The sequence below is a fragment of the Phalacrocorax carbo genome, chromosome 7 (genome assembly GCF_963921805.1).
Source record: "Phalacrocorax carbo chromosome 7, bPhaCar2.1, whole genome shotgun sequence".
In the NCBI taxonomy this organism is placed as follows: domain Eukaryota; kingdom Metazoa; phylum Chordata; class Aves; order Suliformes; family Phalacrocoracidae; genus Phalacrocorax; species Phalacrocorax carbo.
The window spans coordinates 42611746-42900103 of NC_087519.1; the positions used below are offsets into that span (position 1 = coordinate 42611746).

General features: G+C 39.2%; 2 protein-coding genes across 2 annotated transcripts; one reads left to right on the top strand and one right to left on the bottom strand.

The window, feature by feature from the left end:
- Positions 1-6235: 6235 nt before the first annotated feature.
- Positions 6236-229054, top strand: SLC9A9 (solute carrier family 9 member A9). The gene is made up of 16 exons (XM_064457666.1): positions 6236-6564; positions 15881-16083; positions 20006-20083; positions 20691-20767; positions 55468-55583; positions 64674-64779; positions 95048-95191; positions 96011-96111; positions 106391-106479; positions 126691-126804; positions 128651-128762; positions 134344-134497; positions 164850-164898; positions 170458-170537; positions 225389-225494; positions 226008-229054. Exons 1-16 carry the CDS (start codon positions 6390-6392, stop codon positions 226227-226229), a joined length of 1926 nt encoding a protein of 641 aa, XP_064313736.1. The 5' UTR covers positions 6236-6389; the 3' UTR covers positions 226230-229054.
- Positions 229055-282541: 53487 nt separating this feature from the next.
- On the bottom strand, positions 282542-285918 carry CHST2 (carbohydrate sulfotransferase 2). Its single transcript, XM_064457668.1, has one exon. It carries the CDS (start codon positions 285478-285480, stop codon positions 284191-284193), a length of 1290 nt encoding a protein of 429 aa, XP_064313738.1. The 5' UTR covers positions 285481-285918; the 3' UTR covers positions 282542-284190.
- Between the last annotated feature and the right edge of the window lie 2440 nt (positions 285919-288358).

Sequence of the window (288358 nt, forward strand, 5' to 3'; positions counted from 1 at the left end):
ATTTAGCTATTTTCTCTAGAGGCATGGGGTTTTTTTCTACTAAGATTATTCACTTCTATGCAACCAGAATGTGGAAGCAGTTGAAGTGATAAAATACGTAATTTATCCCTCAGCCATTACAGCAATAAGCTCTTGAAGGCTAAGCATCTTTTTACTACGCCAACATTAAGGAAACATACCCCTTTAACTATCAGTAAAGAGAAAGTTTGATATGGGTCTAGATTAATTTTTTAAGTCCAAAACCTATTCAATAAGTGAGGCTTGAATCAGACTTAACTGGGAGTGTTCCCATTCAGAAAGTTAAGCACATGCTCAAAAGTTTGTAGAGCTGGGACCCTAGGTCTTACTTTTCAGATAGAGTCTTTTTTGAAGGCCTTATGTTGTTAAGATTCAAACTTCAGAAACTTATAACCAACCAAAAAAAGTAAATCAAGCATGTTATTTTTAGTTCAGTGTAAACAATCCAGCAAGTAAAACGAGTTAAACAAACAAACATAGAAACCCCAACATTTTACCAACAAGGGCAAGGTTTTGTGATGTCTGAAGCAAGATTACTAGTGTCTAAATTCTCATTCCTGAGGAAAATGTTTTTTGAGTAAAGCTTTTCCTGACAGATGTCTTTTCTTACATAAAAGAAGGATGACAATGCCTTCAGCGCTTCCCTAAATAAAACCAAAAACATACCATGCTCTCTCATGACCTTATGGTTCTTTCTAAAAGTTTCACACACAGAAACATGACTGATCAAACAGTACACAATATAATTATTTTCACAGTGTCCACTTTTAATAAAATTCTTCCTGAACAAAGTCCAGGCTTTGGTTACCTAATGACCATGTAAGTTAGGTTTTTTTGGTTTTCCCCTTGAATTATACTATTCCATATAAACAAGCAAATTATAATAATAATAAAAAAAACCAAACACCACACTTAAAAGCTCTGTGTCAAATTCTTTACTGGAAAATCAAAGCCAGGGAAACTGTACTAATATATTGCCTGGCAATTTGTACTGTATATGCGATAGCATAGTCTTCTTAATATTTTTCTCAGGATGTTTAATACATGCTAAAATATTTCATATTAAAAGAAAGAGTGCAAAAGACTGGGAAATAAAGAATTCTAGTTGTTTATGCAATCTAAATTCTTTCCTTTTTGCTCCTAAGCAATATATCTTTAACTCATATGATCACATACTGTTTTTTTTAATGTAACTGGGATGACCAGTATATAAATGGATAGGACACAGAGGACAAATTACTCAGAAACTTCCATCAGTTCCACCTCCTGTTATGGGTCAATAAACTAAAATATGTTTATTATCCAAATCTGATCACAGAATCACAGAACGGTGGGGGTTGGAAGGCACCTCTGGAGATCATCTTGTCCAGCCCCCCTGCTTGAGCAGGGACACCCAGAGCAGGGGGCACAGGAACGCATCCAGGCAGGTTTTGAATGTTTCCAGGGAAGGGACCCCACAGCCTCCCTGGGCAGCCTGTGCCACTGCTCTGTCACCCTCACAGGAAAGGAGTTTTTTCTCATACTGAGGTAGAACTTCCTGTGTTCCAACTTGTGCCCATGGCCCCTTGCCTTGTTCTTGGGCACCACTGAAAAGAGTCTGGCTCCATCCTCCTGGCACGCTCGATTTAGATATTTGTAAGTGTTGATAAGAACCCCCCCTCAGACTTCTCTTCTCCAGGCTGAATAAAAGCAGGTGTCTCAGCCTTTCCTCATAAGGGAGACGCTCCAGTCCCCTGATCATCTTGGTAGCTCTCCGCTGGACTTGTTTGAGCAGTTCCATGTCCTTCTTGTCCTTCCTGTCCTTCCTTTTTGGCTAGAACTCGAGAAAAGAAGAGCTTACCACCTTTGGAAGAAGGGGCAGGTGACTCAGGAGGACTACAAGGATGTTGTGAGGTTATGCAGGGAAAAGATTAGAAAGGCAAAGGCCCAGCTGGAACTTAAACTGGCTGCTACCAGTAAAGAACACAAAAATTGTTTTTAGAAATATATCAGAGACAAAAGGAGGGCCAGGGAGAATCTCCCTCCTTTGTTGGATGTGGAAGGTAACCTTGCCACAGAAGACGAGGAGAAGGCTGAGGTACTTAATGCTTTCTTTGCCTCAGTCTTTAATATTCAGACTGGTCATCCTCAGGGTTGTCAGGCCCCTGTGCTGGGAGATGGAGATAGTATACAGAATGAAGTCCCAGTTGTTGAAGAGGTGGCAGTCACCAACCTGCTCCCTCACCTCGATGTTCACAAGTCCATGGGACCAGATGGGATCCACCCAAGGATACTGAGGGAGCTGGCAGAGGAGCTCACCAAGCCACTCTCCATCATTTATCAGCAGTCCGGGTCAACCAGGGAGGTCCCAGATGTCTGGAAACTAGCAAATATGATGCCACTCTACAAGAAGGGTTGGAAGGAGGATCCGGGGAACTACAGGCCTGTCAGCCTAACCTCAGTGCCGGGAAAGGTCATGGAGCAGATCATCTTGAATGCCATTACGCAGCACATGTGGGACACCCAGGGGATTGGGCTCAGCCACCATGGGTTTATGAAAGGGAGGTCCTGCCTCACTAACCTGGTCTCCTTCTATGATAAGGCGATCCACTTAGTGGATGAGGGGAAGGCTGTAGACGTTGTCTGCTTGGACTTTAGTAAGGCCTTTGACACTGTCTCCCACAGCATTCTCCTGGAGAAGCTGGCTGCTCATGGCTTGGACAAGTGCACTCTGCGCTGAGTTAAAAACTGGCTGGATGGCCGAGCCCAGAGAGTGGTGGTGAAGGGAGTCAAATCCAGTTGGCGGCCGGTCACGAGTGATGTTCCCCAGGGCTCAGTGTTGGGGCCGGTCCTGTTCAATATCTTCATTGATGATCTGGATGAGGGGTTTGAGTGCACCCTCCGGTAGTTTGCAGATGACACCAAGCTGGGTGGAAGTGTCGATCTGCTGGAGGGCAGGAAGGCCCTGCAGAGGGACCTAGACAGGCTGGATCGTTGGGCTAGAGCCAATGGTGTGAGATTTAATAAGGCCAAGTGCCGAGCCCTACACTTCGATCCAAACAACCCCATGCAACGCTACAGGCTTGGGGAGGAGTGGCTGGAGAGCTGCCTGGAGGAAAAGGACCTGGGTGTGTTGGTTGACAGCCGCTGAGTATGAGCCAGCAGTGTGATCAGGTGGCCAAGAAGGCCAACAGCATCCTGGCTTGTATCAGGAATAGTGTGGCAGGGAGGTGACAGTGCCCCTGTACTCGGCACTGGTGAGGCTGCACCTTGAGTACTGTGTTCAATTTTGGGCCCCTCACTACAAGAAGAACATTGATGTGCTGGAGCGTGTCCAAAGAAGGGCAACGAAGTTGGCAAAGAGTCTAGAGAACAAGTCTTATAAGGAGCAGCTGAGGGAGCTGGGGTTGTTTAGTCTGGAGAAGAGGAGGCTGAAGGGAGACCTTATTGCTCTCTACAACTGCCTGAAAGGATGTTGTAGTGAGGCAGGGGTTGGATTCCCTGGTAACAAGCGATAGGACAAGAGGAAATGGCCTCAAGCTGCGCCAGGGGAAGTTTAGGTTGGATATTAGGAAAAACTTCTTCCCCGAAAGGGTTGTCAAACATTGGAACAGGCTGCTCAGGGAAGTGGTTGAGTCTCCATTCCTGGAGGTACTTAAAAGAAGGGTAGACATGGTGGTTAAGGATATGGTGTAGTGGTGGGCTTGGCAGTGATAGGTTAGCAGTTGGACTTGTTGATCTTATGGGTCTTTTCCAACCTTAACGATTCTATGATTCTTGAACTGGGGAGCCCCAAACTGGACACAGTACTCCAAATGTGGTCTCACTAGGGCGGAGTAGAGAGGGAGGATAACCTCCTTCTACCTGCTGGCCACACTCCTTTTAACGCATCCCAGGATACCATTGGCCTTCTTGCCCACAAGGGCACATTGCTGTCCATCAGCACTCCTAGGTCCTTCTCAGTGGAGCTGCTTTCCAGGATGTCAACCCCCAGCCTGTACTGGTGCATGGGGTTGTTCCTCACCAGGTGCAGGACCTTATACTTGCTCTTGTTGAATTTCATGAGGTTCCCCTGGTACAGCTCTCCATCCTGTCCAGATCTCATTGGATGGCAGCACAGCCATGTTTCACAAACATGGATCAGATTATCTTGTGAGATAGGGCAGAACTATAACCCTATTTTGCAAAAGGGGAAACACAGCTTTGAGAAATTAACACATTTCAAATATTTCATAGTGCAGCTGCTCTAGCAGTAACACTGAGGAACTCCTTATTGTCTGGTGAGAAATATGGGTTCAGGTAAATTCAAATAGAAAAGGGAATTGAAACTGGTCTCCCAAATCTGGGGCAAATAGTCTAATCACTGATATTCTCAGTATAAAATAACCTCCTCTCACTGTTTTATGCTTCTTTTCCATTGACTTTGTTATAAGTGCCTGCAAATTACCTGTTTGACAGAGGTAGCAAAGAACTGTGGTTTTCATAGTAAATAAATCTTTGATTTTCATTGTGATAGATACTGGATGTGGTTATTGTCAAATTATTTTTGTTTGGCTTTTAATACTTCCACACTGAAGATGGATGATCAGCGTCACAACGTTAAGGTTACTACTGCCATTTCTAAACTGTGAATATGATATCCAAAGCAAGTCTTCATTTTTATTTTTCTCTTTTATAATAAAGTTATAAACCTTGGCTATGTGACTAACATTTTTAAAAGAGATTTGTATCAGTTGCATAATGAAATTGCTACACCTAATTCCCTTATACATTATTTTGTCACTCAAAATACAGTAGTGAGTAATTCTCAGAAAATAGAGGTTAACATCAAAGTTTTATCCTTACTTGAAATTGAGTTGCATGGTTCAGTAGTTTGGGAAGTATCAGCTGTTTTTTGCCAACTTTTCACCTCACAGAGACTTCACTGATAATCAGTTCAGAAATAGTTTTGACTTAAATAATCCTAACTATGTTTGCAAATTATCAGGTAAAATTACAAAAAGAAAGAGAAAATGAGGGAAACACAAAGGAGAGAAGATAGTGAAATAATGGTGAGGACAGAGTAAAACCAGTGATAGCGATTGAAAAAAATATCTGATAAGCAAAGAAAAAGCATTAATTAGGAAGAACTAGAAGGAAACCGCTCTTCATACAAAGTGAAAGAAAAAATGAACACCTGTAAAATGTGATGAAATTGGCTTACACAGAGGACAGAACTAATTGTTTGTCAAGCAAAAATTATTTTAAAACTTTGTAGATTGAAGCAACAGTGCCTCCTTAGGAATGCTCATACAGTTACAAGCTACAGTCCTGAAATTTCTGAAAGTACGGATATCTAGGTATTTATTTCTACTTTATTCACCTGTGACAAATGCCTGCCTTTGAATGGATGCTGTACAGATTAGTTTGGCCCAAAAAGTTTTTAAAAAGTAAAATTTTAGGAAATTGTGACAAAAAATAATGAGAAGACTGTCCTTTTTTAATGAGAAGCAGAATCAGGATTTTTTCTGATGAAAATGAGAGTTTGTCTGGAATCCTCCAGTATAACACACGTATTGCAGCCTTGGGCTCGGACAGAAAAGCTTCTGTAAGTATTAGCTATAAATAGCAAGATAATTTCTACTGGTTTTCTGGCTTAATTGAGTACTGTAAATGAAAACATGTAAACAGCAGAAATTATGGAAAGTAAATTCCAATACATTTTATTCAGTTTGATAGGGTTTCTTAAGTGCTTTTAAGCCTAGGTAATTGGACCTTTGCTTTTAGAGATCTCACACTCTTCCTGCAGGATCAATAAAAGTTCGAGGCCTAAATCTTGAAATCCTCAGTCATTGTTTTCTTCTTCCGTCTTTGCACCATAGTGAGGCTCCACCTTTATTCTATGTCGCATATATTTAAAAGTGGGAAAGAGGAAAGACTTTTAAGCTTCCAAAATGCAGTGACGATTGCTATGCCATTCTTTAACAACAGTTTTTCTGTCTTAAACTATCAAGACAAAATATGATTTTTAGGATAGAGATTATGCTGTAAACTACAGGAACAAACATTGTGAACACAGACTAAGTTTTACAACAAAATTTTAGAAATTGACAGAGCCTGAGCCTTGGAGGTGATTTGTACATCTACAGCTGGAGCAAGCGCAGTCCAGCGATGCAACTGCAACATTAAAAATGAGACAGGGCAGCTTTAAGAGAGAAACAGGAAGCTGTAACCAGAATCCAGCTGAATTCTGAGCTGGGGCACTTTACCCTGAGGCTGCAATTGAAACAGATGTGCTTGCTGTGAATTTCTGTCGTATCTGGACTTTTTTTGTACCAAAGGTGATAACACTTTCCTTCCTGTGATATTTTTTTTCCTTTTCTTTTGCACATATTTTCCATAAACGGAATGAAATGGAGAAGTTGAAGAAATATGCATCAGTGAAAGATGAAGATCAGTTTTATCATCAGGGAGCTGCGGAGTTGCTAGTCTTTAACTTTCTGCTTATTCTTACAATATTAACAATTTGGTTGTTTAAAAACCATCGATTCCGCTTTCTGCATGAAACTGGAGGAGCTATGCTTTATGGTGAGTATACATCCAAGTGCCAGCTTACCATGGGACTAGTTGCATATTTATGATCAGGCAGCTGATCTCAAGTGCTGACAAAGCTCAGAAAATGTGCTGAATGAAATGTCATCAGCTCCACAAGCGGACAGTAAAATAATAGTGTAACAGCATCTCTCATGAAGTAGCTAGAGTCTGACTTGTTAAGGGAGTGACTAGCATGAGCTGGTTATCCTCGCAGTGTGCACGTTATGTTCCCCTATGGGCAGACAGCCACTGCATGGCACTTTGGGAGTTAGGGGGCTTACTGTTTTCAAAAGAATGAAATGTGGATAGTGAAAGAGATTATTTAATTTGCTTATTTTCCATGCTTGTTTTGTAAAACACTTAAAGGCGTTAGACTAAGGAGCCTTGTGGATACAACCACGTTGTCTAATAAAGTTTAAATGGTCTTGAGATTTTTCTTTTGGTTTTTCTCTGTGCCTTTGAAAAAGCAGGCTACGAAGAATGCCTCTCAAGTCTTCTCTGAGTGATGGCATTGTACTGTAATTTCAGTTTGCCTGTCTAGTTGTAACCTTTTATGAAGTTTTGCAGTATTGTGTATCATCTTCATGTAGAACTCTCTCCACTGTCCACTGATAAGTACTCACTAGTTTATGTGTATGCACTTACATGCATAATGATTTCTCTCCTCATTCTTTTACTGTTGTTTCACTTTGAGAAAAGTGTGTGACTGCCATTTCTGTTACCATGAAACGCATACAGGAGGGTAACACCATCAAAATGGAAGATATAAATCAACAGCTCAGTCACTACGCATCTAAATGCCAGCCTGTTGTGGCTCTGACTCATTCTATGCACATCACATACTCTAGCAGCGTAATACCAAAAACTGGTTTTGTTAAGATTGCATATTCTAAGGAATAGTTGTTTATCATGGCACACCACATGCAAAAACCTCCATGCAGGTTCAACTGCAAGCCTGCAACAGAAAAGGCAACTGACCCCTAAATTTTGAGATAAGAGCTTCATTTGCTTTTTTCTATATCAAACATTTTAAGATGGTCTCAGTTCACTAGGAGGGCTGCAGTTGAAGATGACAGTCTTCCATGTATCCCTTTCAAATTATTTCATATAAATTAACTGTATGAAATTTCAGGAACACAGGCTATTTCATCTTCTTGGCTCACTATCTTCACGGGTGACTTGATACTTTGGAGGAAAGCATGTAAACAAGAAACTCTTGTATTAAACCAGTCACTGAGTCCCTTACACCTGGGTGAGGAAGTCTGTAGGATCTCTCAGTTCTCATCTGCCTTGCATTTATTTTGACGAGGTGAAAAAATTATTTATTTGATACTATGCCCTTTTTCTAATCTTAAAATCTGTTGCACATAGAAAACACACTTCAACTGAATCAGCTGAGGCTGAAATACACGTCACATGATACTTAGTTAAATGCGATGGTTTTCCTTGTCAGACATCACCTTGATTGTTGTTTAACAGTTTTATGGGGTACAAGCTACACAGCATCACTGCGAATACGTTTGCTTGTTCTATGTCTATTAACATCTCTCAAAAGGGAAACCATGAGAAACACTGTGCAATATATTCATTATGATCAACTTGTAAATTACAACAAACATGGGTGACTCTTCTACGGTAGCTTCTTTTACACTACTCTGTTGTTTCGTACATGTGGCTGATGACAATTGTTGAAGATTTAGACCAAAGCCTATCAAAATAGAAATGAAATATGGGGGAATAGAACATTACACAAATAAATCAGTATTGAATTAGAGTTTTATCTGTCTTCTGGTTCTATTTTGCTGCCTGCCCAGAACATAATCTGCACATCATGAGGACAACCAGCTCATGATATTCTTTTGATCAGTTGAGAGATTAGTGCTCCAGCAGGACAAAGCTTTTCAATTATTAAAACATTCATGAACATTCCTCATGATTGTAACTAAACTATCTATTTAGTCTTGCATTATTTATGGAAACCTTCAAAGAGGAAAATAAGCTCATTTGTAGGATCCAAAAAGCCAATGATGTCCTTTTTATCCTTAGAAATTTTAGATACGGGTTTAAGTATCTTTAGTATTGTGGAATAGCAGTAACATAAAGAAAGCAGAATGTCAGAGGTCACGACAGAGGTGTCAGATCAACAGGCAGCAACTTCAGGAGAAAATCTTCACGGCAGCAAGCACTGACAGTGAGATAAATCCTGCCCTCACTTATTTTTTGCCTTCATTATCAGAACAATTCTGCTTTATACCTGTTTTATACAAACCAAGTCTCTGTCCTACAGTTTGCTTTACCCCAGCCCATTGAGCTATTTGCTGGATATGTGACTAGCGGCACAAGAAACTGATAATGTTGCTGCAAGTGATAGAAGAATATGGCCATTATTTGCAGACTGTCCCACAGTATGACAGATGGGTCTGTATTCCCTACCAGTGTGCCAGTGAAAGTGAAATATGAGGAAGACCGGGGGGAGGAAAAAAAAAACGTAAAATAAAAATACAGAAATATAAAAACAGGAAGTTGTACAGTTACTGCAAATTGCTGAACAGCCACAAACTAGGAACATCCTGAAAGTTTTATTTAAACTATAGAAGAAATAAAAGGTTGTTTTAGGGTGTTTTTGCATAAGCTCTGTAGGAAAATGCAGTTTTAGGCTGAATAGTACCAGCTAAGGAAAAGCCCATACTGGAAAACTGTCCATTCAGAAACTTTAAAAACAGATATGTATTAATATTTTTTTATCAAAGCAATGGGTCAACACTAAATATAGCTATATTTAAATTTAAAAAATCTTTCTGCAGTTGCAAAGAAAAAACCCAAAGTGTTTATCATAACCCACAATTAATTAACAAGAATTAATTCAAGAGGAATTCAACATTATTTCACCAAAGAAATTATGTGTACATATATATACACACATTTTATAGAATCATTAAGGTTGGAAAAGACCTCTAAGATCATCAAGTCCAACCGCCAACCCAACACCCCCAGGCCTCCTAAACCATATCCCGAAGTGTCACATCTACATGTTTTTTGAACACCTGCAGGGACGATGACTCCACCATCTCTCTGGGCAGCCTTTTCCAGTGCTCGAAGGCATTTAGCTTGAATGTATTTAAATGCTCAAACTGTTTTGACACCAAACAGAAAAATCACTCACAAACAATGAAGAAGAATACAGACTTACCTGTTTTTTCATTTATTTCTGTGTTTTTCAGGACCTCAGAGAACAAGTTTCTCTACACATTAGCCTGGTTTGACAGACAGACCCCAAATAGCAACAGTACTTACTTCCCGATTTCTGTATATGAAGGAGGCAGGTGAATGTGAAAGATTAACTTTGTGCCACCCAGAAAGGGAAGAGCATCCTTTATATACATTATCAGCATAATTTTCTATACAACAGCAGAGCCAGAATTAGTGTGGTAGATTATCTACACAAGCAGTAACAAAAACTGAAAGCTGCTTTTCTAAGATAAGAGTAGGTGACCTCTCTCGTAGCACCAGGACCCAGAAGATGGCCTTTTAGTTCTAGATCCAATAAAAGGCTTAAGTGTCTATTAGCCAGCTCCTACAGGGCCTGATATCTTTAGATACATCAGTCATAAAATGTCAGGTGCCAAATTCTTCATATAATACATAAGTCATGGCCCTAACACAACAAAAAACAGAGAGTAAGTATCCAAACATCTCACCCTCCCCAGAATACAGGTATCAGGGTTACGTACAGGTGCCACTGGTTACCTCTGATTAAGAGGCTGAAGCACTTGTGCAGGTAGGCAGCCAGAATTAAACTTTAACAAAACTTTAACAAAAAAACCTACCAGACAAACAGAAAAGCCCCACCAGCAACCCACCAACACAATCTGCCTTTCATCTGCTAGGTTAAATAGCAACTTCGGTTGAAACTGTTTTCAGCTTGAACAGCTGTCACCCCTAGGGAATGTGTGATAGCCATTAGGGTGGAGGGGGGGCTGACTGAAGATGTCCCTGCCTTCAAAGTTCTGCTTTGTGGGACTAGCTGATCAGACTGGAAAGAAAACATAAAAAGGATGAATGACAGAACACAGTCATTATAGCACTCACAAGAAATGGCTTTGTGTTGCAGTGGTTAGAGATGCTTCCTGCAGTTTTGAGGGGATTAGAGGGGTGGGATTGGAGGCCTACCACTCTTGTTTCTTCCCTCCAACCGTTCAGCTCTTGCAAGGTGTGCAGTGGAAAAGCTGAGTCACAGCAGCCCTTCCTCAGCCTCTTCTGAGGATCCCACACAGGATGCTTTGAAGTGAGGCACATATCAGAGTTCTTGATGCAACTTTGATGGAGGTGTCTAATGATTAGGCAATACGGTTCTTACACCTCCTAAATCCATTATGCCTCTCGTATGGAATAATTGTAGCTTCCTTCTGATTGTAAATGTGTTCTGAGTACCCCATATTCTCAAAGGCAGCAATGCATGTAACAAGTCCCAGCAAGAGGACTCTCTAGTCCTCAATAAAATAATGGAGGGTACTTTTTTGTCTTCCTGACTACAACATTCATAATGAAGAGAGATTGTCAGGATTCAGAGGGAAGCATGGGAAAAACATGATCAAGGCAGAAACTGACATTTTGTAGTGGGTAGATGAAGAGAGGAATAGCAAACTTGAGGCAAAGACATTTGGAAGAAATTCTAAAATATTTGGGAAAATCAAGTAATGGCTAAAACTGCATCCCCAAGTGTCATTATTAAGGAACTTACTTAACAGCTGACTAGATAAAATCCTGGGGAAAGAACAGTACTGTTTAGCTCAGGAGTTTGGCATGAGTGACTTAAGAAATCCCTTCCAACGCTTATATCTATGATTAAAGATTTTATCCTGCCTCCACTGAAGAAGTTGGAGAACTTGCATTGCCTTCAGTTGAAACATCACTGAGCTCTCGTTATAGTAAGATTTTGCTGTAAGATCTTACTTCAGAGAACAATTGAGACTTTTTTTAAAGAAAACTGTAACATTAGTTACACCCTTTCTGTTTCAATCCTGCATTTAAATAAATGTGCTTTGATTTCATTTAATTAAATGAAGCCTTGGTACTAGTTTTGAAGGAAAATGTCTTACATAAGGGGAAGCTGAGATGAAAAAATTTATAATCAGATTTGGACTCCTAGAATACAAGATAGGTACTCTACTTCTTGCTAGTACAGTCAACTTTAGCCTTGCATAAGAGTTTGCATTTACAGTTACCTACATCCTTAACTGATATAATACTGTTTGAAACTTCTGTATTTGTGCTAACCAGTACCTTAGTATAATACCTACCTGTGACGTTGGGTAACAGATGCAGCGTCATTCCTGAGTCATCTTCAGGGAGTTTTAACTGCCGAGTTCCTAGACTTACATGGTAAAACCAGGCTTTCTGTGTGTGCCACTATGAAATCAGAACTATTTGTACAGAAGGTATGTTTTCACATACATGTTTTTACATATCAAAGTCCATAGAACTTTGTGATAAAATTATTGTCTTTAATTATTCTGCCACAAAGCACTGATTGCAAGGTAATTAGAAATTTTTAGTCTTTTTTCATAGTAGATACATCCAAATTATATTTCCCTTTTTTTTTTTTCTTTAAATAAACTATAAAGAATGCTCCAGAATGTACATTACAAAAGCATGATTTCGGTTTGGAAGGGGGAGTAGTATATTGTACACCTATTTAAAAATTAATTATATCTACTAGAATATAATCTGGGCTCCTGAATTCTATCATGAAAGAAATGTCATATAATGATTTAAAGCAGAAAGTGCATTCCATAAATGATACACCTACTAAAATATTAAGTATGCTCTTCCCACATTTTTAATTCACTGAGGGCATTATATAGGGTATTTGGCACATTTATTCTTATGGAGGGAAGACTACAGTCCCATCACTTAAATTGACTCTTGTAATATAGTGTAGCGGTAGTAATTGTCTGTGGCTGAACCTTCCATGGAGCATTTGAAAATATTCTGGATCAACCCATCATTATGAATCCTGTCCACATTTTGTTCAAATTTAATACGTTACAGAATTTCCTTGAGAGCTACAAGGACCTCAAAGTCCCATTGATGCCCTGAGAATATTGATTGTTAGAATCTTCTGTAATGCAATTTCTCCAATATGTGTATGCTGTTGGTTACTCTCACAATTTCCTTGTTCTTTCATTATCATTTTCATTATTTGTGTGACACTCTACATTATCTAGATCTGGTCTCCATCAGAGGGTAAGATCTAAAGCTGGTAGAAGAAAACCCAAAAGGCAAATTTGAATTCCAGTTGTAAATCTCAGTCAGTGTTGATCATTTCTCTACAGCTACTGTGATCGCACTTTCAAAATATTCCTTTTCTGCAAATGGATTTATTTATACTCAAGAGCTGTCTTGCAGGACTAGGATCTACAATATTTGCATTTGTTTCCATTCCAGAAGATTCCTACAGCAGCAGTTTGAGACTACAGCAGAAGATAATATATCTTCTCAGAATAAAGAATAGAACAGTCCTCTGCTTCTAGCCTAAACTTGACACTACAGATTGAAATAATTTGTCCTTGAACAACTCAATACAACTGCATTACTACAATTGAGAACATTCATTTTCATTTTTTAAACTACCAAACAAAATTTGGTTCTATATGTAAGTATACGCTATATTGCCATTACAACACACATAATAGGAATCTCAAAATGTAGGACGCAGTAGTCCACTTGGCTGTACAATAGAGATGGTAAAGGCAATGTCAGCCAGTCTCCACTGATCCCCCTTGAGCAGTTCCATGTTGCCATTCTGAAAGTTATTATGTGTACAAGCCAAGTAAACAATTAAAATTCAAATGCTAAAATATAAATCCGGAGAAAACTGAATAGTAGGATTTAAACCCTTATTTTTAAACCACTCTCAAGTTTTTAGCTCTTCATTCATGATTTTTGATCTCTCAGTTAAAAATAGTGCTATTTCCTTAAAGACTTGCCTTTTGTATGCAGCAAGAACCCTGTTACTTGTACAAATAAGCATGATGCTCATTGTTGCTGGTATAACAGAAACAAGGCTAGCAGAAAAAAAGATTACTGTCCTACATAATTTTGGACAACATAGTGTGAGGGTCCAAGTAAAACTATCCAGAAAAAAGGCAGGTTAATATGACAGATGCTGTAAACGAACAGGTAAATGTTAGAGACCAGGAAATGCAGCACAACAGGGAGTTGGGCAAGCACAGAAGAATTGTGTGGGAAAGATAATGAGGGACATACAGTGAAATTTGGTAAGCAGACAGAGAATGCAGAAGGAAAGAAAAGGGAAATGAAAGAGGAGACGATGGGATGGGTGAACAGGTTGTAACAGTGCATTCGTCTAACCAAACACTTCTTTCCCCTGACTATTCGAAACCTATTCCATCTTGTGACCTGATACTGATTCTAGCAAACTGTGGTGCCAAATATTCCTGTTCTTGAGAAGTCTCTCTGCCAGCGTCCTTGCACAGGCATTGGTAGACATCTGCAAAATATTTCTGTTACCTGAGCTGATTAAGTCTATGTAATACCTGATAACAGAAGTGCACACAGGCTATAGTTTAAAATATTGAGTGATAGGAACAAAAATGGTAAAGGAGAAACTAAAAGTTGTGTATTCCAGAGACTGAGAAGGAAACATCAAGTCTTGTCCAAGCATCAAATGAAGTTGAATTTTTAATGTGTTTGAAAATTAATTTGAAGATTAAATATGTGGTTCTTGTAGAGGAAATAAAATGAAAAGCCTGACTGTTTTAACTAATTAATGGTTTCCTGGGTTCTGACTCATGATTTTGGACATCTGGGGCTGACCACTGTAGAAGTCATATTTCACAGTAGCACTTGGGGTGCTGCTTCCCTTTTCCCATACATGCTTTCACCCAAAAATTTTAGGAATTCTGACTTCTACTAGTCAGAATTTTACTGACTTTTAGCTAGGTTTATTATCTGATTTTTTGCACAAATGCTGTATAACTTAAGAAAGTAGCCTTGGGATTTTCTACTGCTTATCTAAACCTTCTACCATTTAAAGAAACCAACCATACTGAACAATAGATACAAAACAAGCATAAATGCATATGCACACTAAGCAAGCAATACAGCTGTTTGTTGTAGCATCAGTTCAGGAAACTACAAACTTGCCTTATGTGTATGCTAGAAATCTGCAGTTCAGAGAGTCTCTGTTATGGGAAAATGTGACAATACCAAAGACATCATATTTGTCTCTCTAGGTATTTATGATCACTTCTGTCACCATGGCATCTGATTACTGGATAAAACTTAAACTGTAACACCATATTTTCCAGATGCCTATCAGCTATTTCCAGTAATTTAATTTCCTTCTTCTTTCATTAGTAAGTATATCTATCTAGGTGTTTAGATGTCTTCCATCAACATTTAATCTGAGTATTCTTAGCTTTTTATGAATGTGTTTATAATTAGTAACTGCAAAGCTGTTCATCATATACATGGGACTTAAAGCACACAGGACATAAAAGAAGCATGAAAATTAAATTTGAAACCAAACCCAGGTCTTGGAGGGTGGAAATAATCCCAGTAATGTTATCTAGCTAAATACAGTCACCTCTCCTGAAGTAAGCTCCCACTAGAGCCAATAGAATGAAACGTACCTTCCAGAGGACATCTGCAGAAGTGCACTTTCCTCTCTGTTAACTGAAAAGGGAGCCAAAATGTCTGTCTTAGATAAGAGTCTGAAATTGTAGAGAACCAAATCAATTAATCCCAGTCTTAATCTTCCTTTCCTTATTCCTCCGTTTATTTTCCTGTGTTTGTACAGTCTCAAAAATATAGTCTTCTACAGAAAGCAGAATGTGCCTGACGATACTGTGTCAGAGTTTTGCCCCATGAATGAAGTGTGCAAAATCACCAAAAGCACAGTTGATTTTTGTATGGTCAGTCCAGCACATTAGTTATGCAGGCATGCCCCTTCTCTACATCTCTTGAAAATGCAGTGGTTAAGCAACTCAGTCAATAACTACATCAGCATGATTCCAGCAACTGGATCACAAAAATAGGAGTTCAACTGAGTGTATGTCAAACCAACCTCTGTATTCTAATGAAATAACCATTCTGGAAGAGCATTTTATGGTCATCCATGAAGTCTTGACTGAGGTGTACCTCTGTGAAGGTGGAAACACTGAGAAAGTGGTGTTCTACCTTTAAGAGAGTTTATTTTCCTTCAAATCAGTAATTGTGTAGCATTGGATACTTAAAAGTACCTGAATCTGGGTTTGGTTTTGTTTTATTTATTTTTTCTCTCCAGGCCTTGTAATGGGATTAATTATACGATACGCAACAAAGGCATCAGATGTTGAAAGTGGAACTGTTTATGAATGTGAAAAGCTGAAATCTGGGCCATCCACTCTACTTATTAATATAACTAATCAGGTCTACGAATATCAATACAAAAGAGAGATCAGCCACCACAATGTCAATGGTCACCAGGGCAATGCAATGCTTCAAAAGGTAAAACCTATCTTATTTTTGTTCTGAAGTGTGTAATATTTCTTTTATTTACAACCTTGAGAGAGAAAGACACAGAGACACAGACACAGAGAGATAGGCTATTCTGAATTTAGGGTGAGAAGGGTGAGGAAGGAGAACAGGAAAGGAAATACAGTACAGTAGAAACCAGACCATTATTTAGCATACAACTGGCTGTATGCTTGCAGAATAGTTGCCACCAAACTTTATAAACCCCACTGATATCTTTATTTGCCCTCTGCCTTAAAAGTTACTTGCTCTGGCAGCATAATGCAAGGGAAGTTTACCCCCTGTATACAGCGGGGGTAACTACAAACTCTAAACATTTTACAAAGTATAAACTTGTAAATATGTACACTTCCCTGATAAGTGGGGGGGTTTTATAACACTTAAATGCATTACAACATTCTCGTACATTCATTCACTACTGCAGTGGTCCTCGGCAGGGATTTCACTGGCTCTCCCCATGCCTGGGGAGTCAGCGTTGTGGCAATTCAGGCTGGATGCAAAAAGGGAAGTGTGGGAGGAAGTTTACAACCTTTTATGATGCCATGGCCTTTTCTGTTTTCCAGTATGTAACAACTAAAATATTTTACTTTGTTAGTATATTCTCCCCCCCGTCCCCCCCCACCCCCACCCCCACCCTCAATATTTACTTATTGTAATGTTCACTTTCTTTAAAAATGACAGCAATTTAAAGAACTCATGAGTGCAGAGGGACTTTTTAAAACCTGGATTTTATGCTCAAAGACATCACATATTCACATGAAGCTTCTAAGTCCTTACCAGTGTTTCTATTCAATATTGCAATATATTATTTTGCTTTTTTCCAAGTATTACTGTTTATCTAGAACAATAATACATGTTCCTGTGTATTACAGTGGTTATGATTATAAAAACTTTTAAGCTATGCTTAGAATGCACACTGCTGAACTCAGCAGAATTAGGATTTAACCATCTGCCCAAATTCCTTGCTGATGCAGCACCATTGTGTGCCTGTCTGTCATTACTGGCAGACTCTTGCCATTCTCAGAAAGAAGCAGACTGCCAAGGACTATTAGAGCTGTGATGGGTGGAGACAGGAAAATACTGTGGCAGTCAGACTAGTCAGATTTTGCTGAATCTTCATCCTTTTTCCTGCTAGCTGGTTGCAAGAGGTTTGTCGTAGTCAAAGCATGTGTTTGGTTTCTAAGACATATGTACTAATCCATTACAGTTGAACATCTTCATCAAACCTGGTTTACTGAAGCTGACTTGTTGAGCACCAACTCACACAGCAGTTTCTGTTGCCCTCACAGGGGACTGCCCAGTCTTCTTTCCATCGTCTCACTTTGCTGGAAGATTCTTAAAAGTCTCAACTGTGAATTGCGCATTTCTCTGTACTCCTGGAGAGACCTCAGCCTGCCTGGTTTTTCACTCCTTTTTCCATTAAAATTATCTGGCAAATTCCCTCTTAAAAAGAAAATAAAGAATAAAGGAAAGAGGGAGGAATTCAACAGTATTTAGAAGAGAGTAACAATGCCTGGCAGCCTTCCTGACTGGCAAAAGCACTAACACAAAAAAGAGAAAACATGATCACATCATGCTCTGGTTTTTGTACAACTCTAATTCCCTTTTGACCTCAGTATAAGAGTTTAATAAGTGTGTTTATCAGAAAGAATAGACTATGCTGTGACTTACAAACGTGTATCCTTCAGAACATGGGTTTGAATAATAAAACATGCAGTCAGGTTTTATGATGCCTATGGAAAAAATGTATTTGCTGAATTAATTCCAGAATTATCATTTGAGGCTGGTAGTTCATAAGTGAAGAAAATCCTTTTTCTATTGTGCTTTCAATGAAGTTACCAGCATAGCTAAAGCTGCTCGCACATTATTTGCCAGCTAGTTTTTTTCAACTTTATAATGCAAAGTAAGCAGAATGGAAAAAAAGGCTGAGCTCTCACTTCCTGTTTATCAAATCAACCTATCTGTTAGTAAGAAGGCAGAAGTTAATTCTGTAGGCAGGTCTTACTCTTTTGAAGCTAAATAATTAATCTAGAATACTGTAGCCTTAAAACATCACTTTATCTGAACAAAGGAGCTGCAAACCATTGCATTAATTACATCCTGTCTCTTTTAAAAGTATTGGTATAATATAGCCTGCTGACAGAAGAGTAAACATTACACAGGCTTATTAAAATATTTTTTTCTGCAGCAATGCTGTGGTTTTAAACAGGATTTTGTTTTATTGAAAGCTACCTGTAATGAATTGCAGTGACTGAATATTGTCCTTGGTCTCTCTCTGTGCCTGAAGTTGAAGGCAAATATGAACAGTGTACTGACAACAGCTGGAATAAGAACATTTTGCCTTGCCTAACATCGTCCTCATTATAGAATTACTTTAAAAAATTTAGTGGGTATTTTATAAACTGTTTCTGGCTGTTGTAGAAACTAAAATACAGAGGACACAACAGAGGACAAAGCAGAGTCTGCTGCTCTGCCAGCCAGTGGCTTGGAACAGGAACCACCAAGAGACTAACCCAGCAGCACACCGTCCATTCTGAAAGCAAGTAGCACCTTAGCTATGTCTTAGCAGAAAATCCAGTTAGACTTTGCAGAATGGCTGAATCTAGTCCTTATCTTGTTGAGAATACAAAGAAACCCCTTTACCTATAGAACAGATACAAGATAGGTAGGCAATAGGACAGCATCAGTACCGCTCAGATTTCACAACACAGTGATATGTTGCACCTTCAGTAACACAGAGATAGATAACTGTCACCAGAGGCAGATTACCGTTTCATTGCCACGACAATACACCTTACAATGTCAGCACATATGAGGATGTTACCGGTAAACTAGTTGAGCTGCTAATAATTCAGGGTATCACAAAACCCTCAAATCAAAATCTGGAAGAAAAGGCTTTATGCCATTTGTGAATTCCATGTCTGTGTAGGCAATCCTTTTGCCAAAAAGGACAATTTGTACTTTGATAGACTTATATTTTGTTAGAAATTAACAACAGCGAGTTACTGTGGAGAGTTTAGAGCTTGTTTTGTTGCAGTCAGGCCACAACTGGCTGGCCGGATTGGACAAACTGTATTTTACAAGACATGTTACAATGGAAATGATGCTAGAGAAGCAGTCAGCAGATTTACTGAGAAACTTTAGGACAATAGAAACCTGTGCTGGCAGGTTAGCAGAACTGATTATACACTTACAGTTTAATGACTTACATCACATCTGAGCTACATTACCTAGCCACATGGATGTTCCTTGCCAGCTGAAAATGTGAGGTAAAATATATTTTTGTTCACTTTTAGGTTAACTTAAGTGAAGTAGTGAAGATGGTCAAAGTGTGCACAGTTTTCATGTGCAGTAGTTCAAGAATGCACATATAGGCTGTCAGCCAGTTCATTAAGCAACATCAGAAAGCTCTGTCTGTGCCTAGAATGATATGCTTCAACGGAAACGTTACACTGGCCTTGGTAGTGCAGGTCTTTTCTTTTATCACCATTCTGTATATTGTGAATTGAGGCACAACACTGACGATGCATCTTTGCTGAAATTGAAAGGAAGTCCATGTTGAACCAGGAATTAAGCCATGGGACTGTCAAGTTGGATGTCTGGTAGTGCAGATACTTAACTATCATGGGTAACACTGCTTTTATGTGTTCCCTGTAAAATAGTGCATGACTGATTTCCTTCTTCAATGAATACTTTCAAGTAGTATTCTACATGTATAAGCAGTAAGGAACTACACATTAATACTTTAAAGAAAACAACTCAGAATAACATTTTGGCCTGCAGACATTGAAGCTGATCCTGAGATTAATCCTGATAGGAAGTTACAATTAAAACCTATCCTATCAAATTAAATGCTACTTTATTTGTCCTTACTCCCCTTTTGTTTTTCTGACAGATGACATTTGATCCTTCCATTTTCTTCAATATTTTGCTGCCACCCATTATATTTCATGCTGGATATAGTTTAAAGAAGGTATGTGTCTCTCGTATTGCAGAAGTGACTGAATGTGCTGCTTCGTAGATCCAACAGGCCAATGATAAAGAAAAGAGTCAGTTAACAATTATATTGCATGGGAAGAACGTGACAGGAATTGAAGGAAGTGAAAGATGCATGGACCTCATTCTGCCCCCTTTCTGCATCTGTGCAGATTTGATTGTGTGGTTTAGAATGCTTGGGCATTCCTGTTTTCAGAAGACACCACTCTGAACCTGGTGTCACTGCATGTAGGCAGCAGCCTATCTGTTTTTTATATGCTGCATGATCAGGACTTTGTTTGTTGAAGGGATGAGGTTATGATACTGCTTGCATCAGATCCTTTCAATGTGAACTTCTGTTATGATCCCGAAGCACTTGGCCAGATACATAAAAGAGGGAATTTTGATAGCATTCCACAAGGCAAAAAATGAATCATCTTAAATTGTATTTTCCAGAATAACTGATGGAGACTATATTGTTTCATCTTACATGTGAGATAGGGGTTGTAACAAATGGCACTTCTAGATGCAGTGTTTCAACTTGGTCTGAACGTTCTTTCACCGACTGTATTACAAACAACTTTTTTTCAAACTTTCCTCCCCAGAGACATTTTTTTCGTAACTTAGGATCGATTCTAACCTATGCCTTTTTGGGAACTGCCATCTCCTGCATTGTTATCGGGTAAGTGCATGCCTTCTGCTATTATTGCTGAAGTCATTATTAGTGCTTGGTATTGTTTTCAATTAAAAAAATAAACTGTAAAAAGAATTGTGGACCTGCATGGTCAATATACTTCATGACTTGTGTAACAGATAAAGTAATCCTTTATCACGGAATGCTGAGATGAAAAAGGCAAAACTCTTGGATAGTAAGAACTAAGGCATTCAGGAAATTTGGCCCTTCATTTCTGGTCTGACTGATGTAAGTATGAGCTGCTTTCTACAACCCTGTAGCTTTAAGCACCTGTCCTGAGAAATTAACCATTCTTTCAACTGAAATTCCATGTTTCTAACTGGAATTCCTTCTAGAGGAGAGCAGATCTCTAACAGAAAAGGAAGGACTTTAAATCTCAAAAGGGGGAGGAACAGATACCTAGCGTCATATATGCAAAATAACTGGAGTAATTTCAAAGGCTAAGTGAAACTTTTTAGTTGAAGATCATGCAAAAAGCCTCAGTCTGGAATTATGTGTGAATTTAGCCTGGATATATCTAAATGGCTTCTGCAGAAAAAGAGGAAGGGAAAAAAGCAGGGGGGGCAGAAAATCCAGGGGTTTTTCAATACCTCCTTAGTGAAAAGTTTCTAATTTTGTTTCAGAATTTGCCTAATTAAAGAAAAGATTTGGTAGTCAGAACCGGATTATATATTTCGTGGCTGGAATGATGTGAAACTTTTGTTTGTCCAGAGCTCAATCGAAATTAAACAAACCATTTAAAAATCCTTTTGGGTCTTAAAAATGCACGTGTTTCACAATATTTACAAATACCACACAGACACTTCAGCTCTCGTGTTCTGGGAAAATTCCAGATGCAGGTGAAAACAAATGACCAGAGGTGGATTCTGCAGTAAGTGTGTATCTGTGCCTGCACAGAACCTTACTGAGAAAAGCAATGCACTGTTCACAGTTTAACCTTAGCATCATTAGGCATCCCATAGCATTTCTGCGCTACGGAGTGCTGCAGAGACAGCTGAGCTAGCTCCGTCTGTGGAGATGATAGAGCAGTGCTGCATGTAAGTGAGTAAGTCTTGATAAGAGGCCTTGATCTTTCTGGGATTGTGCAGAGTCAAAATGGGAAAAAGTCATAGAACTTTCTGGTGTTCAGGTTTTAGACAGGAAGCACACTGCGTCTTGTAGGATTAGTTGAGGTCCTGGGCTGTAGAACACTGAAATGTGCCATTTAAATCTCTGCATGATATGGAAAGATTCATGGAAACACTTCAATCTTTCTGAAGGCGCTTGAATTTAAAACTGGTCAAAATCCTGTACCTATGAACAGCACTTTCAAATTATAGAAACAATTCTTTTTATTTTCTGTCTTTTCCCTTTCTTTATAATAGACCTTTAAGTAAAGATGTATGCGCCGCATCAAGGTATAAGCTCCTTGCTGGCATTATTATGAGATAGAACGTTCTCCTTTAACGTAATTTTGATAATAGTAAAACACATGAATAACCTATAACTTAAGAGTTCAGTGATTTTAAACCTGTTCTTTTATTGGTATGTCATCGTATCTATCTTGACATCCTAGATTCCTAATAATCCAGGACCTTAGTAAGCATATTGTACCTGAGGCACAAATGTTCTGCAAGCTATGGTCACTCCAAATGTCAGGAAATTTTAGACTCCACAATGAAAAGCAACATTCAAAGTATGATCACCTTCTGTGCTGAAATACAAAGGAGTATAAGCTCTGTATGTGGCTGTTTCCCCTTCATGTGAAGGGGAAACTGCTGAAGGTCTGTGAGCTAAGGAGAAAGGTTACCTTTGATTTCAGACACAAATCTCTAACTCCAGGAGAAAGTATGCCTTCTGTCTCACTTATTAGAGAGTAAAAGCTTACTCCTGCTTTTCTTTCTGAAATTTTGCTTTCCTTGAGAAATGGCACCTCATCACCCTCTGAACTCTCCTATTGCTTGTTATTCTCTGGAGAAGGACGAGAATCAGAAAGCTCTGGATCTTGGGGATCCTTCTTCTATGATGGGAACAAGCATGGAGTTTAACGGCCCAGAACAGGCATAATTCCACAAAATGACATAATTAAACAATCAGAACAATTTCCTGCCTGGTTACTTGGTGTCCCTACATTTAAACCACGCTATTAATTTCTTTCTGAGGCTCTACAGCTTGTGACAGAGCTCCAAAAGCATTTATCTATGTGAAAGAATATAGCAGCATGGCAGCGCTGTCACTTTGAGGGGTGAATGCCTGTACCATTAATCCATGAAGACCACAGCTCGGACAGCTGCGCTGTTCATATGTCTCCCCCATACAGTAATATACACCTCAGTAAGACCCCAGCTCTTGGAGTTGCTTCTTTTCTTATACATTTATATGGCCAATAGCACCCCTAAGGTTGGAATTACAAATTCAGTAAAAAGTCTTCAACCTAATAACAGTTTGAGCTGAATGCTGGCACATTACTGAGGTAACAGTGCTTATGGATCTCATTCGGACTCTTCCTGTGCTTCCTCTCACTTGTCTTAGCCATTGAACATTCCTCTCCAGTAAACCAATCCCTAATAGCTCTGTGAGACCACAGAAAAGCAGTATGGCTGTCCAGCCCAGTGATGGTCTTAAACATGTATTTGGTTTCTGAGCTCTGACATGTTTCATTGGCCTTTGTGAATGGAAAAGGTCAGAGCAGTTTTGAAAAGTTTGTTAAAAGAAACATAATATATTGAGTTTAGCCTATATTCCAAATACTGTCATTCTTGTATCCATGGTATTTTATCTAAAACAGAATAAATGCAGATAGAATCTACTACAGAAAGTTCCTACTAGGTCCAGCAATTCAAAGTGCAAGCCCGCAGCCAGGGATAAAGATCCAAAGGAAACCCTAAGGTAGAGGAGTAAGCACTGAGCAGCACTGGGACTTGTACTGCATTCCATACAAACCCACAACACCCACTGAAAGCACTGCAGAGAAGGCAGAAAATATATTCAGAATAAGGCTTATATGAATGTGAAACATATTTGCATAATGTACATGTCAGGATAAGAATGAGATAATGAGAGCATAAAGAAGAAAGATGATCCAAAAACTTTACTGAAGGGAACTGAAAATAAGTCCTAAAAGAAAAACACATCCTAAGAGAGAGGGATGAAGAGATATAGTTGTTGCAAAAGAAAGGGCAGAACTCTGAGGTACTTCTAGATTGCATTGCGGTAGACAAATATTTTGTGTAAAGGTATGAGGCGGGGGTCAGTCTCTTCTCCCTAGTAACAAGCGATAGGACAAGAGGAAATGGCCTCAAGCTGCACCAGGGGAAGTTTAGGTTGGATACTAGGAAAAACTTCTTCACCAAAAGGGTTGTCAGGCATTGGAACAGGCTGCCCAGGGAGGTGGTGGAGTCTCCATCCCTGGAGGTATTTAAAAGCAGCGTAGACATGGTGGTTGAGGATATGGTTTCGTGGTGGACTTGGCAGTGATAGGTTAGCGGTTGGACTCAATGATCTTAAGGGTCTTTTCCAACCTTAATGATTCTATGATTCTATGATTCTATGATTAAACATGTGCTTACTTTTTATTATACATGCACTGCACACATACATGCTCAGTACATCAATATACATAGGCTTAGGCTGGTATCTGCAGCCTCTCATTGGGACTGTCCTCTTTCTGCCTGAGTGAATGACAAAGCACCCCACTGCGAACTCCTCCCATGGGGCCTGCTGTAGTGGCAGAGTATGGCCTGTAACAAAGAAGGACCAGATCTCTCTATGTAAACCAGAAACAGCTGGGAAATACCATTAATAAAGAACAGGAACATCATCTGGATTGTGCAAACTCTTACAGTGCTAAAAAGTTGCCCTGAAACACACTGATACAATGGTGCTTGTCTCCTCTTTGTAAGCCTTTGCTTTTGTATGAAAGGCTGTCTTCTGGCATCAAGAAAGAGAAACTGTGTAGAATTTGATTGCAAAGGCTATTATCAGATATTCCCACTGCAGGCAGAGGAAGGAGGGGTAAGAGGGATTCCTTTTGTTTTAGTGATGGCAGTGCTGAAATATAATTGCTTTCAACTAAATACTACTCTAAGGAATGCCTGCCTATTTTAGCTGTAATACTGTCCTCAGCCACTTAACACACACACAAGTTATGGCAATCCCCAAGCCCTTTGCACCAAGTCTGACTAGCAAGGATCCATGAAGAGAGATCCCATGCGGGAAAGGAGAAATTCCCCCACTCCAAGCCATATCAACTTTGCAGGATGGCAGAAGGTGTCCCCTTCCTCATGAACAGAGTCTGCGGACTCTGGGTCTGCATGATATAAGATCCAGTCTCTCAAGAGACCTTTTCTCTGCCAGTGGCTCCAGCTTCCCATCTGCTGAAGAATAGTGTGGGATGAACAGTGAGACAGCTCTTTGCTCCTAAAAAAAAATCATGCAGGCTAAGGCTGTGTGAGGCCTTCTCTGATACAGGGTGGGCAGTCTCTTGCTGCTGCAGACTACTTGAGTTTCACAGACTCAGAGAATATTTTAGGTTGGAAGCAACATATGGATGTCTGCAGTCCAACCTCCTATTAAATGTATGACTGGCTTCAAATTTAAATCCAGTTGCTCAGGGCCCTGTCCAGCTGAGTTTTGAATATCTCCAAGAATGTGAACTGGCTGTCTAGGAAACCTGTTCCATCCTTAACCACCCTCACTACAAAGATTGTTTTTCTGTATATCCAATTGGAATTTCCCTTGCTTCACCATGTAACCATTGCCTCCCATCCTTTCACTATGCATCCCTCAGAAGGTGGTTTCACCTTCTCTAGAACCCCCTATTAGTTGAAGACAGCAGTTAGCTCCTCTCCTAGTTACACAAGAAAGCTAAGCTGCTTTCCTCCAGGCTGAAATAACTCAGCCCTTTGTCTCTTCTCATACATCCTGCCTACCAGTCCCCTAACCGTCTTGGTGGTTCTCTGCTGGACTGTCCCCTCCCAGTCTTTCTTGTACTGAGAGTCCAAAACTGGACACATTATTCCAGATGCCACCTCACAAGTGCCAAGAAGAGACTAATTGCTTCTGTTGACTTGCTCACTACACTTCCATGAACGCAACCTGGTTTGCAGTTAGCTTTCATAGCTGCAATTATGAAGTCCACTTCTGACTCATGCTCAATTTAATATCTCCAGGACTCCAGGGGTTTTCTGCACGTAGCTATCTAGCCAGTCAATGCTCCTGTGTGTCTGTTGCATGGGGTTATTCCATCTTTGCAATATATATCCGGACATCAGCTGTGTATTGATAGCTGACTTTAAGTTGAAGCAGCACTGAGCTGATGCTGCTCAGTGAACCCAGGAAAACTGGGCTGCTGAAAAATTAGATTAACATCTGCCCACTCTTGCATTTTGTTTGGCTTTTTGTTTTGATTTGGTTTTGGGTTTTTTGGTTTTGGGTTTTTTTTTTTACCTTTTAGGAAGAAGCGGGAAGAAGGGCCTAACTTCAGCTTCTGCAAGGAATGGTGTTCTCTTCCCTTAAATTTTATTTTTAATAAACTGTGCTACCTGATGGGATGCATCTTCCAGAACCGATGCCTGTGACAGATATTTTCAATTTTGATAATGGAAGAGTGCTCAAGTATTTGGAAAAACCTTGACACTATGGTAACAACCATCAGAGCAAAATATGAGGTACTGAGTGGCAGGGGGAGTAGAAAGATTTGCATATTTTTCCCTCTTAAAATCATCTTCAATTCTTAGATCAGCATTCTCAGTGCCAGCCAGGGCCAAGATGCCTATGCACAGGAGCACTGACTTCATAAAGTTGGCCTTATCTGTGATTTTTGATTCAGTTTCACTTGGGTTCTCTCGAATTGCAATGCCAAAGCCACTTTTTAGATATTCAGAATGCAGCATGTTTGCAGTCACTTACTCATATTTTTCCAGCCGGCCTAGTACGTTTGGCAAGGCCTGATTTTTCTGGAATTGAAAGCACTCTGAGTGTGCAACTCAAATAGCAAAAGTATTTGCAGACAACTTAGGCTGTTTGATCTGTCTTTGTGGCTGCAGTGAGAATTTTGCTTGAATAAAGCTAGGATAAAAATAGAGTTTGGATCAGAAAAATATAGAGCAAATATAGTTTCAAGACAGTGAAGTTATGAAATACAAACAGCTGACAATACTGGTGTTAGGAAGAGTCATTCCAAGCTCATCACTGTTTTAAGGGAAAGATGTAGGTGTTTGTTTTAGCTCCTCAGTTTGCATAGCCTTCTCTGGCTGGAGAGGTAGGGCTTCTCCATATTCCAACTAGAGCCAAAGTCAGTTAGTTTGGCCTGATGAAGTCCAGTACAAATCTGTGAGTGCATGGATGCTTGCTTTAGTGTAAGCATGACAGGTTGTTTCATGGTAATCAGTGCTTAAAAGTGAACTTCTAACTAAAAAACCACATAGAATCAAAATATTTCCTTTGTGCGTCTGGGCTTAACTGCAGTGACTAACAGTTTGGACAAAGAAGTCTCTTCTGACATTTAAATTAAAGTGTAAGGAATAAGTCATCATATTTGTTTCTCACAGTCAGTCAAGAATCCTTTCCCTTGCCATCCCTCACCATTCTACAAATGAATATTCAAATGCTTGTTGCATATGATTGCTAAAAGCTGAGAATATAATGTAATATAATGTAATATAATGTAATATAATGTAATATAATGTAATATAATGTAATATAATATAATATAAAATGATATAAAATGATATAATATGATATAATATAATATAATATAATATAATATAATATAATATAATATAATATAATATAATATAATATAATATAATATAATATAATATAATATAATATAATATAATATAATATAATATAATATAATATAATATAATATAATATAATATAATATAATATAATATAATATAATATAATATAATATAATATAAATTTCCTCCAAACACTGAATCTTAAATGGTTTTGTTTGAAAACCAGAACATTTTTTTGTTTCTATACACACACATACACACATATAAATTTATAACAGAGAAGGACAGAAATACCAAGAAATATCAAATACCACTCCAAATATTTTAAAGGGAAAAAAAAAGGCATAAGATCGGGTTTTCCATCATAACCTTTCTAAGAAAGTAGTCATTTTCCATTCAAATATGTGTAGTACTGAGATCCCATCTTCACATGAAAAAGCTTTTTCTTCACTCTTAACTGCACATTTTTAACAGCCCCTCTTTGTGCCTCCTAAAGGAGGAAGGGATGGGCACACCATTTAAACAGACTATTTACAATTAATCATTTTTAGTAGAAAACAGTCTATGGTGTGTGTGGCATATTCATTTCCTCCTGAAAAGTTAGTTTATTTTACAACCTTCTCAACAAGTAGCTTGCTCTGGCCTCATAGTAACATGAGACAGGACTACTGATACTGATACACTGATGTACTGATATATTGACATATTCTCAGTAGACACAGGTTCCTCTCTAAGCATGCAGCAGCACACGCCTAAGAGGTTCAGCATGCAATAGTTATGTTTACTGCACACTGCATGACTCTGGAGATATTTTTTTTTTTTTTTTTTCATTTTCATAGATATTTCGGTAGTTTGTCCAATGCTAGACAGACATTTCATTAGGTTATAGGTGTGTGCTATATTACTTTCTGACTGAAGCTTAATGGCATCTACAGATGGGGTCTGCTGATGGGAAACAGTACTGAGCTTATAGTCTGGCTATTCCTTCTCATCTAAGGGCTATGGATAGACTTTACAACTTGGAAACTAAACACTTGTAGCTATGTGCTTCAGGAGACCAAAACCAAATGTTGCTTGGCTTGAATGTACTGTACAGTGGTGTGGGATTCTTCTGGGTATTGGAAACCGTTTCTGCAAAGAAAAATGGGGCCAGGTTAAGGGTAACAGAAAGAAATACCTCTGTAACAGAGTTCTTCATAAACTAAGCAAATATTCTTACACGGATTTTCTGCTGCTGTGTCACCTAAGCTCTTGCCTTCCCAGATGATAATTTTTGCATTAATTCAGAATTAGTTCATGTACAAGGAAAGTAGTATTTTTTTTCTAATTAAAATAGTTTTCTACTGCATGTACCACCAAATGGCACACACACACAAAAAAAACAAACCGGGTCCATCTTTCTTCCACACACCACCTGTAAATAGCAAATGCTTCACCTCCTCACAGGCAAGAATAAAAGCTTTATTTTTGGCACAAACATACACTGGTGAGGGGGCGTGTTAAAGTATCTTGGTGCTGTAGAGATTAAGTGAGGGAGAAAGAGGGAAAAATTATATTTAGACCTTTTGCCCTCTCCATAAAACCCTCTGAACATCAAATGTCTAGCTTTAGTAATTTCTATGCATCTTTTGAGGCCAGATATTCAGCCTATGACTGGAAATAAAGACAAAACTAGTAAGCCAACATTCATTTGAATGTAGTATAACTTCTATAAGAGTATAGTACCTGTGTTGGTACCCTTTTTTGGTGCTTTGGCTACTTTCACGTCCTATCTTGGAGCAAATGCAGGCGTTTTCTTTCAGTCATGAGGCAATATTGCACTATTTTTGCATTGACTTGAGGAAACTCAGGCATGATTTAGGTGAAAAATAAAGCTATGTCTCTCCAGAGTTCTCCAAAGAAGGCAACCTAACACTGAGCCCCAGCAGGAAAAGCACTCAGTGGCCCAATGCAGTAGCTTTGATTTTTTGGGCCAGTCCAAATCTAAACTAATTCTATTACAGCCTGTGGAACTGCAAACTGCAAATCACAGCTGCAGTTGCAAAGGGAATTTTCTGCTTATCACTTTTGTTTAAAGGTGTTTGGTGAATCTAATGGGTTAGTAAAGTATAAGTTTAGAGAAGCTTGAAAATATACACCCACTGTGATATCTGGATGTAGGAATTTTGCAAAGGAAGTAAAAAAGGGAAGAGGATTTCTCTTAGACATAACTCTCAGAGAGTCCCATCGGTTCTAAAAGTTATAAAGCAGAAAAAAATCCTCTAATTTCCATGACTTCTCAACTTATGGGTAAGAAGCTGTATTAAATCAAGACTTTGATATAAAAGTGTTTCCCAGACCGCTAACACCCACACAGAGCTGAAAGTTCTTCCAAGAGTATTTTGATGCATTCAAGTATGTGCTTTGCTGCAAGTTCAGTCAGAATTTGTAGCTATTTCGCAATAAACATCTGACATTGTTTCTGCAGTAGAGTTGATCATGCAGAAAACACAGTTTTTCTTCTCATAAACAGATGTGGTAAACAGCAGGGTATAATTATTTGTATCTTCCGTAAGAACCCCTCAGCATACTAAGGATATTGGAAGAATTGTATTATAGGGAGCACTAACAGTGTGGGACTACAGAGACAAACAGAACCTGGAATACTTAGAAGGCTCATCTAAAATCAAAAGGATGTTTAATTTGGTATTTGCTACACAGTAGGATCTCCAAAAAATTAACATCATGCACTCTTCTGAAAAACATGCAAATGGCATTTGTTGCAAAATAGGAAAAACACCAAGTCCAGATAGTTCCCAAGACAAAACACCACACTGGAGGGAAGAGTTTGTCTGGGATTTGTTTGTATGGTTTTGGGGGTTTTGTTGCAAAGTTTCTTCCCAGTTGCCTTGGGAGTTGAAGGTTTTTACTGCAGGAACGAATGCTTCTGGATAGAACTCCTACTGTCTTCTTCACTGATCTTCATGGATCCTTTTAAGAATTTACACCCAGTGTGGTCTCCAAAGACTACCATCCCCTATTTCTCTGGCTGTAGACCACCCATACACCTGTGCAACCCAGCTTCCTGGCTGCAGCATCATTTGGAAGTCTCAAGTTTGCAAGACTACTCTTGCAGTCTCTATATTAACTTTCAGGGAAAACATCTTTACAGATCTTGTGAAATGGAGAATATGCATCCCTTCTGGCCCCATATCCTGACAGTACGCTGCCATTCTCAGAAGTACACACCCTTCTCCCAGAACAATTCCAGGCTACAGAGGAGATGAAAGCAGAAGGAGGTATGATGACTCCAGTGTATTTTTCCATCTCCTACAGATATTTCCATCTCCTACATATATTCTTCCACACTGCATGAGAAACCTGCACACAAAGCATATGCCTGAGGAAGATATCTCTACTTCAACCCATGCTATGCATTGCTTCAGGCCATAGTCAGTGAGCCATGCCATGCTTCCTTCTGAATTTAGATGGGCAATGACATGTCCTCTACCATGTACACAGGAATTTGTGAATTGGTTGCAAAGTGCTTTGAGCAGTTTCACGGTGAAAGGTGTAACAGAAATGTAAAACAGAGGAGGAAAACCCTATCCTACTTCAGTAGCATGGAGCTGCCTGCAACCTTCAGTCTCTTCAAACTGACCAGTGTACTGTTAGACAGATAAAATGCTGACCAACATTTGGAAGGGTACAGGTGTGCTTGACTTGGAGCAGAAAGGGAGAGGGTGACACATCTCCTACCTGGTACCTTGAAAATTTCATAATAAGCCAGCTCAAAAAAAGCTTTGTTCACCTGCCCACCACCATTTTACATAACCCTTTTCTGAGCCAGTTGATCAAATAGTACGCTTGCATCTGATAAATCTTTTATGGAGCACAACTGCTATTAGGCTGAAATGTTTTGTAAACACACCAGCTTTCATGATGGATCTGGGATAGATGCTACACTCAGTGGAGCCAGAACAGGTCTGATCAGATAGTCAGCTTCTCCACAGTGAAAGATAGCTGACATTTAAAGAATTTATGGAGCTTTTCTTCAGCTCCTGGTTGTTTCTGAATATTAAGATGACAATGAACCATATAGGGTGTTTCCCTAGTCTCTGCTCTCCTCTTAAGACTCTCTGTCTCAGAAGAAACTCCATAACATTTGACTCCATAGTGCATACATTTGACTGTTGATAAACTGCAGCAAGTTCAGTGGATGGCCACTGACATTAACCCTATAAAAAGAAGCTGAAGAAACTGAGCTTGTTTAGCCTCAATAAGAGAAGCCTTGCAGGGAGGTTATCAAGAAGACAAAGCCAGGCTCTTCACAGCAGTGCATGGTGGAAGGACAAATTGACAGACATGAACTGTAATTTAAAAAAGACCTGACGTGACATGAGCAAAAACTTTTGGAACAGGTTTCCAGAGATCCTGTGCAATTTCCATCCTTGGAGGCTTTCAAGACCTAAGTGGCTAAAGTCCTGAGCGCTCTGGTTTGATCTCAGAGCTGACCCTGCTTTGAGTAGGAATTTGGACTAGAGGTGTCCTGTGGTCCCTTCCAACCTAAGTTAGTCTCCAGTTTTGTGGTGCTATAAATATCATACATTACAGCAGAACATATTCTGCCCCTAGTCCACTCCTTTCAGCCATTTTGAACTTTCAACTTTTCTACCACTTTTTCTTTTCATTCAATTATCTTAGTCCACATCATCCTATACCCAACAATTAGCTTCCCAGGCAGTTTTTCTTTCTCCTCATCTCTTTTTGAAATATGGAGTCTGCAATAAAAAAGTCTTACTGAAGAAAAATTACTTGGATTATTTCACTTCCTGCTGCAGCAAGGACTTTATGCATGAAGATTGCTCTTAAAATGCTGATTAGTCTCTGCTCATAGCCAGCTCCATACCTTAAAGAGGAAAAATCACTTTCATTTCTATAATGTACTGACCAGGCACTTGCTTGCTCTTTGCACCATCACCTCTCCCCAGCTAACCACCCTCTCTCTGAAGCTTAGCAGCAACCAAAATAGAAATGTTGAAAGACCACAATCTTCACTCCTTTTTGACCTCTCCCTTATTGAGAGCATGGGTGCTTTTATCTGGTATGGGGGTATTTATGTGGCTGCTGCAAATTTTGAGCAGGATGCTATCACTGGTAAAAACCTTGATCTGTAAAAAGACAATCACTAATAGTGAAACTCTGCAACAAGAATATAAGGTCATATACAGACACACTGACTGACCTAGATAGTGCACCATTGTTGCTTTTTTGTTGCCCCCTTATGTTGTATGAGAGGACTGCTATTACTAAGAAAACGAAAACCAAAACATTTTTTAAATTGTTCACCTTCCTTTTTTCCCATCCTTACAACCCACTCAGTGGTGACAACAAGGAAAGACTCATTTTGCTGAGGAATAGGGATTATTTTCAGAATTCTGTCCACCTATTTGATTTAACCCAAGTGAGACTGCACTTGAAAATATTAGGTAGGTTCCCTGAGAATTATATTAATTTTTTGGCTTTGGGAGGGGACAGAGTATGTGTTTATGCAGTCTCTGTGGAACATAAGCATAAAATGAAATTAGCAAAGCAGAGGAACCTATCTGATGTTGTTCAGTCCTCTTGCAAATCATGTCATCTGGTTTATGCAGTTACCCCACTTTGTTCATCAGGATATGGGTACAGCTGACTTCAGTTTCTCTCCCTTCAAACACCATTCTGAGTGAGATTGCTCTTCACCACTCTTTTGTCACAGTTGTCGAATAATTTAGGGTGGAATTTACCTCTGGTCCAATCTCCTGATGAAAACAAGGCTAACTTCAAAAGTTAGATCAGGTTACTCTGAGCCTTATCTTGTAAAGTTTTGAATGCATCTCAGTATCCATCTCTGAGGAATAGCATTAGTAACCAAATCCCAGCTGGATTTCAAACCGATGTTCATTACTTTTTGAGTCCAGCAGGAGAGTGGGTTTTCTACCGACAAGTCCTTCCATGGTGAGTGACTTGATTTTACCAGCTTTCAGTAACCTTCCTTTTAATGCTATCTTATCTTGACTGTACAGAAATCCACAATTTGTGCTATAGCATAGTGTTATTATGTCTAACTTGCCTATTACATAGACCTTCTCATTCAAAGACTTTAAAACACCTTTTAAATTTGGCTAGATTTCTAGGAAGCAGAATATTACCCTCACTTTAGATATGGAAAAATGCCCTTGCTGACAGGTTAAGGGATGTGACTGTTCATGCAGTGTCAGTGGCAGGAGCTGGGACACAACTCCGAAGCCACAAGCTAATCACTGGGCTGTAGTACGCCATTTGCTGCACCGCTGCAAGTATCTGAAAAGCGCTTTTTTGCCATCACCACTCAGGTGGCTCAGAAATTCATGTACAGTGGAAAAGGCCAGCATCAGTGAGCACTGCGAGAGCCAGAGGCCTTACAGATGTAGCCAGGTTACTCAGGATCTGGTTTCCTGTCCAAATCACAATCCCATTTTGGCACCTTTGCAAAACAGCCTTCTGCTGTGGCCAAAAGGAACGTTTGTGTTTGTTCCTGAGTTGGGCATTCAGCACAAGAGCATTACTTGTGGTTTTATTAAGACTCCAGTCACATTTTGCTGTTGAACTTTGGCATATGTTTAACCTGCAGCACGTGTGGTTGTACTGGTTGCAAGCTCTTTTCTCTGTTAGATACAGGCCATCAGCATTTATTTCCATATGCATCAGAAGAGAAAAAAAACTGCGCCTTAAACACTTTTAAAATACAAATAAACAAGGAAACAGCACGGGGAAGTATTTAACAATATCGCCCAGTAGTGCAGTGAGAAAAAAATCAAAACAATGCACACTTTGGTGCATGGGACGGCTGATTGGGGAGTCCTTGCTCACAGGTACTGGGGGCCCAATTCCTGCCTCCCGCAGGCACCGCCTGGACCTCACCTCCGCGGCGCGGCCCGGCAGGCCCCGGCGGCAGGGCCCGGCAGGCCCCGGCGGCAGCCAGCAGATGGCGGCCGCGCTCTGCCGGCGCCTGCCCGGGTCGGCCCCGCTCCGCTCCCCACCGGCCTCCGGGCAAAAAGCGGCCGCCGAGGCGGTGCCGCGGCCGCGGCCAAGGATGCGGTTTTAACACGCTGTTCACCCAGAGACGGCTTAAATGAGGCGCTGCGGCAGGCTTCCCTCCGCCCCCCCCTCCCTTCCCCTCGCTGTTTGTCGTGTTTGTGTGGCGGCGGGGGGGTGTTGACTGAGGAAGCTGGGAGGCGCCCCAGTCGGCACCCCGCCCCGGCACCCCGCCCCGGCACCCCGCCCCGGCACCCCGCCCCGGCACCCCGCCCCGGCACCCCGCCCCGGCACCCCGCCCCGGCACCCCGCCCCGGTCCGCAGGCTGGCGGCAGAAAAGCGACGTTTAGCTAAACTTCAGAGCCTGGGTTTTCTCGGCACTCGCTGAGAACATGGCTGAGTGGGCAAAGCGGGCAGGAGAAATGTCAAGCTGATCCAAAGGCAGATTTCGGATTAGATTTTAGATGATTAAAGGAAAATATTGTGGAATGAAAGAAACATTTCATTTTATCACAAAGAAAACTTTTTTTCAAGTGCCTGGTTTCTATTTAGAGCTCTCCCATGGATAGTGGAGGGGGCACCTATCCACATGGTGGGCCTAGTTTGGGGGCACCCAGATTCAGGGTCACCGGAGTGAGGCAAGGCTTGAATTCCAAACCAGGAAGAGGCACTGCCGGCGCTCCTGTTTACTGTGTGATGGGAGTAGCTTCCAAAGTCTGCGGGAGCCAGGACACTCACTTCTCTCTTCTCCAAATTTGAGCACTGGTTGTAAGGGCATACTATGAGTTACCAAACAAGTATCATCTTTTACACGTCGTTCTTCAAACAGTGATCTATGCAAGAATTCTGAATAACACAGTAAATGAAACAATTCTGATGAACTATTACTAGAAAACTAGAGATGTCATGGGTATGAGGGAATCTTTTAGCTAAAATTGCTACCCAGCATGCCTAAATGTCAGAATGACGATACTCAGCCTGATTTTCAAACATGTTCACCTAGTTTTCTTAGTATGGACTTAGTTACTGGAATCATGACACAATGATTTAAGGACATAACTAAAAAAATTACACTGTTTATGGGGACGCTTGCAGGACTGGAAGCTATGCAGAAGCCTGAACTGGTTGTTACAATGCACTTCTAGTAAAAGGAATAGACTGCAAAACCCATTACAGTTGCAACCTCTCACTGGCAAATTGCAGCCTCATTAGTAATCTTGGCAAGATGACGGGGGTTTTACATTACTGATCCTCTTGTTAGCCCCTCAAGTGTGTGACTGAAGCACTCTTTCGGGAGTAGTTTGTGGAAGTGAATGTTGTAAATATGTTTCCTTTATAGGCAAACAGATGCTCTCTGTCTTTGGGGCTATCAAACTGGCACATTCATGAACACACAACTCACTTAAAATTGAATGGGAAGAGCAGGCAGTAGTTAAACCTGCCAAAAATTAAGACCTAATGATAATTGTAAGCACATAAATTTTGTCATATTTTTGCAGTGAGCCAAGACACATAAAGTAACAAAAAGTAACTCCCTCTCCCCACAAAACTGTCTCTTCAGTGGTGTGGATGTTCCGCTTAATTCTTATATATGACAAGGATGATGTATATAATACATGGGGTTTTTTATGAAAGAGTAGATTAATCTATTAATGACATATTGACCTGCAATACTTTAACATTACTACAAGGCAACAGCAGTTGTTATCAGACAGGCAGTTCATGGTCCTGTTCATGTAGTCCACTAATACAAGAAATTTATATAGTTAGGAATGGGTCTGCCAAAAGTGTCCACAGGTTTCTAGACTTCTCCCCTGCTGGTGGAGCAACTGAGTAGGAAAAAGAGTAACAAGAGTAACAAAGTCAGGATAACAAACCAATGTGCTATTACAGTAGCAAGGAGAGCACCATCAACTAGTGATCAGAGCTCATTGTGAGGGAAGGGTACCTCTGGTTTCAGTGTTTGCCCTGAGAACAGGGGCCTGTTAATAAAATCTGTAGGGCTCGAATACATGCCCATGTGTGTTAGGGTCTGGCCAGGAGAAAACCCAGCCTGATAGGACAGCTGGCAATGGTCACCCAAGGCTCATAAGCTATTCAGGCTTCATTCCTTCAGAGTATTCACCCTCATTCTCTGGCTGAATTGTCAGTTCATAGGATAACAGTGCAGGGTAGAGCCAAATAGCCATTGGGTTCTAAAGGTAAAAATATTCAATATAATGTAAGGACAAATTCCAATTTTTCCCATAGATTCTTTAAACCAGGCTGTTCTTCCCTTAGGCTGGCCTAGGAAAGCTGTGGAGCATCCAGGCAGATTGCTTCCACATCGGTAGAGCACACTAGTAGTTTAACCAGTTTAACACATTTCCCAGTAATTGCCCACAAATGCTTCATGAAGGACAGAGAGTTCCACAAAGCTTCTCAGATAATATTTCCCCTGATTAAAGAGCCTCAGGAAGGGCTTCTCTTCTGAGGGGAAAAATAAGACACCATGAGTTTAGCTTGTCATGAGCTGTAAACAAGTCATCTGTAGCCACACCGTTCAAAACTATTTCTCCTCTGTGTTCTTCCTCTGTTCATTAGGTACTGGCCTCTGGGTGGCTTCTGTTTTGAAAGAATTAATTATTCAAACTCTGCCTACATATCACTTTTCAACAACTAACCCCATTGTGTTACAAGGACAAAAACCTTTGGTAACAGCCAGGACAGATGGCTGAAGCCAGGCAACACATTTCAGAGGTGTGCCACACCTCTGTGATATCAAACCTGGTTTTATTGGCAAACCTTATTATCTTTAAGATTTTAGTTGAAGTGCCACACTTGAGGATATTCTTGTTCAAAAACCTCATAGTAAATTATTTTTAATGCCTCATTATGAAGAGAAACTGGAAAACATGATCCAACTGCAAACTAAAAGCTGAACCATCCAAAGAATACAAACGATGTCATCTAATAAAAATCTTCTTTCAGGACTTATTGTCTTTTGGTGTTTTTTTTTTAACATGTTTGGGATGGAAACACAGCTTTGTCACTCGGCCAGTATCCCTGCTGGAATGCTCTCTTCTTTCCATAGATACTATATAAGCCCCTGTCTCAAGGGACTGTGTAACAGTGCAGTGCCAAGACACTGTGCTGAGTTATTTGTGCCTTCATACTTCCTTTTATGCAGGGCTTTCTGCCTCTGAAAAGACATCTGAGTTACTTTCCCCTCTTTCTCTCACTTCTTTGATCTGCTTGATCATTATAGTCTAACCTATTCTTAATTTCCTTTTGCTAGCCCACTTTGAAAGCCTCATGTATGATTTCCAGTTGATAAAATTGCATTTGGGATACCCTTTCTCTTCCTTTAGCATTGATCATCATCACTCACGAACAGATGCTGGGGAGGCAGATGATCTTTCAAATGTAGCAAGCAAGATTAGGAGGAGAGTGCCTGGAGGCAGATTCAACCACTTAGAAGCATGTAGTCACACACCGTGGTGTTAGCTTGCTTCGGGTGGGGAGGGGAGTGAGAGCTGAACATCAAAGTGCAATGGAAATGCAAAATCCGTAGTGCTGTGATTCCTCCCTTCATCTGTGCTTTTTCTCCTGGCAAGGTGTTGCAGGCAGTTCTTTCTATGCCACCAAATAGATTCAAGCTTCAATGAATGTAAATGGAGCTCCTGGATCTGTTTTTCATCCTTCAGAAGTGCTAACACTCACTAAAATTAATTTGAGATTGAAAATATATTCAATCAGAAAAAGCAGGTACAAACGGTCTTTCTAGGACAAGTATTCTTCAGGCTCATGCTGCTACAGGATGGGGAAGAGCAGAAAAATTGGGAATAATCCATCCTAGAGGACTCCTTAGGCCAGGTCAAAGTCATACGCTGCATGGTAGTGATAGATTGGCTTTTGGACCAGAAGCTTTGGCGCAGAATCCTTCCTGTTCTTTTGACGCTGTGTCTCGTCCCAGCTGCAGTCAGCTGAAGTATTTGAAAAAGATGTGGCAAACAAAATGTACCAAATTTATACCCAGAGCTTCCTTTCTGGGTTTGTACTGGGAGCTGGGAACAGCCCAGAACCAAGCTCGTGTAGCATTTTGCAAAGTAAAAGGCTAGTGCAAGATAACGATACTGACTCTTAGTTATGTGCCGAGAAAACTCAATTTGCTTCAAATAAGATTTTAACTCGGTAAATCGGCTGACTGCTGCTTGGGAAGGATTTGGACAGCAGAGGGTGGCAAAGCGCAGTTCGCAGCCGGGCTCGGGGTGCTGGTGGGAGCTGGTGCTCCCCCGCTGCAGCCCGGGCGGCTTCGTGCGACAGAACGGGTATTTTTCACGTTCATTTCCAGTCTTGAGGCTTCCTCATCTATTGCGTGGGATCAAGATTTATTCCCTGATCTCTTGTTGCTAGTGCTGTTGCTTAACTGCAGACAGCTCTGCTGTGCTCTTTTGTCTTGTCTTTCATATTCTGTTTGGTTTTTACTAGAAAAAACATTGTCATCATTATTTCTTTGTACAGCCCAAATGTCTGTTGGCTTCCCCAGGTTTCTGACGAGCATGAGTAATTCTGTAACTTCTCTAACCCTTTCAATGCTCCAAAACATAGACCAGGGATTATTGCACAGTATAAATGGCTGTGAAAAAAAGAGGGCTGTATATGTGCATGTGTATAAAAACTTGAAGTGTCATATAAAAAGTATATGTTAACATAGCAAGAACTCCAAACTGAAGGAAGGAGAGGTCTTAAGGCCAATTTTTAACGTTTTGTTGAGAAATTCCAGCAGTACTTACTAACTTAATTACTTGGAGCTATACCAACTGCCAGCCTAAAACAATTAATGTTTGCTTATTTCTGAAGCACGTTTTATTTTTGCAAGTAGTCTCAAAAATTTTTCTTATCTGTGGTGGCCTGGCCTGATAAAGATTTCTTTAATGTGATATGAGCAGTATTTCATGAATTGTGGTTCAGCCTGTGGTACAAACTGCTGCTGGCAAACATTTAAGTAATCAGTTGTCCATATGAGATTAAAAAAAAAAAAAAAAAGATTTCTGCAACTCACAGCTTACAGTGAAGTCTAAAGAGAAATTCTGTAAAACTGTGTTTGTGTGTTAAACAAATTTGGCTACAGCTGCTGTATTATATCAAGACAAGAAGTTACCATAGTTCATAGTAAGCAATGCTCAGTGATGTAATATCTGTTAATTTTTATCTGTGTCCTCCCAGGAAGGGAATGTTCTTCAGTCTTGCTTGTTTGGGAACATAATCTTTCTCTGATCTTCGAAGTGATGAAATTAAGGAGTAGATCGTGGAGGCACAGAAACTAGAGCAAGTAAAGGGCTATTAGACCATATAGCTCATTATTCCATCCCTAAAAGACTACTCTGCAGTGCATTCTTGGGTACTTTGTCCAGTGTACATAAAAACCTGGGAGCATGGAGACAATAAAGGAGCAATTCTAGTGTGCAGAAATGTCAGTCCTTTTCTCTCTTCTTTGATCAGCTATAGGATGAAGCAAAGCAGTAATTGCTGCCATTATAGAGAACAAATCTATTTGCATTTCTACGGTGCTTCAGCTCTAGCTGTGAATGTCTAATCAGTCCTATTGCTGGAAAAATATTTTCCAGCCTCTTGTCAAATCTATGTCTGATTGCAGTGCATTACTACATAGCCACTTAACTCCACCCATGTCCTGGCCCACAGCAATAGAGGGCTGTGGTTGGAATTTTTTAAGCCAATGCTGGCACGTATGAAACATAATATAGCAGCATCAGTGATTCAGTAAATATTCCTTTCACCTGTAATACAATACTGTCCAGCATAACATACAAGGGTAACTGTGCTTCTAGAAGAACTGTAAAACTCTGAATAATGCATGTATAAAGATCCCATTGCATACTTTTGCAGGAATAGTGACATTTGCCCCAATGTCCTTACTAGCTTTAGCCATAATAATTACATTGCATTTTCCTCACTCAGACTTCCCCTGCAGTTCTGATTGTAGGCTGTATTTCTCGTTCCCTGTTCTACATGCTTTATCAGAGCAATAAGCACTATTGAGTGACTGCTACATTCTGATGCAAACATAACTGCACAATGTGACACATATTTATAAATTTACCCTGAATCTGAGTAAATTGCACCTGCTTTTCTACCCATCAGTAGTGTTATTCTGCTTTCACAAACCTGGAAATTTAAGGTCAGTTTAAGCTTAATACACAGTTCTCAGGGATGACATAGCCTCTTTGTTTCCATCACCCAGCACAGAATTGTTGTAACCTGGCCAGGTTAAAGATCCCTATAGGAAAAGGAGGTGGCTGGAACAGCACAGAAGTGACATGCTGTCAGACTGCTCATGTGAGCAATGGACATGCTAGAGGTGAGAACAGATCATTCCTTACTCCTAAGTTCCTGCTCTGCTTGCTCCTTGATAGCCCTTCATTCAGCTGAAGGAGTCCTAATATACCACATAAAGGGAAAATGTTGTTCAATCAGTTGTCAAAGACTTGGCAAAAACCACCAAAGATTGGAAGCTGCAATGAAATAATAAACTTGTTCTTACAGGGGAAGTTGAATTTACTTTCCTCCTTTTTATTACCAGTTAATTTATGTTAGTAAACACTGTGTCTTATAAAGCATTGTATCACATGGATTTGGTTTACTGATAGGCAAATGTTTTATGATGCGTCTGACAGAATTGTTCATGCCTAGAAAGAAAAAGGGACTCTTTATCCAAGCTCTTTAAATACTCGAAGATCAATACCATATACAAATACGTTCAGAGCAGTGTCAGGGGCTGACAGTTAAGCCCCATGAATAGCGATGTAAGTCCAAAGTTTTTCATGCAGTTACTCCATTTACGCACTACTGACAGGAATCAGTGTCTAGGAGCAATATTCAATCTGAGCAAGTGAAGAAAAGGAGGGAGACACAACAGTTTTTTAGCGTTATTTTCAGCTAGCCAAATCCCGTATGCTTGCCTTATTCATGTTTGTATTTTATTTGATACACAATTCACAAGTTAGGCAAAAATTATTTTTCCCCTGGTTTGATGTTTTTACATACACATTTGAGAATTATATCCCCTGTAATCCACTGTCACTATGTTAGAGCTGTTGCAAAGTCAAAATCTTTTGTACAAATATCTCCATCTTTTCTCATCAAAAACATTTATTGTTCATATATTTACAAAGTAAATTTTCCATGTGAAAGCAGGCAATACCTCACATCTGCATTTCCATTTAATCAATTTAATTATCATTCATTTGCCTCACCCAGGAAACATTTAAGGCAATTTTCCACTTAATCATTTAAACTAAAAGCTACAGTAGTAGCTTTAGATATTAAAGGTTGTCAGACCTCATCCTGTAAAATGGGAATTTTATTCATTAATCAAGACACACAAGCATTATGAAGACCCTGTAATAGGAATAACATGTCCTGTAACTGGACATGTGCCAGAGTTTAGAAAAGTGTCCTTCACGAGATGCATCGAGTCAGTCTGTCCTAAAGATGTGTCTTCCACAAACTGTTCAGAAATGCTGTGGTAAAACTCTTTTTTATACATCTGACTTGTACCGGTGTAAGTCTTCTTAATCGGATCCTAGGGCTAGTAAAATGAAACACAATACTTCAGAAGGTTGTTCTGCCTTCAGGGGAAAGGAAATGAAATTAAATGAAAAACTGGAGAGGGACCGAAGTAGATCTTGACATATCTGTAGATTTATGCTAGAGGTTCAATCATATATCATACAGGATCCTATAGGTTTATATCCTACAAACCAGAAGGAACAAGCAATAACTTCCACCTGCTGCCTTCTACTAGCAATAACTAACCAAATTTCTTGGCAATTCCTAAGCTTCAATGCGACCTGTCGTTGGTTGTTGTCAGTGAGGATCATGGGCGTAGGAGAGAGCCACAGAATGTACTGCTGTGCGGTTGGCGTTCATGCAGTATGAACTCCATTAAAAGAAGAAAAAAATATTTTCTACAGAGGGCTTTTTACAGGGTTAAAGCCTGTGAGGCAGAAGTTTGTGGATCACTCTGGTATGGTCCAGATCTGAAAAAAAGCAGCATGCACTCTGAATATCTAGTATCTTCTTGGTAGCATGGACAGGTTTTCATTTGCATTGTCATTCATCACCTTGAACTTGTCAGTTGCTTTTAAACATACTTCAGGAATGACTTCGCCAATGGCATCCCTCATGCTTTCCACAAAGAGCAGTTTCCTAACGTGCAATGTGTTTGGTTATTATTAGTCTTTGCCCCGAGGGATTTTCTGTGAAAAGGCTGGAGCAAGTTAGTATAAAGTCCTCTTGAGACTGAAAGTAGATATTTTTGGCAACCAGTCTGGCAGAAGTTTTTGGGACCTTCTTTCAGGCCAGTCACTGGCATAAACCACTCCCTGAGGTTTCCTGAGGAGTGGGGACTGAAATGGACAGTGAATGTAGAAACACAAGTCGTCTTATTTCCAGCTAATTGCCTAGTTTACTCTTCCCCCATTCCCAGTGCTCCTCAGGTATGGTAACTAACTGAGCTATCTTTGCCATAGACGTTTTTCGGCATCAGAGGGAAAAAAGTGAAACCTTCAGCACAACACTGTCATTATCATAATTAGCTGTCGTTAAAGAACTCTTAACAGATGCATATTTGATACATTTTAATATAAAAATAACAAAACTAGAATGAAGAGCGAGCTGTGTTGGATGGAGCAGAACCCATAGCACTGTGTGAAATATCTGATGAAAATAGTTGTGTACCTACTGAACAAAGTAATCTGTATGATACAATAATATAATCAGGTTAGGGAAGATAAAATTCTCATAATACTGCAGACTCATAACTGCCGACTCAGTCATAGGACACTGATACTTGTCAAATTTTTTATTATTACAATTTCAGAAACCACAAATGTATTAAATAAGAGTCTTTTAATATAAAAATACAGTAGCACAATAGTGGACTGCTTTGGGACTCTGTTCCTATATTTAATGCACACCAATTAAGGATAGAAGTATAAACAGGAGATAACTTGTTTGCCACAAGTTAAGTAACAGCGTTTTGAAGCTCGTGTCCTGCTGACTCATTCTAAATCATGTCAGGACAAATACTTTCACCCTGAGAAGTTATCTACTGGACTAGAAGGTTCCTATTTCTGAAGGTTTATCACACTAGTTTTGTGTCACATTATACCAATCTGTATGCCTGTCATGCAGTTAATTTTTTTAATTATTTTTTTCCCCCCAAGAAAAAAAGTCACGGTTTTCACTTGACCAATGAACACCATTGAACATTAATACTCTTAAATCACTAGAAACAGGAGCTCGCCTCGACACAAGAAATCTTGTCATTCTCCTCCATCCTTGTTTGCAGTAGTAAGGATGCTGTTTAAAAATAAAACTAAACTTTAAATGTTTGTTAAAGGTTGGATGTGTTTCTTTTCCTATCTACACAATTACAAAGATTCTCAGACTTTCAGAGGTCTAATTTTTGGATTTCAATTACTAAGAAAGGAAATCTGGCACAAGACTGCACCATATCCCAAGAGGTAACCACACCCTAACGCAGAAATATGTCCGTTATTTCTGTGGGGGATTGAACCAAGCCCAGGTAGATATCTAAAAGCTCTCAAGCCTTAGCAAGGTCCTGGTCTGCCCTAAAAACATTAACCACTTTAATCAAAAAGATATTTTACACTTCAAAACTGCGCTATAAATTAAATATCCATCTAGGGTACCTGACAATCTCCACCTATGGTATGGGGATGAATTCCTCTTTTTTTTTTTTTTTTTTTTTTTTTTTTCCTGTTCTTGAGCACTTGTATCACCGTTGGACTGAACTAATCCAATAAAAATGGTAAAATGGGTAAAATGGTTTCAAACAAGTTTATACTTCATTTCATGCCCTATTTTACAGCAGGTTATTCTCTAATCTAATCTACATTATTCTGAAATCACAAACTGATGGTAAGTATCTTCTCATGGTAATACAAGCTCATATAAAGGGAACATCAGGTGCTCCAGTGACAACCTACTGTAACAGGTCCTTGCAAACATCAGATCATGTTTTTTATGCATTTTGGTGGGAAGAATTAAATGAAAATATTTTCATATTTCATATGTAAAATTCAATATTTACACTTTTTTTAAAACATGTGGCAAAAAATATTGCTATATCAGAATCTTTGGGGGGTTTTCATTCTGAAATTTGGTGAATAGCTGAATTATTCATTAATTAGTTCAGTGTGAACAATAACCAGAAGCATGGGTCTGTCTTCCGCAGAGATTGATAGCAAGTTAGTATCTAGTGGTGTTTCTATACTTGAAGAGGAAGTTCACAATTTTATTGGTTCTCCCTTTCTTAACTCAGAATACTGTTCTTCTGAATTTCTGCTGAATCAGGCTTTTTTTTTTTATTCCTTTTAATCATTCAGGTCTGAAAGGTTTGAAGACTTTCCCTAGACAGGTCTTTTATACTAACATTCTCAACTGTCCTGAAACCTATTTCTGAAAGTAGGGTTTTGCTGTTACATGGAGTTCTGAAGAAAACTCATATAAAAGTTTTTTTGACACAGGGAATGTTCTTGAGGTTGAAAAGAAAAGACAAAATGATCCTGATGTATCCCTCTGTCAATATAATAATGAGGTGATACTCAATGATATTAAAGGTTAGCACATTTGAAGTTGATCAAAGGTGAAGAAAACAGATACAAACTTTTGTTCTTGGTCTGTAACTAATCTGTGCTCCTTAATGCTATCAGATGTTGTTAAAGCCATAGATTTATCAGAGTCTTTAATAAAGTCAGACGTTTACATTGATAATGAGATGGGATTAGGGGTCTTCACATTTCAGAATACAAAGCATCCGCTCGTCTGAGAACTAGAAAGAAACTTCTCTTATAGAGGGCAATTTTATAATTGGCTGCAACAGGTTTTATTGAACTTACAAAAACTCTTGAATGTTTTGACTGGGCTAAATTCTTCAGGATATTAAACTCTTGTAGGTAAAGAAAGAATTTTGCATGTTATGATAGCTATAATAAAAATAATCTTTGAAATAACTCATTGGTGAACTGAATTCATTGCTGTCTGAATGAATTAGCCATTTAATTAGTGAATCTGATTTACCTGTCACACTGACTGACTTTATGTTTTAGTTCAGTATGTGACAACAGTCGTGTAATCTGAGAACTTAGAATTATTGGCATTTAATTACAATGTTTTTAACTCCTGTCAGTAATACCCTGTCACTATCTTATTTTCCCTCTGTAAATTAGGTATCTCCAGTCATTCTCTTTTCATATAGAAGTCTCTTAGTGTCAGTAATATTTTTCTTAGAATTCCACCACCTTCTGTACAATGGTGATTTAGGCATTTCTAAAATAACCTACCATTATTGTATCTGGAAAATCTTACACATATGTCTGATATTTTTAGATTGTATTTTAGTGTCATGAGGATATCTGTCTCAAAATATACATGTAAGATTGTCAATTATTCAGTATCTATTGGAGGGTCTCTCAATAATACTGAGTAAAGTAAATCTTGTTGTAATGTTTAAATCTTTGTAGTGCAATAAAATATTCAGTGGCACTATGATTTGGACACACTACAGTTGACAGTGTTTCCTGGGTCATTTGCCTGAGTAATTATGAGACTTTAGTCATCACTCAAAGATCAAGTGCATCTTCTTCATTGCAAAGAGATTCAGGTTTTTATGTACATAGAGTATAATGTCTCTGATTTAAATGGAGCTCAGGAACACGGGGATCCTAAAGCTGTGCTATACTCATTAGAGGAACATTAACACATTAATTAATATTGTGCAGTTGTGAGCTGTGGTGAATGGGTTTGTATGTCTTTGATGCAAAATCTTGTAAAACTATACTACAGTGAGGGCTATTTGAAAGTCAGTCTCAAAGAAGAATTGTTGGGTTTTTTAAAAGAAAAACAACCTGAAATGCCATTTATTGACAGTTTCCAGCTATGTTTGGTGACCTCAAATAACTTTTCAGCTCATGTAGGTCCACACCTTACTCCATTTTTTTCACTCCTCACTGACTTTCGCTACATTGTTAGCATTACTTAGCAAAATCTACAGTTACATCTTGAAATTTTGAACTTGGGCAAAACGTTTTTCCATTTTAAAGGAAAGCATCTCTGTATCTCAGTAGATATTTTCCATGGTCAAACGTACTACAGAAGACTATCAAAATAAAATTCATACTGACATGTAGCAATTCTTTAGTTTATTGAGCATAACTCCATAGAAGGCTGTTTTTAAGTAAGAAAAGGCTCAGACATTCAGGCTTTCTGACCACTCAGGCATTCTGCAGAGTCTCATTCAAGCCAGTCCTAAAGCATCAAACACAAATATGGTTGACCTTTCCTAAAGTCAAAGGACTTAACCTACTTGGGCATGACAGCCTTGAAGTTGGGTAGAGATGCAGCAAAGGGTGCAGACAGGGCAAACACAGTAACCTCTGAGCTTGCTCTCAGTGATACAGTGATGACGGAGTAGCACAGACCTCTGCTACCAATCTGCATACACGCACCCTGCTGAAGCCCATGGTTGGATATGTTTGCATGTGTTTCCGTTGACTTTTCCCAGTTTCAGTGTAAGGGCAGTCTCTCGCTTTGGTCCTGTACTAATAAAGGTGGGTTGTACAACCTAAGATAAGTATTTTGAACCATGTTTCGGATCACTTCACTTTTTCTGTTATTAGTGGCCCCAAATTCACTGATATAGAAACCTGGGCTGGCTTTCTTTCATCCACATTCAATATCTGTTTGCTTGATTGTTTGAATAATTCTGAAGAGCCATCACTTTCCCAAAAGTCCAATACCACAGGAATATCTAACAAGCTAAGCTACTTATACTACCATGGTTACTGAAACACGGCCTTTCTTACTTATACCCACATACATAGTATCTCTGAGGTATAAAGTGTGTTGCTCACCATTAAGCCTTCCTATCAAAACTTCTGATTTAAGAAGTAAACAAAAGATAATCTATGACTACTAAAAAATTCTTGGTGGTAGATCTTCTCCATTGCTCACTGGGAAATGCTAAGCAAAAGCACTTCTTACATCACCTAATGTCCTGCCAGGAGCACAGCTGTGCTCACTTGAAGTGTTTATTGGATCTATAGATGCTAAAGCTATGCATTTAGTTCTAACACTCACCTGCTGAAGAGTCATTGTGCCTCAGGTAAATAGGTGTGCAGTGGATTTGTAAAGCCAATTCTTTTCTGTTCTTCCAGTTATTTCTATAGCCAAAGGGGTTTTCTTCTTGTGTGATTTATACAGAATAGCTTAAGGTAAATTTATTGTTGGTTTATTGTTACCTGAGACATTTCGCTGAGGTTTTATCTTGCTTTGATTAGTTAGCAAATGATTTATTGAAGAAAAACCCACGATAATACCCTTTCTAGTGACAAAAATTATTTAAAAGATGACAAAAAGAAGAATATACTAGTACGCAGAGCACTTTGAAATAATGAATCACTCTAGCCAAAATATTTGATGTGAAGATTTCCACTGTATATAAAAAGCTATAGGAATATATGGGTATGGTAGAAAGAGAAAGATGAGAATAAAGGAATGAGTATTTCCTTTCCGCCTCTGCTATTTATGTTTTTCAGCATGCATTTTAAATTCTGACTAGTGACTTTTTACTGCTGTTGTGATATCGATCAGTCAATCACAATGTTACTTCATACACAAACAAGAATAAAATCATCTGCTTTTCCTATTGTTGGCTTATTAATATTGCTATTCCTTGTGAAAAGAAAGAAATGCAACTCAGGGTTTTTTTAATATTTTACTTGCATGATTACAATCTGTAGCTATGTTCAGCTGTCTTCAGGCTACAAGATAATCATGTCTAGATAGAGTAAAATTCTTTAGGGAGTTAAAATATGAGTTGAAAAACTCTCTGCAGATTAGAAAACATATTTGGCAAGAAAGATTTAAATTACAAGTCTCATTCGTGCTACATAGCACAACTGCACAAACACTTTAAATCTGGAATTATGCTTTTTAAACCTTTAACACAATAAAGACCCTTAGCAGTGAGATTCAGCAGTGATGTTGCAATGAATAACAAAACTGAAGAAAATACAACTGCTGATAAAATCATCAGGCAGATGGGACTGTCTGTACTGAGGATATGGTGTGTATATTGTACATCTTCCTTTAGCAGTTTCTGTTACATTCTAATTATGTCCCCTACAGTTTTAAATTAAGAGTAGATACTTTCAGACCTGATAGGCTTTCCCTTTAGCTTCCTTGTGAGGGTTCAGTTACTTATCAAAGAAGCAGCAGCCTATAAACAAACCTGCCAATTTGTATTTATTGCCATAATTTTTTCAGTTTGCTCTAATGCAGCGGGATAGGTGCTGTAATGCCAGTTTGTGCAAGCCAAGGATTTGGCCAGGATTTTTTAGGAAGCAAAGCTCAGCACAAGTTTTCTCACCTGACTGCACCATCCAGGCATGTTTTTACCACAAGAGATCTGTAGGATTTATTTCAACTTGTATTTGTCTTATCTCACAGGTACCTAAGCTACATTATGCAAAGGTAGTCTGCCTGTCATTGTCATCTTGTCCCCCTTTGTTTACTGTTTATGCATATATATCTCCTCTCAACAGTTCTTTAGGACACCACGTTGTCTTGGGTTCCAAGAAATGCTGGTAACTTGGGTTTTTTTTTTACTAGCTGTATTTATGTGTAGTATAGTCTTTTGTTATGTGTTTATGTGTTATGTCGGGTATGCTGCTTATATGGCCTTTCTCATCCACCTATATGGCTAAAACTCTTGCCAGGCTTTCATCTTTCCTGTCTTGATAACTCCAGTATCTTTTTACTTCACAGATGTGGTCTGATCCCTTTTGTGGCTATTCACAGTGCTTCTGTTAAAATTGTTCTCCCAGCCCCTTGACAGTTTCTTTCTTTGCATCTTTCTTCCAGACTCCCCATTCTCCATCAGACATACCCTGCTTGCCTCTGCTTCAAAACTACAAATTATGTCTCTTCTACTAGCAGTATGCTGGATAGAAGTTTTACTATTTAGAACTTGCTGACAAGACCTTCTCAAAAAACCCCAAAGCAATTTCACTATCTCTTTTTAGATCCCTTCTTAAAATTAGCTGTTCCTAAAGGAAACTCTTACAAAAAATAGGCTTCTGTTAAGCTGCATCTAAAGGTCTTCCTGAACATTTAGATAGTTTCTTGTGTAGTAAATACTCCATAAAGTCCTTAGGAGAGGGCTCTTATTTTTCCTTCTACATTTAAACAGTAGCTAGTTCAAGAATGTCCCAATCCCAGAGTAGCCTTCCCAGACAGCAGCTTTATAAATAATTTCACTGAAAATCTCCAGCAGTATCCAGACAGCTGATGTGCTCTCCAAACTCCTTTCCTCAATGCATGGCAATAAAAGGTTAGTAGCAGTGGAACTGTGGTAGTAAAAACCCTGGACCTTTCACATATGGAGATTCTTCCCCCCTTTTTTCACACAGGCGAGCTTTAATTCAGTCCAGCTTCAAAAATATAAGGACAACTCAGTGCTCAGAATCGTTAAAGTAATTTGCTTTGATTTTTTGTCAGTTGTTGGTTTTTTGTGTTGTTGTTCTGAGATTTTATGTGGTCTACTTGCCAGTTCATACTGGAAATTGCAGTAGTTTTTCCCAGAAGATGATTCTTACTTCAGCAAGTCAAATATTTATATGGTATTTTCTCCACTGTGTAATGACAGCATTGTATGTAGCATTTTTTAGAGATGAGGCACTTTTTAAGTGCCAGACTTGCATAATCTGGAAAATTCTGAATTCTCCTGTGTTTCATTACATTACTGTTTATTCTTTTCTTGAAGTGGCAAAATATTTGCTCTAGCTTGATGAGCTCCTCCCCACACTTTCAAAAAAATTGTTTGGGTGTAGAAAATGTCAGCTCTCCGGCAGCAAAGCTAATCTGAGTTTTATTCATCTATTATATTACTTTATTAATATTACAAATCATGGAATCATTTAGGTTAGAAAACACCTTTAAGATTTTAAAGTCCAACCATAAACCTAACACTGCCAGGTCTACTACTAAACCATGTCTCTAAGCACCACCATCTAAGTGTCTTTTAAATACCTCCAGGGATGATGATGCAACCACTTCCCTGGGCAGCCTGGTCCAGTGCTTGATAACACTTTCAATAAAGAAAGTTTTCGGAATATCCAATCTAAACCTCCCCTGGTGCAACTTGTGGCCGTTTCCTCTCATCCTATCACCTGCTACTTAGGAGAAGAGACCAACACCCACCTCACTACAAGCTCCTTTCAGGTAGTTGTAGAGAGCGATAAGGTGTCCCCTCGGCCTCCTCTTCTCTAGACTAAAAAACCCCAGTTCCCTCAGCCGCTCCTCATAAGTCTTGTGCTCTAGACAATTCACCAGCTTCATTGCTCTTCTCTGGAAGAGCCCTCCAGCACCTCAATGTCTTTCTTGTACTGAGAGGCCCAACACTGAGCACGGTATTTGAGGTGTGGCCTCACCACACCACATCACATTTTCACAGTCATGCACTTTGTAGCTGTTTACTTTAATGAATAATGGCTAAGGATAAGCAAGGTGGAGCATCTCTTAGGCATTGGGAACCTGGAGTCGCTCTTTGGCATGTTCTTAGTATCTAGGAAAACATGAAGGCGAACAAGTAAAGCAGGGTTTTGAATCTGAGGCTCAGAAGTCTTGCTCTAGTAGAGTTGCGTGAAAAGCGAATGCAAAGTGGGACCACCTCTTTTTCATTCAGCTTTGGGTTTTTTGAGGGCCAGGTCTCAGCACCTCTCTAACAGACCTCACTGGCAAGGCAGGTCACTCACTAGTTTGAGAATCTCAAAGGATCTTTAGACAAACAGCACCTGCATTACTTAGTGCTGGACAAGCAAGAAGCTTTATGGATGCAAATTAAGTGTTTTAGGACTCTAAGGCAGCAGCTCTGAGGATTCAGATTTTCAACATAAGTAGAACTCTCCTAAGTCCTTTCATAGATCTGTGCCTGATTCTTTTTGTTCCACAGAATACTACTTGCTACTTCATTTTGGGAAAATAAAAGAACACTATCTCAAGTGGCTAATACAGTATTCTAAATGATCCACACTTTGCAGTATAAATGTAAAATCCAGACATATACAGAAAACAGAAGTTACTTTATAACATTTATTATCAGACAAGTATCACATAGAACACAGAGATGAAGGTCCTATAGTTTAAGGGGTAACCACTTTGGGAAAGAGCTTACCATACAGATTAAAAACAAGACTTTAAAAAGTATATGGAAAAAAAAAAAGCTTTGCAAATGTATTTTAAAGTTAAGATTTTCAAAGCCACATTGGCAATTAGGCTTACACTGATTTGCAACGCAGCTTCTATTTCCTTTATGCAGCCTTAAAGATCTCAGTTCTCATATTCTAAAAGAACAAAAAATAAAATTTAGCATTCTGGATTAGCGAAAAAATAATAAGTAAAGTAAAAAGTAGAGTAAAAAAGATGATTTCGCAGACAGGAATGGGAAAGATGGAATTACCGGCCTACTAAACAGTTTCAGAGCTCCTAATATTGTTAACTTGATTTCTGTCAATAGCCTGCTCTGTGTCAACAGTGGGCACTGGGTTGGGAATGTGTTCTAGTGGGACAAGAACGTTCTGGAGGAAATTCAGTGTCGCTGACGCTTTGACTTATTTGTAACTTTTTAACAGATATTTTAATATTTTTAAACATATATATTAAATGGATTGTTGAAGATTAATAAAGCAATCAGATTTACTGAAACTTGGAGAGTGTAAACTGGCTAAAAATAACCTAGAGGTATCAAATTAAATGACAGCAGCCCTAAAAATCTATGAGACTATTTTTTTCAATTCTAGTTTATAATAGTAATAGGGACATCAGCGCAGGGTGTTTCCTTGGGATTAATGTCCTGCTGTCACTGGGGTATGCTTTCCTCATTGGATTTCCATTAAGAACAGTTATGTTGTGTAGTACAGGATAATGTTTAATATCACCATCATTGGGGGCTCAGGTATCCAGCTGAGATCGAACTTTTCGATATGTAGTGGAAAAGTCATACTACATCATCAACTGGTACTCCAAAAAGAGTTGTTATTAACATTTCTCATAGATAAATTCCTTTATTGTTTAAATTTGACTATATATTAGATGGTGACACCTGACTAGTCTCTGTCACTGAAGACAATGGTAAAGCCAGAATGACATTTTTGAATGACAAAAAATTACAAGCTGGTTAGAGTCTGATCTCAGTTTTACCAGTCTAAAATGCAGAGTAACTTCTGTGATTTAGAAGTGGAATTTCTCTTAGTTCTAATCTGTAAAACTAAGAACAGACTCTGATGTCATGTTCAGGATAACAAAAGCAATTTTATTTAAAACGTAAATCTAAAAAATATAAACACATTAAATACTCTGCTTGTGATATATCTAAAGAAATACAATATAAAGTAAATTCCCAATTTTTTTAGTGCATGCCTGAGTATATCCCGTATTACGATTAATTTATTGAATTATTCTCCTGAGAGTAAACTCTTGGCTGGTATAAAGTACCATAGTTCTATTAATTTTACAAACATCAGAAAACTTACTCCAGTTCAGAACTGCCCTTTGATTTCTGGTTTTCAAAATAGTCTCTAGATGAACTTTTTGTGTAGTTTGGAGAAGATGACAAGAAACCAAACTTTGGGATGACTAGAAAATTATAACTGAAAATGAAATAAATTCTTTCTGTTTTAAAATTATTTAAAGTTATTGTAAAGTCATTTAAAGTGAATGGAGCCTTGCATTTTGCATGGTTGTGTTTAGTAGGAAATCACTGAAAAATGATAATTGATGACCACTTTAATGTATCACCTTCACTACAAATATGCAACTTTTAAAGAAAAGAGAAGCCAGTGTGTTTTAAAAGTTAATTGACAATAGGAAACTATTTCTATGCATGTTTTATATGTGTTAGAGGAGGTACAAGTACAGATTCTTGTAGTTTATTTAAACCGGCAGTTTCTTGCATAATCCAAATATATGTCTGCACTTAGTTGGATTTATGTTTGAAAAATCAGGCCTTTGCCATTTTAGTATTACCAAAATGTATTAAGTAGTTCATGAATTTTTTTTTTTTAAAAGGCATAGTATTCTGAGTTTGCTGTTCTCCTCTGCTGGATGAGGGTTTACATCTCAATGATTAAATCAGCACCATTGTACAATCCAATCTTCAGCTTTATTTCCCTTTTCAGTACAGCTGAGACTTGAACAGTATGTGAACTAAGACCAGGTTCTCTAAGTCTCCTACTGTACTAAACTTCATAGCAAACTTAGACCTCCTATGTCAATGAAAGACTCCTGAATCCAATTTTGTCCAGTTCATCTGCAACTTTGTACAGACAGTAAGAAGAGACATACTGAAAGTATTTAATAATGTGTAAGAAACAATGCTCAAGACCAGGATGATGTCTACACTGCCTATTTAAAGAATTATCATGACTAAATGATCATGACTTACATTAAAATACTTTCAACTGAGTAAGAAGAGTATCTCTGGTCAAAACTGCAAGCAGGTTTGGGCAATTATTTCTAAAAGGCATATGTTCACTTCCATTACTGTTGACTTTGAGACAATTGCAAATCAGGATAGTGGGACCACAGTCAGTTTTTTAAGAACTAATTCCTTAAAGCAAACATATTTGCACTGGGGATAAAAAGACTAACTTCACTGCAGGGTCTTGAATTGTTGTATTTTTTTAAATGGAGAGGAAGTGAGTTCATCAATCAAGAAGACCCTCAGATGGATAAATTATTTTAGAACAATTGGTGGCTAACTGCTAGGCAGCTTATGTAAATACATCCACAAATACTTAGGACCATTGGAGAATTCTGTGATGACCTATTTGCTTCCCTCTTAATGTAATAAACTAACTACACTTCAGAAAATCTACAGGTTGGTAAAGTATCTGAAAACAATTTGTAATTAGCTCTCAGGCTGTTTGTTTAGCAGCACTTTATCTGCCACTCAGATCTTCTGTACTAATGTGACTTCAGAAACATCTTAGAGGAGTATAGCTGAGGGCAAAATGTAGCTAAGTATGTGAATGCACGTAGCTGTTTAAATGATTTTTTCAAAATCTGTAGTTAGAAGAGCACAGTTGTCAATTTATGTGTTGTGTTTATGGAAAAGGTATTGAATGCATTGGGGTTTTTTAGTAACTAGATTGGAAACATACAAAATTTTAAAAATCTGCCACAGGCTCTAACAAGAAGTAAATTCCTTTTTTTCAAGATATCTCAAGATTCTTGCTAGAATACTCATCTTGGATAGCATTACCTTATTATATAACTAATTGTAATGTTTCCTGTTCACTGATGAGGATTTAGCAGTGCACTTTGAAGTGTGACTTTGTTGCCTCACTGTCATTGTGAATTGTTAAATATCTGTCTCATTTGGAGACCTTATCTAGAATTTTGAATACAGCTAACATTTAAAAGTTGATAGAATAAAACAATTCACTGAGAAATATTAGAGCATGCCACAGAGCTGATAGTAGAACTGCCTTTGTTTAAACATTCTACAAAATTAGACAAATTAGTCTTAATAATGTCTTCTTAAGCTTACATTATCTTTTCTCTTGAAAAATAAACAGCTAAAAGCATTGTCCTCCGCTACCGGCAGATGACAATTATTCAGAAGAGTCTTTCCTTTGGAATTCTTTGTGATGTTTCAATAGAATACTTGAACAGTTGAATAGGAAACAGGTTTTTATATGATGGCATTTTATGTTCAGTATTCACATGATACATTTATTTAAAAGAAGCTGAAAAGAATAAGAACCTGCTTAATACTGTAAATTAAGCATAAGTGTTACATACTCTCTCTGAATGCCTGTCTTATCTTCCCCCTGACAGGTTGATAATGTATGGTTTTGTGAAGGCCATGGTACACCTTGGCCAGTTAAAGGGATGGGAATTCCACTTCACTGACTGTTTATTTTTTGGATCACTGATGTCCGCCACAGATCCAGGTAATCTTTTAAAATAAATTACATTTTCAAAAGTCAGAATAGTAAATAAGAACATAAAAACTGCATGTGCCATAGAAATGTTCAAAGTCTCTGGTCTTGACATTTTATTCTCATATCTGTTAAATGCCTGATAGTCTGATAATAATAAATCAGATTGGTTCCAAAGATCTCCTGTGTTTGTTTTAGTAACTGGTTTACCTAAGTTTAACTCACTAACTTTATGAATGAAGCTGCTGGGGAGATGGGAAAAATGTTGTTCTCCAATCCTCAGGACACCTATCTGTTCATTGCTGATATAAGAACTGCTGTAACGTTGGAGCCTCATGGTTAATAATTTAGCCATTGCATTCATGTGTGATCTAACCTAGTTTAAAGATATAGGGAACCTAGCTTTGAGATTTGCCCATATAAATACTGTTTATAAGGTATCAGTTTACAATTTGAATGCAGTGTTTCATGATAAGTTCAACTCTAAAAGGACAGATGCCAACAGGTTGACTTAAATTTCTAGATCTGAGATTTAAAGCCTAAATTTACAGTAATTAGCAAAGCCTGGGAAACAGACTCAGTGAATTTTGGAATCACAGAATTACAGGACCATTTAGATTTGAAGGGACTTCTGGAGGTCTTCTAGTCCAACCTCCTAATCAAAACAGAGCTAACCTCACCGTTAGCCTAGGTTTCATAGATTTGTTCAGGTTTTGCTACATTGAAAGTGTTAGTAAGAGTACTCTGATATTTAAAGGCAGGTATTGCTTTTTTGCATCTGTGGGACAATAGTGAAGGAGGAGGTGAAAAAGAACTTTTTGATGTGTTATCTACAAAGAGACAAAGTACAAAGTCTGCAAGGGGTACACTGGATTTTTGCAAAATTTTCAGTCAAGCTGTTACAGGAGGTGGAATAGAAAGCACATTGTGATGCACATGACATGCTACATTAGCATTAACTACCCATGAGAAGCTTCTCTGAGAAACTTATGAATAAATCTTTCAAATTTATGGCTATTAAAAGAAATGACAAAGAGCAATTGTTCTACAAATTTGTTCCATTCTTTAAACGAACCCTCAATATTTAACAAAAGACTTTGAGCTTGTGATTTATCATTTTGATGGCTTAAAAACACAGAGTAAAACATTTTACTTCCAGAAAACTGATTGTTGCAAGATTGCTGTAAAAGCTGCATCAAATTGTTATTCTCAAATTAATCCAAGCATCCAATATGCTGCCACTTATAAAATTACCCAACTACTTTAATAAGATTCAGCATATGATTGGAGCCTATCCTTGGAGCAAGAGAAAAACACAGAAATTGAAAGCACAAAGAAAACCTAGCAAAATAAATTCCTTATGGAATAAAAGGTTGCTTACAACTTCCAAGTACATTTCTTGATTATGCTATGAATAGAGTTTTGCAGTTGGCTTAGTTTCTTTTCCTATTTTCCAGTCCAATACTATTTAGTTTCAGAAATTTACATATTGACTTATGAGCAGAAATACATAAGACAAATGCACTGATTTTGATTATAATAGTATATAAATCACCCACTGATTAATCTGGAGCAATCATAAGAAAAAAAAAAAAAGAAGCTCCTCTTGCACCGGAAGGAATAAGAAGTGGCAAGGATTACTTTTCCCAGATTTTTAAATAGGCTTAAAAACCAACACTCCAGTTGAGAAAACTACTTTTAGTGTGACAAATTATCATTGATTAATAGCATTTGTAATTATTCTTCTGTTTATATGGAGTTATAGAGTGTCTGTGCATGTCCAAGAGTTTTTAATGTTCAGTCTTGCTCCGTTATCTATTCACAATGTTCTAAGCTGTTTCATGTTTTTACTGATCTTACCTGTAAATTTCAGTCCCTCAAAGACTTAGAGTTTTGAATGACATTTTTGCTTAATGAAATGGTAGAAATCACTAAAAATATTTCACTGTAATGTAGGATTTGCTGGTGAATTATAATCTCAAGCCATGTAAAAAGCTCATTGGAATTCCAAAATCAGTTAAAATATGGTCTCCTGGAGGACTGATATGTACTAGGGCATAATATAATCAGCCTAATGAATTTATATTAATATAATAATAACTCATACTTTGAATTATACTATATTATCCCTTATAAACGTAAATTATTTGTATTGAAATAATCAGTCTAATGATTGCTCGGAACAATCCCATGCACAAATGTAGGCTGGGCAGAGAACGGATTGAAAGCAGCCCTGAGGAGAAGGATTTGGGGGTGTTGGTTGATGAGAAGATCAACATGACCCGACAATGTGCACTTGCAGCCCAGAAAGCAAACCGTATCTTGGGCTGCATCAAAAAAAGCGTGGCCAGCAGGTCAAGGGAGGTGATTCTCCCCCTCTACCGTGCTCTCATGAGACCCCACCTGGAGTGCTGCATTCAGCTCTGAGGCCCCAACATAAAAAGGCCATGGAGCTGTTGGAGTGACAGCCACAGAGATAATCAGAGGGCTGGAGCACCGCTCCTATGAAGACAGGCTGACAGAGTTGGGGTTGTTCAGCCTGCAGAAGAGAAGGCTTTAGGGAAACCATTATAGCAACCTTCCAGTACCTGAAAGGGGCCTACAAGAAAGCTGGAGAGGGACTTTTTACAAGGGCCTGTTGTGACAGGACAAGGGCTGATGGCTTTAAACTGAAAGAAGGTAGACTTTGATTAGATATAAGGAAGAAATTCTTCACTACGAGGGTGGTGAAGCAATGGAACAGGTTGCCCAGAGAAGATGTGGATGCTCCATCCCTGGAAGTGTTCAAGGCCAGGTTGGATGGGGCTTTGAGCAACCTGGTCTAGTGGAAGGTGTCCCTGCCCATGGCAGGGGGGTTGGAACTATAGATGATCTTTTAAGGTGCCTTCCAACCCAAACCGTTCTATGATTCTGTATGTAATGTCTAGCTTTTAAAAAAAAAAAAGAAATCTTTGGTAAAATGTTGTTAGTATCACAGAAATAGGATAGAATAATAAATCACCATACTAAGATGAAATAATAAATTCCTGTCAGATTTGCTACCTGATTTTTCATTTAATTCTTCACTGTGTAGTATTATAAGCTCATTTCAAAAAGAGATTTAATTTCCCTTGGCTGTGGAAAGCAATTAAGCCTCAAAAGATGTTAAAAAACCGATCTGTTGACTTGACAGAAGTTGTTTTGATTGCGTTCCGTATTTGTAATAGTAAAGATGACTGGTAGATGCTTGCATGTTAAATGAAGTATTTTACCACCACGGCAGCAAACAAATTTATGCCAGCCAAAAGTTACTAATGTTGTTAGGAAGAAGGAAATGATGTCATAGCACTCTGTAGTTTTTAGTTTTGAAGAGTATTTGGAGATTTTTAATATAGAGATGTTTGCATAAAATTAGTTCAGAATTGCTGTTATATGCTATGGGTTCCCTGATATAGAAAACTAGCACTTAAAATAAGATTAAGAAATTAATTTATGCCTGGATATACTTGGGACTGTGTTTTGCATTACAGGTTGTGATCCCTAAATATATGTGATATTTAGGGGTGCTTCAAAAACTCTCATGTTTCTGGAAAGAAAAGGTAGAGACTGTAGGGACAAAGGAAGGTTACTTTCAAGTGAATTATTCATTTTACAAGAAATATTTCCTTCTAGTAATTTATCATTATCAGCAGAAAATAATTCTCATTTCAAGACTTCAGGTGAGAGGTTCAATTTCTAAGAAATAGAATTTTAAAATTCCCAAATTCTACCTCCGTTAGTCTTTGGTTTAAAATGTCAGACCAGTATTTATATTTTGATTTATTCTGATCAATAGGTATCCTTTATCATGTAGTTGGGGAAATAATCTCTTCTTGTTATTTCATCTGCGTAAAACAACACAGATTTCACTGTTTCACTGCTGAAAGTGTTTTCCTTGCGTTAGTATTGTACCGTTAGTATTAGTTTTGATTTCTAATATAACCCGACTCTGGAAGTTTTTTTGTGTGATCCCTTCAAAGGGGATGGAGTAGTTCCTCCCTGTGTTCTGGTACATTTGTCACTCATCAAGAGCAGCAAAGAGACTGTGGAAAAGGTGCTGGTGTGGGGAGTGGAGCCCCCAGCCCTTGGTGCTTGAGTATCGGAAACCTGCAAAAGGAAACTGCCTCATGTGTGAGCACAGATAAGGATATTCTGACAACTGTCCCCTGTGATTGAAAAGCAGACACAGGGATAAGCCCCAGCAATAGGCTGCTTCAGGGTACCAGTGGTTGTAATGGAATAAGGTGAATGACAGAACAAAACTGGCACATGAATGAAAAGATATGCCCTCTGCCTTAGCCACCAAAAAATAACCGAAAAGTACAACTTTGGCAGTTTGTCTTAGGTGTTGTTATGAACACATTCTGTGAAATGACCTTCCAATCCAAAGGTATTTCATGTATCTTTAGCACTTCTTTTTTTTTTTTTTAACTTTTGACATTTCAAGCATAGAAAACAGGTTTACCTTCACAAGGTTTGCTGAAGCACAGCTATTTCTGAGCTATATGAACTCCCTTACCTTTGGTCATACTGATAATCACAAGGCTCTTCTCTATTTGAAGTTACTATGGTTACAGCTGAACTGAAGATGTGAGTTGCACTGCTGCTGTTATTGATAAAATTGGGTATTTATCAGAAAGACCAGTTTCTGTTTCTCATAAAATCAAAGGATTTTGCATTAGGTATAATTTATAAATACAGCAAGGTAAAACATTTTGTACACTGGTTATATAAGACTGTTTATAAATGTGCTTTTAATTAAAATATTTTTATGCTTTCTTCTTATTCACCACTGAACTAATCTGTGAGTGTCATGACTGATTAGTAGGGAAAGGAGACTATAATTAAAATTAGAATTGTTATTTTTAGAGAAAAATAGATGGGAAATATAAGTGAGATTTCTCTCATTTTCTTCCCATTTGATACTACCCTTCTAAAAGAATTTAGGCCCATGAGCTATGAAAGAAATTAATAGTTCTAGTCAGAAGACTCAGGTACAATAATACCCGTAGTTTATATAATGATCTCATTTATTTTCTGAGCTTCCTAATTCTTTTCAAACATAACAGTGAAGAAGCATTGGATACAGTTAGCTTAGGGATTGTTGTAGTTTGCTGATATTTCAGTTATACATACTTTTCACAGAAATTAATAACAAGCCAATTTGTTTCTACATATGTCAAAAGATATCTTTCACAAACCAGCTCCACAGACACTTGTTCTGACTAGGATACAACCAAAATCTAGGCTTAGCATCTAACAGATGTTACCTCAGTCAATGAAGTCAAAGAAGTGAATCAGATTTCTGATGACACAAGTACTGAGAAAATTTTAGGTGCTTCATTATTTCAGGCTTCCCATCACTGAATTTTTTAATGACGTTCACGGCCCTTTATGAGTCAGGAGCTCTGATACATGTTTTTTCTATTTGTTTCAGCTTTCTACTGCCACAGAAGATGTTTCCTATCCCCCAATTATATGTCCTTCCAGCCATCTAGTTCTTCACCAGCTATCTCTTGCCTCGTATGCTTAGATTGACATAAGAGATGAAGAGATGCTGTGTACTTTAATGAAAAGTAGCTTGGTATTTTTATAATACATATCGTAGCTAATGATTTATACAAGTGGTATAATTCTGTGGTAGTTACCACGCAAAAAACAAGCCCTACTTACTGTTCCTCAAAAGTGCCTTTAGAAAGCCAGAGAGGCCATACTTACTGCAATTTAGTGTCTATGATCTTTACTTAGATATGAAAGTTCTCACAGATTAGATCTGATACTGTTGCATACGACAGCACATACTGCAGTTTTAAATCGATTCTCTTGAGTTTTAAAGTCATCCATCAGAAAAAAACCATGATGTGACTACTTTGGACAATGATGACTATTCATAGAGTATTATTCTATCCAGAGAATAATTTGAATTAACTTTCTTCCATAACACAGTATCACGTCCCTTTTAATATGCCCATTCTGAACTGTATCCATAGATTCTCATAATTAATGAAGGCAGATGTGATCTTGAGGAAATGACTAGACGGTGGTTGGCAAAACAAGGAGAAAATTTTTTACTGAACTCTTAAACAGGGTGGATGTGCTAAAGATTATGCAGTTCTCTTCTTATGCAGACAGTATTTAACATTTTCATTAATGAGTTGGCTAGTGCAATAGAGGATGCTTCTTTAATGTATCATACTATGCTAAGAGGAGATTGCAAACACTTTGAAGGACATGATTAGAACTCAATATGATTCTTGCAGTGATTTAAAATCAACAAGGATAAATGCTACACTTAGAAAAAATCAACCTCATAGATAGAAGATAAGAAATGAGCATTCACTGTTGAAAAGGACTTCAAGTTTATAACCTGAAAATGAGTCATCAATACCAACACATAGCGAAAAAAGAAAACAGGATTTATTAACACATGTTCTACAGCATCTTTTCACTCTGTTTCTTGACAGCAAGTGTCAACTACCAGTACTTGGATCTGATTTTGGGCACTGTATTTCAAGAAAGATATGGACTGATTAGAAGTAATTAGAGAGCTAGAAAACATTACTGAAAGGAGAAGATTGAAAGAAGTGAGTCAGTTTAGGGAGGAGATGACTGAAATGAGTCTTTGAATAGGCAAAATGTTGCTGGAAAGAAAAAGGGAATAAACGTGACAAATTATTCATGTCTCATTAGGCTAGGAATGGAAATTACAGACTTGAAGAGCAGGAGGGGAGATTTAGGTTAGACATTCAGGAATAACTGCATTTATAAATTGTATGAATACTAAAGAGTGGGTTAGTCTCCCTTGGGATTTGTAGAATCAGCAACACTTCAGTTCTTTAAAAACAGATCAGATAAATATCCGTTCAGCAGTGGTATGGCTGAAGCTTGCTGTGTCTGGGGCCAGACAAACACAGGGACAGAGCAGATACTGGTAGTGGTCTTCCTCCAGAGACCAGAATTCTTCAGTCAGGGACAGGCACTGCTGTAAAGAAGATCCAATAACCTCCGTTGGGAATGGAAGAAACATTTGAAATGGAAGATACTTTCTGAGAACTGGGTGAACTGGGGAGTCTCTCCCAGAAGAGGCAATTGATGCATTGCTGTGTTGCTTTTTTATTCTTTTGCTTTTCATTTGAAAATGTTTTAAGTCAGATTTTTGGGGTAGAGATGTGAGAGAGAGCAAGAAAAGAAAGCTGTTGTTTTCTTAGGAGGAAAGAGGAAGGAGAGGAATGTGTAGGCATCTGTCTAATTGGCTTGGCCTGCTGTACATACATACCAACAGTACTTTGGACTTTGATTACTATTTTCTTTTCCTTCTATCATTATTGCAGGGACTATTAATGTGAGCCCAAACTAATTAGCTAATAAGCAAAAGCTGGAAGTGGTGAATAGTTTTAGAAAACAAGTCTGTTGTTATGCCAATGACATCAAAAAATGGGAGACTAAATTGGGTCCACATTTAGCTCATTAAGGCAGCATTGCTAATCAAGCAAAAACCTGAATATAGATATTGGTGAACCAAGAAAATATCTTTTTCCAATAAAACATCTTCCTACACTTTTGAGCTGTTCTGGGGAAAGAACTCTTTTCCTACTTTAAATTATAACTGCACTGGGAGTAGATGGGAGAGGTTACCAGGATGGTTAAATATAACTACCCAATTTAAATATAGCTATATCAGCAAATGTTCAGCTACACACATCTAAAATGTCTTCTGTAGAATAACACTTACAAAATTCTTCAAAGATAACACATCAACAGAGATCACTTTGACATAAAATCTCACAGGGGAACCGAGAATCTATTTTGGGTTTATAAACTGATTTTTAGATTACAGAGATATTTAAGTACCATTTAGAAAACCTTATCAGTAATGATTGCAAAGTTCCAAGAAATCTTATTAAAACAAAGCAAAATCACCTGTTCATGTTTTTGTGTGAATTATCAGCAGTCATCTCGATGTAAAAGTATATAGTTTTCATTTCTGAAATGTCAGTTGTTAACATGTATCCCGGAGGCACTCCTAATCTTTGGGATTCCTGAGCTATGAGGATTGAGCCAGTTGCACAATTCTATACTACAATGAGCCCCAGTGAAGCCGTAAGTTGCCATGTAATTTTTAACCATACAAATAACTGGGGACTTTGACATTAAATTGTTTGAAAAGAGAAAGCTCTGCTTCATCCATGCAAAGACTGAATAATAATATCAACACAGAAAATAGATAGCCTTCTTCATTTGGAGATTATGAAGTGCTGGGTAGATCTTGGCAAGGATTGTGATCCCCTGCTTACAGGTAAGGAAATTGAGGCAAAAAACAGCTAAGGTGTCCTTCAATATCTATAGGACATAATTACCTGAATATAAGCCAAGTATCTAAATGCCCCTGACGATGTGTCTAAACGATTTGCCCAACTTCAATTTAAATTCAACACGGTCTATTTTTTTTCTGTTGTGCTGGTAAGCTAAAAATCAAATATAGCATATAACTCAAGGAGAAGAAAGGGACTTAATGATATGATGAAGGAACCTTAAAATAGGTTACAAGCATCAGATATACTGATCTGGATGACAGGGCTTCATGACTACAGATATGCTACACTTGAGGTGAAAGTGATTATGCTGCTGGTGGGACAGGGTATAAGATTATTATGCATGTTCCTCAGTAAACACATATAACAGATAAGCATTTTTATATCCTTCTGAAAAGAGGTAAACTGCTACCCTCATCACACACAAAGTCTATGGCAAAACCTAAGCCTCCTCAGCACCCTTATTTCTTCTTGGTCACGAGATCAAAGTCCTTTATGCACAGAAAAATATGCTGTGCTATTTTCCTTTACACATGATTCTCTGTGTGAGACAGAAAGTTTCTTCCTAACTCAGTCGAAGCATCAAAACTCATAGACTTGCTGGATTTAAGGATCTTATATACTTCAGTTGATCCATTTTAACTTATTGTTATCCATTTAGGTAACAAATAGGACAGGACTTCTCAAAACCCATATTCTAACATTGCTTTATTTCTTGAACTGCCAGAGGAATATGAAAGTAACAAATGCACTTTGCTTTGTCCCCGTACAGTGACAGTCCTTGCTATTTTCCACGAGCTGCATGTGGATACAGATTTGTACACTTTGCTGTTTGGAGAGAGTGTCCTAAATGATGCTGTGGCTATCGTGCTGACACAGTAAGTCCACCCACCTCCATTCTTTACTTGGTGTGATAATTACAAGCTTTAATTGCTGATATAGTTCCAACTGATATAGACTGTGCAAGTATAGATATAACATTTGAAGTTTTCATTACAGAGGTGTAGTTCTGGAGTTGCTCTTCATATGTTAAACTCCAATATTGTTAATCGTAACTGCGTATCCAGAATGCAATTTTAGTTCATTTTCTTCAATCTAGAAAGCAGCGTATTCAGTAAAATGTGTAAATTTAATTTGCTTTCTTTTCTCATCTAAACAACATATCTTGAAAAAAATAATGCTAAATGAGCACCTAGGACATAAGGCAACTATAAAATTGGAGACAGGTTCTCTTTATTTGTGCAATCTGTTATTTCCAAGATTAAAAGCACAAAGTGGTACACAGTAGCTCAGTTTATCTACTTGTGCCTATTGAACCTGACAGAGCTTCTGCTTATAAAATTATATTAAAATTTTTTAGCCTTTTTGTTTTCAGGAACCCTCAAACAGATCACCAATGATGAGCCAAAATCACACAAGTATGTGCTGTCCTAAAAACACAGATGTTAAGTACATAATAAATAGGATCTCAAGTTAACTCTACTCTATATGTATTATATGATTCCTGGAGCTTTGCTAGAAATACAAATAATCCTCTGAGATAATCTTAAGAGTAACATAACTCTGCAAAATCAAATTCAGTTCTCCAGGATGCTTGGAGATGCTTCACAGTAAGCCCCTATTCAGTGCCACCTTTTTTCTTAAAATACAGTTCCTTGAACTAGGATTTATCCTATCTTCAGAAAAACAGTCTTTTACAGAGTTTAGAGTTGTTAAAAAATGAGCTTTATATTTTTTCTGAAACCCCATGGAGAAACTTATAACAGTTGACTTACAAAAAAACCCAAAGATAGTATTCCTATTTAGTTTACCATTCCCAGTCAATTACCTGTCTAGTTACATTCACTAAACTCCTGTATGTAAACGTGCATGCAAACTAAACATTGTTTCTAGGGGAAGCGCAATACTTTCAAATGCTGTCAAGTGTCTAAGCACAGCATTTCATGATTAGATACAGCAAGGCTGTCGCATTCAGTGACTGTGGTTGGAATGTGTCACTTAGCAGAGCACCTAGTACATCCCAGAATAAAATGCGCAAAAGGAAAACTAAGCAAAGAATAGAAACCTTAGTGGAGACAACAGATAGAAAAGCATTAAAGCAGCTGTTAGAATTGGAAAGAACCATGTAGGTGTCAGAAAGTCTGAGATTTTTTTCTCTGTCTCTTGGCTTTGTTTAATAAAGGCCTAGACATGTATAGCTCGTTTAGACTCTTCATCTGTTACTGCAAGGTTCCTATAGACTGCGGAACAGTTAGGTTACAAGCAACTCAAGGAGATCCAAAATACTTTAAGTGTCTGTAGTTTTCGGTTGCTGTGATGTCAAAGCACATGGTTCTCTTCAAAGATGCAACTCAACTGCAAAGCAAATCTAGAAAGAAATACCATCAGATAGTACATGATTCGTGAATTTCTAACTTCTACCCTTCCCAGTACTCAAGTCTAGGTTATGACCCTCAGCCTGCACACGGATACAGAAATCTATAGGAAGATGCAAACACTGGCTATCTCTTTCTCATGTTTTATTTTTGCTGTACATGGGAGATTACAACTCTTTTTTACTATAGAATCTCTTGGTGGTGGAAAATTAGTGTGTTTTTTTATATACTCAGTGTGACTGATACCCTGATTTCTCTAATTTATTTAGTAATTTGTAGAGACCAAAAAGAATCTATGACATCATCAGTTTTGCATTTCATTAATTTCTGTTTTAAATAATCAGCTTCTGCACAAATACAATGTTTCTGCAACCTAACGTGATCTTCCTTTCTGTAGCCTTTTAAGTAAAGCTATACTGTTAATAATGTCAGCTTCAGTGCATTAACACCCCCCACTAAACCAAACCAAGTTTAAATTAAGAATATTATTTTTCTGGCACTACTAAAGAACAACAAGGTTTTTTTCTCTGTAATACATACTACTTTTCAGGATGGTGCAAACACGTGCCTGTAATTACAGTAGTAGGGGACTGTTTTAAAAGGTGTGAAAATAATGTTTACAAATCTGGAAAAGCATTAATAAGTCATTTTGTACACTATGTAATGGTAAATAGAAATAGAATAAGAGAATACACAGTATCTTTCATCAACTAACAGAATAACCAAGCTAATGTCTGCAGGAGTGACTCGCTGCAGGAAAGGGAGGAAGAGAAAAGAGGGAAGGCCTTTATGGCTGGCTGTGGCAATTTGGCAAGGTAAAGGTAGTACGGCTGTCTGCCAACAAGGCTTTATATGTGATATCTCTCTTTTCCTTCAGCTTCTCCCTCCAACCTCTGTTTTTCCTGTGCTGATTATCATTTAGTTTAAGAACAACAACAGCAGGACCAGCTATTCCTACATTTTTCATACAGACTGAATGAGTCACATGAGGTGTGTGTTGCTGAAACAGTATGTACAGACGCGGCGGCCAGCTGCCCTCAGAAAATACTGATCAAGCACGCAAGTTCTCCAGGCCAAATTAGCAACTCTCCTACAGGCCATCTTGCCATACCAAACACCTGGGTGTTTGTGATAATTGTAAGATTTCATTTATACTGTGCTATTTTAAGATAATCGGTGCAGGGGGGATCACTGTGAATCAAACTGACGGCAGTGGCTGCAGAAATGCTGACAAGCTGTTGTGCATCTGGGAGAGCTCATACACACAAGGGCCTCTAGAAGCAAGGGTACTGTAGGTGTAAAAAGGGCTTTCTCCTATATAAGTAACTTGCAGAGTTGCTTACAACTTTTCATTGTTAGGACAAAAGTCTCCTTTTAATAAAAAGTCAGTGAAAATTCTCACAGAAAATAAACATTTTGGAAGAAAATGATGATTTAATTACCTAAAATGAGTCATTTTTGAGCCTATTTTACATGAAGGATTCAAGGTATTTCTGAAAAATAATGAAGAGCCCTATAAGACAATACTTATTAGATGACCAAACATGTCTGGGTTTACCCAGAAAAACCTATATGACTAATTATGCCACAACTAGTTCCTACATATGTTGTTTTCCAAGAAATTGACTTGGCACTTGTGTCCACTTTCTATGTCTATTTACAGCATAAGGTTTATCTGTAGAAGTATTTTATATATGCTAAAATTAAAACAAACAAATAAAACTTATATAGGAAAAAAAGATATTTGAGTTTCATCTGAGTGTGTTTAAATATATTTGCTTATAGGCTTTATGATTAGAGATCACTATTTGGAATTTAATTTTAGGCAACAGATTATGGCAACCTTATATGAAAAGATATTTCCAATCATATTTTTATTACAATTTTTAAGAAATAAATAATTCTCAGTTGCTCAGATATATTCTATTTCATCACCAAGAAGTTTACCTGAGTTTATTCTGTAGCTTCCAGAATGAAAGAATATCATTTAAGATTATGTTTCTTGTGTCGCTGTACCATAATATACACTGCATAGAATGACTTATTTTCCTTTCTTGGGGGTTGGTCTATGATGTAGTGAATATTTTCATAAAAGATTCCAGATTATAGCTTTTTTACCACTATTTGTATCCTCTAACTCCTCTTAACAACAAAATTTAGCTTACCAATGTTCCAGCACACATAAAGCTGTTCTCTTAGCTATATAGTTAACATTCTGCCACCCAATTCCCTGAACATCATAAAGCAGCAACTAGTTCAGCTCTGGATATGCAGAGGCATTTATGTTATAGGACACAACATTCAAGGTGATCTATTTCATTTGTAGATTTCAGACCCAGGAATGTTTATCGTTGCTTTGGTTTGTAGACAGTACTTTACAGACAAATACAAATCAAATACAAATATAAGTCTGCGTACTTAAGCACTTACTAGCTGTGGACCACATTCTAAAGATCAAAATTGAGAAACATCCTAGTAACTTCATTTGGAGTTGTGTGTGATGAAGACTGTAGAATCTGGCTGAAAAGTAAAAATTTATGGGTATTTTTGAGCAAATAAGATTAACCTCTGATTTCACTTTCATTCCTTTTTCATTGTTCTGTCTTCATATGATATAACACTTATTGAAGAAAACATCCATATATATTTTGAGTGCACATACTGGAGGTTTGGATTTGACATAGGTTTTGCATGTTTACAGAGAAATTCACTGAAGAAAGTGTGGAAGAAGTAGAAAAAACACTGAATAGCTTGAGATGTGTCTGAAAGTAGCTGAACAGGTCATTAACATTGAGACAGTATATTTAGCAGCGCTATTTAATCTTTCTCACGCTGAGTTCTCAGTGAGTGCAGGATGCGGAAAGCAGTAATGAATACTGATACGTGTTCCCTGCTAACAAATTATCTAAGAGCATTACACGAGACATATTTCCATTGTAGCCAATGTCAGAAGTGTTTGTCTCATCATTATGCAAAAGACATTACTTAATTTCTGTGCTGGCTCTGTACCATTGCTCAGTGGGCCTCATGAGTTTCATCCCCTTCCTAGAAGAGGTGATAGTATGGAAGTCACATGGGCAGCAAGGACATCAACATATAGCAGTGTCTTTCACAAGGAATCAAACATGTGAGTGGCAGCCAGGGAACCCAGGACATGTGACACTGTGACATGTGTGACATGTGGCAAGGAATGGATTTACTGGCTTTGTTATACGCAGCTAAGAACAGTTTGATACATGAATGAAGTGGCAATCCTGGAAATAAAAAGCATGGTTGAGGATCACATGGCAGTGAAGCCAGAGAACACAGAAACTAGCTGGCATATGAAATGAAGACCTCCCATGTCAAAATGCTCATTGCCCTAGAAGGCTTAGAAGTACAGGTATTTCTGGGCAGAGGAAAGTAATACTGCTAGCACAGTTTTCTTGTGAAGGTTGACTTGCCATTTTTAAGTAAAGCACCTGGTATGTAAAGGAAGAGATTATAACCTTGGAAGTTCAGAAGACGGTGAAGAGGAAAACAAACAAAAAATACGGGACGGTTTTGAAATGGATATCCTGCCTCTTCTGTAAAGTATTGGCTGTATAGGTTCCACAAAGTTCATTCATGCCTATTAGCAAAAATTAGGCAATGGAAGGCCTGGAATTTGATACAGTGAGGGTGTAAGGCTCCCTTTGCAGAAGCCCAGGACTAGCACTGAAAATCTAAATTCTTAGAACTAGGTAAGAACTGGAAGTGTAACAGATGCTGTTATTGTATGACCCCTTGCTGGTAAGAAAAGTATCATTGGTGAGATTTTTACTGATGCTCACAGGTGCAATATTGTTTCAGGAATTCAGTGAGCCTGTACTGGCCAGATAAGATAGTCTGGAATAAATAGGTAGCATTCCTTTTTGGGTTTGTTGTTTTGTTTGGGTTTTTTTTGTCCCCCCAAAATCTGTGCTCATAGAAGGGTACTGTAATCCCCTCTGCATAATAAGCTACTATGGATTCATTCAAAGATTACCAAGCAGTTTACCATGATGAAGAAATTTCATTTTCCAAAGTTTTTGGAATATAATTTTTCTCTAACAGTAGATCTATTTCAAGTCCATTTTTCATGATCTACCTACCACATATGACACCATATCTATGCTTGATAAATTAACTGTCCATAGAATCCAGACCCCTTTTTAATAGTTTAAAAGACTTAAAATTCATGCCAAATAGCACGGAGATTGCCCATTTCATCTTGCTTTTGTCATTCTTTCTTTAGCATAAACAGAGCTTATCCACTACAGCAGGATAAAGGAGGAACTCTAATTATTCAATGCATTTGTGATACCAGGGCTTAGTATTGAGGGGAAAAGGGGCAGGGGCAAATGGATAAAGGTGATGGTCACCTTTGCTATGCCCAGTGAGGAAATCCCTTGTAAAAGTAGTTTCGTGGCTCCTCTTAAATATTTCCAAGATGGACATGAACCAACACGTCATAGTATACCTCTTCTTTGCTCAAAATATACTTTCGTTTTTGTCTAGTAGTACCTTATACAAGTTACTATCATGGTCAAGTCATTCTTTCTTGGCAGTTCTCCTGAAGCTTGTGTGGGACTTTCTAAAAAAACACAGCAAAGGTAACTGAGACAAATTCATTGAAAAACAGCATCCATTTCCAGGGGAAATAACTCAGAAGCCAGAGTTCAGTTCAGTTAGTGCTGAACACCCTCTAAGGTTGACATTTCTCAGACAGTGATCCCTATAATTGCCTCAGGAAGTCAAAAGAATTCCTTGTGTCGCTCTGGTGATTCCTACTGATAGGTAGAGTCATGATATTACTAATTTTAGTTCAGTTCAGATCTCTTAAAAATATAAGAAACTCTTTTGTTGAAATGGATCTCAAATAAAAAATTAGTAAGAACCTTTAAAACTTCCTGGGTTTAGTTATTTGTTTACCTGTATTTTTATTACTTCTGCAGTTTTAATTCTATTATTATGTCATTGAACTTGAAGGCAGTTTACACAGGAGTAAAATGTAATCAGGGACTGAAGAAACAGACATTTGACAAACACCAAATATAGGTACAAATAATCACTTTATGTTTCACCTAACTTCGTCATCGGCCTGATGAGGTAACTATCCGTTATCTGCAAGTGTTACTTTCTGACTTTTCACAATTTCTAATTGTGATTCCTTGTTTATTTTAAATTAAAATCAGTAGTTCTATAAAGGACATGAAAAAATATTTTAACTATGCTGCTGAATAATGAAGTTGGGTGCTGGGATTCACAGGAAATAATATCAGCTTTGAAAGCTATGATGGGTGTCTCCTTGATGCATATCTCAGATGTGAGGCTTCCTTTATGATTATTTTAAGCTTTTTTCTTTTGTCATGGACTGTCTCTAATTTGGATCCTTTGCTCTTCCATTTTTGGGGAATTACTCTGTATAGATTTTTGCCACACTTTTATCCCTAAACCCACTGAATAACAACTCTTGCAAAGGAAAGATGGCTGTGTATTTTCCCTTAAACGGAATTTATAGTCAGAAAGTGGCCTTTAAAAGTGGTGTTGTGGGCTTCCATGTGTACTATCTCAAAACCTTTTGTATCATGTGTAGTCAATTAAGAAACAAAAACTTTTCTATCAGACAATACTTTGTGTTGGTTTCCTCCTCATCTGTAGGTAACTGGGAGTTCATTCAGTCTAAGAATATGGTGAAGTCTGTCAGCCTGTATCCCATACGTCCTGCTGAGATTTATTAGGCCCTGTTAGCAAACAGCAAAAATATGATTGATTCAGTACTGAGTCATCACGTTAAAAAAGAATGGGTTTTTTTTCTCCCTTGCCCTTATAATTTTCGGCATTTTTTTAACCATGTATTCACACAATTTTTTAGGGTCTTTTACTGTACTATTTCAGCCACTGGAGTGAAAAAGAAGCTAATTTAAACTCTATTTATTTCTAACATGTGTCTGAGTGCAGGCAAGATGTTATTCACACATCCTAGGCATATCAGTATGTAAGTAATAGTGTAAAAAAAACCTTTTATTCATAAGTGGGCCCTTACGCGCACACAATTAATAGCTCTAGCATACCTACACATAAAACTGTTCAGCCTCGGTACTTCTTTTTCAAAAGTGTATAAGCCTCATTTCTTGCCAACTACTGTAGAAAGTATTCACAGAGACACGCTTCCAGCCAAAGAAGAAAAGGGGGAAATAAAAACACCTGTGCCATCAGACAGATGACAAAAAGGTAAAAAGGATTAACAGATGCAGTATTTTTCTGCTTAAAGAAAACAGGTGGCATATAGATTTCTAAGGGTGGGAAGAGACGGTGAAATGGGGATGAAAGAGAAAGTAAGAAATTGAACTGATGAAAGCAACAGAGATTGTGAAGGCACGGCTAGAAAAAAGAAGCACGAGTGAGAAAAGACAAGACATGGTGAGAAACCAAGATATGGCATACTGTGTAAATACAGATCATGACAGTGATACAAAAACCTGTAGCTAAGACTCTTTAGAGGGAAGAGAAGTTTGTTTACTCATAGAGTTGCAGAGGAAAACCTGATTTTTTTTCTCTGGTGCAATTTTGCAGTTTTATGTTGTTTTGGTAGGAATGTCTATATTTGAAATCCTTAAGTAGTACATCGAAACGTGCTCCTGAACTGTAAAGAAACTGTGAAAAGTAGAGGAATTAGGACATCCAGTTCTGAAGAGTGGTGCACTGCAATCAGCTAATGAATCTGTATTCGGAAAAGGAATGAGATTCAGGCAGAAACACAGGGAGTTGCCCCCAGACCCTTTCTTTATAGCTGTCTTTATGTAAATTGATTTGGCAGAACTGGAGGAACTGAGGCTTCTATGAGCTCAGTTTGACCAGCAGCAAGCTAAGATGGGTGGTTGCCTTTTCAAAACCTAACCTAGAACTCACAAAGTGAGACCAGCACTGGACCACAACAGGCACAGGAAGAGTTGCTCCATGGTACGAGCTTGCATGACCTTGAACCCTTGACAAAGATTTAGGGATTTCAATGCCTGTGAGCTACAGCTCTGGACAAATGACTAACTGGATCTCTGGAGTCAGCCATAGCCTCATTCCAGATAAATACTATTTGTGTTTTTATTACCATGAAGATTCCTGAGGAAGGACGACTGTAACACTGTGGAGAGGAATAAAATAGAATTACCTGAAAACCCGAAAGAAAGCAAAATTCTGGACAGAAGCTCAGCCTAAACATTTCACTTTCTGGTTCCCCTTAGACAAGATGAATTTAGCCACTATTCCCAATATTCTTAGAAAGGCTTGTGTACCAAGTAGCCATTCAACCAGTCAAACAGAGTAACTTATAAAAGAATACAGCAAGGACTTAATTGTGCAACAAGTTAGTGAGGGATTTTAAAAGGTGGATGAGAAATCCTTTCCGTCTATTATTTCTATAATAATGAAATTATGGTTGTCCATCTGCTCTTTTTACCTTTGAGGAAGGGTTTAGTCCCAGCTTATTTTGTTGATGATAATTAGAGTTTCACGTCACTGACCATCTGGAACAGGAGATGTGAGCACTGGGAAACTAACCAAACTTGCTATTAGCAGGAACTTTAAAAGAGCTTCTTTCCCAGAATAGAGGAAACCCCACATAAAATGATGGTGTGCTTGCTTAATAAAACTTCATTTTTTTCTCCGTGAGCCTTACTGTACAGACCAGTGTTGTGCTTAAATCGGGGGCAAAATGCTATGGAATTTCTGTAATGCTTCTAATAGCCAGAATTTCAGTTTGAAAATGGAGGCTTGGAACAGAATGTTTTCAGGAGGTAATCCTCATCACTACGTTTTTTTCACTTTTTAATATTTCACCTCCCTTTTTCCAATATCAGCTCCACATTAAAATTCTACTTAGCTTCTAGTTCATACACACTAAAGGTCTTTCTAGCTGTAAGTTATCTAATTAGCTGTTTTGTTTATGCAATTTATTTGAATAGGCAGCCTTCAGTTGCAGCCTGCTAAGCTAGAATAGATTTCGGTGAGTACTGTTATGGAGATTGCCCTCAGGGATGTATGAAAATGTAGCTTAGCTCAAATCAGCTGGGAATGTCTGTAGTTGTCACATCCAATCAGATCAGACTAGCTGCAGGTATTTCTGTCCACTTATACACAAACAAACTGAGAGCATTTAAAAATATGAAATGCAAGCTCACAATTAAGAATGCTGCTTGCAGTGCTTGCAAATCACATCTGAGAGGCAATTATTTAGCTACATTTTCCATACAAATGACCGAATTGGCATCAAAGCTTCTTCATTTCAAAGATTTCTATTGGGAACTCTTCAGAATTGAAGTACACCCTGGTACGAGTCAGCTTGTTTTTTTGAGCTCTTCCAGATGTTTTTTCTTATCCAAATAACCTTCCTCTGGTGAATAAGACAGATTTTCTGAGAGCAAGATAATTACATACAGAGTCTAATTCTACTCACGGAGACAACTCCCTTTTAGTTTAAAATGAACATATTGATATTATTTCCCTTGAAGTCTTCCAAAAGAAAGCTTATTTCATCCTCTCTGAATGAGATACTGTACGTAAGAGTCTGTCTGGTACTTGCAGTAGATCAACATATTTTTCAAGTCTTCTTGTCAGGGAAGACAGAAGAGGAGTATATATGAGAAAGGTGTGGGAGAGCTTGCCATTTCATTTACTGGGTACCCACCAATAACTATTCACTGTTCAAATCCTTTCCAGAAATAAGGTATCGAAGAGTACAGCTATCTCAAAGAGACAGAGGTTTTGTTACAACAGGATAAATTCCCATCAAAATACTTTCATTCTTTGGAGATCAGGTTGTGATTACATGAAAGAAGAACCAGTTCACACTGAGGGAGAATGGATTGGGTATTTCCAATGGCTACCCAGGAGCACTAGGAAAGACTGAAGTCTCTAGTGATCCCTCTGTGAACCCCTCCAGAAGCTATGTTCTCTTTAATTTGAATTTCGTCATTCTAACATGCTTCTAACAAGTCCTTTTTTTTTTTTTTTTTTAAACTAACAACAACATCAGGTAAACTGGTTTCTGCTGCAAGCCTTGATCCTTTAAGACTCAAATCCTTAAGCTACTGAGTCGGTTAGAGCGAACCAACACAACCCTTCATTAAATTCTTTTGCATGTGCACATGTGTACCTATATATTTATGTTTGCATGGGGAATCATCCATAAAGCACATCAAAATAATACAAAGGTTATCAAGTACTCAAAAGTTACATAATGCCCCAAATACCTTTTCCTATCTTACAGACGAGGAGCTGAGAGGAACCTTCGGTAAACATTTTAATCAAATGTAATGTTTAGGTTTATTTTTTCATACACAGAAACCTCCCTCTGTCCAGACCCAAGACATTATTTTAGTGTGCATGTTTCACCCTTTTTGGATTTCGAACTTCAACGGTTTCAGAATATACTTTTGTCACTTGCACAAAGAGAATAATTGATAACAGTAGCATGTAGCTGCCTTCCTTGAGTGCCAGGCACAGCAGGAGGAGGGACTGCATACCTCTAGCTACTGCATTTCATAGCTACTTACATGGTGAGACTCAGCAAATTTCTATTCATAGAATTCATTTCAATGGTTGTAGAGATCCCCTCTCTCATTGTTTCCACCAGCTTTTGTTTTGGTCTCAAGTTTTCTTCCTTCTCTCTCCTCTTTCTTTCCAATAGACAAGAGTCACCTCCTCTATCTCGCTTTACCCATTCCCCTGAATTGCATGACCTACTCCACCACTTCTGCAGTCACCAGTCCATTTGTCTCCCATCTGAGATGGAAAGAAATTATTTCTAAAGACAAGCTAAGACTGTAAACTCTTAACCCGATCTCCTTCATTCCCTAAAGCCAGGAGATACCCTGTCTTTATTTCTGATACACACACCTCTTTGTTATCCTCCTTATATTGTGGCAAACAGAGGAGATAATAAGAACAAGAGAGAGTGATGCTGCTGGTCAGTTCTGAAGGCTGGTGAAACAGTAGATGGCAGAGTTTGGAGAGCAGCAATTGCAGGGAAAAAATAATGTTTAAGTTTTAGATGGTGCATGCCTAATACAAATGAGATCTTAGAAGATTTTTAACTCATTAAGTTTATCAGATCTCTGCTAAGATTTGTCAACTAAACATTTCAGAAACCTTAAAAAGTTGCTCAATTTCAGCACATTTTCGCAAGGGTGAAAGACATATAAGTAACAGATGGGTAATTTCCTCTTTCTTCCCCTTAGAAGTGGCAAGTCTGAATTTCACAGTGGTACAGTGAGAAAGCTTTGTAATTATGTGCTTGTAAGGTTTCTGTCCAAGATAAGCACAAAAGTATTCTCTCTATGCCGGTTCTGCAAAGTGGCTAAATTAAAAAAAAAAAAAAAAAAAGACAAAGTCTTCATGAAGAGTGCAAATGCAACATGGAAACACGGTCTACATTGTGTCATTTTGGCAAAGTCACAAACCACAAAAAAACAACCTCCAAACAAAATTAGGGCATTGCCTAGCATGCTGCAGGTATGAGCTGGACTGAGAGACAGGAGGCACTCAGGCAGCAGTTGTGTGAGTGGCCCTGAGAGAGGACAGTGTGACAAAGCTTGTTCATTTCTACTGCATTTAGGGAAATGGGACTTATGAACATTTGCTCTAAAGACCATTGTATCAAAGACAAAAATCTAGTCTTGTTATGAGTTTCCTTTTAATGTGTTTGGTACTTTGATGTTCCCTAACTAATTGTTAATTATAATGATCTACACATTCTGAATGTAATATATGTATGTTTATGTTGTTTAGACTCATAATGAAGTTTCAGTACATTTCTAGGAAGACCTAGTGATATTAGAATTTGGATTTTGAAAATGAAGGTTTAAATATTATTAAAACCTTGAATGAAATAGCATCCCAACAATGCATTGAATAAACTGATACTTGCAATTTTCCCTTCGTAATTTCTCCATTACAAAATCTCACAAAAGTGAAATAATTTTTAAATTTACAGCCTTTTCATATTGCATCCCCATTCATTGCTATTTATACTCGCTTAAAATAAATCAGTTTTTCCTGTCTACATTGTTCTACTGATCTGTAGCAGGCACAGCCAGAAACGATAGTGAGAGAGATGAGAATAATAGAGTGCCTAGCAGGCTGCTGTTCTCTGCCTCAGACACACTGGGAAAGGGTTATAGCTAGTTGAAAATATTCCTGAAGAAAATATTTCAGCCTCCTGGACCATTTAACAGTGTACATCATCTTTATTACAGTGTTTTTATTCCTACAGAGTAATGTTAAAGGTATTTCTGAAGCATCATTTTAGGATGTTCAGGGTTTTACATTCTCTTTCTAGAGTTAGGAGGGCTTAGCCCATATCTAGGAGCATGTTTTCATTGCACATTGTTAGAGGTGAATGCAAAAGTTTGTGAGGCAAGACTCCTTCATTCTAGTAATTATGAGGGTAATGAAGCTAGTCAGAATTATTTTCATTTTATTAATATCTGTGTTTAAACCTCATGGAACTGCCTATCTAGGGAAAGTATCTATTTTAAAACTAAGTGGTAGAAATTAGTGCATTATACTAAATATTTATCCATTAATCAATGGAGTCTTCACAAATCCAGAAGGAAAAATTGTCTGTTTGGCTGCCTGCCATTTCTGGGAGATCTTCCACAGTGCATTGGATCTAGGACACGGGTAATAGCAGACACCTTAACTTTAAACAACAGGAGATCTTACTTAACTCTTTTAATCTTACCATTGAGCAATAGTTCATGGCTAGCTGCCAGCTGTATGTCCAAAAACCTTAGTGTAGGTACTTATGAATAACACATTCTTACCAAAGCAAGAACTCCCATCCAATATATTTGGTATAATGTCTCTTTGATTAAGCGATAAGCAGTTCATTTAGGGAACTGTGGGGGGTTTTTTAGGATTTTATTATCCAGACTGTTTTGAAGATTCCAATTAGCTTTTAGATTGTTCTTCAACAGTGGCATGTGTTTATGTAGCACTGCTTAAAGTTGGCTTATCATTTGAAACTCCAGTACCAGGGATAGGGAAATAAAGACTGTACCAAGAGTTTTGAGAAAACTATACCTGAAGATAGAGGTCAGAAATACGGAATGTGTGCACTCTAGTCTTTCTCTTCTTGCTATAATCTTTAAGGATAAAAGGAATTTTTACCATTACGATTGCCTTAGAGTTTGGGACTCAAATTCTATGCGTGTCAACTTCACTGCCTAACTGGTGATTCCTCCTCTTTGTTTTATTTTACCATGAATGAAGTTGAGTAATCCTCCAGAGTAAAGGCAACCTGTAGGTGTCATAATCACCACTGACTTAACACCTGAGCAAAACAATTTCCACAAGGTTCAGCAGCTACATCTCTGTTGGTCTCAGCAGTCCCAAGCTGCTGAAATGAACCGTTGAGGCTGTGGACAGCCAGCTATAGTTTAGAATGGCTTCAGCCAAAGTAGTCTTTTGCAGCTCCTAGGCAAGGACAAAAGGTACAAGATGAATCCAAAGCCACCTTTCAACCCATCTGCCATCCTGCACAAGTCCTATACTCTGTCAGACCACACGGTCTGTCTCTAAATACCTCTCTTGTTCATGCTTTGGGCAATTGCTTTTCAGTCAGCATTTGCTAGAGATATAACTCCAAACTCTTTTTCAGTTTGAATTAAGTCCAGAGCTATTCCTCTATCACCTTCTCAGAAATTCTCTCCTTAAATAGGTTTTTTCTAAAGTGACTTAAATGGAGTATACCTTCCCAACACAGTGCATTTTTCCAGCGGATTACTATCAGTATACGTGCTGGGACTTGTTGAAACACACCTTCTTTGTAGAGCACTGCTCAGTAATTTTGTTTTAATGTTCTGTGTCTGACATTAAAGGTATAGCAGTGATTTTAAAGAACTTCGCGCTACAGAGTGATAAGGCAACAAGCAATAGGTAAGACTGCAATTTAAAAATTTCTACTGTGGCTTGGATATTTCTTTTTATAAGCTGTAAAACCAAAATGTTAGCATATTATCAGAAAGGTAAATAGGAGAGCTTCAGACCCATCTTGCTCCTACAGGAATATTACTGCCATTCTCTATGCAAGGCTGACCAGTTTTTGTAGCAAGTGAAGTGCCTTTCCCTAAGGTGAAATTTCATTCTGTTCATTTGCTATATTTGGATCAGGAACAGAGATGTACAATTCAGAATATCCCTAAATCCCTATCCTCAGCTCCAGTGTGTCAAGAAGACAAAACATATAACATGTTTTGTTTCTGACATTATTACTACCAGCACTACAGTTTACAATTCACATCTGGATTTATTTTAGACTTTCTCATGATAACAGCTGCATTTCTTTTCTTCACTTGGATACATTTTTAAAAATGAAAATTGCCATGGCAACAGCTGCAACCATTTATTATAAAGCAATAGAAGTGGAACTAATATTTGTGAGAGAAGCTCTGTTATCAGGATAGTATTTCACTCAGACAATGCCAGAATCATTTTTCCCTAGCCTTTCCATTTTTTTAAAGAAAAATATAGAAAATATTTTCAATAATGAAATGTAGGTGGGATTGAACAGCTCAGGAGATTAAAAAGATTTTCTTCTTTAGATTACTGGCTCATCTCAAATCCAGATTAACAAGAGGCAAAAATTATCATCTGTTTGGTGGGCATATAAAAAAATTTTATAGGGGTACCAAGATTTGAAAATCTTATTCCCACACTAGCTATGTTCTCATCTGAAGCACAGAGACAGCAATCTGAGTACAATAGGTGTGCTTTCACTGGGGGAAAAAAGATGTGACCCGTCCTTGAAAAATGCTAATGTCTTATGCAAAGAAAAAATTCATAAGTAGTTTGTATTGCTAACACAAATTAGTTCAAAATGAACTATCCTTCCCTTAAGATTTTGCTTAGTATCACTTGCAACATACTATGTTACCCGAGGTAATAGTGTACTGTTTTCCCTATTAAAACATGGTTAAAGAAGGAAGTTTTGCACTGACCTCAAGGTCATGTTTTCTAACTCAGGACTGAGGTAGGGTCATCCAGTGTATGGTCCGGGTACATTAGGTCCATTTTGTTTGCATCTGTCTCCAATATTTCTCAGAGCCTTAGTTTTTTTTAAATCTCCTCAAGAATCTGGGTAGATCGACAAACAGTACTCCAGATTTTGGAAATGTACATGAAATGTAAAACTATTTTCCTATTTAAATCCCTTCTGACTATGATAAGATGTGTTTTGCAAGCACAGACTGTACAGGGACCACATGCCATGTTGTGGGCACATACCAAGGATGACATTTCTTCCTATTTATTACATATTAGAGGGTCTTAGGCAGGAGTGAGAGAGACCACTGAAATAGAAAAAAACTTTAGATGGACTTTCAGAGTCCTTTCGCTCTAATTTTTATGGGATTTAATGTAGTTTGTCTTCTTCAATTGCATTCAGCATCATGCCTGTCAGCGTACTAATGTGTTCACTAGTTCCTAAAGGTGCCGAAGTTGTGCGAAGGGAGACTGGGGGCTCCTTTCTTGATCTCTCACAGAAAACATTCTGGAAGTGAAAAAGCCCAAGGCTGTTAATAGGCCAGAAATTTGGCACAGCACTTCAGTATTGGCAGTAGACTATCCATCCACTCCAGCAACTACCTGCATCCTCTAGCAGCAGACTTAGCTCTGTCTGGGATATAATATTTTGAACACAAACAGTTGCTTACAGATCTCTTAACAGACAAAGAGTACCCATACTTTATTGACTACTTACTAAATGTTAGCTTTGTTCTGAACAAAGATTATCATTTAGTCCAGCTTCATTAAATTACCTTTTTTTTTTTTTTTGTCATGGACAGTTTATTGCAGGGAGGTAACACAGAGGAAAAACAGAAGAAAAACCAAAACTACTTCTGTTGTGCCTAAGAAAAATTTACAAAAGCATGCAGTTCATATGTTAGATTTTTAAGAGACTGAGATCTGGTAGAAAGCACAAAGATATCGTTTCCTTTTGTTTTTTCCTGCTCCCTCACTTAATGCTTTGAATTCTTTGTAGCATATCACCAGAAGCATGCTCCCAATTCTTTCCTTCCTCTTCAACATTCATAGGTAAACTTTACATCCTCTGGTACACTTAAAGCAGGGCAGTTACATAGAACAGTTGAGGCTTGGCAGACAAGTGGTAAGAATGGGGTTCTTTCCTGTACTACTGACCAAGAAGAGAGAAGCAGCGAAAGGCTATTTGTTTTCCTCAAGATAAGGAGGGCTGGGCACTTAGAGCTTCCTCACACTGTCTCTGGGAGTACTGAGCTGTCTACAGACAGGTCTCCTGTGAATTTGGAATGCTGTCTGTGAACAAAAATTGGACACGCCACCCTTGAAATATCAGTCTCAGGATTTCCATAATCACAGGCCACAGAAGAGAAAAGCTCTTTGAATATTAAATAAGAACCTACTGTATATGTTTTTTCATTGATCAGCTAAGCAATCTGACATTGCTCCTCCACCCCATCATTCAGATTTATTTGAGGGGATTTCAGAGATTATAGTGTACTGTAGTACTGCTTAACCATCTAACTCTCAGGGAGAAGCTAGCTGATTTAAACCCCAAGAGGAGGGTGATGTGAGTAGGACAATGCATTTGTGAAGGATAAGGACTAGCTATTATTACAAATGGAAGGCTGCTATTCATCCCGCGGTATTACACACTGCAGACAGGTGTAGTGGATTCTGCTACAATGTTATGACGACAAGTCAAACCCTAAATGAAGGGATTGTTGTCTGGCATAAAATATACATCATTTTCTGTTATTTCAGCCTCAAGCTTTGCTTCTCCTGAACAAAATCATGAGCTGTGTGATTCCAAGAAATTTACAATTCAGTAAGGATTTAGTGCAAACAGTTTCCACTTAATCTCTACTAGTAGCCCATGAGGGCAAAGGATTTTTCATGGCTAGCCAAGCTCCTTGAAATGTTCCTTAAAGTGTTTGGGTCATATGACATTTTTCTGTGACACCAGTGTAAATCCGGAACAACTGTGTTGAATCAGTAGAGTTACTTCAGATACTCATCACTGTAATGGCAGTTTGAGGCAGTTTCTCATCTAGAGCGCTCAAGCAGAATGACAGTAAATCATAGTCATTTAGTGGTAATCTGCTGCAGCATTCTAACGTGTATCGCTCAGTGCAGGCAACCATCAGGCTACATCGTTTTATCAACAGGGAGGTAGAATCCAATTGACATATATGTCACATTTATTTGCAAGACTGCCGTAAGTGTAAAATATGAGTGTAGTTGAAGGGCTTCATTGAGTTATCCCAACAATTTTAGTACAAAAGAGGCATTTAATTAAGACCACCCATCCTTCCAGTAATCACTTTCCCTACCTCTTATGGACATATCAGTTAGTCTTGTTAGTGTGCTTATGTGTTTTATTCTTTGCACTCTGTGTGTGTAGAGTAAATTAAGTTCCATAGGATCATGTTTTGCCACTTTTGTATAAAGGAACCCGAGATGTGGATGAAATTAGGCCTCCAAGAGCACATGAGCACAGCGAACAGGACAGGCAAACAGGCCATGGCACGGTGGTTTGCGTGGCAGTTCACACAGGCAGGACATGCAGGGAGGGATCTACCATTTGAAATGGAGGCTGCAACCCACTTGCAAGGAGCTGAGAACAGCAGGAGCCATGGTATCCACCCAGAAAAAAGCTGGTGAATCCACTCTCAGCCTGCCTCACCTTCCCAGGTGCCTGTACACAACAGGTGTGAAGCCCTGGAATTGGACAGGCAGACAACTGATGATGTGAACAAAGATCCTTCTGTGATGGAGGGGTCATCTAGGCAGTCCACCCCCTGCGTCACAACCACTTACATTAAGAATAAAAGAAAGGTAGTTGTCGTAGATTAATCCCTTCTGAGGGGAACAGAGGATCCAATATGCTGACCCAACCCAACCCACAGGGAAGCCTGCTGCCTCCCTGGGACCAGAGTAAGAGATGTCACTAGAAAACTCCCTAGTCTCGTAAGGTCCTCAGACTATTACCCACTAGTGGTTCTTCATGTCTGCAGAGAAGAGGTAGCCAAGCAAAGTCCAAAGGCAAACAAAAGGGATTTCAGAGCCTTGAGGCGGTTGGTTGAAGGACTGGGTGCTCAGGTGATATTTTCTTTGATCCTTTCAGTAGCAGGGAAGAATATTGAATGGAACAGGCAGACCCAGCTGATGAACACGTGGCTCTGAGGCTAGTGTCATTGGCAGAACTTCAGGCTTTTCGATCATGGGATGGTCTTTTCATTGCCAGGTCTACTGACATCTGATGGGATGCATCTTTCTCAGAAGGCGAAAAGGGTTTTTGCTCAGGAGCTAGCAGGGCCGATTGATAGAGCATTAAACTAGATTGAAAAGGGGAAAGGGGCAATACCAGGCAAGTCAGTGATGAGCAACGGGATGGCACACCAAGGTTTGAGAAGCTGCATGCTAGAGAAATTCTTCAGACTGCTCCACGTGGTGATGGGCACAATGAACTGCATATGAAGTGTTTCTACACAAATGCACACAGCATGAGGAACAAGCAAGAGGAGCTGGAAGCCTTGGCCCAGACCCAGAGATATGACATCATCAGCCTAAGTGAGACCTGGTGGGACTCTGTGACTGGTGTGCCACAGTGGATGGTTACAGGCTCTTCAGGAGAGATAGGCAGGCCAGGCAAGGCAGGGGCACGGTATTGTATGCAGTGGAGGAGACGGAATGCAGGGAGCTTGCAGTTGGTGATGGCACAGTTGAAAGCTTCTGGGTAAGCGTCAAGGGACAGATGAATAAAGCGGATGTTGTTGTGGGAGTCTACTAGAGACCACCCAGCCAGGACGATGACACTGATGAATTATTCTTTAAGGAGCTAAGGCATACCTCTAAGTCATCTGCCCTTGTCCTTATGGGGGACTTCAGCTTGTCAGCTATCAACAGGGAATACCACACAGCTGGTACAAACAGGTCCAGAAGATTCCTAAACCATCTGGATGATAACTTCTTGGTACACATACCAAGGGAACTGACCAGAAAAGGTGCGTTCCTTGATTTCTTGCTTATTAACAGAGAAATTCTCGTGGGCAAAGAGGCGATTGGTGGCTGCCCTGGCCACAGTGGCCATGAAGCAGTCAAGTTCAAAATCTATGATAACAGGAGGAAAACTGCCAGCAAGACCTCAACTCTGGATATGAGGAGAGCAGAATTCACATTGCTCAAGCAACTACTTTGTAAGGTCCCCTGGGGAAAAGCTTTTGAAGGTGCTGGGGTCCATAAGTGCTGGTTGCTTTTTAGGTACCACCTCCTAAGAGCACAGGAGCAGGAAATTACAAAATGTAGGAGGTCAAGCAGGTGAGGCAGAAGGCCGTCTTGGCTGAGCAAGGATCTTCTAGAAATAAGATGAAAAAATAAAGTATATGGCCAGCGCAAGCAAGGTCAGGTGATATGGGAGGACTACAGAGATGCTGTTCGCCACTGCAAGGAGGAAACAAGTACAGCCAAAGCTCAATTAGAGTTGAAGCTGGCCAGTACTGTGAGGGACAATAAAAAGGGCTTTTTAAAATATGTTAATGGCAAAAGGCAGGCCAAAAATAGCACTGGCCTGTTACTTGAGAGCATGGTCACCTTCACTTCACAAGCAGGGACATAGGCAAAGCAGAGATGTTTAATGCTTTCTTTGCCTCAATCTTCAACATCAGTGTTGAGCCCTGGGACCCTGGGCTAGAGAACCATGACTGTGGGAATGATAAACTCCCAATCAACCCTGAACTTGTGCATGACTTGCTGCATGAGCTGGATCCCTGTAATTCAATGGGGACTAATAAGGCTCATCTGAGGGTACTTAAAGAGCTGGCTGATGTCATAGCAAGACCTCTCTCAATGATTTTCCAATGCTCTTGGGAATCTGGGGAGGTCCCAGTTTACTGGAAGCTGACAAACATTGTCCCAGTCTTCAAGAAGGGCAAGAGGGATGACCCCGGTAACTACAGGCCTGTCAGTCTCACTTCTGTGCCTGGCAGAATTATGGAGCATTCTGGGAGTTATTGAAAGACACCTGAAAGACAACACAGTCACTGGTCCCAGCCAGCATGGGTTCATGAGCAGAAAGTCCTGCTTAACAAACTTAATTTGTTTCTATGACAAGGTTACCCACCTAATTGACCAAGCGAAGCCAGTCAATGTGACCTTTTTGGATTTCAGTAAAGCTTTTGATACTGCCTATCACAGTATCCTCATGGACAAAATGTCCAGCACACAGCTGGATAAACATGTAATGCAGTAGGTGAGCAACTGGCTGGTGGGTCAGGCTCAAAGGGTTATAGTAAATGGGGTTACATCAGGCTGGCAGCCAGTCATTAGTGGGGTTCCACAGGGAACCATCTTGGGGCCAGCACTCTCTAATGTCTTCAAAAATGACTTAGATGCAGGACTGGAAAGAATACTAATTAAGTTTGCTGATGACACAAAATTGGAAGAAGCTGTTGACACTCTTGAGGGCAGAGAGGCCCTGAAGAGAGATCTGGACAAATTAGAGAGCTGGGCAATCACCAACCGTATGAAGTTTAACAAGGGCAAGTGCTGGATTTTGCACCTGGGGCAAGGCAACCCTGGATGTACGTACAGACTGGGGACCAAGAGGCTGGAAAGCAGCTCTGAGGGGAGGGACCTGGGGGTTCTTGTGACAGCAAGTTGAACATGAGCCAACAGTGTGTCCTGGCAGCCAAATTGGCCAACAGAGTCCTGGGGTACATCAAGCGCTGTATTGCAGCTGGTCGAGGGAGGGGATTGTCCAGCTCTGCTCTGCACTGGTGCGGCCTCACCTTGAGTGCTGTGTGCAGTTTGGGGTGCCACAGTACATTAAGGATACAAAGCTATTAGAGAGTGTCCAGAGGAGGGCCACGAAGTTGGTGAAGGGTATGGAAGAGAAACAGTATAAGGAGCGGCTAAATTCACTAGGTTTATTCAGCATGGAGAAGAGGAGACTGAGGGGAGACCTCATCGCAATCTACAGCTTCCTCACAAGGGGAGGAGGAGGGGCAGGCGCTGATCTCTTCTCTCTGGTGACCAATGACAGAACCTGAGGGAATGGCAGGAAGGGGCGCCCAGGAGGCTTAGGTTGGATATTAGAAAAAGGTTCTTCACCCAGAGGGTGGTGGAGCTCTGGAACAGGATCCCCAGGGAGGCATCACGGCACCAAGCCTGACGCTATTCAAGAAGCATTTGGACAACACCCTCAGAGATATGGTGTGAATTTTGAGGTTGTCCTGTGCAGGGACAGGAGTTGGACTCGATGATCCTTGTGGGTCCCTTCCAGCTCAGGACATACTATGATTCTGTGATCAAACTGTTTTACCTACGCTCATAGAACACCTGCACTTACATATTAATTCAATTTTTGTCTTTCACTGAAAATCCTTATTTTAGGGTGTCATCACCCTGGCCTGATGGTAAAAGCTGTCACATAAGTGGAAGGCTGGGTAAGTGTTTCTGATAAACAGCTCTACTCTAAGTAACTTTGGAGGCTAGTTGCTCACAGACAAGAAATTTAAGGATAATACAAAGATGAAGAATTATATAATTAAGCAGAATAATGTAAAGGTGATAAGAGATAAAGATCTAGCCATATATGAAAAAAGTGATACACACTTATTAGAGAAATACAATCATTAGATCATTTTACAAGTTCAGATGGTTGGGTCTAGAAAGGAGAGGGCTGGGAGTAAATAGTAGCTCTCAACTCAGATATAGGGAGTAGGGAGGGAAAAACATAGTTCAGGCTCATAGCTAAATGTTACTAATAGTGTTAACACACATAGCACGTTTCCTTAATGGCACAACATATAAATGTACATTTTAGGTTCTCTTTTTGGTTTTTACCATTTTATTTTTATTCAGGAAACAGTTTTAGCTGACACATATCTTGGGGATTATTGCACTTCTTGCATGCCTGAAGATGCCTTCACAATGTATGAGGTACTATTATTCACTGGATATGCTCTGGCTGGATTGTTTAATTAGCATGATGCGGCAGATTTGGTTCAAATAACATTTAGGAATTTATTCCTTTTTTAACTCCAGATACTGATTGGAGAATTTTTTCCTTGTTCATTGTTTCTTGTTAACTCAGAGGGTTGGTTTTTTGATACATCGCTGGTTTGTAACCTTTAGTCATGTTTTCTATGCAGAAACACTGCGTATTTTTTACAGTACTGTTCTAATTTATAAGTTCTGTTCTGCACAGGCATAAGTGATTACAGAGAGGTGCAAGGCAGAGAAGAAATCCAGCTCTTCATAGTAGTACAATAATAATTTACAGGTATATATATCAGTTCCTTGGTGGTGTATTCTTTGTTTCTTTCTTCTCATTATATGCATCTTGACAGTTGATGAAGATACTAAGAGCTCCCAAACTGGGAGGACAGACTTCAGGCTGCTCTAGATACACAAGCCATTTCCCTTTATGCAATGTTTGAAAAGAATGGAAATTAAACACTGAGTTGGATTACAGGTCTGATATCCAAATAAGAAAGGATCATAGATGCAGGCACAGAAATCTGTAAATTATGTCCCTTTTGATATGATCAGCTCATAAGTAAAGACAGTCAGACACTGCTAATAGCATAACACAGAATGCAGCACACACTGTCACAGACGATCCACTATCAGCCATCTGTTTTCTGCTGATGTGCTCCATTTCTCTCAAAGATATGGGATAGGCTTTTTGGAAGAGTTGTCACTGGAAAATGACTGTGATATTCTCAAATAGATTTATGAAAATTAGACATTTAGAAGCAGTAGTAGTCATTTAAGAATGAAACATTCCTAAACCAAGCCTCAGATAAATGCTAACATATTTTACTATTAAAGCCTTGCTTTTCTTTTACAAAGAACTTTAAGTTCAAATTGCTGTTCATCAAGATTTCTTTCCATCAAAGATAAAAATAAGGTAACATTTACCTAGAACAAGGTAACGAAAAGCTATACTTGTACAGATACATTAGGACAGCACATACCGTTTCTCAGATGCACAGGGCTAGAGAAGCTCCACACCATATCAGATACGACTTTAGGCTTGAAACTGCTCAGCCTGCAGGCCCATTAGGTCATTACTCATTGTCAAAACTGTCACCTCACATCTCCTTTCTCCATGCCTGCAGTGAATACAGGTCTGCAGTGACCGAGTTCTGATCAGGATCAGAGGCAGGGGATGTCCTCAGCACCTCTGTCAAGAGGGCTTGCAGGGGTTTTTCCTGGACACCAGGATATTGGGTTCAACCACATCGAGGTGGGTGACCTACCAGATACTTTTAAGGTGAAGGTGGTAGAATTTTCAGGGAAAGTATGGGATCACCGTGGTAAAGAGATGGTTTCCAAGGCTCCCTCAGGAGGTAGAACAGGCTTCCTAAGGGTAATGGCTAGGGAAGCAGAGGAGGAAGAGGGAGAACGACAGCTTTTCTGTAGTCCCTAGTGTTTGAGGGTAGATAAGGACTAATTAGGGATTAGAGAAATTCTGGCTGGAACAACAGAAACTACTCGTTATTTTCTCTGGCTCTACTGCAAGCTGCTGCCATGTGTCAGCCCAGGTCTGATCACAGAAGAAAACTGAAATAGTTACCAGTGTGGAAAATATTTATCATTAGCTGCCAAAAATGACTCCTGATTAACTAAGCCGATTTCCGACTGCCCAAGTTAAGGGACAGAGTCACTCAAATTCTGCAGCTACTTTGTAATACCACTGGGAAGCTTAGTAAGCTATCCAGTTACTTCAGGTCTGAGGATGAGGAGCCTAAGTCTGTCCGTAGAACTAGCTGATGATATTTTATATTAAGTGAAAATCTAGCAGAGAGCCTGAACTAGTTTTTTATTTTCATGCAGATGTTGTTTTTCCTCATATATGGGAAAACTTACATTTTCCATAAAGTCTGTGACAGCTTTACTTTTCCAGCATAGCTGGTGCTTTGACACCTACCATCAGCGAGCTACTTTGGAGCTGATAACATATCCATTTTGGGAAAGGTTTCCAGAAACAGTAAAAGCCTTACATACAACAACAGTAAGTGTTAGTTTGGTTTAAAGTAATCAAAATAAAATGCCCTATAATGGTTCATAAAGTCTGGAAAAGCCTAGAAAGGAACAAAAGTAAGGACAGAAATGAGAGGAAGCAAATATACCATGACACTGAGGAAAACAACAGAGTGTAATCCCAGCTAGAAGATAGTTTAAAAAATAACTACTAGAATTTTTTCAAACCAATACCACTACTAGCAGCGTGCTGAAACCAGGTTGTGAGTGGAATAAAAACCATGATGTGATGTACTTCCAAGGAGAATAACGTTTTGGATATCCAGAAAAATGAAGGTTCAAGTACTTGCCACTTGAGCAGTAACTCAGCTACCAGTAATTTACCTTTTTTTTTTTTTCAGTCCTTATAGACATATAAATAGAAAGCTTAATATGTATATTTCTGTGAAATCCATGTTTCTGGAACCTTAATTCTCTAAACATTTGCAAATATTGTCAGGAATTAATTCCAGGGAGGCAGATTTTTTTATACAGAAGGATGTACAGAAGGCTCATCTATGTTCTTTTAATGCACCTTCTGTGCATTTGTGTTGCTTATTGAGCACTGTTTTAAACATGTGAAAAATACAGTAAGTTTGTTTGTTTTCAACTAGATGAACTCTCTATATTTGCCTCGAAATACTGTTACAATTGGCTGCTTTTGCTAGTCCTAAAACCCTCCTGCACTGGTGTGTCTCTTCTTTGCTCTCCCTTAGTTGTCTACAAACCTTCTCTACGTCATCTGTGCTTTTGTTGGCTTAGCATACACATATCCCAATCTCCTCTCATTTGTTTTCATTCTTGTAGTTCATCTACTTACTATTACTGTGTGAGGAGCTATTTTATGAAGAATCCTGGAAAGCTTTACCAACCTAAAACTTGCCAAGAGAAGGTGTAGGTGTCTGGTGCTACGCAGGCGCTTTCACATCTAGCTTCTAGTTCAAACACATTGTGGGAAACTTACAGTCTGTCCTTTCGGCTTTCCTCCAATACTTTTAGGAAAACTATATGGTTAAAAAAGTTGTGTGGGAACAGAAATTGTTCAGTTCAATCCACTGCTCTGAATCCTCCAATTTTTCTAACACAATATAGTGACCTACCTCTTTTTTTTTTTTTTTTAATAAATATGTCAGGAAAAAAATAACCTTCTTTCCCTTGTAAAAACCACCTTGAACTCTAGAATATTTTTTCCTGACCTGTTTTATTTTTCTTAATTAGCAGCTGATGAAATCACCATGTAGTTCTATAATTATTTATCACCTGAGGGAGATCCCAATTCTTTCAATGAAAGTATTTTAAGGACTATCTGACCTTCCTGTATTTTCAGGTATCTTTTTTTAATCTTTTTTTTCCTTTTTGCTTGTTCCTAATTCTAGCATTATGTGGCACATGATAGTGCATAAAATCACAAAAAGGCTACTGGGCAAGAGGCAGCCCTTTGACTTAACAAGAGGAAAGAAATCTTCCCCTCCAAAAATAATAAGCTGTTTGTTTTCATATTGGTAAAATAGACAGAAGGAGGAAAAAAAGAAATAAAACAGTTTGTTTACAGGTTATTTCAAATCATCAATTCCACATCATTCTATTAGAAATTTTCTGCTGTTCACATATATTTTTCTTCTGATGTTTGAGTGTATTTTCTTCAGCATATTGCCTTTTTCTAAAATTCACCTGATACATGTGTTGCATCACTTTGGCTTACATGAAACCCAAGGATCTTTGTGCCTTTCTACTAGTTACAACTGATTAACATCTCTCTATTTGATGCTGCCACACTAGCCCTAGGCACATCAGGCCTTGACAGGAACAAAAGGTAGGATACAAGATTTAACCCTCACCTACAGATTTTTCCTCAAAAAACTTCCATGACTTACTGAAAAATCTTTGCTCTAATCCTAAATGCTTCCAGTATTTTTTTTAAAGGTACAATGTGCTACATTCACAGGCTAGGAAAACTTACAGGAAGAAAGGATCTTATAAATAAATGAGATTTTCCTTGAGAATAACTGAAGGTGTAAAAAGTGATCAATTTAGATGTAACTGGAAACTCTTTCTATTGCAATAGCCCTTCTGCTTGTCATGAAGACCTTTAGTATCATATCCCCATATAAGTCCACAGAAAGAAACATTCTTCATCAGGCTGAGCTTTCAGCCTAAAATGATCTTAACAGATGAGGGAAGAAGCAGAATGATCAGCATGGTACAACAGGCACAAACTGTTAATCCTTCTTTATGTTTCAAGCAAAAGCTACCATCCTAACTTGCAATGTATTGTATAAATAAATACTGCATGTATTTCCTTTTTGAAAGCTTTGAAAGCACTTGACCCTGTCCATTGTTATTTGGTCAAGGAAGCACAGAAGAACTAGAAAGAAAAAGGGATCTGTTAAATAGTTTTCTAATATAGAAAGTGCTGGCTAATCCTTATAGGAACCAGCAAGGAAGCTAAGTACTATTCTTAACTCCAACCTGAAGGAGAGGCAGAGGTTACCAAACTTACATATAGATAGATAGTAGGGACTTGGGCAGGTGTTTGTGAGATAGGTCTATCAAGCATTCAGTGAGGACTCAACAAAAATTTTTTGCTCTGTTCTTTCCACTCTGTCTCATTATGGGTGGTAGATAAAGCCTCTTTGCCATTAGTTCTGTTTATTTATCAATCTCTGAAAATGGTTTTCTAGTGCATTTATTTTCAGGATTTGCTTAATCCACCTCTGATACAAATTTACAGAAATAAACACATTTTTTTCTTATACTAGTTCAACAATTAGAAGGCCTCTAATATTTAAAAACTAAACAAAGTTTCAAATTCAGTATCAAACTCTCACAGTTAATCAACTGCGACCAACCCCTTTCGTACCAGACACAGAGAGCAGAAAGCAGAAACGGCAAGTCATGCCAGCATGTTTCTTTAACTGGTCTCTGAGGAAAAGGAAGAAGAGTAGAGGCACTGTCGGATTAATTATGGTTCTCTAGAGTGTTAAACTTCACAATTTTGTTTTTAGTTCAAATAATTGCCTTGGCAGGAAGTACTGGAATAAACAGGATAAAATCATGTTCTGTTGAAATACAGCTTATATGCAAATATTATCAAGTAAATTAGTATGCATTTTAGATGCTTAAAAGCTAAAAGTTAGTTTTAAAGAAGAAACATATTCAGAAAGAAATAATAGCTCTATTACAGAATAATGCAAAATGAAAAATAGAACTAAATACTCTAAAAAGTATTAGTTAAAAAAGCTGCAGGGAAACCTGAGCTCTGGAAAAATTAAGAGCAGAAACCACAGTTAGCATAATGAGCATATATTGTGTTATGGTGCTTTTAAAAAATCTTGGGGTCTGGGGCGCATATTGAGTAGGAAAAATTCCCAGTAAGAATGAGTCACTCCACATTTGTTCCTGAAATAACCACATTAGGAAGAGGATGCTGTCTTCTAGTTTTCTCCATACCTGAAAGCCGTTGGTAAATTGGAGGGAAAACTAGAACCCTAACTGGTCTTAACAAAGACAGTTTTTCTTGCCTTAAAGTTAACACACTTAATAAAAAGTCAGTTAATGGCTATAGCTTACATTTGACTACTAAACTTTCACTCCATGTCAAGATTTTTTTTTGCTTTACTTTTTATTGCTGAACATCCCTTCTATGGGCAGAGCCCATCAATGTAATAGAACAATTTTCCATGATTTTATGGTGTAGTCAGGTTGTCCTCTCTGAATTCACCACTCAGCGCTTGCAGCAGCACCAGTGGCACAAAAGATCACTTCCTGATCTATAATTCACTAAGCAATACAGAACAGTACCTGCAGTCTCTGTATGCTTATTTGGGGCAAATATCAGAGAACCAAGCGGCTTTGCTGTCAAGATACATCTAAAAGTTTTATATCTAACAGTTCCAGTTACACTACCAAATAGTTTCAACTTTAAATAACTAAAATGAAGCCCTCCCTAAGTATACAAAATACACTTAGTAAATTAGACTATAAATGTATATAAAATGCATATAAAATGCATACGTACTATAAATGTACAGTATTACAGCTGATAGGATTTCCTTTGCTAGAACTATTCCATCAGTTTACAGAATGTGTCTATGGCTTAATATATCTTTATTTCACATGGGCTCTAAAACAATAAATTTTGAGTAGGCCACAGATGACAAAAATTTCAAGAATCATTTGAAGGCAAGAGAAGCAAAGAATTATAATTGACCTGTAGTCTAAGAGAGTCACAGTTGAAAGAGGACTGAAAATTTAGATAGCAACATGTTGTCGATTAGCATTTCCTCTGGGAACAGTATCTTATATAATTATTATATATATAAATATATTATAGCAATAGCACTTTCCGCTACAAATCATCTGACCAGTTTTGTGGTGGTGCTAATCAGCATAACTGGAAATATCAGATTTTGGTACTTAGCAATTTCTGTTGTAGCCTATAAGTATTCACCACTCGTATTTAGTAGTGCTTCGCCATGTGTCTTTAGAGTCCTTGTGCCTGGTTTACAAACTGAAAGCATGAGACCTGCTTTCACATGTCTTCATGTTATTTGGAGATTCCTAAATGAATGCAACTGTTTAGAAAATCATCCACACAGAGCTTCATCTCTAAGCCTCATCTCCAGATGGAAGACATCAGACTGCAGGGATCGTGTTCTTAATCACGTTTAAGCAAGAGCTTAAAATATTCAAAACATTTTAAAAATTCTACATTTTTAATGCTTAAAATACCAGTCATTTTCTAGCAATCCAAGCTGCTTTCTGGACTCCAATGCCAAGCTCAGTACATTTTCTTTGACAATGAACATAAAAGACCTACAGTACTGAAAGCAACAGAACCACAAAGATCTAAAGTGTTGCTTAATTAGTGTTTGGGAGGCTTAGGGCTATTTTGTATCTGTTAAATTTAATGTCTCAACAAGAAAAAAGGCATACGTATTTGGTGTTATTAGTGTTCTGGGCAGATGGCAAATAACAATCCCGAAACTCTCAGAAATGATTTAGTGCACAGCCTTCCCTTTGGTGGCATCATTTCCCATTCAGGAATACTCTTAATGGCTGTACTCAGGGGTGGGATACAAGAGATAACCTTTGACAACTGCAGTGGTTTCTTTCTGTGGGACAACATTCATCTGTCTGCAAGGTTTCCAGTTGTTGAGCTCTTGATACGCTTTCAGCTCTGTTTATGAAGGGTTACACCAAGAAGGGACCACTGCGTGGTTTATGACAAGATTGCTGCTGCAGATTTGGTACCTGCTGTGATTTGTGTTACCCATTTGAGCCTCAGCCATGAAGCTGCACTTTTTATCAAGAATATTTGTGAATATATAACTGCTCTGAAGACATATGGCCAATAAATAATTCAAAGTTATCTATCTTCCCTGCAGTTTTCTTATACACCTACTACCTTTTAATGTTTAGTTGGCCTGGAAACAATATTCTTTATGGCACTTCTAGTACAAAAATGTTTACTGACTGGCAGTAGACTATTGATTTCCAGTATGATACCTTGAAAATAAACAGTTTCCCTACCCAGTCTCCATGTGCTTTCTCTCCCATCTGCTATCAGCCCAGAAAAGCCTTGTTTTGCATTTTGAGTCCCTAAAAATGTCCATTTTCAGTTACTGATTCCAATACCATAGCAATGTGATTGAATTCATTATTCCTTTTTCTATCCCGTTCCCCCATCCCTTTTTATTTTCAGCTCTATATCCATTTACAGTCCTAAGGAGAATCCTAATGCATTTGATGCTGCTGCTTTCTTCAAGTCAGTGGGAAATTTCCTGGGGATCTTTGCTGGATCATTTGCCATGGGATCCTCTTATGCTGTTGTCACGGCTTTAATATCCTTTATGGTTTGTTTTCAGAGAGAAAAACTACATAAGTTGGGGAAAAAAGTGAGATATCTGAGACTGACCATCTTTAGATTGAGCCCAAACCTTTATACCGTTGATGCAAGACTTTGCAAACAAACAGTCAAAACAAAAACTGACAAGAAATTTCACTTGTCAGAATCCACAAAGAACTTAATATGCATATTTCTTTTTACCATTAGGCAATAGTCTGACCTTTATTTTACTGTTTGTAAATAATTACATTTTTAGGAAAGTGTTTTAAGGTATTTTGATTTTAAAACATTAATTTATGAACGACATACTAGCAGTAATTATCCAAAAATACAAAGCAAACTCTAGACTACAAATCAAGTCAGTCACTTTACCTAAACTAGAAGTAAAAGGTATATCTGTTGCTCTGCATTTTTTCTTGTTTTACGGTTCCTCATGTAAAATACCATCATAGAAAGAACAGCAATTTTCATCTTTCTTGCATTGATGCAAATGTAAACAAATGCCAGTTTGTTTACAAAACTGCACAAAATTACCTTCTTCTCCCTTTTTCTGGGAAAAGAATATAAAACACAACCAATTGGGCATTAGTTCAAAAACCACAAAAGTACTTGAAATAACTGACTTGTAGAATTCACCTGCTGGATTTTCCTCTTTGTTTGGGATAATTTAGAAGCTGTGCAGTTTTTCCTGAATTCAACTTGTATAGATGAGTATGGTGGGGGAGCTTGCTTTCTTTCATCTTTTATCAGGTTGGGGCAATTTTAGCTTCCAAAATAGTTGGGTTTTTATTTTTCCTTAGTAATCTTTTCGCACTTGACAAAATTTACAAAGCTGTGTGAGTTCCCTATGTTGGAGACAGGTCTGTTTTTCCTCCTGTCCTGGAGTGCCTTCTTATCAGCAGAAGCTGCTGGTCTTACAGGTAAGCGTTGCGTTTTATTGAACAAAAGCAGTTTTATTATATGCCTCTAGTGTGGGAAAATGGCATGTTTATTTGGGCATGGCGTCATTTATAAAGCTTCTAAAAGGCAGTTGCTAAATTGGAGATCGTTTCATCTTTAAAAATAAATCTGTAGAGGCATTGAATAGTTCTTCCAGACAAAGACTTATTAGATCAGGATAAAGTAATCAGTCTTTCCTCCCTACGTTTCTTACATTGTCCCATCCCTATTAGTCCCACTATTTTCTGCCCAGCTATAGGACCAAAGATGATGGTAAGTATGAGGAAGCAAATATACAGTGCCATGTGACTGTCAGAGCCTGTGTGCCCCTCTGCATGCACTGCATGCCCTGGTCCCTTCTCCTTTTTCCCCAACTTTCAATGACTAAGCAGAGGACAGGGTCATCCTCAGCGAGCGCGCCTCCATGCGGTGTTCAGTGTGCCTCCATAAACACCTTTTGCAACAGGAGAGGTACAGTCATGTCCCAGTGACAAGTAGAAAGACCTGTGATCTGATTGGTTTTTCATTAACACGGAGAAAGAAACTGCGTAGTCACAGTCAAGTACGTACCCAGCGACTGCTTTTTACAACATAAAGAGTCTGCAGAAGTTTAGGCAAAAATTGTAAATGGGTACAGTTTACCTAGACAGCAACCTGTTGTATAGTGTGATTTGAAAGAACAAAGTTTGTAAGAGCCCAATCGTATTAATGTTCTTGATGCTGTCACCTCTGAAATCTAGTGCTCTAATTAATGTCAGGGAAAATCAGGGGAAGAAAACTGCTTAATGGAGTGTTAATGCAGCCCACTGTTTTGTTTGCAAAATCATTCAAAGCCTTTTGAAGTCAACAATTATATTTCCGCTGGATTCTGTGGAGCCAGCATGTTTCTTTTTTAATATTAGGCACACAATCAAACTATTTCAGAATGGATATTAACAACTGCAACTTTTCACATCTCTGCCTTATTAAATATACAATGTTGTATCCTACTTACTGCCAAAATCTTCAGGCCAATTAATAAAAAGAGGGTCACATGAACTGAACAAAAGGGTGGTATTCCATCACGTGGAGAAAATCAGATACCAGCTGGAATAAAAGTCCATTTTGTGTCTTTATGCTTAAGAGCTCTTAAAAGTGCAACATGATTACCACATAAAAATGGAAGCAAAGGATAGTTGTTAATGACTTGCCTCCTACTGGAGGTAATGATTTCCTAATCCCGTGATTTCCAAGGAAAGACTGTTTTCAAATACATTCCTAGATGAGAACAAGGATGCTCTGGTTTAGCAAATGCACAACTGATAAGTTATACGTTATACCCTAAAAATAGTTTGTAAGGGAAACACTAATATCTTTCAAAGCCTCAGGTGCTGCACCAAAAGTAATTTCCATTTCTTGGGCATAGGAACAGACTGTATGTCAAGACAGAAAATAATTGGCATGTGTCTTTTTTGCATACTGCAAATGTGATGACAGACAGCACAGTCTTTCCTGGTAGCCACTCTGAAGAGAGTTTAATTTCTCTTTTCTTCTGAAATATATAAAATATCTAAAATAAAAGACTTAGCTATTGAACACCACAGATGGCTCTTACAGTAGCCACGGTAAGGAATTTTAAATGGAGGGAGGGAGAGACAGAGAGTGGAACCAAAGTAAAGTTCCAATTTAAGGGGAAAAAATAGAAAACTGTTGGGAAATTTAGCTATGTCTTATAAATAAAGGAATTTATAAAGGCATATAAAAGACAATTGCTCTGCCAACACACAAATTCCAAGGAAAACACACCAAGCCCTTTCAGGTCTGTCACTAGCTTTTTTTTTCCATGGGTGCATTCTGAGTTTCAGGTGGAAATTGTTTACTCACACTGTTGTTAGGATGCAAAGTTTAATCTTGAAAGTTTTATCAGTTGAGTCTTTGTCATTTAGTTTCTGTGGAAGGCTTTTGTCAGAAGCTGTTAGGATGGAAAAAACTCATGAAACCTTTCTTGTAGCTTCAGAAGTTCAAAGCTGTGTTTTGTAAATGCATTGACTTTATTAATACTGTGCTAACATTACACTTTAGAGTGGATATTTTTAGTTCCATGGTTTAACCAGTTTTGATGTTGCTTTCATCTTCTCTCAGTCTCATCTGAAATAGCTCCAACTCCCCTCCTTTCATAATACTACTTTAAACTTCCAGTTCAGCAGGAGAATTATTGCAGTGGTTAAAAATTTTCAGCTACTTGGGCTCTGTTGGAAGTACAGATTTCAGAGGTGGCTGAGATTTCTCATACCCATACTAAGGAAATCTGTGTAAAATGTATTTATTGCTTGCAGTCTCCTACATGGGTATGTTATATATGAAGCACCTGTTGCAGAAGGTATGGGGAGCACAGGGGAAAGCCAGTCATCTTTCATAATACACACAGCTCTTGATCCATACTCTAACATTTCCAGTCTTTACCAGTGTACTTGCTTTGCCCTTTGTCTTACTTAACACATCCATCATCTGGTTTTACAGTCAAGTGTGTCTATCTTCAAAAGCAATCATTAGAATTAAGAGAGCATCATAACCTGTGCAATGACACTGCTGGACTACTCCATTCAATGAACTAAGTTCCTAGTTCGAAATCTTTGATGTCAGTAGACTTGCTTCAAAAATGAGCTCAATCCATTGTACATCTACGCCTGTATTTGCCTTCATTTTCCTTGGATGTTCTTTCCTCTGTTCATTCCTTCTAAATGAACTTCAAAGGATTAACACTAGACATCAGTATTTCCCTGTAGCTATTAAGCAATGTAATTGCAAAATAATTTTATTCTTATATTGCTTTCCACACTAGTTCTTCAATCACTAAGAACCTTTTGAAGTATGTCATAATTTTTAAATAACAGGCTACACTATTTTTTGTGTAGGTATAGTAGGTGGTAGAGCTCACTTGTTTTACTTGTGGGTCTTTTACATAAAATGGAAATGGAGACTAGTACAGGTCAACATTTTATAAAATATTTTATTCCTGTTCTTCAAGATATCTCATGATATATAACACACCATATATGGTCCTGACCCTGGTTGAAAAATGGATGTGATCAAACCAGTAAATCAAAATAAGAATCTGGGATGACTACACAATTATTGTTATACTGATAACTATAAACTATAAATTAAGGTTATGGTTATTAATCTTATAGCTATATCATCAAGCTGTGACATATGCATTATAAATTGATTCTTATATAGTAGAATCTAATTTGTGTGCACTTTCTGATTTGCCCCAAAGTATATTATTCCTGACTGCTGAGCAAAGTTGTAATAACAGAGTACTATAGTAAGGTCAGTGTTAATATAGTTGCTTTCATCTTCAAACTTTGTTACAGAATATTTACAAGCACGCCATAAAAAAAATCCTAAATAATTTAAATTAAACATTTCTCAAAATAAATGAGGAAATATATCTTGCATTTATTAATTGCTTGTTCTCTTGCTTTATAATTAACAAATTTACTAATTTTTAACTGATCACGCAGTAATTAGTCTGTGAAAGATTCCATGATGTACATGGGCATTTAATGTTCATCTCAGTTAGAACCTCTCTATCTACAGCTGTTTGAACTAAGTAGATATTAAAATAAAAAGAGATTAATATACCTGCAAAGATGCACTTAAATATGTGTATGTGAATTTATTTGCATTTATATATTCATTTAATGCATATTTCAAAGTCATATAGAATTTATCAGTGTAAATGCACCAAAATTATGTCCAACCACCTCTGATTTTATGTGCCAAAGTCCTGTGCTATGAAGCTAAGACAATAGATCTTGAAGGACAAAAATGTTGGAGGGGGTCATCTTTGTTCCTTTACTGTTTTTCAACGCCCAGCCCAAAATGATTGTTTTCTGATCATCATAAAGGAAATACCTTGTGATAATATATTGCTGCTGCTTCCTCACTCTCAGAATTTCTTGTCTGAACACTTCGTGATATGTATGACACTTGCCATCTTATTCAGGGGCTCACAGGAGAGCACAGTCTACTTAGTGAGAAAGCTTTTCCTCCAAAAATAAGCAAGCAGCTTATTATGACTGATGTGCCCAGGACAAGTCCGATGATCTGGTCTCTCACTGGGGCAGTTTTGTGCTACCTTTGTATTTAGGACATCACAAGAACAAATTTCACCAACTTCCATTTCCTTTAGTACTCCTGACAAAGTGAAGTTATTCTCATGGTTGTTCACTACTCCTGTTTGCTGTAATTTCTCTTGGATCCATCATCTATGTACCTCTTTGGGCTTTTTTAAAATGTTGTGACCGGTTCTTCTTGTATCACTCTCAGAAGGGATCTATCAAAAGATTTCTGTCTGCAGTTCTGAGCACTGTGGGCACAGTGCAGGTTGGTACCTGCTTGGCTTTAGTTCACTTGGCTGGCATTATCCCATAAAAGGAAGCTATTCTATTCTGCGCTTTAAATTCTCACCTTTGTGGTTTTCTTTCATTTATTCATCAGTAATATTCTTTGATGTGTCATACAGAGAAGCAGGTAGACTTCTCCTAGTAACGAGGGAGAAGGGATAGCTTGGCTTCTAGGTCAGAAGGAAACAGATCTCAACCCTTAACCTGTAGTTCGCCCACTCCTAGTAAGAAATGATGAATTTTGGGTCTAATTAGGAAAGCAGGCTCTTTATAAATAAGATTTGCACTGCTGTGCAGATGACAACGGGGCAAGTTTGCCACACATTACTAATCCATTACTTGCCTGTAGGACTTCAGAGATGGCTTTGGATGGTCTATGCAGTGTTCTAAGATGGGGAATGTCAGGTGGATGCTCTTCTTCAGAGGATGTTCTAGACATACTTTGCCGACATACAAGCTAGGTCCAATATTCTGTGCAGTTTCAGTCATCCCATTCACCCTTTCAATAGCATCACTTCACCAGGCTATGTACACACTTGAATCAGTGCTTAGGTCTGGCTAACTTAGGTTCTGTTGTAGCTATAGCCTTTTAAGACAGGAAGGGAGGAAGAGAAAGTTGCTTGTTTTTAGAGAAAAGTACATACTCTAGCATGGCATTAGGCTGAGATTGAGGATCAATTGCATAAAATGAGGATAGTGGAGTCTTATTGCTAGTGGATAGGTTCAGGATAAACAAGGTAAGCATTCAGCATGTCTAGAATAAAACCTGGTGTGTGTCACTGTAGGAGTTCCAATCTAAACTGAATGCAGCAATTCATGTGGGGTTACAGAAGTACAACACTGCGCTCAGGTGTCACTTGAAGCAGCCAGGTGCAATGCCAATGATCATTCCTCAGATGAGGGCCTTAAAAATTCCCTCAGCTCTGCCTTTTGTTGGTTTCTGTCACTTCAACATAAAATCAACCTCAGACAACTCCAGAGATGAAAGCTTCATGAACAAAGCACCAGCTTTGGTTCTGCATTGGTGCAAGTCTGGTGAAAGAAGCCATGAATCTTTGCTTCAGTATCAAAAAAATGATTAGTCATGCTTCATAGCCTCAGTGAAAACAGGCTGAATAGGGATATTGTTGCTACTGGTTTTATATCCCTATTACTGCACCAATCTGATGCAGAAGACAGTGCCTCATTTCCCACCACTCACACATTCAGTCTGAACTGGGGTGTGCCCTGTAGGCACTGTGGAGATATTCTGGCATAAATATGACTCCAAAGCGAATGTTATCTGATTTAAATAATTTCTCTATTTCCCAATCCTCATTATTCTCTTTTCCCCACATTTCACTGCCTTTGATGAAAGACCAGTTCCTGTTGCTTATTGTACTGTGGGACGTGCAGTACACTGTGCATCATTAGAGAGGCATCCCTGAAGCTCTGGAATGCTTCGAAGTTGGGATGAAAACCAGTCAGTTTACCTATAGATCTTTTCAAATTAAGTTATATATTTTATCCACTACCTTGTTTCCCCAGAAGGAAGAGGTTTGGGGATTTTTTTCTAAATTCCCTTTTTTACCACTAAAAGACCTGGTAGCTGTCAGACTTATTGTCTCAGATTAGCAAATTCTGAGGTTTAAATTGTGGCCAATCACTTCCAGGTTTGCATTAAAAGCGCGCTATGCATGCTGTCCTTCTCTGATAAAAGGTAGACTTTTCTCCAGGTTTTCTCTTAGCACCAGATATTGAAAAGCAAGGGTAGGTCCCCTTTTGCCTATCTGTGAAATGAATAAAAAAAACCCTAAACCTTTCTTTCAGAGACAATATAGGAATTATTTTTTAGATTAACACTTGTAAATTAATGCTCACACTATCATGTTAATGTTCACACTGTCAGCAAAGTACTTTTAAAGATGTTACTCCTTTATCCTATATTATTCCTTTGATATTACCGGTTTTTGTCGTAGTAATGATTCCAACTACAAGTATTCAGCAAAAATAGTGTAAGAATAAGTTCTCTAGTTGTATAAGCAGCTAAAAAGCTATCCCTATTTCTCTGTTACGCAACGAGCAAAAAAATCAAATAAAATGGTAAGCTTTTATTTCTAATAAAAACTCTTCGAAGAGGTTGAGCTGCAGCTGAAACTTTACAAGTGACTATCAACATTTTACTGTGAGATTTCTCATTTTCTTATATTAAGTGAAAAATTTCAGTAACTTTATTTATAGACACAAGTGGCTGTATTGCACTTAACAACTGATCACCCATTTCAACTCAAAAGATTCCCTGTCTACGTTAGGTTAGCATTTTGTTCAGCAATTCTAGTCCTCAATATCTCAGTAATTGCTAAATTTGCCACTTAAAAAGGAAATAAGGTAATGGCACTGAAAAAGTGAGCTGAGTCTCCTGAAACAACCTGAAAGTAAAGCACTGAGCACTAAGGACTGGTAAAAGGACCATCTCAGTTTATCTGCCTCCCTGCATCTAATAGGTACTTTCTGTTTACACTTCCAGTATTATTGTTATTTGTCTTGTTTCTCTGTGAAAGAAAGCCTGAAAAAATTTAACAACCTAGTTTATGTGCCATACACAGTTCATACAGTATTTCCTAGCTTCAAAATCCAGCTTCAACAGTCTTACAAAGAAATCCAGATTGCTTTTTCCTTCTAACTAAAAGTTCTGTATTTGCCTCTTTAGGTACTTCTCCTTTCTTTGTAGTTGCATTAACATGTAATTGGTCATAACTCTTAAGTAATCATTTTTAAGGAAATGCATTACAAACAATTCTGTCCAAGCTGTTTAATTAAGCATTCATTGCCAGAGGCATGGCTGGTACATAGTAAGCCTTCAATTGTAGCAGTTAAAATATTCCACTGCATTCCCCCAGTCTTCCCTGGAAACAGGGTATTTGGTTTCTACGCTTGCATAATTGCATGGTTCAGATCATTTATTCCTATTGTAAAACCAGATTTAGACCATTTTATTCCTCATGTCACTCTCTCAGTTCTCTCACTACCCATAATTAACAGTTTCCTAGCAGTCAAAAAACATTTTATAATCCTAGGTAAATTTAATAGCCAATTTTTAAAAATGCAAGACTTGGCATGATGATGATTCATATAAAAAAGTGAATCAGAAACTCTTATCTCCATTTCTGTTACTGAGCCTGGAGCTATTGATACTTAGAAACATTACCGATTGGCTATATTTTTTAACTGAAATTTCATTGTTTGAGCGTCCCACTGCATATTATTACTACCCTGAGAATTTTTTAACTCACCAGATAAGTTCTGCACAATCAAATACAGTTACTCAGAAAAAAAGACAGACTCATTTAAGAGAACAATTAGACCTCTCTAAAAACATTAACTTCCTGGAATGTAGTTAGACAGTGACAATCTCACTAGTACCCACATTATTTACTGCAAATAAAAGTCTTAGTGTATTTAGAAAAAAATATCAAAACAGTCATAAGAAAATAAATATTAAAAAACAAAGACACAGCAGCTAAAGCTCAGTGGAATTTCTCTTGGCTGCAAAGACTGTGTTCTGTAGAAGTAGTACAGGTAAATTTATAATACAAAGAGAACCCAGAAGCAAAGAAAATGTCCACAGTGGTTTGTAGGAAAAAAAGATTTGCTTTCTCTTTTTCTTTCTGATGGCAGTTATCCCTTGTGCCAGATTAATCTCAGAATTTTTTACTCCATACTTCTTTCTTCCATCAAAGGCATTAATTAATGCCAGGCCTCAGTTCTTCCCAGAAACATGAGAGGCTTGCAAGTAAAGAGAGTTGGATTTTCTTGGACAATATTTTCACAATTAGCAACCAAAAAGAGTGAGAAACTTGAGAAAGACACGATAAGGTATTTATTGCTTCAACTGGTATGTGGCAGTGTGCTGCTCCCACACACACACACTCCTCCAAATTAAATAGTTTCAGCATTGTCTAAATTTTTACTTTTCTATGTTTTCTTATCCATACATTGCTTTAGGGGAGGAGGATTTTTCACCTACCTCCAGGGTCCTCTTGCTGCTAAAATTTGAACATTTCAAGGCTTGGATAAGCCTATTAAAGAACCTATTGAGGCACCAGCATTTTCACCTGACACTTGTTCAGTACCTTACCATCCATTTACCTGTGACTGTGTGAAGCCTGGCCTGCTTCTATTAATCCTTTTGAAGTGGCAGATTGTTTTATATTGGGTTTGCTGTGCTAAAGCCTGCAGCACTGTAGATCCTGCCCCCTCACTGAGCCTCTTCTTGCCAGCCTTTGTAAATTCAGGAGTCACCATCCTGGAGAAACTGGAGGAAGCCCTATCCCGTTTCAAGTCCAGGACTTGAAGGCACAGACTGGGATTCTTCAGCTTCCAGTAGAACTGCCTTATGTGTTTCAGTTCATGCTAGTTTAACCCAATAAATGCCTAGAAAGCTGCTGCACAGCCACATTGCAAGGATGGATATTGCCTAAACCTGGACAGGTTGTCTTTTCACCTCAATATGTTTCCTTGGATTCATCAGTATTATTTCAGTACATCAGCAGCCTATGAGCTAAAAACTACCCATCAATTTGCAGAGCAGCCCATGAGGAAGCAGAACTAAAATGCTAATTAGGGCATGTTGTAGTTTTTAGACACGAGGCGGTCGGTAGAAGGGCTGAAAGGCACACGTACTAAAGCACTGTGGGGTGGATGGTAGAAAACTGCCTCTGTGCAAGCCCTGGAGGTCACAGGCATGCAGCGATCACACTGCAGGCTGGCTTTGTGAAAACCAGTTGTTGCTCAGGTGGTGTGCACGTAGAAACTGGGCAGAACTAGCATGCTCCACATGCTTCAGGAAATGTGTATGGAAGTTTTCAGGGGAATGATGATTGGAATAGACACAAACAAGCCCTTAGCTGTTGCATAAATAATTATCTATGTAGACATTCCCCAAGTTTAAGAAAAGCACAGCTCTTTCTTCCTCCATGGGCATTTACATATGGTTACTGGTGGGCATTTATTTTTGTCCTTCTATTTTCTCCCTGTGCGGGTTCCTTCTGCCTTATCTGTGTCCAGAGCTGACAGGAAATTGCAGTTACAATCTTATCAGCTGCTTTAATTGTAATACTGCATTACAGTGGCTTTACTCAATGATTCTAGTGAGTTAGGACCAGGGCCAGGGAGGAAGCATTCAAAATAAGAAATATCACTGTAATACAAATGTATTATTATTCCTGACAAACATGCTGCCCTGCTTCTCCAGACCTTCCACAGGCTGGCAAGTATCATTACTCCACATGGCTACAGTCATTGACCTACTCATTCTGGGCAATGCAGTTTACACCTGCCAGAGCATCATTTTTAAGCAATATGTCATTGTCCACCTTGCACGTTGTTACACACTGCTTATGATAAGGCTAACAACCAGGCACAGACTGAAAAAACTTTCCCCTCTTGCAGTCATTCAGTACCAGGCACTCTCAAACCATTTAAATGTAATAAAATTATTTTTTCCTTTCCTATTCAGTCTCTGCCAAAATTTTCAAATAGTCTGAATCCTTCATGTTACAGTTATGTTAGTCTTGCCTAAGTGTTGGTCAGATTATGGTCAGATGTTACCGTCTATTAATTCAAACAAACTTTCTACAGTTTTGGGCCAAACACATAACAGTGGAAATGCTAGGAATGCACGACGGACCAAGTAGAAGATTCAAGACCTTCATGATTTTTAGCAATAAAAAATCTTGTTTGTTTGAAGGATGCTCTTATAAACATATCTTAAAGATCTTTTGTTATAAAATGCTGTTAACAGTCTAATTAGCTTTTTTTTATGCAGCCCTTTGACAAACCTAAGTAAGAAAATAGAAGCAGCTAACTCTGGTTTTTCTCTGAATTTCAGGTATCGTTGCAGTCCTTTTTTGTGGAGTCACACAGGCCCATTATACCTACAACAATCTGTCACCAGATTCCAAAATGAGAACTAAACAGGTAGGGCATAGAAGTAACTGAGTTTGTGTCTTCAACGGGTATAAGGAATAGACAAAGGTACTGGAATATAGCTGGATAGGATTCGTTAATGCAAAAGAAGAGGCTTACATCTTCACCAGGTGAAAGGCTGAAGATTTTGCCAGAAAGAGAGTAACGATTCTCTGGATAAGCAAAAAATATAATGCGTTTTTCCCAAGAGACCTGAACTGTCAGCTGAGGAGATGAAGGGTAAGGCGATAACAGTTTACACTAGCATCCATACAAAAGTGCTGTGAAGTTAAGGAAATCAAAGACCTCTGGTAAATGAGAGAGAAGTGGTCTGAGAGACTGGATCCATGTGGATTTTTGCAAAGGGACTATATAAACTGCAGTGTGGCCCACAGACTTGAGCAAGGACATTGTTTCATTTCTGCCTCATTAAAAATCTGTCATAATTAGAAAGATTGTAAATATTTTTTAAAACTTAGGGCTGTTCTCAGTACTAGATATATGGCATTGCAATGTTCAAAATACCTTTCAGCACAAGGAGTAATTTTGGGCTGTCTCACCACTACCTAGATCCCATGAGAAGTCATTTAAATGCAGTTTTCTTCCCTTTTAATGTTGACATGTATGTCCCAAGAACCCCAGGTTGTAGAAAATCTATCTCCTAGACAAAATGGAAACATATGGTCCAAGACTATAATTTTCATGATGCAATCTGGTACCTTTTTTTCAGCAATTCCTCTGTTTTAAGCATTGGAAATTTTACGTAGATCTCATCACTTCTTGCACTTCTGAATTTAATAAAAAATCCAATTTTCCATCAAAAAACAGTTTGATAGAAAAAATACTGGCCACAGTATCAGTCCAACTGTCAGACAGTCTCAGATTTTAAATCACAAAGAAGTTTCTGGTCAGTACTTCCAGAATAAAGTGTTAGCTATTGAGCAGGATAAGTCTCAATTGCATTTCTTCATACCAGCAGAGGTTGATGCTTTTGAAAAGCAGTCCAGCAGAGAAGAGAACCTTCCTCTGAGAACTGTATCAGAAGGGAAAAACATTTATATCTGCTGTAGAATTGTTTCTCTTTTGCAGAAATACTGAACTTCATATGCCATTACTACCTTTGCATATAACTGTTACAATTTGAATGCGAGGCTTTTTCAGGGATTCATCTGCATGGCCTGGTGATGCATAGCCTCAGAGAGAGAAAGAGAAGAAGAAAGGGCATGGTATTTTTAATTACATGTGAATGTTTTCAACTACAGAATTAACTAACATTTAGTTTAAATGCATACTGGTTTTGTTCATGTTTACTCTTTCATTCCCTCTCATTCAACAGTACGAAACAAAATAGCGAAAATAAACTGAATCTACCCTTGAACACACAGAAGAGGGATTATGTGTTTCTCTATGGAGCTATGAGTTTTATGCAACCCTTCTATTCTGTTTTTCTCTTCCCCCATAAGCTCTTAATCCTCAGCCTCCTTTACGATATGGTTCAAAAATTGTTGTTAAATTCCTTTGAATTCTTCTAATTTATTTTCTAATCCAAAGATTACCCTTTCATACGCAGCTGTTTCAGCGAGACCTGCACTGCCTCTTTCTCTCCCCACAAGAGTTCTCTTCAAGCAAATTTACTAAGCCGCACACTTGGCATTCTCATATTCGTATATGGCTTCAGTGCATTTTAAATGAATATTGTTGCTCAGACAGATGGCTTTGCTCCCAATCTAAGTAATTTTTATTACTCATTACTGGCCAAAAATCAAGGGCTTTTCAGTTCATTTATAGAATTATTCCAAGGCAGTATCTCTCTATTGTTACTACATGACAGATCTTTCAATAAGTGCTGGTGATCTGTAATGCACACTGACAAAACAGTGAGTTAAGGCTGAAGCTAAAGCTAACAAAAAACATGGAAATTAGATTTAAAACTGTAAATAAGATTGTGAAATTGCATTAGCTGTTTTTAAAGGAATGCTTTTTCTCTACTGCTTTGCATAATTTTCTTTATATTTTTCACTAGCTGTTACAATTTCATAGCTTGATGGTAAAATTTGGAATACAATGATAGAGGTGGTGTTTCTGGCCATGATACTGAGTTCTGCATTTCTCATCATACCTCATCATTTCCTCTAAAAGAATAAATAAGAAAAAAAAAGACCAGTATGATTTTCTTCAGATATTGATATAAAATGAAGACTTATCTACAGTTCTTAAATGAGAATTTAGGAACCTCTATTAAGAATGCCTGTTAAAAGACGGCAGGTAATTATTAGTCCCTGTATATCCTTTATTATCCAGTCAATCACCGTTTAACACTGCATGAAAGAGAAACATTAGGTTTCAGGCATCTGAAACTTACAGAATCTGAAAGTATAAAGTAACACAAATCTTGTCACAAACAATGGATTATTTTAACACTATCATAAGAAAAGTAAAATAACAAAGATTTAGTGAAAAAGCGGGTTTAGAGAGTTTTCATTCAATCCAATTATCCCAGTTCTCACCAGGTATTTATAAACATTCTCTCTGTGTGTTTTTATTGTTTTTTTTTTTTACATGAATGATGTTTTATGGCAGTATCTTTAAGTTATCATCATTGACCTGACCATGTAGTGATTTTAACATTAAAATTGACACTGCCATCCGTGGCAACAAGATTAGGTCAAACAGAGTGCTCCTGAGTTTCATACATTTAAAGTTTAATGTATCCAATATATCTTTAGTGAAGGAGAAGATGAAACTGCTAGGACCTGATCGAAAGCTATTTGATTCTGTGCAACTTTCTCTAGAATTATTTACAGCTGCTAGTATTACCTCACGTTACGCTGCAGGCAAACAACAGTTGCTTCTAAATCTCAGGACATTATAGTTCAGATTTTACATTGGGTTCTTCAGATGTACAATTGGGTTGCGTTGGGTAGATTTGCTCCGTTACAAGTCAGTCAGTGGCTGGACAGATTGTTGCTAGATAAATAGAAATTACTGGTTTGTTGAAAGTGGACAGACTAACTCCCTACAGGTCAGCTCTAGAAAGGGATGCATGGACAATACTGTGTTTTCTACAGGAAAAGACGACGTTCCTTGCTATTTTTTTCTCTCTGCCATCTATCAGTTTCACTCAAATGCCAAGCAAAGCCTAGAACAGTTTCCTAGTGGTGGAGTACTAAGAGAAGCTTCTCACTTTCTCTAACGGCTATAAATGTTATCTATCGATTTATGAGTTATACAATTTTCTTGTTACGTTCCTTTATCTACAGGGAACAGCCACAACGAAGAGACCAGGGAACAGGGCAATACCTCTCTTTGGTTATGTGTGCAAGGGTATGGAGAATTCTGCTTTCAGACAAAACGCAGTGCCAGTAAGTCATAAATTCTGGAAAGGGAATTCTGAGACTCATCTCCCACGGAAGTAGAGACAGGGAATTACTAGAAGGCACAGGAAAGCAAGTCCTGAGAGCAAGGGGGTATGTCACATATACCCCTGCCTGTCTCCATTCATTCCACTCGTCTAACCCTTGTTTACATAGTCACGTCCGAAATAGTTGTGTCTAACAAGCTCAAGAAAGTTGCTTTCTCAAATTAGGTGTAATAGCCTTTCTAACCACATTACTAGTTAAACAGTTACTCACATGTTTTGCTGATCCTGATAGCAAACCCATTAGGGAGCGCCTGCCTTATAGACAAAAGCTTCTGGCTGTATTGTTCAGCTGCCCTGGGCGTGGAGTATGCACAAGATGCCACATTAAGATTTCGGAGGCCCTTCACCTCCAAGGCTTTACACAAGCTTGAGAAGAGGGTAAAGGTAAAACAAGAGAACTCAGTGCTGCATAATTTCTGAGTAACTTCAAAGCACGTAGTCTTACTAGGACTGCTTGAGCAAATTAACTTACACTGAAGGACCAAAAGTTCAGACTGATCTTTGGATTTTGCTCACTGATGGACAAAGTACTGATTGCTTCAGATTTTAACCTCCACTCTATAAAGCAGACATGATTATCTCTGATTATTAGAAGTCATCGCTGTGCAGAGGAGCAGCTAATATCTCCTGGAAATTCCTTGAAAATATATTAAGTTTTCAAAACTTGCTTAGTTCATTTATTAAATACATTTTCCAACAAGGAAACAGGCTAGGGATCAATCAGCAGATTGCTGGATCATAAACCACGTTTGGTGTAAAAGGATTGTGTTTACAAGCATATTAATTTAATGCTAATTAATCATATTAATTGAAACAGGCTGACAAAACAATCATGAGACATTTTTTAAATTCCTCAAAAACTGTAAATCAAATCATTGTAGTCTCAACCCTACTATGTCATCGAATAGCCTCAATATGGACTTGATACTGTTCCATCTGTAATTATAGACTCACTTCTGAAGCAAAACAGAACAGGAGAGTATAACTTTAAAAGTATGGCAATGGAGATGTCCAAATCTGCTGGGGTGGGGGGGAATCAATTAATCAATCCTGAACAGCAATCAGACGTTTAATAAAAAGAGCACTGTAGGACTAAAGGCAAAGAGGTGGCTGAAGTCAGGTTTTGGCTCCTTATATCCAAATGAAGCACCATCACCGCGATCTAGTCGTTCTACTGCTTTTCTGCTGGCCTAATTATCTTATAAACAAGCTACAAACAGACTTACGCTCAGAATTGATACAACAGATCTTTCTCTCCGTACACAATACAACGGCTATATTATAGGGTTCTTCCATCAGCTCTCTTTTTGTAAGAACAGAAATAAAGCCCTGCAAATTCTGCTCCAGTACCAGAATGCTTCTTCCCAAGTTTGTTGTTAAAACCACATGCCAGGAAGTGCATCTTTCTATAAGAGAAGGGAAGCAGCTGAATGGAGATGGCTATGGACCACTACTGCCAAAACTACATCAATCTGCTGTTTGCAAGGGGTCCCACTCCAGATACCTAGCACTGATATTGTGTTTGGGAGAAACAGCCCTCTAATACCATAGAGAGCAGCAGCACCAACAGAAATGGGTTTAGGGCCCCTATCTTAAACCTTCCCTAGTCACACAGGACATGTGTGTGCCCTGTAGCTTTGGTCCTGCTATTTTCGAGTGTTTAAGAGACCAAACAATCAGAGCTGTGCTTACTTCTAAAGCACACAGCCTATATTAATTTATCTCTGGTTAATGCCTACTATTTTCTGTTATCAGACATTGAATTCTTTAGAGATAATTAGTTTACACTTCTAGAAAGAAAAGGCCACACAAATGTCAGGATATAACGGCTCTTACAATTCAGTCTCTTGTCTTTTAAAAAATTCAAGAGTATTTCTAGACTGAGAAAAACCCTACTTACAGCAAAATGTCCTCAATAATTAGCAAAGAAGCAACCACAACAAAATATAATTCTCATCCTTTTGAAATGAGCAGCCTGATTAGCAGCTGCTGTTGTGATTCGTTCAGGAACTCTACTTTGGAAAAAATGGCCTTTAAGGCACTGCAAGAGATCAGGTGTTTCCACATAAATGACTGGCAGATATAAAGACAGAGAAAAGACAGTTATCTTTCAAACAAGATGACCACCAGTACCAGATTCTAATCAGTGCGTATGCGCTGTGCAGGAGGGATCTCTTCTTCCAGCACACAACAATCACAGTGCCTGCAGGAAAATTTCATACTAGAATGTTTTTTCATTATCTTCTGAGGTATATAGCACCATTGGCTGTCTGATATAAGATAACATATTTGATGGCTAATACTCTGTCTGTGGCTAAACTGGAAATTCTTTTTAACTAATACCTGGCACTCAGGGCTGGCACACTTCCAAAAGTATATAAGAGGTCCTTGCCTAAAGGATCCAATAAAGTCCAAATTCCTAGTTAGAATTAAACAGGTTGCATGCATGAAGTACTTTCTTCCATTTAAGTGGAGACTGAGCACAAAAGTTAGCTCTGATGGGCGCTGTCTCCTTCTGTCTCATAGTTCTCTTTCTACAGCTGAACAAAAACCCCCACCTAATTTCCAGCCTCCTTGAAACCCTGCAAGTTCAGGCTCAAAAGCTAAAGACTGGGGCTTCAGGTGGTGTTGCTCAGGAAAGAGTCCAGGTGAACAATTTACGGTGGTCAGTAGAAAGGTCTGAAGAAGCAGCTACTTCTGATAACAAGAAGAAATGAAAATAGCATTTGGGAAGATTTATTTGTGTTGGAAGTTGGAATAGCATTAGTATAGTTTTTCACTTGTTTCAGCCAGTTTTGCTTGAAATAAACACTCTGGAAGTGAGTTACATTGAAGAAAAAAACTTATTCTTGTTTTCTTATCTTTTACCCAGGTTCCCCTCCACATTTTTTTTTTTTTGGAGACAAGGCCTATAGAAAACCTTAGTTTTGCAGCTGTTCAAAATGATCAGGGAGGACATAGAAATACCCCTGTTCTTTTTCTTTCTGAGAGAAAAAATGATACAGACATAAAAAGATTGTAAGCACAGAGTTTAAAAAAGAGGAAGAAGAAAAAGACTGGTTTATGCTGCATTTAGCATACAGCTATTAAGATTACATACCTGGAGTTTTAGGTAGAAATTTCTGCTAACTTTGAGACTTCTAACTTATACTGAAAACAACAGAAGTCACAGTTTTAGACCCTCCTAAAAGTCCAAAAGCTCACGTCTCTAGATATGAGCTATCATTACAGCTCTAGCCTAAGTACCCTGAAGAGAAGCAACCCCTCATTCTTGTCCTTAAGTACCCTGAAGAGAAGCAACCCCTCATTCTTGTCCTGCACTTTCCCTTATAACCTCCATGTTTCCCTCCTGAGGCACTAATGAGCTCCAGCTGTGTCACAGGCGCGCTGGCTAAGCCACGTATTCCCGAGCTGGACTGTCATAGCTTGCTCACTCAGTGCATCTCTGCACAGCCACTGGGTCTGTTACAAACAGGCTGCCCTCGTTTATAAATTGCCTTCTTATCTCTAATTGAATACGCACCACATGCGTAACGATTGTAATAATTATTACCTTTAAAATGGATTGCAATTGACAGGAAGCGTACAATGAATTCCCGTTCTCTACACAGCTATTTTCCATGTTTAGCAGAAAAAGATGAAGATTGGAAATGTGCCAGATGCATTGTTTGACCAGATGTACCATAAGATCTTATGGAACCCTGTAGAATAGTATAATGCTATAAAGAAAGCTAAAGCCGCTTACTGTATGGGTTTAACAAGAGGAATCATAACAACACAAGAAAATCTTGATTTCTGTAAAAGGAATTATACTACCACGTCTTTCAATCTGAATTTCCTAACAAAATCCCTCATTATCTGACTGATGCTCTTGATTACTTAACCATGCTAAAAGAATGTTAATCGGCAGTCTCTTTACGTGCAGCTCCCCTTAAATTTATGCGGAAATGCTGTAATTGTTTCCTCTCTTTTAGCTGTGAGCTACGTGATGGATGGTAAACAGCTAGGAAACATTGCTACAAGTAAACTGATAACACTAGACTTTGTAACTATGGTATATCAGTAATTAGCTGCATAATTTATGATTTATATATGATTTATATTAAACTAGCTGCCACCCTACCCATATTACTGAAAATACTGGGTGTCCATATACAGAAATGTTATTAGAATATTCAGTTCTATACTACATTCTTTAATCTCCATTTTTCCTCTGGTTTTGCATACCTGTTTTAGTGATTCCTTAACTGAGAATGTGCAGATTTCTCTGACCTCATTAGTTCCCATCAAGCATGTCTCCCTTTGTCATCAGCATTTTGTAAAGAATACCATACTCTAGTATCTTACACACACACCCCTACGAACAAAAATAGTATTTTGGACCTATGAAAAAGAGTTCTTCTCTTGAAAAACAAAGGAAAACAACTTTCCCTCATTTTGCTTAAGCACAGAAACTGGAAAATACACATGCTCAAATATAATTCATACCCTGAAGAAACCCAGAACTGTAGTGAAAGCAGTATTTCTACAAAGAAGCCCATCTTGTTGAAAAACGATGTCATTTTTGATGCTGATAGGCTAAGGATCATAATGCCATATGCAAACTAGTTTCCAAATGGATTCATTACTGTTTTTGTAATCTGTTTAAACATTAAACATTTTCTTTAAATATTAATAAAGTTCTTTGATTGTTAAGGTTATAGTTTACTCTTTACAGCACAGTAGCAGGTGCCAGCAGTTAGATAACATACCAGCTGGAATTAAAACCTATAGGCCAAAATCTCATTGACATATGGAGAAATATGTAATGAAATTCCAAACTGAGACACATGCTGTAGTTTCTTTGAAAGGTGCCCTGAATCACAAATGAGACTTTCATATATCTTCATCTGTGCAGTAGAGTCAAACTGTATGGGGCTATGTAAGCTACTGCAGAATCAAAAAGCTGGTCTGTATAACTTGCAGATCATGTTACTGTGTCTGTCTCGATCTTCTCACAAGAGGTTTGAAGAGTGACCTCTGAAACATTTTTTCCTTACTGTGGGTAGCTAGCACTTATCCCTAGTTTTTAAGTCTGCGTTCATGCAAATATCCACCCTCGTACCCCACCTGTGTAAAGCACATCTAGTTTTGTGAAGACAGTTTTCTCTTATGGACAGTATGTAGGCTGTTAAATCAAGTCCTTTCCTAATGATTGCAACCCTCATCACTGCAACTGTGAAATGCACAGGGAGAAAAGGCAAACCAAAATCAATCTAATCCTGGGCTATGAACGTATTCTTGCATCATTAACACGTAGTGCTGAAACAGAGCAGACTGCAGTTTAACATCACATACTTAGGGTATATATGGTTACTTTCATTTAAACTATATCTTATTCAATTCTGCATTTTGTAAAACTTCACAACTACAACATTCCCTTAAACATGGAGTCAGTCACAACTCTTGTCAGAGAATGCATGACAGATAAAAAAATAAAGGTAGGACTCTTCATTTAAGCCTTCATTTTTCATACAGGCAAACTAATTTAATAGAGTTTACATCATGAACCAAAGCCCTTTGACTTTAATGAGATTTGGCTTATGTTATAAATGAAAAGGTTCCAAATATAATGAATATAATGTAAGTAAAAACACATTCATTCTTAAAATATAGTTATGTCCTAATGGTAATAATTTTCTCTAGCTTTTTCTTTGTCTGAAACACTGACACTTCACATTATTGTGTTAGATTATTTTAGTACAAGATTTATCAATAAATTCTCCAATTACAGAGTGAACCTATAGAAAACATAATCTGTTTCGTATTTCTATGCATAGTACATTATACTGCTAAATTGGATGCAGTAGAATTATTAAGCACATGTTTATATAGTTTTTAACGTTGGGGGTATTATTGTTATAACCCTGTGTTGCCTTACACTTACATCAGTCTGTGTCAATGTGTTCATAATCGCTCCTACTGTGGGGTCACTGTGTTTGGTAAAGAAATTGAGATAGCTATTTCTTGCATCGTTAGATAGCTTACACTGTGATCTTTACAGAGCGTACAGCGTTTTGTCACAAATGCGCGCTGACCTCACCAAAAGAAGTCCATGTGGTTTGGGAGCCAGCAGCTTTACTGACGTTTTGAGGCCCCTGCTTCTCCTGCAAACAGCAAAGATCTTGCCCTGCCCAGAGGATCCTGGGGCAATGGGAGACCTTAAGGAATCTCAACTGTTGTGTGATTTCTGACAATACCAAACTGCTATTAACAAAGATCTCTTCTTGAAATCTCAAATATATTTTATATATCTCTCCTTTTTAATTTATATGATTCTTGCACGACTGCTGATCCCTCACAGTTCTCTTTCTAGGGATATCACCTGCAAAATTCCATATCAGCTAAAAAAATCGTCAAAATTTTTTATAAGTATGTAGCTAACATTAAAATTCTCGCACGATAAGCTGCAAGAAGAAAATAAATACATGTAAATAAGGCACTATAATAGTCTAAAGCACTTGCCAGCATCCCATCTTTTTAGTGACTGCACAGCTGTGTTTCCATTACACGATTAATAGATTTTCTACCTTCAAAAGAGACATTTGTACAAAGAGGTAGCACAGTTCAAGAAATACTAAACAGCTGACTATAGCTCATCTCTTTCTCATGGTGCCGTCTGTGGAAATAATTAAGGGCTAAAAAGCCCTTTGTCAAAATCTTTCAGATTAAATGTCTAAATCATGACTAGGATTCAAATAAGTGCCCACACATTTTGGTATCTACTTTCATTCACCTAAAATAATGAAAATAGCATGCAAGTTTAAGCATCTGTTTCAAGCTTTTGACTTTTAATTCTGCTTCAGTCACACTAGTTTAGGGGGTGTTGACCACCCTTTGTCTCCACTGAACTTGAGAAGAGTTCCAAGTGCTTGAGAATTCCAAACAGACATTCAGCATCCTCAGAAGCACACATGCATGTGGTGACTAATTCTTTTCTTGGAAAAAATGTTTCTCTGTATGAGGTGCCAGATGATACTAGATGATACTTCCCTAGTCCACCCACCTTTTGCTTTCCTACAGATTTTTATCAGGGTTTTTTTTTTAAGGTGCATTAAAGAATGACTAGATGTATCTTTTCACTACATTTACTTAATTTTTTGTAAAATAAAGTGCCCTGAGCTCTCAGATTTAAGTACAGTTGAAGTTCTATCTTAGTTTAGGATTTTTAGTTTCTGCTTGGTTTACTGTCCATCTTTCTTTGTTTTCTTTTTTTTTTTTTTTTGAGGGGGGGGGGAAGGGGGTTAGGGCAGGGCTGGTATCAATTGTAGGATTAATGAAACATCACCAAGGAGACTGCTTGTAATTTAGGAGACCTGAAAACACTGGAAATCTTTACAGTACTTTCTCCAACAGCTTCTATTCTGTTCATTTCAGCCGGCATCACATTATAGCCAGATGCAAACATGCCCCATTGAAATTAATTGTGAAATTATCATTTAAATTCAAATAGCCACAGGCTTGCTTTGGGTTTGTGGACACTTACTTTGAGGACAAGATTTCACTTTTCAGTCTTTGCACCCTAACAACATCCAACTGCTGTAGCTTCTGTAGTTTTGACATTATAAATCTTTGCCCTGTTTGTGCTTAATACCACATACTCCTCCCCATTGGCTTTTACACTACTAGTGTATGCAGACACATACACACGTGCACACATATACACACATGCATACATGTACGCTCAGTGCTATGTAAAAGGCACATATAAACAGCACTGACAATTTCCTCAAAATTCATTTTCTCCAATTATCCTTCACCTGCAATTTTTTAATGTATTTCACAGATACAGGTGCAGGGTGTTAGACAGCCCTTCACCAGAGGCAGTTATTTACTCACAGTGGAAGTACCAAGGTTGCAGCCACTTCAAAGAAACTTGTATTTGATTACAGCTTTCTTGTGCTTCATCCACAAGTCCTTTGTACTGTTTTCAAAAAGTACGCCACCAGCGAGTATCTGACATTTTCTGTATTTAAGAAACTGGACCTTTCACACTTAATGTTCCAGCAAATCCCCCTCACGTCCTATGTCTCATTTATCTCATCTCTATACTGTCTGCACTCCAGGTTATATCTTTAAATGTAGAGAACTGATAGATGAGAATAGTTGTGTACTCCCATACTTAAGAAAAAAAATTGACACAGAAATACATAGTCGCTATTCACATTTTTCTCTTTTTTTTTTTGCCAAATGAATACTAGCCTATGTTAAAAGGCAGGGAAGCTGTTTAAAGATGACTGTAGAAATGAAACAAAAGAATTCCCAAAATTCCCACCCTAAACATACAAGAGCAGATCAGTGGACCTACTAATCTAGTATCCCACTTCAGAAATGGGTACTAGAACCTGCAGAGTAGTTGCAAATAGTACTACTGAATATAACTGTAGGGTAGCATTCTGCCAAGGTAATGTAGTTAAAAGTTGGCTAATCAGTAATAGGTCTTTAAGAATAATAAATGGAGCTTAATATTATCAGAATCTCATGCTATTCGACATGAGTTAGAGCAAGAACAGTTCTCAGAGGGAGGATGCTCTCCTAGGTTAGAAAGAGGTAAGGTCTTGTGTCCATTCCCCTCCAGCCTCTATAAACAGACTTATAACAAAACAGTGTATATATGGAAAACCCTGAACAAATAACTATGGCAGAGAAAGTAGAGAAGGTATTTAGGAAACACTCTTTTATCTTAGATTAGGCACTAAATAAAACCAAAACAGCATGTCATCAGAAATACACATGCAATACTGAAACCATTTCCTGGATTAAGGTAAAACAGAGTCTTTCCTCATTTACAGTTCTGCAGCATTTTTCCACAGAAGTAGTTTTACAGACTGTAAAGGGAAGCATCGATATGGGGAGATAGAAGCTGCAATATAATTTCTATAGAACAGGTGCAAAGAGAGCAAGTATTTGTCCTGTAGTATGTTGGATTTGCAGTGAAATGGAAATCTTATAGTCATTTTTTGCAATCTTGATTCTTGCTGGAAAGCATGAAGAAAAAACACCACAGATTTCATAAGAACCTTTCTCTTTTTTTCTTCCTGATAGGTTAAAGGCCCTCATTTTGGTCACTAGTTCTTAATATGTCAAAGACTAACTGAATTTTTTTTTCACCTCCCAAAACTTGGCAAGGAAGGAAAACTGTTTTTATGAACTCCATTCAGGAATTAACATTAGAGAATATTTCTTCTAAAATTGAGATGGAATAAATTGCATTTTGTCCTCCTTAGAAACTGAATTGATCACTTGAGGTTAGGACTGTGACAGCAAGTCACAGAAAAAAACACTTGAAAGGGGTGAAAAGAGGAAGATGAGATTGATTTTGTGGTTTACTTTTGAAAAATCAGCAGCAGTTCCTCTATTCTAACATATATGCAGAAACACAAAAGATGTATTAGCTCACTACGATTCTGAAGACAACTAGATCGCATTGATAACATTACCATTTTTCTTTGACAGGCATGTTTTAAAGCACCTAAACCTCCTTTGTTAGCTGAAATTAGCTTTGGCAAAGCCACAAACTGTTTCTTTGTTTTCCTTATGTTTTTAACTCTTTTTCCATATAGCTCTTAACTGTCAGTGCATAATGTCCCTGCTTCCACCTGCTTCCACCTGGCTGGTGATTTACTGCCTCAGAAAGATACCTTCGAAGAACCGTCTTTCAAGTTGTTCAGGACAGGTCATAAACTTAAGCTTCATTTTTGTTGAGCTGTTATTATTTTGCAGCTTTTAAATTCTTTTTCTTCTACACATAATTTATTCTCTTATTTCAGCTTTAGAAGAATACTAGCTTAATCCTAGACAGCACAGGCTGTTCATAGCCTCTTCATTTTCCATTACCATAATTACCCCTCTATCAGCAAATGGAACAGCCACCAGTGTTCCCAAAAATTTCCAAATTCATCTCTAAACACAGTGATTCTAGTACTGCCATTAATTGCTGAACAGTCAAACATTCTTTATATTCCTTCAAACAATTTTCCAGCTACACTCTGTTATGCCCTATCTTGAGCAGAACCCTTCCTTAATACTTATAGAATAATACAGCACTGCTAAAGTAAACACAGGGAGCTTTAACTGCAGTAATCCCTGAGCATGTTATCTTGATACAACAGAGCACTGGTGATTCCTCCTTCCTTTGTGCCTGCAACATCTCAGTTCAGGAATTTAAGGTAAATAAGCACTTTGAAAATGGTTGTTTCTAGTTCGTGAACCAAATAATAACTTTGAAGACAAGCTGGAGGAGCAACAGCATCATCCTCTCTGTTTTGGCGATACCTTCCATTAAGGTGTCATTTTTGGGTTATTTTTAAGTACAACTAAATACCTGATGTATAATAGCACAAGTTGTTTGTGCTCCTGGAAAGGGAAATAGTCACCTAAGAAGGTTTCCTCTCTTACAGACTGATCCATGTTTTGGGGGGGAGGGGGCGGGGAAAGGGAAGTTTGCAGAAATCCCTTTTCCTAGGCAACTTAGCAAGACTAATGATAGAATAATTACTTTTTCTACAGCTAGATCCAAACTCTATTGAAGGCAACATGTACATTCTCATGAGGCTCTAAATCTGGCTATAGTACCACAAGTGCATGTCAAAGTTTCTACTGCTCTCCATGGCTTACACATGCAAGAAATGAGTATATTGAGTCTAAGATTTTGAACAGTCACTTACTTGTTCATTAATTGATAAAAACAAATAACAAAGTTCTTTTTGAGGGTTAATTTGAAACCTGTTGACAGATGATGTTGACATGATGGTGACAGATAAATTGTAAATACAAACCAAACTAAGCTTTCATTAACCCCTGAGGTCAAACCTTTTTAGAAGGCCTGAATGTTTTACTTTTTAAGTCACTCTCTGATTTTCATTGTTCCAAGTAGTTTAGAACAAGAAAAAGATTCTAATTCAGCTGCCAAATTTTCAACATCTTTGGCTTAAACTTCCTTTCCCCAGCAAAGCCATACAAGACCTGTAGCATTTTTAATAATAGAAAGGATTTGCCTTGATGCCTGGGCCAACATTTTTGCTTTACTGTTGGTGGTCAGAAGTGTAGTCTCTGCCAGTAGTTTATTCAGCTTCTCCCAAACTGAACTTCGGTGGTGGCGTGTAGATTATGCCAGAAAGAATAATCCATGCTGTGTAAATGCAAAACGTTGCTGGCCTTTCGTCTCCTGTGGTGCTGCTCTTTTCTTTATTTCTTTTTCCTTCTGCTTTCCCAGCTCTTCCTCAGGCCTTACGAATCTTTTAACCCTCCCAGCTCTATAGGGAAATAGAAAGTTATTGTGTGCCTTCCATAAATCTGTTGGGGTGAAATTCATTGAATTCAGTAGCAAAGCCTACTGATAAAAAAGGCCAGAATCTTACTCCAGGACATAAAAGATCCTGTAAGAATCTCTCCCTCCTAGTATATTTGTACGTTTACAATTAAATGTGCTTGGGTATCAAAATTAACACCATAAACAACTTTATATCTATCATGAATTTGAGTTATTTTTGCTGATTCTTTCATCTAAACATGTTATTCTAGAAATGAACATTATATCACTGTGCTCTGAAGATTCATTATAGCTGTGGAAAGGATTTCAGGCAAGAGGTTCAAATTCCAACCTTCTTTTTCTGATTTTGAAACCTCTAATCAAAAGAGAAAGATTAAATAAAGCAATTAGACTATAATAAAGGCTTCTACAATCTCAGAAAAACTATGGTAGTCTGAATTCTCACTGCATTTTAATTCAAAATGGTTAGGGAAAAGCAATTTTCATCAACTATTGATTTATCAATATCCTTGACTTCATTGAACATTTTTGATAGCTGCATTCTAATTAAATAGCATTATTCAAATATAATAAATGTTATAGCCATCACTTAACATTGAATGCTTGGGATTTTAATAGCTCTCTGTCACCTTCAAATCTCTCTTAAAAAGTGTAATCATTTTTACATCCTAGCTTCCTAAGCTGCTGTTGGACTATTGAAACTTTCCCTATTTTGATGTCATGCAAGAATACAGCACTGTAAGATGTAACCCCTAGACAGGTCACATTCCCCCATGTTGCTAGCAAAATCAATGTGACTAGAGAAGGCTTGCAGGTACCTGTAAGAGGTGGATGACATTCCTTCAGTAGGTATTAAATCAAGTGAAAGAATGTAATATTGCCATCAGTGAGTAAAACTCACTGAATTTTGCTGGAAATAAGTTGTAGTTGTAATTCAGCTTTTACCCAGTACCCTCATACTAACATTATTCCCTTGAGATGAAAGAATGCTGTTGTAATTCTGCTCTTACCCAGTACACTCATAATAACTTTATTCCCTTCAGATGAAAAATCCTGTTAAAATATTTTCCATCTCCCCAGCCACAAGGGGACTGTGGCATAGAAAATGTCCTTTTGATGCTCCTTTTTATTACAGCTGAGATTGGAACTTAGTGTGTCTCATCTTCCAGGTGCGCTAATTACTTACCTAGATAATCTCTCTAACACTCAGTGAAATTTAAGTAGTTCTATGAAATGGATCAAGCTACAAAACCCATTTTAGCATAGCTTGTTTTTCTAATTGGCTTAAACTTAATGGTGGGGGTGGAGGGAAGGAAGGAGAAGAAAAAAGAAGGTACTTTCCTTATCTCACCCAAAAGATAAAACTGGACAGTTTTTATAACATATAAAATTTTTTTCACTTGAGTTAAAACAAAACATCAGTATAAGATAAACTTAGTGGTTAGAGGTAGGCTTAAGGCATAGATAACCTGGATTGATTCCTTCCTGTGCCAGTAAGAACCAAACTGCATGCAGTACTTTCCAGAAGAATGTCCCAGCTTAAAAATGATTTTTGCACATCCATTTTAGTACTTACAATGGTTGAGAATAATAGAAAAAAATTAGCATATATGGTGAATGATGTGTTTTTAAATACATAAATGTTATGTCAGTTTTAATAGACATTTTTAATATAAATCTTTTGTAATATCCACTTTTTACAGAGAAAATAACTAAAGCAAAGCAAATACCAGTTTCAGTAAGTCACTGAGCAAAACACCTAAGCCAAGTGCCTGGACTGGTTCTGAACCGGTGTTTTTGTAATTAATACTCTACTCTGCAATGTGTTGACAGCGGTGATTTATTACAACTCTTACTTTAAAGCTATAAGTAGATTTATAGGCTTCGTGGAGAGGTAGAAATGGCACATTACAAATGAGCTTTTTTTAGTTTTATGCAGAAAATATGTCTTATTACTATGTGTATATTTAAACAGTTTCTAGTATGATTTTTCTGGTAGCCTTGGGGAAACTAATGGCAGCATATGAGCACTTTTAACGCCAATTTCATTTAGAGTAGAAAGAGGTTAGTTGTCTGTGCGGGAGGCAAGGGAAGGGCTTTTATGGTTATAGACAAAATACTTCCAAGGACCTAATATCTAGGATTCTAATCCTAAACATTTTTTTTTTCTTCTCTTCATGCAAGTAATCCCACTTGCAAGTATGTATAGTCAAAATAAGGGAAATTTTTGAGTGGCATTTAAAAGCAGACCATGGACCTGGCTTATGGCCCGTCAGGTGAAAAAAAAGATGTTTTTCAGAGGCAACTCTTCTTGGAACTCCTTGGGTGTCCCAGGAAATTATAAATTCTCAATGAAAACCTATTCTTCTGCTTCTCATCAAAAGGTCTTGACATCTCATCTTTAAAATAGTGACAGAAACATTTGAGTGAGAGGCAAGACAATTTGGGGAAAATGCTTCTATCGAAGCTGTTTCTTAATGTGGTTTTCACAAGATATCTTTAGAACAAACTCTTTTGTTCTGATGGGATTTATGCTGCAAGCACCAACAGTTAGGTGCTTAATTGAGTATCTCCACAGGCACTGTACTACTGTTGAACAAAACAGAATATTTAGTGAAGACACACTAAATAAAACACTATGCTGAAAACAGGAATAAAAGTGAAGTCTGGAGGACAGTGGATAAGTTTTACATTGTATCTACAAGCATTGTGTTCCAGGAAAATGCATTCAGATATCACGTCCTTTATGGCAATAATTAGTTCTGAAGCACTTGATATTTTTTAATTTTTTGTTGTTTTTGGTAACTCAGGGTAAGAAATGTGAATAGGTTGCACTCCGTGAATAAATGTGTCATATGAGTGATACACTTTTTAAAAGAGAAAGCAAATTATACAGAGAATATGGAAGACTGACTGAAGCTAACAAGCTAGCGTTAACATTCTAAGGAGCTGAATCTTTCGTGAAAGACCTTATCATGGCTGTGCCTGAAATAGGAAGGAACCTGCTCTAAATTAACTATTGAAATAGCACCTGGATTTTTGCTATACAAAGGAAGGAAACTAGTCCAGATTTAATCTTCTAGCAAGTAGGCAGTGCTATGGTAATGGAAGATCAAAATACAAGGAAACTAGAGATTGGGGGCGGGGGGGGAGGGGGGGAGCAGGAAACAGCACAGTTCAGCACCAAAAGTCACAGGAAAATAAAATGAGATCTGGATCGTCTTTGCTCTTGCAAACAAACAGGTGGATGTCCAGCAATATGATTCAAGAACTGCAGTAGTGTTGCACATATCTGACATAGATGATGTGGCTAAAAAGTGTTACATACACTGAAAATATAAGCTAAGAAAACTAATGCTGGTGGCACAGGAAACATGGGCCCAGGGGGCGAAGGTAGTATCTGTTGTTCTTGTTGATTAGAAACACATAGTCAAGAACTAGGGATTTTTCTTTTTAAGAATCACAGGCTGAAATTATTCTGAAGGTTTGATGCTGCATTGAAGTAGGAAGTAGCAGGATGCATGTAGCCAGAATAAGAGGTAAATTTATCGGAAAATGTAAAGATGCGCTAAACTGAATTTACAAGAAATGCATAAAGACTGCATCTTGACTAGGTTGCTGGGAGACAAGGGGTGAGAAGTTTAAAAGCAGTAATTTCATGACAGGACTTCAGGCAAGAGTAAAAGCTTGTTGAAGATTATTGAGAAAGAGTATACAGCAAAAGCAATGATATATATAGCAGAATCTGTTTTCCTTCAAAAATTTATGTCAACAAAAAGTTTGGAAAATACAAGAAAGAAATTTTAGTTTCAGAAAATATGTTTCTAAAATGCATCAATAGTAGATCTACTTTACATTTCTTTAAGTCTAGAATGAGATTTTGTAAATGAAGAGTGAAATATCATTCAGCTTTAAAACATCCGGCACACCTTTATCTTATCCCAGGAGATAAACTATGCAGCGTGGGCTCCTCATAGCACTACCCTTCCCTCAAAAGATTTATATATATATATATATTTATATTTTTATAGAGATATATATGTAGATCCTGTCATGACACTCCTGATACATTGTTTAAAGTATTAGAAAAATGTGTCAGGTGACATTCCCACAAAGTAAGAGGAACACGTTTGCTCCCAAAATGAAAATGCAAAGATTTGTCATAAAAATTTCTACAGGCCACAAGATCCCATATTTGAGGGTTTTTTTACAATTGGTTTCTCTTATTTAAATTTAATTTAAATAATTTAAGTCTACTAACTTCAAATATTTCTTGTGTTTGTTTTCATGTTGTTCAGCATAGCAGCACAAAATGGGGGCTATGGAATGTGTGCTGGGGGTAATTGATGGTGCTGCCATGGGGTCCAAAATATCTTCCCATATACTACTGGGTTTTATGCCATTTTGCCTCTGAAATGTGTTTTAAATAATGATTCTGACAGCTCTCATTTTTCCTTTGTTAGATCTTAGTGACTGTTATTGGATATTTATTTTTAGAAGCACAAACATATTACAAAAAATACAAACTCTATTGAGGATGAATAAAATATCTCCACAGTGACATTCCAGATAGTATTGTATGACTGGTTGTAGACAGACTGACAAATTTTGGCCCTAATTCTGCATCAGGATTTGTTAGCATACTTTTCTGAGCCCATAAGTGACTTCAGAAGTGAAAAGATCTCTTTTTCTCTCCTCTGTAGTTATTTGGCAGCAATGATTGATTTTTTTTTTTTCCCCAGTTCTGGATAAATATGAAAATTTATTTTATTAGTTTTTATATAATCAGCTGCAAATGCAATCAAGAACATCCCCTAAAGGCAAATGAGTATTTTGGCTTTACTTGTTTTTTCACAGAAGAAATCCTACCATAATCATGCATTTTAGGCTTATTTTATAACACATTTAAATGATATCTTAAATACTTCGGTTTGAAATAAGTAATCGATATTGATGTCCACACAGTACAATGAAAGTTTTCATCTGTGGGATAATATACCTGGTAGTAAAAAAAGATTGTGTTATATTTTAAAGGCACATTTTCTTAGAAGTCCATTTAGGATTTTTTTTTCCCTCTCTTGGCATTAGTGTACCCATACCCAGTACTGTATTATGCATAGCCACTTGTGTAAGCAGGATTCATTTCCCAGGCTCACCTGTGTATACATGAGTGAAGTTAAACTCCCTCAGCTTCCCTACAGTTTGCATTGAAGCCTGTATAACTTACTTGCTGTTTATGCATTTTATCAGTTATCTATGTCAAGCTTTCTACAGAAATCAGAGAAAAACACGCAAGCAACTATGATTTTTAAAGCTAAAAGACACCACGTATACTGTATAGCAAATTAGATGGTTTTAAAATCCACGCTTGAAAAAGGTGTGATTTCTGTTCCTTTCTTCTAAACAGCTCTGTATTCCAAGGCAACCTGGTGATAAACAGTAGTTAATTACAGACATAAGTCATAATTATGTTCTTTCTCTTTCATTTAAGTTGTTCGAGTTCATGAATTTTTTGGCTGAGAATGTCATCTTCTGTTACATGGGACTCGCACTATTCACATTTCAAAATCACATCTTCAATGCTCTTTTTATATTTGGTGCATTTGTATCCTTTGCTTTAAAGAAGTATATATCTATGTACATTTATATATATCTTGTTTTATATATATAAAGAATGCGTGCTCCACATGGGGGAAAAAAAAAGTCGATAAGCAAACCAATCAGTTCCTTAAACACTAAAAACCAATTTTTGGTCAAGTCCAAAGGCAATCATCTTTATTACATGTATCTCAGTAACTGGCTCAATACAGGTAAGCACCTGGTCTTTTGACAGTTGCTGTTTTGCAGATCTGCTATGAGGCAAATAGCTTTAAACCAGCTGGGGAACTTTTGCCACTGATTTACAAGTATGGTGGGAAACTGGGATGTGTGTTGGGACACATCTGTGGAGACAGGTGTAGGCACACAAAATCTTTTTGCCTGTCTGGAGCCAGTGCAGATCCCCAAACTGTAGGTCTGCCTCCAGACAGCATATGTGCCACATGCAGAACTTCCCCAAATCTACTTAAAGTATACTAAGTCCTTAAGAAGCACACAGTTCTGCACTGCTCAGATCTTTCCTTCGTTGTATTTGATACCTCTAGTGTACATGGATATATTTACACCATTATGTGCCTAAGAGACTGATACAAAGAGAGTGTGTCTGTTTAATTCTGCTTGGTTTCTCAACAAATCTGTTGCTTACTTGTACAGTTTTATCGATTCTTTTGATACTGACAATTTACACAATGGGTTTTTTTGGCTCAGAGCAGCAGCCCTTTGCTTACCACTTTTTGATGAACTGTAATAGCTTTGAAGCTTGGGATCATACTGTTTACTTGCAGTAATTTTTATACGTAATTTTCAAATTAATAATAAGAACTGCATCACAGCTCCCTTCGCTACAGGTTGGGTTAGATGGCAGGGAGGACCCCAAGAGCCTATTGCACCCCACCGCCACAAGGCAAGCGCAGTACTGCTTCCTGCACTCCTAGCATGGGAAGACAGTTGAATGTGAGAGCAACACTCAACACCCCAGATGGGGACTGTGTTGCAGAGCACTGTAGGGACCTGGCTCTATAATTGCCTCTCACTAAGAGCCAACAGACTGCAACAGGGTTGCACTGGACAGCTGAGCACAGGGCATTGAAGCAACCACTGCTAATGCACGATCTCCCAAGTCCATGGGAGCTTTAAGCAGCTCTTGGCCCAGCAGGTATGACATATACAGCCATTGCCACTCAAGCACTTCATCTATTCTACCGTCCACAGCATGTCTCAGACTAAGAGTGCCATAGTTAAGCCCTAAGAGGACACAAGACAAGGGGAGGACAGAACCTGGTAAAACGAGCTCAGATTGTCTTTTTTTTTTTAATCTGAAATAGCCTCATGTTTCTAATTAAGGCAACTTTTGTGATCGTTCCACAGAAGGGCAATAAAGAACTCGTTTTGAAAAATCTCCAAAGGAAAAAAAATTCAAAGACTTCTGGATATAGACAATTTGAATTGTCAAGGAAATAAGAAAGTAATCATGTCCAAAAGTACATTTATTCTTTGCAAATTACAGCTCAAGGAGATAATGCCATCTCTGCAATTGATGGCAGGCATTTTACTGAAGGACTGAAGATGAAGTCACATGTGATACAAATGTGATGAGTAAAAGTAGAGTGATTGAAGTGGGATATATAATGATGAATATAAAACCAGGATGTCTGGGGAAGACAATCTCTGCCACTGCACAGTTTTATAATGAAACTGGAACCAGAAGGATCTGACATGTAAAATATGAAATAAGATAATATGATATTAATTTTAATTACATTTTTAAAATAACTTTGGAGAAATATTGGGTTTAAAAGCTCTGGTTTTGTCAGTAGCCCCTCCACCATTTTCCTCAACATCTTACATTTTAGATGGCAGTTTTTGTAGCAAGAGCTTGCAACATATACCCACTTTCCTTCCTTTTGAATTTGGGTCGAAAACAAAAGATTCCCAGGAACTTTCAGCACATGATGATGTTTTCAGGTAAGTGGTATTTTGGTGTTCTTCCTGTCCACATTTAACAACTGACAAAGATAGTAATTTATCACTAGAAAAAACTACATCACAAAGAAGTCATTCTCTTAAAACTCAAGATAGTCTCTTCAAAGCCACCAAAGCAAATGGATGTGTTCTCATCAACTTCACTGGGCTGTCAACCTATTTTAATTAACTTTTTTTGGAAACCCTCCACCCAGGAAGCCAGTCTTTCAACCCATTGTCCCCCACCCCTCTACACTTCCATGCCAATTTGGGAATACCATGTTTTTATGTTGTGTTGTTTTAGGGGCACCTGTAGTATACCTGACAGTATGCTTACATACCAGCAAATAAATATCCAACTTTAAAGGTGTTAGTACTGATACTCAAATCAGACATAGTCTTTGACATTTCCTTTAACTTCAGGAATGGTTTTACTTTGAAACATGAGACTAGAAAACTTTAATTCCACAGACCTTTTCATATATATTCCAGCCTGATATTTAAGTACTTTATTTTCCAAATTCAGATTTTGTTTATTTTTAACCCGCTTAACTTTGTAGAATAATTTTTTTTTAAATGAATCCAGAAGAGGGAGCCATGTTCTACTCCAATTTGTGCCTCATCCCCTGAACTGTTAAAATCTCAGCTGGATTCTGTATTTTTGGACTTCCACAAGCTAGAAATACCTCCACTTGACTTTCTGATGCCAGTTAGGAAAAACTCATTTTTAAGCCAAGAATATTTGTTCAGTATAAGACAGAAACCCAGATTGCCCAATGCCATTTATGAAATAGTTTTCTAAAGTTAGAAAGCCAGCCCTTTTTTTTTTCCTTCATTTTCCTGCTTTTTATACAAAAATCTATTCAAAATTTTTATGGCTAAAAGTTCTTGATTGACAGCCTTGATGTACACTGATCTATTTAGCTAGATAACAAGTAAAATACAATGTGCCATATCTCAAGCTTCCTCATCAGGAGTACCCCACATCAGGGTGCCTCATTTATGCCTATATAATTCCACCTCTCTAGAGAGCAACACAGTAGTTTATTTCTATATCCATTCAATCCTTCTGCTAAAAGCTGCCATTGAAAATGTCAGTTAATACCAGCCAGATTGTAGTGAGACATGATGACATACATCCATTAGGAACGAGCTTTCAGACCTCCTGCTCACCTACAATTGTTAGCTATGTAAGATGTATATGTAGATCGCTCTAGTAGAGCTAGCAGGTGGCCAACTAGACAACAGCTTAAAAAATAGTTTCTGCACTCCATTTTTGCTTTTATTTTTCACCACATTAAGTATAGAGTAAAAAAAAAAAAGATCTTCTAAAAGATATCTTATTCTTCAACTTTTCTGTCCTCATTTTCTCCAGTCAGATTTCATTCTCCACAGAACTAGGAGCAGAAACTAGCCTGCAGCCAACAACTGAACGTGAGAACTCACGCTCACACATTAGCTTTTCAGTCCAATCTGGCAGCTGACAACTGAAACTAGTAGTATCAGAAACTTCTAAAATGTAAATGTTAAAACAGTCAGAAAAGTAATTTTTAACCGTTTCCAAAGAAACACTATTTTGTAGAGAAAATTGTCTTTATAACATTATAAAAAAAGTAAATGGCATCATGAGCAAGTAGAACAATAAAGACTGACTGCCTCTCACACTGCCAGCAGCTTCACACTTCACAGAATGCTTAGGATGTATAGATTTTCTGTGTAATTGTACTTTTTAATATGCACTGAGATTTACACTTCGTTACCAATAACATTCTTATTTACTATAAACAGATCATACCGTATATAGTGATAAACAGAGAAGACAATGACTGGCAGAAGAGAGACACATTTCTGATATGAGTAAACAAGGCATTGAATTTGACTTTGGAGGAAGACGATTATTGCCTACACAAAATCAGCAGCAATGCTGTGGTATAGCATCAGGTTCTAGTCGATCATGGGGAAAACTGGGCTTCACTTACCACAGCATCACACACTTGCACATAGAAAACAATGAATTTGGGGATAGTTTTGTTTTTCACGTTATCATTATGAAATGCACCAAACATTTACTGCTTTATTTACTAAGTTTTACTGCCATAATCACCATGATTATCAAAGTCTGAAAAAAGCAATTACGGTCAGGCAAGTACGTTGTTGATTAGCATTTGAGTATACCTTGCTCTGCAAAGAATTGTACTGAAATCATTAAGTTCTAATTCTTGAGGAGTACTAATACATTTGAGAAAGGTGGAAGAGTTAGGCTTGGAAGTGGATTATGTAGCATTTTGATTTATTACATTCTTCATCTGCTTCTGCCACTCCTCTAACAAAACATTACAGCAGGTGGATTCACTTTTACAACTATGTTTAATCATGATTCCTGATAATATTCCATTGTAAATCAAAACTAGATTAGTCCTTGTATAATTAAGCCTGAGCTTCTAAAATTAAGTTCAACATCAACTAAAGTGAGCAGGCCAGCAGTCTCTGCTCAAGTGAAAAAGAAATATTTTAATGTCTTAAATTGTAAGGGAGCTATCACTATACACTAGTCGTCTATGCTGCGTGAAAAAAAGCCTCATTTCAGTTCAGACCCTGCTATGATGCCTTTAACTGGTAACAAAAATAGAAGGGAAGGAAACTAAATGGATCCACATGGACTCATTAATGGCAATAATATGTTTGATATTTGGGCATTACTGTCACATGACCAGGATGGGACTGTTTCACAGCTACAGAACTGCACCTTCCACTCTTCCAATATCTCTATTTACTTTTTACTGTGCTTTTTCTCTTTTTGACAGCATATAAATCAGCAAGAGAGAGGCTTGTGGGACACAGTGCTACAGGGGTGGTTGCTGTTAATATAAGACATTATAGCAGCAGTAGAGTCTGAATGGGTGGAACACAAATGCAGAAGAAAAGCAAAAAAGAATGCCAGTGTACAGGCAGCTGCTGTGCAGGCATTTACATCTGCACACTCACACATACGTGGTGGTGGAAAGTGTCAAAGTGAACCTTTCCAAGAAGATAATTATGAAAAGAAATCGGCTAAAGAGAAAAGAAAGCGAGGAAGAAAAGAGCAAAGAACTATGGTTGAAACCCAAACATCAGATCTACATACGGAAAGTCTCCTTTCCTGGCAAATTCTCCCCACGCAGAAACAGTACCGCCCTGAAAGGCTCTTCATCCCAAGGGATGAGCTTAGAGTGACGTCTGTTTGTAGAGTGTGAGCAAAGGATTGATGACAGCCCAGTAGGACACACCTTTTCTATTCTGTGGGCCTCTGAAGCTTAACCCTGGGGGTAGCTCTCTTTGGAGGCCCTGACACATTGAAGAATACCTCTTAAAGATTAATCCCTAGTGGCTGGCACAGCTAACGGAAAAATCTGGTAGGAAATCTGTTACAGAGCCCAAAGGATCAATGGATCAGAGCATAGATGAGGAGCTGCTGTCAGTTGGGCACCTCTGAAAGATGAGGGGAGAGAATCTAACGGTTCATCAGAGCATTTTCCTTCTGCCATGCCACTCTCTCCAGGGGTAGCTGGCGTACCAATGTCCATTGGAGCCAATCATTCCACAGTGCTTTGTTGGGATTTTTCCCTGAGGTGTTACAGAAAACCTAACCTTCCTCATCTTCAGTCTATTTCAGTGTCTTACCATCTTCTGAGGTTAAAATCCCCTTCCTTCATGTTGTTACCTGGAATGTATTTTGATAGATGTAATAGTGTTCCTTGCTTCTCATCGAGTCTTTACATTTTAGGTTATCTTCATCTGCTTCCCACTGCTTTAGCTGGAAGCAAGTGCTTTGTTTGATTATTTATTTTACTTTAGACATGTTTTCAGTTGGAGCTGAATTAACTCTTATAGACCACGTTGAGCATTTTATAAATACAAAATGCAGTGAAAACACTCACCATTTCTCAAAACTGAAGAATACCCAGTCCAGTGCTCAGGAAGTTGTGTGTCTTAATGACAATGTTAATTAACAAATTTTTTTTAATATTCCTTCTTACCAAAAGAAATGTTCTAGATTTAATATTGCACATACAATTGTGAAACAGCTGTGGAAAGCAGCATTGTTTTCCACCAAAATGTAGCCACCAATAATTTAGGCATTTAATCTGGGCTAGTGATCTAGATTACTACTATAACCACTGGAAAAAGACCATTTCAATAGTGGTTCATTCCCTCCTCAGATACATGTTTAAAATGAGCTGATATTTTTTCCCCATAAGAAAATGGTAAAGCATGTGTATCCTTAGAGATGTCTTTTACACAAAAGCAAAGTCAAGGACAAGCCCACTTGTTGACTACAATGGTATTTTCATAAAAGCAGAGATTTTAAACCTGCTGCCACTGACCATTTTCAGGTAGCGTAACTAGAGTCTGGTATTTCCTTGCAGAAGTGGTTTTGTGTTGTTCTGTGGATAACCTTCTATACCAAATAATTCACATTCTAGCTATATAATCTTAGAGAGCTTTAGAGTTCCACACCAAAAATAGCTGCATTTAGAAGTTGATTAAATGTTTCTGCATATAGCATCAGTGCCTTACAAGAGGTTTAGTTATTAATCTCTCAATACTTAAAAAGTACTTTTTGGATTCAGTACGTATTGTATACATGCAATGTCTTTGCTCGCTACACTTACTTTGTGGAATTCATTTTAGAAAACAGTAAAGTAAATTTAAATAGATAAATGAAAAGCACTGGAAAATATAGAGTATTATTTGTATTATGCAACCTGAGGGCTGGATGCACTAGCAGGCTTTATTTCCCCTCTTTTTTTTAAATGTGCCACTTTGTGAGGACCCATTTAGTTAGCTTATTACTACCTGTGGGGCTTTTTTTAAACTCACTGTTAGCTGTTTTCTCCACATTTGTAAGTTTTTGTTTATTCAATCTCTGTGGGTGTATAATTTTATAACTATTATAATATTTCAAGTACACTAAGAGCTAAAAATCTACATTGTTGTTTTTAAGTCATAATTTTTCTGACTATTCTTAGCACATTGAAAGATTTTTCAAAAAAATTTTAAAGAAATTTTCCAATTTTTCAAGCAAGAAATGGGTAGCCTATTTGGGTACCTATTTGGCATTTTAATGCCAACTCTCTTTCTCACTTGCACCTGACTTCATGACTAGTCCCACTGAAGTCAGTAAAACAACACAGGGAGCAGATTTCTTTCTTAATGTGCATAAAGTCCAGATTACTATTTAGAATCATAGAATCATTAAGGTTGGAAAAGACCTCTAGGATCATCAAGTCCAACCGTCAAACCAATAATACCATGTTTCCTAATAATTTAATTTGCAATTATTCAAGACAAAGAATTCAGTGGATGAAAAACAAATGTGTGATTATGTGAATATGAGAGAAGTTTCATTGTCCACTTTTGCTAAGTTGCTTCGATTGCATTAAGCACCATCCTTTCAATTAGCACAAATCAGCATTTTATAATTATGATCATGGTCTGAAAATTTCCTCTGCCCTCGGGATTGAGTTTGGGCTGAAAAGAGTAAAATTCTGTTTTTCCATCACATTAAGTTCATCATTCTTGTCTTTTTTTTTTTTTTTTTTAGGTTTACGTGGTGCAATAGCATTCGCATTGGCTATTCGAGACACAGAATCCCAACCCAAACAGATGATGTTTACAACAGCACTGCTTATTGTGTTTTTCACAGTCTGGGTATTTGGTGGGGGCACAACACCAATGCTCACGTGGCTTCAGATCAGGTTGGTGCTCTCTTTACAATATTAACCATCAAAATAGAATATAATCACTATAGATCAATCACTGAATTCCTACAGCTTTTAAGCCTTACTTATATGCTTTTTAATGGAGTTTTACAAGCACAAAGGAAGTATTTGGCTACCTAGTAGAGGCTCCAGACCACAATGAACAGGTTCTTCCCAAGTTCGTTATGGGTTTGGACCAAGGCCAGACCCATTCTTATTTTCTAAGAGTTTGTTTCACTACTGTTGCTTTTAAACACTGAAAATGTTAGCAGTGTCCTCCTCACTGTTAAAGAAAGAGCTATAAAGACAGATTTGCCCTCATCTAAAAATGTGTATTTATTACACAAACATCATAAATAGTGTGTTTCTGATTATAATGTGAATATACTAGAAAATCAGCCTGCATTAGTGCATCATTCAGCCATTAATTCATTACTCATTGATTTATATATGCTCCTTCACTATATTATTTCTTAAATTACTTCCTGGTCACTCATATTCACGGACAGCAATGAATAACAAGGGAGATGAAATGAGAAAAGAGAGGGAAGTAGGAAGCTGGAATAAAGAATATCTAATTTAAATGTAGTGTCCTGACAAGTATACTTTTTTGAAACCCCACTTCTAACACTAAGAGTGTGATGCTATTGCCAAGTTCTGGTTACTTCATAATCCATTTAGAACTCACCACCATGGTTCGTAAGATCACTAAAGAAAACCTCAGTATCAAGATAGGCTTGTAATTCACAGTTCCTTATTGTTTATTCTATATATAGCATATGCTTTCCTTGTTTACAAAATGATGTCTGATTAACAAACCTCCATGTCAGACTGTTGCTATAAAATACCAGCTGAAGATAGCTAAATTTGAGCTTTAACAAAGAACATAGATAAAAGCTTGCAGACAAAATAAGGACTAGCATACAAGTGTACTGTACAAACATAAAATGCAGGCATCCATATGCAATGTGGGCGCTTACTATTTCCGTGACAGTTGATTCTTTTTCATGACATCTCTCTTATGTCCCATAACATCAATACAATCAAGTTCATTACAGTTTGGATACACTGTGCTGCTATCAGCCATCTTTCTGGGATTTGCCACTTTTTCACTGTCAGTCAATAGACTTGCTCTATATGGCAACAGGAATGCGGGTGAGAAGGGATATTTTCATTAGAGTGGACCAAATTGGTTTGGATTACTATAATGGGAGATTAAGGAATAATTTTGAGAATACAGTAAAGGAAAAAAGAGGTGGGCAGCAGTCATGTATCTAGTCTAAGGACTTAGGTCACTAGATGCCTGTCCTGGTCTAGCTCTCTAGGCAATTTTTAAATTAACATTGTCAAATGCTTTCACTAACACAAGCAATTTATTTAGATGCAATGGCATTTCTTCTGCTACTTAGTAATACCCACAGGTGGGAAGGCCCACAAGACCACAGGTGAGAGGCTGACTCTCATATTTATACACCATGGAATACAAGCATGTGCTTCTTTCTTTACTCATCTGTACAATAGATTTTACCAAGGACACTGAAAGTAGACAGTCATCTGAAATGCACACCTCTGGGGATCTCCTCAGAATGCCAGCAGATCTGCCAGGCAGATCTAATAATTTGGTTTTGTAGCTGGGATATAGATTTTCTTTCTATAAAGCTATTAGGTTCACAGTTCCCACTTAATTTCTCAACATCAGAACATACAGCTTCATAAATTATGAGTGAGTGGTCAAACTGAGATAAAACTTTAAACAGATGTCTTTAATTACAAATGTATCTCGAGGCTCTGATTTCCCTTTCTAGTGAATATATTTAACTGCCTATAATTTATTACACCTCAGTATGGAATTTTGTCCTTAGCTACCAGCATTTGTCATTTTAGTCTTAAGTAATTTTGCTAAGTAATTGTATTTAAAAGTGGTGGGAATTCATACTGATTGATACTTGCATGGATTCTAGCAGGCTTGGGTTTCCTGAGTTATGAGGACTGCTCTGAATTACACTACCTGGCTTGGTGTACTCCCCCCCAGTATGCTCGGACCTGTGCCTGAATGGCAATTCTGAGCTGCATCTATCCCCACAATTTTTTTATAAAATTAGAAGAGATTGTATTTTTCATGCTAGTTTGAAGGGTTCAGCTCACAAAGCCAAGGGAAACTGTGTTATGAGTACAAAAATTATGATTGTCCATGAAGAGACTCATTGGAATGGGTTGGTATGTCATCAGTTACAGAAGAAAGGGATGCAGCCAGTGAAAAGCTGCAACAGCATCTGTAAGTACAGAAGACGACAACTGGTCTCACACTGGCCCTTAAGTGTTCAGTTGATACGAACTTACATCAAGCACCATCCCAGGGCAGTCTGAAACCACTTCTGTGCAATTCCCCAGTGCTTTACGGAACCAGAGTTACCACTCTTGTTCAAATCCAAAGCAGTGTGCTAGGTCAGTTAATCTAAACAGTTAGAAATAAAGTTATTCACATTGTCAAAATTAAGTACTTACATATGAGTGGGTGCTTTAAGGTCACAGTAACAACACTGGATTTCCCTACATAACCTACGAATTGCCATATAGGTAAACCCTCTCAGGAGACGGGAATGGTCAAAAAATACAGTGATCAAGTGAATAACTGTCCAAAGCTGAGTGCTGGGTAGTTGGGGGTTTTTTTGCCAATTAACCATTTCATCATAAAATTATTATCCAGCAGGCAGTGTATTTTATTGAACAGGAGGCATTCAGAGGATAATAAACAGGAACATGTGATTTCTGAGTCTATTTGGATTAACTGAATCTTATTCACATACATTTTAATTTTGCCCACTCTAGCTATGTGGAACAGGCTACAATTCCTATCAGTAGTTCAGGAGATGCAGCTCTCAGCTCCTCAGGGTTGATCAAGTTAGTCTCATCCTAGTAATAAGTGCTTGAGTTTATATGTTGTAGACCAACTTATCCATATTTTGGTTTTAAAATATAAATAAATCCATCATCCATTAAGTCAAAGTAAAAAAAAACATAAATTACAAATAACTAATAATATATTTACCATTTGCTCTACCATAATGCATTACAGTGTTAGTCAAGGTAAAAGACAGTATTCAAGATCTGTACAGCCTTCTTACAGTATATTATTATCTACCTATTATACTATGTTTCAATGATTTATCACACTCTCCATAATTTACATTGTGAAATTCTCATAATGGTGACCAAGACTCCTTGTATATCAACAGGGTATAAGGGGATAGAACAATGACAACTTTCAAATAATAGTAGTAATACTCTTCTGAAAAATCAGTCTTTGTTTCCATAACTGGAATTGCCATAATCTTCCACCTCTCCTCACAGCAATAGCATCAGATCTGCTTTTCTTTTTTTCCAGTTAAAATTCAACTTAATGTAAATATAATCTGTCACTCCATTTTTAGAGAAAAGATGAAGATGTGTCCTCAGAGATAACTAACAGCTGATCTATTCTAGGAATATGTATGGCTTATACAACACTTGCAAATTGTTGCCAAAACATGTAGTAAGATATATTATCAAAACTAACCATGCACTACTGAAAAAGGCTCCATCTCCCATTTAATGCAGCAATATCACTCCACTATCTCATGAGGTTAGGACAAGAGGGAATGGCCTCAAGTTGCACCAAGGGAGGTTTAGATTGGATATTAGGAAAAACGTCCGTACTGAAAGAGTGGTCAGGCATTGGAACAGGCTGCCCAGAGAGGTGGGGGAGTCACCATCCCTGGAGGTGTTCAAAAATGTGTAGACGTGGCACTTCAGGGCTTGGTCTAGGAACCATGGTAGTGTGAGGTTGATGGTTGGACCTGACGATTCTAGAGGTCTCTTCCAACCTTAATAATTCTATGATTCTAAGGTTGCAGAGGCCTGCTGTGCTGAAACCTTTTGCAAAAAAGAAGCTTAAACAGATCCAAGGAGTTCACCCCAGTTTGTTAGGGCTCACAATTCTAGGTCCCTTCATTTAACAAATTATATTGAAATGTACACTCCTACTTAAAATATAGCTTAAATCTAAGAAAGGTTCTTAAAGCCTGGGAAATCTGACCTGCTAATGGCACAATTTATGTCTACATGTCTCTATAAGTCAAAATACAGTTTTAAAATAAATCCATACCAATCATTCTCATTATTTTACTAGTATATTTACCCATACAGAGTAGCTTTAAAAATCAGTCTTAGAATTCTTGGCAAAGTCTGAATATCTTTTAACTTTGTTCTAAAAGAATGAGACATACATTTTCAGAAATGTCTTATTTATTTTATCTGTCTCCTCCTTTAAACTGCTGAAACTCTGAGTTTCAGGAAGTGTTGAGCATTCCCTTTCTGAAAATTGGGTCCTATTTAAATGTTCCCAGTTGTCCAGTGCAGTAAAACAACATTTCTGAGCACAGAGAAACAAGCACAGTCTGTTACAGTGTAATCAGTTGGCATTCTGAGAGCAGAATTGGTTGCACCACATTCCTAAATAATACATTGTCTTTTGGCTTATCTGAGAGTTACAACTAGAAAAAAAATTGCCTTTACTCCCCATGTGAAAGGACTACAGTATACTGGTCTTGGCAGACAATGAATAAACCTGCATCAGTATATAAGAATAATACAATGATACATCAACAGCAAAACAAAGATAGCCATTTAAGCATGAGTTCACAGTCAAATTGAAGTATTCAATAAATGTATCTTCAGAGATGTTGAGTACTACCTGCTAATGCTTTTGGATATATATCTCCCTTCATTTCCCATATTCTGATTAAAAATAGAAAGCTACATTTTACAGTAAATCTGCAATGAGAGGTTTGGGGATAAAGGATCCTCCTGACAGGCAGAGCAAAAATACAAAGCTGTTAATAAAACATGTCCTATAAATGCATTGTGCTAGGTATTAGGTCCTGTGTGTTTATCATCACCTCCTGTGTAAATGTTTGTCAGGGGATTTCCAGACTCTTTGTGCATCTCTTTGCAGCAGTCCTTCAGTGAATAAGGAGCTTTTTATTCCATATTCTAAGTAAATACTAGGTGGCATTGAATACTAACTTTTAGTATTGTGCCTATCTGGCCATTACCTTTGGTATGTATTTTAGAAACTAGCTACATCTATGCACCTGGATACCCTTAAAAACATGCCATCTCTAGTTGACCTAAAAATCCAGTTCCAGACCTCCAGCTTTCTCTAAATACTAATGCCAGAGACCTAGCATACCACATTTTGGGGGATAACCAAAGCTGTCCAAATGCACATTCTCAGCAGGAGCATCTCCTTATTGCACTATTCTATGAGAAAACACCAACCCAGGAAATGAAATTTATCAAAACAAACCATTCTTCTAATATCCAACTATTGCCTTCCCTAACTTCTAATTGACCCAAACTTTCAGATTCACTTCCAGAGGTTTCCCAGAGTTCTGCTTATTCATTTCACTGTTCAGATTCCAGATTTATTCTACAAACAGCTTTCTTTTTGTCCACCTAGGCAAAACTAAACCTAAAAATGTCAAGGCTATACTCTTCCAAAACTTTATTTGCATCGATGGAGCCAGGTGGTCTCAGGTGGGGAACAGCAGCTGATCATTCATTCACATTACACTGGCATAAATACAGCACACTTTAATACAGTCAGTGACCTCTGAGAACAGAAAACATAGAAATGCATCAAGTGTAAAAAATATGACTGAAAAAACAGTCTAATGCATGTAACAAGAATAAGAGGAGAGGGTTCACATTCTATAAATGAAGAGTCCTCAGATCTGTTTGAAATGAGTACATAAGCAAAAGGGATATTATTGCTGTGGAGACTGTTTTGTATGGGAAACAATGCTGAATGGCTAGAAGTGGAGTGCAGGTAAACTGGGAGCGATTTTGTTATCAGCATTAAAAAAAAAAAAATCTCTCGTTTGCAAGGGTCAAGCATGCAGTAACCCCCTATCCAGACCTACAGCAATGAAGGAAAGGAAAAATAATTTACAGACTACACAGACATATCTTTAGCACTGATATGAAGCCACCAAAGTCAAAAGAGTTGCCTCAAGGGTCCTTGTATTTATTCTTCATAGATTGAATCATTCAACCACCCCAAATATATACTCTGTATAGGGTATTTTACCAGTTTCTATTTTGACGCTAAATCTACATTGAATAACACTGACAAAACATAAGAACTCAGACTAAAAGTTGCAGAAAGGCCTATTAGAAGACTTCTTACCAACCCATATAATACACTGCTATTTTGGCAAAGTAAATTTTTTTAAGGAAAGTTGTTAAAGTTTGACTTGGATTTTTTGTTTTTCCACTTTTAGACATTCCACCATAAAACATAAGCAGACCATATTCTTTTGCGGGAGTTTCCGTGTGGTATGGCTACAGCACTTTTTTTATAAATGAAAAAGGAAAAAAATATGATAGGGGTGTATCTAAAACATTTTCCAAATGCTTTTGAAAAAAGGCCAACTATTTGACTATATTACATCTGGAATACAGAATTCTAACATTATTCAGTGTTATGGTGTAAAAGCTGGAAGATCAAAACGCTGATAACTCCTAAACTCCCACCTATTTCCATACTGCAAGTCCACTGAATACAACAGCAACTGAGCGTTCAGCAGACATGAGCACCCAAAACTCATGAACCAGGAGAGTTCAATGTCATTGACAATGCTAGTGTATCCCTTTACAATAAAAATGTTTCATGGATAAGATATTCTTTCAAGAAATCAAGATTTTGGTTCCTTCAGTATCCAGCACATTTAATCCATTGCTCCAATAACAAAGGCTAAGGTAGCATGTATGTTTACCAGAATATCACATTAGGGGTGCAGGTGGGCAGTGAGGCCAATTGCTATGGCTTGACTGCTTGTGACCACGGCTGTCTACCAAAAACACCCTGGTTGGTAGAGTAGATTCTGTGCTTATGACAGAGCAACTAGAGTAACAACATGACCTTGGCCAGTATTACAGCCCTACTGTTTAAGTAACAAAAATATTCTTTTCAATATTCCCAAACTCTATAGTAGTATTCCCTGAGTTCAGCTGTGTTCAGAGAGATGCTGCAGAAAGACAGTTTACAATGCCACAGTGGTAGCGCTCATCACTGCCAAGTAGGAAGCTTTGATCAGATTTGGTCTGTACTTTAAGCTCCCAAAGCTGTTCTTTCTGCTTCCCAGAAGAGGCCCTTCAAATTAAAAACCCAATATTGTGGGCTTTGGAATGAGTTCTGCCTTATCTAGTAAAGCAACTGTTGTGGTAAGAAATCTCAAGGGCTGAAAGGGTGATAAAAATATGACCGAGCCTCAGGGCTCCAGAACAGGAGGTGCTGAGCAGGAGCCTTCTTTTTCCACAGCCTAAGAATGCACATCTAAAGATGCACTTTAGATCAAAGGATTAATAGATTGTTTTAGACAAGTTGGATGGTGATGCCTACATTACCATATCTTTCTAGTTATACAGAAAGATTGGTACTTTCCTCCTGTTTTTATAATGACATACAAGTCTTTCTTACTAAAAGCCTGCCTATTTCTGAATTCTGCCAGAGTTAAGTTCAGATTTGCCATCACATGGTTGTAGCATCTGGATAGCAGTATTCACCCTCCTTTGTCAAAACAGATTTAAGAGAAGATTATCTTCTTCTCTTAAGACCACATTTGTAGAAATCTGTATGAATGGGATCTGTGGGACAGGTGATGATATTAACGGGACCCTTATGCTACCCTGCTTAATCCTACAATGTTTGCTAAACAGAAGTCTTTGGTCAATAACAAACTGGCTTAAAAGTGATCTAAAGAAGATATAAGCAATGTTAAAACTCATTATTTTCATATCAGCCTCTAGTTGCAGTATCTGCTGTGCTGTGGGCACAAGGCCAGAATTGTGTATTACTCAACACTGTACTCACTGATCAAGCCATTACCATAAAATGCTAGCCTCTACCTTGACAGGAAATTCTTCTCAAGTAAGGCTTCTTCCGTCGCTATCCATCTTTACCTGATAATGAGGAAGAAGCCTTTCAGTACTGCGGATAGACACAACCTGCCATAGTCTGCTGCATGGGTAAAGGACAGGCAGCACCTGGTATTTGGAGATTTAAGATGGTCAAACACAGCAGACTCAGGCAGAGGTGACACAGGTCTCAGCCTTCAACTGACCTGAAAGCATTTGTATATGCTGGACAACCTCCTGCCCCAGAGCTTTACATGCAAACTGTACTGGGGCTTTTTTTATTGCTTCTCAGCAGGTGACTGAGTGCCCTGAACTCCTGAGATACCATCTCTCACTGTAAATACAAGTTGTGAGAATCTGGAGACTCTTCTAATTGTATTAGAACTTCCAGAGTGATAAAGTAACTATTTCCTGTAAATTCCCAAACCATAAAAACAAATAATAATAAGTCTTAAACACATGCTCTACACCATATTGCAAAGTCCTGTAGTCAAAAGTGGCTTAGAAACTTCAAGTACATTGAAATTCAAGGGAGCTGAAGCTCCTAAGTCACTTTCAAAGGTTTGATTTAGACAGTTTCATCTAATGCTAAGGGGAGCAATGCCTTCTCTAATCTTACGTGGGTGAGATGTGACTACTGCACTTGAAAGAACGGTGTCCTGATAGCTGATCCAGGGAAGGAGGCTGCAGTCAGCCGAGGTGAGGAGGAGCGATTCTGTTGCCTGGTTAAGAGGAGCCTCAGAATTTTGTATTCCATCACTGAATTCTGCACTGCTCATAGAGAAGAGCATAAGATAGTACATCTCCTCAGTGTCACTTATCATGAACTAGATAAATATAGAAGTTTGATCTTTACTGCTGTCATTTATTTCTACATTAAGTGACAGGTTTACTCTGAGTAAATGTATCTTAGCTTTCCTTTTTCAGCCTCACATAGGCACACAAAGATTGTCCCTCCTGAAACATAGCTAGTCCTTGAGATACTCTGAATTCAACAGCCAAGAGCATGCGTTCATATCTTCAGATGATTCATAATTCAATAGTTATAAATTATTATGAACCTTCTTAATTGTTTTGTTTGTATTCCTTTGAACACATTTTCCTTTCACCATTTGTCAAGAGGAAGGAAGGTCAGTTTAGAAAAGGAGATTTAATTAAATGTTTTCTCTTGACCTTGGCACATTCTCTCTTCTGTAACTGTATTCCTTTGGGTCATATTTCCTCTAGAGTCCTGTAAAACAATTTAGTGAAAGTGAAGGATCTGTTGATTTACTATTGAAAACAGAATGTCAGCCTAAGTATCTTCAACTGTAATTTGAGAGTGACCACAACACAGAGGCAAACAGTTCAATTAAAGGCAGTATATTTTCAAGTACTGTTATATTTCTGTGCACTTTGTACTGTTTATTGTTTTGGTTTGTTTTTAGAATACCCGTAATCAAAGTGGTGTTCCCCCTCAATAACAGAAATAGCTCCAATAAACAAAGCTCACTCTTTGTTTCCAGAGTCATATTCCTCTTTAGCCGCAGTACAGCAAGTATTTCAAATCATGCTGCAATAAACACTCCTGTTGAGAGCCCAATTTTAGCCCACTGAGTTCCTTTTAACCCATACACACTTTTGACAGAGATCACACTGTCTTTGCCTAGAAAGTCTCTTAAATCCTAGCAAAACCCTCTGAAATCCAAAAACACCCGTAATTTAATGTTACAAGTCTAACTAAAAATGCTGCAGTTATTTGAAAATTACTACTGTCTTCAGTTAGCCAACTATCTGCACCTGTGAACGTCTAAAGGACACAATTTTGCCTAGCATCTTTTATACTGATGATAGTTTGGATGTTCCCATGCTAACAAACACTAATTGCGTATACATGAGAAACCATGATGCTGACTCCCTTGGCTCTCCCTCAGCATTAGGATATTACCGATATACGTGCAGGCTCTTAGATCACAAAATGTACATTGTTATTTAAAAAGTAAGTTTCACAATTGCAAAGAACACCTTGAAAATTATTCAGATTAAACTAACAAGGAAGCTTTTGTGTGAGTTCACGGACAATCCAAAACAACAGCTCAGAGAAGACACTGTCCCACAATTATCAAAGGAATGTTATCTTCAAAACATTTACTTTTTCTGATAAGCCCTGTCATTGCTCCCAGACCGTACTCTGGGTATGACAGAAAAATAGTTGTTTAGGGTTGACTTAGGAAACTGCGTGGCTGTCAGTCACTCTCTGTCCACTAGTAGACGGGTAACAAGTCATCCAGAAGGACAGAGGAAGAGGCAGAGCTTTAGATTCAGCTATAAGATATTTAGCCGCTATAAATCACTATCAGAAATTTCACGTTTGGAAAGACCATTAGAGCTCATTGTGATTAAGCATTTGAGCAATTTGCACAGTAGTCTCTTGATTACTTGTGACATGGGTCACAGAGAGCCTAAGATCAGACTCTGATTTATCACTTCATTCCCTTTGATCTCCTGTAGTACACAGGCTAAAACATTGTTATAGATCCTGGTTAAAGATTTTTTAATACAAAAATATTGCTAGATGTAATACTTTCCCTTTGCCTAGTGGTCTTTGCCCCCAGCTCAGGATTTGTGGATATGTATACCCATAGTGTACATGCAGTATCCACAAGAATGGAACTGGTCTGGCATTCCTGACTAAAGGTGTATTAGGGAAATCCATTCTGCTTCAAACCCTAAAATGTTCAGCATCACAAATGAAATTATCTGTGAGGAAAAAAAAAAAGGTTCTTGGGGCACACCCAGGATGAAATGGTTAATATATAGCTGCTTTTATAAGAGTAGCTAGAGCATGATTAGCCTGGTAAATGCTATAAATCAAGAAGCAGTATGAAATTGGACATTAAATATATTGGATGTTATTATAAAAAGAGAAATTGGATAATTTCCTTTCATTTCCATCTGAAAATGAGAAATCGTCCAGGTAATGAATCTCAGTGATCTCCTGAAATGCCTATCATTTATTTGCAAGATACTTTTCCACTAAGATAAGGTGTGCATTTGATCTCTCAGAGTTATTCACCATGGCATTTTGCCTGAATGATACTAAACAAGGTTTATAAACATTTGTGCTTGATAACAAAATAAAAAGAGCAAAATAGAGAGGACTTGGGCTTTCTGACTCCAACTGTGAAAGGCAGTCCTGAGCAGCTGTTGAATGGGAGATTTTGGATTGTAATTGTGACTTGTGCATGGCATGTACCTGACTCCTGCTGTCAACTCTGTTGGTCTTTATTGGCCAGAGGGGGTCTAATATTGGGCAGTGTCTCCTAACAAGTCAGACAGTTAAATCCCACCTCACATATCTTGTATTTCTAGCTCCACATGGCTATTGAAAACAGAAAAGGAAGGAAGAAATGAAAGATACGCTTTTATTGCTAGAATATTTGGTACAGAAGACAGGGAGAACTACACAGCAATAAGAAGGATTCGTGCCTTTCAGTTTACTAGGAATAAATAATAAGACGAATTTTCCACATGCAAAAAACCCAGAAAAGTTTATAGATATTTCAAGAAAATTATAAACAAACCTGTAGCTTGTAATAGAATCCATCCAGCAGGATTTGTGTCAATTAAAATATTTCTTTCATTATCTTTTAAAATACTGTTGCTTTGATATATCTATGTCTGAGTATTAAAAAAAAAATTTCTTCCATTTCACGCAATCATTTTTTTTCTTCCATTAAAATGTATTTCCCTGTCATACAAAAGGTAGCTTCTATGCAGCAGTCAACATGATGAAGACATTCAAACTACAAATAAGGAATCAAACAAATCTATCTGGAAATACTGCTAGGGAACATCTTGATTAATTATCTAGGACACTAAAACAAAACTGATGATTTATTACTTTCTACCAAAATATGCCAAGTTAATTTAGACCTCTATCTCTAACTAGTCCACCAGAATTAAATTGGTGCAAGCGTAAACCCAGCTGACTTCAAGATATGCCAAAACTGTGTTGTTTGAGGGTAAATAGAAGGTAGAGAAAAATAATTTGAGCCTTAAAAATTTGAGATAAATATGTGGTACAAAATACTGGCTATAGCAAAAATAATTATTGTATTTACTCTTATGAATCTTATATCCCTTCTTTGTAGAGGTATTGATCAAGATACCTCTTAACTCTATTATTGATCAGATACTGTTGCTTTTTGCAAAATAATTGCTCTGGAAACTCACAGTGTAATCCTGTCAGCTGGCCCAAAAAATAGAAGGCTATGAAATTAATATGTTCTTCACATTTGTTAGTGTGCTTAATTTCCAAAGTGTGTATGGTCATTCTTCTCCCATTTTGCTTGACAAAGAATATTGGAATTTCTTCAGCAAGAAAATATGAAATGAATGTTTCATTTTGAAGGGATGAATGTTTTAATTTCATTTTGAGTCAGAATATCATCTCAGTCTAAAAAAACCCAAAACTTCTCAGGTCTTTTTAAGCTTCCCTGTGGTTTTCCTTTCTGCTGTCAAGTATTTCATGCAGTACAAGAACATTCAATTCCATTTTTAAACTATATTTGAGGTGTAGGGGGAAAAAAACATCTTTTGTCTTCCAACAAGAAAAAGGTGCTAACTGGGAAGAGAATTAGACCTTAATGGTCTTGTACAGTATATGGGCTGTGATATAAATATTCTATATATTCTATATATAATATTCTATTATATAAATAAAAGCATACTTTGGTATAAATGGGTGTATATGGGTTTGCAGAGGAACTTAGTAACAGAAGAGAAGAGACTTCAACTTTCCTGAAACTTTCAACTCTCCTGAAACATTCCTCTGGAAATTCTGAACTTTCTGTTCTTTCTTAAAATGCAGAGTGGAAGGAAAGCTCTGCACCCTTGATAACAAACCTATCAAATTGTTCCAGAATTAGTTGGACATGAAAGGCTAATTAAAGCAGACATTTAATAACCAAGGTTCTGTATAGCAGTATAGACTTTTAGCACTTAGTAAACAGCTAATTACACTATAATACAGGCTTTTTATAGTGAATTATCAGTGCAGAAACAGTCCAACAGTGATTTGTGAGTCAGTATATCTATGAGATTTAAAAGAGAAAATTACCTCATCTCAGCAAGAAGTAATTGATTTCAATGCACTTAAAAATATATTATCAGTTTCTGCATTTTTCACTTCTTCAGAGAGATATGCCATTTTGTTACTTAATGACAAATAACTTGTAAAGGAATCTTGAAACTGTGCATAAAATTCTGTTTTTATAAATCCAAGATATTTTCTGTATAAATATATAGAATAGCTCTTTATATAAAGGTTCATATATAAAGTGTTGTTTATGTAAAATACCCTAAACAGCAATCCTAAAAAAACATGTTTTGCTGAACTAATCTCACAAGTAGATAAGGTGCCGTACACTGTGACCTTGAAACTTTCCAGCTGCCTTTGCTATTCATTTATCCACGTGCATTAAGCCTGGTCAGGAATCACAGTGTAGGTTCAGGTAGTCTGCCCAAATCTCCTGATTTGGCCCAGTCCCTGAGCTTTTATAATTTCCACCCAAAGGAATTGCTACAAATGCTGTGGCAGCTTCTGTTTTCATTTTAGACACAGCAAAAGAGGCTCTACTCTTCCTTTTGCCTGCTGCATCAACTAGTGGAATGGACTTGCTGGTTTGCTTCCTCTGCCTTGTTTGATTCACATGTCTCTTTTCCACCTTTCTGGAGAAATTCTAGCCCAAACCTCACCAGTGCCACACATGCATGCATATGTAGCCATGAGATGAAGAAAGCAGAAAATAATTTTAATTAACTGAACCAGAAAATGAGATAAAATTCTTCTGGAGACTAGCGGTTAATGTGTTCACTAGGGAGGTTTCAGCTCCTGTTCAAGCGTTTGTTTCATGTAAAATGAGTCATCAGCTAAAATACAGTAATGTTCTGTGTAGTAAATATCAGAATCCAGGTCTTCCAGTACCCTCTTCAGTAGTCTACAGAAGAATGATTGCTCACATGCTTTCTAAACTGGTGACCCTTACATATACATATACCTGAATTTAATTAAGACCAAGCTTTCAAAAAAAACAGCAAAGATCATTATTTTTTCCTGCTGAAATCAGTGGAACTGCATTATCTCCCATAGATCTGTCTGTTCTTTATTGATCTGAAGGTGTCAGGCTTTGTGTGACTAGCTCCCATTTTAAACAGGTTCCTTTTGGGCTCCTCAGTGCTTACATTCCTTTTGAAACTGGTGCTTGGGCACGGTTTTACTTTTCGCTGATTCTGAAAGTATTAAAAGAAACTTCCAGCCCATATAATGAATTGCCAGATCTGGTTCAATTACCATGTCTTAGTTTAATGACAAAAAAAGTAGCATTATTTCCTTCTTTTACATCTTCAGAAATACTATGTTAATGCTTTCATGTTGATAAGTAATAAAATCATCTATTTGCCCAACTTAATTCCAGAAAACAGTCCGCAGCCTACATCCTTTGTTATTTGTGCTCAGTGCAATACTGGAAAAAGAAACACTGTACTGGATTCTCTGTCAGAGCATTTCTTTGTATTGCCCTATCACCTTGAAATCTAAGTCATAATGGCTGAGTGCCATTTTGCTATCACTTACATTGAAAATCTGAATTATAAACAAGTGACAAGTTCTCCAATTTAGATTAAGCAAATGTCACAGCTTTCAATCCAATTTATTACATATACTTCAACTTGCACTACAAGAGAAAGAAGATGCATGTCTCAGAAAGGAGCAGTGATACATTTAAAATTTAAAATTAATTAATCTTTTCTGAGTTTCACAGTGTCTCTTGGTTTCCCAGTTTTGTCTTCTAGATAGCAAGTTCCCTGGGGTATTTTCTACCACACTGAGTTGTACCAAGCTAAACAGACTGTCAGCAATCATCGTAACAAAAACCTACACAAAATCCTTTTTAAAAAGCCTAATTTATTGATGATTTTGTCAATAAGTGTTCTCTCTTGACAACAGGAAAAGTTACATTTTATAAGGCTTTTAAAACATTAACACCGCTTTTGTGGTTTACAACTCAACTCTTGTATATGTACTCTCTCTGGATCCCAATGTTATGCTTCAAACACAAGGCAAATCCTTTATATTGAAGAAGTACTGTCTCTCAGTCTTTACTGATTCATTAGGGTGTGGGGCATGTGGAATTGTAAGCATTAGACTTGCCTTTCAGCTATCAAGTTTTCTTGCTCTGTTTGGTAAGGTTAGAACCTGAAGCCAATGTCAAAGTATCCCATATTTATGAATACACCAACAGAACTATCACATACGCCTGAAGTCACTAGCCACAGAGAATTACTTAGAGCCCCAGGGAAGCTGAGTGGCAATGGATAAATGGGGACAGATCCTCAGCTGGTGCAGGCTGTCATAATAACATTCATTTATTTTCTTGGCCTGTAGGCAGAAGTATAATATGCTTTGGGGATTCCTGATTGAGGCAATTTCTCACTTTACTTTCTCACTTTGCCTCTTCATTACCTCATGCAAGCTATTGCTTTCATTGTCATCACTGCCTGAATTCAGATGTTGGCTCATGGTTGCTACATACAGTAGTTTATTCTTATTGTTACGAAAAGGCAAAAACACAATGGGAATGAAGTAGAGTCCCTTTCTTAACCATAACGCAGCAAACACCTTCCAACACACTGCAAAGCAACACAAGAGCAGAAATAAAACTATGAATCTTTATAGCATACTCCCTATCTCATCTCCCAGGACTCCTTTTCCCCTGCACTCATTTTAAATGGCAGCCAACTTCAACTGGGTGCTTCAGGCTTAATACTCAGGCTAGATATGGTTATAAGGAGAAGACGACAAAAATTAAAAAAAAAAAAAAAAAAACAACACAGAAACAAAACCCCAAAACCTAGAAGCTTTGTAGAGTGCCTCCAAATGCTCTCGTAAAAAGATAAGGGTTTTAATTAATTAAAATGAAAGTGTTTTATCAACCTTGACTACAGTGTCACAGTTAATAAGTACTATTCAACAAGGGGGTGACTAACCCTCCTCCTGGGTGCGCATAAAAAGCTTGCAAGGACCACTACAGGCAGCATAAAAATCTCAAAACACCGCATGTTTAGGAGCGACCCCCGTGCAAACCAGACGCAAATGCCAATTCAGTTCAATTCATTACCAAAAAAAAAAAAGAGAAAGTTAGGAAAATTTTCACTTCAGATGGATAGAATTAGCAGAATCAAGAGGTTTGTAGCCACAGCTGAGTTGCTGACACAAAAAGAAAAAGCTAGCACTGACATTCGAAAACTTTGCTTTCCCAGAATAAGTAATCGCAAATGCAGAATAAGTGCCTGATATTTCCCACATTCTTCTGAATACAACATGACATAATGCAAATATAAGTATACATGTTGAATTTCACCTATGTTAGGGCACCAGACTTGGGCTTCTGGATCACTTACATTTCACTTAAGCTCTTATTCTTTCCAAATTTATTACCAAGTCATGCATATTTAAAAATGTGAAACTACTGAATTCACGAGGGAAAAAAAAAAAGAAAAAAAAGCCTAGCATTTGCATTTATTGTACTTTCTGAACTCTAGAAAAGGATTTTGCATACTGTGAAATAAGGACAGTTCCTACAATTCTGGATAAATACAGCAACTAAGGTAAAAGTACCTACATTTCTTGCTGCTCTTTTACAAGTAAAACTCTCCTAAGTACAAGAAAAAAAAAACTGAATAAGATTCTATCAAAGCTATATACTGCTCCATGATCACTGTGTGACTAGCAGAACTTACACTATCATGGATGACATCTGGTCCAAATTTGCTAACTGCACTAGAAAATATTCTTTTGCTCTGGAACCTCTGTAGTACAAAGAGTTGGAGAGTCTGTGAGCATGCGTATTTATATCAATAACAGTTTTTGCATTGTCTAGCATTGTAAACAGTGTGACTACAGATCAGTATCTATTTTGGAAACAATAAGTTTTTATATGAATGGCCTAAATGTTATTTAAAACAGCCACATGAAACCTAAGTGTATTGCCTGAAATCAGTAAAGATGGCCAAGTTTCTGAAGGAAACTTGCAAACTTATTGCAAAAGCGAATTCAAAGTCAATAGAAATTCACACTGTCTAAACTAAACAGTGCAATAATGAGACCAAGATTACAGGGGAATAAAACAATTCATAAATTAAAAACAACATGGAAGGAGATGATGAAGGGGAGCATACTTTTCCAGCACTTCCATATAGTCATTCTCTGTCAAGAAGACTGTTACACTTTAATTGGTATTTACTGTACTGGGAGCATAAAATCTATGGAGGTTTATTTTTAATGGTAGAGTAACGAAATTAAATAAAATGGCTGTCTGTTTTTCATTCTTTGTTGTGCAGAAGCAAAGTGTTGTAAAAGAAAAGAAAAGTTAAATTTTCCATTAAGCAGTGTTTTAGAACATTGTCTGCACAAATGACACCACTGTTTATCCTCCTGTATTTAAAGTGGCTTTAAAGAGTGTTTTGACACAAATGTGCAGAGGTGTTTCTCTGCCATTTGTAATAATTGTAGACACTGCAGACATCAGACAATGAAAATTTAGGCAAAATTCTTCCATTTTAGTACATAACTTTTTAATCAGTCTGACACTTTTCCACAGGTTCTTCCTTTTTAAAGCTTGGTCTGTAATTCCAAATGTAAAAAGAAGGTGAATTCCCAGAGTTGGCAAAATTTAATGAGTATGCAGCCAATCTGAAAATAGATAACTAAAATAAAAATAACATTAAAGCATTTTTTAATTTCATAACAGGTTTTTTTCCTATATTTATATGACAGCTACAGCTAACTGAACATTCTTTGTCCTACAAAATTTACTTCTAGATGAGGAAACATGAAAAAATCCTACCAATGCTTACTCAGTTTACCAGCTGCAATATATCTGCTTATGAATGTAGTGACCTCAGCCCTAAAGGCCACTGTGCTGCATGGTTAAGACCATTTCAAGAATTCAGAAATGCCATTTTGATTTACCCTCTAATAAATTTGTATTGTACAATTGTACAGCATATCTTTGAAAATATATTCTCCAATAACCATATATCTGTTTTATACAGCCTTGAGTCAATCAATCCATGCAAGTTCTTATTACCATTCCCTGCTGCTCTGAGCATTTCAGACAGAATTTACGTGAATGTATTTCAACCCAGGAACTAAATATGAACTTAAGCAATGCAGCTATTTACAAACCGCTTGTGAAAAGAGCAGCCTAAATGGAAAGATCAGTGACAGCTTTCATGCAAAGTACCTTGTCACCACTTCTCAGCAGCAAAGCCAGTAGAATTTACTCAGCATGTTTTGGTTGTACCATATGTTTAGCTTGACCAGCATTACTCTTCACTTACAATGGGTGTGCACAGAACTGCTCCCAGTACCAGCTTTATGTGACAAATTTCAAATGTCGATGCGAAAGATGAAGCGTGTGACACATTTTCCCCCGTGCTGTGAGCTCAGGGAACTTAGAGTTGGTCGTCTCATTATTTAGACTAATGCCTCAGGAGCATTTAATGTTTTACTTTGGGTTAATCACATTAGCAATAATGTAATGTGTCTACAATGGCCTGGGCTCCTTTCCAAAGCTGTGTTGTTTATGTTAAAGGAAAATAAAGGAACAGACACCTAAAGTGATTCAGAGAACAAACATTTTACTGCTCTAAAAATCATTGACATAATTCACTGGAGGGAACTGCTACTTCTGAGCCAAGAATTAACTAGCCCCATCTGTAGGAAATTGTCAAAATACATCTGAGTTCAGTTTCTTTCCCTCATACAGATCTTTTGTAAAATCAGTTCTCATTTTTCCTGGCCAGCAAAGCTCATTAGTAGTCCAAGTAAGATGCCAACAAAATGGCCTAATTCCTGACTTCTTTTTTTTTTTTTTTTTGCGGGGGGGGGGGTGTGAAGCTGTATTCATCTCCATAGAGTTCATAAAAGTAGCAATTAGGACGTTTGCTATGTGCAAAAATGATACTTCTTGTAATGCAGTGGTGTTTCTGTCTTTTTGCATTAACTGAAAATGCATTTTAATTTTAGATAATGTTCAAGGCGGTAGTTATTAATACAGTTTCAGAACTGTGTACAGAGCATTTCATCTATAGACTTTGTCACAGCATGGGGAGAGATATGATAATAATACTTAGAGGCTGATCAACACTGTGTTTTGTGTACTGCCACTTATTGAAAGAATGATAGATGTGCATTTATGTGTTTATACCTCTCCATTTTCCAACATCTAAGTTAAAGCAAAAAAGCACCTACCATCACCAGTAGCTCCTTCTCTCTGCATGATCACTTGTCCTTAACACATGTGTGCTGATATCAGTCCCAATAGGTGCTATTCAAAATACAAGATCATTTGGCTTAAAGTGAGGGAAATCAAAACCTACTTTTCATTTATTTATTTTTTCCAAAACAGTTACAGGGTAAAGGGTTTGGATGGGAGGCACCACAGTCACCTCAAGACAGCCTTGCCACTCTGTGCTGTGATCCAGTAATATTTCAAAAGCTCAACTTCATTGGGATTTACTGAGTTGACACTCAAAAGAAATAACTTCATTACTGCCAAAAGATGTACCAAATCCCATCCTTTCTCCTAAGACAATGCTACACCATGAGATCAAGGTGTCCTCTTATTCTAGGAGTCCCACCTCTCATCTGAGACATAAAACTCGGGTGAAAACCAAATAGCAAAATGCAGCCTTCTGAGAAAGCGATAATTGCACTGTGTATCCCAACTACTATCATGCACATTCCTCATGTCTAAACTTCTCTTGCTGTTTTAGAAAATTATCCAAGTTACATTATTTTTCATGTGTTGTTATTTTTCAGTTTCTCTAATTGCAATGTGGTATTCCTGAGCGACGTGACCTTGTAACCACATTTTTCTTCAGAGGTGCCTGTATCTCAATTAGGTCTGAACAGCTTATTTCCAATTTAGAACAAACCCAATTTTTAATAAATTTGTAATGTTTTAATAGTAAATATTTTACTGTTGGCATGAGAGTTTCATTTTAGAAGGCTTCTGGTAACAATGGAGTTATCCCAAATTTTAGATTTGCTGAGTGTTTCTGTAGCTGAGATTAAAAACAAAAATTTCGGAGGATTACAGTCTTTTGAAGCTTTCCCCATCCTTAGCCATTAAATCTATGTCTGGTTGCCTAGAAGTAATCACATACCTGTTCAAAAAGTAAAGAGTGTAACTGAGAAGTGCGGTGATTATTAACTGACTATGGCCATATAGCCTTATGACAGTTTTAGACTTTCTCTCTGCTCTTCTTGCTCTTCAAAATAAGAGGGAGCTTATAGACAGAATGCTTGAAAAGCAGGCAGCAAAATGCTCACCTTGTTCTATAGATCTCAGTTTTATACATAAATGAGCTGCATGAAACTATCTATTTCTTTCACTGAGAAAACAGCAAATGACAGCAATACCGGGAAGCGCCATTCACCAGTCAATCTGTTAATGACACATATGTTGGATGACTGATGCTAGTACAATGATAAGTGGAAAATTAAAATGACTGCCACATTCCTGTATAGCTCAGAAATGCTGAGAGATGGCAAAAATATTAAGGAAAGGCTCTTTTGAAACACTCGGTGCTGGTCTAACTTTGCCCCTTTTGAAGTCAATGACACCAGTGACATTGGCTTGAACAGGTGCAGTTAGGCCCATGCTGAGCACCTTGTGGAAACTTCCCCACACATGACAATTCAGAGTCTACACAAACACCATGGGGGGCATTTCAGAAAAAGGAAGGATGAGGGAAAATGGCTCTTTTGGGGCAGGGGGAGGGGAACAGCTGACACAAAAGCACATGACATGCAGCGCAGTCCTTACTAAGGAACAGGGAACAGAACAAAGCTTTGCAGAAGTGCCAGAGGGATCTGAACATTGCCAGGTTCCTTGGAAAAAAAACTGCATCTGAGACACATGCTTTCCAGAAAAAGATATAAAAAAAGAGGGAAGAGTGGTAGAGTTTTCCACATACTTTAAAACAGAAAGTTTATTAACCTAAATTTGGACTACTAAAAATACCATTTTATAAAAGGGTGTTCCATAAAGCAGGAATAGAAAAATAAAAAATACAAATCAATTGTTACTTGGCAAAGTAGAGCTATAAAGAGCAAAGTAGAAGGTGATAGGGGGATCACATACCACAGTGCAATGAAAGGCACAGGAACAACATATGACTATAAGCATATCTAAATAGGAAAACCAAAAATGAAGTGGGGAGGGAAGTAAAGTGAGGGCGAGTTTCACAGAAGAGAGATCAGTACAGAAAAAAAGCAAAATAGTGCTGATCAGTTGATGTTCTCCAAGAGAGTGATTAACATTGCTGCCAAGGGTCCATGGCTTTCCCTAGTGTCTGTGGGCCATACCTTGAAGATATTTAATTGGGCAACTCTTTTGAAGTCCAAGAAAACAGTTCTAAAGAAAGCACAGAAATCAAATTTTTCACGCACTCACTTAGTTTCAGAGGCAGGAAGCAACTGTGACTTTGGGATCCTAAAGACTGCACACATGTACATATACACATATGAATGTAAAATAGCCTTACCTTACATTTTTCAGAATCAAGCCTTAAAAAGGGAATCACATGCAACCCACTGCCTGAATACGAAAAAGGCCTGAACTGACTTGCAGCAATGTGCTGCGAGTGAGGTCTGCTTAGTTAGCTATAAGTAGTGTGCCATTAGGGCAAAGGAAGCGTGCAGAGTGGGTTTGGCAGAGTCAGTAGCTGCTATTTTTCAGTTTTAACATGGCATTCACTGTAATTCATGCAATTACTGTGTCTGTGGACATGAACACACAACTTGAATTTCCAATCCACCCAGATTTGGGAATCTTTGGTGTAACAAGCCTACGTGTCATAATGTAATGAACAATATAACAAACATCTCTTATTCTAGACTGAATATCTACTACAATGATCTTTCCTGAAATCTGAAAACAAGTCCCAGTTCTTACATTGTCACCACACAGAAGCTCACGTTATTTTGGTTGCTGCCAACCTTCAAGCTGATTTTATTCCAATTCTATTTACATGCACTGATACTACTACAGATTATGATTTCCAAGAATTACACAGAAGTTAAACGATGCTTATTCTCCCACATACCCTGCCACCCATAACTATCAACCCTTTGGGCAGATCTCTGGATGATATCCTTAAATTGCTTATTAATCTTAGACAAAACCAAAAAAATATTCCAAAAAATACCAATAGGTGCATCTTAACTACCCAAGGATGTTCAAGATACTGAAAAGTTATTGTAACGAAGGAGGAAACACAATAGAAGAGGGTAGTGAAGGTACCATTCTGTATTTCCTCCATAAAAAACCTCTCAGAGGAAGAGATAAAATTGCTAATTGTCTCCATGAGGTGGTACCCAAAGTATAGCAATGGTTTCAGTACAAAACCCAAATGCCACATAAAGCTCAAGGCCAGTGTTTTAATAACAAACCTTCCAGGCAAAACATCGCTAATCACTGCAGAGTACAGCAAACTACAAAAACCAACACAAGTCTTTAACATGTACAACAAAAACTGCAGATGAGATAAATTAATGTTGAGAACAGATGAATCAATGCTGTGACCAGCAACTGTTATTAGCTCAAACCCTTTGTGTCCCACGTTGGGTGCCAAAAAGGACTGTCGTGGTTTTACCCCAGCCAGCAACTGAGCCCCACCCAGCCACTCGCTCGCTCCTCACACCCCAGTGGGATGGGGGAGAGAATCAGAAGGGCAAAAGTGAGAAACCTCACGGGTTGAGATAAGAACAGTTTAATAATTTAAATAAAATAGTAATAAATAATAACAGTAATAACAACAACGACAACAATAATAATATAAAGTAAAGGAAAACAACAAGAGAGAGAAGCGAAATTGATGGGGGGAGGAGGTGATCAAGTGATGCAACCGCTCACCACCCACTGACCGATGCCACCAGTCCCTGAGCCGCAATCGCTGCTCCCCCCAGTTAATATACTGGGCATGACATCACATGGTATGGAATACCCCTTTAGCCAGTTGGGATCAGCTGTCTTGGCTGTGCCCCCTCCACTCCTGGCTTCTTGTGCACCCAGCAGAGCATGGGAAGCTGAACAGTCCTTGACTTGTGTAAACACTATTTGGCAACAACTAAAACACCCGTGTTTTATCAACATTATTCTCATACTAAATCCAAAACACAGCACTGTACCAGCTACTAGAAAGAAAATCAACTCTATCCCAGCTGAAACCAGGGATCCTGTGCTGGAGTGCCATGCTATTGTGATTATAACACATCTGATATTGCATTCTACCATGCAGATGTACCTCGTTACTTCAAAAAGAACAAACGACTTTAGCTCCCCCCGACCCCAAAGTCAAGATAAAACAGGATTAACAGAATAGAGAATTAGATACCAGATATCTAAAGATCCAATTCATTGTTCTAGTTACTATCCACATAAGTGTGCGATGCAGATGTAAGCCATCATCTGTTTTTAAATTTTAGCATTTTACTTCACACAGCTGCACAGCTGTAGGAAAGTGATTGGTAAAATTTTATGCAGTGACATTATCCACAATTTCACAATCTTTTTGATACTTAAGATCACATTGAGAGTCTATAACTTGTAGATCTCTTATAGAGCACTACAGTTACTTTCTCAACCTTATCTTCTATTTGCATTTATACATTATCTTCATGCATCGCAGCCTTTCTTTACTTGGAAGGCATTTATACAGTTATCATATTAATTTAATTGCCAACACTACAACTAACTAGTTCTCCATATGTCCACCAAAAATGGTTCTTGATCATAGGACTAATGTTTTGTGGTAACATTTCCCAAAAAATTATCTTACCAGTTTTATGAAATTACAAGTTCAAAACTCAAACTATGGCACACTTATCTCTTACCCACATGATTCTACAGGTTTAAAATCATACTCTTCATTCTATTTTAGTATGTTGTGTATATAAGATAGAAAGCATTAGCCACATAACAAAGAGCTGTCATAACCATTTAGGAAGCATCATTTACCTGATAATTTACTTTAATCCTTCCCAGCATGAAATTAAACTGATTTGTTCTTTCTGCTGTGAGACACAAGTGATTATTCTTGCCTTAAGCTTAAACTAAAGTGTTTTCATTTATTAACAAAATCAGCTTGAGCTGAACTTTGAAGATCTATACTCATGCCATAATTCTCTGTGGGGTTTATGTCCATCAAAATATTGTAGTATAAAAAACAGATGTTTTTGACAGCATCAGTCCACAGCAATAGCAATATGTAGCAGCAATATACCAATCTAGAAGTAAAAGCAGATTTTAGGTGTCAGTTTGTTAGGAATACACATCACACTTACTGCCACATGGACAAGAATAATGGCCTGAGCAATCATTATTTATCCTGAAGGTTTTTTAATTTCAATTGTAATGATTTATTAGAGATGGTGAAACAATACAGTCTTTTGGGGATTTTGCTCATGTTTCTAGTCTTTACAGTTAATAATTCTGTACTGAATGTAATATGCTGATGATGGATATCTACAAGCTTCAGATTTATTCATGCACAAATATTCAAGACTCCTGTTGCAAATGCTGTTTAATGGCCATCTTTGAAAATTGGGTTATAAATCACTTAAAAACCCCTTCCTGGTATGTGCAGTCTTTGAAGTGTAAGCTGAGACTTAAAGACTCTTTTAGTTACAGTGAGGCAGTCAGTGGAAGGTTGAGGCAATTGCACTGAAAAGGTGAGTTCTTCCAGTAAAAGCTTTAACAAGCAGAGAAGCCAATATTGTTATTAATTATTTTACAGCCACACTCCTAGGGCTCTAAACCAAATCATAGCTCTGCTAAGCTAGATTTTGTAAACATAATGAAGGGCACAAACTTACAAGCTAAATACACAAAACAGAATTGTCTTTGTTTCCCCACTGGTCTAGAAAAGGAAGTAGAGGAGGCATGGCTAATTCTGACCCTTATCTGACAGCTCTGCAATATCGTGTTCCATCAGGTACGCATTCACCATCATATACTTAGATCAGGGAAGACTGTTGCTCACATTAGAATACATTTTTCTTGTAAACTTCCCCAAGCCTGTTTTGTTCATTAAATCATTAACTGCATTAAATAATACACATATAAACAACCGTTTCTTGGGGCTTCATTGGTGCTTGAAACTGAAAGATGTTTGGTGCAACAGGACATCAGCAGGAGAGTAGATAGTGCCACCACCCATATCATCCACAGGCGATACTGGCCATATGGCATAAGTGCCATACGGCACTTCTGAGAGGTGTGATGTGGAGTCACATCAGATGGAGGTGACTGATGAAACCAGGCTCCCCCATTCTTTGCAGGACACTTGAATTGATCAGGCATTAAATAAAAAGGGGATGGAATCAACTACATGCGCTCAAGACATGTTTTCAAATAAAAGCTGTCCTTGCTGCTTCATCTGGAGCACAGCTAATCAGTGTGAGTGTATGATAGGTGCAAACCAGAGTAGGTGGGACGGCAAGCAAGATGCAGGAACCAGGCTCCATTCTGCAAATATGGAAAGCCTATACAGGCCCAGAAGTAGACTTTCAGTAATTAGAACTCAGATTTCAGAGAAATGTCTCTATCTAGAGATTTCCTGGCACCTAAAGTGAGGGAGGGCTGAGAATCACACTTGCAAGTATAGACACAAAAAGTTCTGCTCTGCATTCCTAGATCCTCATGAATACATGAGTCTACATGTTTTTCTGTGGCTTCAATGCAAAGAGCAGAGATTTCATCCATCAGTGTTGACTTTGTGGTGATGTGCAGTGAGGGAATTAGAAGTTTGCAATGCCTGAATAGTGATTTTACTACTTGGTGTTCCTATGGATTGGTTTTGTATTTCTTACTACTGGTCCCCCTGACAATTTGGGATTTATCTTTCCATCCATTTTCATTTCAAACCACATAAGAAAAGATTTTATCAACTGCTTTGTATTCAGTGACAAATGCATTTTGACTGTTGCTAAAAAAAGTTATGCACTTGATAGCACACAGGGATTTAAATACCGTCAACTGTAAAGGGTACTTCTGTACTCTGATGCACAGTTCCTAGCAATGCTTAGGCCTAATTGCTAGGGACTGACTGAAGTCACAAGCTTTACTTCCAGATTTTTAAACAGCAAGATTGAACAATCTCTGAATCCAGGTTTTGATCCAGCAGAGATCAAGAAGTCATTATCCTGCTCCACTCAGCGCCTGTCAGGCCACACCTGGAGTCCTGTGTACAGTTCTGGTCACTGTTTACAAACAAGATGTGGACAGGCTGGAAGGGGCCCAGAGAAGGGCCACCAGGATGATCAGAGGACTGGGAAGCTGCCATGTGAGGATAGGCTGGGAGAGCTGGGTTTGTTCAGCCTTGAGAAAAGGCGGCTCAGAGGGGATCTCATCACCATGTACCACCACTACTTAAGGGGTAGCTACAAAGAAGATGGAGACTCCCTTTTTACACAGAGTCCCATGGAGAGGACAAGGGGGAACGGACACAAGTTGCTCTTGGGGAGATTCCGACTGGACATGAAAGGAAAATTTTTCACAATGAGGACAGCCAACCATTGGAATAATCTCCCCAGGGAAGTGGTTGACTCAGCCACGTTGGACACCTTCAAGATTTGGCTGGACAGGGTGCTGGGCCATCTTGTCTGGGCTGTGCTCTTCCTAGAAAGGGTTGGACTAGATGATCCCTGAAGTCCCTTCCAACCTGGGATTCTGGGATTCTGTGTTATTTAAAAATATAAACCCACACCAACCTCCTTCCCTCCCGAAAAAAAAGAAAAAACACCCAAAGAAAAAAACAACACAGAGCAGCTTCCAGGATTTTGAATTCTTTCATATCTAGGGCATTTGAATCTAAGACGTTATAAAGCCTACCTAAATACATAGAGTAGATAAACTCCACTGCAATATAGATCCGATTAAAAAGTCATTGCATTTGTTTTTATGGAAGAGAAGTGATCCTAAATGTTTAATGTATGGAGTAAAAAGATACAAAAATAGAAAGGCAGAAATAAAAGCATACAATATTTAGAAGAGACAAGAAGAAATGAACAAGGAATAAAGAGCAACCAGGAAAGTGGGACAAAGGATGGAAAAGGGAGACTGCAAGAAGTAAAACAAGATAACAGTAGAAGAGAGACAAAGATGACAGCAAGAAAAAGGAAAAATACACTAAGAAAATGTTTTTCTGACCATCAGTAAATCTTCTCACAAAAATGGAAAACTGAGAAGCTTAGAAGGGGAATGATGTTTATACAAATATTAACAATAAAGTATTTCTTAGAGGCCTTCATAGTAATTTATATGAATTTTAATTTGCAAATTCTAGTGGCAATAACATTATATCTAGCAGGTCTTTTGAGGAAGTCAAAGATGTAAACTTGAAGTGCATATCTGTGCTTAATTTCAGTTGTCTTGACTGTCTGATGTAATTTGTTATGCTTTGTTTTTTCAACATTCGCAATTTAAAAGTAACATTCTAGTTCATGTCAGATATATCAGAGTTAATTACAGCAGACTGTGATTTTCAATGCTAGGTGCCTGATGTTAGGCTTGCAAGCCTATGTTTGGATATGAAATAATTGGCCTCAATTTCAGAACTGACTGAACCAAGCCTGCTTAGTGCATACTTAATAAAATTGCTAATGTTCAAATTATTACAAAAATATATTGCTATTTTAATACTTTAAAAAACTCTCCCATAGAATGCAAAGAATGATCTGGTCCTTTTTCCAAGGGACTTTAAATCAATAGGTAAGATTGCACTATCCACCCTGATTTTCAGTAGCGAGATACTATTCCATGAGAAAACCAGCAATGGCATCTGACCCTGTGTTTTAAACGAGAGTAGAGACCAGACCAAAGGAAAACATCAGCTGTGGCTCTGTGGCATTCATGTGGCATAGAAGCCTTTTCTTTTTCATAAGTGAAAAATCTAAGACAGAAATGTGATTTCATTAGATATTTATTGCTTTTTTTTTTCTCGCTTTAAACATAATACTCCTGTTAAGATTTCATGTATCTTCATATGTGCCATATTATAATAATCTGTTGTCTGCAGAATAAACCAGGCAAAACAGCTAGCTCTCTCTGTAACTATAAGGATTAGAATGCAGTGAAGCTTAAGCATACTACAAGTTCTGCAAAACTCTGTACATTCATATTTTTTTTTCTGTGCCAGTGGATTCCTGTTGTCAATGTGATTCATTAGTAGCTATATCTCTGTTACTGAAACAATATTACAGCCAGAAACTCTGGTTCATATTGGCCCCATTACCTACCCTTTTTCACATTTGCTATTACAGTTCTTTTAGTCCCAGGTGAAATGTTTTCTGTTGTCTTACCTCATTCTATAATAAACGCATCACAACCCCAGCGCACACAATCAGTCAGAACTGGCAGTTTCTCAACTCCAGTAAGTTCAGAACTGCATAAAGGCTAAATGACTCCTGTCCCAGGAGACTGATTCCTTGAGGTCAAGTCAAGCTCATTAAGGAGAAGATAGTGGTGGAAGTTTGCGCTGTAGCCTTTCAGCTGCACCTATCATGCGTAAATGCTTTGAATTTTTTTATTACCAGAACTGTGCAGACCCTTAACTATTGTACTGCTGGTGTATTTCTGTATTGGCCAAGTAGCATTGTCAGTGAACACATCTAGTGAATAAGGGTAGTCTAATAAACAGGGCATGTGATTGTATTTAGGAGACTGAGATTCTCTTTCTGATTCTGACCCATTTTATGAGTTTGGGACCATCGCACCTGCATTTGTGCCATTGGTTCAGCCTTCACAACCCACTGTAGTTATGCTGCACACTCTGCAGTGCAGGGATGTCTCACACTTAGTTTTACAATGCTGAGCACAGATAAGGCCCTAGACACCACTGTTCTCTACATGACAATAACAAATCCAATGTCAGACAGATGGTGAAACCTCCATGTAATGTTTCTTTTTCTTTTCCCATGTAAATGTTTCCATTTTAATGAAATGGAAAATACTTAACTTGCTTTACTCCAAACTAATGAATAGGTTAGTGCCATCAGAAGCTTCTTCTAGTGACTTAAAATAAAAAGACTAAAAGAAGAAAAGAAACAGCTATTCATTCTGTCTCCCTGTTGAGTCAGCACCAGGATCATTATTTTTAATAAAAAGATAGAAATATTTATGCCTGAAGGACTCAGATTTGCTGAAGCTCAAGAGCTATGATAGAAACAAACGTCTTTTTTCTCTTCCATTCAGTATTTACATATAAAAAGCATCTACTTTGCATATAGTTCCTGTCATTGTCTCTGACTAAGAGTGTATGCATAATATTTACAGGAAAGAATGTTGAGGTATGTAATTGTAATATTAAATACTATTTTTAAATTTATTTTAATGCATTATTTACCAAAAGCAAAAATATACTCAAGAAGGAAGACTGTCAGAAAAACAGTAAAGTGGCCTTAAATGAACGTATAGTGAAAGAGTACATTTTATTTGCATCAGTAAATTCTGTACTAGCCTGGTGGACCTGACACTATGTGGGAGCTTGTGAGGCATTTGGTGGCTTGTTGGTCACCCTAGCTGTGGGCTTCAGAATCCAGTGATAAGAAGGTTCATTATTCATCATCCCTCACTGTTCTCCTTTCTTTCTTAGTGTGAACATCAGCACAAGCCTCTGTCATTCAACTCATAATATTTCTCAGTTGCATTTCTCCTCAGTTCTGAGTATCAGCCATATTCAAAATATGCCAATTCTTCCACCACATTGCTTTTAACAGATGGTTTTATTTTTTTCCTGTCCATACTTGTAAAATGCCGCCCAGGTTCTCATCACTTTGCACATCACCCACTGCAATCTCCTCTCCCCTCTGGGGTTTGCTTCCCTATACCCTGTGTACCAAGTAAAGCCCTTTCCAAATGCTACAAGCTATCCATAATGCAGCACAGTCCAGAAACACCAGTGTCCTGCAGTCCTATCCCCCACATACCTCTCTAACTCCAGTTCCTCCTCAACACCTCTCTTCTGCCAGTAATTACGGATTTCTATCACAGGTTAATGACTTGATTGTCTGTCCCTAGATATGGATCAGACCAGGGTAAAGATCTAATCTGAGGTGTTATGAGTGGCAGTTAAAAAGAATCTCAAGTTTCCCAAAAACTTATTAGGAACTTCCTTGATTAAAAAAGTGATCTTAATGTTTTGCCAGCTCTTCTTTATATTTCTCACCTAGTAGAAAATGAGTGGCACAGGAGAAACATTTCTACCCTCAAAGCTCTCTAATATACATCAGACTATTACCATACGTCTTTGGTTTTGTTTTGTTTTGTTTTTTTAACAGAGTTGGTGTAGATCCAGATGAAGATCTGAAAGCAGAAGCTGCAAGCCAGGTATGTCAGAATTTTAGACATACATGCTGAATTAAAAACTGTTCAGTTGTTGGCAGATCCTGTTTGTCAAAAATAGCGTCATAGCTGAAAATGTTTAAAATAGGCAGGTTGAAAATAAAAAGGAGCTGCAAAGTGTCTTTATTGTACAGGGTACAAAGAGAGGAAATATATCTATTTTTCAACATGCATGCACTCATGAAAATTTTGTAACTAAAAATGTTATAGAGTTTTGAAGAAAATTATAGATAACTGCAAAGATATCCTGAGAGGTCTAATAAACAAAATAATAGAAATATTGTATTGATAAATCCAAATATTTATCACCTTCCAAATGCTGCTTGTATGGAAATGACACACCTCAGAACAATGTTTAATACCCTGGAATAAAAAAGGAGAATGTGTAATGGTCAATTCTAGTAGATCAGGTTTCTGAAAACATTTTTCAGCCTAAGTACATAGTGAACTTGAAAACTTTGAACTAAAGGAGGCTACCTAAGAAACTGCAGCTGTTCATGTCACCCTCCCTTTTTTGTCATACCTACATGGCATTGTCTCAAATGCAGCACTGCCTGCAACAACAGTAGACATCTATAGAGTCAGTACACAGAGACATGACATGCTTCAGCATGGTAAGTGGAACAGCAGTAGGACTAGGGAGAAGCAATGCTGCAGTTGACAAGTTGCCAAAGCAAAAAGCAAGAAAATGCCTAATACTGTGTTCCTGTTTCTAGGTAATACCATCCCCATGCAGTCTTTCAGACTGCACAACTGGAACTGAAATTGAAAGTACCCAAAGTGACATAAATGTAGAAAATATGTTAGGGCAAGACATAAATAAGATACTCTGTTCACTTTAAAACACATTCAAGATATCATTAGGCAGAATTTTAATACATCTTATGTCCTGAGTATTCTTAACATTTAAACACTTGCACATATCTGAAGGCTTTTAGGGTCTCAACCTTCATTGAAACTGAATGGAATTCAGGTGCCTAACTGTTGTAATATATTTTTTAAAAAAAAAAGGAAAAAGGTATTATTCATATCTGACCATATCCTTCGTTTTACAACTCAGTCACTATTAAAAGGGCTAGCATGACACTCCACTGCTCCATGCCAAGATCTGATTTATTCTGAGTCTGAGGGCACTAATCACTACTATCACTCTCCTAAGCATCTTAGTAGGAATTCTTGCAATGCCTCTGCCCAAATTCTGGCAAAGGCCAGGACACAGAACCTTAATCTTAATACATTCTTGATTGGATTTTAAAGACATATCATTTCAGAAGTTTTCTATTTTGCAGCACATGAATTATCAAATATCAGAGAATGCTGAATGCAGCATAAAATTGACTGAATGCATGTTTTGTGAAAACCTGATTTCTTCAGAAGACAACAGGCATCTAATTTTCTCCTTTTATTAAAAATGAAAATAATCATATTTATGAACAACAGTAATCCAACCAGTGTCTCAACAGTGCCCTGCGAATTAACACCTATCTCTGTTGACAAAACTCAACCATACAACACAGAAGGTGCAAATAAGCATAACACCTTTCATGCCCTATCATGTCCAAGTCAGCATTCCTTATAGTAGTAAATTTTACCTAAGAAGATAGTTTTGCTGCTCTGATTATTCCGCCACCTGCCCACCCCACCACCCCCCCGTGGGGGGAATAAGATACTCTGTTTTTATTTGCCTAATTTTTTTGTACTTCACATCTCAATCTTTTACTAATTCAGACCTCTGTTGCATTCTCCATAGCCCTCTTTGCTTTAACGCAGTACCTACCACAGTTATTCAATTCCTGTCAAGTTATTTCTTTTAATTTCCTCTTTCATCTTATCTCTCTCTTGTTCTTTTTCTTCCCACTTGCTGTCTTTTTTTCTTTCCTTTTATTTCTAATATGATGTTTTAATTTAGTTTACCTACTTTTCATTTTCTTCCTATATTAGTGTGTCTTCGCAGTGAAAGCTGCTGTTGTTCTTGCATATATCCCTAGATAAATAATGTATCAGGTATCTCCCACTGCCAGTTAATGCTCTTGCCCAGATGAACTTAAGTCCACTTGCCAACTCTCAGTGCTGTTAACTGGAGCTTCAGGGGCATTGTACCAGAAATAAGAACAGAATATCTTCTCAAGAAGTTGTTTTTTAAAAGACAGCAAAATTAGGGGAAAATAAGCCACTAGGCTCCTCCCTTCTCAGCCCGTGTATTCAGCCAAAATGGGGAATCCGCATGGTCTGCTGTGGAGATTTGAATCTCTCTCTCTCCTCTGTGATCAGTCTAACTACCAGGACACAGGGTATCTTGTTGTGGGAACCTCTCAATCCATATCTGTAACTAGACATGGACTTTTTAGGCACAGAAAAAGCCTTAAACACCTTCCACCTCATGAGTACTATGTCAGAGGCAATAGCAGCTATACAGCTGCATAACCCTTTTCCTTTCCTACCTCTTCATCTTGATCTCCCTTTCTTTCCTTCCCTTCCACAAAATCAATTTTCTCTTCTCCAAAAGAATTCAATTTATAGTCAAGATTTCCATGTACGTGGTTGTTTCTGGACTTCTGATTATGCTTATTGCTCTATTCTGGACTGGCTCAACCAGTAATTTCAGCAGTCAGCTAGCAGCAAATTCTAGTTCAAGCTGTAAGACCTGGAACCCAGGGCTCTTCCCTAGCAAAAGGTGTAGAGCCTTTTAATGTATAATTAACACCTGGACTTCACCATACCACAACCTCATCCATCAAAACCATCTCTCAGTTTCTTTGTGTCAGTTCTGCCTTGCCTTTTCTTAAATGTGTTTATCATCAAGTCATTATCACAACATGAGCATACACAGAAGAAATAATAGCCTCTTATTCATACCCACTTATCTGATAGACTATTGTAACTCTGTTCTGAAAGAAGAATTACATAATACATACTACAGATAATATATTATTGTATAAAAAAATAATAGATTAAAACAAAGAAAAGCAGTTTGCTGCGTATCACAGACATTCAGAGGATAAACACCAAAAGCTGATTCTGATAAGCAGAGTGCAGAATACACAATCACTAAGTAGAGTTACGAACTTGATCTATTAGAAAAAGTCAATAGATTTATGGCAGTGGGTTTTTCAACCGATTTCCCAGAAACATAAATAGTCAATAGTATATTTTATTCAGATGGTTTACGTACCTCAGAAATTCAGCTATGTTAATCTTTATCAAGACAATCTAATAATACATTTCTACAAGAATTTTGGAAAAACGTTGTAGATGTAGTATTGATCTCAGTGGAAAACTAAACAGCCTGCAAAACACTTGTCAATATCAATCTGTCAAACTAATGGTCATAGTTTATTTAACCATCCCCATATCATTATTATTATAAAAAGGAAATTATTTATACTTCCCCCATCAGTTTCATCTACCAGCTGGTTGGTGAATTTATTGCAAGTGACTAATGAGAATAATCTCCCTACAGGTAATTCCCAAGTAAGAGTTGAGAAACTCTGGTATTCTCACTTCCCAGAGAGAAAATTGTTGTCCAGAAGACGTGGTAGACTGTCTCCCCTACTTCTACCTCTCTGAACTGTAGGGAAGGTGAAAAGTTACTTTTTAAGATCATAGGATCCAAGGATCTGCAACAGCCCGAAAGCATGCACACCGACACCTGCTGCCATCCCTTGACCGTACTATTTTTGCAGGAGCTGCACTACAGATAACTACCGAGATTCCCATTAACGCAAAAGCTGATAACACAACATGGATTCCATATACAAAAGGAAGAAGGTGCAATACATGTCAAGCTCACAGAGCTCAGACAAGACAGAGGCTACAGGCTACCAAAACAGATGTGGAGTGAAGCAGCAATAAACACTACTGCAAGAAATAAAAGCAGGTCTACATCAGGACCAGCAAATTCTGGGACAATTCTACCCCAGAATACACTTTTTATCCACTGCTTTCATACAAGAACACGAATGCAAGAGGAAGCTAGATATACAATGAGTTTGGAAATAGGAATTAACCAACAACATTATGGCTTCTGGAAACATTAGTAGTCAAACCAAGGACACACAGGCCATTCACAGAGCTCTCTGTGCTTTTAACTAGCCTTGCTCTGCGTTGCACTCATCGGCTGCTTGCTGCAGCCCACTCCACGATGTGTCTCTTTCCATGCCTGTCCTTCCCTTTCTCATCTCTAGACCTGTTTACCCTAGTCCTTCACTTTCTTTTCTGTGTTCTTGTTGTTCTGACCTAACACAGACGTTAGCTGCCACCACGCTTCCTGCTTAAATATTTCAGTCCTTTTCTGAATCTATATCTGTCTTGGCAAAACGTACTATCAGGTATTGAGGACTTAGAAGAGTGTTCTGCTGCTTGGTTAGGGATTAGTACCATCATCTTCCCCGCCTCCAGCCTCCCCACTTGCTAGGGAGAGTGGCTAAAATACCCAATTCAGTAACAAGGAAATAGATTCCAAGAATAATATTTGGCCTATTTGGTACATTTGTAAGTTCACTGTGACCGCCTTTGACATTAGCAAAATCATAACAGCTACAATATGGTTTCTGTCTCCACACAAACTTATTCAAAACTCAGTGAAATCAATGCAAAAGTTCCCTGTACAGGTTGGCTTGGAATTAGACCTTAGAGTTTTGAGGATCTGACCATTGCCATTATTATAATCAATTTATATGTATGTTAATGCACAATAGGAAATTTATTTTAATATATTATTAGATTAAAACATAAAAATTATTAGATAAATTGGTTTTAAATTGCATAAAGAAAAATATTCCCATTAAAAAGTAATCTAACTTGCAGCAAAGCACAAAGGCAATAATGAAACATCCTTAGAGAACTGGCAATCCCAATTCCTAATTCCATCCTGACACTAATTCTTCCACCAGTACTGATGTGAGGCCCCGAGTACAACCAAACTAGCTGTCTTTGTACAGATGGCTGTTTCTAATGTATTATTCCAAACTATGACCTCGAGTAACAGGACAGTCCATCTTTCTACCTGTGCAGCACACCCCAGAATTAGCTTGCAGAATGGAAAGCAGTGGTTCGAGACTTGTTGACTCAAGTCGTGTTCCTCTCCCTTTGGAAAGAAGCACAGAAAGGAAAGTAGTGTCATAATTATTAGAATATCACGATCCCTTTGGGAATGACATTTCGTTATACATACACAAATAGCATCTGATCTTGTAGGAGTAAACTGAAGTAATCCCACAATGGCAATTAAATCGAAATACCATTTTATTGATCTCAGAACATAGTGCTTCCCAGCTGCTTAATAAAATTGGAATCATTAATAAAAGGAAATGCTGCACTCTTCCAATCAGTATATAGCAATGAGAAATGTGCCAGATGAGTCAATTTTCTCCTGAATGGATTCAAAGAGATAATATTTGTGCACCAAAAAAGCTTTTTAAATTGAAAAAAAAAAAAGTGCAGTTAATTGTAATTCAGTTTGACATGTATTTTTAATATTGGAACTCCATGTTTTGTTTATATTATAAGAATGTTTTTCACTTTATTCTTTTGTTTATTTTGCAGAGCGCATCTAACTTGGATAAAAATACAACCAAAGCTGAGAGCGCATGGCTGTTCAGAATATGGTATGGCTTTGACCACAAGTATCCTTTTCTGTTATAAGCCATAGTTGATAGCTGCATTATTGCAGCTGGCACCTTCAAAGTATTTAAGAACCCAAAAACGATTATACTTTTAAAAACAAAAGCAAAAGTGTAATTTATTTTGACATGTTTCATAAGGAGAATAAATTTTGTAAGTTCAAAGAAACAGAAGGTCTAGAGAAGCTGGGCAGTGCAGCAGTAGTACATTCCTGACTGAGGCTATGGGGAGTGAGAATGAGCTAAGAAGCTCTGCACTACAGTAGTATATAGGCAATAGGTTTAAATAAGTTAACCTTTTAAATTCCAGGATAAAATTAATCCAATTATTAATCAGAGAGGGTGTAAATTGTGTGTTTGAGAAACCAGGAGGTTGGAGACTGAAGCAGTCCGATGGCTGCTGCCTGCCTGCATATTCAAAAAGCAGTAGCTACCCAAGAGAAAGTAAAAATACGACAACACTGGTTTAGCCATACTTCTTACAGAGAGAGACAGACGCGCCCGTTGTGAAGATATAGCTCCCAGGCCTTCCCTGGATTCCTGAGCCTTTGTGCTTCTATTCACATTCCTCCTGAGGGGTGTATGGTAGTCATCTTGAGCATCTGTGTCTGGTGCTTTATTCTAGAAAGTCTGGTTTCCATGCCTTTTGCATTTCAAGAGAATATTTTAAGTGGGGGTTGTGGGGTTTTTTTAAATATTCTTAAAAAGAACATCCTCCCAAAGCCAAGGTAGAACACACTCTTTGACACCCATGCTGTCACTAATGCCTGTGCAAAGATGGTAAAAGCTACCATTCTAATTTATTGTAATTTAAAACTGACTTAGGAAAGGCTTTGCATAGCTGTCAGTGAGATCCCACAATAAAAATCGAGCCCTAAGCCTTTAACAGATATATGATGAATATGAGAAGCCCATCTGCTAATTTCCATGCATACTGGCTCAGCCTCTGAACAGGCAAAGCTCTACCAGTAGTCTCCATTATTCAACAGCACATCTATTGGTCCATTACCCTGCACTACTGAGTAGAGATTAACGTTCACACTACATATATGTTTTTCTAATATGAGCTGCATCAATCTATGATGAAATATTTCAGCTGATAAAATGTAACCCTTTGGGAATACAGCTTCCTTAGAGTTCAAGTGAAGTTATCTTTCAAAGATACTTTTGATGGAAAAAACATCATCTTGGTTAAAAATGAATGTATTGCCCTAACTCATCTACCAGAGCCATTTTAAGGGCCAAAACACTTAGCATTAAAATGTTTCTCTAGGATAATTCTTGAAGAATTCTTAGAAATTGTAGGTGAATGCTGTATAAAGGGGGGAAATACGTTTAAATGTTAATGTCAAGTACCAGCATAACTGGCTTTAACTACCACCCAGTCCCACTTCTTTGTCAGAAGGAATAGCCTGTGGTCATGGTCTATCTTAGAAATTATAAGTTAGAAAGAACACGTGAACAGGGGAAAAAATTTCCTCTGAATAAAAAAAAAAAAAGGCAAAAATATGTGGAAGGCAAGAACAGGACAGAGGCATGAGTTAAAGCATGAAAGAGACAAGACTAGAGCTAGAAAACAAGGGACAGAAGACAGATGCAGAAGGGAAAGAGAAATCAATATGAAAAAGTCAGGTAAGAGTACTTGCAAAATGAAAGGACTGTAGAAGGCACCAGAAGCATCACTTCTCAGAGGTTATCTGTATAGTAGAGATCTTTAATATGGGTGCCTGATGCTTTATTCTAGAAAGTCTGGTTTCCTTGTCTTTTGCATTTGAAGAAAATATTTTAAGTTTTTTTTTAATATTCTTAAAAAGAACAAATTTATTCATAAGTGTCAATCTTTTCCAGTCAAATCATAATCTTTCTTTAGAATTCAGATTTTCAGAGATTATAGCCCTGCCGTTATCCTAAAATATATTTTTATTACAAATAATACTTCTACATTTTACTAATCCTGAAAATGTATGCCCATATACCTGCACAGAATAACTGTTCAACCCACTAATGCTGTGACTCACAGCTCTGAGCATTTCTTTGGTATGACTATTTCTGAAAGACATTCTTTTCAGGGAGAGAGAAATTATCCACCCAAACTTTCTCTTGCCTTTCTCTGCCTAATGCTACAAAGCTGTGCTGCTAAATTTAGAAGACAAAATTGTCATGTAGCACAGTATTTGTGCCCAATACAACATTGCATAGAGGATTAGGATGAAGTTTTCAAAGAAAAGATACAGTAAAATAGTGATCTATCTGGTTTTATATACTTCGAAAGCATACAAGACTGTGACATTTCTGTAGTTTGACATTTGCTCTTAGGCATTAACACAGATCTACCCACTCTTCTGGCAATAACATCTCTTATGTCTATTTATTTCATAAGGGAAAAGCAAGAGGGAGGAAATATCACTGAGGAAATCAAAAAATTGTGCTGTTCCTTGCTGTCCATATGAAAGATTCCCACTTAGTTCAGTGGTCTTAGGAAATGGCAACATGCCACGCTGAAATTCTGTTTGAGAATCACATTTTATTTTTATTCTTAAAGAAACAGTAGGACCCTGATCCACAGCCAGCTAGGTTCAATAAGGGTTGTTTTTTTTTTTTTTCTTTAAGCAAGCATCTTTGCATCAGGTGCTGACACCCAAGGAAAACATACCATTCTCTAAAATCTAGGCTAAGAAATGTTAATATTGGAATAATAAAAATGAAGAACAGATCATTTAAGTACTTAGAGGTATCCTCTTGGATTTTCATCTCAATAATTTAAACAAGGAAAATGCAAAATAAAACACTTGGTATCTGACAGTGGGTAAATTCAAGTGAATTTATTTCAACAACCTTGTTTTTACAGCTTGCAATGCATTACCATTTGAAGCTGTAATATCCTACTTAAGCTAGTGGAAGAGTGAGGGAATAAACAAAGGCATTTCAAGAATTTTTCAGGGAAAAAAACCCAAGATCTATAATCAAGCACTATATACATGGCTTTATATTGGTGCTTGTTTTTTTTCAAGGCAGGTGTAGCCAAGTTTAGCTAACAAATGAGTAAGTAGGTGGAAAATTCATCGTGCAAGAGCAAGAACCTGTGTATATAAGGGCAGAGCTCAAACAAATGGTGAGCAAAGTTGTCCCATTCCAGAGCATTCAACAAAAAAATTGTAACTTTGCTCCCAGCTAGTCACAATTTGCTCTTAACTCTTCTCAGTCCCAAACCCCTTTACTTGCTTACTCCAGCAAATATCACTGGTTTTTGCCTGCCTAGTCCCAAGACATTCTGTACCTGACTAGAGTTAGAATTCCTCTTGTACACAGGCCTGTATTCCCATTTACAATCTACTGCTAAAAATGAAGGTAAAATTAATACAAGCGTCTTGCAAACAATCTTCACCTGTTTTTCCAGGTACTTTAAACTCCTGCAATTGTTTCTGGCTTAACATAATCTTATACAAGGCTTGCTGTCCACAAGGGCTTCTTTTTGTCTGTGTATTCATATAATTCTCACTTCTTCATGTGGGGACAATTTCAATGCTCTCACTGGCTGTTCTGTACCATCAGTCAGGAAGATGACTACACTGTTCTCCTGGCTTCTCACACTGTATACTGAGAGGAGAAGGAAGGATTTGAGATTGCTGCACTAAAACACAAAAGTGTGAAAATAACTGAAACTGACGACAAAAAAAAAAAAAAGAGAGAATAATGTATGTGCTAAGATGTTTCCATCCATAAATGCTCACCGTCTTCATAAGAAGCAGCCTACATTATGTTGCAGGATATGTACTTTAATAGCATAGACTGAAACTTGCATTAAGAAAAAAAATAGTTACTGCGTCACAGGAAAACGTATGAAAGATTACAGTAGAAGCAAGAAGTGAAGGAAGAGGGACAAAGACTTCAAATATATGGTAAGTTTCTTTAAATACATAATTAGTGTTAAATTGCCAAACAAAGACCTTGGGCCCACCTGCAGGCAAGTCTAACCATTTTTTTCTGGTGATGAGGCGAGGATGAGATTGCATGTGATGTGGTCCTCCAAGACTAAACAAAATGACTAGAGCACTAATGCTACCTATCTCTGGCACACATGAGGCATGAGAGGGAGCAAGAGAGAGACGATTGTTGTTAGCTGGCCAGCGTGGGTATTGTAACCAGTGCAATGACAGGTCTACTGCATCCTTGATACTGCTCCAAGCTACTGAATAGGAATGTAGCTGTCTAACTTGCCCAGAGCTTTGCTTTTCGGGAGGCTCACATACACACTGCCACGAATAGAGTAGTAGGGGGAGACCTTTCTCCTTCTTTGCAGATTTCTTTTCAATCTGAGGAACTAATGTTCAGTTACACTGAATAGAAGCAGGAGTCTGGGTTAGAGTGAGCCAATTCTCCATAAAGCAACTTCTAAAAGCGTTTCTCCTTGAACTGCAGTTATCCATCATTCAGATGTATTCCTTTCAGTTTAAAAAAAAAAAAAAAAGTTGTTTGTGTCCTCTGCACTTACCTGAAATCAATCAGCCAAAAGGAAATGCATTATTTGCAGACTTCAAAAGTTTATTCTCCTTAACTTATTCAGGGCACCTATCATTTTATTTCTCCTGTACTTTATGCATGGATAAAACAGACATAATGGCTGCTTACGAAGTAAGATAAATACTATTCTGTGCCTGTGAGAAAACAAAAATGCTACTAAAAGCAAAAGTGCATTCCAGGGTGAACTGACAATCAAAGACAAATTCAGCATTTTGTGATCTTCAGCTGAATTTTCCTTATAGGATGACTTGCCACTCATATCAGAGACAGACCCCTTTGGAAGGGAAAGACAAAAGGCTGTAAGCATGCATGTGCACACCAATTTTTTTTATCTGCCGGAGAAGGAAAGGTTTCTTAATTACTAATATTCTGATTTGGGATTCTTTATCACTTCAGTGACAACAGCAAAATAGCACACAGTGTCCTAGTTTTGGACCAGAATCTCATTTTGCTAGACAGTTTTCAAAAAGACAATCTTATCTCAGAGAGAATTAATTCTAATTATGACTCAAAGAAGCATCAGATAATGCAGTATAAGCAACCTCAGGTAGCACACAGAAACAGTAACATGGAATTGGCTAGCAGGAAACGTAATCATAGCACAGATATGCCAATAGAGCACAAGAATTGGTTTTGCAGGGGTTACAAGCAGATCATAACAAACACTGAAACAAAAGCACAAATCCTAGTAAATGGATTACAGTGGATATCGTAACACGAACATGACACAAGAGCAGCTGGCCGTATCATAAGGTTTTCTCAAGCACTGCAAACTTTAGCAGGACAGGGTTCCCAGAAGGTATTTTATCATTAGCAACAATTGCCTGAACTTGGTCCAAAACTCATTCCAACAACACATTTTCAAGCACGTGATCTAGAAAAACTCATGGTTCTTTATACAGAACAGATAATCAGTATATCTGATTTGGTGCTATTTCCTGGCCCTTTCCAAGGACATAAGATTGTTGAAACTCTGCAAATTAACCTAATAAATAAACATGGCTAATGATTAACCAGAATAATAAGTGACCTCAGTTTGTCCTCCATTCCACAGAAAGAAACCTGGATAAATAATTCTTAAACAATTCCACACTGAATATGCAAGTATAATCATTCTCATTTGTAAAGTTTCTCTCGCGTCAATTCTTTGAAAATCTCTATCACGCCCAGGTATTTTTACAAGAAAACATTCCTGAACATGAGTTAAATACCAAGTATGAATGAAAAGTTAAATACAAAGTGTTAAATGAAAAAGCTTTGGTTCTTTTACAGTATTTGACATCTATTCCTTTTCCCCCTTCCATTGCATAGACACATGTGTAAAGACTATTTGTAATAGTTTCTTGTTATTTTTATTGTAAAATATAAATCTTTGAACCCACCCTTTCCCCACCATGATCCTGAAGAAAGAAAGGAGATGCAGAAATTTTGGTTCCACAAAATACAATCAAAAGGAGATAAAAAGTTTGGAATTTTTACTATTTAGATTTTTCATCCTGACACTACAATTCAGTACCCTGCAGAAAGATTTGTTTACATGTTTAAAAAAAAACAAAACACAACAAACAAAAAAAAATGTAGTTAGGGAGAAAGGAACTGACAAGAGAAGACAATAGATTAAGATTGGATTCTTTTTCATAGTCTAATTTTCTCTCTTATATAAAATAATACAAAAACCAAGTCATTCTGGAAGATGCCTTTTCTTTCACCAAAGGCTTTTACTTCACTGGTAGCAAAGCCTTTATACAAAATTTCTTGATTTCCTTAAAGTCTTCATAGTAGTATGTAGTACTTTTGCCTTTAAGGGAAGAAAGAGACATGCATTTCAAAAAAATCAATGTTCAAAATAATGGTTAAACAGTGCAGGCATGGGACAAGTGAAGAAGGAAAGCATGTCATTATTACTGCAATCTGAGAAAAGGGGAAGTGCTTTAATGTGAAGAGAGATTCACAGTAAACTGGGAAAAAATAACAAAAACACAAAACAAAACCACCCAAAATTTTGTAAGTTGTTAACATCCATTGGAGACATGCTGGGCCAGGTTCTATTTTCTGTTCTTTGTGTCAAACAGTCATTGATTTTTGTAAGAGTTTTGCACAGTACGTAAGGCAGAACCTGGCCTACAGCTTATTCTAGATGACTCGGAGTAGAATCACATTTAATCCGTTTAACATCCTGCCTTATTTGACATAGCATACCTTTTGTTTGTGCTGTTCAAGGGGTTCTCTCAATTTCTGATAACAAGGACCACAACTGAATATAAAGACTGTTTCACAGACCCCCGTGGCCCCATACAAAATGCATGGATTTTTAAGCAACTATGTTTCTTTCTTCTACATAAAATTATATTAAAATGCATTAAAATCTGCAGTAGCTAGAAACTACAATCCTCATCCCATGAGGAGCTCTAAAACTTAAAAATAAAATTGTTCAAAGAAGAAATATAACATTTTAATCTTTCCAGTACAAAACAAATCCAAAGGTTATTTTAAAAGTCAAAAATGGGGGTTATTTTTCATATTTCTGAAATGTTTCTGAGGCTCATCACCTGCACAGGAGTCTGGCAGCCCACCAAATAGGTCACAAAGTTGACCAAAAAGTAGAGAAGTGGAACAGGAGCCTCTGGAGCCCTAAAAAGTCTGGCTTTTGCAGGGCTCTCAGCAGAGGCTGTTAAGGTGCCTTCCACATGGTTTGCCAGAGCCAGGGGAGTAATGGGGAAGGGGGCAGGAAACTGGGAAAGCTTCTGTCAACAACACTACCAAAAGTGACTTTTTTTATTTCAGCCAACCCTTGCTTTAGACACAGAAATAACACATCTGAAAACTTTTTGACTGGCTGTGACTGATTTCCTTCAGTATGTTTTAGCGGCTGGCATTAAAGAAGCCCATTTCTCTGCAAAGCAGCACTACATGCTTTGTCACTGAGCATGACCCCCTGCCCTGAGGGACCTTTGCACTACACTCGAGAGCTGAAATATCTGAGCCACTCCTCCCAGATTTACCAAGGGTCATTTCTGAAGCCATTCAGCAGACCAGTGGGTGCTTACAAGTCCCATCAAGAGCATGTAGCACTTCATACAGCCAAGGCCTCAGTCAGGCAATCCAGCTTACAGAACCATTTTTCGTTCTTCTCTTAATGTTATTTTCAGATGTATGAAGCCACCATTTACAGCTGTAGCATGTTAAACTAGACAGTGTCAAGATTTACACTTTAGCATAAGAGAAATTCAGGACATACACTACCAAGACAGGACTAAGTACAGAGGATTCCTCTTATAGTCATATTTTATGCAGAAGTGCTATATTAATACCTATTGACCAAGATCCAAATGTTCTGGCAGGGACAAAAGATGCAACTGGAAACATTGCTACATTTAAAAAACACCATCCAGTTCTGCAGCTTACTTCTACCTGCATAGCTGTGTGTTATAGCACCTGTCAATCAAAATACAGAACTTGAAGGAGTTGATCTAAAGCCTAATGGACTCACAGTTTATTGACCTCAACAAATTATACCTCAAGGCATCTTAGTATCTGATTTTACTGATAAGTATTAATTATTATTCTGTGTAACAACTTTTTATTTCACTTTATTTTTTCCTCCCCTCTCACTTTATTGTTACAGCATACTGTGTTCTGACTGTACAAAGAAGCAGAAGCCTAGGCTTGTATTAGTCCACTCAAGCATGAAATTATAGTTTGTTGGCTGACAATACTTAACAGCACCCTGGAGACCTAAGTATGATAGAAGAGTACCAGAAACTTATAACACAGATTTAATCAACCATAACTTAAAACCTTCTTTCAAGTCTCTTATTATTTCATTTACAGCCCTGTATGTGCAAAAAGTTACCTTGTATTACATCTAGAGTGTTTTTTAATGTTCTTCTGCATGTTTATCTTTCACTGTCACCTTTCCAGTCACATAGCACATATCAGAACGCTTGGACATGCATGCCGCACAGGCTGCATATGTAATACCACCTATAAATGGCACTTCTTTTACAGCAGCAATTGTCACAGCAAGATACTGCTAATTATAACATCATCTAAGCAAGAAATTGGTAACACTTCCTAGTAAGGGTCTGTTATTAATGTTAAATTACAACGGCATTCCTGTAAAAGCTGTGAGACTGAAGGAATTCAGTATGATTAAGGCTATTACCAGGAATGCCAAAGGGCACGTTAATGATTTTCTATTAGAAAGCATTCTTGAATTGAACTCTTTTACAGAAAGCTAATATCTGGACGTAAAACCCTTAAAGTCACTGAAATGTTCCAGTGCCTTCAGTGGATGTGGATGACGCCCTCAATACAGGTCATATTTGGAAGCTTAGGCTGTATATTGTTATTTTTCCCTTTTTAGGTGGTTGATCTGGAAAAAGCACTGTTGGTATTTTTAGTTCGTGTTGGCTATGATAGTTTTTATTTGAGTTTGAGTTTGGCACACTTGACCACAGAATCAATAAGGCCGAGGCAAAAGTGCAAATGTGCGAGGAAAAAAAAATTGTTTGCCTCTATTTTTAAGAGCACTCTGGCAATCAGTGATTCAAAATAATGCAATTCTTGACAGCAAAGAAACTCAAGAGCTGTTTTCTATTTTCTGATATTGAAATAGGTGGCTGATTCACTAGAGCACGTGCATCGTCATGCATTCAAATATATTGTGAAACAACCAATCTTAGTACCAGTTCTTAGTTCAGCACCACTTCTCAAGGGGATGCTAAGGGAAGGTGAAGAGGATAAATCAGAAGAATGAAAATACTGATTTAGGGCTAACTACAAGTTTGCATGAGGTATCACAGCAGATCATGACATCTTATGAGCTCACTTCACTGTTGTTAGGGAACACAAGACACAAGTATGGGAGACAAAGGCTGCCTTTCATCTTGTACTATACTACAAGCTTCAAGTACAATGGAAGTTAAAGTATAGTGCCCATAGGAACACAGTTTCTTAGTTTAGATGCCTAAAAAATCAGCAGAGCGCTGCTGAAAATCAAGGCTGTGGCCTCTTATTTTCTGTAAATATAGACCTAGAACTCAGGAACCTCTTGTTTTCTGTAGATTCAAATCAGCCTAGCAGAGCTATTTCCGTAAAGCTAGCACCATTCCTTCCAGCTGAACACGTTTGTAGGCTTCTCAGTGAAAGCTATTTGACATCCTAGCCTTCTTTGCACAGTGTGATCTCCTGAGTTACTCAAAGTAAATACAGCATTGAGATTTATAAAATCCTACAGGCCCAGAAGCTGAAGAAATTTTGGTGACAGTATTTTTAGAACTTTATCAGGTCATAGCTAGTTGTCATAAACAGAGCCCAGTTTGATATACAGGTAAAAAAAAAGGGGCTGCAGTTCCAATCACGGCACCAGTTCTACCACTCCAATACCAGCATCATAACTACAAAACCGGTTACTCCATTCTTGGCATCGAAGGGGCATAGGAAGATGTTATGACTTAGAAGGGTTGGTCTGTGACAGAATGGGACAGCACAATTATTTAACAACTTAGTTATTTCTACTTTTGGAAAAAGAAGTCATTCCTAAAGGTGAACAGTAGAGGAATAGGTGTCAGCACAGAATATTTTCAGATGCTTCCTTTGTGGCTTTGTCACAATTGGTCATATAGGTGCACAGAGGAAGAGCAACAATGACAGACCATAAAGCAATAACTTCGTCAAAGTGTGTACGGTTTACCTAAAAGATCACGAAAAGAATACCAAAATTTTGTGTCCTGGAGCTGCTATTTCAAAAAGAAAGAAATATTGTCATGGAAGGTTAGGAAATGCATACTTAATTTCATGGAGGAATAGAATATCTAGTTTGGACTGATGATTTTAATCAAAAATTTAACTTATGTTGTTATACCTGATGAAAAGAAAATTTAATCTGTTATATATTTAAGAATTATTGCAAACGCTGTATTATTTACGCAGACAATTTTTGCAGATTTTTTTCTGCCTTCCATGTAGTTATGTACAGAGAACATTGTGTTATGAATGGTAAAATCCACTCGGATTCAATGAAGTTCTAGCCAGTGCCAATGGACTTTGAGTGTTTTGCTGTCTGTTCGTTAGAAATTTACTGGTTTATTCAATCTGCTAAAAGCAACCTGATTTTCTGAACTGATTCTTTACCACATTATCATTTTAAATATTTAATTTTGGATACAGAAGTATAGAAAACCAGTTGAAAACTGAAGTATTTCTCTACATCTTTTGAAATACAGAATTTCTTAAAATAACCCACAAGCATTGAACATAATCTTGACATTTTAAACAGTAGGTTGTTATTTATTATATCCTCATTAGCCAAACTTCTATTCTTTAAAATGGGCAGTACTGAGCAGAAAGTCCCAGCTTTTCAACATCTATAAGTATCCCAAGAAGAGGCTGTTTCATTTTGTGTTTGGCACCCCACTAAGGACCTGGAGTCTAAACTCGGAGATGACTTGAACTTGAACTGATTGTTACACCAGTGTAATACATTAAACTTAAGCACAGTCGATTAGTCTATGTTTACACCAACACAAGAGAAGCTGTCAATGCATACAACCTTCAAGACTTGCATTATACATGTCTTTAGCTTCAGTATCTTAAGAGTCTCAGTCACACTAGGTAAACAAAGCATCCCTGTTCATGTCCACTGGTTCCCCAACTAGTGGAAAAGAAATTCTGTCCATTCTACATTGATTTAAATTTGATTCCTTGAGAAAAAAGTATGGAGAAAATGGATTTTTTCCTCAGCTATTACACTATTTTACATAGCCTTGGTCGTGAAACTGCTTTGTGCTTTCTCATTCTCCAGTGATCAGCCATCGGGGGGGAAGGGGGGAGCACAACCTTAGAGCACAGAAACATGATTTACACTTTAACTGTTGACAGAATATCTAAAACCAATTTGAGGAATTTTGACCAGCAGCGATAATCCCTAATATTTTCAATGTGATTAAGATAAGAAATGATAGACCCTTCTTTAATGGGGAAGCACAGAAATGCTTTTCACTCATAAAAAGCCCAGTATGATTTATTCAAAGGTTGAGTCCTCATTAAAGATACAGGCTAGTGCACGTCACAAATGGTTAAGGCTTTGAAATTCTTTGTGGATTATTCACCAAAATTTGCATTGCTACACAACACAAACTATTTTTGGATTTTGCATAAATAGAATATCTAATATAGAATTACATTATAATGAAAAATGCAATAATGCAAGTACCCACAAAGTGCTTTTCATGTACTGCAAGCATCCAGAAGTTTCAAATGCATAAAATATGATTACACTTCCGGCACAAATGACTGCCTAACAGGTTCATTCACATTTAATTACAACTCAGATATAAAAAAATACATATATACAGTCTGCTAAGACATAGTTAAACTGCTGTTGATGCTTTGTATCATGGTCAATATCAGTGGGAACTGGAGTGAATGGAGATGTGACTGGTCTTTAGAGCTTGGTCCTTCTAGCTAAACTGGAGACTTACACTTTGTGCTATGCAGAAAATGTTATTTGTTAATGATCCATGTAAATGCAGATAAAGCAACCCTGGATCTGATTGTTCCACAGGTTGCCACGCAAATTTAAAGAGGCAATATAAAGATACAGTCTTTATGTTTAACTATCTGTGATACTCAATTCAATAATACCTTAAATATTAAAATACAAGGAAAGAATAAAAATAATATGAAAAATATATAAGTATGCGTACATATGTAGCCCATATTGAACACAATAATAGTTTTCAACTGCCATTTCCCCCACTTTCACTCTCACTTACGTAATGGTGTATCTTGCCTGCTAGGATATTCTTTTAGGAAATAGAAACAGTTGATTCAAACCCTCTTGGGCTAAGAGGAATGAAAAATCCTGATCTTCGCTTCCCAGATCAGTGCTTTAACACTTAGGCTATTATGTAAAAAATGGCCAGTAGCTCACCTGGCAGATGAGATTTTTTGGTTGAGCTCACGGCTGTCTCAATGAGTTAGGGATGGTACAAGGACACCTAACGTATCATGTCAGTCTAGGAAATAAGGCAGAAATGAAATATCTCCACAACCGTCTCCAAATTACAGTGATACTAAGGTGTCTACCTCTTTGATGTCTCTCTTCCCAAGCCCAGTTTGTTTCTTAGCATGAATAGGAATATAATTACAAACCTAAGGAGATTTGTGGCTAATAATGCAGGCGACTTGTGCTTTATTCTTAACAGTGTAAAATGCCAACTCTGCTCATCTTATTGGACTATGCACCTTCACCAATACTTCCAAGAACATAAAGGATAGCTGAAAATTACATTTTTATTTTAACTTCTTATGTAGTAATAAATACAACTACATCTCTATATGTTTTTGCTTCAGGCTCTGTTACCATAGATTCAACAAGACAGCCACGTATTTATGGTGGTGTTTCTACTTTTGCACATAGAAGAGCTAGAGCCTATTTTTTAAAAATATAAATACATGGATGTTTACATTATGGGTGCAACTACAAAATGAGCGTTATGTCTTGGACTGCTTTCTCAGTCTTCCTCTATATACATGTCCAGCCTCTGTACAGCACAGAACAATAATCTGTGACCTATTCCAATAATAACATATTTACAGTGTTTTCCTAACATTAGATATGCCTGATCAAAATATATGCCTCCTGGAACAAACCTTACCACACTCAGTCCAGACATGTAGCTGTTCTTCCAAGAGTGCAAAATACCCCTTCGTCACACATTGGGTTTACAGTAATATCCCTACTGAGCTGGTCAGATCAAACCTGACCAAAGGCATAAAGTTTGGGGTGCGATTTCATGCACAGTGTGGCAGATCCAATCAATGCAAATGAGCAAAAATGGCTACACATTCACTAGCAAGCAGGCACGTGCTTGCTTTGCCTCCATGTGCAAGGTAATTGCAATCTGAAAGCTACACTGCACATGAGAGCAGTGCCACGCCTGAGCTACTGTCTCCTGAGCGCATGTGGCAGGAACAGGCCGAGTAGCTTTACTATGAAATACAGCTAGGAAGCTGTAAGCAAATAGCCATGGATCCGATCAGGTTGGAAGCTCAGGGCAAATGCATCACAAATGCTTTCTCAGGAGTTCCTCATAAGATACATCTGGGACCCACTCCCCACACTCTTCCCTGAAAGGTGTGCAGTTCCCTAGGGTGGGGAGGGCAGTTCCTGCAGCAGAAGCCTCAGCAAGACCTTGCCCCCAAAACCTCTCTCCACACAGCTAGGGAAATATGGCTATGAGCTTGTCACTACAGATAAATATTTTCTACCCAAACTTCCCAAGGTAAATAAAAAGAAAATTCAGATTCTGTAGAGCAGTTTATCAGCTGCAAAGCAAATAGCTATGACTCAGTTTATCACAAACAATAACAGAACAGGAATTAACATTAACAAGCTAATGCTTCATCTGATTGTGAGGGGTTTTTTAATCTTGTTTCTAATTAATTCTGACAGATTGAATTAAAATGCTTATTTGCTTTGTATTTGATGTGCATGGGGCACCCTTCCTGATCATTCCCACTCATAAGATTATATGCTGTCAGCCCCAGCCTTTGTGAGGCCTTTTTCTTTTGGACACAGGAGAAGAGGACTAAGTCCTTATTTACATTTGATAATATTTTTGATCTATTAAGAGGCTTCTGTTTTTCAGCAAGGCTTGAGCTTTTTATTTTGTTTTGCTTTTAATTTTTCAGATGTAGAAGTTTAACTTGGATATTAATGCGTAAGTTCCCATTTTGACTGTGGAGCCCCCTCACTATATTCTTTTTTAAAAGCCTTCCTGTGTTAGTTCCAGCTGAAGTACCAAAGGAATAGGCCTCTTATCTTCCTCTGTACTTCCTGTCAAAACACTTGCAAGAAACATTTTTGAGACATTTCAGCTGGAATTAACAAGAGAAGACTGATTTCCTAAGGTATGCTTTCCTTCTCCTGACAGAGTCAAGGAGACAGGCTGCTTCAGGAGAGAAACTACTTTTCTTGCATTCTTTTCCATTTCTGATATATGAACAATTCTTATTATCATTAATTTGGTTCTAGTTGCTTACAGAGGTGGGTATAAGCTCCTCAGCAATGAACATTTTTTAGAGCTACTGTGTGCAGAACTATAACTATCAAACTGCTCAAGACTCATTCTAAAGAGCTACAATATATCATACAGTCAGGAGATTATTGGATTTTTGTGTTTCTGTACCCTATGTCTTAATACCAGCAGTGTTGATGACTGCTACTAGAATGCACAAATTTCAGGGAAACAGAAGCAAAAGAGGAGAGAGAAAAATCTTCTAGCAAAAAATTTCACAGTAAACAATAGAGAGCTTGGAAGGTCGGGGGTATAATGATACTGCACAGAATTTCAGCTAGTCCCCTTAGACTATGCATTAATTACATTTGTAAAAGTTGTGGGATCTGAGCATAGAGGTGACTTCTTTTCTTTGTTCTGTGTTTACACTGCCTAGTTTTATTTTAAAACTACATTTACACACATCATTGTGAAAACAGTTTACAGGAAAAGTATATAGATTCATCAGATGCAAAAACAGCACACACATTCACTGCCACCTTGTATTAGTGTCAGTAAAACAACAACCACCCCAATGAAAAAGTAAATCCAAAATAAGCCCCTTGGAATGAATGGAATTGATATGACTCCTGACATAATTCAGCTCTTGCTCCAAGTGCTAAATCTAGCACAGATGGAGTCAGTTATTCTGCATTAGCACCACTGTAACTGAGGGCAAAATTTTCCTGGGTGACTCCTTCCTGTTATTTCACTGAGTTATAAAGACTGACATGGTGATTGTACTGGGCAAGAATAGCCAGTCTTGGCTTGGCCCACCATACACTTCGGTCTTTATCAATAACTATCACTAACTGGGAACAATAGCAAAGGTTACACGTACCCTGTGCAATGACAAGTGAAGTGGTAGATACCTGAGCTGTCTGGTACACGATCTTGTTTCTTCACGTGCAGGTGCTGAAAAAAATACTGATCCTTTTTGACCCAGGAGACACTAGAAATCATAGAAACTAAGCTTGAATGTTCTCTTTTGGCACTGAAATTATTAAGAATAGTGTTTGCAGTCTATTCCTATAGAAGGATGAGATTCTTTTTGACCGTCTGCTGTGAAAGCCAGAGTAAACCCAAGCTGAGCACAAGGAATCTGAAAGCATGAGTGCACTCAGTGCACACTACCGTCCTTCCCCACAGAGCCATGCAGCGTAAGGGCACAACCTTCACGTGTGTCTTTTCACAGTGGAAGGGCAATCTTCAAGACCTGTAACCCAAATAAAGAGCTACATGATGTAAGATGCTCTCATAAGCATATGCTAAGTTTTTAACCTAATATACATGCACTATTATAAGTAGCAGGGACAAGCAAAGTCAATGAGAATACAAGTAGAAAGTTCACTCAGCTTCAGTATTCCCTTAAGATTCCTACATTATTAAAGATATATTGGTGGAAAAAACCCAAGTAGCCTGCATTTAAAGCTGTATTTGTTCATTATATTTGCTCCACTCAGAGATATGATGGCATTTAAAATAATATATGACCCAACTCTTTCTGAAATGCCACACCATGCTAATTTACAGCAATTGGGAAGCTGAGGACACTTGTGGTTTCAAACTTAATCTGCAAATTACAAGGCAAAACCAACCAATGCAAAGACAAGGTTGATACATTAACCGTATGAAATGAGAACTGCCACCTTTCAGCAGGAAGTTAACATTCCTATTGCAATTTCCAGAGGAAGAGGACACCGGTCATTTGGAAGTAAACAGCTGATCATGATTCTTAGATCTGCATAAAAGTCATGAATGATAGATCAAGCCTTGAAAAATCATTGACCATCACTTCATTTTATTATCCTTCCTATGCTGGCATTTACAGAATTGAAGTTAACCTCCTCCAGTCCTCTTTTAGGTGCTGAGGCAACTGTTTTGCTCTCTTGCTACAGAATATATGTAGCATTTCTCTTCGGCATGCTTATTTCTTTCATCCTCAGTGAAGCACTGCATCACTTCTCCAATTCTTGCTTCACATATGTCAGTATCTCGTTGTGATTGTATAACTGCCCTACCCATTTTTTTTCGTCTTTTGTCTTCACCTGATTCTCAAGGGCCCTTGAACCTGTAGCTCAGCTTAAGTTGAAATTTCCAGTAGAGCCTGATGTTTTCATACTAGAACTATTAACTTTCCTCATTGCTTTTTAATATTTTCCTAAATCTTATTTTTAGGTGTTGGGTAGGTTGGTTGTGGTCTTTTTGTTTCATTTTGGGTTTGTTCTTTTGTTGGGGTCTTTTTTTGTGGTGATGTTTTTTTGGTTGGTTTTTTTGGTATTGGTCTGGGGGGGGCCAGGAGTTGTTTGGGTTTTGTCCTCCTCCCCCCCCACAAAAAAAAAAAAACCCTACAGTTACTGGTAAGCCATTCTGCTCAACAAACTATTGCATTTGGGACAGATGACCTGTTTAGCTAAATGCAGCAGAAAAAAAACAGAAGCAAGAGTTCAGATGAAAACAATCATTTGTTTTGCTATCTTATAAGATCCAGGTTTCTTTGTGCACACCCTCAATCTTACAGAAGCCTATGACATTGAGATAACTTTTTTATTGGCATTATCAAAATAAGTATAGAGAACAAAAAAAAAATAATATATCTCACTGTTTGGTAAGATGTATTTGCAGCATACATAACAGAACAAGGGGAAGCTGTTGCAAATCTCTGAAGGGAGATTACATGCTCTCCATATGATGAAACTCTGGTCAATCATGGTAGCTGTAAAGAAATTTGGAAACTGAAATAAGGCTTTCCTGGGAAGAGGAGGAAAAATAATAAAATAAAAAATTACCACAGCACACACCAAAGGTCAGAAAAGTCAATGAGGCACAAAGTACTGGGCCTTTTTGATCCCCCTATACCTGTAGAAAATAAAAGAAGAAAGCATGAGCTTTGTTGTAAGTAGATGGTTTTGAGCTGCCATTCTACCATCTATAAGGACTTGCCTTATATTCTGTAGCTGTAGTAGGCTTCCAATAAATAATAATCCTCTAGGAGCATATTTGTAAATGACCCCCCCATCATCTTTTTAGAATTGTTTGGGCCTAAAATATCTGACCATAGGTTAATTAATAAATTGCTGCTAAAACTAAGATTGCAACAGAACTACTTGATATCATATCTAATGTTTTCAGGCTCCATAAGGCTCTTTCAACTATTGCCTATGGGCAATAATTTTTCTCTGAAAAGTCTGAAGGGAGTCTAATAAAACCTGAATCGTTGAAACTTTGATAAACACCATAAATTATGCTTCCTTAGTAGATTGGTTAAAAAAAAAATCTGTAATATCCTTTCCTTTTGATCATCCTACAGGGTTTTTTTGATTTATCTAAAAGTTGTTGCATGTCAACCATTATTTAATAAAGCCACCTGCATAGAAGAAGCAGTATTTTGATGACCTCCAATCTCTAAGGTAAAAGATCTCCATGAATCAACAGGTATCTTTTCCACAGATTCATTGTCTTTATTGGAATCATCTATTTTCTCATTCAAACCATTATCATGGCATTTTCAACATACTTTAAAGGTGCCTCATGACTGGTTTTAAGAGCTACATGCAGATTTTGCTATATGTACATATATTGTACAATCTGTATTTTTAAACTTATTTGTATATGACTGTGTTCTAAATGGACATATGCAAAAGCCAAGCACAACCCTTTTCATAAATATTAGTTAAGCCATACACAATATAATAAAACTCCAAACTGAGACATTTAAAACCTCTCCATTTTCTGTGATAAAGCGATTTCCATAATTATACACAGAGTCTACCACCATTGTAATTATCCCTGTTCTTCCCCACAAGGACCAATTGCTGTGTTTTGAACTGATTTATAACAGGAGAAATACAGGATCACATATTTAAATGTAGCTCTCCACCTTAAGCCTGAAAATTGCCAGCCAGCAAACTTATGATTCAGAAAAGCTTGCTGTGGTATTTTCTCCATTATCTGGAAAAGTCTCCATGGCAGAGAATAAAATGCCATTCTCTGCAACAGTTGTTTTGATACAGCAAGAAAAGGAGAAGCGCTGCCCACTGCTCCATATAACAGAATTGCCTCTTGGTAACCTGTGAAACTCCAAAGTAGTTGAAATCCTTGCCCTTTTTATTTCCCCCCCCCGACAAAAGCACTGAGTTGTCCTCTATTTGCAAACCAGCACTTCGTTGCCACACACATTAATAGCTCATATTTTGTTTAGAGACTTGTAAAAGTCATTGTTCACAGTTCAAGTGCAAGTGTCTCAAGGTTTCTCATTCTTCGCTTGGATATACCACAAGCACGGCCACTGCTTAGGAAATTTTAAGCTATAATACCAACAGGCTCGAAAAGTCAAATAGATAACCTTGCGTGAATGGAAGCCTATTTTCTGATTTTCTTAAGTATTTGATAACGTCCTGTTAAGGAAACTTAACTTGTTCTTTATTCCTGACAGAGTAAGATACAGAACGTGCTTTTATATGACTAATGACTATGACAACTCTTGCCTGTTTGCTTCTAGCAGTGCACTGCCTGTCCTGAAAACTGAGTACGTTTCCCAACAGTTGGCCCACCCTAAGCCAAGGCATGCTGCTCCTGCTGTTGCATTGCCACTAGAGCCCGACCCAGCTAATGTAACAGCTAGCAGGAGAAGCCTGCAGAAGCTGGAGCTGCACCTCTGACAGCAGTACTAAGTATATCATTGTATCTAGAGAAATGTCCTGGCTCACAGAGCTGACAGCTTTTCAGACATTGAGGTAAGGTATATCTCCAGTCTTGGGAGGCAAGAATGAGCAAGACACTACATGATTTTTATAAGATGCTTAGAAAGATCCTTCACTGCTGAGGACAGAGGAACGTTCAGGGAAGTATCTAGGAAGAAAGGGGCAGAACAGAGATACAGCTCACCCACTCCCTTTTTCACACTCTCTCATCACAGCACATACAGCCGGTGAAACAACTGTCAGGAAACAACTGAGCACTTGGAGTGCTCAGACCAGATCACTCCTGTGATAACTGTTGCTGTTCGTTCCCCAGCACCACTACATGAGCATGGAGAGGGTGAGAGGAACTGTTTTCCCTTTTTACCAAAATTAAAATTATGGATTCATAGATTTATTTTCCTTCAGTGATTTCTTATTTTCCTTTACTCCAATATTCCCCCAAAAGCAACTCTTCCTTTTCTGTGCTTACAACAGGGTAAAAGTAGAATTCTTTCTGTGGGAGACCTATTTTGAAGACTGAAATCTCTCCCAAATACTTTAAATATTGGTCACGACTGGTTCCCACACCATTGGTTCTATGCCATGTGGCATCAGTAGATATCATCCAGTCCTGAGAATGAATCACTTGCTGTAATGATTGGCATTTTCACCAATTAGCAATCCTTCCATGAGATGCACATGTCAAAATAGTATGCAAGTTTGTTTTCATGCTGCTGCTGTGTGTCTTAATTTTGTTAATGCTGCTTGGACATAAAAACCAAGGATATCGCACAACTATTAAGAGGGTCTTTTTTACTTAAAATTGGCTCTAATTTTAGGAGGTAAATTTCACAAAATATGCAAAATATTCAAGAACTGCTGAATTGGAAATCCCCTGAAGTTTTAAGATAAATCTTAAGGAATCCCCTACTTTACCATCTATTTAAACATGTAACAGAGGTTTGCAAGTTAAATGATCGTAGGCTTCCATTCCCAGGTTCACAACAGCTTCACTGTGGAACTTCTGTGAAGTTGTGTGGGCCATGATCAGCACCACTGAAGTCAAGGGGAGTTTTCCATCCATTTTAATACATACAATTTGGGCACTTTTTTGGCCAAATTTTCAAACTAAAGGTCTGTAATGCATTTATCAGTAGAGTCTGTCAGCACAGGTCTCAAAGCACCTTACAATATTTATTCTTTAAAAATCATTAGTGACATAAATATTACTGTTCCCTTTTTGCAGCTTAAGAAACCACGATACACAGTAGTTAAGGTACCAGTCGTTGACCCAGATGTCCATTTCTACAGATGCAGTAGCAATCAATTGCACCTGTAACTTTGCATTCAAAAGTGATTCATACTTTTTAGGAGGATTTTTTTCTTTTCACAAGTTGTGGACATAACAGTACTTGCCAAAAGATGGGAAAAGTGCTTATGTTACGGTAGCCAGTCTGGAGAGAAAAAATAGAATGTTTAAAATTGGTGAAAAGAAAGAAAGCAGTAACTTGATAGATCCCTATTTCGCTACTGTTCCAGCTCTTATCAAAACTTGATCATCAGATTTAGTGTCATGAGAGAAACAAGCCACAAAACCGGCTAGTGAGCATTTCTTATGCTATCAGTGTGTTGTCTGCAGGCAGGGTCATGGTTCTTGCTATTAAAAAGGAGGCTGATATTTAGAAGATATAACAGAACAAGCAGCATGTTTGAGTATTCTGCCTCTGTGCAAATGTTATGCAATTGAAGAGAAGCAAAAAAAAAATATTTCTTTCATAGAGATGAGTGAGGAAAACATGAAAAAGCCAGTTAGATGAATGCAGAACTGAACACTTCTATAGACACAAACACACATGGCTGCTCCGTCAAAAGAATGCTTTTTTTCTAATCCAGAGGAAAAATGGAGGGTAAAAAACATAATTAAAGCAATTTATATAATAAACTAGGTGGAAAAAAATCTTAGTGCCATGAGAATAGGTGGAAACATATCCACTTACATTGGTGAAGTCAGGATTCCACTGCACTTCTATACTGGATTGAAAGCTCTTCTCTTTGAATCCTGATGTTGACAGTGAAATATATTTTAAGTGACAACAAAAGGCAATGTTTTGGCAGAAGGGATTCTAAATAAAGGTCAAGCAAAACTGTACATAATCTCAAGATCAGATTTAATAGCCTTTTGGACATGAAAATGAGGAATAGTTTCCTATTTGCAGCTAAAAGGTACAAATTTTGGAAGAAGTCTTCCTTGACCTACTTATATGCTGAAGTCTGATGGTTGCAGAAGACTTCCTACTGGGAAGAAAGCTAATAGCATCTGTCCTTTCCAAAACGCACATGCTTGCCAACATCAAAATATCTATATTCTTACTTTTATTTCCACCATAAATAAAAAATACATTTTAATATTACGCAAAAAAACACCTTACAGTAACTAAAAATATATATACCCAAAAAATGACAGAACCATTTGATTTACTGTTTCAAAACTCATGTTAGATTTTTTTCCTTTCCATGGATTATTACTACCTTTTTCTTCTCACACTACTTTCCCTGTAAGGGAGAAAAACTGATGTATATATTTTCTGAGGGGAATGATTCACTGGTTTCTGCAGCTGGAGTGCCAACCTTGGCTATTCTTGGAAAACCCAGATGAGCACATATGGTTACTTGAAAGGTGCCGTGCTTTTCTTTCACCTCAGCTCTTATAGGGTGATATTATTTACCTTTGCAGTAATCTAATTTGGGGAAAATAGTTCTAAAGTACCTCAGGTAGTAAAAACGGGAGTAAAATGCACCTTTCTTTCATTGTTCAGACGACTAAAAATCTTAACTGTATTTTGTCTTTACGAGTTGACAACTTTTTAAACAGACTGAAGCTTATGCAAAATGCTGCTCTTTGAGCATCTGATTTATCTGACGTATCAAGCTGACACATAGAGGCTTCACAGATTAACTGAATAGATCCAAGCCCTGGTTTATAACTAACATCCGTAGATTTAGAAGAAATTAAGAAGAGTGTGGCACAGCCCTATATTTTGCTCCTTTTAATCTGTATTTTATGAAATTTTCTCTATTTTGCTATCTTTGAATCTTGTCTTTAAAAAACTGTATTTACCAGTAGGGAGATATACCTAGAATGTGTGACCTTCAGGTATCTTTATTGTAGGCTAGATTTAATTCTCTAATCTTGAAGTTCCTGGTGTGGCTCTGAATTTCTTCAAAGAAATTATGAGAATCTCAGAGTGAGTGATGTCTTCCTCATCTGCCCTTTTGTCATATTTCTGTGAAGCAGATAATACTATCTGCCAATCTAAAACACACTGCCATCAGCAATGTTGATCTAGTAACATTTACCAATCAGATTAAGATTACTTTCTTGAAGACAAGCTTGTTTTTCTTTTAAGTTTCTTAAAGACACTGTGTGCTTACACCATACCGTGATGGTGTGTCTGTAGTTGCAGTTATATCTGCCATATGCAGAGGAACGAGCTTCTGTTAATCTGATAGGTGTGAAAGACATGCATCTCATGAACTTGAGAACAAAGGACAGATCAGCACCATCATTCCACATGAAGTATCAAGCAGTCATTTTCCATTTCAAGTATTCAATTTCTTTTATGAAGATGCAGATAAGCTACTGGACTAATTAATCTCTCTAGTGAGTAGAAGTATTTAAATGTTCCTCATAGAACCATAATGTCTCAAATACCTTTGAATTAAATGATAAATGCATAATACTAGAGAAAAACTTTACGCTGGCTAATGCACAAACTATTCAGTCCCGAACATGAAATTGAAAGTCTGATAATAAATCCAAGCCAGAAAAACAAATAAGACTTTGTGCTTTACGCGTACTGTAGTAACTGTCAAACAACACCAAGGAATTTTTTCCTCAGTGGAGAGCGTGCTTTCAGCAGAGCAGTAGATTAGTAAACACATTTCAGGTCACAGCTAAAGAGTATATTTAGATTTAAGAGTAGAAACTTGAACATTTCCTGCTGTTTTTTGGACAGATATCAAGCAGTGCCATCAGTTCTTGCTTTTCTAGAAACTAGAGTAAATTATAACTAATCCAAAAAAAACAACTTTTATTTAGTACTATACAAGAAATTTGCAATGTAATCCACAAACCTAATTCAAACATAACATTCAGTTGACATAGAAAAGCAGAGAGCAAAAACATCAAAATCAAATTTCAGGCTTAGTAATCACAGAGGTCAAGCATTACAGTTATTTTTAAAGTATTTATATGTTTAGATCCAAAAAAAGTGAAAAAACAGTAAGACAGCTGTTACTGATGCTGAGTTATAATGCAGATTTTGAGGTTATTCTGAATATGAGGGGAAAAAGTATGAGTTATTACTTGTATATTAAAAAGGGAGTCATGGGGGAAGAGAAAAATATCTGGAACAGAAGCTATAAAAAAGAAAAAGACTAGTGGAGAGGAGGTTCACTTGAATTACAGGATGTTTGTTTTATCTGTGACTGACTAAAATGGTAACCTGACAATACACATAAATTGCCTTACCTCATTTCAATGAAATGAGGAATATTAGATGAATCTAACAGAGGGACCAAGGAAGGAAATTAGCCAGTGCTATAGTCCTCCCCCCTTCTCTCTTTGGTCCCACTGGAAGTCTCCCACACTAGCAGCTCTCTCCTTTCCTGCTTTTTTCAGTGGCTTCATCCACTTAGGATGACCACCTTTCCATGGCCCTGGCTACTGGGGAGCAGGGTCCTGAGCAGAGGAGGCAGACAACATTCAGTTAGTGAATAAATGGTCCAAGACGACTCATAGAGAAAGAACATTTTGGGAGGACAAGTACATCTGATATTTTTTTGATTAATTGGCAGAGCACAATTCCACCACATAAGGGATTATTATTTTGCCTAATATTTTAAAGTGACATTAAGACTACACAAAAATAGTCCTACAGCAGAACTTCCTAATGTGGGCAAAACCTAGTTGTCAGGCTAATTTTTTTTTCCAAAATACTCATTTAGCTATGCTTTGTTTCTGTATGTGTTCACTATGAACACCTTTCTTACTGACTCCACCAGCCTCTTTTTTTTCAAGTGTCCAGCTTAAACACACAGAGGATGTGTCTTATTTGGATACTGAAATAAAACCAGTTATAACCTTGGAAAAGGGCCCACTTTATTAGAAAATACTGTGCCCCACACACCTGGCTTTTTCAGTACAGGAAATCCTTAGCGTGACTACACAATACTTTTCTGGATAAGCACCTAAGCCTGCAGAAAGCAGTGCGTCTCTCAGCACTGGAATGCACTGCATTTGGAAGCAGAGAGGACAACCCAAAGTTAAAAATAGCTGGCATTTTTCATAGTAAATAGTTATCTTGGCTAACTAGTGTAAATGAAATTCCATAAATTATTCTCCCATTTTGCAGGCAGATGTCCCAAACAGACTTTCTAATTCTAACAATAGTTTTTAGATTTAATACAATATCTCTCACATTACTATTTCCTCTTTAGTCTGTCACCCAAGGATATCAATTAATTGTTGCTTTTTAGTATATGCTGACGTGGTTTGCACAGATGTCTTGCATAAGTTGCTTCTATTATTGTGTTTCTCAATGTAAATAATCTCAAATAGTTGCAGTGCTGAGCTAAAATAAAATATATTTTACACTCCTGATATATTTAGGGGACTAATCTTAGTTCATAATGCTATAGCATAATTTATAGGATAAACCCAAAGGAACAAAACCATTGAATTCAAGGACACACTTTCAGTATTCCCAACTAAATGTACAAGGATGTAAGAAGCAGCATGCCAGAGCCGTATAATTCCAAAAAGAAGTGTCCAAAACAAGTTAGAAGCTTCCAAGCTTTTACACATGCTGATGCTTATCAACCTAAATGGCAGGCATCATATTCTTCATTTGTGAGCCATCCCCAGAAGCACCTACATTTTGTTGTGGCTAAATTTCTGCCCCAGATATCTGTATTTCCACCAGTGGGCAAAGCATGCATCCTAACTGTAACTGCTGCTGTCATCCTAGAGCGTGACTCTCAAAACTGGCATCCCTTGCCTATGTTGCCAGTCTTCTGTTCTTTAGGTGTGCTCAGAAGGTGACAAGACCATCTGAGTGCAGTGTCTCCCTATCCCAGAAGAGCTCTCTGGCTATAAAGAGCCACACATTTGCATCAGAGACTGAATCTCAGTTTTTCAAAAATTCTGGAAATCCCTTCAGGTGCAGATCTCTCTCAGTTTCTCCCATTATAGCTACTTTATCTTGTCTAACTAATTAAATACTCCATGAGGCAGAGACAAGAATGGACTCTAAGGCCTGTCTGTGCCTCGTGAGGAAAACTGAGGCTCAAGGCCATGCCCAAATGGGTTAATATTAATATTAAACAGGTGGGACACACCAAGATATCCACCACAGAATGCCATGTAGTCCTGGCTGTGGTTCAGCTTGCAACTTTGCATCAGGCACAGTAAATCTGAACCAAGTCTTTTAAATGTGCTCCAGCCCCCAGGCCATTAGGGGTCTGGAGTTATGAGGAGGAGGCATTATTTTCCAGAGAGGATGTCTAGCACCAGGTTCCAGGTCAAGATCCCAGAAAGAGAGATCCACTGATGGGAGCGCCTGCCAGAGCAGAGCTCTAAACAGGGAGAGGTACTTATGCTCCCACCCTCCTTGGCATCTCATTGCTCTGCAGCTTCGGTGCATCCTCACTCAGCTAGACTCTAAAGCCTCTTTATGTCAAAGCTCATGATTCCAGCAGGCACTTTGGGATCCTGGCGTTAGGTGGTGCAGCGCTGAATGTTACAACACCAAAATACCACAATCAGTTTTTCTGAAACAGTTTTGATAATGACTATACAGCACCTCAGCAGATACAGTTCTGTAACTCCTGTGCACGCTACATGGCATCTACACAAATAAGTAGCGTCGGGGGTGTGGTGAGAAAATGGATTGTCAGCAAGAGCTGTAGAACTGAATCCCTTGACCTACTTCAACAAAATGATAGCTACATGTAAATCTTAATTAACTTTTTTTTAAATTATGTAACTACTACCACACTTGGTTTACAGCTGATTACAAAAATTAGCTACATCCTTTTCTGTTCTCAAGAGCTGTTTCCAGCACAGGCAGTGGCACTGGGTATTCCTGTTTCAGAACAGGAAGTCCTGCCCAAACACACTGGCTAGACAGGATAAGAGAAAAGGGAAGCAATCCATCTTTGGAGGACTGTGTTGCACAAACTTGCTAACTGTTTTCAGCTGGCAGTTTCTTTTATGTGATTGCTGGGTCTGCTAGTGTTACTTATGAAAAAAATCTCTCTTCCCCTGTTCTCAGCATTACCCAGTTAAACAGGTTGGAGAACTTGCACCCAATCTTTAGTCAAAGTCATGCTGGCTCAACAGTGATATTTTAAAACTGACTTAAAGTGGTGCAAAACCTTGAGTGGACACCTTTAGCGCACCAGACACTCAACATACCTAATTTATGACTGAATTACCTGATTTAAGTTTCAGTGGCACAGCTCTGAATATAAATGTGCTCTCAGCTAACAAATTAAATAGCAAAACACAGCAAAAAGTCTGAGCATCCTAATAGTTCTTTGGAGAGATGCCAAAATTTAACAACATGAACAGAATAAACAAACTTTACAAATAAATCAATTTTTCAAAAGTAACATCTGCTTTGCACTGGCTCCTGGTGTGAATAGATTCATCTGCACACACATAGGAGTAGGCTAATGGATATTCTGTGTATTCAAATACCCATTCAGCATGCTATGCCTTCATCAAAAACTCTAATGTGAACAGGACTCCAAAAGTTTCTTTCTGAAACAAACTGGACAATTTCTTACACTTGTTTTGCAAACAGTTTCATATGGCTAGCTATAAAGTCCTTATAATCAAAGCCTGAGCACCTTCCTGTGTTTTCAGTAATATTTTTGCAATCTTTCCATGCCTGTAAGCAAAGCTACTTCATTAATCCTGTAATCACATAAGTAAATTTACCCAAATTGAGAATGTTTTTAAAGGCTTCTGTGACTAGGTGACATTTAGTCATGTTGTTGCAACTAAGGAGTTTACTCTCTTTAAAAAAAAAGAATTATTTTAGAAAACAAATATCAGCGCTCCAAAGGATGGAATAGAGTGAACTCTGCCTGTAACACTAAGGTATTGACCCTTCGCAGAGGCTGTTAAGACAGGTGTTTCTCAATAACCATCTTCTGTCTTTGGATCATGACAATCTCCAAGACCTTGTATTTGCTAGGCACCTCTCAGGTGCATCCAGCACCAGCCTACGGTCTCATGAGAAAGTACTGCACTCAGCTGTATTAATGTGTTATCACATTAATGTGTTAACACATAGAGGTTCTTTGCTTACTTATTTTCAAAAAATATTTTATTTACTCAGAAATGTGAACAGGGAAGAGAATGTGCAAAATCTGTCCGAGACAAACTATTTCCCCCAGTTAAAAGTTTTTTGATCTTGCCTTTTGGCTAACTCCCTGAGAATTCCTAAACATCAGGACTGTGCTGCACTGGAAGCCATATGACTTCTTTGGCTTATGCTTTGTTATATCAATTTAAATTAAATTTTCCACAAAGTATATGACACAACCTACTTATATCAAATATACAACAGAAGGTGCACGAAACAACTTGCAAACAGGATGTTTTATATTAGTTTTATGAGTTCTCTGAAGAGCCAGAGATCAATACTTTAGTTGGACAGAAATTAGATGTATTATTCTATGCCCAAACAGAGATTAAATAAAAAATTAATACTGCCTTTACTCAGCTCTGTCATACAGATTATAAGGAAAATGGTGGGTTTGGTGTGTTGAGTTCTTTTTTTCCCCATACTTCACAATTGTATTTTGTTTTAGTTTTTCTACAAATTAGTTTCCTGCCATCACTTTATAAAATCTTTATGCTTTCTTTTGTTCTTTCCCAGTATGGTTTTCATAAAATTTTGCTCATGATTTGAAGTTATAGTGCCCTTGCAAACACAATCCTTGCTAACAAACCAAATTATGAATTATTAATAGTAGTTGTTAGTTTGGGGACAGATCTGAACATTATGTTATTCTAACATCTACTGGGAGCTGGGCAGGTAGAGGGGAAGCAAGCAATATCCTGCAAAACCCAGGAAAAATAGTCTGTGGCATTGGGTCAGAATCTTCGTTCATGAATTATAGGGCAGCAATAGCTTCACCTTTCAGCAACGGCTGCACCAACACTGTTGCTACAGTACTTAAAAATAGCTGAAGAACTCAGCTAGTTCCCAATCTCAGGTAATGCCTCCTTCCTACCGTTGCATCCCTCACATTTTACAAGGTGAAATGTGCAGAGATTCACCCCAACACTTTGCACGAGATTACAACCACTGCAGCTGATCATGGATGTGGTGCATGCAGAAGGGGCAAGGGGGAAGGGAACATGATTTGGCACTTGTGAGAAAATACCTAAGCTCCAATATCACACCATTAAGAAATTTTCAATTTAAGCCCAATAAAACTCAGATAAACAGCTGTGATTGACAGGAACATTCTATAATTCATTGTAGCCAGTTTCAGGATCAGACAATATTCAGTAGTAGAAAGAAAATCAGTGCATTAATGCCCAAAAGCCAAAGGGAAAAAACTCATTTTGGAGAAAACATTCCTGCATTGAATAAAAGGGTACTGAATACGAGCAAGCTGAAAGACAACGAAATGAAAAGCAGTAAAAACACTGTTTCTTTATTATTTCTTAGAGTTTGTTTGTTGGGGTGTTTTTTGGTTGGTTGGGTTTTTAGTTTTTTGTTTGGGTTTTTTGATTGGTTTGGGTTGTTGGGGTTTGGTTTTTTTAGTTTTAATTTTGATCTTTAACTGAACAGCATAAAATCATATGAATAGGCACCATTGTCATTTTAAATCTCATTTTATACCTAAAATTTGTGGATAGGCTGTGAAGGAGAGTGTGTGTATAAACATCATGATAAATTCCTGCACAATATAAATGGATGATTTTGCATTTATAATTTTTGTTGTTCTTTCTATACTATTTGGGAGGCTCCACTGTGCTCAACAACCTACAAGATATAATACCATACAGAGCCACACAAAGAGAAAAATATAGAAGGAATTATCAGACAGTATATGACAGCAGAATAGTTTGGGGTATCAAAAGATTGAAAATTAACAATCATTGCATCTTATTTGGGCATGTAGGAGTAGGTCTTGTTCGATTTTGGAAAAAGTGTGGTGAGATGGGTTTCTGTGACATAACAGCAGCAGAGTTTTAAGAAAATATTTTAAGGAATTTTAGTTAATTTTTGTCTTAAGTATTTTTCTAAGAAAACTCAATGGAAGCATGAGGGGCAACACAAAATAAAGAACATGCTTTCTGGAAAATTTAATAGGTAGATAATGTGAGCTAGGATGCTGACAGAGGTAGAACAACTCTTAATCCTGAGAGATGAATGATGGGGTGGGGCAAATCCATGAAAATTATGTCAATAGGAAAATCTGGGGAAGCAAGAGGGTCCAAAAGGAGCAGTTTAAAGAAAATGGAGAACAGACTATGTACATGAACATCATCTCAGATCTAGCATGACTAATCACCACCAAGTCAGAAATCTAGTGGATAAGTCAGCAACGTGTTAGCAGGATCACACTCTTAGTAACAACATCACATCAATACACTTTGCTGCTCTTTTAAAGCTGCAGTGTTACAACTTCAAAAGTTAGAAAATATCTCTATTGCTGTCATTCAGCCCTTTGTGTATGCAGTGTCCACTATGCTACAAACTAGCTTTTCCACAAAACCCCTATTTTTCCTCAAACGTCTTTTGCTCATGTTTCAATGATCAGTGCACATGGTAGTCCTTTTCCATCCACCTTGACATCGCAGGACTCTGCCGTCCTTCTGATTCTCCATCCAAACATCAAGAGTGCAAAACAACAACTAAGCTGGTGAGCCTCCTCCCCCAACAACCTCCATCTAACTTGTCTGACAGCCACCCAAATGCAAAATTCCTCCAATTATGCTATTCTTCATCCTTTAGTACTACCTCCCAATCCCTCTAACCTCCCATTGATTTTTATGGTGTATGCCCAAATGCACATGTGTAATAGTTTATCTTGGCATCTGAGAGACAAAGATCATTAGGGCAGGTCCAGAAGTGGAGAAGAAAGTAACACAAATCTTTCCTAAAACAGCCATCCCTTTGTTATTGAAAAAAAAAAATTTAAAATCAAAATGTTTATATTAGTTCAAATAGTTGAGCTACTTTCCTGTTGTCACAAAGGTACCATAAGATAAAACTTACTAGCACTTGTAATGAATACTACAGAGCTCAGTTTTGATCATTGTGTAGATATCTAATTTCCTTGAAATAATGTTTCATTTTATCATTTCGGTACAATGTTGATGCTAGGGACAGAACTTGAAGTAATGGAGCTCAACAGGGTATGGCTAAAGACTGAATGAGTTGTCTCAGTTTCCTCAGTGATGGAACTGAGATGCACGCAAATAAAACTACCTGACACACAGCCTCTCAAAACGAAGCTAGTCTGTTCAAAGTTCTGTCTCATCCTTAAACAAACACAAGAGCCTGATTCATCCATTCAGGCAATGTTACTACAGCCATAAAAGATAATCTGCTGACATCTTTTCTTTCAGAAAAAAAGCTTTCTGCTTGCCTCTCAAGATAAGATAATGCTGTAAGAATTTCTTTGTCAAAACTGTGAGGTCAAAAGAGTGCTCTGCTATTAAACCTTTCTGTGTCTTAAATTCCTTCCACTCCATGTCACAGGCTCTTTTCAGTTCCCTCACCTGACAAGGTTCACAGAATACCTCAGTGTCACCCAGTGACAGAAGGGGAAATGTGCACTTCTCATGCACCTTTCTCACATTGTCAGAGCGCTTTACTGTAAGTGACAATCAGCCTGATACTATGAAAGAAATAACTAGAAATAAAAAAAAAATCAAGTAGGGAATTATACAGAGAGTGTAATTTATTGTTTTTATAGTAAATGGTATTCATAAACACAGCAAAGGACAGCCATGCATTGTTACGGTACACCACCACCCACCAATGCTCAGCTCTGACCTGGAACAAGTGTGTTTGGCAGCAAGAGTGGCTCATTGCCCTCCCCCGCCAGGTTCAGGCCTTGAACTCCTCCTTTCAAAAGGTATACCTATGAATCATATGTGACAATCTTTTTACCCATAGATTTCAAAGTGCTTGATGAGATGACTGTCTTTACCTCTAATTTCAGAGACAAACGGGAAGATAGGTAAAGTTAAGTGGCATATCAAGTATCAGAAGCAGTCAGAAGAATGTAGGCCTTTTAGTTTCTCATGTCATATGCTTTCCAACACACTTCACTACCTTGGTGAACCATATAAAAGTGAGATTGAGGAGTTTGTTGTTTGTTTGTTTTTGATGTGGTGGACCTGTCATCTTGGAAATTATGCAAGTTCACTAAACTTTACCATAGGACACCAAAATATCATCATGTCTCACAGTATTAGCACAGGGTCACATTACTGCAATAACTGCCTTCAACAGTTTAACATGTCAGTTTATTTCTATAGTTTCTAGTATCATTCAAGTATTGTTTTCATTACCTTACTAGCAAAAATGGCGAAAACCACCAACTTATGATTATTGAGCATAGTCTATAGACTTTCAGAAAATCAGTTTCTCCTCCTGCTAGATAGCAGCACTGAACAGTAACTTGGCTGGAATAAGTTTGAATTGAAAGAGTCAGCCCTTTAATTTTAGATTCTTTTTAAACACACTTTTCTGAAATATGTCAATTTACAATTGCTGATGAATGATTAATTTTACCTTTTTCATTTTTATCCTGATAGGGAGAAAGAAGTCATTTGCAACACAAAAAAAAGTAACACAACTGGTAAATCTTTGTTTGAGCATCCTGTAAAAGTCTTTGCAACATAAAGATAAAATAAGGCAGGCAGTATAGCACTTCAGCATTCTTAATCTGAAACAACATTTGAAAGGAAAATATGTTTTTATGACAGATTCATATGCTGTGTGTAATGATTTGTGTCTACTCATCTGCACTAATACCATTAACCTAAACAAACTAGCATTAATTAATTCAGGAGTCGGTGAGTAAAGAGGATAAAGAATCAAATCAAGTATTTTACAGCAACTCAGGGGTTTTGTTCCTTAGGACAGAAACAAATTAACAAAAGTTGGAGTCTCATAGAATTTCTAGTAGGTCCAAAGAAGTACCTTGTACACAGGTCTACACAAATTATCAGTTAGGAAAATGCAGACATTTAAAAGAAAATTGCTGCATAAAACATTTTCATGATCCATAAAAAATGTGGAAGCCTGTAAGCTCCACATCCTGTGGATCCATTCTTACAGCAGAGAGCAAAAATCAAACACAGCAAAAGTTTAGAAGGATAACTTGTAGAGCATCCGTAATGCCATGTTATATGTTGGACATCTGGCTAGCTGCTCTTATTTTTATTGCTGTAAGGTGCGTGAAAGATCCTTCTTTTTGTCCACTGCATAAGCATATGAATGAAAACACTAGGGGGAAAAAAATGGAACAGACATTTGCAAACAGGCCAAAATATTCAAAGCTAAAGATGTCTAGCTTTTACTGAAGGCTTAGTTTCCTAATTTCAAGACAGATTATGTACCAAATACCTTTCCTCAGTGCGTACATGCAACCTGTTGCAAACATTGGATGAAACAATAATAGTGCAACATGGGGAATAAACAGGAGGAACTAGAGATCTGTGTGTGGTCACAAGGCCACGACCTGATTGCAATTGGAGAGACTAGGTGGGATACCTCGCATGACTGGAATGCCGTCATAGATGGCTACATAATTTTTAGGAAAGACAGGCCAGCAAGGCAAGGGGGGGGAGTTGCTCTTTATGTGAGGAAGCAATCAGAATGTATTGAGCTCTACCTAGGTGTAGAGGAAGAACAAGTCAAGAACTAATGGGTAAAAATTAAGGGGCAGGCAAATATGGGTGACACTGTTGTGGGTATTTGCTACAGGCCACCTTATCAGGAAGAGAAAGTCAAAAAGGCCTTCTACAGACAGCTGAAAGCAGCCTCACAATCACAGGCCCTGGTTCTCATGGGGGACTTCAACCTCCCTGGTATTTACTGGAAAAGCAATACATGAAGGTGCGCATAATCCAGGAGGTTCCTGCAGAGCATCAAGGATAACTTTTTGACACAGGTGGTGGAGGATCCACAATGAGGTGAGGTGGACTGCTGGACCTTATACTAACAAACAAAGAAGGTCTAATTGAGGATGTGAAGGTTGGGAGTAGCCTTGGCTGAAGTAACCGTGAGATGGTAAAGTTCAGGATCCTGCGTGGCAGAAGCAGGTCAACAAGTCATATTACAACCCTGGACTTCAGAAGAGCTAACTTTGGCCTCTTCAAAGACCTGCTTTCAGGAATCCCATGGGTTAAGGGCTCTAGAAGGTACGGGGCAGTCGAAGAGAGCTGGACAGTATTCAAGGACCACTTCCTCCGAGCTCAAGATCAGTGCATCCCCAGGAGGAAGAAGTCAGGAAAAGGAGCCAGGAGACCCACATAGATGAGCAAAGAACTAGAAAAAGTCATATGGAAGAAGGAGGTTTACAGTATGTGGAAAAAGAGACTGGCCACTTAGGAGGAATATAGGAATGTTGTCAGGGTATGCAGAGATACGACGAGGAAGGCCAAGGCCCACTGGAACTAAATCTTGTTATTCTTGACATGCCTTGCCAGAAGGGCTTCTTTAAATACATCAGCAGTAAAAAAATGACTGGGGAAACTGTGGGCCCACTGCTGAATGAGATGGGTGTCCTGGTGATGCAGGATGCAGAGAAGGCAGAGTTACTGAATGCCTTCTTTGCTTCCATCTTTGCTAAGGCTGGCCCTCAGGCATCCCAGCCCCCAGTGGAAAGAGAGAAAATCTTGAGAAAGGACGACTTCCCCTTGGTTGAGGAGGATTGGGTCAGAGATAACCTATGCAAACTGGATCCTCGCAAATCCATGGGCCTTGATGGGATGCACCTGCAAGTGCTGAGGGAGCTGGCAGATGTTCTTGCCGAGCCACTTTTCACCTTTGAAAGGTGATGGAGAAGTGCCCAAGGACTAGAGGGTAGCAAATGTCACTCCAGTCATCAAAAAAGGCAAGAAGGGGGACGTGGGAAACTATAAGCCAGTCAGCCTCACCTCCGTCCCTAGAAAGCTGATGGAGCAGTTCATTCTGGAGGTCATCTCCAGGCATGTAGATGAAAAGAAAGTTATCAGAAATAGTCAACATGTATTCACCAAGGGGAGGTCATGCTTGACCAAACTGACAGGCATGAATGGCTTGGTAGAAGAAGGGAGAGCAGCGGATGTTGTTTACCTCAACTTCAGCAAGGCTTTTGACACTGTCTCCCATAACGTACAGGCAAGCTAAGGAAGTGTGGGTTGGATGAGTGGACAGTGAGGTGGATTGGTAACCGGCTCAACAACAGAACTCAGAGGGTTGTGATCAATGGGGCAGAGTCTGGATGGAGGCCTGTCGCTAGCGGTGTTCCCCAGAGGTCTGTGCTGGGTCCAGTCCTGTTCAACACATTCATCAATGACCTGGATGATGGGATAGAGTGTAACCTCAGCAAGTTTGCTGATGATACCAAGCTGGGAGGAGCACAGCCTTCTGGTGTATCAGCCGCTGCCATCCAATGAGACCTGGACAGGCTGGAGAGCTGGGCCAAGGGGAACCTCATGAAATTCAACAAGAGCAAGTATAAGGTCCTGCACCTGGGGAGGAACAACCCCAGGCACCAGTACAGGCCAGGCGTTGAACTACTGGAAAGCAGCTCTGTTGATAAGGACCTGGGAGTGCTGGTGGACAGCAGGTTGACCATGAGCCACCACTGTGCCCTTGGGGCCAAGAAGGCCAATGGTGTCCTGGAGTACATTAAAAGGAATGTGGCCAGCAGGTCGAGGGAGGCTATCCTCCCCCTCTACTCAGCTCTAGTGAGGCCACATTTGGAGTACTGTGTCCAGTTCTGGGCTCCCCAGTTCAAGAAAGACAGGGAACTACTGGACAGAGTCCAGCAGAGATATACAAAGACAATTAGGGGACTGGAGCATCTGTCTTATGAGGAAAGGCTGAGAGGCTTGGTTTGTTCAGCCTGGAGAAGGCTGAAGGGGGGATTGTAATCAATGCTTATAAATATCTGGAAGGTGGGTGTCAAGAGGATGGGGCCAGACTCTTTTCAGTGGTGCCCAACAACAGAACAAGGGGCAATGGGCACAAATTGGAACACAGGAAGTTCCACCTAAACATGAGAAAAAACTTCTTCCCTGTGCGGGTGCCAGAGCCGTGACACAGGCTGCCCAGGGAGGCTGTGGAATCTCCTTCCCTGGAGACATTCAAAACTCACCTGGATGTGTTCCTGTACCCCCTGCTCTAGGTCTGCCTGCTCAAGCAGGGGGGTTTGACATGATGATCTCCAGAGGTCCCTTCCAACCCCCACCATGTGATTCTGTGTCCAATTACCATTTGTATCACTTGAAACAACAAGACTTAATGGCCATGATGGATGAACTCTTACAATAAGGAAGCTGATGTAAATAATTATGACAAACTCGAGCTCAAATTGCAGTATGACTCATTTCCCATCCTTTCCTTTTAGGTACCTATCTACTTCTGCTAATTTCAAACCTCTGGTATTGTTCAATTTCTTTTATACCATCACACGAGCACACGGTTCAAAAGGAAGGGGGGGAATTTTTTTTTAATGCAACATAATCTTATGACATGCAGCTTAATTTTCTGTCAGAGTTGACTTCATGAAAAGGATCTAATCAGATAAAACTTACTTGTGCCAATGACTTTTTTTAAAGGTTTGAATTCTCAATAGATTGGTTTAGGATTAAGCAATTTGAGACCCATGATTGCAAAAGTCAGATGAGTAAAGTGAATTTAGCACGTTGAGTAAAGTGAGATGAGTAAAATTCAAGTGTATTTAGGTTGATGACATTACTGCAGAAAAAGACACAAGTCATTATACCATACATATGAACCTGTCATCTAAACACATTTTCATTTCAAATGCTGTCTCAGATTAAGACTGACAAAATGTTATACTACCTGCCTTATTTTATCTCTGCCTACTTTGTAAATCAGCATAACTGATGGTGACATAACTCACAAGGGGAGGAGGAGGGGCAGGGGCTGATCTCTTCTCTCTGGTGACCAATGACAGGACCCGAGGGAATGGCAGGAACATGTGCCAGGGGAGGTTTAGGTTGGATAATAGGAAAAGGTTCTTCACCCAGAGGGTGGTGGAGCACTGGAACAGGCTCCCCAGGGAGGCAGTCATGGTGCCAAGCCTCACAATGTCCAAGCATTTGGACAACACCCTCAGAGATATGGGGTTATCCTGAGCAGCAACAGGAGTTGGACTTGATGATCCTTGTGGGTCCCTTCCAACTCAGGACATTCCATGATTCTATATGAAAAATTTGGCATTCAAACTGGAACCAAGTCACTCCAATGATAGAGTACCTTATGCTTTTATAAAAGTCACTATTTTAATCCCATTTGTTCTTCATTTCTTCCAGTTTCTAGTCTCTTTCAGTCTCAAAAATAGCAAATACCAAGGTTTTAAAACATAACCCTTTAAAAAAAAAATCTTATTTGTTGGACAATCACAGTGTGAATTAAAAATAGTTAACATTACAGGCCACAATAGTCAGTAAGAACTGTTGTGTTCTTTTGAAAAATATGTCTACTTATCTAGAGTTTGAACTATGGATACAAAAGCCTTTGCTCTAAGTGGTAACTCTTTTTGAAGATATTTTAAAGATACTTTATGTCAGAATCAGAGAGGGCTGCATTAATAAATTCTCAGAAACAGAACAGATTACAACATACCTGTCAAGCAGGGCAAATATCACATTATTAATCCTGTTTTACAGAACGATAAACTGAAAAATGCATTTGCAAGGCAAATCATTAGCTGAGCTAGGAGTCCCATTTCCTGAAGTCAGAAGATGGTATATTTTTGTAGACTACAAGTAATATTTGTGAAGTGCTGAAATATGGTGTATGACAGAAAAAGGTATGATTATACCTTATGAGTATAGTTTCTAGTGAAGAGCATGGAAAGAGCAGCTAGTAATTAAACACTTAGCAAATTTGTCAGAATATAATATTTAAGCTAAACATTTAAGCAAGAATCAAACTTGAAACATAGGAAAAAACATTGTTATCAAATGCTTTTAAACAGACTTTTTTTACATGATTTTGCTTAAAGATGTGTCACAAGCCTAATGGATCAAATGAATTCCATTTCTCCACTGTAAGGCTTGATAGCCCCCACTGAAAAGAATTTGTTAATATATTTGCACACACATCACAGGGTTGCAAACAAATGTAACTCCATGTTATTCAAGTGGCATCTTCACATAACGAAATCTATAAATTACAAGAAACATCCTGAAAAGCTGTTCTTGAGGTATGACAAATCTCTTTGTGCCTAATTTATTTAAGCAATTTTGAGCAAATTGCATCTATTTACTAACACTCAAAGCCATGCTGCTTTTGTACTGCAACTACTAAGCAGCTCTCCTTGCCTTATAAGGTGATATTATTAGATATATAAAAACAAGGACTTGTCAGCTAAGGAGGAAAATGTATTAAACAAGAATGTTTGATGGCGTGTTCTCATTTTATTAGTCACTAGGTGCTTGACTGTATTTTATACTATTAAGTTTCTTCCCTTTCTATTATTGCTGTCCTCGGGATTATCTCTTTGCTCGAGTAAAGTAATCTAATTCTCCTCAGTATTGGACTGTATTGGACAAAATCACCCTGATTTTGTTTTGCACCTGTTTACAAAATCTTCTTATGAACACTACTTCATACATCAACCTCACTTATGTGTAACAGGACTGTTCCCAAGACTAAGGCCTGAGGCACACCGCCACGTACAGCCTCTCTCCATTCTTAAATGCCCTTTGTAAGATTACCCAAGCAGGCTAAAAGGGAAATTAATTTCTTATCTACTAACGCGTACTATTCCCTTTTGTCTCTCTTGACTAATATTTTCTCATGAGACAAGGTACCTTGTATACTTTACTTAAACCTTAAATACATATTTGATTTGTTACTTAAGATAACTGATTTGCCAGACAAGGTTTATCAAAGATAGATACTGGTCCAGTCTGACACAATTGGCTTTTGTTAAAAACACATTGCATTTTATCTGATTTTCCATGTAACTTCATGTCCTTGGATTAACCTTTTCTTTCAAAAGGTGTTCAAAGACTTTGCTTAGTACTGAGGTCAGACTTACGTAGCCATCCTCAACCAAAAATATTTATAATCTTCTGTCCTTGACTATTATCCTAGGTCAAAGCTGTATTTGTGTATATATAGTTGGGCCTTAACTGTGCTGGTCAAATATTTTCCCTCAAAACTGTTTTCAACAGAAAAAGCAGCTTTCAACTGAATGAAAATGCCCTTGGAAAACTCTAACTTTTCGTTGAAGTGTTAGGCATCTAATATTTCTATTATAAATGTTAATTGAGCATCTTGCAGAAATTGTAGTTTGAGTCCCTCACTCTGATGAAAAAGAGCTTTCCTGGATGAGCAATAGTCAAGAACTACTGTGACAGAATCCAGAATAACACCCACAACCATGCTCAGATACAGAAATTCTTATTTTAGGAAGGGGCAGACAGAGAGCTCTTATCTGCAATCTAGAGGTGTGTATGCCAAAAATAGCAGAGGGAGCTGCTCCAATAGTGCTCCGGAAGAAAATTTTTAGCTATAGAGACAAAAAATATATTTTTTTAGTAAAGGTGTCATAATCCACCACCTGGATTGTGGCAATGCCAATGATCCATATGTATGAAAGGAAATTGTCCCCTCAGGGGGTTCCTTTGGGCTGCTGAAGTGAAACTAAGGGGAGGCAACCTCATTTAAGTCTTTCATTATACTGATACCCACAAATCATCACACACTACCTACCAGCTACTGCCACACTATTAAGCCTTCTGGATAAGGAGTTAATCAGGTTTCTGGAGACCACATCTAGTATCTCTCTCTCTCACATCTCACTAAACCCCCAGAAGACATGCATCTCTCCCTAGGAAAGAAATTGTCATGGGCAGAGGCACTGAGAACACCCTGCCCCAACACAGCTTCCTCCCTTGCTGCTGTTTTCCTAGGTCCAGTCATCCCCAACTGATCACACACACACAGGCTCTTTGGGGACCAGAGGAAGCAGCACCACTGACCAGGCAGAAAGGAGGGAAAAGAAGCCCTTCTCCAGGAGAGCAGACACTGTGCAAAACACTAGGCTAGGAACTGGATAGCACAGGAGTGAAAAAAGACACAGCATGGAGAGAGGATGGTCCTAGCTATCCAAGGTGATAAGGCCATGCACAAAACTAGTATTGTAGATATTGCCACAACCTGGTAATTTCACTACTGCCCACCAGTCATAGACAGTTGTCATGATGCTTGTGAAGATTGAGTCTAGTTAACACAGCTTTAAGTCAGCTTCTGTGACAGTACTGAAGTTATCTATTGCCTGGGACACCTATTGTGTGTGACACCTGTAGCAAAATAAACATTTCACCATCTGAAAGCTGCCCATCACTAATCATATCCTGGCTGGGTTAATGCTTTCTCTATGCACCATCACATGCCTTGCAACAGCATGCTAACACCAGTAGCTCTGCAGAGACACAAATTTCTGAACTGGTGTCAATTTCCATGAGATCTTCAATGTTATTTGTAGATATTTTTCCAGAATAAGAGAGAATAGTCCACTACTGTAAATGTATTCATATATGTCAAAGACAGGAGTTAAAAAAAATAACTAAATCGAAATACCTTGCACAGCAATTTTCTCAAGATGCTAAATGAGTTAAGTGTCCCCTGCAGTCTGTTGCTGACAATTTTAAGCTAGTGATTATAACTGAGTACAAAGACAATACAGTATTGTAAAACTCATTCAAGAACTACAGGTTCACACACAAAAGGTAATGAAACACTTATTCCACTGGTAGAGAACAAAGAGGATCTTAGATGATGTGCTTCCACAGAATGTTAGCAAGCTAAATGAAGCAGAGCTAAGTAACTAGAAAGAAAGTGTTTAGCAAGTGTAGTCACACAGACATAATGTGGGACAACTAGGCACGTAAGAAGTTAAGAAAATATAAAAGATGTTTAATATAAAGATTAAATATTTCACAGATACTAAGCTGACTATCTTTCCAGAGGGAAGTAACTTGAGTAAGTACTTCTATGACTTTCCTAGGGTCAAAGAGCTTCAAGGTGTTAACTAATTAAATTCATAAAGCTTAAATTAAGCTGCACAGGGTCTTTTATATTATCAAGTCTGAACTCCTGGACAACACACACATTTAGATTTCATCCTGTATTGATTTCAGAAACTTGTGTAAGCTGAAGGATACCAAGTATCAGGAGGTATCCTTTCCTGATCATAAAATATCTTCAATGGAGAATTCATGTCACAGAATACACAGAATTGTATAAGTGGGAAAAGATCAAGTCCAACCATAAACTTAATGCTGCCAGTTCACCACTAAAACACGTCCCTAAGCACCACATCCAAGTGTCTTTTAAATACCTCCAGGGATGATGACTCCACCACTTTCCTGGGCAGCCTGGTCCAATCCCTGACAACCCTTTCAGTGACATAATATTTCCTAATATCCCGGCTAAACCTCCCCTGGCGCAGTGTGAGGCCATTTCTTCTTTTCTTCCCTTAGGAATATTTTCTATGGGTTAGTCACTGTTAAAACATGTTTTGTTTATTTTAACACAGATGTAGCTTATTGCCTGCATTAATTCATTTATAAAAAACCAAACATACCAGTACCATGTATTTTTTCATTAAAAGGTACTTAAAGAGCTCATTAAGTCCTTATTTTACCTCTTCCTTTCTTTTTAGTATTTTGGGGGAAGAATGAGGGGCTCTTTCTGTCTTAAATCCTTCCCAACTTTTTGAAAACCACTTCAAAATATGGACCACCATATTGGGCATGGTATTCCAACACTGGTCTCACTAGTGTCTAATACAGAAGAATTGGCATGTTTTATTCACTACTCACTGTTTGCATGCATCACTTTCCTCAGAGCTCATGAAGAGTCTTGGCACTACAACCCACAGGCACTGCAGGGAAGTTTGACCCTCCTTGCTTATTTGTTTTCAGGAACACAATTAAAAGAAATATATTTGAATGAGACCAGCTTACCAAGCAATCAAGGTATGTCTACATGACTGCTTTCTTTATTGTGATTTAGTCTGCATCATCCACATGTTTGTCATCAGCAACTTTTTAGTAGTGACATTATTGAATATCAATTTTTCCATTGACCCCTGCACTGAAACAGTCACCAATTTATAGCAGTTCTCCATGGCAATTACTATTTCAGGTCTACCAACCAGCCAGTTCTTAATCAATGTAATGCATGTCTTAATACTGTAGAGAGCTAGGTTTTTTTCATAACACCATTCCAAATGCCTTAACACAGCTTATTAAGTGCAGGTCATCTTTTTTAATCAAACTTGTAATTTCATCCAAAGATAAAGTTAGATTTGTCTGACAAGATCTATTTTCTATAAAAACATTCTCAACAGCCTTGTGTGTAGGTTAGATAGATGTTTCTGTTACTGTGTTACAGTTTTCTTCCCTGAAAGCCATGAGAAGAAAAACTCCAAATACCGCCTAAAATGGTCTATCTCCAAATGCTTTATTACAGAGGTTGGAGAAGGTTTCTAATACCAAACACCAGAAAACTAATTGTAATTCATTAATGCTGGGCTGATCTTATGATTTTTGATAATTTGCAATATTAAGCCTATTTGATACTTAGTCCCCAGATTCCACAGTAAACAGGGTGAAGACAAGTGTAGTCTAGTTTAAAAGAGTTTATTGAAAATTTAAATAATGTCTAGTGCAAGAGAGTAACAATTTTCATTTTGGGAAAACCAAAACATTTGAGCCTTTTCTCTTCCCTATTTCTTTTTCATTTTTTTCTATAAGAATTTTACTTTAATCTTTCAGGCAGGTCATTTCCTGGTACAGCACTGCAAACTCTGCATCTTCCAACAGAGTACCTTGATGCCAGCCCTTTCTATACTGTAGTGTTACATAAAATTCATTAATTACTCAAAAATGACTGCTACTGCTAAGACACCCAGTGAGCTTAGCAATATGTTTTAGGTTTCCACACTTTCTACAAGTTTTTTGGGAGGTTGTGGGGTTTGTTTAAGGTACCATCATGGATTTTCATTCAAAAAAACTATTAGAGGTTATCATTCTCTTAATAAATAATAGGTGACCTTCAATTTGGGTTATTAATTAACATGACAAATCTAGATGTAGTGGTCTATACCAAAGTACTGGAAAGCTTTACTAGTTCAGATGCCTGTGCAGTATTGCGTGCTTCTGTCTGACATGGACTTGGAGGACTACATGACCTCAGTCACTGGCTGACATGCCAAGGAATGCTTTGCCTTGGGAATCAATGGTGAAGCTCTAGACAAGAGCTTATCATAGATTAACAGGAACAATTCAGCCCTTAGACCATGCATAACCAACAACATCTCAGCAGACCAAATCAAACTAACGTATATTGCATTCAGGTTTTCACTTCCAAACACCTTGCTGGACCCTTGCAGTGCACACACAGCAAGTCTGGTCAATCACCTTAGCTCATATAGAAAGCAGGAGGCATGTCATCCCTGCTGCTGGGCAAAGCCCTCACACTGACAAACACAGGTCCAGACAAGATTTCAGTTCTGTGCTTGATCTTCAGTCCTCTACACTAGAGTGCTCTGGTTGTTACTGAATTACCTCTATCCATGCCATTGCAGAAGATTGGTTATTTATAGGGCCAGGCTATCCATGCTCCTTTCACAGGCTTAGAAGTCATTTTGATGTCTGCCAGGTCTTAGTCACAGGCATTCCTGGAAACCAAAGCAAGCAAGGCTGCTAGCACAAATCCTGAAAGTTGAAGCCCCAGAGAAGAAAGGACCATGCTTCGCCTCCCTTCCACAGCAGACTGTAGAGTTATGCAAACTCTGTTGAAAACAGGTCCCCTCTACATGCAACAAAATTTTGGAAGACCTTGAAGTCAAGTGCCTTCAAGTGACCAAAATCCTTCTTATGCTCTCTCACAGGGGCAAAACAGGTCAATAGGCTGTCATCCAACCAAGCTGTCTTCAACAGCCAAGCAATAATTTTAAAGTTCAGTGAATGGGAACAAGCCATACCTCTACAAGAAAAAAGAAAAGATAAGCAAGTGACTACCTAAGTTTTACGTGGAGAAAAGAACAGCTGTGAAAAAAGGACATAAACTGAGTATATGTTCACACAGAGTTAGGCTTTTGAATGCAAATCGAGGTCTAAATCAATTAAAATGTGAAAGTATTTGGAAATGAGCTAGAGTGAAGTCAGAGTGGCAAACAGTTTTGAAATCAGATCTGCATGAGGAGTGGAGTGCAGGAGTTATCAGAGATGGGAAAGAAAAGCAGTGATCTCAATGAATGTGTTTCTTAACCAAATCACATCCACAGAACAGCTACACTTGCTCGTGCACAGTATAGCTGGCTTTTGTATTATGAGCAACTCAAGACTGAAACCCCAATAGCTGACCTCTCCATCTGTAATGAAACACTGCGAATGAAAAAACCTCACGTTCATTCATGCCACACTGTACTTTTCCCCACCTCTATTACTGCCTGTATTTGGGTCAGTGCCAGTATTGGTACATGTGTGAAGTGTATCGCGCCAATAAATAGAAGGGAATGATGCCAGATTAAAACAAAAATATCTTCTATAATCTGTTTCCAGAATCTTTCACTGGAAACCTAATGAACAGTTAGACATGAGCTAGGCAAGCTTTAAGAGACTGGCTTAACCTCTCTAAAACTGATGCCTAATACCTGCAACATCTCTAGTAACATGTCAAAATAATCCATTAAAAAGAATTACAAAAGCATTTCATATTTTAGCCAAACACAGAAATGACATTAAAAGGGCACAGATTTCCTCGTACTGTGGCAGATCCACTATTTACCATCATGCTAATGTTCCAGCAGCAGATGAAGAAATAAAACTCTCCAAGTATATTTTGAGGGTTGTACAGAAAAAAAGTGGGAGAATTCCCTCACCCCTCCCAGATGCCTAAGGTCTGGCACCCCCCTCTTGCTTTGGCTTGCACAGCTCTAATTGTGTTGCAGTATCAGATCACACTTCCTTTATCACAGGTTCCATGATCTCTTCAGGCAGTGATTCCCACACCTGGAATACCTGCTGTAAAACCACACATCCTTCTGTTTACCTGAAAGCAAGTGCCCTTTAATTTCATTAAGTTCCCACATTCCTTTAAAAATGTAGTAGAAGAGAAGAAAGGCTTAGAAATTCTCATTGCAGCTTCTCATCTGGAGTACCATAGCTTTACAGAGCTATAGCCCCTTCAAATCTTCACTCTATCAAAAACAACCTTATTTTTCCACCTTTGCCCAACTGTATTTCTAAACAAGCCATAAAAGTCACTTGTCACACTTGCAAAAAATCTATCTTGTTCCCACCACCACCCCATGTCTCTCAAACTTTCTCCATCACAGCACACCGTCCTCACTCAACATACTTTCCTCTGGATTTCACAGGCTCACAGGAAAGCCTTTCGTGCAAAGGCAGATATTGAGAGTTTGGTTACCCCACTCCAAGCACGGCAATAGGAGTAGTGTGACGAACTGTCCCAACTGGAATTCTAGTGCTAGTTTTTCATATCTGTTTTATATTTGATAAGCTTCTCTGCTGATCAAAAGGCAGTTTGATCTCTTAATACATATTCTCTATGCTGTTATTTTAATCTGCCACTGTTTCTGAACAATATCCTGTTTTACCTACTTAGAATTTTGAACTGCAATATTAGGATGAATACCTCATTTCTTTCACTCCTAGTAGTATAAAAGCTGCTATTATCCTTATTCTAGCAAAAAAAAAAGTTTTTACTGAATATCTGCCATAATTCATTATCCTCAACTGTTTTTTGCACTGAAATTTGCATACCTCTTTGGGAACATCATACCATAAGGGTTTTCTAACTGTTCTTTCTCTTTTTTAAAATATATTTACAAAACCAAAGATCTGGCTTACCAAAAGGATGCTTTCTTTGGACTACAGCGGAACCTATTCCTGTGCAATATATCTTCCCTTCCTCAACACTGAGGCCTCCACTTCCTAATGTGCTTTCTTCACAAACCTATGAAAGACTTCAACCTCATCCAGCTAACTAACTGTGCATGTAATATGGGTTACACATTGGAAAAAGCTGCTGAAGGATCTGAAAACAATCTTTGAACCAGTCTGCTCACAGGACTAGAGATTCTCAGAGGATATGTTAAATTAAACAAGCTTTCTATTAACAAGGCTTTACAAAGGCTATCGTGCTCTCAGCAGCTCAGGAAGATTAAAGACTGCGCTTTAAGTCACTCCCAACATCTTTGTCATTACTTAACTGTCCAGACATAGAACACATGATTGAGTGAAATACTCTACCACAGAAGTGCTAAACCATGTCCTGATCTCATCACACAGGTTTTTAATCTAATTTCATATCTGGAAAAAAGTATGATTTCTCACAACTGTACAAATAAGCAATAATACAGTTTCATGAATATGTTGCGTGTTATCCTGTTGCTGTCAACTTTGTCATGGGCATCACCCAGCACAGGTCACCTTGTTGCCCTACTTTTATGTTCTGTAGGGATACACGCATCCCTGATCAGTTCTGTTTGTACACTTGTACTGGGCCAAGAGAATAGCCCAGAATGCTATCTTCACTACTGTACCGACCAGTCCTCAAAAAAACTTTCAGAATTCTCATTTTCTTCAGAGCTACTGTTCTCTTCCCTACTGGCAAAACACCCATCTCCTTATTTACTCTTTATTCCAGTCTTCTGATAGAGGAAAAGAGATTCTGTTATTTTTATACAGATCTTTTTTTTCCCCTAAAAGAGACAGTGAATTACACTTTTGTTCTCTGGTTTTGTTAGCATCTTTATAAACACAAGCAACCATCAGAATATAAGAATCTTTGTTCCTCCAAGCCTTCCTCCATGTTCACAGTTCATTCTTCAACAAAACTGTGCGAGAAAGTAAGTTCTTTACAGGATTCTCTCATAGGGGATCACATTTCCCTTTCAACTTGTACCTTTATAACTGTGAGAGCATCCTCTGAATCTTGGCAATGCAGAAGCTGGAGATTTGTCAGAAAATCTCCACAGATCTGTGAACTATTTTGACTGTTATTGTGCACCTATACCTATGTAATGATGAAATATCTGATTTTACCTCCTAAAAAATGCCAAATACTTCTTTCCTATTTGAGTACAATTTTGGTGCACTGGCTTTAGCTCTCAATCCATGTTACCAGAGGGCCACAGCAAGAATATTACTCCAGCTGTTGCTTACAAAGTTCTAGCAGCCATTTTATTGCCTTGCTTTCACTGTAGTATTTTAGAGCAGAACGATGCCCATCTTACTTGGAAAGTCTTGTTCACATTACTCTCCTGCTACCCACGCCTTCCACCACCCTCCTGGTCCCCAAGTCCTCTTCTCCCAGGGTAGAGGCACTACAACCATTGCTGTCCTCAGTACCTGCCTTAGTAGGTGCGAGTTCCTTGCACCTGATACAGTTTATTGGTGAGAGGTTTTTAAAAGCTTCACAGCTTTCACTTTACTTGGATCAGACTTTTTCTCTCTTCCTCTATGGTGCAACTGAAGTAATTCGTTTGATCAAAACCAATTTGTACTTGTACTTCACTGCATTTAATCTTTAAAGGTTTACTCTCCCTGCATCTTGCAAATTAGATTTTTGGTGCCACAGGTATTAGATTGTCATTAGCCAGGCATATAGCCACTGCCAGTCCTCATTCTTCACACATCTGTTTTCTGGAGTACTTCTTGGGCAGGTGCTGATGCCAAGGACATTCCCATGAAACATCATCTTCCACACAGAGTGCAGAAATTCCTGTTAACTCACTTGCTTTTCTACATTCATTCCCTCTGCCAGTCCCAGGGCTGAAGCATTTTATACAATGAATGCACTTCATGTGAAGAGCTTGAAAGTGATCTCATCTGAGGCAGCTGGCATCAAAGTCTTTTTAAGGCCTTAAGGGTCTATGCACAGCCAGGTCACACCAGTGCTCATCCTTTCCAATGCAGTATTTCAGCTTACTCACGCCAATGGTATCTCCAGTTTTGCAATCATGTTAGAGATGTACCACACACAGAAGTTCCTTTTCATCAGGAAAAGAAACGCTATTGCCAAGCCACAGGTAGACCAGTTTTGCAATGTCCTGAGAAAGTTTCTATGCCTTCAAACATGCCAGGAAACCTTTTTATGTTTTCTCTGAGGTGAAATTTCTTTTTATGAATTCCATGGTCATTCAGGTTTTCATAAGCTTAATGATTTTAAAGGGATTTTTCTGCTGCTGGCTTTGATGCCATATTTATTACACAATTTTTTTAAAATATTTTTTCTTCTAAATCCATTTAATACAGTATTCCTTGATTATGAAAACGGATGCCTTTCATACACTTCTAGTTTTCTTGGCATGGAGAATGTTTCATTTGGTTTCTTATATTTTGCCTCAGGGGTTCTATTTCCTTATGTCTTGAACTGAGATCTGTTTCACCAAACTTTAGATACTTAATTATTAGCCTTCTAAGTCTAATCTAGTTGTTCAGGCTCTTTTATAGTCAATAAAAGGAAGGAAACTCATCCTAGTTTCAATTCATTCCAATTAACTCCAGCACTGGAGGATGATACTAACTGCCTTGGGATTTGGCCATTTCTCTTTATTGATGAAAAAGACTGGTAGATTAGATTTCTTTCAGATATCGTACTGTAAGACATCAGAACATAGGGGGAGTTTAATCCTACCAATGATGTCAACTTTGACTCACACACATTTTTCTGAAAAGTCACATGCATGTCATCAACACTGATATCACTAGTGCAAGCCTTCTCTTCATTGTGTGGGTAGTGACTCCTATGCAGCTCTGTTGGTGCATTTTTTTTAGTTGGTTGTATTTTGCTTGGGGGTTTTTGTTAGAGGGAGGGTCATTTCCTTGTTACTATACAACTGATGTCAGGGAGGTTTTTTTCTCCTCTTTAGCTGCCTCACATAGTCTGCATCTTCCAAAGCTCTTTCTAATGTTAATTTGTCTGACATTAGTGCCTGTTCATATATTCCTTTTGAATCTTATATGAGTATTCTTCTGTCCTTTTGCATTCCCTATCCTTCTATTTTCACGAGTAGCTGCATTCCCACTCATCAATTACATAAGCAAGCCTCCATTTATGCCTCAGATTTTTCTTTGCATGGAGGTGTTATATTTGGGTTTTAATAGGCATCAAATAACTTGAGTAAGATGTCTCCATTTTCTTCTCTGCTGCAATGAGCTCACAACCAGAAGCCCATGGTCTGCAAATATCTCAGACATCTTACTAGGTGCATACTAGAGAACAAGCTATTTCTCGGTCTGCAGCTACTTATGTACAAAAGAACCTGACTAAGATCAAGTCTATTAACTCCCTCCATTTTGCCCACATCTCTGCAATGCTTCCAGTTGCAAAGTTGAAAGCAGCAAATTTTTAGTTATATTCTGGCTTTTATGCAGAGTTAATTCTTTGGGTCTGACACTACATCAGTCTCTAGGATCCAACAGTCAGACAGACTTTCCTGTAAGGATGCATGGAACTAGTTTTTATTACCACTGATTTTCATCCACCTTCCCTGCTCTCAGACATGAGAAAGACAAAGACAGACATAGAGACTTAATCTTTAAAAAAAAAAAAAGAGAGACAGACACACACACCTGAAGATTTGGCTTTGCAGGACTACAGTATGATTCCATTTATCCTTACCTCTTTAGTATTTTAGGTTACAACAGTAGTGGGAATTTGTTTTTTAACTGCTCCATAAAAGGGGAAGAAAGCATCACAAAGAACTAGAGCAGAATTCACTAGTAACAGCTATAAATTAAAATATCATTTATACCCAATTTAATGATTCCTTCTCAGCTTTCTCCACAGTGCGGATTAAGTTTTCTTCACATGTTAAGTCTGATAGAGTGTAGATCTCATGGTATTTTCAAATACATACCTGTTATTCTAACAAATAAATCTAATATAACCATGCCCTGCACTTTTGAACTGGTCTACACTGATAAGGTCCCATTCTCTGAAGAAAATTCTGTGGTACGTGAGAAAACATCATCCTCTCTTGCAAGAGTCAGGAGGAAAGATCCCTCTAAAAAACCTCTCCTTCTTTAGGTGATTTTAATCTGCCATGCACACACTTAAGACCTGGAGATGTCTCTGTGCCTCCCCAGCTCAGTCATGCACACAAGCTGTTGTATAAAGTAGCCGGATAATCTCAGTCAGCTGCTAGCAGAGGTCAGCCACATGCAGAACTCTGATTATCTGGCTAAGTTTCATGGTTTGCGTGCTCCCACTCAAACACTACCAAAATGGAAGTGTTTGCTCTTTAGGCTAGTCACATAGCTCATATCAAAATCATTCTCAAAACACATACACACACAAAAAACCAACCAACTCTCAACTCTCCCAAGGAACAAAACATCATTTGTCCTTGCTACAGGAAAATATTCAACAAAGAGAAGTGACATCTTTTCTTTGAAATCTTTCTTACATATGTTTCTTCAGACATGCAAAGAGTAATAATTGAACTCATTACATAATTTACGAACTCAGACCTAAATAAAGTATTCACAAAAGGGATGCTTTAAAATAAAAGGCTGCAAAGCTCAAAAATCTTAAAAACATTGCACAATGGATGGATTCTGGGAGTGGTGACGTTGACCTCTAAAGACTTATGCCTACAGCAGTAACACAGCACCTAGCAATAAAATATTAAATAACATACTTTTAAGAAATTTGTATTTAAAGCAGAGTTTGATATAGGAAAATGGTCTCTGGAAAAAATCACTATATGCAATTTTGATTAGTATCCCAAGAATTCCTGCACTTTGGGGCTTTTTAGTAGTAAATATTATAGCATGAGCACATTTGTCTTTGGGGAGGATGGGATTACCTTGAGTTACAGAGCCCCCATTATGAAATGAGGCAAAAGGCAAAATGCCCTCTGGGCCAAATGCAGGGCTTTACAGAGCTGCCACGTGTATTTGCAACTGCAGCCACATCTGCTTTGGCAGTTGGGGTGGGAGGTGTTTGGTTTGGGGTTTTTTGTGATTGGTTTGCAGTTAGTTTTTGTCTCTCCCCAACTACAAGTTATTTCTCTTACTATAATGCTTTTCAGCAGAGCCACAGTTGAACTAGGACTCTGTTCCTCCAACAAAAAAAAAGTGAACCTCCTTTAAGTCTGACTCAAAAGAGCCACAACACTTCTGCCAGAATATTTTTCCCTATTTGAACATATTAATGCCATTTTATCCAAATGGTAAATAGCGATTTTTACCAACACTCTCAAAATTTGGGTAGGACATAGAACGTGACAATTTAACAAAGTGTGGTCATTTGATACTTTTGGCTGAAAGAACAGAAATTTAGATTCTCATATTTCATCCTGACATGACAAAAACTATTTTGAAATCTTAGACTTTTCTGCATAATCAGAAATTCTAAAAGTTCTGCAATATGGCTACTGGCAGTAGTGTTTCTCATCAAGATTATCTGAGACTTCTCACTTGAAAACTCTGGTTCAGGTTACTTGTATTTTTTGTGAAACAGTAGCTATACAGGAGAAAAATTTCCATAATAGATGTTTTGTTTTGGTTTTTTTTGGGGGGGCGGGGGGGAGGGAAGTAAAGGTCATGTAATTCCATGGTTTTGTTTCTTGATAAATCCTCATTAGACTATTTTTAATGAGCTGTACTTGGAGCAAAGACCTCATGTTCCACCTGGAAATGCCTTTTAAAATTTCCTTGAAACTCCAGCCTAAACTAGATCACATACAATTTAAAACAATAAAAAAAAAAAAAACAACACACCACACACCACAAACAACCCAAATGACCAAACAGCAAACTCCAATATCAAGAGCTAAATTCTGAAGGTCCTGTTGCTATTAGGCATGCTGTAGCCTCCCACAACCCCTATTTGTACTGCTCAGCTTCACCAGCCCCAATAAACAACCTACCTGTAGTTCAACTTCAGGCTACATTGTTCAAACACTTGCGTTGCTTTCTTTGTTTATTGCTGGGCAGTACAGAAAAGGACATCATAGAAGTCAAACTCAGAAGAGAGAGAAGCTGAACCAAGAAGGGGGGTGAAGGGATTTAGCTGTTGTCTGGTGTCAGTGAGATGTGAAGGGAGAGGAACTGTGCCTGGCTACTGGTGAGGGAAGACTGGAACTGCCTGGGCAAAGGGTGTTCAAATAGCAATGAGGGGACCCAGGGTAAATATTTCTGTGCATGTGAACTGAGAGTGGAAGCCTGGAGACGTGGGGAATCAACAGAAAAATAGTATTTGATTATGAAATAAGGCATGCTAACGTGCCAGCATTGTATACAGATTAAAATTCTGTATGTGTGCATATACGTGTATCCTGAACGCAGTTTTCCAACTTAGAAGTTATCACCTTTACAATTATTAATAATGTTCTTCAGCACAGTATATTGTATGGTGTAGAATGAGACGTGCAGTGGGCTGTTCTACCCACAGAGGGCTGAAGGGCAAATCTAGAAGAGGGTTGATTGATACTATGTTTTCCTGATATCTTTTCCCTATCTCCTGAATTAGACAGGCATGAATTTGGTTCAGCAGTAACTCCTGAGTTACGCTAAGAGGTTTAACACTTAGTTTCTTACAGTTTTTAAAGCTGCCTTAGTGCAAAATCTACCTTTTTCTATTACACTATTTAATTTATTTCTCCCTGGAGGGGCTGGGAGATGCAACCAGAGCAGCTGGGGTGCGATAAGACTTTTTGCCAGCCTTAAAATGCTATAGACCCATATCTGACATACTTTTGAAATGCCAACACTGCACAGGGATTAGAATTCCTCTTTCATGCTGCACTGAATGACACGATTATGTCTGTAATGCTATAGAGCAACTGTGTCAACAATAAAGAGGAAACATTTATGGCATAGGATATTAAAACAGTGAAAAATAGGCCGGTGCAATTTAAGTTCCTTTAGTGGGCTGAATAACAACTAGTTAAATAAGGAACAAAGGGATAGATAATTTATTACTGAGTCAGAAGCATCACAACAAGCACAAGAAAATTGTCTTCGCTTAAAACTGCATCTCAAGAGGCTTCAAAGCAGAAGTATGGACAATGCACAATGAAAACATTAGAGGAAGTGCAAAAGGAAGGAGACTTAGATGACCTGTTGCAGCCCAAAATGAAGCCATCACTCAACTTAAAAACATCAGTGTATACACATAGCAAACAGTTAAACGCAGCAGACAAGGTTATGCTAAAAGTGGTGGTGGCTCAAAAGACTGCAGACTACTCTGGCAGCCAAGTAGATTGCCTGTTTCAGCCTGCACTCAGCCCCCATTCCTATCTGACATGGTGCTCGGGTTCATGCAAGCACAGGAGGAAGACAGGACTCATTTTTGTTGAGAGGTATAAAAGCTCATTATAAAGACTACTTCTAAGGCTGCTTAGAAGTAAGATCTAGCTCAAAAATCATCAGGTTAAGGAGGAAATGTAAAGTAATATTCATCTTCAGTTACTTATTTTGGAAGAGAATAGAAAAACCAGAGTAGACAGAAGTCAGTATAATCAAATGGAACTTCTGTTACCAGCCTGTGTTTTTCATGCTAGGTCTGACAACTCAGTTCAAACAATTCAAGCTGTTTGTACTAACAAAGCCAATATTTCCAAAGATTAAAAACCTAGAATTCAGCTCCTACTTCCATTTTTTGTCCTTTTAATTAGGTTTTTCTGAAGGGCTGAAAACAAAAAAAACAAGCCTGATAGCTTCTACACACTGCTTTTTAATAATAGCCCTTAACTGCTTGGTACTTCAAGGTTTCAAATGAGCTTGGGAGTGGATCAGGAAAGGATTGCTTGATTTTACTCTTACAGAAACTTTCCCTACATAATTTGTTCTCATGAGATACCCACATTGATCATGGTTCATTTTACAATCTTTTTTGAAATAGGCTCCATTTTTCACACTAACTCAGTATATTACCTTGGATGAAGGAATCACACAACCTTCTGACAGACGTAATTTAATTTTTAAAAGATACAAACGCACTCACACAAAACCTAGATACTATAGAACAACTTCCATGGCTTTAATATACAGGACAGCAGAGAAAGTTATTTAGCCTTTCAATCTGTAACTGAAGTAATGAGGATGGTTTTACATAACAGTTTCTTCAGGACACAGGATTTGAACTTGGTGTGTAAAACAGTGATACCATAAACAAGCAACAATGAAAGAAAAAAGTCAGCAATGGAAGGGTTAGATTTAAGACCTGTTGTTACTTACTCAGTATTTCTACAACATCACTGCAGAGCTTGAATCACTGCTGGTTTACTTTTGTTGCTGCTTTCTTTAAGGAGGCAGAGAGAAAAAGCGAGGGAGAGAGCACAAGCAAGAGAGACAGGAGCCAGGGGGAGAAAGCAGGACAACAATCAATAAAGCAAATTTTCCCTAGCAGCAAAAATAGCTGACAGACCTGCTTCCCAAAGAACATCGAAAATTACTTCACGAATAAAAGTAGCAGAGAAGATAAGTCAACTTGAGGGACTCATGGGAGAGGTGTTATTGACAGATACAAGGATGATATAATTGCTCAAGATGAGCAGGTTTTTCTTTTATCTCAATAAAGCACTTTTGGATAAAAAGATTGGAAAGACAGGTGTGAGGCAACAGCATAAAGCCTATTCCTAACTTATTTACATAATTTTATATAAAGGAGCATTGATGTATGAAATGTAAAACAAGTGCACTGAATGCCGGAAATAAAGTATTCAAGAACAACTTGTGTATACTCCCAGTGATAAAGAAACTTAGTATTCAATGAAATATACTTTGCCCATTGAAGAAATGCACTGATTTTACAAAAGACTGAGTATTCTTGTTTAAGAAAAATGGTCACTACTGTTCTTACATAAAGTAGCAGATAGAGCCACATCTTAAGTGGTTTCCTGTTAAAACTGTATAAAAGATCACACTTAAAACAGTAGATAAGAATAATAAACAAGATAATCTAGTATGCATTTCCTCTCCTCCAGCTCCTACTGTATTTGTGTATCCCACAACACATCCCCTTCAGCCATTCCAGTACCCCTCAAGACAGATTTTGAGCATCAGGTGTTTTGGGGGCTTTTGTTTTGGGTTTTTTTTTTTGTCATTACTGAAAAACATTAGACAAGACTGATGACAGGTGAATGTATGCAGTAATGAGCAGGTAAAGAGATCATATTTTCTATGTTTGCATTCAGTTAGACAATTCCCTTATGCTTTAAAATGAGAGGTCTTTGTCTAATAGAGAAGCACATTAGTATCAATAGCTGTACAGGAAGTATTCTTTAACAAACTTCACAGATACTTGAAACCTATCTTAACCCACGCTGGTCCACCTCTCACAACGACATTACCTGGATGGTGTAATCCTCTTGCCAGGCTTCTGACCAGCCCCAGTGCATATGGTGTAAGTACTTCGCTTTGTTAACTGTATTTAAGGTATAATCCAAGCCTGCCATACTCAGTGAAACGCTTTGGTTTTAAGTCCCTTTACCAAAGCTTTTACTATTAAGGCTAAAATTTATACAATTTCTTCAGGGTTGTGGACAGGTCTTAGAACATACAGTGCTACGTTTTCAAGAATGGTCACTCAGTGTGAGCTTCAAATATGAGTGGCGTGTTCTAAATAGTTCAGTCAGGTGCTGCAAGTATTGGCTACCCATCAGTGATCTTTAGGATCATTTCAGTGCTTAAAGATCTGAAGGATAGGTTATATTTCTGAACACTGCTCAAGAGCAAAACATGATAAGCAACTATTTGCTTTAATCAACATCAAGATGGTAAATTAACACCTGAAAAAAACAAATAATGATATAAAAGTGCTGAAAGTGGAATTTCAGACTCATTCTTCACTGAAACTTTAACAAAAATTCTCCTCAAGAATCTTCCTTCCACTGATTTTTCCTTTGTTTGAATACAGGATCAACTGAAGGACGGCGACGCAGATTACATCATAAATAATGATGAATTGAATGAAAACTATGAATCACCTGCTCACGTACCAGTGCCAGCGCAGGACAGAACAGGCTCCACCCAGGCTACAGGCAAGGAAGATATTCATGAAGGAGACCTAGGATTAGGAGGGTACAAACTCCAGCTGGAACACATTGCAGGTCAATCCCAGATGAGTTCATCGGCATGAATAGTGTAATGTTAATCACAAGAAATAAGACTAAAACAAAGAAATAAAAGATACTATTATGCGAACAAGAGGCTAGAAAACGTACTAAGCAAAAAAAAGGCAATTTTACAAACTAAATGCCTGCTTCCTCCAGGAAAGAGTCTACCATCATCCATATACCACAATAATATGCATGTTTTCTGACTGTAGTATATTTTAATAAGATCTAGGGCAACACCAACCTACTGTAAATCCATTACAGTCGTGTGTTGTCTCAGCCTTTACTGTTACCATGCCCATCATATGTACACAGGCCTTTGAGTGTTGCTTATAGTCTTTAGTCATCTGGAATGGAGACAAAGAACTTCCTAACATATTCATGCTTACATGACGACAGCACCTTTTTTTTTTTTTTTTTACAGCTGGTCCTGAACAGATCCAAAGATAGCTGTTACTCCAGTAGCTATTATATTTATAAAGAATCAAAAGATTCTTTGTCCAATGAGTATGTGATCTAAAAATATTTTTTAAATGCATTGCGGCACCTCAGTCTTGATAGACCAAGCTCACAATATAGACTTCTCCTGAGAAGCAGCCCAGCATTTGCTTTCTAAATGCACCTTATAGCCTAGTCCATATAGGGTTGCGCCAGGCCGCCACAAACTGAACATTCATAGTAGGAGACATCAGAGTCTATAAAATCAGCAACAGACACCCCTCCTTTTAATGATGCACTGAATGGGCACAACCACTATTTAAACAGTAGTTATTCCTCAAGGCATTTGTCATTACAGCTTCACAGCACACAAAACTTACATGCCTGGGAAAGTTTTGTTGTTTTGAAAGATCATTCTAAATGTATGCTTTGATTTAAGTAGTCAAATGTTTCATTTTTATTGTTGAAGGAAAGTTAGTTGTTTCTAATCAAATATTTCTGAAAAACAGCTATATCTTAAGACTGGCTGCTCCAAGGGTAAATTTGTTCACCTCTATGCTGGGCACTCAATATCACACTAGTGAAAATGACAGTGGTAGTTAGATATAAAAAAAGAGAAGAGTTCAGGTATGAAAGTATAATTGTGTGCATGGAATTCTATATGCTGTTACAAAAGATCAGAAGCTTAAACTGGCATTTTATTTTCCCCTAAACACTAACCAAGGAACTTCAAAGTATCTTAATGCTCGTGTGGTTTAAAACAAATATTTTTCAGGCATGATAAATTGGAGAAGAACTAATTAATTTCCAGCTCCTTTCTTTGCCTTGTTTAGCAGCATGAGGTGGGAAAAGATGCACAGCACATTGCAAGAAGAGATAGAGAGTGAATGAGGAGGGGTAAGGTTTTGTGGCCTAGTATTGTGCACCCTACAGCATGCAGTGGGAGATAGCAAAGGTAACCGGAGGCAGGATAAGCAGGTAGAGACACACTGCGGTGAGGTGAACATGGCAACACAGTGAGAAGGTATCATCATGGGTGGGTGGTAACTTCAGCAGCCAGAGACTCCAATTTCAGTCTTCAGAAGTATTGAGTGCACGCCACCAGGATTCCTAAGCTCCTTGGAAAGCATGGATCCCAGTCCTTAGATTATAGTGCAAATCAATAAACTGCTGCAGTATTATGGAGATGCAAAACTGTTTTTCACAGCTGCTACATGAACTGGAAATGACAAGCTCTTCACCAACAGTTCTGCTCTCATATTCTACTCTGAAATGCATCCTGCAGCATAGTCTACAGGGTTTTTACTGATTTATTTATTGTGCCTATGTCCAAATTTCTCACACTTGTGCCATGTGATAAATGGAGAGCTCTGGGGTCTGAAATTCTCCGTTTATCAAAAAAAGTCTGTAGTGAATACTCTCCACACTGTTATGCCTGGATGCCTTAAAGGGCTCCTTTACTGAGTAAAGAAAGTAATCTTTTGCAACAGAAGTGCACATACTTCACATCTTCACAAGTCGGATTTTTATGCTAAGACTGTCAAGAGGCTGAACCAGTGGTCCCAGCAGGATGGGTATTTAACCTCTGGGACCATGCTCAGCAACCTAAATATCATTGCCTTTTAGGAAAATTAGTAATTTGAGCTGCAAGCAAACCTGAAACTTCTACTAAATGGCAATAAGTCTCAATTATCCATTACATTATTCAGCCCTGTCATCTCCTAATTTTAAGATATTCTTTTTATGACATACAGATGAAGAGAGTTAAAACAACATTAGAACAGATGATATATTTGTATTCAAGGAGAAATTACTGGCAACTAATAATTCTGCACAACTGTCCATTATTCTGTTTAAACAGAATAATGGATGTTAGGAGAGGCCTTCAATGTTAATTTACAGTTCATATGCTGGAGATTTAAACTACTCAATACCACAGAGTGTTTGACTGAATGTGCAAGTCGCTCATGATAAATGTGAAGCCATCCTTCCTATTGGAGTTAATCTAATAAAACACTGCTTGGAAAATGAAATGTAAAATATATTGTCAAAGTGTAGTGACCGCATACTCAATATGAAGGCCAAAATATTAGGAAAGATGGAAATCTGCAATATTGCTAAACCTTTCAGGTTTCAGAAACAGTTACAAGTTTCATACTCAACCGCAGAGAGCATTTGACTAAGGTTGGAAGCAGCAAAATGAATTCTGGTTATACAGCAGAGCCTGTCCAAAAAGATACTGTACTAAAAATATCAGGTCACTATGATAACTTTCACAGATAAGTGCAATATTTGATAACCTCACCAAAAGCAGGGGCCATTGGAAGCAAAACATTTATGTTGCTGTGTTAAAAGCTCAAACTTTTCCATAGTAACCACGTTAGGGCTCTCTTCAGCAAACTGATTAACACTGTGTGTGTAGGGGAATAGACAGGGATCGGCGACCGGAAGATTACGGGATGTGACGGAAAGATAGACTCCTCCCCATAGGAGTGGCAGGAACAGGAACCGCAAGAGCTATATAAGCGTGACGCAGCCAAATAGACGGACATTTTGTATCCATCATATTGGTGTCTGTGCATCACTGTCCCCAGGGTGGGTAGAGCCCTGTGTCCCGGAGGTATGCGGCCCAAGATAAGTTCTCCCGTAGAAGCGTACAGCTACATGTGTGTAACAAACCACTGAACTAATTTCACTGAAGCCATGAAAGCAGTTCACACCATTTCCACCTAGCAACTTATGTGCCTTGCTCGGCCGAGGACAGTCTGTACAATAGGTCTTGTCTTTCCTTTTGAAAGCTTGTCTATATTTTGCTGTCAGCCATCAAGTAATGCTGAGCCTGTAACATACTGACTGCTGTGTACATTTGGGTACAACATAAATGCAGCAATACACACAAGTATTTCAGATGCACATGAGCATTATGAGCATTACACACATGCTTTCAAAAATCTTTGTTTTCACAGAGATTGAGAATTCTCAGGATACAAATATTAATTATGGACTTCAGAGAACACAGAAAATATCCTGAATATCCACTTTAGAGATTGGAAACTACTTCTAAAGACAAAGATTTTTTTTTTCCCCCTACTTCTAGCGAAACAGAAAATAGCCCTTTTCAACATCTTTAAGCAAACCAGTTCTGAGAATTTTAAATAACTTAACACAAGCAAACTCATCTCTGGCAACATAATCCCAACAGACATGAGTTCTGCTCAGCAAACCGTAAAAGACTTGTCAACATTTTTATTTTATAAACAGTCTTTCAGAACTCAAAAACTCTCCAGTTGCTCCAAATTTCCTAACCAAATGTTAGTTTAACCCACAGCCTTGGTCCCAACACCAGTCAATTTTCAGATCATTAAATCTCCTCCTTCCTTTAGCTCAATGATTAGTTTTTATGGTAGATGTTACAGTTCATGAGTTAGACAAAACACCTGAACATGTTTTTCTTTGAATAGTGGTTTGTTTGTTGTTTTGGTGTTGGGTTTGGGGGTTTTTGTTAATTTTGGGGGTTTTTTTTACATCATAATCATCTGAATAGCATAAAAGAAAACTTTGCCTGCCAACACGGTACTTGTCTTTTTCTTTATTTGTCCCTTTCAATTGATTAAAGGTATAGAACCGCCTAGTGCAATGATGGACATCAGCCAAGCAAATATCCCCTTCGACAGTCTGGTGTTGCAAGTCACATTTTCAGATTTAAAACAACCTACCAGACATCCTGCTATGTGTTAAGCACAGACAAATTCTTCAAAAAGCAAAACAGTGTCTGTTCACTCCCTAGTGCCCATCAATGGTCCAGATTTGTCTTTCTCATATGAAAAGCACAGGGACTTTCCTACAGTTAACCCAAGGTGTGTCAAATCTCCAACTTCGTCTCTGTTCCTAGCAGCCCCTTGGCACCACCAGCATGGGCCCACTACAGCTGCACTTCTAGAAAAGCCACCAGCCAAGACTGTCTCATACTTACATGGAATTCCACAGGAAAAAACCCACAGTATTCACATTTCAAGTTACACCCTTCGAGATTTCCCACTGTTAACCACCACATAGGCTTCCTCCCACACCAGCCCACCCTGGCTCTGGGCAGTTTTCCCTCTGCACACCAGAGGAGGCAGCAAGTGCTCTGCTGCACAATATGTGTAACAGGAATGATTCTGCTCACAAAACAAACCTTGTTTCACCAGTGTCAGAGCAAAGGCAACATTTTCCCCACCTAATTCAGTGTCACTGGTCAACATTATTCCCCTACAAAAATCAGATCTGAGGTACAGAAGAACAAATATCATTTCAGGCCTCAGAGGATCCTAAAACTGAGCAAGTCAGATTAACACCATCCTTCTGAGAACCTGGCAGGGCTTGAAATTCTGGTGCCAGAAGCAGTAGAGAATACCCAGAAGTGTTTTCTAGCTACTGTTCTACATCATTCCTTACCACATAGCTGTCTGCTGACAGATGGACATAGATAAAATACTGGTACTTTATTCAGTAAGTATTTGAAAGTAGAGAGCACACTACGCTTAACACTGAAAGAAATAACCTTACACCATGATATTAGGCATTATGTAGGCCTAGGAGAAGTTATACACAAGTGAGTTAAAATAGGATAATATTCTATAAGCATAATGAGATTTCTTATTCCAGAGGTACATGACTTTGTAAATATAACCCAATACTTTAGAATACATGCCTGACTGGAAGTGGAAATAAAAGAGAGAAAAGAAAGTTAATAAAGAAATAAATGAAGGAAGGAAGGATAGAAAGGGGGAGCAAGAAGGTGGAAGCATCAGTACCAAAAAGATATTCAAACTGAAAAGAGCAGAAAGATATTCCTAGCAACTGCAGACTAAAACCCAAATTAAGTATTTGCTAGTAGTGTGAGAAACTAAGAATTAGCCTGAAGAACACTCCTAAAGAACTCTGCTGGATCTGTATCACTGGCACTAGTACTGCGCTGTATAAAGTCAAGCATTCCACAGGCCTAAAGGGAGCCAACCATTGCCAGCTAAAGATTGACCAAATTTTAAAAAAATGAAGAAAAAGGACCTAAGGTGAAAGGCTAATCCTTCAACAGCACTGTTAGCGAAGCAATAAAAGCAGCACAAGACTGATATTTGCACAAGTGTGGAAAAACAACTGAAGATACAAGTTCTTCAGTCTTCCTTATTTCATCTCTCCCTCCTTCATCAGCTACTCATTTTTTTACCAAGGTTTCTCTTTCACCTTCTCTGGTTTACCTTTAAGATGAAAATATTACTTTCCCCACCCCTTAGGCTAGCAAAATTTTATTAAGTCCTTTTCCCCCTTCACGTGATATCCACACCCAACACAATTTTAATAGTTCTTCAAAAAGAAACCAATATGATGCAAGAGTGCATAAACTATATAACTTGTAGCCCAAGCAGGGATCATGCCCAAAGACAGGTGGGTCAAATACATTGCAATATCCTTTAGGCACTTCACGGTGGCTAGTAAAGTTAATAGCAAATGCTCGTATATTTTAACTACAGGGACCAACAGGAGCAAAAACCCTTAAGAAAGGCTACAGAAACCATTCTCGGCAAGGCAGACATGACATGGTTTCAGAGACAGTCAGCAATGTCATACAAGCAATCTGTCTGCATGCTCTCTTTTTATAATGAGGATGAGGCAGCTTAACCTTCAAAAGTTAGGGCACACTAGCTTACACCCACTGCTGGGGGGGTGCCAGCACACAATGACTGAAGAGCCCTAATACACACCCTAAATCCAAACCCACTGTCATTTTCCCCCTTTGTGCATATGCCTACAGCCTGGAGCAGCTCCTGGAGGGAAAGCCCCCTTGCACACAGGAGGGCTCACACTTACTCAGCAACACACCAAGCAGAGGCTTCCAGCTGGTAGAGTAAGGAAAGGGGTGTTGCTCTCTTACCATTTCATGGTCCAGGCACATTTGCCTCCTGGCACTCTGGCAGCCCTGCTGCCGCTGTTGATTTGAGAAGTGACTGGAGCACCTTTTCTGATGAAAGCTAATGTGAAGTGGATGCGAGACAAGTACTGTAGTTTCTGCTGAATGAAGCATCAGGCCCATAAAAAAAAAAAAACCACACACACAACCAACACCCCACTGATCTTTTTAACTGTTTTGTTTACTGCAGGGATCTGTCTGCAAACAGAGACCCTAATACAGGCCTGAACACCAGTAATGGAGATTCTGCCATGGACCCTCAAAACTCCCCAGGTTTGGCTCAGAACAAACCTGCTCCCCCCTCTGCACAAGCCTCCCATATGCCAGCATCTGGCAGGGTTTCACATTGACCTGGTTCATTGGAGAATGCAATGGTCTACCGCTAAACTGAAATTTTAAAAGAATTGGAAAAGGATTTCAGTATACAGGCAGGAACATGGGGGCAGCTTCCCTGACTGTTACTGTCATTCACGTGCTCTGGGAGGGTAAACCACCTGTGCCAACAATTAACTTTCACTTCAAAAACACATAAGGAGCACTATTTGCATATAGTTGTAACCAAAGGCAGGTGTTCCAGCTAAAATTCTCAAGGAATAACACTCTCTCATGGTTTAACCCCAGCTGGCACCTAAGCTCCACACAGCCACTCACTCACTCCCGCATGATGGGATGGGGGAGAGAACTGGAACAGCAACAGTGAGAAAACTCATGGGTTGAGATAAAAGACAGTTTAATAGGTAAAGCAGAAGCCACATGCACAAGCAAAGCAAAACAAGGAATTCATTCCTTCCCGTGGGCAGCCAGGTGTTCAGCCACCCCCAGGAAAGCAGGGCTCCATCACACATAACAGTTGCTTGGGAAGACAAACACCATCACTCCAAGTGTCCCTGCTTCCTCATTCTTCCTCCAGCCCTATATGCTGAGCATGACGCCATATGGTGTGGGACATCCCTTTGGCCAGCTGGGATCAGCTGTCCCGGCCGTGTCCCCTCCCAACCCCTTGTGCCCCCCAGCCCACTCGCTGGTGGGGTGGGGTGAGAGGCAGAAAAGGCCTTGACTCTATAAACCCTGCTCAGCAGGAGCTAAAACATCCCTGTGTTATCAACACTGTTTTGGTCACAAATCTAACACAGAGCCCCATACCAGCTACTATGAAAAAAATTAAGCTTATCCCAGCCAAAACCAGCACATACTCTTATAGCATTTTACAGAATTTTTCACCTTCTGCACATACAACTATAGTCATTTGGAATAGTCCTTTATGCTCACACAACATCAACAGTGAACAAATGGTGATATAGTATGTACCATTAATATAAACTCCAAAACACAGTTGGAATACATTTACATGAACAAAGTAATAACAATATACATTTAAGCTTATTTTATGTCCCACCTTAATCAGAAGTCTGAGGAAAACTGGTTTATTCCACAGGCACTTGACACCATTTTCTGAAACTGTTTAAACCCTGGTTAACAAGGTTTATTAAAGAAAAACAGATATAGAGTCATTGGTGCCCTTAAAATAGGTACAGCTCATCACTGATTTAATGTAGCTCTTCAAAAGACTTAGAAATAGTCGTATCATGAGTAGTATTTGAATGACCTCTGAGACTTTTATTAGGTGCTTTTCTTAAAAAAAAAAAAAAAAAAAAGAAAAAAGAGTAAGGAAGACCGCTACAGATATCAACTCTGTCCTTAGGGCTTGGCTTTCCAGATGGTTTCTAGACCTGACAATGGGTTACTGGCACTAACCACCAGGCTAAGTGGGTGACATGAGCCAGCAAACAGAAACAGCCTATACAGTCGCACTGCTCCAGCCTTGATGATTGAGGCAGGGGAGATCCAGATGCTGTCACCACAGCACAGCCTCCACTTTGCAACTCTCCACTTTGTTTCCTATAGGAACCTGATCAAGGATAGGTTGGAGCAGCATATAACAACGCCCAGTTCATCTTCCCTACTAAATTAATTTTTTAGAAGTCCAAGGTTGCCCAAAGATTTGCTTCATGTTAAACTGAGCTGAGATTTTCAAAAATAATCTAAACTTGAGCTCATAATTAATCTATTTTTTGAAAGTGATGAATACCCAGCAGCTCACAATGAAACCTATTGCAGCCTTAAAGTCACACTGAAATTAGCGCATAGGAAGTGCCAAAATGTTCACTGCTCCCAGCAGGGCTTGTAAGATAAAAGTGCAGCATAAAACGCACCTTACTCTGATCAGCACAATAAGCTCTTTACTCCAAGAATGAAACTTATTTCCATTGCAGAATGACTCAGTGACTCTGTAAGGAATAATTTGGAGACCTAAACAGTACTGACCCCCTTCAGGCTATTGCTGCTGTGTCTGGGTTGGTGGTGGTTTGGGGGGTTTTATTTTTCCCTTTTCTTTTTTTGAAGTTGAGGCTATGCAGGGAGGACCATGCTAAGACCTGGGCAAGCATGAGGAATGGTGACCTCATCTTTTGTTCAGCCTCTCGGCCTCCCAGCCAAGGGAATGTGGAGCAGTCTGCATGACTTCTCCAGAGAGCCAGGATCTGTGAGAAAGCCCAGTGTGTACTGCAGCATATTTTTCCATGGCTGCTCCAGCATATGCCTTCTGTACAATTTGGGCTGTTGCTCTTAACAGCCTTAGTTAATGGGGATTTTCTCAGAAACTTCCTGTACAGAAAGGTATCACTTCAGGATGCAGTAGTGCAAGGCTAGAGATTTGATTGCTAGAGCTAAGCAATGCCTGAAGCTTTTGGATTCTTTGTGGGTTTAACATCCAGGATTTACTCATGTTGAGAGCCCTGGTTGTGACTCAGTTTATTTAGACTAAGCTTTCACCATCTGTTCTTCCAAATTCTGAAAACATGAAGAGAATATGCTCCACAAGCAGTTACAGACACAGATGAGCTCTGCAGTTTATATTAGGACATACTGCATATAGGGAAAACAGTTCGTAAGATCTATAAGGTTTCTCCTTCAGGCATAAATTGAGAATTGAAGCTCTAATGCTTTAATTTTGCACCACAGTGAAAGAATTCTCTGGTTTACATGAATTTGCCATCACATAGCCCTGCACTATTAAGTGGAGGGCCAAACTCTTTGAAACTAAGAAGGCTTATAAGATTTTTCTAGTTAAAGATAAACTGGCCAACTTCACTAATACGTCATCTACCATCACACAGCCCTTAAAGAGGTTTTGTATTATCTAGAAATTAATATCTCCAAATAATTAGCAAGTTAAGCTACAGCTACAATATAAACAGTTTCAAACCATAGCCACATGAAGAAAATGCATTAATATCTAGCTCCTTGAAAATACAACTCCCAGCCCTTATTCCTGACTTTTTGGGCCATTTCCACCTATTTGACAAATCATACCCCAACAAAGTCTGTCCCAGCTTCCCAGACATTATAGGTACCAGTTGCCAGTATCTGTGCTGGGAAAGAGACATTGGAGCTTCCCCAGAGGAGGCTTCTGTGAAGGTCTCTCCAAAGGATGACCTGCTCCACCAGTTCCCAAGAGCTCAAGAGCCTGGCCAGACCCTGCCCACACCTGAATGAACAGCCATCCTAGGGAGACAAGGAACACACGCTTCCCACTCTTCTCCTGCAGAGACTCATATTCCCACATTTTCCTCCAAGGTAAACTGGTTTGACAAGAAGCCGCCACCAGTGAACACTAGAGAAACAAATAACTTTTTCCCCAGCACGTATTCCCAATGCCAGTCACAGTGTTATGCTGATGCTTCCCTGCAGATGGCAAACTGTCCTTCTGCACCAGTTCATTCTCCTTCGTGGTGTCTTCCAAAGGGACAGGTCTGCTTCACAAAATCTGTATGCATATGAAGGTGAAGGTCAGCAAGCATCACCCCTTTGAAGGTAGCCATAAACCCTCTTGCCCTCAGAATCAGTCATGTCCTTTCCCCCCCTCCCCCTATATAAAATATTCTTTCTTGTCTCAGCAATGCAGACAACTGGGAAAGCCAGTGGAAGAGTTTACAGAACAAAGTCAGAGTCCTCTGGTCTGACATCCATTGACAGTCCATTTTCTGTACCTTATTATTTCATTTCCCCTTGATAGTCTCTACCTTTGCTGTTCCACTGCAGTGCCATCCATAATCTACAGAATTCAGAGCAACTCAGGCATAGTTAAATCAGCTCTTGTTGCAGGGCACTTTCCGTAGAAGTGATCAAAAATACTGCTCAGATGTTTTGCAATAAAAAAGCACATTTGCATTTAAAAAAATTAAACACTGCACAACACTGTTCTGATTTCACTAAATCTCCATAGAACAGAAGTCAATATTAATCACTTTGAGACTTTGTTTTGCTTAAGATTTTGCACATTTATATCCTTGCTTCATTAAATATTAGTATAGAGGGATATTATTTGACATTGTATACTATTCAAAAGTAAATTTAAAAGTATTAAAATTATGAACCAATACTGGTTCAGGTCCTCATAAGAAATTTCAGATTTTTATTCTAGTTCAGAAAGAGAAAATGATTTCAAATAAGGATTTTCTGTCCCTTGCAGGATTAGCCATTATAAAAACACTGTGTCTCCTCGAACCTTAGCCAACAGTCTTTTTAGGCTGCTTCCAGGCTTAAAGCCCAACCCCTAAGGCCAACAGCCCCTCTGAGGATGCAGGACATGCACAGGGCTTCCCAGATAAGAAGGAAGTATCTCTCTGCTCCAGCAATGACAGGGTAGTAAAGAATGTCATTTATCACATGAACTCCAGCACCCTCAAACCAGCTCACTTCCTCTCTTTGCTGGCTCCCTGTCGGCTTCACCCAAATAAGCTCCATCCCACAAGAATAATCTTTTTCCATGACAAGGCCTCAAAACCCCCAGAGGTTTAAATGGGAACATGATGACAAAGCCAGGAAACTCACACTAGTTAAAGGAAAGACAACTGTCTATTAATATGTTCATGGGCAAAAGCATCTGTTAAACTGGAATTAAGCCTGAAATAAAGATTATGTTAAAAAAAGAATTTATGACTACAAAAACAAAGTTTCTTGCATAAGATATTCAGTATGAATTAAACACCCAGTTGCACATAGCTGGCACATTTCTGTTAAAAAAATGAAATCGTAAGTCATTCATATAAGCTGTCCTTTTGGCAAACATATTCATTTTATCCCCTTACAGAGAAAACAGACTTTTTCAAGTATCACTACTCTTTATGTTAAAAGGAAACCTATACAATAGGAATTGGAGAACTTGGCAAGTTACCCAGGTTTACAAAGTTGGGTTTTTGGAGGTTGTTTTGGTTTGGTGTTTTGTTTAAGAAAAGTTCCAGGAAAAGAAGAGTGCATATAAGAAAGTCTCTATATAGAAAGGAAACAACTTTTTTGAAGAGAAAGTATATGAATCCTTCCCCAGTAAAACCTCTTCTTTTCCTTTAGAGAAGTAAAATCCCTTCTCTAAACGTAGACCTCTACATTTAGAAGGAAGTGTTTTCGCTTTCTTCAGTTTTTCCCTTGAACTTTTCTCAACTTGATAACATTTTCCATTTTTCTGCATTTTTCCCCCATTTTAAATGAATAAGAGCAATTAGGAAATTTTAAGACTTGAAATGGCATTCAGTGTCAGGGAGGCAAGAGGAACTAACAGACATTTCTAACACTCAGAGGAGAGGAGGCCCTGGTCATGGAGGGACTCCCATCAGCACTGGCTCCTGGGTGCCAGAGGAGGGGAAGGAGCAGCGGCCCTTGCAGACTGCAGTTCCGCCTGCCCAGCATACCAGCAGTGGGAAACCTACCCACCTGCCACCAGAGCTGGGCCACCCAGAACCTAGGCGGCTATCTCCCACAGTCCTCCCACCTGTATTTCCAGCGTTGATGAGACAGATGTTGCTGGCAATGTTCACAATAGCCCTGTGATACATAAGTTTTAATCACCCTTTTTCTCCGATGCAAGAAAATGTGGGTACGGTTCCCTTAGGAGAGGGGAAGTTCATGAGGACAAACGTGATCTTAATTTCAGATCTACCTGTTGAAATCTTTATCTGTGCATGAGTCCAGCTGCAGACTTATCATTATGTGCAAAAAAGCTTAATCTTAACTGAGTGGTCCCAGCAGACAGTGCTCTTGTACTAGAGGGCTTGCCACACACAGTGGCAATTACCGTGTAAATGCTTCCATTTTTGTGGGGCCGCTTTTCCCTGTCTTGCATCAGTGGCTTGAAGTCCAACACCTAAAGCAGGTTTTACGGCAATCTGAAGAGCTGAACGGAGCACACATCTGGACAGTGCAGCCAATTTCTCTAATGCACTGCCAGGACTACTAGTTTTTCCAAGACAATAAGTCCTTCTGACTAGGAACCTGTTTTGGCAATTTTTTTATTTTACTTTTTTTTTTAGGAGGGGACCAGTTTGGCTTCAGAAATTTAAAAACTCAGATGACAAACAATTTTGCTGATCTTTGAACTAAAAGGGGATACCATCAAAAACATCCTGTTTGCTTTGCATCTTAAAGTACTACCTCCCTTTGCATCAATGAACAGATGAATAAACAGAGCCTTCTCTTCACATTATTTTGGGGAATGTAGCTTAGTAGGTTTACCAGGACAGGCACCCCAGCCACATGCCACTGTGCATGCATCTGGCCTCCTCCTTAGTGCTGCCAAGCAACCCATCCACGGGGAAGGCTGCACCTGCCCTTAGCTGAACCCAATCATGTTGCGATACAGGGAGGCAAAGCTGGGGGAGAGCCTTTGGAGTGATCTTTTCTGTTGCAAAAGAGAACCAGAAGATGGACCCTAAGTCAGTACCCCAAGGAGCAAGAGGGAAAAGGACTTGAAGCACTACTGTTACAAAGTTAGTAAGAACAGTTAAAGAACATTTCTTTAACATTTCTGAGAAAACATTTCTGAGACAGTTTATTCAGATATTTCCTTGCCTGCTGAACCATTATTACTGAGAACATGGAGTTTGGTACATTCCTGCTCCTTTTCCTGGTCTTCAGCAAGAGCAGAGGCATGGTGGAATGAGAAGCAGGTCACTAGTGGTCTTGAATTGCCTCGAGTGGGATAATATCCACTGTTGGGGATTTACGGGAGTTGTTTTTTGGTTTTGTGTATTTTTTTAATTCCCTATCCCCTCACCCCATTCAAAAAAGTTAATGAGGGAAATTCACAACTTGAATTTATCTAGCCTTATTTCAACAAAGTATCGAGTTATATTTGCTGGAAGCAATTATGTGAAAATCAGCAACTGTTCGATAACTGAGGGGTCCCATTTACTCCAGCAAAAATACATTGCTTTTCCCCATTGTGTGACAAGCTGCAGATGTGGTGGGGAGTCCATGTTCAGACAGATAAGCATTATGGTGGGTTTACATTAGGACTAGCAGAGAGCAGAGACTGAACACTGAAAATAAAATCTGACCCATCTGGTGGGAGCAGATTCCATCAGGGGCTGCTTCTTATTCCTTTCACTAAAACCTGCGACAAGATTACAGCGACACTTCAGGCAGAACAGGCCCTGTGCTACCAGTCCTGGGAGAGGCCAGTCCCTACCCCAGGAACCAAGACCTAAACAGTGTCTACCCCAGGTTTTAAAAGGTTGGGAATCACAGTCTGAGTCTTCTAATGCAGCTCTGGTTTTGATTATTTCCCTCATCTCTGTAGCCTTGTTTCTGCCACAAGGCAACACACCAAATCACCAGTCTAAGACACCAGATCTCCTCTAGGTACTTCAACTTTCCAGTGCCAAAGGGGAATATACTAACATTAAAAATCAAAATAAAATTATTTCACAACTAGTCAATAGCTTTTCAGGCTGTTTCTTAAACCTGAAGCCATAGGTGCCTACATATGCCCACAGTTTGGAAAGCACTGCATCACTCATGATGGGGAGCACTGCAATAACCCAAGTCTTCATTGTGGATGCCAGCACTGAGCACAAGGCGTATATATAAAATGACAGCCTCAGTCTCGCTGAATGTGCAGGTCTTAGACCCTCATGCCATCACCAGCTATCTCCCAGCTACTGCCAGGACTAGTGGCTACACAGCGCAGTATCTCAGCTTTTCCACTTTTGAAAGAGCCAGTTGCTGACACGCTCTGCCTCTTCCTCCAAATGTACTGCTGGCACATAGGCTCAATTGAAAGACAGTGTCTCATGATATAAAGCTTAAATTTTTCTTCCCTTATTTTCAATCTGTTGCTCCCAGCATGTTGCTCATCATTATGAAAACGAAGCTTGCTTCTTCTTGGCATTTACAGCCTTCAGAAACTTGAAGACTTCAATGTTCTCACAGGAAATGAAGGGTTTTTTCTGCTTTTTAAAATGGCCTGAGCCAAGTTCACTTAAGCTGGGAAACCAAAGAATGCCTCTCTCTTTACTTCCACTTTTAAAAGTGAAAATTTAAGCAGAGAATTGGTACTTTCAACCCTTACACATTCAGACGCTTGGATAAAGCGACGGACATAAACCTCATCTAGAACAACCTACATTTTTGTTGCTGAAGATGCTGACTCTCTGCATGAATACATTTCTTACATCTTTTCAGAAAGAGGTCCAGGCATCTTTTCTGTCACAAGTAACCAAGAACTCATGATTACTGCTAATCTAAATGACAGGCAGCACAGTGTCCCCTGGCCTCATGGTGATATAGCATTGAGTAAGGGAGAACAGTGCCACTTACTGAATCAACAAAATCACTTCACACAGCCAATTTTGTGGAAGGTTGTTTGCCTATGGAAGTCTAGTACTGCTTCGCTTTAGCTGTCGCTAAAGGATCCAGAGTTAAAAGTTTTATGAACTGTAAATAAAACACAGAATAGCACTACTATATGAGCTTTGCACTGTCTTTCAAACTGCTTCCCTTTCCAGCCCTAGCAAAGAGATGTACATTACCTGACTGAACATTTTCATTTGTTCAGCAAGGCTTCTGGCTGTTTCCAACCCCTCAAAGGGCTGATTATTTCCTCTGATGTTAATGACTACTCCTATAGGCAGGTAGGCTGCCATTTACCTCATCATTGCCTTTCCCAAAAAAAAAGATCCCTCCCTGTGGCACTGTGGGGAACACGGAGCCCTTTGCACCATCTGCAGTACCTGCTTAGCAAAAAAAGCCAGGGCTTTTACTGCTCTGAATATCCCCTCCTGGGACCCACTATATTGTCAATTCATTTCACCAGCCTCAATAACGTCCCCTTTGTGAAGGTCTGAAAGACAAATCCACCCTCGGTGTAACACTACTTCCCTTGGTAGAGTTGCAGCAGAGTTGAATTTAGACCAAACTCTTCACTTTGATTTGCTTTAAAAGCTGTTTTGCCCATGTGTATAATTATTAAAGGCAGAATCCTTCTCTCCCAATATCAAACCAATTCTCTGTACCTGCTGTTTCATCTTAACACAGCCATCTGAGTTATAGACATGCCTATGTGAAGCAGATCAATAGATGCTCTCCCGCCCCTGCCAGTATTAATTCAACATCAGACACGTCTTTGCCACTTGCCTTTTTAATGTTTTTGTGTAGGAGGTAAGGGGGTTGGCAACTATTTTCGTTAGTTTGGTGTCTTTGTTTATGATAGATGGAAAGCTTGCCAACAACACACCAAATGCTCTCAAATTAAAGTCAGTTCAGTGGCTGTGATTAGATGAATTGTGACTGACTTCTAAACCCTTCACTACTTAGCCATAAATCCCTCCTGCTCCCCAATCACCTGAAGTAATGACTAATGCCAGGTTCCCCTAGTTACACTGGAAAGGGGGGAAGTGCTGGGGGATTAGACAAGAAAGTCTGCTGCCTCCAGCTCATATTCAGGCTTTCATCCCCGTCAAAAAATTAAATATGATGAGAGAAGCCATATTAACTATATTGCTCCTCTCCTTTTCATCCCTTACAACACAAGGGCTGTACACAGCTCTTTTTCCTTTCGGTTGATATTAACTGCCATTTCCTGACTGTTTCCCTGACATGTTCTTCTCCATTCATTTCCTGATTCATTTGTCGCTATCGTTCACACATGCAGACTTCCACCGCAATAGCCAGTGTACCCATTAAAAAAAACAAACCACCAAACCAAACATAGGGGTCCAGTCTCTTCTCTCGTGCACCACAACCATGCCAGCATGTCTGTGGATTTTTACTTCTGATTTACAGCAGCAAGAGACAACCAAGAGTTACATCCTATCCAGTGCCAGGCATTCCCAGCTCTGAGGCATAAAAATCGATAGCCTTCAAATGCCGTTTCTTATTAATGGTACAATTAGGTAGACAAGACAAGAAACAGATTAAGCCTTCTCCACATCTTGGAGTGTGTTTAGCAAGATGAAGTAATGGTTATATTGACCATGGGTTACTGCAATATTAATAAGCTTGTCTTTTCTCATAGAGATGTGTGCTGGTTTTGGCTGAGAAGAGGTTAATTCTCCTCACTGTGGGGGTCGGCTACCTTTCTAGCTTCCCGCGCTCTGCCGCGTGGCGGGAGGAGCTGGGAGGGGCAGGGCCATGGTGGGGGCAGCTGACCCCGACTGGCCAATGGCAGGTTCATTCCATACCACGTGACACCATGACCAGTGTATGGAGGCGGGGCAGTTGCAGCGCGGGAGCAGCGTCGGGTCGGCGGGCGGCTGCGGCACGTGCGGTTCGTTTCAGCAGTTCGTTCCCCCTCTCCCCTCCCTTCCCCCTCCCCGGGGGCTTTGTGCCTCTCGTCGTTCTCCTTTACATTGCATTTCTGTTGCTGTTTCTTTTAATTTTAATAATTAAACTGTTCTTATCCCAACCCACGAGCATTACCCTTCTGATTCTCTCCCCCATCTACCGGTGGGGGAGTGAGCGAGCGACTGTGTGGGGTTGAGCTGCCGGCTAAACCAAGACAAGATGAAACCCAGTTCCCTTACAAACTGAAGAAACAATCGTGCATCTTCATTTTTTACTAGCTATAGGGGAATCGTTACCACCTCCTCCTCCCCCAACATTTCCTCAAAAAATGGCTACATGGCACAAGTAGCCTTCATTAGACACAATTACTTTTCCTGAAGCTGGGCAGCTTTAAAGAGCAAGGCTACAAAAGATAAACTTCTCATGGAAGTTGCACAGCATGTGTTTCATAGCACAATTTTCTCAGGGAATCCCCATTCCTATCATCCACCACTCTGTTTCACTACCAGCACCTACAAAGGTAAAGCAATTAGTCTTTCAGCGGGCCAAGGATAACAGTGAATGGTTTGCCTATGAAATATGTCAACAGTTCTCAGCCTCAGCCACAGGAATTCTCAGAAACTAAGAACTCATTAAGCACAGGATATAATTAACTCTTTTCACACTGTAAATAAGGCTTATTAACAGAAAATACTCCCTAATAAAGAGCAAAGAGTAATCTCGTATCTAGTAAGGTTGCACAGAAAGGTTTGGGCTAGTTTGCAACAAAGCACCTTAAGTGCCTGACCATCCCTAATCACAGAAGGCTTCATTAGATTTCTCTCTATTTTCATCATGAAAATAAGGCTAAGGACAGTTTGTTCCATATAGTGTTTCCTTAAAGTAAAATGATCTTGGATACTAGACTGCAGGGGTTGGGTTGTCTTTTTGCAGCTGCTGTGTGACAGATTATCCTAATCACAAATTCCTCTTCATAAAGAAGTCTACATTTTATTCTTGTCCCCAGTACAGAGAATAGTGTTTCCTATAGGAATCTTTAACCAGTATGATACACTGCGGACAATACCCATCATAAACACTGGCTAATATCTGTCACAAAGTGTTCATCCTGCAGAGTACTGTAGCTCTGAAAACCAAGGTGCACACAGAACCAGTTTCAGCGTACCTGCCGTTTGCAAGATAGCCATTATCCGGTTGTTCAGGCACGCAGTCCTGCTTGGAATCAGGCCATTTTCTTCCCCCCGCCCTCGGCAACGCGCGAAGGGCAGCATTTCGAGGCAGGAGGACAGCATCCCTGCAGGCGCACCCCGCTTGCCAGCCGTCGTTGCTAGGGAACTTCGTCATGGCAAAAGTGTCAAACAGAGCTGTTTTCACGGGGCTGCTGCTACCACACTTCCAACCCAAAAGCCAAACCGCCACCTATGTTGTGTGAAAGTCCCCGCTAGCTTTGACATCCTTCAAATTATATCAGGACCTCTCTATCCCCCGTGGAGAAAGAGCCACTGCATTATGAGGCAGATTACGTCCACAGCAATTTAGCATCTAACATCACAATGGAGCGTCTTTGCATATGAGAGCACTGCATTGTTTGTTGGGTGTTGATTTGTGCTGTGTTGCGTTTTTAAAAGAGTATTTAAACTGTATCTTCAGACAGTCAAATCACACTGTTTTACACTTTAAAAAAACATTATAGCTTAGATGAGAGCCTTATAAAGGATTTAAAATAACTGAAGAATAATTGCACTGCACCCTAAATGCTGTATTGCACTTTTTGACAAAAGCATGCAACATGGGTTTACTGCTATCTTCGTGAAGGGGGAGAGAGGGTGTAGGTTACAGCAGAAGAATCACATTCTGTCTTTGGCACCTGCTGGAAAAAGAACTACTGGGTCCAACTGAGCCTCTGATCAAGCAGAAATCTGTAGATTGACAATCTGGTTATTAGTCTTCCTTGCAAGTGCAGCAGGTAATCATTTGGAGGAGGCAGGGAGAGCGAGGGGGAAGAAGTAAAACAAAACACTGCAACCGTTCTACTTCCTCACCCATGGTTTCCATCCCTTTAACTGCAAATTGTACCAAATGCCAAATCAATTGTTCCATGACCTTGGACTAAGTGAAAGGGCAAAGCAAGAAACTCTTAAAATGATAAAGGTAAGCTATCACAGCTTGTGAAAATAGTAATCAATAAACCACTTCCCATTTAACAAACCTACTTCTCACCATATTGGGATTGAATGCACTCTGCCTACACTATTCATTTAGGGGAAGGAAAAAAAACAAACAACAACAAAACACATTTGGGCCAGCTAAATGCATGCAGGACACCGAATAATCCTTTTAACACCACGACTCCAAATAACAAAATTAACAGTACACTCCTTATCTAGCCACAGAAGTTACAGACTAAGAACTTATGACCACCTCTAGTCTCATGGCAAAAGTAGGGGTATGGAATGGATGATGCTAAGTATCCCAAGTCTTATTTATGTTTAATTTTTATCTGCACTGAAAGGTCAGGAAAGAGGAAGGACTCTATTCTCAGTTCTGCCAGATACTGGGAAATCTGTTCCCACTATTTTCTATCTATGACTAAGAACTACTATTCTGTGAGCTTAATTTATTTGATTCTTGCCATTTCACGGTTATTCTTCACTTCCCACCTATGTCCTCCTTTTTAAGCCGTAACATATTGCTGGGACTTTTATAAACAGCTTCCCTACAGTGATACATAAATACACTTAAATTGCAGATTAATTATTTTTAAAGCTGTCTGGGCTTTTCCACTGTTTACAGCACTTGGTATAACAAGACTCAGACCCTGACTGGGGTCTCCGGGCCTTCCCACATACAAAAAACTGGTACACACACCCAACATTAAATTGAGGAGTGTTAGTGTCCCCATTCTACAGAGGGGAGAAACTTATGGCACAGAGGAATGTAATTTATTTTTTTTTAATGGTTGTCAGGGTCATTTGTAGTAGAAGCAGCTCCCAAGTGTACTTTTGGTCACAAGACACTTGCAGGACTCCAGATCTCTTTTGCCCACTACGCTGGAATATTCCAGTTTCTCCATTTTTTTCCCCCATCCATGCTCCATTCCTCCTCTTTCACTTTTGAGTACCTCATATCGGGCATTAACAGCCTTCCTGACTTCTTCCCTCTGTTTTCATTTCGTAGTCTTTTTCTTGTGGATTTATTTACCATTACATGCACCCAGAGTGCCCTATGACAACATCACATGCAGCATTACTCAGCTGCACTGTCCCCACATAGCAGCCTCCTCTGCCCAATGCCCACCCAGTTTCTCTCTGCATGCAGGGTGCCCTCTCTCAGGTGGGACCCATCACTATCACAGCCCTGCCCTTCCCACAGGGTCACTGATCAAGCCTGGGAAACTCTCACCATGCTGCTCCATTTTGCTCCCTTAGTTGCTGAACTCCAGCTGCCCCAATGCTTCTCAGGGCGCCTACATCGTGGCAGTATTTTGTGCTGAAGTTGTTCAGTCAGGCTGTTATTTGAATCAGCTCAGGATTTCTAAAATAACATTTTCTGTTACAGCTGTAGTCTTGGCCTTATGTGCCACTGCATCCCCCTCCCAGAGCAGCTGCCATTCCCTCTGGAGCCCCAGCAAGCTGCTTTCCCTAGACAGACCATCAACTCCCCTGCTGCACTCAGTAAGTGCCTCTCATCATCAGGAATGGGAAGCAGGATTTAATTCCCAACCCGTTTCCCCTCAGTTGCTGGTCTCCTGGAGCGAATGGCAGCAGTTTGCGCTCCCTGGGTCCTGGCCAGCTAGGCAAAGAGCCCAAAGAGAGACAAGCAGAGCTGCACAAATGATTCTCTGTCTGGTGCATCATCCTGATTTTAATTCAGTATTCTGTTTATTATCCAGAATATTAAAACTCATGTCCTGCTTCTTTGAGGCCAAGAGAAATTTAGACTGTGAGGGTGGGTCATTTCTTTGGGAGTAAACCAAGCCAGGAGTGCCAGGATACTTGTACTCCTGCTCTAATTTGTGGACACATATGTATACACTTGGAGAAGATCAGGCTTGGCAACAGTAATTTGCAGCTTATAACTCACAGATGCAAACTGCTCTGAATAACAGCTCTGTTTTGCAGCATCAGTCAGACTGCTTCTCCAGCTCTGTTGCTTCCAAACACTACGTGCAGCTTCATGAAACCCCACAGACCTAATCCACAAGGTCTGCTTTTGTCTAAGGCCTGGGCTTGCCTCATTACATGAAAGAATAACTGAGAACATGAGTCTGCGCAGTGTCCCCGCTCGAACACTGGAGACATGGAGACCATGGTTTGCCTACAGTCAAATAATAAGTCGTAAGAGGATTTGCTCTCCATCCATTACCAAACTCAAAGAAATGGAGTTGAAGAAAGTGTTCACAAATCCATGTCAAATTCAGCAAACAGCTTTTCAACAAGAATGTAGATAGGAAGTCTTGAAGAGGTTTAAATACCTAATTTTGACATTTTCAGATTTAGTTATTCTCTTGATAAATACTAAGATATTTTGGTTTTACATTTTCAAAATGTGGAATCTCAGAAAGAATCACAGAATCCCAGGCTGGAAGGGACCTCAGGGATCATCTAGTCCAACCCTTTCTGGGAAGAGCAGAGTCTAGACAAGATGGCCCAGCTCCCTGTCCAGATGACTCTTAACAGTGTCCAACGTGGCCAAGTCAACCACTTCCCTGGGGAGATTATTCCAATGGTGACTGTCCTCACTGTGAAAAATTTTCCTCTCGTGTCCAATTGGAATCTCCCCAAGAGCAACTTGTGTCCGTTCCCCCTTGTCCTCTCCATGGGACTCCGTGTAAAAAGGGAGTCTCCATCTTCTTTGTAGCTACCCCTTAAGTAGTGGTGGTACATGGTGATGAGATCCCCTCTGAGCCGCCTTTTCTCAAGGCTGAACAAACCCAGCTCTCCCAGCCTATCCTCACATGGCAGCTTCCCAGTCCTCTGATCATCCTGGTGGCCCTTCTCTGGGCCCCTTCCAGCCTGTCCACATCTTGTTTGTAAACAGTGACCAGAACTGTACACAGGACTCCAGGTGTGGCCTGACAAGCGCTGAGTAGAGCAGGATGACGACTTCTTTCTCTCTGCTGGCGATGCCCTTTTTGATGCAACCCAGCATCCCTTTGGCCTTCTTGGCCGCAGCAGCACACTGTTCGCTCACGTTGAGCTTCCTGTCCACCAGGACTCCCAGGTCCCTTTCGACAGAGCTGCTCTCCAGCCAGGTGGATCCCAGTCTGTGCTGCACAGTTTGTCTGAAATATTTCTAAGAATCAATGGGGGGAGAAGTAATCCAAAAATCTATTTTGCTTCATATCAAAAAGAAAAAATTAAGTTGCTACCAAAGTAAGTGCTTACTTGTTTCCCACTTTGTTGAAAAGTACATGCACAAAGTTTAATCTAAACAGTGGTGGGTTTGCCTTCCAATTTGGTTTTTATACCAGAATTCCAGTTTTTTAGCAGCTTGTTCTAGTATCAGTCTATCTAGTCTATCTAGTATCACTCTCCACTCTTTTATTCCTGCAGACTCTTCGTAACTGTAGAGTCACTAAGCAGGTAAATATATTTTTGCAAAAGTTGAGCCCAAAACAGCAGAGCTTCTCAAGTTCTGGTCACCTTATAAGTGTATGGATACATCTGAAATAATTGGACTAGTTGCTGAAACGGCTGGATGAATTTGCATAAGCAGCTTGGAAGGTTATACCTCGCCATTTTCTGTGGTGAAGTATTACCTCTCCCATCTCTATCCCACATGACCTTGTTCAAAAAAAGGTGTGATTGTTCCTATATTTTCAGGTGTACATAGCAGCCAACTGTATTTCTTCCAGACTGTTTGATGAAGCCACTAGAGCGTTTAAACTGCAGTTCAATTCCCAAGAAAATATTATATTTGGGTTTGGACAATGCCTCAGCAAACACAAAGAGATGCACATGCATTTCCAGAGGAAGAAGCCTTACATCTACACAGTTGGGTGCCTATGGCACATCATTTATAACAGTCAGCCATACTGCTCCTAGAGGTGCTTTTTGCATACACTACAGGGTTAGATATATAGGACTTTCTTGTTTTTTCTACTGTTTTGACAGCAGTCATTCTGAAGCAGTATCTAAGTTTAAAGGGCTGTTTTGCAAGTCAGCCAATTTGAAATCAGATCCAAGATTAACAGAGCTGAGTCCTTGAAAGCACGTTTTTCCAGCTGACACACACAAATACACCTTTTCTCAGTCACTAATTAGAGTCACATCGAACTAAGTCTGGCTCTGGAGTATGCTCACAGAAACTTCAAAAAGATAGGAAAAGGCACAAGATTATTTGCTCTGAACATTTGGTTAAATTGCTATTTTTCCCTCCATGCTTGCCAGGAGTGCACGTAACAGTTCTTTTTGTTACAGATTACTGTATTGTTTATGGCACTCTGCATATGACTAGTTTCACATACTTGAGCATTTGATTGAAAATAAATAGAAATTGCAGTTACACCCTCAAAGAGCTAAAGAGAGCCTAATAAAGGAAGCCTTTATAAATTTTTTAAGGTCATTGACAGTCTGGGTATACACCATGCTCTCCGATGTTTACTCATTACCGAAGATGAATCTAGTTCACCCAATATTAACCAATGTGAGAAACTCACATACAGACTATATTGGTGTCACCGGACACGAAGAAGGGTAAGTCACAGACAGCTTCCTTAACGATTTTTGCAGTGCGTAAGCATATACTCATCTTTAAGGTGATGCAAGTTGATGTCAAAACTGTAAGATATCCTACTAAGGAGTTGGAAAGTGTTATTGGTTTGATGCAAATAAGGCACAGCTCTTCCCTGGAAATCAGCTTATTGCCATTGGGAGACTTTGTACAGTAGGGATAATGCTGCATACTGTCTTTGTGTTTCTCTGTTTCAGGGTGAATAAACATGTACATACATAAATCAAGTTATATATACAGTTTATCTGCAATGCAGTCAAGTACTGTATCTGCAGTACATAAGAAAATAGTCAAACTAGCTTTGAGCTAGACAGCTCTGTTATCCATAGCAGTGAGACTGCAGGTTCCTGGTATCCATCAGGGCCTGCACAAGCCCATTCAGGATCCCAAGTGCGCACTCAGTAGCTTGGACCATGCCCCCAAAGCGTGTCTGCTTTCAGAGGAGAGATTTGGCACAGCTGTCATCCTTAAGCCTTCACGTGGATCAGTTCGACCTTGGACTGCAGTAAAGGTACACTCCTACTAGTCCCTTAAAGTCTGCATCTGGCTTTTCCTCAGACAAGCTGAACTGCTGACCCTGGACATATTGCCACAACTTCCCACATGATACTGATGCCACAGTTATCACTTGGACTGGAAGAACAGGAAACAGTTTAACTGTGGCTGAAAACTACTGGAAGGCTTTTGTGCTCCTGTTCCTTACAAATACGCAGTCCTGCAAGATGAGGTACATTACTGTGAAACTGCTCGAAAGTCTCCCACAAACGCTGACTAGTGATAAAACCTCACCTGAAAGCACAGCACCTTACATAACTGGGTATTCATGGGGGAGAAATTCTTGAATATTATGCATAATTGAGAGTTATTCTTAGAAATTAAGCAGCAGATAAAACAGGAGAATTGATTTTTGTGTCTGACTATTATCCGTTTCTTATATGATGTTAGGCAATTTCTGTCTCCATGTATTCTTCCATGAAATACGTTTACTAGCAGACAGGAGAATTAAAATACAGAACTATTGTAAGACACATTGATCCCCTTGAAAAAAATTTAATATGTGCAAAACAAATTATTTGCTATATTTTTCAGGATGGAGATCATCTGAAAGTTGTACAAGATTTCTGGTGGATGGTCAACGTCTATTCATCAGATCATAATTACAGGATCTTACACACTGCCTTACTGGCAGAGCCTGGGCAGGAACCACATACTGTTTCTGCCCAAAAGCATAACTCCAGAGACCACTACTGACCAGAGATGACCCTGCTCCAGTTGTCCCAGGTCCTGACACCACGGCTAAGACTTCAAGCCTTTCCAATTGTTTGAACATAATCCTTAGGGTTCCAGCTCTTCGACCACATGCTATTTTATGTTCAACCTTCTCAGATGCCACACAGCAAGCTTACACAGAAAGTGTTATTATGATTTTAAAGAATGCCAAAGCAATGTACACCTTATATAGTTCTTTACAAGAAATCCCTTGTATTGATATTAGTTTCTATCAAGGATAGAAGTGTCATATTCTTATTCTCAGTGTTCACCCCTTCTCTTAATTCATTATTTCCATCTCCTAACTCATTCTAATAATTCAAAACCATATACAGCTAAAGTTTGATCCTATCAGGGTCAAACCTTTCAAGTCTGATCCTATCAGATCAAACTTAAAACAGCCAAGCATATTTGACAGTGCTTCTCAACTATGCTGAAGATTTATTTGCAAAATGAAACTGAAAACTGTTTTCAGATAAATGTTTTATAGAATAGCTGCATCATCATTTTCTGTCATGTTCAAACAACTATTTCAGTAAAATTTTGCTTCATAAGTGTCAAAAAATTTTACTAAGTCATGCTAAATTGAAATTGTAGTCAAATTAATAGAAGTTTTGCTTTCATGGAAATAGATGAGGGTTGTGCATGTGCTAAACTTAACTACTTTAAAGACTAGACAGTAACATAGGTTTGGTCCATCAACCCACTAATTAAAAATACTGGAGTTTATAAGGGTTTTCTTGCTGGTTATAACTTGTACGTGTTCAGTTTCACCCAATTTGATAGGGTCTTGTGGGTTGCAGAATTCTTTCCTCTACTTAAGCAAGCACCATATTTCACAAATAATCAAATTCCAGAGATCCAAGAACTCCAATAGCCAAGAAACAATTACAAGAACTTCTGCAGAAAACATAGGAGTTTCTGCTAGGGTTTACTGTTATATCCATTTTATTATTATCAGTAATTAACACCATAAGCTGGAATTTTTAATAAAGGGAGCAAACATGACTTGTCTCACTTATGCTGACAGAATCAAGAGCAACCTTACTGAATTACTCTGGCATCAGATGGCAGCCAGACTGCCCATGAATAAAAGGATGTAGTTTACAACAGAACACAATGCCCAGTAATGAAAAACAGTGTGTGGAAAATAAGTTATCTGAAATTAGGGGCAACCATATCTTTAGGTGATTTCAAGACAGCCTCAATTTTAATTTGAATTTGAATTATTTTAATACCAATTAATAGAAAAATCCCCAGAAGATTAAAGGGCTTTGTTCAGGGCAGCATTAATGCACAGTAACTCTCTCCCTTCAAGGAAGGAAAAAACCTATGCAGTTTTTAATAAGTTATTACATTGCCTGCTTCAGTTCTTGTGGCTTTTCACAGCATACATTTGGTTTCATGTTGTTTGGGCTTGTTGCTTCCTCCTTCACCACTTTCTCCTCCTTGGTGTGTAATTAAGTGTTTCCCCCAGACTACGTTGTAAATTAGATTCTTAGTTGGGCCATTCTTAGCTATAAAACAGGAATGAATCTTGGGTTGTACAAACACAGCTAATTTATGTTTTACCATCTTCAGAAGAGACACAGCCCAAAGGAGGCCACTTCATTGCTCACAAAGCTTTTCTCAAAGCTCATCTAAAGGGCTCAGACAGCTGGAGCCTCCACAGAACAACTAGCAGGGATGCTGGGGCGTGGGTGGAGGCAAAAGGAAGGAAAGCAAAGAAGAACTTCAGATAATAAACTAACTCATGGTGGGCGTGATAGGGCATGGTCTTGTGAACCATTGGTTTTATAGTACAGCTATAATAAGTATATCCAATTTTAACATAACACAGTAAAGAGCAGAAGAAAAATGCGAGTTATAAGAAACAGAAGCAGTCAGTTAAATAACTTTTCCATGGTATATGTGATGTTGCACATACAAATAATAACAAGAGAGCCTCCAGAAAACAGTCTATTCTTCTGTGGCTTGGTCTTCTCATCGTACCAAAAGTTATGTTAGCAGGGCAAATTATTTTTTCAGGGAGAGGAAGAGAAAAGAAGCACTTCCTCTGTTATGCACTACTAATTAGCTCCAAGATGAGGGGGTGGGAGTTAGCATAGAAGATTGGCAATGCAAAAAACATTCTGACAAAATGTTCATTGAGGCAAGCTGTGCAAATGCTGCCAGCCTGGAGACAATAGCGCCATTGTTCTCTAGAGTGAATTGATTTGGGAACAATCTCAGAGGGTCCAGCAAGGAATAAAAGGTAACATTTTTGCAAATTCAGCTCACTTTCTCTGGTTCAAGAGGGGGTTTTCTTTTTAGGAAAGGACATTGAGCTGTGCTCAGTGCCCAGGTTCTGTTCTTGTTTACAATAACTGTTTTGCCAATTTACTGTATGCTAGTTTTAATGTAACTACTTAATTCAATTAGACAAAGCAAAGAAACACACCCTTCATCATGTTTAAAAGGACTTGAATGAAGAACGAAAGTGAGAAAGGAACATGTGATATTGGGTTGTAGTATTAAGTACTTAGACATGCCTTGGAGAAGCCTCTTCCCCCTTCCCCCCCTCACCCCCTTGATCTCAGTGCCTTTAACAGTGGCCCTGAGGCCAGGCTGTCTTTAAGGCAGAGAAGACTGTAGCATTGCAGGGATGTAGGACTGATACAGATACTGCACTGAGGCATAACACCAAGAGTCTGTTAGCAACTTGAAAGGACAGGAATGTCAGCTTTCTTCCTGCATTGCATTCTCTTCCCCATGGTTGACTGGTATAAGTAACAAAATGATGCTAATGGTGCCCACGTGGTCTGCAACAAAACACATCCAAGACTTAATAGTCTGGGGAATATTTCACATCCATATTCTTTGATCTAACAAACCTGGGAAAAGTCCCTTTTTGTATCAAAGGGATAGTGTTTGCAACTCTTGTGTTTTAAACACTGATTGGCAGAAAGAGCCCACATTATTTCTTTAGTTGCCTCCCATTAATAATTTATTGACATAGTAAAATCACACTGTCCTTATGCAAACATCTTTATTTTACTGAAAGAGAACATTAGACTTATTATCTCAACAATAAATTAGACTTAAAAATTAGTTCAGAATAATGCAGGCTCATCTGTTCAATCCATCAGCTCAATATCTGCTTTAATGCAGGACCTTAAAGTGGTCCAGAATGAGCCACAAAGCAAAGAATTAAACCTTAGCAGGACCATGAGCAGTGTTCATTGAAAGAAGGGGAAAAGAGGTAATGTATCTGTGCACTGCAAACTACAACGGTTGATGTTGAGTAAAGGTCTGGTGTTCACAAGACTTCATGGTCAGTCAGCAATTCCCCTTTAACACCACAGCCCTCAGTCCTTTGTTGATGTTGCTTCCACACCATTTCATTCCCCTTACCCATCTCCTCTCCACCTGTCTTTCTAGTCTGCCTTTCTCTTGTTTTACACATTTCCAGGGTAAAATGCACAGATGCAAACCAGAAGTTCAAATACAGACATTCCCCTGTTGACACACACAGAGTGAATAATGTCTTGCTAACAATTTTACGGTTTTGAGTGACTGTGTCTGGACTCCTGAGCTCAGATGTACTGGATGTCAGGTTTGTGTTCCCAGGAGTCTCCAGCCACAGAGCTGCTGGAACAGACAATCATACACAGGAGGATCTGCAAAGGGTCTGATCCAGTTCATAAAGGGAATTGACTCATATAGCTGCTGCAGGGGCTGCATCGGCCTCCTCAAGTACCAATTTCTTAGAGGGACTTTTCTGTTTGATTCCCTATGAGCACAGAATAGTCTTCAGCCAGCTGAGCACTGATGACTTTCATGATGTATAATAGGGTGGAAAAATATATAAGGATATAGCCTGAATCAGTTACGTACACAGAAAAAGACATAGGTTTAGGTTTGGACTGAATATTCCATTTAAAAGTGTCATATCTATTTCACCTAGCACCAATTTTTTTGCATTAATAATTATCACTAACACTGGTGCCAGGCTACTGTGTTTTGTTCATTTTGGTGTGGCTGGGGTGTTGTTTTTAATCTGGGAAGAGTATTTTAAAGCTTGCATTTTATTTTTAGCTGACATTGGTTAAATACTTGAGCATATTTCTTCTCATACTTTTAAATGGGCTCACACAGGAGACAGAACCAGGTACTGTTCTGACTTCACTATTTGTCTAGCATAAGTCAACACAATAGTGATTTTTTTAAATTTTACTTCTATCTGTGGTGTTAACAGCCTTCATGTTAGACTCCATGTACTTAAAAGAAGAGTTTTCACTTGAGTGGTAGGGAAATAGCTACAAAGAAGCCTCTGATAATGAGCAAGCCCTCCAAACACATGCTGAAACAAGTGATTTCTGTCTCCAAATTCTCCTCTTGTGAGCAGGATTAGCAGATCAGACCCCAAGGCTTATACCCACCATACATCCTATTTTACAACTAAATGCTTCCCCCCTTTGGAATCATCCCCATCTTCCAACAACTCCACAGCTTAATTTGTTGTAAAAAAAACATTGACTATGACTGACAATTTAATGTGGGATTACAACTTGCAGTGCTTATCCTGCTGTTATTCACAGGCTCAGATTTGGCTGCAAAGCAATTTTCCCAGAAGATACAAAACGTAGAGGTCTCTTCAAGAGCCCTCTGAGCCATGGCAAATTAAACATGGACTACTTCACAGCGAGTCCCAGTTTTGGCCAACAAGTTATTTTTGTTGAACTATCCTGAAGCAGTCTTATCCTCAAAGCAGCCTACGGTCCTAAAAAAAACAAGCTGAAAATCCATTTATCTGAAGGTTTTTTCACAGCAGTTATGCCTGCCTCCAAAATATATTCACAGCCCTTCAAAACAGTCACATTAACAGTTTTACAGAAAAAAACACCCAACACTTTTACACACCTACAATTACCCATACGTTTCTCTGAAGTTATTCAGCTGATTAATACAGGGAGGTTACACCAAGTGCAATAGCTCTTCAGCTAATGTCCTTAGCTTGAAGCTTGCACTAATTTTGTCAAGCCTAATGTAGGGACCTTGCACCCAAAAGCTTTCTGTCTTTTTTCAACTGCATCAGCTATTCCCATAAAATACATCATTTCAACCTATAAGTTTTGTATCTTACATCTGAATGACTGCAGGACGCCAGACCTACCAGTGCTGCTAAGTATTGCCCAATCTATACTTTAAAAATATGAAAATCAATACACTAAGGATGCCAGATTTCAACTCAAAAGCATAATGATTTTAAACTAAACAAAAAAATGTAATTTCTAAGATTATATTACTATCCTTCTTTTGACACACTCCTAGCAAAGCAGAAACTTTAAAATATTTGTCCCTAACAAACTGTGAGGTGCAGTTTGTTAAAAACTATATTCCCGCTTAAAGGATGTCAACAGAAATATATTTCACCATGTTAAATAATCATTTCAAAGCAAGAAGCTTTGAAACATGCTCATATGTCAGGTTTTTAATGTATTCCCCCCCTTCCTTTTTATGCTCCCAAATTTTCCCTCTGACAGCAGAAATGCTAATGGATACAAGAATGGAATGGAAGCAGTCACACTGTTCCAAGGCTGTCAGAAGAAAGCTTTGGTGTGAATAATGCTGAAGGCACCTGAGTTATGACATAACTTTATCTGGTAACATGTGTTAAAGACAGGGAACAAGCTAATAGCTGAAAACCTCAAAATAGATCTGAATAGCCTACAGTATAGGAAAGCCCAAACATAGAACAGTTTGGGTCAGAAGGCACCTTAAAAGATCATCTATAGTTCCAACCCCCCTGCCATGGGCAGGGACACCTTCCACTAGACCAGGTTGCTCAAAGCCCCATCCAACCTGGCCTTGAACACTTCCAGGGATGGAGCATCCACACCTTCTCTGGGCAACCTGTTCCATTGCCTCACCACCCTCGTAGTGAAGAATTTCTTCCTTATATCTAATCAAAGTCTACCCTCTTTCAGTTTAAAGCCATCAGCCCTTGTCCTGTCACAACAAGCCCTTGTAAAAAGTCCCTCTCCAGCTTTCTTGTAGGCCCCTTTCGGGTACTGGAAGGTTGCTATAATGGTTTCCCTAAAGCCTTCTCTTCTGCAGGCTGAACAACTCTCTCAGCCTGTCTTTATCAAGAGATCCCAATCCTTGTGATCGGCTTGCCAGCATAACTCTGATTATGCTTATCAGTAATTTACCAGTACAGGGACCTTCAAGATAAAAATTCACCATTAAGCAGTATTAAACAGACTGCTTATTTTTGAGGTATCTGCAATGTCACAATACAAGTTAGTTACACAGTTCCAACTGCTGCCAAGGCACCAGTTTTACATACAGGTTACCAAGGTCCTAAAATTACCCCTCTAGCTTTCTGTACTGCAACCTATCCTCTACTAGATTAAAGAGGACTAAACTTTAACGTGAGACTGCACTGATTTTAAAACATGACTCAAGATATAGGCAGCATGTACCTGATGTGATGTTACTACACTCTACATTGCACTAATAACCCTATCATCCTCCTACATCTTCATTGCCAAGAGGCCTCCTGGTACAAAAGGTAAGACGGTTCAGCCAAATGAGCGACTACAGATGCAGCAAGCTGGCAACATAGAAAACACTATAATCCCTTACATCTAATAATAGTTTCTGGAAAGCACTATCCAGCTTTTGGGGTAAGAGTGAAGAGAAGCAGAATAAACTAATGAAAAGCATTCTCTGTGTGTGATTACACAAAAGCTATTAGAACTTGAGACACTGAACAGGAGATAAACCCTGTTTCGCAGGTTATTCATTTCTATACTGGTGTCCACAGCCACAATGAAGCATAAAGAATCATGTACCACTGACACCGAAAGTGTGGTGGAACCCACAAGCTCCAGGAACATCACCCTTTGGTAGTCCTCCAGTAAGCTATCAGCACAATCTTTAACAGGACAGCTGTAGGGAAACCAGCACAAGACTTTTTCATTTGCATTTTCACTGTGTACTTTGCTTTCCCAACAGCCTGCCATTTCCTAGGAGCTGGTGGCCTTCTTAGCCTTGGGCAGGGGGTGTGGACTCCAGTACGTATTGTGAAGTATTGCTATTGTAAAAAAACCACTAAGCTTTGAAGAGAAGCAGCAGGCAAAGCTGTTAAATACATGCTTAATTCACAGCAATGATTGCACTCCAACACTACAGACCAAGGGAAGCCAGCAGGAGAGGGAACCCCTACACCTAGACATTTCCAAAAGTGTTTTGAAAAATTCAGTTCATATATTTCTTTGGACAATGCAGAGATGCTTAATTTTAATTACCATCAGGGTGCCAAGAGCACAGATGGATGCCTGTTAATTGAAGCCACCACAGTTTCATGTAAATTGAAAGAATAAATCAAATACATAAATATCACCCTCCTAAAAACATTCAAAGTAAGAAATGGTAATGAGTTTCTGAAGCAAGGAAGAAAATTGTTTTCAGCAAAACACTGCCAGCAAAGATAACAGACCTCTGCCAGCAGATGACCATCAGTAACAACTCCATCTTATCAGAAAGCAACTTGTCAGCCAAGTCTGTAGATTAGAGGGATAGCCATAAGTCAGGCAGATATACTGTAGGGATAGACCAATTCAGTCAGGTGTTGTCTTAAATCCAGTGGCAACAGAAATAGTGATGCCAGACACCTCTCCTGAGGCAGGCACAGGAAATAAAAAAAGCCTAGTCAACATGCATGAAACCAGAGTAAGCTACTAAAGACCACTGCTGTGTCTTCAGTAACAAGGCATGAAGTTGCAAAGGACAAAGAAACATGGACAGCTAGATAAGTCTACACTAACAACAGTCTCTGCTAGATAGAGATATTCAACCGAGATATTAAAATCCTTTTATAGTTGATATAGGAGTCCAGAGAAGTGACAGGTTCCCAGCCCTGAACACTTAAGTGTCTCAGGAACATGCAATAGGGAATATTGAAGCAGGGCAATTTGTGCAGACACTGCCACATGATTTCTTTGACACTGAAAACAAGGACATCAACTGTAAGGATGGATTCTTGCCAGAGTCAGTATCTGCAGCCATCAGCATCTTTCTTGAAAGAGGCCAGTGATCAGCCTCAGCCTGTAGTTATTTTTAATAAACATAAGCCTGAGATGAACCAAAATCACCACAATATCACACCTCATACTTGGCAACAGACTCAAGACAACACTCAGCTAACTCTGGAATATACTGTGTCAGTCTCACAACAGCCCTGCAGTTTTATGCCTTTTGGTACATTTAACAAGAGAGGAGCTCTGCTGTTCACAATACACCCCAAAGCAAAACGCTCTCTTCAAGGCTGTCTTATTCCAAGCACAGGTGTGACAACTGCAGCTGGGCTCTGTTATGGGATTTGCATCCAAAGAGAAATAAGCTAAACACAGCCAACTGAATATACAGAAATAGATTAATGAATGAAACAACCTTCCATAAAAAGTCAACAGAAACAGACCTACCTTGACAAGGAGTATTAATCTCTTCCTTAAAGCAAAACCTGGATAAACTGCAATAATCTCTATGGGAAAGACAGCTGATTTTACAGGTGAGTGTTCCTAGTAACAGGCAGTGTGTGGAATCACAAATATGGATAAACATTGTACATTAGAATCTGTAGACTAATTATCAAACTATTTCAACAACAAAGATCTCATCCTGTTCATAAAGCATTCACATGGTTTTCTTCTCCACAAGAGGAATACAGAAGAGGTTTCAGAGGAAAGTTTTCTACAGTTAAGGCTCAAATCAGCTATGGTAGGACTTAGAATATCATGCCAGTGTCTTCAGAAGCATAAAAATCCAAAAATATTAACTGCAGCACCTTGCTATCTTACCAAAACAGCTATGCAAAACTAAGCTTAAGTATGTCTATTTTAACAGTACAGATACTCTTGAGGTATAAAAACAAGGCTGAGTAATCACACTGATAATGTACACTTTAAAAAAGTCAGTATTGCTACATAACACATTACTCCAATAGTTTAAACAGCCTAGAGAGACTTTCAAGACCAGTTTTGTTTCTACTGACATGTCCCACAAACATCCTCTTCAGCTCATATTAAAATTTGTCAACTGGAGAAAGTAAGGAATATATCAGTAACAGAACGTACTAGGCATTGCAGATGGGAAAATTAATTTTAAAGAGAAGCTCCAGGAAAATATGGCTAGGTTTATATTGAAAAAACTGTAGTCAGACCGCCCCAGTCTTAGAAACAGTATAAACACATCACTGCAGCCTTCTATTTAGGCTAATTAGCTCTGCCGAGAAGGAGGGTATGTTTGCAGAGGCAGAGCACAGTGTTAATGCAGTTATGCTGTTTCTGGGACCTACCTCGTTAAGCACTGTACTGGGTAGACACACAGTAAATTATTCTGGATAACAGCCATTATTCCTCTTACATGTGCCTCTGAACACAGCTGAACTTCTGCTTTTGATTGTAACATCGCATTTTTAAAGTCAGAACAAATACAAGAAGCCAAATATAACTCATAAAAGGTCAAAACCCAGGAAGGCTGAAAGCTCACTAATTTCTGCAGTATAAAAGGGCAATTTAAGATATTTCCAAACACAGCATCTGGAGACTGGTTTCTCTCATTGTTTTTCAATGTACATACTGCCTTTACACAGTAAACAGGTTACCTCCATACGTTATTTGCCAGTGAAATATTAAATATTCCATCTTCTAAATGTGATACTTAAAATATTTTACAACTGCTTCACCTATGACACTGCAGAGCTGTACAAGTCATTAGTTTCAGCTCCATCTGTATGTCCAACTACACGATTGTGCCCACAAATCCCAGGACAAAATGTTCCAAATAAAAAATTGGTACCCTAACTAATTGTTCTCACCTTTGGCTCAATCTGAAGCCATGTTTCAGGTAACTTCCAAATTTTGACCATTAACATAGAAAAGCCTTTTATTAATTTACTGGCCTGCCTTGCCAACCTCCCCATGATCCATTAGCCACTTACAAGCCACAGAACACTGGCAAACTCAGAGCAATGTTACAGATGCTAGGGCAAGAACAGCTTCAGGGAGAGCAATCTGGAAGATAATGCTGCTTCATTAGCAGGAGGATGATTACATTTTACTGAGTACCTAACAGTCCTTGAAGCAAAAGCCAATGACCACTTCATTCTGAATGGTCTAATGAGTGGGCATCATCAAAACCAAGGTCTTTCTTGCCCACCCTCCCCCTGGTGCCCTAATTAAGGCACTCTTTTCTGAGCCTTGTCCCAGCTCTAAGAACAATATCAAAGATGGAGGGGCACTGCCCTGGCCTCCCCTAAACCCTACTTTAGCCTAACGTCTAGCAAGATTTACATCCAAGAAAGGAATCAACCTGCATCTCCTTACTATCTCCATAGGTGCTCCAACAGCTTGGCTATCTCAATAAACACGCTGTAAACACCCCTCAGTATTCCTGGGAATAAAAGTCACATCTACACAACATGCACACCTGACCTGGCTCCCAGGAGACAGAGAGGTGAGACACAGCTGAGCCCTACCATTACGAAGGGGTGGTGGCAGCAACTCCCTGCCCAGCCTGCCAGACCACCATCTGTCTTGCACAGCCCTTGTCATGGTTTAACCCCAGCCAGCAACCAGGCCCCACAGAGCTGCTCACACACTCCTCCATGATGGGATGGGGGAGAGAACTGGAACAGCAATAGTGAGAAAACTCACAGGTTGAGATAAAGACAGTTTAATAGGTAAAGCAGAAGCCACATGCACAAGCAAAGCAAAACAAGGAATTCATTCCTTCCCGTGGGCAGCCAGGTGTTCAGCCACCCCCAGGAAAGCAGGGCTCCATCACACATAACAGTTGCTTGGGAAGACAAACACCATCACTCCAAGTGTCCCTGCTTCCTCATTCTTCCTCCAGCCCTATATGCTGAGCATGATGCCATATGGTGTGGGACATCCCTTTGGCCAGCTGGGATCAGCTCTCCCGGCCATGTCCCCTCCCAACCCCTTGTGCCCCCCCAGCCCACTCGCTAGTGGGGTGGGGTGAGAGGCAGAAAAGGCCTTGACTCTGTGTGAGCCCTGCTCAGCAGGAACTAAAACATCCCTGTGTTATCAACACTGTTTTGGTCACAAATCTAACACAGAGCCCCATACCAGCTACTATGAAAAAAATTAAGCTTATCCCAGCCAAAACCAGCACATTCCCCACCCCTTATTCCACACCATTTACATCATGCTCAGGTCCCATGCTATCCAATACATTCTCATTAACCACCACCACCCTTCCCATCCTTTGATATAATACAGATATCGGTCCCTTGGTCTACAGACACTGTGAAGTATCTGCAAAATGTCCATAAACATCTACAATGTGTCCATTGAGTTCTCTCAGTCCATGACTTTGGGTTCCATCTGTTATGGTGGTCACTCAGGACAGAAAGGTGGTGTGTTGTGTGGAGTTACTGGGCACCAAAGCCAGCTCAAACCAGGTCACTGCTGTACCTGCTTGTAAGGCTTGTCCTCCAGTGGTTCGTGCTATAGTAAGTCCCAAAACATGCAACTCAGATCACAGGCTACAATGATGATGGTGTGACCGGCTGGGTCGACGAAGGGAGAGCAGCGGATGTTGTTTACCTCAACTTCAGCAAGGCTTTTGACACTGTCTCCCATAACGTACAGGCAAGCTAAGGAAGTGTGGGTTGGATGAGTGGACAGTGAGGTGGATTGGTAACCGGCTCAACAACAGAACTCAGAGGGTTGTGATCAATGGGGCAGAGTCTGGAGGGAGGCCTGTCGCTAGCGGTGTTCCCCAGAGGTCTGTGCTGGGTCCAGTCCTGTTTAATATATTCATCGATTACCTGGATGATGGGATAGAGTGTAACCTCAGCAAGTTTGCTGGGAGGAGCGGCTGATACACCAGAAGGCTGTGCTGCCATCCAATGAGACCTGGACAGGCTGGAGAGCTGGGCCAAGGGGAACCTCATGAAATTCAACAAGAGCAAGTATAAGGTCCTGCACCTGGGGAGGAACAACCCCAGGCACCAGTACAGGCCAGGCGTTGAACTACTGGAAAGCAGCTCTGTTGATAAGGACCTGGGAGTGCTGGTGGACAGCAGGTTGACCATGAGCCACCACTGTGCCCTTGGGGCCAAGAAGGCCAATGGTGTCCTGGAGTACATTAAAAGGAATGTGGCCAGCAGGTCGAGGGAGGTTATCCTCCCCCTCTACTCTGCCCTAGTGAGGCCATATTTGGAGTGCTGTGTCCAGTTCTGGGCTCCCCAGTTCAAGAAAGACAGGGAACTACTGGACAGAGTCCAGCAGAGATATACAAAGACAATTAGGGGACTGGAGCATCTGTCTTATGAGGAAAGGCTGAGAGGCTTGGGTTTGTTCAGCCTGGAGAAGAGAAGACTGAGGGGGGATTTCATAAATACCTATAAATATCTGGAGGGTAGGTGTCAGGATGATGGGACTAGGCTCTTTTCATTAGTGCTCAATGACAGGAAAAGGGACAATGGGCACAAACTGGAACAGAGGAAGTTCCACCTAAACATGAGAAAAAACTTTCCTGTGAGGGCACCAGAGCAGTGGCACAGGCTGCCCAGGGAGGCTGTGGAGCCTCCTTCCTTGGAGACATTCAAAACCCACCTGGATGTGTTCCTGTACCCCCTGCTCTAGGTCTGCCTGCTCAAGCAGGGGGGTTTGACAAGATGATCTCCAGAGGTCCCTTCCAACCCCTACCATTCTGTGATTCTGTATTTCCATTATAATCTCCCCCCCAGTCCTTTGGACCAGACCATGAGGTTTAACATCACAATTAACTCCTCCCCTTGCCCCTGCTTGGGCTTCTCCACAGACTGCAATCCCTTAGGGGAGTACCTATTCCAAGTGGAGTCTTACCTATGAGCCACAGTCTCTCCAGCAGTATACCTGCTGCAGCATAGACTTATCTACAGCCACAGTTGCTTTGAGGTGCACCTGTTCCAGCATGGCCTTCTCCATGGGCCACAATGCCTTCAGAGATACACCTGCTCCATCATGGCCTTACCCACAGCCACAGTCCCTTCAGAAGTAAACCTGCTCCAACATGGCCTTGCCCATGGCTGCAGTCCCTCCCAGGATGTACCTGCTCTGTCACGGGCTTATCCATAGCCACACACTCTGAGGTGTTCCAGCACGACCTCATGCACAGCCACTGATGTTTCAAGATATACCTGCTGCAGCAAGGATTTATCCACGGCCACAGATGCTTTGAGGCGTACCTGCTCCAGCATGGACTTATCCTTGGGCCACAATCCCTTCAGAAGTATACCTGCTGCAGCACAGATATAACCACAGCCACAGATGCTTCGAGATGTACCTGCTGTCATGTGGACTTATCCACAGCCACAGACTCTTCAGGGTGTGTCCTGCTCCCACATAGACTCATCAACACATCACTGTGCCTTCCACTCAGATTCACACTGGAGTTCCAGCCTGTCCAGTACAGCAGCACAGAAACAGCAGCAACCTCCTGGCCATCTGCCAGCCCAAGCACATTGCCATTGCTGTTATCAGAATGTCCCCAGGCACAGCACAGCAAGATGATAAGCAGTACAGCAAGCAGGGAAAGCTAGACTAATATACAATAAGGCAAGGAAGCCCCACAGCAGGCACAGGAGCCTGTCAGTTATTAGCTAAACAGCAGTAACAGCTAAAATTCAACGTACTACTTTCCAATCAAATCTGTCATTATCTCAAACCCCTTGAGCACCACATTGGGCACCAAAAAAAGGCTGTTGTAGTTTAACCACAGCCAGCAACTAAGGACCACACAGCTGTTCACTCACTCCCTCTGGTAGGGTAGGGAAAGAACTGGAAAGGTAAAGGTGAGAACATTCATGGGTTAAGATAAAGACAGTTTGAGGTAAAGCAAAAGCACACAAGCAAAGCCCACTGTGGAGTAGTTACATACTTTCACATACAGCCTGGGTGCTGCACAGCCCCATTTCAGGTCCAGCCAGCCATCCTCTTCTTAACTGCTACACCTACACTGCATGCCTGATGCAGGGGATCTGAACAGAGTCCTGTAGCAGCCCACACAAGAACACATGTGGCACCTTAACTTTTATTTTACAGGACAGGGTTTCAGCATCAAGTCTGCTTGACAGGTTGCTACCCCTGCCTCTGCCTCCCAGGCATTCAGTCCCTTCCTCCCTACACCCGCAACTCTGAGGTGCAGGTCCCTGTCTGCTGGCCACGTGATTGATGCTCACAAGATTTGTGACATAATCTAGGTTAAAAGCAGATTATTTTTAACCCAGCGCCCTGTTCACTGATCCAGTTTGTAGCACATCACAACCATCATATGACAGCTAGTAGGGCAGGGAGCCACAGCAAGGCATAAGCAGGGAGGAAGAACAGCTGGAGCTGTGGGAAATGTAGAGTTACTGCAGGCTGTGGCTTCAGAGGTGACCAAATGCCATGTCAAGTAGTTTCCCCCCTCCATCGCCAGCATGTTTCCGCACTTCCTAGGAAGCCATAGTGATGTGGGTGTAAAATACTGCATGAATTCAAAAAGGTTGTGATGAGACTGTCAGTCAGGCTGCTGAAAGCCTCATGTCCCTGCAAAATACCCATATAGTCCATTTTCTTTCTGAATGCAGAACCGCTGAGCTCATTGCAATAACACCAGCCTGAACCAGGAGCTACACCAACCCCTTCAGCTTGACATCACTGTTTTTCAGGTGACAATGGAGAGAACACTTCACAGAGCAAGACCCTGATACCATTGCAGTCTTTGCCACAGGATTCAGGTCCCACCTCCCACCAAGGCAGGAGGTCACACACCATTTTTCTGCTACAGAGAGAAGTGCTAGAAGGCAACAACTGGATTTTAGGAAACACATGCAAGAAACCCTGCTGTGATACATTTAACCCACAACAGCTCCGAGTACCTTAGGAACACCAGTGCTGGTTTCTGCACTACAGTGTAATTTACCTGCTTCACCCTTTTCCTCCCCAAGGAACATGAGTTTCTTCTAATGGACCAGCAGTCAGAAATTAAGATTTACATCTCTACCAAGTTCTCTTGCAAGCCAGCAACTTTCCCAACATAAAAGTAATTCACTAATACTAAGTAGTGGACCCCTCAAGGTCCATAGATTGCTTCTAAGGACTCCAACAGAAGAAACTAAAGTTCCTACATTTTAGACACAGTCAGTAGCAATAAGTTTACTGGTCAGAGGTCTATCTCTCCACTGAAAAATGTTTTGGGGTCCTCAAACAGACAGTGTTTAAAAGCACTGATTTTAAGTGAGCGAATTGGAGAGCTGTGCTAGTTGTAGGCGGGGTGCCCTCAACATCTATTGACATCTCTAGCCTTCCAGTGAAGTCTCTTTACCGCTTAGACACTTAAGCAGGTATATCTTCTTTACCTGTCCACTCTACAACTTCATTTTCTTCACACAATTCTCACCCTAACTTTCTTGCTGGTTCAGTGCTGCAGAGAGTAGTGCCCAAGCAGCTCACAAACTGGGTGGATATAAACACTGGGGATCATATCAGGGATCCTGGCATTTCTTCTAATTTAGCCATTTGATGCATTTGGTCAACCAAGCTGAAAGTCATGATTCAGAAAATCTGAACTCCCCCCGCACAACACTGTCACAGAAGACTATTTTGGATTCTGGCCATTCAACCCTACATAAATCAAGCAGGAGACATGAACGTCCATGCCAGGTAGACACAGTGATCAGGTTACTCAACAATTCCACACTTACAGCATCTTCCTATACTCCTTGAACACAGTAGCATCACAACAAGTAGTGGCTTGAACTTCCTACTTGCCTTAGATCCTAAATGAGCCACAACCAAAGGCTGATAGTAAATAGCTAACCTGCTCACATCCCAGCTTTATTCTCCTCCACACCTGCAGCCCGGTTTCATGGCTATGCTAATCATGCACACATTTTCAGAAGGAAAAAAGACTACAGCCACTGCACACAGTCAGAGCAGTGTTTGGTACCACATTAAGGTGGGGCCAAATTCAGAGCAACTCCTTAAATAGCACATCTCTAACCTATGAGGCAATCCCTCTGCACAGTACATATGCCAGGAGCTCAGGTTCCTTTGCTGCGCTGCAGCTCTCAGGCAGCCCCTTGCCAGGGACAAGAGACCTCAGAAGGCAGCTACATCTGGCAGATCTTTCCATGTAAAGAAAGGCTGCTGCAGGACAAGAAAGACTCAAAATTGGTAGAGGACAATTGGCCAGAGAAGGAACAGTACCCAACCCTAATATGGATCAACTGAAATCAGGTACTGAAAGCTAGTGCTCAGTACTCAAAATTTCAGCCAAAATTACTAGTCTAGTGCTAGTGGTTTGAAAAAGCTGTGTACCATTGCTGTGTACCAGCCTGTGGACACTGTTTGCACAAGCAAAAGTTTAATCTCAAAAAATAAATATGGGCAAAGGGAGAAATTCCTGTTTACCAATTAAAAGATCATTTGCATAACCACCATCTGGAATTAAAGTACATTTCCCCCTCAATTAAAATGTATGAAGAGACTCCTTCTGTGCACAGTGGATATGCCTTCAATGGCTGTTGCTTTTATCCTGTTTTGAGTCAGATACTGAGTAATCTTTACTTACTGCTCTAAATCAACTCTGAATATACCCTTTGATAGGGCTGTTCTTTCTAGATTGCTTTCGTTACTGTTAGTCATCTGCTTCTGTCACTTACTCTGGATCTTGTCTTGTGCTCTTAACCATAAATGGAGTTCTGCCATTGATTTCAGTAACAATAAAGTGGGAAAAGGCATTAGTCACAACACAGCATCAAGTGATAAGGCCCAACACTAATGCTCCTTGTATCCAATTTATTTCTTATTACAGTGACAGAACCAAAAACTTGAGCCATCCTTCTCCTCCCCTCCCCACCATGTAGCTCTGTGCAATGAGAAACTGAATTCTACATAAGGTCCATTACAAAAGGGCTGAAGGATTATTCTGGGGGATATTGCAGATGAGGTATTTGCTGCAGGAAATCAGTAAGCAGTATCTCTCCAGAGCACCCATGCCAGGCACTGTGATAGCAGAGCTAGCACAGAAAGCTTTAACACACTCATTTGCTTTTCCTCCTAAAAGCTAAATTCTTCTAACTTTTAGACTTTCGAATGTCTAAAGTCAGAAAGCCCATGTTTTCTGACTTAAGACTTTTTTTTTGGAATTACATCCAGAAGACTTAAACTTGGCCAGATACACATAGATGAAGCAGTATTTAATAAGCTACTGCCATATAATGCATAAGTTCATACATTGCATGCTACTTCTGAGGGGTAAATTGTTGTAAAGGGCATTTCCAAAAGTCAAGCCAGCTGTGTAGTTATTACTCAATAGCTTTAAAAGCAGAATTCAGTAGTACAAGTCCTATTTAAACACCTAGGTATATATTGTTCTTTTTCAATTAAAATGGAGATGACTAAATTATTTCAATATCTAAAAATACTTCGGCCTTCTGGAGACATGAGCAATTCTTTTCCTCCTCCAGGTTTAACAGAGTATTTCAGCAAAAAAGACTTTATATATCTGCTCTGAACAGATATTATGCATCTTATGTGGCTATTACAAAGAAGTCAAGTTGTGACAGTGGTTGACAGAGTACCTAGTCCACTGCAAGCCAAATATCACCAATGAAACCTTTGCCTGAAGATTAATTTTCATATTTGGTGCATCAGCAGATGTTTATTCAGGTGCTGCTGTTCAAAACAGTCTACCTAATCAAGGAAATTATTGACAATTTTTTAAGTCCTGCAAAAAGACTGGTGTTGCCCCACTGAGATACCTTGATAGCGTCAGATATTCTTGGAATGACAGGTATTACTTAAATAATAATTATTCACATTGCTTTTCATCCACAAATATATATAGCATGAGTAAGAGTGACTATATTTGCAAAATATGTACAGGCTCTTTTATTCAACAATCCCAAGAGTGCATAAAGAAGCCTTATGTCACTGGTTTTACAAATGAAGAAAAAAAGTTTTGAAGTTCAGGTGACTTTGTCCCAAAATAGTGTGGCACAAAAAGCAGCAGAGTCAAATCTCAAAGTGGATAATTAGGATAAAGATTAAATCTAAGGTTAAAAATAAAAATTGGATCACCTGAAATACTGCTATCCTTACTACCAGATTTCAAAAATGAAAACCTAAAGTTATATACTGAACTTAAAATTAACATCACTTTTCATGTTTTTCAGTATGCAAAAGAATTGTGATGTTCCATATGTGTGTTACAAGCTATCTGAATAATACATTCCGATTTGATCTGTAGCCTAATTCTGAAACATATGTTAGATTTGATTTAGTGCACGTTGACTAGATTACTGACATGTTATTTACAATTGTGAGAGCTTGATGATAAGTAGAAAACAAATTATACAAGTTTATTACACCCTCCCTCTCACTTACACCAGTGAGTGATTATAATGAGAGTTATAATCATGGAAGATTTAGAGATGGACAGACAACTCTGCTGCTGGTTCAGCATCCAGAAACACAACATATGCCCCACATACTGATGAGGGTATATTATGCACAGACACAGTTGTCTGCAAAGTACTGCCATAACACTATGCTGGGGTTCCCTCTTGTGAAGCTGATCTACATATTTGACTGTAACTCATTTGCTCTCCATCACAATTGCTTTTGGTGGGGGTGGTGTGTCACACAAACAAAGAGCATGAACTGAGCAGATGGTTGCCAGTTCTTAGAAGACAACATGTGTTCCTCTAGCTGGCACTCAAGACGCATTAAAGATCATCTGATTTCACAGAAATTCGGTCTTGCATTGTTCATTAGGCTGACATAGATGTTTAGTACCTCAGTTGGACAGAAACAGCTTTATCCTACTGTTCTGTTCCATAATCTCACTTTTCCTTTCCCTTTTTCTCTTCCAAAACAATCCAAATAACCTTAGCTATCTATAACACTGGGCCTGGGGGGTGTACAGCTATTGCACAGCTACTTTGAACCCTGCAAATTCAAATATATTTGGAAGAATGCTACCCTTTTTCAAAAGTGTTCATGGTAGAAAGCTCTAAGCCACAAAATCCATAAGCCAGTACTTCTCTAAGAACAGAAGTGATTAAGCGATATTTGAACTTCATTGCACATAAGAATTCTTGATCTAAAGATCTGCACATGACCAAATTCAAACTGCATGATTTTAAAATGAGAGGAAGCCAATTAAGGTATATTAACATAACCTATTAATAGATATCTATCCTCTCAGACATTCACTAAAGTTATAACTTCAAGATCTTCTGTTGAAAAGCTTAACCTTTGGGACAGTGTCTTTGAAAAACTGTGATCCCAGAGAGCTCAGCTTTTCCTGTGGAAGTTTACTAATCTTAAGAGCTTTTTAAATATTTTTTTTAAATGCATGTAATTTATTTTTAAATGTACATTTGATCATTGCTTTTGTACTAAAAAAAGGTACTGTATCCACAGTTCTGAGCCAGCACACTGGGAGTTTTCTAGAAAATCCAGTAATGCTTTTCAGAGAAAAATTCCCAGCCAGCTAGCTAGCCTTGGATTTGGCATGGTTACAAATCTGATGAGCTTCATTTAGAAATAGTCTTCCTTCACTGAACTAAGAAGGCCATTCATTTCTCAGCCCCATCAAATAACCAGCTGATTCTGTTATATTACCTACTGAACATTTCTGCTTCCCATCAGAAGAACTAAACTTGCTATTTCATAGATGCACTCAGTAAAAATCACATGCATTGTCTAATGAGTCAGTTCATGGCCCATTACAGCTGATGTCCTGCCTATCATTTCACCTACTGAAACGCAAAGCATTTTGTGCTGAATATATTTAAAAATATAATACACAATCAAATCTGAATCCTGATTCATGGTGAGAATGGAAGTATCCTTTAGTCATTTCACTCAATCTGCATATTAAAGGCTCTTTTCAAGTTTCTAACAGTGAAAAACCAGGGTTAAGAGACACGGGTCCTCAGAGTAGCACTTCAGTAAGCATATTCTCACACCAAAAACCAACCCCACCAACATATCAGGCATATGAACAAAGGGGTACAGAGGAAACAAGGACCAGGCTGCTTCTCCACTCTCTGAAGCTTGACTTTCCATTTTTCCTTTGGGGACTCCAGCGCAAGTATTTTCTGTTTTCTGAAGATATTTTTCTAGCACCAACTACCAGAGCCAGCCTGAGCCAGTACTGAGGTGACTGCTGAGGCCATCACTTAACTGGATCACAGACTGCAATCCATTACAGAAACAAATATTGCAAGTGAACTTGATAGATCAACTGTTTAACTTGATACATCCACTTCCTAAGCAGTTGTAACTCTTCCAAAATTCACTGTATTGACTTTCTGACAAAAGATGTCACTACAATGAAATCACGATGAAGCAGCAGATAAGAAAGAGTGACACATCAGCAACACCGATTCCTACAATGCCTTAGAAATAATAGGAGTATTCAGGAAACTAACTCCTTTTATTAAGAAAAAAAATAATTAGAACATCACTGGAAATAAAAGGCAAAAATCTCTCCTTGCTTTCACATAAAGCAGCCTAGTTTCAGTATATGAGATCATATTAAATTCCTGCTAGGACCAGAAGTGTTCCTCTGGCCCCAACAGCTCCATTATTAAATTTGTAAACACTACTCTTATTGCATGGGCGTAGACTGCTGTGAAACTCTGCACGAGAGATACTGTGAAACAACTGCCCACCAGAGATGTTGCTAGGATGTGGCATAGTTCCAAACTGGTACAAGAGCTGGGGTACGTACTGCTCTACACTAGGCTGCAGAGCAAAGCATGCAACTCACAGGGCCATCTAGGGCAAGGTGAAGTGCCAATGACTCTGAAGAAAGCCAAACCCAAAAAGGAAGGCAAGGTTAAATTGGAATGCAAATACATACGAAAGCAATTATTAAGGATTTCAATTCCACTTTAGGGAAGTATATACTTCAAAGACTGCTTAGCTTAACAAAAGGGAAGAAGTATTTTTACTATGCAATATGCTTCATTAAAACAAGGGACAGCTATACAAAAAGCTTATCTGCACCTCTTTACATAGCCTCTAGAGTAAATCCAAACGCAGTCCTGCCCATACCTCAACTCCCAGGCCTATCCTTCAGAAATTTATTTTGATTTTGCTGCCTGATAAGCTCTTGCTATTACATGCATAAACAAAAGTGATCCTCATTTCAGATCCTCAAACACTGTGTCTTTTGTGTGGCCTGTTCATGCACCACTTGTTCCCTAATGCCTTATATCAGCATAGAAAAGGCTTCCTCACTTTCTAAATCACCTTAAATACAGTTACTCTTTTTACTTAAGAGGGGGTTATGCGAGAATGAAATGTCCACAAGTTAAGACCATATTCTAATCTTAATACAATAATATTTTTTCTAAGCATATATTTTAAATTAAGAGTATGTTAAACCAATGAGCTAAGTTGCCCCCGTGCCTATCTCCTGCTCCTCCAGCCACTGATCAACCTCTTGTACCAAGCACCCACACCTGTATGTGTTTATCACATAGGCCAGGCCTGGATAGTCAGAATGCAAAAGTATATGCACTTAGCAACATTGCCAGAGCATTTTTAAAGACCTTACGAAAATACGTTGTGAAGTGATTCGCTGCATTTTTGTGGCTTCTGCCTCACAGCTGCTGGCTCAAAGCCCTTGGCTACACTCAGGGCAGTATGACAGAAACGAAGAGCTCTTGGACACAGGTCCCCTACCACGTTCAACACCCTGTAGGTGGCTCATGGCAGCTCTGGGTCCTACCTGCCACCACCTGGGGTTGTCACAAACTGCCAGGGTTGTCTAGGAGCAACATGACCTCTTCCACCCTCACCACTACCTTTCTCTGCAGGGAAGCTTCACTCAGGTTAGGAAATGTCACACAAGCCCCGAGGGGCCTCTCCCAGGTCACACCATCACTAGAAGAGTTAACAAGTTTTTATGGCTAAGTGCATGGGCAATAGAGGGAAGGAGAACCACATCACTGATGTATCCAGTGGCCTGGGAAAACAAAGTGTTTTGCAAATCCATAAGGATGCCAGTGTGCTGTATTTTTATTACTATTGCAGTCCAACAAATGCAAAAGACAATATTTTCACTGAACAGAGTTAGAAACAGTTATAACTTTGTATAACGAGATATTTACTATTCATGTTAAAATAATCATATGTCTAACATTTTAGACAACACGGTCTAGTCTGTCAGATATGTTATCATCTACTCACTGCCTCACTTGTTCATCAGTTCCCAGAGCACCCAGCACAGCCTTGTGCCACAGGACACCAGTACACTCTCTCACAGCCAGTGTGGGTACAGGGAGCTTATTCACCATCTAGATATCATGGGATACCCCACTTCTCCCTCCCGGCACACCTGCATAACATGGAAACAGAACGCCCAGGCACTAACAGCCTCCTAAGATAGTGTTAGGGAGCCCTTCACTCTCATCTAAGCCCTTTACAGTCAGAGAAGAAATAAGAGTGGGCATCTTGATTTAGCTTCAGTAACCTAATGCAGAAGAACTGCTGGGAACACTTGAGATAATTGACTTAATTACAGAACAGAAGTACTAAGTAGTTATGAGGGATATTTTTTCAACACAACCCATTTTAAATACATCATCTGCCTGTGCAGTTAGCTCCTCTTTCTCTAAAATTCTGTTTAGATTTTTCATTTTTTCAATTTCACCTTCCCACAGGGATAACAGCCCTCTTGGTAGCTGCTGAATTTGTGTTGCCTCTTCACTTAAACGAAGAAAATCCAAGGTTTACATGGGAGAACAATTTATGCCTAGTTTATTGTTTAGGCCAGGAGTTATAGATTATAGGGGCACCCATTCATGGTGGTCAGAGCAGACAACAGGACTCCAGTGTGAGCCCACACATGCAGTTTCTAAGCATCGCCTATATAGAAATTCATAAGAAAATATGGAGCCATTACAACACACTGCACCAAGGTCTGAAGCCTGCAGTGAGGAAACAGTCCATCAATTTCTTGATATGATTTAAGGAATCTGACTAAGTACAGTTTACAGGTTCTGCCACAGTGAAAGCCAGCAATTGTGAAGTGCTAAACCTGAAAATAATTCTTTATTCAGATAGAAGTGACAAAGATAAATGACTGCTTAACACTCAGAGCAAATCACTTACCCAAATTATTCATTATGAAAGGACTAATTAAGCAACAGGGAGCCTGATCACCTACAGGTTCTGAATGAGACAGAAGAGAGAAGATGAGAGCTCACCTGTGCAAGAGGGATGAGAGGTCAGGGAAGCCATAGCCATGTCAGGGAGACACAGACATCTTCTGAAATTCATCTGCAACTCCAGGCATGGGACAGGACCACCACTAGATACTCTAAAGGATGCTGCATTGAGCCCCAGCAAGACTTAAAAATGGCAAGGAAACCCATGCAGATTTTTCTGTCAATCATCTGTTGGAGGAGCAATTGACTCCTGAGCCTCTCCTTACCTGTAGGAGATTTACTTGAGCTGTTGCATGTCCCTTCTGAAGACATGGACATAAGCAGATGCGCTCAGGCTTCCAGAGCCCAGCAGGAGAGCAGGCCTACAGTATCAGGCAGGACATGGCAGTACCATGCAGCCCACAGTGGTGTGCCAACATACCACAGCCCAAAGAGGAGCCGAGGGCCCTCACAGCAGCACAGAGCACCCGCAGAGCCCAAACCCACACGATACCCCAGGGGAACAACACCCTCCCACCATTGGCTGTGGCCAACAGCCCATGGGCATCACCACTCTGCAGGGGCTCCTCACAGGCTCCAGGCCATTCCCCAAAATATACCTGGGGCTCCCCAGCAGCAGCAACAGCTCAGCAGCCTCCCACCGCCAGGCAGACAGCCCACCCCTGCACAGCATTGCCAACAGCCAGACCCAGCACAGCCCAATACTGCTGGACTCTCAGTGGGCAGAGCCCTTCTCTACACATCTCATTCCCCCTTCAGAGCCTAGTTGAATACAGCAAGGTTTTTGTGCCATATTAACTCATTTTTAACACCTCCCCAGGCAAGTTTTCTTCAAGCTTCAGACCCTCCAGTTACCAGCCCAAAACAAGGTTCCCAGAGCCCTGTTCCCACTGGGACAAGCAGACCACTAGCGTTCGTCTCCTCAACACAGTTTAGCAGACAGTACTCCCAAACACACTCCACCTTCACCCAAAAACATCGCCAAAGCAGCGTCCCAATGCTGCAGCCGCTCTCACCCTCCACTCTCCCCCCCCACAATTACATGAGCATCCCACAATGGCTCACCTTCATCAGTCCCAGGGTGCCTCACGAGCTGCTCCTCGCACAGCTGCCTCTCCTCCAATGCGCACAGCCGCCTCTCCTCCAATGCGCACAGCCACCTGCATTGTTCTTAAGTCTCATTTCTTTCTTCATTCCACTCAGGAGCCTCCTTGGTAGCAGCCAACACTCTTCAATATGATTTGTGAGCTCTTTACACTAAAGCATGCCTTCTATATAGTGCCTGAGGATGGTGGTCTCACCACCTCTCTCTATTAGTCAGGGCACAGCAAGGCCTCAGGACTGAGAAGTGCTTTTGCTCAGTCTCCTTCCTGTAGACTTTCAGCAGTCGTGGGGCTACAGCAAAGCAGCCATAGGCACCTGGGGTTTGTAGCAGCCCTCCCTCTCAGAAGTACCTGAAGCACTCCCACCCCATAAAGCAACTCCCTTTCTACCAAGGAGGGATACACCCATCCTGCATTTATCCTCCCTGAGGCCCACCCTCAGGAGAGCTCCTTCCCACCAGCTGCCCCACCTCAGCCAGCTGCTGCCCATGAGGCTGATTGCACATGGCCAGCCCTGAAACAACAGGCACCTGAGAGCCAGCCAGGTCAGACATCCACCTGCACCCGGCAAGACAGTTACAAATACAGATAGAAATAAGGGGGGTGGGGGGGCAGGGAACTCAGCCCTATGCAACCCAGGAGGGCAGGGAAGACTTCTGCTTTTATCCCATTCTCCCAGGAATCTGTTACCTGTCAGGGAAGCAAAAAGCTTTAGCAGCACATCCCCTCAACTACTTTCAGGTATCCCTTTTCTATGACAGGTGTTAGCATGCCTAATTAGCACCTGCAGCACACTTGCCTCCCAAAAGTCAGTGGTTATGCCTCTGGTGTGGCATCAGATACATTTTCTATTTAAAGCAAAATAAAATGGAGGGGGCTCATGGCTGCAGGAGTTGTGCCCTGTGGTGAGGTCTCCTGGTTTAAAACAACATAGTAGGTATCCTCTGGGCAGTAGCCACAACATTACATTTCCATACTGTATATTTTTACCTCTGCTCAGCATGAAAGAACATGCGATTAGGGACCAGATGTTAAACTCTTACAAAATCAAAGTGCTACAGTCAGCATTGGCTGCTTTGTGCTCATTCCCATAGCAGAGCAAAGCAGCGCAAAATAACTGTTTCCCACCACTTACTCTTTACCAAAACCTCTTTGAAACGTATATTCTTTACCACTGCCAGCTCTGATGCTTTGAGGTAGACCTATAGCCAGAAAAGCAGGTGAAAAGCACATAACACAATGGAGGTCAGCATGCTTCAGCCTCAAGCGCTGCTCTGGCAATCAGACCTTTTTCACTGCTTTATGGGTTGAAAAAACCCAGATGTCTCTAATCGCCACAGTATGGCATTGGTGGGGTCTGACGTAGCCATTGCATCATAGAATCATTTAGGTTGGAAAAGACCTTTAAGATTATAGAGTCCAACCATAAACCCAATACTGCCGAGTCCACCACTAAACCATGTCCCTAAGCACAACATCCAAATGTCTTTTAAATACCTCCAGGGATGGTGTCTCGACTGCTTCCCTGGGCAGCCTGTTCCAATGCTTGATAACCCTTTCAGAGAAGAAATTTTTCCTAATACCCAATCTAAACCCCACCGGCAAAATTTGAGGCCATTCCCTCTTGTCATGTCACTTGATACTTGGGAGAAGATTGGGCAAGCAGATATAAGGCTGTCCTGAAGAACAAAACAGGTCACTGATGACCAAGTAAGTTAGTACACCTAAAAATACCCACTCGCTCAGTGTGTAAGGTGTCTGATTTTAGTAAATGGACCGAATAATGTGAGAACTGCAGGGCTCATCCCAGACTGGTACAGCAAGCATCCACAGGAACCACCAGTGGCAAACAAATGCTGAAAGCTGCCAGAAGTGATTCCAGAAGTTACATAAACACTAAATATGTCCTTTTTCCATTTTACGGCTCCCATAATAAACTGTTATGAGACATGCACATGGCTTGAAACAGATAATTACTGATAGTCCTGAATGGTGGGAGAAGGAACCATCTGGCAGAGGGAAAATAAGGTGCCAAGAATTTAGCAGACTAAGGGGCTTCTTGAGAATTTATGCATAGAGGTCTGAAGAAAGGAATATTTAGACAAAAGGTCAGCTATTCTGTTTCTATCTATATCCAAAACAAACAGGAACACCAAAAGTATCCAAATAATTATGAAAATTATTCCTGTTTGAAATTCATCTTGAAATTATGAGCAAAACCAGTAATGTAAAACTGTAAGCGTTAGAAGTGAGGAATTCTTTCTGCATATTATGATTAATCACAAATGGTTACAGCACACAGCATCAGCACATTTCATCTTATATCCTTCGGGTTTCTATCCTCTCTGCTTTTAACATGCAAATGCCTTTATTCATCCTCTCCTGACCTTGCTGCATGGTATCATTATTTTCTTTCAATTTTCCTTCACTCTATTTCGACCTATAACAGAGAAAGAGCAACCTCCGATAGACTCCGCTTTGTATTCCTTTCCTTTCTTCTAAGTGGATTTCTTTCCCCTCTGCTCTATCACTCCTGGGTAAAACAAGGGACACTGCTGGATGCAGCATTCTAATTTTGAATCCACATTTTTCCACGGAGATCACTACTCATTAACCATTTTGCTGCTGACCCTTCACAACAGCTGAGCTGCAGTCAACATCTATTTCAGTTAAGGGGAAGAGGACACGAACCACATCAGTAGTCATAGGCAAAACACAAAATTAAGGGACAAGAAATTCATGTAACATAATTAGTGATTTCAGACCAGTTTTACTGAAGCTTCGTGGTTCACAAGGACCATCAAGCACTGCGACAGGTTGCTCAGGGAGACTGTGCAGTCTGTCCTTGGAGGTTTACATGACATGCAAGAATAAAGCCTGGAGCAACCTAGTTTGGTCTCATAAGCTGACTCTGCTTTGAGCAGGATGTTGGACCTCCTGATGCCCCTTCCAATGTGAATTTATGAGGCCATGATTTTCAGAGGCACCCTGAAACATAACTCCCACTGACTCCTGCATAATATTCCCATTCCAATGAACATAATACATGAAGGTATTCTTAAAAATCCCACTGCAAATTTACTAGCATCTTTGGAGTCCTTAAAATTGTAGCTGCAGGGCACCTTCCAGTTAGCAACTTCAGCTTCCACTAATGCTATTAGAAACAGGTTGCTCAGCAGCTCCGACCAGCCTTCCTTGGTCAGATTTCTTTGTTAATAATTCTTCATCTGGGAAGTTCCGCCAATCTGATTTTCATCTTGTTTTTCAGCAGGAAAGTCCTATTCAGTCCCCATCAGAATAATGCCACCGTATCCAGACACAAGTTTGTGGTACCTCATACTAAAAGACTCACAGGCTGTCCTGGCTACTTACCAACTTCTCTGACAGGAATGAAGAGATGGTAACCTACCTGCTCAACCTCAATTCCCTTCTCAAGACCCTGTTTATAACAAGTATATTCCTATATCAGACATTGAAGCGGACGCCAGAGATCTCACCCACAACAGTGAGTGTAAATGGGTCCCCTACATACAGAGTTTTCTTCTGCAAAGGAAAATGCCATATATTTTTACAGGCTTTTTACAGCTTTGTATTTCACTGCAGAAGCAGATGATTCTTTAATCCTAGTTCTCCCATTTGCAATGCCATTTATATTATGAATTACTTCTTTTCACAGCTTTCATGGTATTGATGTGTCTGAGGAACGTTGGCTCTTCATGATTCAAGGGAAGACAGGACGCCTTATGTTTTGCACTGATTTTCATTGGATTTGCATTGATCCAAACACTAAACACTCAATAATGCAGGTCCATTCTTGTGATCCTTTCATGATCTCATGATGCAAGGAACCCCAAGCCCCAAAGAAAAATAAATACAAGGAAATTTTCGAACTTGCAAAGTTAAAACATTGTGTTATACAGAATCTATGCATTTGCTTTGCAGAATTGATAACTAATGTGAAGAATCATGGATATCATGACAGCCAAGAGCTCTTATTTAAACACATTAACAGAACTCATTTGATACCAGTAAATCCAAATAAACCAGATAAACCTTATTTTTTACTTTAAATGTGTAAAATGTAATCACAGAATCACAAAATGGTAGGGGTTGGAAGGGACCTCTGGAGATCATCTTGTCCAACTCCCCTGCTTGAGTAGGGAAATGTTGCTGAAATGTTATTCCATGCATTTTTCTCAGTTTAGAACGTGCACATTTTCATAAGATCTTCCTCTGGAGTTCTGATACAAAATGTAAACTGCATCCAAAGACTCCCAGGATAACTAGCAGAAAGCACTGGCCATCAAAGTTGGATACATCAATGGCAAGCAGTCTCACCATCACTTAGAGCCTCCAAATTAAATCTGCTTGCCTTATTCATATGCATAATTCCAGCAGAATAATATTTATCTTGGTACAACACCCTTAATTGAAATGGCACTAGAAAAATAACATTTTTGATCCATTTGATTAAGTAACACAAGCAGCATTTGCCCAATGTTCAGTCTGTTCACATTATGCAGCCCCACACAATTTGACACAATTGGCATTCACTGCTCCAAAGAGATCCATGTCTGCACTTAAAAGGATGCACAGGAGCAAAACTGAAACCCAGACTCTAAGATGACCCCTTGTAGTGTGCAAAAGCTCATGTTAAACACCCTTCACTTTCAAGGACATTTAAAACGCACCACAGCAATTAGAAATGGAGGGGGAAATAACGAATGATCCTACTTATCTTCTCATGACCTACAGGATGGAAAATACTTTTTTTCAGAATTTATTATAACCACCAATATTTCATCTCTAGAGACCTGAGTTCAAATCATAACTGAAAAACAAGTTTTGTGGTTTTAAATAAAGTCAGTTATGTTCCTCTTCCCAGTTAGGGCATGAAGCTTAACACCTGACAAATTACAAAGTGATCAGAAAAATGAAGAACCTCCTTCCATTGTTAGAAAGACCAAAAGATACTTTATCTGACCATTTTTTCATTATCAGTGTTCAGGTCAGTTCCAGCAACTTGCACACTTTTACATGTCTTGTGTTTTAAGTTGATTCAGTGGAGGACAGAGGGTTTTCCCATGTTTTCATGCACAGAGTGATCATTACCATTTACAACACTTGCACAATTTTCTAGTTTTGTTCACAGCATGAAACAACACGAAGTTGGGCACTGGCCTTTCTGTTCCATTGAAATGACGTGCCAAGTCTTCACAACAGTCCCCCTCCCATCTCAGTGCAACTTAGTGTACCCTGTACATGCTATTGATTCTTCACTAATACAGGCATTGGCTTCAGCTGAAGAAGCACACTGTAATTGTTAAACCAGATGGAAAGCAACCCAGGCACTATTTTTAAGCATGAGAGTCAAGTATTATTTAAGTATTCTGACCTCAGCTAGATGTCCCTCTTCACAACAGGCAGAGGTCTTTTGTAACCATGTTCATCATCTTTCTGATATCCTATTTTTTTCCATATTTTTCCACATTTAAAACTTTTTCATTTTTTCAGCTATGTTTGGTTTAATTCCTCTAATCCTTATTTCTGAATATAAAAAAGGACTAAAAATTGCCCCTTTTAACTGCCAGGTGTTCACATTCATGTGTTTTTAATGGAGCGGCATTATACATAGGGCTTAGGCCACCAGTATTTTACACAAGCAGAGTCTCATTCACTTCTCCTGAAGCTTCACCCAAACAAAATTGAAGTCCTTTGTTTTCACAAAAAGAGCTTTGCATTACTTCTTCTGTTCACCAAAACATGCCCAGGTACAAGAGTACAGGATGTTGGGTAATTCCTTGCTGCAATGTAGTAGGTGGAGCTCAAACTATGGACCAGATTCAGATGCTGCAACTCTGCTGGCACACCATTCGTACCAGCAAAGTGAAGCAGATGCTTGCAATGCACCATTATTAGAAGAGCAGCAAGTGCTCTCTCAGAACAGGGTGAGCTTTTTAATATAATTAGGATCCAAAGGAGATTTTTTCCAAAGCTAAGTCAATCGGGCTTATCTATTTCACACTCCCAGAGGTAATTAATTCCTGTTCACTTTATTCACCCAGAAAACTTTCCCAGAAGAGACCAAGGAATTCTGCACACATAAATGACCGTGCTTCAGCCCCCAAAATCAAAAGAGCTTATGCTGTAACAAGCTGTCATGAGAAAGCCCCATTTAGAAACCACAGAAAAGTTCCATACTTAAGACAGCGGGAGCCGAAATCGTGGCACAGTGTCCCGTGGGCTCGCTTCCCCGCGGGCAGCGCACCGCTCTGCAGAGAGGCTCTGCAGCCCCCCGAGCCCGCTCGCCCTGCCGGTAGCAGCGCTGGCAAGCACACGCACGGCTGTTATGTGGCAGACAAACAGGACTGTGCGGGGGTAGCAGGGGTGCTTCACAAAGCAGCAAACGGATAAAAAGCAAGTGATGTGCTCTACAAGCAGATCAGATTTTCAAGCACTGTCCCAGGACACACACACTGAAAACAAGAAAAAAAAACTATGGCGTACAGCCCAAACCCAGATGTCCAAAACCTACTCAGCATACACACAGCGATAACACAAAACACCCAATTTAACAAAAACACAAGTACCTTAATATGTATTTTAAATACCAAATTAACTATCCCTCCCATTTTTAGCACAGCTATCTGGAATTTGGGAATACATCCGAACAGGCCAATTATAAGATCTCCCAGTGATAAATATTATTAATGTTGTTTGTGCTGATAGTGATGATGAACTGTGGGAATGGATATGTGTAATGTAGTCATTCGGCAAGTGTATAGGCAACCTTATACATTAATCTTTTAACTAGTTTATTAAATGTATTTCCTTTTCAGAGTAAGTTCAACATCTAACTCCAAAATTTCATCAAGGACTCAAATAGCTTAATAGCCAGTTATCACCTGTTTTAACTTAAAAGTACTGATACAAGAAATAGACACATTACGCATCACTGAAATTTTCACACATACACACACACTCTTAGCGTCCTGTTTATATCAATTTATTTTCACAAATCAATTTCCTTTTCCTACTCATACTCTTTACATTTGCTGAAGGCACAACACCCACACAGGCAATGTAAAATGTACTTCCGGTAGAAAAGTCTATACTCTCACAAAAGAACAGTTCAGCAAAACCACTTTTGTTTAAAAACTCAAGTCCCAAAATGAGCATTCAAAGAGCATCAGAAAACACTGCCAAGATTAAAAACTACTTGAGGTGTCTGCACTTCTCATACACACCACACACCACTTAACCTTTAATAAACCAGGACTTTTTCAGTAAATTATAAAAGCAGAAGTAGTAAAATCTTATATTTTTTTAATCAAGTTTTAACGATAGGACAGAGTCTCTAGGCAAAGCTCCCAGAAAGAGCCAGACCACCATCTGGCTCCATCGTAGAGCAATGACAATTCACAAGGAACGAGTATCTAACCAGCGCTCTGACATCAAATGCTAGGTTGACTCTGTAAAAGCTCCATTATAGCTATGAACACACAGCTGTACGTTTCCTCCCTCCTTGTACATAAATATACCCACAGACACTTACATAAAGGGGAAAAATAAATCATTTTATGCATTTTTCTATGCTTCCCTGTTATGCCTGTTACCAATCCACATCAAGAAATACCTTAAATAGCTTATGGTATCGTTAGCGCTATAGAATACGTATAATATATATAATTTTATTTTTGTTCTCACACATGCTAATGTTTCCATTACGATAAATGTCTTTTTAAATCCTGCACTTCTTGTCACGCTGTAGATCCACTTCTATTTGACAGCGACTCCTGCACATACATGTCAAGACAAAAATAAATACTGCTGTGATGGCAAACGCTTAAAAACTCTTAGGACACTAATACAGTGGCACTTGAAAGACTTTTTAAATACAACAAAAAAGACAATAGTTAAATAGAAACCTGCTTTGACATAGCCATAAAATCTGCACTACGTTTGTGAGATCTCTACTTGTTTCTGTGACAGCAGCTCCTAATCTCTGAACGCATCAAATTTTGCACTCCAGCCCTTCACCCATACCCTTAAAAAAGTCCACATTGCTATTTTAAGCAAGCATCCTCCCCTCCAGCTGTACATAAGCAACGCTGCAATTCCCAAACAATTGAGGTAATTATAAAAATGAATATCATTTATTGGGTTTTGTTTTTTTTTATTACTATCGTGTCTGAACATTTGCTTTCATACAAAAGTCTGATTTTCAGCATTATGCTTTCCAAGGGCATCCCCTCCACACCAAGGGAGACAAAAGATGTGTTCGGAATTGTGCAAGTTTTTGTTACCATCTTCAAACCCACATGAACTCCATAAAGATTTTGGTACAGAATCACTGCCTGGCATTTCAGAAAGGGCCTTTACACATATTTTCAGTTCCACTTTATTTTTTTTTAAAATCGCATCTAACCCAATGCAAGGGGTGGGGAGAATTAAAAAAAAAAAAAAAAAGAAAGAAAGAAATCATCACATTACTGTATGTTACCCTTCAGCAGTCTTTGGAGGAAATCGGAAACCAGGCTGCTTTTCCTGGCTCCCTCCCTCACTCAAGCCAGCCGGAGCAGCTCCTCTCCCCAGTGGGGCGCAGCCACCCCCGAGGTCAGTGGGCGCCTGCTGCCCCGTCACAGCCGCGGCTTCCTGAGCAACGTTCTGCTGAGGTCCTTCACCTCTTCGGGGCTGCCAACCCTCTCGTAGCCCAGCAGGGACATGGGTTGGTGGCAATACTCCTCAACCTGCTTGATCTGCTGGTAGCTGAGTGCAGTCCTCCAGGCGCTCAGCGCCTGGGTAGCGTTTCTGGCTGACACCACGAAGGGCTTGGAGGAGTAGCCGGGGCCACTGGTCATGTTGAGGGCAAACTTCTCCATCTCTGGGCTGACCGACAGATTGACGAAGCCGTACACCTGCCGCAGGGTCTTGATGGGCTCGACCACCAGGTCCTCGTACCGCACAGCCATGTAGTTCCCTTGCAGCCAGTCAGGGGGGTGCAGGGCGGTCTGCAGGGTCTTGGCCATGCTGCTGCAGATGACCTCCATGGCACCCAGGGCATGGTAGTCCGAGCCACCACCCCCCTCCTTCTTTCCACCCAGCTTGTGGCCGGCATCAAGGAAGGGCATGCGATGGATGCGGGGGTCCCTGCTCCTCACCACCTGTAGGCTCTCCCGGATGAGGCCATGCCGGGACTTGATGCGGGAGCTGGCGACGGCCCGGGGGTCCCGCACGAGGTGGATGACTTTGAGGTCCAGGGTCGGATCCCGCATGAGCGGGGCAAGGACGGCCAGGTCAAAGACGCGGACGCCCTTGATGACCAGCGTGCGGTACTTGTGGCACTCCTCCTGGAAGCGGCTGAGGCGCTGCGGGGGGCACTTCTTGCACACCCGGTCGTCCACCATGCCCACCACCTCCTTGCGGTAGGCCGGGCAGAGGGGCGACGAGCAGATCACCTTGTTGGTGGCCGCCCCGAAGATGCCCAGCGTGGTGAGGTTCTTGCCGGCGCCCGCCGTGCTGTAGAGCTGGAAGACGGAGAGGTCGCAGCGGTACAGGGAGCTCAGCATGTCGCGGGCCGCCCCTTGCAGCGAGACGGCGTCCCCGGGGTACAGCTTCTGCCAGACGTGCCACACCGGCTCGTAGAGGAAGAAAACCTCGGGGTTCTGGTTGAAGAGCTCCCCGAAGAAGGACGACCCCGAGCGCCAGGTCGTGAAGACATAGACCAGCTGCCGCTGCGCGCCCGCCGGACCGCGGCTCCCGGCCGGCGGCGGCGGCGGTGGGGGGCGGTGGCGGGGGGCGGCCGGGGTCTCCCCGCAGCGCCGCGGCTCCCGCCGCCACTTGTACTCCAGCAGGTTGAGAGCGGCGAGGAGCAGCAGGAGCGCGTAGCCCAGGCACAGCGCCAGCGCCTTCCGCCGGCACACTTTCATGCTGGGCAGCGGCGGAGCCAACTGTTGCTCAGCGCCCCGGCGCCCCGGGGCCCGCGGCGGGCAGCAGGGCGCGCCGCCCCCGGCGCCGTCTCCCGGCCGGCCCCCCGCGCCCGGCCCGCATGGCGCAGCCGCCGCGACGGCCCCGCCGCCGCCGCCGCCCCCGCCCCGCCGCTGCCCTACTTAGCAGCCGGGCCGCCACCCGCGCTTCTTCCGCGCCGACATCGCCGAGCGGCCGCGGACGCCGCCGCCGCAGCCCAGCTCACGGCGGCCGCCGGGGTGAGGCGGCGCCGCGCTCCGCTCCGCCCCGCAGCGCGGGGGGCGGGAGCAAGGGGCGGCGGGCGGGCAGGGCCCTGCGCCGCGCCGCGCAGCCAGCACGCATGGCGCCCCCGCCCCGCGCCGCAGCGGGGACAGCCCCGGCCGCCGCCGCCGCCGCCGTCCCGCGGAGGTGCGGCCCGAAATGGCGGCGCCCCGCCCCGCGCCCCCCATTGGCGGCCGCCGCCGTCACTCCGGCCGCCGTCCCGCGCCCGCCGCAGTGCCCCGCCGGGCCCGGTGCGCCCCGTGGCGGCGGAGGCGGCGGCCCGCGGCGCTCCCCCCGCACCGGCCCGGCCCCGTCCCGCCGCTCGGGAGACCTGAGCCCGGCCCGATCGGTGGCGGCCACGCGATGGTCACGGCGCCCGGCCCCGGGCTGCCGCCCGGGTCTGACGCGCTGGTGGGCGGCGGACGCCGTTAGAAGTTGTTCGCTTGAGGGGGTGGGTGCCCGCCGGCTCGGCCCCGGGGGCGCAGGCTCCGCCGGCGGCTACGCTTCGGACAGCGGAGCTGTGCCGGTCACGGGAAACGGGCAAAACAAGAGGCCGGGAAGGCGGGGAACCCATGAAAGGCCTGAGAGAGATAACGGGCCCCGGCGTTGTTAACGTGATACATGCAGAAATTCAGTTTTCTCAAAGGTCCTCTAACAACTTCTCCAAAAATCTATTACAAAAAAAAACAAAAGAACCCAAAGCGGATCTTCCCAATATAGCTCAGACAGAAATGTACCCTCCTTCAGTTCTTCAAACTATTTTTATAACCGTTACAACCACCCTGTCATTTTGCTGTCTTCAGGTGCCTCTCTCGTCCCCTCGAGCTGCCACGGCTCAGCTGATGAAGCAGTTCGCGAAGGTTTGCGTGATGCTGCCCGCAGAAGAGCTGCTCTAGCCCGTGCCAGTGCCCCTGTTTGCCAGCAGCGAGCCCGAGCAGCCGGTTGGCTCCCTGTGAAGGCGAGTTTTCTGCTAGAGACAAGCGAGGAGAGGGTCGCTCCCACCCCACGGCCACAGCTCACCCACCCAGCCCTGTGCTGGCACAGTGAGAACCGAGAGCAGAGGCTGCCTCTGCCCCAGCCGCGTTCCCACACCAGACACCCAACACAGCAGCCAGCCAGCAACGTACCCCGAAACTCACCACCCCAGAGTGGTTATCACATACTAGGAGGACTTCTTCGTAACACCACCGTATGAAGTGCAGTGTGAGCCGTGGTGCAGCTCCAGGCAGCACGGGTGCTTTGAAGAGGACACGTTCCCAGAACGCACCCGAGAACAGCACCGAGCGAGGCCAGTGCGGGTGGCACACTTGTGGGACCGCAGGCTTCCCGGTGCCGCTGGGCCTTGGGCAATGCCTGGTGACTCTGTCACGTCCAGGCATTTTCTCAGAGGTTCCCCCCTTCCCCTGAGGGACACCAGAGTACGCAGAGGGGCACCTATGGGTTTCAGAAGTACTTGGTGGCTCTCTTTTCCATCGTTTTCTTTACCCAGCAGTTCTCACATCCTCACATTCACACCATCCATAGGGTATATATGGCCCACAATATAGACCCTGTATATGGAAAGTCTGAGCTGCTGGAGGGCTGCACCTGGCTCAGACACAGACCAATCCCTCCACGAGGGATGACACTGACAAAAGTTTTTGCTGAAACATTTATTTTCTGAATGGCATGGATCTGACACTACAGCACACGCTTTTCTGCTCACAGAGCATATAAAGCACAAATTCATCTTGTGTGTGTCTTGTCTGGTAGCACTTTATTTAAAAAGAGGAACAAAACAGTACAATAGGGTGAAGGAGCTAAATGTGTAAGCAATCTTTAGATCCCTTATCGAAAGGATTTCTATACTCCTCCTAGATTTTCTACAGGGATATTAACAGCCAAGCGGCTTCTCCAGAAAAGCTTTTAAGTCCCTTTCTGCCCCAAAGTGGAGGGTAACAACCACAGCAGGAGGGCTCCACTCTTCTGTGCCTGCTCCTCTGAGCCTCAAGGCTTTGCAGGGCTGGATGGCAGTGCGAGGGAAGCAAACCCTGGTCCGAGACACTACTGCCACCCACGCCCCTCAGTCCTGCGTGAGATGCAGCCATCAAAACCACACAGGACAAGCCAGCGGAATGATTTCACAAGCTTCCAGTGATTCTGGTAGCAGTATTAAAACATTGTTGTGATTTTTTCATATAGAAGTAACTTGTTAATAGCAGAATTAAAACAACCACTAAATATTTTAGAAAAGTCCATATTTCATCAGTGAGGGGAAAGGGGAAGCCATTTTTACCTACAGTGCTCTGGAGGAAGCATTTAAAGCCACATTCTCCAAAAATATTTTGTATCTAGTTGCCAAAATAAATTCAAAGTTTAAACCCCATGAGCTTAAAACAGTTGACTTGTTTCAAAAGTTACATGGTATATAATGAAAAAGGACATACCTCTGAGGCAACTTGGAGCCTAAAACCCTTGCAATTATTTTATTCTTTAGTCCTAATCTTTGAGTTCTTCACATACAAAAGGACTTCTGCTTATATCCCTTTTATAAAAGTATGGATCAAATCTTTATTTGGCTGTCCCTGCTCACTAAAGATG

Bases quoted from the DNA above. Each gene is read 5' to 3' on its own strand.
- CHST2 (XM_064457668.1), bottom strand. From the start codon at position 285,480: ATGAAAGTGTGCCGGCGGAAGGCGCTGGCGCTGTGCCTGGGCTACGCG.
- SLC9A9 (XM_064457666.1), top strand. From the start codon at position 6,390: ATGGAGAAGTTGAAGAAATATGCATCAGTGAAAGATGAAGATCAGTTT. The intron at 16,084-20,005 runs GTAAAACCTATC...TTTTTCTGACAG, and splicing joins GCAATGCAATGCTTCAAAAG to ATGACATTTGATCCTTCCAT. The intron at 164,899-170,457 runs GTATGTCAGAAT...TTTATTTTGCAG, and splicing joins AAGCAGAAGCTGCAAGCCAG to AGCGCATCTAACTTGGATAA.